Source organism: Phyllostomus hastatus, unplaced genomic scaffold (genome assembly GCF_019186645.2).
Source record: "Phyllostomus hastatus isolate PE091 unplaced genomic scaffold, TTU_PhHast_1.1 phas_contig_196, whole genome shotgun sequence".
In the NCBI taxonomy this organism is placed as follows: Eukaryota; Metazoa; Chordata; class Mammalia; order Chiroptera; family Phyllostomidae; genus Phyllostomus; species Phyllostomus hastatus.
The window spans coordinates 41787114-42075471 of record NW_025333709.1 but is presented as its reverse complement, the minus strand read 5'-3'; the positions used below and the strand labels follow the sequence as shown (position 1 = coordinate 42075471).

The window sequence follows — 288358 nt, the reverse complement described above, 5'->3', positions numbered from 1 at the left end:
GCTGGGGGTCATGGCCTGCAACCCAGGCATGTGCCCTGACTGGGAATCGAACCTGCGACACTTTGGTTCACAGCCCGTGTTCAATCCACTGAGCTATGCCAGCCAGGGCCAAACATGTATTTCTTATTATGAATTATAATATCACAAGGATGCCCAGACATGTAAAGATACTGTTATAATCCCGTGAAATATTTGGCACAGTGGTTAAGAGGACGATCTCTTAAGCATTCTTAAGTCAGATTGCCTGAATTCCAAACCAACAATTTAATTTACAGGATACATGACCTTTGAAGAGTTACATAACATTTGTGTGTTCCTGTCCAATGGGGATAATAACAGAATTTTCCAGATAGAGTTAGTTTGAAGTTTAAGTGGGTTAATATATCTAAAAACCTAGAATAATATCTAGCTCACAGTAATACATGGTATGCATTAACTATGATTATAATACAAGAGTCTATGGTATATAAGTGGGGACTCAAAAAAGCCTTGAAGTATCTTTTGGAAGGTGGGTCCCTTGTAGTATTGGCTTCGCCTGCTAAGTAAATGTTCTAGGAACACATCTGTATCAGTGTACCAGCTGGTGGTGTTGTGAGAAACTGTGTTCAGCTTCAGTGAATTTATTTTGAAGACTCTTTCCATGTGTTTGCCTATTTCATGATGATTGATTTACAAGTGTACCTGCCCACACTACACTGAGTGTTCAACAGTTTTTGACCAAAAATGGCTTGACTCTCATGCCCCACCCTCCCTATTCACCTGATCTTGTAACAGGGTGCAGCAAGGGTGGGGGGGGGATAGGGATTTAGAATGGGGTCCAGAACTCAAAGTGTCCAGGAAATATTAGAAAGATATATAGGATGTCCTCACCCCTCCCCCACCACTGGTGTGAGTTGGGGGAAGGGACTCATGGAGCAGGAACATAAAGAGCTATTTTGTACAGCAAAGGCTTTGCAGCTAACCTCTGGCATAATCATTTAACATATCTATAACCTTTAACTGGTTTCATAGATCTATTAAATAGCTGTGGCCATGCTTTGAGCCACGGGGGTGGAAGTGACTTCCACCCAAGATGTAACTAAGAGGCAACTCCCCCTGGTCACGGTGCCTGCGTGAGAGCTTAGAGAAGATTGGCTGCATGGCCCCATGGGGCCATGCCTACTCAGACTCACTATGGCAGCCCAGTAAAGCTGGAAGAATACAGAAATGCTGGCAGGTGTAACCAATTGTAGGAGGAGTTGGAAATGGGGGTGCAGAGGAAGGTTGGTGTGGGGATTTAAACCCAGATGCGGCAGCCAAGGGGGAGAGAACCACACGACTTTGGCAGAGTGTGGTCTACTCGGCTTTGGGGTGCTCCCTTTTGCATATGGCTTAGGAAGCAGGAGAGACTTTGCCTGGAAGAAAAGGACTGAAAGGACTCTTGCTGGTGGGCCGTGAGAAGGTGCCACATGGCTTTGGATTAGCTGGAGATTGTGGCAGCAACACAACTGATGGTGCCAGGAGCCTGAATCACGGACTTCCACTTCTTTTCCTGAGATAGGTACCCCAGATTAGGGCAGAGGGAGAAGGAAGGACTGTGTGCATCTGTGGGTGCTCTAAAGCACTTTGGTCTGTATAGCTTTTAAATAAATATTTCCTTTCCTTTTCACAAATCTCTGGCATTGAGAGATGTCTTTCCTCTGGTGGTGGGCATATCAAACCTAGTGGGGGGTCTTTTCGGTAATAGTATTTCATACCCCCTTGGTCACTTCTGTAACAATCTCACCCCAAGCGATGCTTTTTGTTTCCGTGGATGAAAAAGTGTTCCAAGGGAAACATTTTGCTAATGTGGAAAAGGTGAAATAAAAAACAGCAGAAGCACTAAAAAGCATCAAAGTCAATGAGTTCAAAAACTGTTGTGAGCAGTGGAAAAAACCTCTTGATAGGTTTGTTGTGTTACACGGAGAGTACTTTGAAGGTGACTGAAGTTTAAACACGTAAGAATAAATACACAATTTTTTATAAATAAATTCTGTTTTTTTGGGGTTCCCCCTTTCATTCTGGGGGCAAGGAGCAGGAATAGGTTAATTTAGTCTGCAAGTTGGAAAATAACCGTAGAGGGACTGAACTTTGCAGACCAAAGGGGAGAGGTGGGTATTAAGTCATACAACAATTAAAAAAAAAGACTTCAGCTAAGATTGAGGACCTGTAGGGGGAAGTCTCATGACCTACCACTCAACAGAGGTTGCCCCAAACAGGAAAAGCCCTTCTTTGCATCTGCAACAGGACCAGCCAACAAGAGACTGTCGAAACTCAGCCAATGAAAAGCCACTGCACTGTGAATTCCCAGTTTCCTCCAATGGATTCTTTGTTTATAACAGCTCCTCCCAACTTCCCCTTTCCTCTATAAAAGAATATTTTCTCTTTATTCTCTGAACTTGTTTATGCTTTTGCCATAGCTTGTATAAGCCAAATTGTAATTCTCTACTATTCCTGCATGAATCCATTTTTAAAAAGATTTTATTCATTTATTTTTAGAGAGGGAAGGGAGGGAGATAGAGAGAGAGAGAAACATCAATGTGCGGTTCCTGGGGGTCATGGCCTGCAACCCAGGCATGTACCCTGACTGGGAATCGAACCTGTGGCACTTTGGTTCGCAGCCCGCGCTCAATCCACTGAGCTATGCCAGCCAGGGCATGAATCCATTTTTACTGGTAAAATGACTATTTTTAAGTCATCAGTCATGCTCGAGGGATCTTACACACTGTGCCAGGTTTTAGAGAATGTGGTTTGGATGAATCCTTTAGTATGAACTTATCGTTCAGAAGATAATGCCACGCCAAATGAAAATTTATACCTATTGGTGGATTATAGAAAAAGATCTGGCTGGAAGCAACTTTATTACATTCAGCTTAATGCTTAACATCTTGGTCTATAAAGTTAGTTTCTCTCTCCCTTTTCCTTTTTAATATTGTACTTATAATAGTTATTTTTAAAAAGATTTTATTTATTTTCTTTTAAAGAGAGGGGTAAGGAGGGAGAAAGAGAGGGAGAGAAACATCAATGTGAGGTTGTCTCTCACACGCCCTCTACTGGGGACCTGGCCTGCAACCCAGGCATGTGCCCTAGACTGGGAATTGAACCAGTGACCCTTTGGTCCCCAAGCCAGCACTCAATGCAATTAGCCACACCGGCCAGGGCGCACTTATAATAGTTATTCAGTTTAAATACTTATTCAGAGTAAGGAAGAGGGTTGCTCACGCTTAAATTTTCTTTCTATGTTACTAGTTTTAAAACTTGCTCAATTTAGAAATAATTCAGGATTTTGTAGTGGTTTTTTGGATATGAGTCAATATTAGCCCTAATGGCAGGCAAAAAAGATGTCTAAATTACCCATTATACTTTTAATTGGCTATTTTAGCAAAAAGAATACAAGAGGTCAAACAATTTCAAGAGATCTTTTCTAGTTAAGAATGGAGGAATTCACCAACCCACTGAAAAGTGACTGCCTCTTCTCTGCATAAAAAAGATTCTTCACTTTCTGAAAATGAGAGAACTATTAATTTCTTAATTTCATCCTTAAGTACTTTCAAATTTTCATGTTTTATATGAATGAGTCTGCAGAGCACTTTGTAGGCTAAAAACAAAGGTTTTCAGTTTTTGCCCCAGGGCTTTGTAACCAGAGCACCACCCTGCTTCTTTTTGAGGTGACTACACCCTCTCTTCTCTAGACAATAGGATCTCTCCTGTACGTGTAGGAGCATTTGTCTCTCTGACAAAGTTTCATTGTCAGGGAATTCCTAGATAGGGATCTCTGAGCTGAAATTCCAAATTAAATGCATCCACCCACCCTTGTATCATAATTACTTTCTTGGAGCTTTTAAAGAAACAACTACACTCATCAACAGTTTCACAACTGCTCCTCTGAGTGGCAAGATTAGAAGGCAAAGTTCTAGAGAAATTATTTGACCACAGTCATTAATGTGCCCATTGTTAAAATATTTGAATGTTGTCATGATGGGCCAAGTGGCCAAGTTCAAAGATTCTAGCCACATGATGCTGTTGGCTCAGCACTTCAGAACTATATTGAAGGGATTTGTAAGGTCTCTTGCTTTAGCTCTATGCAGCCTGCTTCCCGCCTCTCCCATAAAGAACAGTATTTGGGGGGAACATTAAGAAATTTTCCCTTTAGGAACCACAGCTAAAGTTATAATCTGGTAGCTGCTTTATTATATCTTTATATGATAACTAGTCAAACTAGTCATTAACATTTTTCCCTATTAATTTCACTTAGACCAAATATTTCCCAGAATGAAATTAGAAGACAAGATTTTCCTGTATATATATATATATAAATTCATTTATCATGAAACAATTGCATGACATCATAGACTACTAGAATTGAGAAAGGCCATAGAAATGTTGGTTTTACTAATGTATAGACTGTGTATTTGATCCAGGAGGTGAAGTGACTGGCACATTCTGGTTGTGTAGAGCCTGTAAACTTCCTTTAGTCATTCTTGGGCCCTTTACCTCAATTTCTAACGCAAGTTAATGTTAAGTGGTCAGTCAGATCTTGTTCAAGTTTTCACTGAACAAGACTGGATACTGTGAAAAGCTGATCTTGCTCTCTCCATTTCAAACCCTCTTTCACTGTTTGTCTTTCTGGCCACGTAGAAGAGAGGACTTGTTGCAGCTCACTTTAGTAGGAGTGGTGAATTTGTCTAAAACAAAGCCTACCCAGTTTTTTAGCTTGATGTAGTCCCATTTGTTTATTTTCTCCTTTGTTTCCCTTGTCTGAGGAGATATATTAGCAAACTATTGCTGTGAGAGATGTCTGAGATTTTACTGCCTATGTTTTCTTCTAGGGTTTTTATGGTTTCATGATTTATATTTGTCTTTAATCCCTTTTGAGTTTATTCTTGTGTCTGGTGTAAGTACACGGTCTAGTTTCATTTTTTTTTTTACATGTATCTGCTCAGTTTTTCAATACCATTTATTGAAGAGACTGTCTTTACCTTATTGTATGTTGTTGACTTCTTTGTCAAATATTAATTGACCATAAAGGCATGGGTTTATTTCTGAGCCCTCTGTTCTGTTCCATTAATCTCTATGCCTTTTAAAATGCCATTACCAAGCTGTTTTGATTACTGTGGCCTTGAATAGTTTGATATCTGTAGGGACAATGGAGTCAGTTAGGCTCCCTCACCTGGATGTCCGGGATGAACATAACTTAGCAGTGCTTATAAAACCTTGAGTAGGGGTCTGGATGCATAGAATGAAGCTGTCATATAACGGAAGGTCAGTATTGCCACCTTGTCAGCTTTGTGTGCACTTAGTATACAAGGGAGTCAGGACTTCCTACGGTGCGACACATGGCTCGAGGTGGGCATGGGCCATCCCACTCCAGAATAAAGGCATGTCAGACATCTGATGGTTCCACAAATTTTCTTCTGTCTGCCCCAATCCTGTGTGAACCTTCCCAGCCTTGAACACCTGCAGGACAATATCAAATACTGTGATACCGCCAACTTTGTTTTGTCTTTTCCCCCCCTCAAGATTGCCCAGGGTATTCAGGGTCTTTTTTGGTTCCATATACATTTTTGGAATATTTGTTCTAGATCTTGAGATCTGCCATTTGTATTTTAATAACAATTGTGTTGAATCTATAGATTGCTTTGGGTAGTATGGACATTTTAATGATGTTAATTCTTCCAATCTAAACATGGCATATGTTTCCACTTTTTTGTATCTTCTTCAATAGCTTTCTTTAGTGCTCTATAATTTTCCAAGTATAGGTCTTTTACCTCCTTGTTTAAGTTTATTTTAACCAAAGAGAAACATCAATGTGTGGTTGCCTCTCATGCACCCTGCACTGGGGGCCTGGTCCCGAAACTCAGCCATGTGCCCTGACTGGGAATTGAATTAGCAACTTTTTGGTTTGCGGGCCCACACTCAATCCACTGAGCTACACAAGCCAGGGCTCTTTGTGTTTTTAAGATTCTCTCTTTGTTTTAAACCTCTGCCATTTTAATAATGATGTGTCCTCTTCCTGAATTTGTGTGATTGTTTCCTTCAACAGGTTACACAAGTTTTCAGCCACTATTTCTTCAACAGGTTCTTGACCCCTTGCTCACTTTTCTCTTCTTACAGCACCCCTCTGATGTGGATGTTGTTATACTTAATGTTGTCCTAGAGGTACCTTAGACTTTCCTCATTTTTTAAAATTCTTTTTTCTTTTTGTTGCTCTGCTTGGGTGCTTACTGCTATCTTGTCTTTTAAATCCTGATTCAATCCTCTGCTTCATCTAGCTTGCTGTTTATTTCTTCCAGTGTATTCTTCATTTCAGATATTGTATTCTTCATTTCTGACTGGTTATTTTTATGATTTTTGTGTCCCTTTTAATGCTTACTATCTCTTCCCCGAAGCTTTTTAGCATTCGTACAACCATTGTTTTAAACTCTGCATTTGTATCTTGGTTGCTTCCATTTTATTTCATTCTTTTTATGAGGAATTTCTTTGGTTCTTTCATTTGGGGCATATTTTTTGTCTCCACACTTTTTTTCTGCCTTTTTGTGTTTGACTCTGTATATTAGGTAGATCTACTATGACTCCCCAAGCTTGTTATGAGGGCTTTCTGACATAGGTGCCTTGTAGGTCTCAGTGGCACAACGTTCTAGATCACCTAGGTGCTCCAGAAATGTTTCTTGTGTTGGTAATATATCCCCTCCTCTTGTGGAGTTTGAATGCTGTTGGGTCTTTCATGGGTGGAATTAACCCTCGGGATGGCTGACTATAAGGATAGCTCTCATTCATTGTGTATGAATGCCCTTCAAGTCATATGTATGAGTGCCCTTCACAGTCTGGTTTCTGCTGGATTCCTCCTTCAGCTATGCCATTTGTGTGGCTAGTTGGGTTTAGTGCTGGTGAGGTTTGAAACCCACCTCTGGTAATGTTGCTTCTGGACCCAGTTGGATGGGGTTCCAGTGAAAGTTAGTGTCAGATGTTGTGTTTAACTGGCTTGGGGCTACCTGTCAGGAGCTACCACATTATTCACAGATGGTGTCTGTATCTATTGGGCCTGAGTGTGTATGAGAGGCACCAAGCTTTGTATAAGGGTTGGCTAATGCTGCTGTGACCTGGAGGGCAGATCAATAAAATGTTCAAGGCTCCCTAAGTTTGGGTTCCGTGTGTTTCCTTCTCCAACCTCCCCTGACCCTGAGGTTGTCTAGACTTCCCCAGAGCCTTTTAATGCAAGACTGTAGAGTGGGCCTAAGCTGGCTGCATGTCACAGTTCCACATGGCTCAAGCTCAGTAGGAAAGGGTGGGGCTAGTGGGGTTAGGAGGATGGGGCTAGTGGGTTAGGAGGATGGGGCTAGTGGGATGAGTTAGGAGGATGGGGCTAGTGGGTCTCTTACATAGGCATTTTGTGGTCAGGGACTCAATGGGAAGAATGTGGCCCCTAATTCAGAGTTGTACCACTCGGTCTCTGTTACAGTTTCCAATTCTAGCTCCCCTGGGAGGAGTATACCTCCAGTTTAGTTTGGTTGCATCCAGCTGCTGTCACTATAGGAGCAAGCTTGGCAGGGTAGGGCCACCAAGACTTGGGAAAACAGGTCCAGACAGTCTTCCATCAGGGGTGGTGCTGGCTGAGCTCACAGGAGGGGAGAAAGCTCTATGCCTTCTCTTAACTGCATAGCCACCCTAGGTCGAGCTTGTACCAAAGCTTCTGAGGAAGATATACTCCAAATTTCCCAGCTCTTAGTTGTGCTCCCTTCTTTCTGCAGACATGAGCTCAGCAGGGCAGGGCCACTGGGAGTTGGGAAAAGAATTCAAGAAAGCTTTTCACTGAGGGTGGCATTGAAGGTGCCAAGTCCATGGGAGGGGACCAAGCTCCTTGCCTGCCCCCACCAGCTCTGTAGCCACGCCCACTTAAGTCTCTGGACCAGAGCCTCTGAGGGAGATGTGCTCTGAAGGTCCCAGGTTTTAGTGGTTTTTCCTTCCCCTAGGAACTGAGCTTAGCAGGGTGGGGTCACCAGTACTTGGGGTGCTAGAACAAATCAATTTCCTGTTGGGGGTGGTGCTAGCTGAGCCTGCAGCTGAGGAGAAGACCGGCCCCTGTTCCAAAACATCACAGTTCAATGTCTGTCTGAGTGTCTATCTATATACTCTTCAGAAACAGTCCTTTCTGCTGGACTCAAACTTGGCAGGGTGGTGTTGCCACTATTGGAGGACCAGGTTAGTGTACTCCCTACATTGGTGCTGTAAGAAAAGAAGTGCCCAGCCCTAAGAACATGACACCTGGGACTTCCAGCCAAGATGGAGGCATAGGTGGACGCACCGTACCTCCACGTACAACCAAGATTGGAACAACAATTTAGTGGCAGAATAACACCCAGAACTGATAGAGAATTTATCTGAATGGAAGTCAGACAGCCAAGAAGTTGAAGTAGACCCGTTCATCCAGACCAGTAGGAGGGGCAGAGACAAGCAGCAAGGTGTGGGTTGCGTCTCGGAGAACAAGGAGAATTGGCCGCATAAGGCAACTGGGAGCATGTAAGGCATCTGAGGCGAGCAAGATCGCAGCGGGTGGACCCTGAGTATGCAAGAGGCAGCTGGCAGACCCAGTGAGGAGGCGATATGAAGGAGTGCAGAGCACGCAACCCAGGATCCCAGAGAAGGGACTGAGGTCCCAGGAGAATGGAGCTACCACCATTGTTCCCTCCCGACCCCGCCCTCACATACAACATCACAATCTAGAAACTGGGGTGCCCAGCCCTGGTGATCACCTAAGGCTTCACCCTTCACCGTAACAGGTACAACCAGACCAAAAAAAAAAAAAAAAAAGAGAGAGAGAGAGAGAGAGAGATGGCTCAAAGAGAAGAACAAATCAGTGCCCCAGAACTCATCCTTTTGAGCGTCCAAGAGATAGCTAACCTATCAGATGCACAGTTCAAAACACTGGTGATCAGGAAGCTCACGGAATTAGTTGATTTTGGTCACAAATTACATGAAAAAATGCAGGTTACCATAAAAGAAATGAAGGAAAATGCACAGGGAACCAATAGTGATGGGAGGGAAACTGGGACTCAGAACAACAGAGTGGACCAGAAGGAAGAAAGAATCAACCAAGCAGGAAAGAATGGAGAAATAAGAATTCAAAAAAAAAATGAGGAGAAGCTTAGGAACCTCCAGGACATCTTTAAACATTCCAACATCCGAATTATAGGGGTACCAGAAGGGGAAGAGGTAGAGCAACAGATTGAAAACGTATTTGAAAAAATAATAAAGGAGAACTTCCCCATTCTGGCAAAGGAAATAGACTTCCAAGAAATCCAAGAAGCTCAGAGAGTCCCAAAGAAGTTGGACCCAAGAAGAAACACACCAAGGCACATCATGATTACATTAGCCAAGGTAAAAATGAAGGAGAGAATCCTAGAAGCAGCAAGAGCTAAGGAGACAGTCACCTACAAAGGAGTTCCCATGAGACTGTCAGCTGATTTCTCAAAAGAGATCTTGCAGGCAAGAAGGGGCTGGAAAGAAGTATTCCAAGTCATGAAAGGCAAGGACCTACATCCCAGATTGCTCTATCCAGCAAAGCTTTCATTTAGAATGGAAGGGCAGATAAAGTGCTTCTCACATAAGGTCAAGTTAAGGAGTTCATCATCACCAAGCCCTTATTTTATGAAAAGTTAAAGGGACTTATCTAAGAAAAGAAGATAAAAAAAAATGCATAGTAAAAGGACAGCAAACTCACAATTATTAACAACCACACCTAAAGCAAAATCAAATGAAACTAAGCAAACAACTAGAACAGGAGCAGAACCACAGAAATGGAGGTCACATGGAGGGTTAGTAACAGGGGAGTGGGAGGAGGAGAGAGGGGGAAAAGGTCAGAGAATAAGTAGCATAGATGATAGGTTGAAAATAGATAGGGGGAGGGTAAGAATAGTATGAGAAATGTAGAAGCTAAAGAACTTATAAGTATGACACATAGACATGACTAAAGGGGGATATGCGTGGGAGAGGGTGTACAGGGTGGAGGGGAGTGAAGGGGGAAAATGGGACAACTGTAATAGAATAATCAATAAAATATATTTAAAAATCTGCTTTGAATATTTGGTGGAATTCACTAATGAAACCATTTGGTCCTGGACTTTTATTTTTTGAGAAGTTTTTGATTGTTGTTTTAATTTCCTCACTTTTGATTGGTCTATTTACATTTTCTAATTTTTCATAATTAAGTCTAGGAAGATTATATATTTCTAGGAACTTAAACATTTTTCCAAGTTATTGATTCTCATGGTATGTGGTCTTTCATATTATTCTGGTATGATCCTTTATATATCTGTGATGTCTGTGGTAACTTCTCTTTTATTTCTGATTTTGTTCATATGGCTCTATTCTCTCCTTTCCTTAGTGACGCTATTTAAGGGTTTGTCCACTTTATTAATCTTCTCAAAGAACAAGTTCTTCATTAATTTTTTGTATAGTCTTTTTGTTCTCTATTTATTCAATTCTGCTCTAATTTTTATTACTTCCCTGGGGTTTCTTTTATTCTCCTTTTTCTAGATCTTTAAGATATAATGTTAGGTTGTTTACTTGGGACTTCTCTTGTTTCTTGAGATAGGCCTGTAATGACATAAACTTCTCTCTTATTAGTGCTTTCACCACATGTCATTCTCAATTGTCCCTACATATATTTTGTTTGTTTTTTAAAAAATAGACTTTATTTATTTCTTTTTATTGAGAGGGGAAGGGAGTGAGAAAGAGAGGGAGAGAAACATCCGTGTGTGAGAGACACATCAATCGGTTTCCTCTAGCACATCCCCAGTTGAGGATCAAGACCGCAACCCAGGCATGTGCCCTAACTAGGATTTGAACTGGCAACCTTTCAGTTTGCAGGCCGGCACTCAGTCCACTGAGCCACATCAGTCAGGGCCATATATCTTTTGATCTCCCCTTTAATTTCTCATTTGACCAAATCATTTTTCAGTAGTATGTCGTTTAATCTATAGGTACTTTTCATAATTATAAAGTGAATTAAAAATTATTCACACAAATAGAATGAATTTGTTAAAAATAATCCAAGATAGAGTAGCTTTGATATTCTTCCTTCACTTCTGTCTCTCAGTCTTTATAGTCTCTATTGCACAGCTTGAGTTCACAAATGACTCCCCTAGAGACTCTCCAGCAAAACTACAATACCACAACTCTTTGGGTGATAATGCTCAGTTGGAGTTTCACCTCTTGTGTTTGTGTGGTTCCTTCCAAACAGAAGATACCCACTCCATGTCCACATTACATCCAATCCCAGTATAACAACTCCTGTCAAAATTCTCAGTTTTGAATTGCAGAGCAGTTGGTCCATCTGAATGCAAATAGTTATATAGACTTATATATCATCAATTCATTAAAGTACAGAATTTTGTATAATTCTATATATATCCTTGTGAAATATTCATAGGGATTAAACATTCATGGCAACAGAGGGAAATATAAGGTTTAGGATGTGCTCTCTTTGAGAAGATGTGATCCACATCTAAATCAGTGTTACTCTGTAGCCACTACAAAGTATGTCTTTATATATTTCCCCCTATTTACTGTTTCTAAAAGAAAACGGCTTGCTTCATGCTCTATTTAAAGCCAAAGCCTGGTAGGTAATATGCTTTCACATGCAAAATAAGACTAAGTGAAAAAAGCCCTGGCTGGTGTGGCTCAGTGGATTGAATGCCAGCCTGCAAATGAAAGGATGATTGGTTCGATTCCCAGTCAGGGCACATGTCAAAAAATGACAGAGGGCCAGATCCCCAGCAGGGGGCGTGCTAGAGGCAACCACACATTGATGTTTCTCTCCCTCTTTCTTCTTTCCTCTTCTGTCTCTAAAAATAAATAAATAAATAAATAAATAAAATCTTTAAAAGAAGACAAAGTGAAAAGAAATAGTGAGAAAGCGGCTGTAGGAAAAGGTCAAGAGGTGACTATGAGATGACTTCTCCAGAACTTGTGCAACATATGTCTCCACCTTTATCAGCCTGTCATTACAAACTGAGGGTATGTTTCATTTTTGTGTCCAGATAATTATGGACAAAGCCTCTGCTGATCTGCTTACCAGATATTGACACTTGTTTGTCTAGAACACTGTGGAAAGTTTCCAGGGTGCTACGTCAGACGTGACTTTGCAGCAATAAAATCCCATCCTGCAGCCTTCTCATCCTGCTGGCCAACAGGATTGTTACCTTTGCTGCTGTTTACCAGATGTACACTATGCCTCTACCACAGGCATTGCTGGCTCAAACATTGTTCTTGAAATTCTCTATGAGATGTTTGAGAGCCTGCTAGGGCCTTGGCAAAACTTGGAAGGCTTAGGAGTTGCAAACTCAAATGTCAACAGAAGTCTGGCTGCTAATGGAAATGTGGGAAGACTGTGTGGTATAACAAAAGTGGCCATGACAATTGATTTTAATGTCAGGAAATTACAGGCAATGTGAGAGTGCTGGTGAACTGGCACACACCTCATTTAAAAGAAGCAGCTGCTATTTAGAGCCAACTGATGGTTGACTTGTGGGAACAAGACTTAATTTGCCTTATCTGATTTTGCAAGAAAAGTCTGAAACATACTTTTTAGGTGAAACCTTAGTTTTAACACTCGTACCTGATTTTTTTTTAAACTGTATTACCATGGCCAAACCAAACATTTCTAATGGGACTGCAAGATGCTAATTTATACTCATTTACTACCAGTTGCCAGTACAAGTAGCTGCTCTTAGAACCCAAAGGCCAACTATACTCCTAAGTCCCTGGATAGCAATCCCCAGACTTCCATGTGGTATGTGTCAACACACACAATACATGTAAGTGAGAATTCTATTCTTATCAGGGGGAAGTCCACAGTCTTACCACGAATCTAACTCCACCAACTACTGAAAACAGCCACACTTTGCCCAATTCCATGTCAAATAACAGTTTATGTGAAAGGGTTACATTATAGTCTCACTATCTCTGCCCCAGATACAATACAATACCATTTGCTGTCAGTCTGGCCTGGATGAGGCAAATAAAAGTCCTGCATGTATAATATGATTTTATCTCATACATCTGGGAGAAAATTCTTGAACAAAAATTAAAAACACAGCTTTCAACAAAACAGTAATTTTCAGGTAGAGAACAGACTGAATTCAGATTTAGGAGAAATTGTCTTCAGCTCTGTGGAGGCAGTCTTGCTAGTAAACATAATTTATATTACTCAGCAGGGCACTTAAGTCCAAGGTCAGGACTCTGTTTGGGGGCTACTTCCCTATATTCAGGACTCTCCTCAAGAAATGAAAATCAATTTGTTTACCAGTGTAGAAGGGCCCACCCAGTTTCCATACCAGAATGCAGAAAATCTGCATTCCACCTTCGAATGGAAGTTTCTCTTGCTTCAAAATTTAAAGTTCACTCTCGACTAGATAGCCTAGGAAACTTGACTGAAGGCAAAACAAATTTAATAAAAGACACTTCAGCCACAGAAGGAGAAACAGAGTCCCAAAGTGTACTACCAGTAGTAAGAAACTACGTCATGCAGGGGAGAAGGTGAGAGGCCACATCTAGTTTTTGGATAATTCTGCAGATATATGCCCATTGTGGGGGTGATGCATCAAGTACAGTGGAATTATATAACTAATATCTATGGTTCTGATTTCCTGATCACTAGAAAATATTATGATAATTTGATTTGCCCAGTTGATTTGTCTACCAGTCGAGAATGTGCTGGTCAGACCAAACCAAGAAATATGGCCCACTTAACTAGACTGACAATATTTCTCATTATAAACTAACAAACAAGTTTTCTGATGATATACTTTAGTTATACAAATATATAAGTACATAGTATATATGCATAGGGAGTGCTTTATATATTTTATACACTCAAATATTTAATAATTTGATTTTAAATAGGCATTCATTCACCGACGGTAACACGAGTAAATTAAAATATCACTTGTGCATTCAGCTCATGTTTAACTTTATTTATGGACTGAAAAATTTCTACTTTTACTTCTCACATTCTTTTTCAAGGTTAAACAAATTGGAACTTCTGTACCTTCAATATCTGCACTGCTGTTAAGAAGGATAGGGTGAAGAAAATTCACATGTACTGACAGCTTACTTTTGTTTGGTCCCTCAAATATACCACATCATTTGTTTTGCACAATAACCCTAGGGTAAAATAAGTATTCTTTTTATTTTATAAAAATGGATTTAGGCATGTTTGGTAAAACTTGTCCTGGGTCATACAACTAGTAAATTGCAGGGCTGAGATTTAAAGTTATAGAAGCTAGATGACTCTTTTATTTCTTCTGATTTACTATTGACAGATTGCAGCCTAACACTCTAAAAAACATATAATTTTGTGGGTTACTAAAAGTTTTACTCTGCCATAAGCAAAGTTTAAGTGGTATTTGAGGGAGCCAGTTTGGGAGAGGCCCTGACTCAAGTCTGGCAGACACATGGGGTTGTAGAAGGATGGACCTTATAGATAAGGGAGTCAGGCCAGAGATGTGAGGCTTCAAATAAATTGGACATCTAGATCATCCTTTGTAAGGCAGTGGGAGGCACAATGGAATGGGTAGAAAATAAGTGTGGCTTCCAAATAATCAACTTAGTTGCAGAGAAGCTAGAGAAAGTTCATACATAGCAGGCTATTGACAGGAGGCCTATGGATCAGGTCAGCTACATAACATATCTAAAATATGACTAAAACTTATTTAAATACTTAACCAAAATGCACACAGAACTAGAAAATACAACTATCAAGTTCTCAGTTATTGTTTTCTTTGCAAATAGCTTTTTTACTTAATAATTTGACTAAATATAATATTTCAGGTTCAATTTTTTTCATGCAGTATTTGGCTCAGATGTTTCATTGCAAGCAGTATGCTGATGAAAAATCCATTTTTATTGTCCTCCAAGGTCTTTCCTTTCTAGCATCAAGATTTTCCTCCCTAACTTGGTATTCTAAGATTTCACCACCATGTTTTTGTGTTTTTAATTTTTCACAGCATTCACTGGCTCTTTGTGAGCTTTTATGTCTGTGGGTAGTTCTGGAAAATTCTAAGCAATTATCTACTGAAATAGTTCTACCACATTTTCTCTGATTCTACAGAAGGATGCTATGTTTGGTGGAGTAATTTGATGACTGGTCTTTTGGATTAATAGGGCTTTCCATTCTTCTTAGTGTCACCCTCCATCTAGGACACTGCCCTACTTATCTGAGGTGTCTGAAGTGGCCATGTTCATCTTTGTGACAGGAGGTAGATACTGCTAATTGTCTTATAGGAGGGGAAGGAGAGAGAAGTGCAAGGATTGACCTTCCTGGTCCCTCTTTGTGATACTCTAGCAAATCAACCTGCCAATTGCTTCTGAGTCTAGCTTCTCCAGATTTCATCATCTATAGACATGAAGCATTTGTGTGGCTGGTCTCACCTGCTAGGTTAGAACTTTCCCAAATGAATCCTGGACTCTGATCTCTCTCTGGTCTGTATTTTTCAAGATCAATTAATGCTTCTGTAGTTATTTAAGTTCATGTTTGATTTTTATTATGGTTTTTAAAATTTATTTAAAAAATATATATTGTCCTTAATTTCTGTGAATTTAGTGTGGGAGGGAAGATTACATCAAATGTTTACCATTTTGAAACTGGAAGTCTGTCCTCCACCCTTTTATTCATCAATATGTGTGCTTTGTAATTAATTTTATGGTCAAATAACTATCCATGGAATTATCTCAAAAATCAAACTTAACAAGTTGGAATATTCCCTTGTATTCCATATTTATTCCTTACAAATTTACCTCAGTCCATATTTCCCATTACTGTCCATTTCCTTCCAAAACATACACACATACATGCACGTACATACATATCATACACTTAGCATATATATTATATGTAGATTTACTGTAGTATGAAGACACATCCTTCGTTAAATGATGATGGAGATGCAATGCAGGGAAACCAGGAGCTGTGGTTGACAGTATTTGAAATATTTGCTTTTAACTGGATTAGTCATGATTGTGGAACAGAGATGGGTGAAGCATTCATTCAGATTTTGTTATTTATTTATAGCTTGATAATGTTTTTTCTTTTAATTTTTTTCTAATGCCAAAATATTAAGGTTTAGGGGAAAAAATCTTTATCTTTAGGTAAAGTGACCATCCTAAAGGCAAAAAATTTTTTTAAGTTCCAAAAACATTATTTTTAAAGTTATTAATTCAATGCACCCATTATTAAAAGCACTTCTTTTGAACTGTAGGTATTTGGCATGCAAAGTTTAGCTCTGTGTTCAACTCTGTTGATTTGCTCCTGCATTTGTGAGATTTTATTTTTAAGTTTCCTTCAGTTCTTAAATATCAAAAGCAAATCACAAATAGACTCTGTATGTGCATGTCTTATGAGTTTTTTTTAACTGAATCTATGTTTGACTGGATTTTTTTTCTGAAAGTTTGGGCCAGAAACATGGGTATGCATTATACACAGCAAAATATGGTTGGAATGGGTACATCTTGGAAAAGCCAGAAGAGTTGGGAACTTTTTTTTAAAGCCTTGCTAGACTAAAGGAATACTGTAGTGCATTGTAAAGCACCTTTCCCCAGAATTCAGCTACAAGAGCAATTTATAGAAGACAGCCACCCTCACTCCCACCCTCAACACTTAGCAACTGCTTCTCATTCATGTCAACACAAAGGCCATTAATCCAAGAGTTACAGGGAAAAACAGAGCTCCCAGGTATGATGCAGAGACAGCCCAACTCTATCTCTGCCTTTAACAACTCAAAGGCCTCAGTGGGCATGACCCCACAAGATTTACGACTTAGTAATTAGCAAATAGAGATTTCTGAATTCAAATCAAGTTGAACCCAGCAAGGTTTTGAACTACAGATGCTCCTCAACTTATGATGGTGTTATATTCTGATAAACCTGTCATAAGTTGAAAATATCATTGTTGAAAATGCATTCCAAACATCATACCTCATCCTAGCCCAACTTATATATGCTAAGAACACAATATCTAAACATAGTTGCTGGCAACATGGTACACAGTAGAGTATCCTATGTTTACCCTCATGATGGTGTGCCTGATGGGGAGCTGTGACTGACTGCATATGCCCAGCATCAAGAAAGTGTATTGTACTGTGTATTATTAGCTAAGAAAAAATTCAAAGTTTATCATTGTAAGCACAGTTTTTACTGAATGCATATTGCTTTTGCACCATCATAAAGTTGAAAATTGTAAGTCAAACTTGTATTACCTGTGACTGAAATTTTGGGAGGGGGGAAAAGCCCTAGCCCTGGAAAAAATATCACTCATTGGTAATGCAATCCTGAGGCATAAATATCTACACCTACAAGGAATGATTTAGACTTGCAATCTAGGGTGACTCTTCCCCAGTATGCCTCATAGGGACAGCCTTGAAAGTTACAGGTTAAAGGAAGTCTTTCCAGGGAGCAGAACTCAAGGTGCAGAATGGCTCACCAATGATATTTTTTTCTACTTTCAAGAAAGCAAGTCATAGTATTTCATAGTACATGTTTCAAACAAGGGATCCCTTTCCCTCTTTCTTCTCTCTAATAAGATACTTTATTATAGTTACTCTGCTTTCGTGTGCCTTTATTTGCCCTTATAAATCCACTGTCCAGCCCACACTCTTCCCTATCCTACTTTCTGTCCTGAGAGGTTGACCCGTATAAACAACATCAAAGAATTCTTATATCTTCAGACTTCCAGCTGGGTTTGCTAACGGAGAAGGAGAGAAGTAGATCAGATGGAGGGAACAGGAGGGAGCAGGATCCTTATCTTTTCATTCCTTTCCTGAAAAATTGCCTTCCGTGTTCCTCAACTAAAGGTCACTGCTCATCTTAAGCCAAATCTTTCTATTGACTCTCTCCCTCCCTCCTTTTGTAACTGGCCTAGGGGCAGTAGCTCAGTTGCTATAAAACCTGGGTTCCTGTGCCCATTTTTTAATTGGGTTGTTTGTCTTCCCGTAGTGGAGTCAGAGACATGGAAATAAAGAACAAACTGACAGTAACAGAGGATGTAGGGGAGAGGGATAATGGAGGAAAATAGGGGAAGGTTTGTCAAAGAACATGTACAAAGGACACACAGACAAAGCCAAAGGGGGTAGGATAGAGGGTGGGAGGAGAGGAGGGATGGGGTGGGGGGAATGATGGGGAGAAAATGGGGACAACTGTACTTGAACAACAATAAAAATAAAAATAAAATAAAATTAAAACCTGGGTTCCTGTATTATACCTTGTAATTCTCCTGAATCTACACCTTAGTAAATGGTCTCTTTGCAAACAATTCCTCCTTGAAAATATTCTATTTAGTTGTACCATTTATTTCTTCTTCAGCCTAATTGATAAGACAGTGAAACTCATTGTCTAACCCAAGACTGGTATTTTGAAACTTTATACTATTGTCTGACTCAACTGTACTAAAAGAAGTTGTATAGAAAGCTTGGACTAGCAGAACACTGAACTCAGGCTATTGTCTGTGAAGATCTAATAGACATAACTATGTAATTTCCTGTTGCAGAGGGAGAGGGTACTTTTGATGGTACATAAATCATGCTTGGTGGGGATATTTTTGGGACCACAGGTATGGCCAATTGAATAGTAAATTATAGTGACTATCCACTGTGGTTCCGTTTTATGCCAATATTTTTTAATTTTCTGTTTATAAAATAATCTGGATTAGTACCCTTGCCAATTTAACAGCATGATTTTATTAGAACAAGGAGATATAAAAATAGAGCATAAATTGACCTGTCATAAATTGATGAAATCCCTCAAAATATGAGTATTTGAAGTGCACTGCTGGTGGGACTGCAGACTGGTACAACCACTATGGAAAGCAGTATGGAACTTCCTCAGAAAACTAAAAATGGATCTGCCTTTTGACCCTGCAATTCCACTGCTTGGACTCTATCCTAAGAATACTAAAACACCAATTCAAAAGAACCTATGCATCCCAATGTTCATAGCAGCACAATTTGCAATAGCTAGATGCTGGAAGTAACCAAGATGCCCATCAGTAAATGAATGGATCAAAAAACTATGGTACATTTACACAATGGAATTCTATGCAGCAGAAAGAAAGAAGGAGCTCCTGCCCTTTGCAACAGCGTGGATGGAGCTGGAAAACATTATGCTAAGCGAAACAAGCCAGGCAGGGAAAGACAAATACCATATGATCTCACCTTTAACAGGAACCTAAATAACAAAACAAAGAAACAAACAAAATGTAACCAAAGACACTGAAATAGAGGCCAGGCTGACAGTGCCCACAGAAGAGAGTAGAGGGAATTTAAGGGGGACAGTGGGAAGGGTTCACAGGAACAAACTTAAAGGACACATGGTCATAAACTAAGGGGAGGGTGGTAATGGGAGGGAAGTGGGGAGGGGTGGGAGGGGGGACTGGATTGGGAGTAAAAAGGAGAAAACTGTATTTGAACAATGATTAAAATAAATAAATAAATAAAATATGAGTATTGAGATATTTAAAAAACATCCCCTTTAAATAAAGGCAAATGACCAGGGAAGTGGCACAGATATAATCAAATTTGGTAGAACACAGATATTTACAACATTTATGATGTAACATATTATTTTATCATGATATGGTATTTGCTATGATTATTTATTGAAGTGATTATTCATATATAAACTATTGCTCCTTTTCACGTTTTCTTCACCCATCAATTGGGGTTGTTTGGTAACAGAAAGGAATGCTATGGCTAAAAGAGAAATTGTCTATTCCTTTTAGATAACCCTCATCTTAATCCATTAATACAACATCCTTTTTTGAAAACATTACAGCCAAACAAAGGATAATTGGTTAGCATGACATATCATCTTTAAAACCCCCAATGACGCCTTCTCAAAACATGCCTTTTTTGACTGTAGCTAGAGTTTCTTAGGGATTCATTACTTTCCGACCTATCTGAATAATACATGAGTGTACCAGAAAAAGCATCACAAAAAAATCTCTTGCCACTGAGACCTACCTTTTCCTGGAGTTCAGTGAGGAGGAATTTGCATAGCATTGTACATGATGTGGCAAAATTGTTCTAGTATTGGTTTATAGTAACACTTGCCCCCATTTAAGGTGGAAAAGAAGACAATATTATGTGAAACTTTCAATATATTCACAGGAAGGGAGTCATATCTTGGTTGAATTTAGATAATATGGTTTTGATGACATCATTGTGTCTTACAAGTATGGTCATTTGATAGAGGGGTAGTTCTGTCTTCAGAATGGGTACTGACATTGAGGCCATGTCCTTAATGGATTCACTACTAAAGAACTTCATGCATTTGACATCACAAGAAGATTGTACAATAAACTTTGGGGATGTTGGAACAGTATAGGTACACAATGGAGGCATTAAAAAATGATGCTGTGGAATTGAGCTTATTGATATGGATAGATGTTCATGAGATGCCATTAAGTAGACATAAAAAAAAAACCTAAGCTGTATGGTGTCAGGATAGTTTTTGCAGCAAGTAACAGAGGATCTAACTCAAAATGAATTAACAAATAGTTATTTTTATAATTCTAATTATTAGATTTATTAATCCAATTGATCTAGTCCAGAGGTAGGGCAGGCTTCAGGAGTGGTTGATTCAGGGACCCAATGAAAACCCAGTCTGCCTTAAGGAATTAGTTTGTTTCTCTGATCTGTTACCCAAAATATCTTCTTCCTCCTACAGCTGGTTCCCAAAATAATTGTAAGGTAGATTCCAGGTACAACTTGGTATAACTACTTGCTTCCTCATTAATATTAAAATAGAGGAGAGAATGATTATCACTTGCTCTAAAGACTGAAAAGGAACTTCTCTGAACATCTCTAGCAGTCATCTCCTCATTTATCATGGGCTAGATTTGCATCATATGCCAATTAATAAAGTCAGTTAGAAAAAGGAATGCGATTTTTTAAAAATTAAATTTACTGGGGTGACATTGGTTAATAAGATGACTATATATAAGGTTTAAGTGTACATCTCTATGATACATGCTCTGTATATTGCATTTTGTGCCCACCATCCAAAGTCAAATCACCTTCTGTTACCATGTTTTTGGTCCCCTTTACCTTTTACTACCTCCCACTTCTTCCCTCTGGTAACCATCATACTGTTGTCTGTGTCTATGAGTTTCAATTTTATATCCTACATATGAGAGTGATCATATGGTTCTTAGCTTTTTCTGACCAATTTATTTCACTTAGTATGATATTCTCAAGGTCCATTCATGTTGTTGCAAGAGGCAGTATTTCATCTTTTCTGATGGCTGAGTAGTATTCTAATGTATATATGTATCACATCTTCTTCATACAATCGTCTATCAAAGGACACTTCAACTCTTTCTTTAGACCAGTCAGGAACACTCATTGAACTAAGGTCTATTTTCTAAATCAGAGTGCAGCTAATCAATGAGGAGTAGGGTGGAATGCATTTGGAGAATCAAACACAATTAAAAAAGTTATCTATCTATCTATCTATCATCTATCCTGTCATCTGTCTAATCTATATCTATAGAGAGAATAAAAAATTAATACTACACTATGATAGTATATGGGCACTGGAATTACATTTCTTATATACTTTTAAATTATCGATCTAGCTGTATTACAAATAGTCTAGAAAAGTAATACTACAAAATGATGGTATATGGATAATGAAATTACATTTCTTTTACATTTTTTTCTTTTTGCTTACTATATGTAATATTATTGAATAAATAAGCATATGTTTTTTTGTCTCTAACCTTTTAGTTGAAAAATTTCAAATAAATCTCCAAGTAAAGGGAATAGTACAATGAACCCTCAAGTACTCATCACTTAACTTCAACAATTTGACAAGTCTTGTTTTATGCATTGTTTCATAAAAATATTGATTTTAGTTAAAAAGAAGTTAAGAACTAGTCACCTACTTAATATTTTCTTTAATCTGTACAACTTACCTTTATTCAAATCAGTGAAATTAAGTTAAGGATATCCCAATATATTATTTTTGTCAGTTGTACAAGATACCTCTCAAATTGTGCCCAATTATTTTTAAAAGTTTTGTTTTACTTAACTTCTTATCCTACTTATGCTTCTCAAAAATTGCACTGTGGTATCCCCAATATTGGGGAGAAAACATATGACTAGGAATTTGGGGATACAAAATGAAGTGGCTCAATGAAAGTAGTTATTTTGAAATCCCACTTTTATTTTAAAAATCTGTGCAAATTTGTATTTACCCTTTCTATCTGTGTTTAATAGAAATAGACTCTTTAAGTTACTCACCACTGGATAAATTTGACACTGCAGGATGATGGTCCATGCTGGACTTCCGGCTTTCTGTCCTCCAAGGCAGCCTGATAAATACCCCTGTGAACACAAGGTCCCCAGTTTGAGAGGCACAGCCTAGGCTTTTCTCCCCACTTCTAAAATCCTGCTTTTGTCCCTAGACTTTGTTTGCTTGACTTTAAAACTCCAGTCTCCTTACAGACTTGGGCTTACATTCACTCCTTTGGCATTTTCCACCACAGACCTCCTCAGTTAGTGTGCCCTACCCGAGGAACTATTATTCCTCAGTTGCCATTCCTACTAACAAGTCCAGGCCTGGCCCAATATTATGCAGGAGGATCGTGCATCCATCCACGAAAGCACAAGTGTGAAGATTCTTGTTCATTTAATAGGTCTTTATTGAGAGCTATTTTTCAGGCACATAAATAGTACTTGTGAATACTATGGTTGAAAAGAAGGATAAAATCCTAGTGTTTAAGTAGTCTACATTGTCACGAGGGACACAAATGTACAGACAATTACTAAATGGGCTAACAAGTGCTACGTTAGGTGAAGTACTGTGTTATATGAAGCAAAAAGCAGGGTCCCTTAAGTGGCTCAAGGATGTCCTCCAAGAAAGTGATGCATTATAATGACAGGAGAAATAAAGATGGGCTGTCTTGGTAGTAATTTTCTATATAAATAATTTAGCCATGCAAAATTGTTTCTTAGAAGTTAAGTGGATTGTCAAAAATGGCATTCAATATGGGACCTTGTTTCCAAGGTTGCTTTTATATTGACTTATCAAGAAGGGGGCGAGCCTGAAGAGTTCGAATACTTAGAGTTGTGATTAAAAAAAAACTCTGAACAGGGGGTCCTAAGATGGCAGCTTTGTTGACGGGAGCGTAATCCCCTTCCTCTGTGCAGGGGAGAGAAACTCGTGGATCGTTGGAGGAACAGAGCAAGGGGCCTAGGTTATTGCAACATTTATGAAAACAAGACATCAAAAATTATAGCAGACATTGAAAAACCAGATGGTAAGGAGACTGCTTCAGAACAATAGGGACACAGGGATCAGCTCAGGAACCAGGGGGGGTTGCAGCCCCAGGCCCTGTGCTCTCAGGTCTGCTTCAGGGCATCCGGAGATCGGAGTCACCGCTCCCTCCCCAGACAACAGGGATTGAGCAACACCAGGGAAGGCCTTGTTGCTTGAAGGCACAGAGAGGGGAGTTGGACTGGTAGACAGTCGTGCATGGGCTGCAGGCACCCACACATAGCCCTGGGAGGGGTGAGTGCCCCCAGCCTGTGAGACCAGGGGTGGCCTGGACGTGCGCCTGCGCCCTCAGCCCGGTGGAAGTACGGTTCTGTGGAAGACCCAGACCTCTCAGCCCTGAACAAGGAAAGAGCGCGGGGGTTCCAGGGTTTCTGGAGCCTGCAGTAGTGAACTTGGGGCAGCACATGCCCCTTCAGGATTTCCGACTCTCGCGCTGTGAACCCAGAAGGGACTCAGCACTTTGGGGGTTCCTGGAGCCCACAACAGGGAAATGGGTGGAAGTCCACGCCCCTTTACGATCCCCGGAGCTTGCACCATGAATCCAGAAAAGATGCGGGTGCTTCCCGAGAACAAGGCTCCCTAGAGCCTGCTGCGGTGAAATCTGGGGGAAGGGTGTGTCTCCTTGGGATCCCCGGAGGATGCACCCTGAACCCGGAAAAGACGCAGGAACTCTGCGGGGCTCCAGAGCCTGGGAGACCATGGCATGAGCTCCGGAGAGCGTGCTTGGGAGCGCCCATACTCACATCCAGGGTCCTGCAGGGGGACGTTGGATTGGCTCTGGGGAGAGAGTGCTGCTGGCCCTGGGGACAGTACCAGAGAGACTGACTGAGTTCTGACTGGGAAGAGTAAAAAGCATTCCAAACACCCCTCAGCCTGCTGAAGCCAGCAAGACCAGAAAAACTGGTTTGGCCAGTTAGAAACCAACAAGAGGGTTTTTTTTAAGTTTGTTTGTTTTTATTTTGTCTTTTTTTAGCTGTTGTTTGATTATATCTTGTTTTTTAAGTGACTTTTTATTTTTTAATTCTTCTTATTTTTATATCTCTCAATTCCTTATGCTTCTCTTCCTTTCATCCTAGTATTATTCCTTCCACTCCAAATTTATCTCTCCTGCATTCCATCTTCTGCTTTTTTTTTCCTTTTTTTTTTGAGCCTGCAAGTTACTGCAAATTTGTATTATCTTTTTCTCACTTTTCTGACATTTTTTATTTTAATAGTATTTTGGTATTCTTTTTCTTTCTGAATAATCTTCTTTGCTTGGCTGGTTATACTGTCATTTGATAGGTTCCCCCTGTTATCTCAGTCACAGTGTGTTGATAATTTACTGTTCTTCATTTGTGTTCCATTAGTACACGTCTCAAGGGTCTATACTCCTTATTCTTGTTATCTAGATATCACAGATTCTGTCACATGATTGTTGCTTTAATATCACTGTAAATAAGACCTAGAGCATACAATTGTAAATACTACTCAACACCCCTCCCTGATCTCAGCCCACTTTGCAATTTCTTGAACTATATTATTGTGGGGGTTGTCTCTATTCTTTTACACACTACTCCTATTTACTAATCTTTATTCCCACCCTACCTCAGAATCTGACCTCCCACAGCCTCACAGCTTTCTACATCCAACTAACAATCCTTTCGTCCCCAATATGAGTCTTATCTTCTTTCCATCCTTTCTAAAAGGTGGCTAGTGGGGTGGAAGATCACATTAACACTATACATAGCCAAAGGATATCCCATCTCTTCTCTACTGGCTGCTACTGTAAATATCATAGAATACTGTCTTGCTGTTTTAAACCATTTTGCCTTACTCCTCCAACTGATCACAAAAAAGAGTAGAAGGAAGCTATGAACACCAGGATACACGAAGGAAACTGTACCACTGAATCTCACAGGTATTCTACCACAGAAGTTCACACCATAATCACAGGGAACCAGAACAGATCAATTTCAATTTAAGAAACAGAGGCTAACAAGAAGAATCCCACGAACAATGAGAAAACAAAGAAACAATCCCCAATTGAAGGGAAAGGAGGAAGCCTCAGAAAGAATGCTAAATGAAATAGAGGCAACTCAACTATCAGATATTGAGTTCAAAACAATGATTATCAGAAAGCTCAGTGAGCTCACAATGAGCTACTAGAAACTACAGGGAAGCTACAACGAGCTCACTGCTAACTATATCAACATGAAAAAGGAAATGGAAACTATCAACAAGGGCCAAGAGGAAATGAAGAATACAATTTCTGAACTGAAGAACACAGTAGAAGGAATGAAAAGCAGGATCAATGAAGCAGAAGACCGGATTAGTGAACTGGAGGACAAAGTAGAAAAAAACACCCAGAAAGAGCAAGAAAAAGAAAAGAAGCAACGAAGGAATGAAGAGGGATTAAGAGAAATGCAAGACAATATGAAACGTAATAATATCTGTATAATAGGGATACCAGAAGGAGAAGAAGAAGAGCAAAGGATAGAAAACCTATTTGACAAAGTAATGCTGGAAAATTTCCCTAATTTGATGAGAGAAAGATTCACACAAATCTAGGCAACACAGAGAGTCCCAATCAAGAGGAATCCAAAGAGGCCCACCTCAAGACACATCATCATTAAAATGGCAAAATTTCAAGACAAAGAGAGAATATTAATGACAGCAAGGGAAAAACAGGAAGTAACATACAAGGGAGCCCCAATAAGGCTAAGAGCTGACTTCTCAATGGAAACATTCCAAGCCAGAAGAGAATGGCAAGAAATATTCCAAATAATGAGAACCAGAGGTCAGCAACCAAGGCTACTTTATACAGCAAGGCTCTCAATCAAGATAAAAGGCCAAATAAGAAGCTTCCCAGACAAAAGAAGTCTAAAAAAGTACACCTCCACCAAACCAGCTCTGCAAGAGATGCTAAAGGGACTGCTTTAAGGAAAGGAAGGAAAAGAGAGAGAGAGGAACACACGTACATAAATGGCAATGAATAAGTACCTATCAATAATAACCTTAAACTTAAATGGATTAAATGCTCCAATCAAAAGACATAGAATAGCTGAATGGATAAGAAAACATGACCCACACATATGCTGCCTACAAGAGACCCACCTTAGGATAAAAGACCTGCACAGGCTGAAAGTGAAAGGCTGGAAACAAATTTGCCAAGCAAATGGACAGGGAAATAAAAGCCATACTCATATCAGACAAAATAGACTTCCAAAAAAAGGCCATAAATAGAGACCCAGAAGGTCACTTCATAATACTCAAGGGAAGAATCCACCAAGAAGACATAAATATTGTAAATATATATGCACCCAACATAGGAGCACCCAAATACATAAAGAAAATCTTAGAGGACTTCAACAAAGATGTTGACAGCAACACAATTATAGTGGGGGATTTTAACACCCCACTGTCAAAAATGGACAGATCTTCCAAACAAAATATCAACAAAGATATTGGGGCATTGAACAATACCCTTGATGAAATGGACTTTACTGATATATACAGGGCCCTCCATCCCAAAGAAGCTAAATACACATTTTTTTTCAAATGTACACGGAACATTTTCAAAGATAGACCACATGATAGGACACAAAAAAGCCTCAAGAATTTCAAGAAAATTGAAATCATACCAAGCATTTTCTTGGATCACAAGGGACTGAAGCTAGAAACCAACCCCAAGGGAAAAACCCAAAACACTCAAAATCATGGAGATTATATAGCATGCTATTAAACAATGAATGGGTGAAGAATGAAATTAGGGAACAAATCAAAAGGTTTTTGGAAACAAATGAAAATGAACTCACAACAACCCAAAACTTATGGGACACAGCCAAGGCGGTCCTGAGAGGGAAGTTCATAGTGATACAGGCATCCTAAAAAAGATAGAAATATTTCAAACAAACGACCTAACCCTATGTCTATAAGAACCCAAAGAGCAACAAAAAAGACAGCTCAGAGCAAGCAGCAGGAAGGAAATCGCCAAGATCAGAGCAGAATTAAATGACATAGAAACTAAAAGCACAATTCTAAAGATCAATGAATACAAGAGCTGGTTCTTTGAAAAGATAAACAAAATCCACAAGCCTTTAAGCAGGCTCATCAAGAAAAAAAGAGAGAAGACCCAAATAAACACAATCAGAAATGAAAGAGGAGAGATTACAACAGATACTACAGAAATACAAAGGATTGTAAGAAATTACTACAAAGAACTGTATGCCAAGAAATTTGAAAACCTAGGTGAAATGGACAACTTTCTATAAAAATATAATCTTCCAAAACTCAATGGAAAAGAAGCAGAAAGCCTGAATGGACCAATAACAGCAAAAGGAATTGAAGCAGTAATAAAAAATCTCCCAACACACAAAAGCCCTGGACCAGATGGTTTCACAGGAGAATTCTACAAAGCATTTAAGGAAGAGCTAACCCCTAGCCTCCACAGACTATTCCATAAAATCCAAAAAGATGGGAGTCTCCCAAACTCTTTTTATGAGGCCAACATCATCCTAATTCCAAAAACAGATAAAGACACAACAAAGAAAGAAAACTTCAGGCCAATATCACTGATGAACATTGATGCTAAAATCCTCAACAAAATACTGGCAAGCTGCATCCAACAATACATTAAAAAGATCATACATCATGACCAAGTGGGATTCATTCCAGTGATGCAAGCATGGTATAATATTCACGAATCAGTAAATGTAATACATTACATAAAGAAAAGCAAAGACAAAAATCACATGATCATATCAATAGATGCAGAAAAAGCATTTGATAAGGTACAGCACTCATTTATGATAAAAACACTGTGTAAAGTGGGAAGAGAGGGAGCATTCCTCAACATAATAAAGGCCATATATGAGAGAATATATGAGAGAATACCTACAGCCAACATCATACTCAATGGGCAAAAATTAAAATCTTTTCCACTAAGATCAGGAACAAGACAAGGATGTCCACTTTCACCACTTCTATTCAATACAGTACTGGAAGTTTTAGCCACAGTGATCAGTCAAGAAAAAGAAATAAAAGGCATCCAAATTGGAAAGGAGGAAACAAAACTGTCACTGTTTGCAGATGACATGATAGTGTACATAGAAAATCCTATAGACTCCACCGAAAAAGTGCTTGACCTAATAAATGAATTTGGTAAAACAGCGGGATACAAAGTCAATATCCAGAAATCAAAGGTATTTCTGTACACCAACAGTGAAACAGAAGAAGCAGAAATCAAGAAAAAAATCCCATTTGAAATAGCAAAAAGAAAAATAAAATATCTAGGAATAAACCTAACCAAAGAGGTAAAAGACCTGTATTCAGAAAACTACATAACACTGAGGAAAGAAATCAAGGAAAACACAAACAAATGGAAACATATACCGTGTTCATGGATAGGAAGATTAATATCATCAAAATGTCCATACTACCCAAGCGATTTACACATTCAATGCAATACCTATTAAAGTACCAATGGAATATTTCAAAGACATAGAACAAACACTTCAACAATTTATATGGAACCATAAATGACCCCGAATAGCTGCTGCAATTTTGAGAAAGAAGAGTAAAGTAGGAGGGATCACAATACCTGGCACTAAAGTATACTACAAGGCCACTGTAATCAAAACAGCCTGGTACTGGCATAAAAACAGGCACATGGCCCAATGGAGTGGAACAGAGAGCCCAGAAATAAACCCAAGTCTCTATGGTCAATTAATATTTGACAAAAGAGGCAGCAACATAAAATGGAGTGAAAACAGCCTCTTCAACAAATGGTGTTGGGAGAACTGGACAGCTATGTGCAAAAAAATGAAACTCAAGCACCAATTTACACCTTATACAAAAATAAATTCAAGGTGGATAAAAGACTTAAATATAAACCATCACACCATTAAAGTCTTAGAGGAGAACGTAGGTAGGAAAATCTCAGATATTTCATGCAGAAACTTTTTTACTTACATGTACCCTAGAGCAAGGGACATAAAGGAAAGAATAAACAAATGGGACCTCATCAAAATTAAAAGCTTCTGCACGGCTAAAGGAAACAGTATCAAAATAAAAAGAGAACCAACTGTATGGGAAAACATAGTTGCCAATGATACCTCAGACAAGGGTTTAATCTCCAAAATATATAAAGAACTTACACTACTCCACTCTAAGAAGACAAGCAACCTAATTAAAAAATGGGAAAGGACTTGAACAGACACTTCTCTAAGGAGGACATACAGAGGATCCAAAGACACATGAAATGATGTTCAATATCGCTAGTTATCAGAGAGATGCAGATTAAAACCACAATGAGATACCACCTCACACCAGACAGAATGGCCATCATAAACAAAGCAACAAACAAGTGTTGGAGAGGTTGTGGAGAAAAGGGGACCCTAGTGCACTGTTGGTGGGACTGCAGACTGGTACAACCACTATGGAAAATAGTATGGAACTTCCTCAGAAAACTAAAAATGGATCTGCCTTTTGACCCAGCAATTCCACTGCTGGGACTCTATCCTAAGAACACTAAAACACCAATACAAAAGAACTTTTACACCCCGATGTTCATAGCAGCACAATTTACAATAGCTAAGTGCTGGAAGCAACCTAGGTGCCCATCAGTAAATGAATGGATCAAAAAACTATGGTACAATTTATACAATGGAATTCTATGCAGCAGAAAGAAAGAAGGAGCTCCTACCCTTGCAACAGCATGGATGAAGCTGGAAAGCATTATGCTAAGCGAAATAAGCCAGGCAGTGAAAGACAAATACCATATGATCTTACCTTTAACAGGAACCTAAACAACAAAACAACAAAACAAGCAAAATATAACCAAAGGCACTGAAATAGAGGACATGCTGACATTGATCAGAGGGAACAGAAGAGGGAATTTCATGGGAGAATGGGAAGGATTTACAGGAACAAATTATAAGGACACATGGACAAAAACTAGAGGGAGGGTGGTAATGGGAAGGAAGTGGGGAGGCTTGGGTGGGTGGGCTGGAATGGGAGTAAAAGGGAGAAAACTGTACTTGAACAAAGATATATATAAAAGAAGTCATACAATAATGTCTTCATTGACCTAGGTGCCAATGAAAAGTTTACTTCTGGTAAATGTTCATTTTCATCCTTATGTACAATGAAAATTATGTAATGAATTTCTGCTATGGTTTGCTTTACCTATAATAATTAAATTCGAAATTGAAGCCCAACTTTAATGTTTCTGAATGACTGGTTTTCTGTATAACCACATATTAACTCTTTCCTGGTTTTAATCTTCCAACTCTATTTCCTCTGAGAATATGTATCTGTGTAATGTTTTCCAATTTATTGCATCGATTACTGCAATCCTCAAACTACACTGTAGAATAAGGCAAGGAAAAAAATACAGTATTTAAAAAAAAAACAACTCCGAACAAACTATGGTATTTCTTTCAGATTGAACTTCTTTTTGTGTGTGAGCATCTTACAATTGTATTATGTGTTTTGTTCAAGTATCATTACTTTTTCTCAGGCTGCTGTTGAGCAAAATTGACTTTCTTTGTTACGCTGGTGCAATCTTAATTATTTGTGCATTCTTGGTCTTCTGTGAAGTACTTGACAAGCAGAATCAATTGCTCCATTTTCTCTTGCAGTAGCCTTTTGTTACCTTACCACACATGGAGCATTCATATTTGCCTTCTTTGCTCTGCCTTTCTGCTCACAGGGAGCAATTAATTATTACGCTGTCTAACCATGAAACTCTATATATAGGGGTTGGCAAAAGTAGGTTTACAGTTGTCAGTATGTGAAACAGTTTATTCTTGTGTTATTATTTATTAATTATTGTGTTATTTTCTACATAAAACTGCAATCCTACCTTTATTCCATCCTGTATACTTAAATATGGTAGATATTAAAATACATAAAGTAAACTGATGCAAATATAATTTTGTTTTCATAGCCAACTGATTCTTTTGATTACATTATCATTAAAAGTCTATACTATCCCAGTATTCAAAAGCTTTACATTTATTTATTTTTTCTTTCTTTCTTTTTATTTTTAAAGTGAAAGCTCTGATCCAACAGCTTTTTAAAAAAATTTTATTTATTTATTTTTAGAGAGGGAAGGGAGGGAGATAGAGAGAGAGAGAAACATCAATGTTCAGTTGCTGGGGGTCATGGCCTGCAACCTAGGCATGTACCCTGACTGGGAATCGAATCTGTGACACTTTGGTTCACAGCCCGAGCTCAATCCACTGAGCTACTCCAGCCAGGGCTTATTTTTTATTTCTCAATAAAAGAATCGAACAGTGGTGGTGACAGCATTAGTTCTGAAGCCATTAGTTGCTTAGGTGAATATAATGTAAGACTCATTTCCCATTGAGTAATTCAGAAACAAACATAATTAACCATTGTGAAGTCCTCTGAGGTGGAGATAGAAGGATAGGCTTTGTCTACCTACAATTAATCAGGGCTGAGTAATGGAATTGAACGAGAAAACAGGTGAAGGGCCTGTCTACCCTTTTCTTGCCCTCCCATGAGAGTACAGTCCTACACTTCAAGTTATTTCAGTAAAAGAATGTTTTATATCTGGACTTTTTCTTTCTCAATTTTAGCCTCTTCTCTCTTCTCCTCTCTTCTCCTCTCTTCTCCTCTCCTCTCTTCTCCCCCTCCCTCCCCTCCCCTCCCCTCCCCTCCCTCCCCTCCCCTCCCCTCCCCCTCCCCCTCCCCCTCCTCTCTTCTCTTCTCTTCTCTCCCATGTGTACATCAGGCCTAATAATGCTATGTACAGTGACTTTTGATACTGAGTACTCTCCTTTAAATCTTTTTAGACCACAAAGAAATGGCTTGTTTATTCTGACAGCTTGTTTAGGGGTTCTATTTTAATAATTTGTATCTCATGCTTTCAGATATTCCACACTTAGGGCAAGTATCATAATTGCTTGTGTATCTGTTATAACTTTATCAGGCCTAAACAAAGTAAGATGAGTCACTAATACATAAGAAAACATATTACTCTAGTAAACTAGGATTTGAATGGTGACAGGAAGTTATAGCTTCCAGTGATTGAAATAGCCTTGTTTGTAATTTTAGAGAAAACCAAAGGAATTGTTCACTTAAGACCAGTTTAAAATAAGCTGATCAAGATATGAGTATTTTATAACAATATTTCTAATAATTCTGTAAATATTTTTGAGTGATTTTGCTGTACTATTTATTGTGCTAGATGCCATAAGAAATAAAAAATGAAAGAGGACAAAGTTATTTCCTTAAAAGAGACTGCAATATCAGTTATCCTTTCCCTTCACTGTAATTAAAATCATTTTATAATTTCCAAACAGAGACATACACATGTGCCAAGTACTACTCATTATGCCCATTGCTAGACTCTGCAGTTGAAGTTTGATTAATTTAGTACCATCTAACCTCATTTAATTTGTATAAATTTTGTATTAGAAAGTATCCTTTATACAATTGTATATCAAATCATTAATATCGCTAAATATCCTTTTCTATATTTCTCCCTGTTTAAAAAATTAGTGTTACATAAAACTATAAGTAAATAAATTTAAAATAGAAACTCACTAGACCTCATATCTATGACTGGATATTAAATAGTGTATGCCTACCCTCAGGCAATTTAGATAATTTATATGTACATATTCTCTTGGTTAGCCTTATAGGTTCAAAATAGTTGGTCTTTTGGGTCTGGGTTGCCCTACCCTGGTGAACACCCAAGACTCCACCTCTCATACATAACAGGCATGTGAAGACAAAAAAAAATGGCCTAAATGGAAGAAGATATCAAAGTATCAGAACAAATACAACTAAGCGACCAAGAGATAGCCAACCTATCAGATACACAGTTCAAAGCACTGGTGATCAGGATGCTCACAGAATTGGTTGAATTTGGTCACAAATTAGATGAAAAAAATCAAGGCTATGCTAAGTGAAATGAAAGAAAATGCACAGGGAACCAATAGTGATGGGCAGAAAAGTGGGACTCAAATCAATGGAGTGGACCAGAGGGAAGAAAGAAACAACCAAACAGGAAAGAATGAAGAAACAAGAATTCAAAAAATGAGGAGAGGCTTAGGAACCTCCAAGATATCTTTAAATGTTCCAACACCTGAATTATAGGGGTACCGGAAGGGGAAGAGGAAAAGCAACAAGTGAAAAAGTTATTTGAACAAATAATAAAGGAGAACTTCTCCAATCTGGCAAAGGAAAGAGACTTCCAGGAAGTCCAGGAAGCTCAGAGAGTCCCAAAGAAGTTGAACCCAAGGAGGACACACCACGGCACATCATAATTACATTACCCATGATTAAAATGAAGGAGAGAATCCTAGAAGCAGCAAGAGATAAGGAGACAGTTACCTACAAAGGAGTTCCCATCAGACTGTCAGCTGATTTCTCAAAAGAGATCTTGCAGGCAAGAAGGGGCTGGAAAGAAGTATTCCAAATCATGAAAGGCAAGGACCTACATCCCAGATTGCTCTATCCAGAAAAGCTTTTATTTAAAATGGAAGGGCAGATAAAGTGCTTCTCAGACAAGGCCAAGTTAAAGGAGTTCATCATCACTAAGCCCTTACTATATGAAATGTTAAAGGGACTTATCTAAGAAAATGAAGATAAAAAACATGTATACTAAAATGACAGCAAACTCACAATTATTAACAACCACACCTAAAACAAAAACAAACTAAGCAAACAACTAGAACAGGAACAGAACCACAGAAATGGAGATCACATGCAGGGTTAGCAACAGGGGAGTGGGAGGAGGAGAGAGGGGGAAAAGGTACAGAGAATAAGTAGCATAGATGGTAGGTAGAAAATAGACAGCAGGAGGGCAAGAATAGTATGGGAAATGTAGAAGCTAAAGAACTTATGACACATGGACATGAACTACAGGGGGTGAATGTGGGTGGGAGAGGGTGTGCAGGGTGGAAGGGAGTGAAGGGGGGAACATGGAGCAACTGTAATAGCCTAATCAATAAAGTATATATATAAAAAAAGAAAAAATGAAAAAAAACAACAACAAAAATAGGCCCAAAAATGTCATATTAATTCACTCACTAATTTAACAATATTAACCAGTCTGTATTGTATATTCCAATAAATTATACAATAAAAATATTGTTTTAACATTGTTATTATCTGTTAATTGTAAACACCTTACCTCTGGTTTTTACTATGTGTATCATTATGTATTGCAAAGATTAACAGAGCCTCCCATCAATGCCCAGAGAAATTAACTCCAGCATTCTGGATACAGTTATAGCAGATGAAGAATAAAGGAATACAGAAAACAAATCATATTTTGGCTAAGAAAATAAGACACAGAAAAGGAAAGTTAGTGAGAAAAAGTAACAACTTGCTCTTCAGCAGCACTTTTATATGATTTCTTTTTGCTGAGATAGAAAAAAGATTGATTAATTATATATATTTATTTTTAAAATTGATTGAGATGACATTGGTTCATAGGGTCATATAGGTTTCAGGTATACATTTCTATGATATATGATTTGTATATTGCATTGTGTGCCCACCACCAAAGTCAAATCATCTTCTGTCACCATATATTTTGCCCCCTTTACCTTTTACTAACCTCAACCCCTTCCTTCTGGTGACCACCATGCTGTTGCCTGTGTCTATGAGTTTCAGTTTTATATCCCAGTTATGAGTGGAATCATATGGTTCCTAGCTTTCTCTGACTAACTTATTTCCCTTAACATAATATTCTTAAGATCTGTCCCTGTTGTAATAAAAGGCAGTATTTCATCCTTTCTTATGGCTGAGTAGTATTCTGTTGTACATATTACCACATTTTCTTTTTCTTGTCCTCTATTGAAGGACACTTGGCTGTCTGCATGTCGTGGCCACTAATTACTTATATTGATACTGTTTGTTTTCTCAGCTTAAACAAAGTAAAGTTCTTGGGGCCCTTCAAAACAGGAGGAAATGGATCCACGAATGAAAATAACTGTGTTTATCTGCTTACTAGCTGATTCACTAGTTTAATGACATTGGCCAGTTCATAATGTATGACCCAGCAAATTGACCAATAAAAGTATTGCTCTAGCAATACAAAGATAACATAGGTACAACTTCAAGTGCTTCTGTAAATTAATCAGATTACCATGCATATGCATCCATGTATTATCAGGCATAAAAGAACTTGGTTTAAGCTAGGGGATATTTGGACAATGATATAAACCATCCATGACTAGCCACACTGGCATTATACTTCTTTAGCATATTCAAGCTTACAGCCATCACATGCCTTATTGTTATGACACGGGCAGGTATAGGAAGGACTACGGAATAGTTTGTTGACTGGTAAAAATGCCTGTGGTCATGTTGCTATTTTACTAGTTATGCAATGTAACATATCTGGTGTGGGTTTCAAGGCCACAAATATGTTCCTTCTGACTCTGCTTTCACATTGCACAGAAGCACATGGAGAAGAGACTGCCTTGATCTCAGGCACAAAATGAGGATAAATCTTTGAATACATTTTCTTGAAAAAATAGTTTAGGGCAAAAGGATTGTAGAATAAAATTTATGATTTCATGAAAACAGCAACACAGAAAATAAATATCTGAGTGAAAGACAAACTTTTTTCTAATAGCCTTTTTTCCCGTAGAGATTAATTAATTTAAAAATGGTTGACTTTGTTTTTGTATTCTAGAACTCTAAAAATAATTATCAAAGGGAAGCCTAAGTACATAAAATGCTGAGTACATAAAATCTAAGTACATTTGATGGATAATTTAGAGTCTAATGTTTCATTCCTCCTTCTTTCCCTGTCATTCTCCAAATATCTACTAAAGTATAAGTGATATCATGAACTTTGATGACACATACTGTTTATGTCTCCTGAGCAGCCTGAAGGAAGGACATGAACGTAGGAAGAATGTTCTTATGATAATCTTTTGATACCTTAGACTAATATGCAGTCAGCTTCTGTTTACATAGCCTTAATCTCTGGCTTTCTGGTTTTCTATAAATTCTAGCTTATATTCATTGGGTTTTTAAAAATTTATCTTTAGATGTACAAAATCCTAAGTATACAAGATCATAGGACCATATACAAGAATTTGTTTGAGTTTGAAATCTGGATTTGGGTTAAAAAAAAGTCATGCAATTCTGTTAAAATGAGTCTGACAAGTCTTGGCCCAGAGTCACACTGAGAAAGAATCTGTTTTTCTTTGAAGGCAAGAGTATTATCAACATTTTCATAAAATATGAGCATAAAGTAAAATATAGTATTATTAACCAGTATTAACACCTCCTTAGTGAGAATTTCACTTCTTTTTAAGGGCTGTATAAGAACAGTTTAATCTCATAGAATGGAAGTTTTTACTTCATTATTGTTGCCTTTTTATTTTTGGCTAAATTGTTCTTTCTAATGAGTATACAGAAAACTAATACTATGTATTAAACAACTTCAAGTAAATATAATGTTATTCCACTGCATTAAGTGATTTATTGTCCAGAAATACAGGGTAGATGTAATGCTCTCTCTAGTCTTGAGTACAGTGTGCCTCAACATGGAGTTTTTTGGGGGTTATTGCTAGAGAGTGATACAATTTTTGACAGCTGATGCCCACACTTCACTGTGGATCCCAATGTCTATATCTGTTAAGATGAGCCATTGGCTAAATGGATGTGTAGCAAACACTAAACAGTATCTATTTGCATTTTTAGTGGTGGTTTTTAGGATTGGTCACAAATACTCTCTAACACCTTCCTTCCCTCCCTCCTTTCCAGACATATTTTCAAGAGCCATATGTGTTAGAAATATGGTTATTGTCTTTTAAGAATTCACAGTCCAGTGGAGTTGAGATATAAGTAAATAAAAAACTGTAGTATAATATGGTTAGTGCTATGATACCATGAGATCATAAAGGAGAAACACCTAATCTAGTTTCTTAGGATTAAGAAAGTCAATTTAAAGTTTATACATAACACAAATACATAGTTTTGCATATAACTGTGTGAACAAATTTTTATAATACATAATTTATTTTTCAGAAATAAGACAGTAGTGATTCAGTGTTGGCTGATATGCTGGTCTCTGGTATAATGAAAGAGATATACCATCTCAATTGGGGGTTAATATTTGTAAACAATTTGACTTTTCTAGAAGAACAATGTTACATAATTTTAAGATATTCATGCTTTTCTAATCTCTACTATATTTTCAATAGTTGATTATAGTTAATACCAAAGGAAAACTTTCATTATATTCATGGTAGAGTGGAAGGCATGTCAGATTAGTTAAAAAAACATGAGCGTTTGTGGTTAATAAACTATGTGATTTTGACGAAGTCATTCAACTCAATTAAACCCCAGTTTCTTCACTGGAAACACGAAGATGTTGAACCAGAAGATTTTAGAGTTTCTTTCTAGATTTGAACATCTGACTTTTATAAACATTCTGGTCTATGTTAATACTTTTAAGTTAGAGTCTTAAGAAAAGGTTTTTAAGTTTCCACTCCTAGAAAGTACTTATAAACCATGTTCTCCAGGTCCCTATAAAATTTGACTTTGTCCTACAAGTTACACAAACAATTTTCATCACACTAGCCAAGACCCGTCAGACTGGTTCTGTTTAGATCATCAGTGACTTCTTTCTTCACCTCATCCAGCCCAGGAAGTTGCGGATAGAGCCTGGATGCACACACTTGGTTGCAGACCGAGGTCTCCACAGGACTCTTCCTGGCTGGTCAGCAATGCATTCGTGAGTTGCACCCCTCCTTTTCTTCATCTTAAATTAACTTGTAGTTTAAAATGACATAAACAACAGATATATAGATATGATTTATTTTTTGTTTAGCATAGAAAAATACTTTTGATATTTAACATAAAATTACATTAAGAAATAGATTTCTATACTATTTTAGTGTTTTCTGTTCTCTTAGGTCCCATCCCCCAAATTTTTAATATACTTTCAGAAGAGTTCAAAAAAAGATAAAGGTACATAGTATTTGGCAGCTCTCTTTTAGTTTTTGTTTGTTTATTTCAAGAAGAATAGAACACATTTTTTTTTGCTTGGGCTTTGTCTTATTGAGAAAATATTCTTATTTTTCAAAGACATGATAAAAAATCTGATATCATGCAGATCCAAAGTACATTTATTTATGTAAGTAGTTTACATTTTAAAAATTATTGATGTTTTGAAAGAGTGAAAAATAATTTTAAAAGACAATATGACTAAACTGTTATAGCTAGATTTAAAAATAAACCTAATGAGGTACCACAATCAATTTCTGTAGTAGATGTGTCATAATTATTTTGAGGTTGTTTTCTTTCAAAGTTAGAAACTAAACAGAATCCAGGTTTTAGTGTACAAGTTTGTACTCTGAAAATAATTTTATCTTCAGATTAATATTTTATTTTCTCTGATGTATTGGCGTATCTTTTTTTGAAATTAATTTCTACTTTCAGAAGAAAGCAGTTTGAAAAATGTAAAACTTGCAATGGAATCTTAATAGAGAACAACACACAGCTGCTGTCATTGATAGAAAGTTCTACATACTTGTCATGAGAAGTTTAATACTTGTCTATATATGTTAATGAAGAAACTAAGAGCTACAGGCATTACAAATTTAGTCAGATTTTTTAAGACTCCCTGCCTTTGCAAGTACTTCTCTATAATCTATGATAGTTTGTGTCCTACCCTTTTTGCCTGCAGTATTTTTAAGAATACTGCCATAGAAAAGAGTATTTTCATTTAAATTTATAATTTCTATCAAACTCAAGATATTAAATAGATTTCAGGGTTTATTTTCCATGCTAGATCTGAGTGAGTCTGGGATTTGCTGAGAGGAGCTATAAGGTGGGGGTATTGGAGTGAATTTTTCTACATACAGACTTTAATTTGAAACAAAAGATGTACCTAGTTTTAGTCCTCCTTTCAAGCAGATGGAAGGTACATCTCAAGGAAAAAATAAAAACAAACAAAAATACCTTCCTGACCTAAAAATTGTATAATGAGTAGAGCATATCATGTTTGAATTGACCTTTGGAAATGCTAAGAGAATGGACTCCAGGAGAAGGGAATATATTTAGTGCACACAATTGCTGGAGTAAGTGTACCAACAGCAACGCTCTTGGGAAAAAGATATGATTGAAATACTAGGACATATGTGGGCAATTTCTTTTTAAGGACATTGGTTCATAACTGGGAAGTTATATAAAAATAGGTGGATGGGTTTATTAAATGGCATGTTCCTCTTTAGCCAGATTTCTGATACTTCCCTACCCCCACTCCACCTGTTCTAAATGAGAACCACTATTTTAGAATTTAAGGGTGAGAAGAAATTTAGATCAAGATAAACATTCTTTTGCTGCTATTTCCTTCAAATTCTTATGCTATTCTTTGAGCATGCGGTGATCAACATGTGAGTTTTATAAACACACACCTACGGAAGAAAGTTAAAGAAAACTTTACCAAGAATAAATTTATAGGGAAAAGAGTTGAGTAGAAAAAAATCTATTATTAATAGAGGGGAGTAAAAAAGTAGGTTTGCAGTTGCAAGTATGTAAAACAGCTTATTTTTGTATTATTATTTATTAATTATTGCATTATTTTTCCAAAGAACAACTGTAAACTTTCATTTGCATATATTGATGGTGGATGTATGCTGTGTCCACCAGCAACCACTGATAAGAATTAAAGGTAAATAGACCAAATTTACAGACACTCATATCTACATACATGTAAATAGATGAAGGTGAAATGAGTAATATTCAAATTAAACATCATGGACAACTTTAATTTTTACTCAATAGGGTATGACTGTCTCTCAGTATGTGGCTTGCATTAGATTCACTGGATGCTTGTTAAAAACAGAGAAGTCCAGTTCTCATTCCAGAAATTCCAATAAATCTCTGGTTGAGGCATGGGAGTTACACACATTATTTCTTATTTGTACTAAAGTTTGAGAAGACCTGATACAGTATAAAGCCATAAAAAGGGAACGGTTAAGATATAAAGAAACAAAAGCAGACATGAAATATGTCATCTTTTAAAGAGGTAGCCCTTTGTTCTATTTAAATTGGTATAATTACAGCTTAATAGGAGGTGATCTCACCCTTTACCTTTCCCTGCAAGGGAAAAAAGTACTCATTTATGCAATGTAGTGATAATTATGGAGGAGAAGATAATTTATGAAGGTATGGAAAACTGAAGGTAGGATATAGACACTACTTGGGCAGTTTGTGTCAAACAGGGAGGGTGGTCATTTTTGGATAAAAAATGTTTGTTTACATGGAAAATCTTGATGTAAAATTAATCTGGTAATCCCCCCCCCCAGTAAAATTAGTCAAAAATAGTGATATTGAAGGGCCACTTTATTGAGAGTTAGGCTCAGGGCTGCTGTATGATTGTGCTGCAGGTGTTGAACACTGGGCCTCACCTCTCCTTCAGCTAAGATCAGCCCTGTTTGCCCTGGCCAGGTAGCTCAGTTGGTGAGAGAATTGACTTGCTATGTTAAGGTTGTGGGTTTGATTCTTGTAAGGACACATGCAAGGAGCAGCTGATGAATGTATACATAAAGGGAATAACAAATTGATGATTCTTTCTCTCAAAAGAAAAAAAGGTCAATTCTTGTTAATGCAACAACTTTTAGCAAGTTCTCATTGTGTACTCAGTTCTACATGGAAGACAACCATCTGTTGAGCACCTATTATGTAGTGTACATTCTGTAAATCTCATTTAATTTTGACAATATCCTGAGAAGCAGCTATTGTGATCACTGTTTTAAAAGATGAAATAACACCAGCTCGAAGTATCCAGGTTCAGTGAAGTGTTGAATCTAGAATTTAACTGTGGTCTATCTGGCTCCAAAGTCTATACTTTTCTACTGTAACACACTGTCTATCATGTGTGGGGACCAAAAAGGAGAGTCTTTGAAAAGTTTGCAGTCTAACAGAGAAATGGTAAACATGCACATGTGCATATCCACACATGGATAAAATGTATGTGTATGTACACCCATGCATGCCAATACAGTATGGGGACAAAGAAAGAGATCATAAATAGATTAATATGAAATAATACACATATATGCTTAAGAAGAAAAGGTGGTGATATAATTTTATTTTCATTAATATGCTTTTTAAAACATTTAAAAGAATGCATGAACTGCCCTTATTTAATTTTCTTAAAACCATCTTTATATTTAAATAAGAATATGACATAATTTTTCCATCCTATCTCAAAGGTGATCAGTGACTGAGAGTATAACACTTAATTACTATTTATCATCACTGTTTTATAAAAAGATTACAACATGTACTATTGCCTGAAAATCAAGTTCATCTTAGTGCAGCATTTCATGAAAGGAATTCATCAGTTTAGAGTAACTATGACTGTGTAGAAGACCTTCATTATTCTTTCATTGTTGTCTGCTTCCCTCCAAAAACATGTCACTGCTTCACTATAAAGAGGGAATAAATAGAAACATTCAAGAAGAAGAAGCAATATCATGTGCTTCAAAATCAGCACAAAGATTTATAAGTTTTATGATGTCTTTTGGCCTTATGCTTGATAATGGGGTCAGTTGGGCAGTTGGGGAGCAGGACTTCTAAGAGGATAGGTGTTGAAATGGGTACTCCGGCTACATTTATTGGGTTTGTCAGGGTTACAATTTAGAAGAGCTGTACTAAAAGCATTTAGAAATGGATTAGAGATTAGGAAAGTTTTAAGAGGTTGAGAAAAAAAATGAGCTGTCAAGACACAAGTCATGCCAGAACCTGCAAGACCAATCTTCTCCCAGACATGTACATTGCCTGCATGGTTGGGCAATTTCTGAGATTTTTAGAATAGTGATTGTGAGGTGATAGAACTAAGCTTTGGGTAATTCAAAGTACCATGCAGTCATTAAATTCTATCTTGCAAGCTTTCATCTGAAGTTGTCAGATGATATCTTTTTTTTTTTTGAAGCTGCAAAAGCAGGTTTGGATGAATTTCGCACTTTGTTTAAAGTCAAACTATGAGTTGTTGCAGAAGAAAATAATTGTTATTGTTTCACATGTACTATGTTCCAATTACTTTTCTAAAACAACATGCACATTTAATCTTTATAACAAACTATGGTTATATTATTACACCCATTTTACACACAAGGAAACTGAGGTTCACAAGGTAACATTATTTTCCTAGGGGCAATAAATGGCAAAACTGGGTAAGCAAGGTCTATCTGACTCCAAACGTAGGCTATAATTACAATGCTGTACTATCTTCACATTGTCTCCTTTATCTGCTTAGGTGGTTTTACTGCTACACTAATTAACTGTCTTGTGTGTTTAAAGACACAAAAGTTAAATTTGCAAAAAACAGTTATTACTCAATGAATAATCTTCTAAGTAGACCTCTGAGGCAGGTAGACAGGAAGAATTGCTGTCTGTCTGACATTTGCATATATTATATATTATTATATTACTATTGTATTATAGACAGAATGTCTGTCTGACATTGAAAGATTAGGTGATTTGCACATGGTTACAAGAATGGGTGAGTATATCAGTATTAGAGATAGAATCTGTCTTCCCAGTTCACCTGTACACTTAGTCCAATATTGTCAAGTAGAAAAGTTAACACAGGTGTCTACCTGAACCAGAAAATATTATTGTTATTGTTATTACTAATACCATTTAGGTTTGTTTAGAAATATATGGCCTTTTAAAAAAGTTTAGTTATTATAAATTAAAAGCTTGTCAGGTCACATTTAGTAAAATTCAGAGAGGGTATATGTAGTAGGAACACATATATTCAGATATATATTTATGTATAATATGTATATATTATTCATACATAATTCCTATATATAAATATATAAATAAAAATATATAATTTGGCACCTATCAATAACCTTGTGAGGCAGACAGTATTAATATTACCATGATCTTATAGACAGGGAAGTAAAAAATTAGCAAGACTGAGACTTTCACCTTTGTGCGTGATTGATGGAGCTGGAGTTTGAACGCACATGCTCTAACTCCAGTTCTGTACTTTCTAGTAATTCCTGCTGCCTCCACCACACCATCATCCCTGGAATCACAAGTGCTACCTTGATTAAGCAGAGCTAAATTTCCTTGTTCTTCAAACAATTAGCTTAATCTTAGTGCTTCAATTTCCCTAATCAAGAGACTATCAAAGATTTCAAATGATACCTCCAAAATACTACAAACCAATCTTTCGATCTGTACAATACATTCAAGCCATAATTAAGCACTTGGACATACATCAATGAATTCAACAGCAAAGCTAGATTTGGGCTTCATAAGTGGAGTTCTAAATCCTTGAACTAAATGCTATACTTCATGGGTGACTATTGGTCTGACTTACAGATTCTTAGAGACAGATCCAAAGATGAGTGTTTTGTTTTTTTTTTACATTTTCTTACCAAGTTGAATCCCTTTTGCACATAAGGCCTAATTCAAAGCCTTGTTTGAATAGAGCAGAGTTGCTAGGGGTGGAGTGGGACTAAAGCTTTGAGCCTCACCTGCTCCTTTTCATCCGCTCAGGAACACATAAAGTAATTTCAGGGATTTTTCAACTCATTGTAAAAAGAAATTAATTTCTCATTATGAAGCAGGAATGATGACAAAGCCAACATTTGTTGAGCATTTACTGTGTGCCTGGAAGCCAATTGTTCTGTGTTATTTCATTTAACCCTTAGAAGAACCCTGTAGTTAGCTTCTCATTATCCCCATTTGTAGACGGGGAAACATAGACTTGTAAAGGCTAACTTGCAGTAAAGGCTAACTTGCTCATAGCCACCTAGTTGGTGAGAAGCAGAGCCAGAACTGAACCCAAACTGTCTGATACTAAAGCCCAGACTTTTATCTATCCACTAAGTGAGAAAATGGAAGTCATTTCTTTAAAGTCATATTATAATGAGTTTAAAAGCCTATTATAATGAGATCCTTAATGGAAACTTGATATACTGATTCATTAGTATTAGATGTATTACTTGTATGTCAAATTTATATTGGTAGAGAATATTAAGTAACAATGTTTTTATCATCTTTCTCATGTACAGAAATTGCAAGAGAATTAGTAAATAATTTTATTGATGTTCTCTTTTCTCAAAGATAATTACATAAAAATAGCTATTTACCTTGATTGAAATTAACCTGTTTTCATATTGTAATTTCATTAAATTTGCTTATAATAGCAGGAAACACTGCTAGGGTTTAGTGGCTTTAGTATATAAAATGTAGTTTTGTTTCAGTTTAGTGTAAAGCAAGTCTGAAGGCAGGCAGGCGAGGTTCATAAAGAAATTAGGTATCTAGGCTCCTGCTGTCATGCTGTCCCACTGGCATAAACGTATATCATCCAAATCATGGTTAAGTATGGTTGCCTGAGCTCCAGCTACCGCATATGTATTTTAGCTATGACATGCATACCAAGGTTCTAGCCACTGGAACAGAGATTCCATTGGTCAGAACTCATTCAAATGGAGACTCCTAAGGACAAGGGACATTCTATTTTCCAGGTGGATATGTGCCCAATCCAAACTAAAAGATTCTATTACTAAGGAAAAAGAACAAGTATTTGGGACCACAGACATGTTAAGTTTGAATGATAAGAAGCACAGCATCGTTCAAATGTTGTGATGAACAGTAGGCAGGTGGCTGTATGGGTCTGAAGTTTAGACAAATTAATTATTTGGTAATCATCAGCATATACATATAAATTAATGTCATGGACATTGGTATTAGAAAATATTTGGTTCTTTTGGATAAAATAATACTTTTCTTATAATACTATGGTATTAATTTACACATCAAATTCTACCTTATTCTAACATGAATCTGAGCACATTTCATCATTATTAAAATATAATTGGCATTATTATCCAGGCAGTGCAAGACAAATACCATATGATCTTACCTTTAACAGGAACCTAAACAACAAAACAAAGAAACAAGCAAAATATAGTCAAAGACACTGAAATAGAGGACAGGCTCACAGTGACCAGAGGGAGAGGGGAGGGAATTTCAGGGAAGAATGGGAAGGGTTTACAGTAACAAGAATAAAGGACACATGGACAAAAACTAGCGGGGGGTGTGTGGAAATGGGGGGGAGGTGGAGAGGGATGGGTTGGTGGGCTGGAATGGGAGTAAAGGACAGAAAACTGTACTTGAACAATGACTGAAATAAAATAAAAAAGAAATAAAAATAAAAGAATAAAATAAAGAAAATATAAGTGGCATTATTAAAATGCCAATATAGTAGAGTATAATTAAGGTGAGTATGTAATCATCAATTTCACAAATTTCATGTACCATCCAAAAGTTAAGACTCAGTACTTCCATGTATTATAGGTTGGCAATTGGAGTAGGAAATCTATTAATCAAGAAATATCACTTTTGGAAAATAATATAAACACTGAAATAGTTCATATATTTTCCAATTGTGTTTTCTTAACTAGTGTTAATTCAGACAGGATTAAGTACAGAAATTTTTAGATTATCTGAAGGATTCCTAGTGTATGGTTTACAGTGCTTACCAGGGAAACAGCAACCTAGAGGACCTCACAGGGTTTTAGCATGTGTTACAACTGGCACATTCCATCCAATTTGAAGGCCCTTCAGTGGCTTAGATAAAGTGGAATTTTATGGGTCCATAGTTTTTAAAAATGACTTAGAATTCAAGTAATTAAGAAATTTTATGTTTTCCTTATATAGTATGATACTTAGATTATTTCAAATGACTTGCAGTTCCTTAATTTGACCATTCTAAGTTATCTGGCATATAGCTACCAGAAAAATAATGCATTTGAAAAATTATGTTAAAGCTTATTGTTTAACAGATGCTGAATTTTAACTATAATAAAATCAAGCTTTTCTAGTTTGAGGCATGGAACACTAGCTTTGGTGAAAACTGGAGAGTATCTATATCAATTAAAATCTCCATTATTGTTTTTTTAAGGTGAAGATAGTGAGAGCACATTCAACATCATACAAATTGAGGGTTAGAGGATCCCAGAATTTGTAATGTTGACTGTGATTTCAGATTTCTCATCTGAGAAACTTAGCAGTTAGACGAAAGAACTTAGCCCTTGAACGAACTCTCTTAGGAATAAGATGCAAGTAATTGGTCTCCCACTTCAGTTATTTCCACTATATCATGCCAACTCTCATAGGTGGTATCTAAACAAAGTCATGAGAAAGACTTGGTAGAAAGACATCAAACATTGCAAAAATTAATGGAAGTCTGTGCTGTATATTAGCAGTCTCAAGTGTCTATAGCTCAGGTTTCTCAATCGTTTTTCTTCTGATAGACCTGCCATGACAATCACATACTTCCTATTAATTCTTATTTTCATTCCACATTTTTAAGAATGCATAATTCCCTGTGATGAGCTGCAGTGGCATTCCTTGTCATCATTTCTGTGGGAAACTCCTGCTTTTAAAGTTGTTTATTCAGATCATACCAATTTATTATCTTGAACTAGAAAGAGTTTGAGGAAAAGAAAACAAATGTATTAGTGGAATTAACAGTTAAATAGTTCAATTTAGAAGTCTATAAACTCATACCTAAGTACTTGATAATATCTTTAATTTTTTTTGTGCTCCATCTATCTGTGATTGTACATTTCTAGAGGTCAAAGTGACAACTTAAATTTCCTAGGCTGCACCGTATCTGGTTGGGAACTTAATAAAGACCTCGAGGATAACGCAACAGAGATCAGAGACATTCCTTACTGTTGAGTTGCCACGAATACTTATACAGTACACGTATCTAACAAGGTCTCATGATATCAGATGCTATCTTTACAACTTCAGGTTAAAGTAGGAGGAAAGATTATCACTGCAGTTTTATGGTTGGTTAAATATAGGAATGGTTAAGCTATGGGTTTTGCCTAAGTTAAAAGTTAATGAGTGGTAGGGTTTTCTGTCATTCACAGTATTTATCAAAAACTTCCTGCTGTGCAAAATAATATTATGTTGATTAAAACATTACTGCAGTAATAAGTAATACTATTTTAAAAAATCCTTTCCTGAGGACTTTTTTTTTACTTCTTTTAGAGAGAGAGAGAGGAAGGGAAAGAGAGAGAAATGTTGATCTGAGAGAAAAATATTGATTGATTGCTTGCTTATTTGCATGCCCTGACTGGGATTGAACTGGCAGCCTGGGTGTATGCCCTGACTGGGAATTGAACCTGTGACCCTTTGGTCTATGGTATGATGCCCCAACCAACTGAGCCACACTGGCCAGGGCAATAATGCTGTGTTTTAATATCTGTGATTTCAATCACCTTTAGATACTTTATAATGTGAAAATTCCATATGAAGCCATTTCAATAATAGTTAGGGAAGTATTATCAGATAAAAGATTATCATAGAACTTTGTATCTAAATGATTTCATACTGTTCTGCCCCACATTGCATTACTTCTACTGAATAGTAATTGATGACATTTGTTAGTATTGAGGAACATTCTAAGAGCATTGAAAAACAAAGTTTTGTTTCTGTACTAAGAATATTTTAGAGAATATAATTCATTACATTATGTAGCATTTTTTAATGAGGAATTGAAAGAATTGTATTGCTTCTGAACAATTGCTCAGTTTTTATCTTATGAGTATTTTGAAAAATGTACCTGATCAAAGTTTGCTTCTTTGCTTTTTTTTGTGCAGTTTGGCTTCAGATGGCTCCTACAAAGCTGTAAATTTTGTGGACTGATTTAAGGAAATGTCTACATGAGAATTATGAAATACAGTTTTAATTATATTCCTATCTAATGTTTTCACTTTTGTTTTGCTTTTTTCTTGCATCTCAACTTAATTTAATACCATATATTATATATAATATACAATGTCTATGTAAAAATCTATGTATATTTAAAATCTCCTTATAAACTGCTTTAATCCAGTGCAGAGCAAGGGGAATATAAATAAAAACATTTCTAATGAAGACAATGAATTTCCTACCATTTGTCTTAGTGTTGTAAAAAGAAAATGGAAACAGTCGTGTAGTAATTATACTACCACCTTGTTATAATTATAGCTTCTCTATGAGAACTATTTATAGTTATTACTGTAGGGAATGCACACACAATTCAGTTCAATGACCTTGTTGAAGCTTTTAGACAATTTATAGATATCTTTGTGCAACAGTAGACAGGGAAGAATATGTTGTTTGTAAATTTTATTAAGGAGTAATTTGTGTTGTTTTTAAAAATCAGTGAAATCATATTCTCCATGTACACATATACAACAATTTCATTTTACCCTGGATATTTTTATAGTCTCATTGTAGAAAGTATGAAACAGATCAAAGATCTCACCAATAGGTCTGCTGATAGGAAAAACCATTTGAAAGACTTGTGTGGATAGGAAAAGAAGTCGCAACCCTATGAGCTAAAAAATAAAGCTAGAACCAAACACAAAATAAAAAATAAATAAAATTTATTAATTTATATTATAAATCTTAAGCACTGACCTAGGGAATTAGCAATGTCATAAGGTAATACATTGTTACTTAATTATGGTATCTTTCATTATGCTTTTGTTTAGAAATTGTTAACATACAGGCATTCAATGGCCCCAAATACTGTGTCTCCTGAAATTAATGTCCCTTTATTTGCATTTGTCACTTTCTGTACTATGATAGTGCTTTGCGGCTGGTAGATCAAATCACAGTTGGAAAATCATGTATTTAAACACAGATGAAATAGAAATATTAACCAAAACTTGATTATTATATAAAGTGTTTTATGGATATTAAGCTTCTTAAATAGAAATTTTTCTTTACAATGTCTGACCTGTCTTTCTTTGTGTGCCATATTCCAAGTTCTTTTCTAAGACTATGGCAGACCAGAAGTGCTTTAAGAGAGATCAAAACCCATATTGTGGTACTAACAAATGGTTTGTTCAATTTGGTTTAGTCAACATCAATTCAATTCCCTCTGAGAATATTTCTTGAGCATGTAGAAATATATTCTATATTTACCATATTCAAAGAGCCCAAAATGCATACTTAGATGTGGTATTTGTAGATTAATAAACTTAACTGAAGTGAAGGGGACTTTTGAAATTGGTTCCTAAATACACAAAAGCTTTTATGATGCAAGCATAGACTCTATGTGAAAATGTTATTCAGAAACCGAGGTAAATACAAAACAACTGCTAAATACTCAAGTGCTATAGTTACATGTCACTTTTAGAAAATATGCATGTATTACTTTGATGAAAGTAAAATTAACTTTTAAAAAGTCCTTTCAGCTAGACACACACATAATCAGAAAGCCCACAGCACTTTCCAGCATTAGTGCACCTACCAAGATAGGCCATTCTGGAGAAGAGTGAGCTAAAGGGAGGGACTTGGGTATGAATGGGCCTTGGTAACTTGTTTTATATAAAGTATACATATGCACGTCCAAAAAAAAAAGAATAGACCCTAAGGTACTCCACGTAGCAGACAGGATGAGAAAACGCAAAGAATTGGACAGTTGCAGGGCAGAAGGAAGATTCCAGCCCACCCGAGATCAACTTGGGTTTCAAGCAGTCTTGCCACTGGCTATATCACTTCTAGAAAGATAACCGAATTAATGGAGAATGATTCAGAGATGGGGTAGACAGGACAAAAACCTGTTGTCAAGCCATAAGACAAGTTTTAGTGAGAAATGCTAAAACAAGGTCAGTGGCAATGGGATTAGGATGGACGACATTAGATTTGCTCTGAAAGTGAGAGTAAGAAATGAAAAGACCATTACAACTTCCCAACATAATTAGCATTTCACCAACTCTTGCTTAAGTCAACCAAGCAGAAATTATGTCCCAGAGGCCAAATTCAGTTTACCATCTGTTTTTGTACAGTGCTTGAGCTAAGAATAATTTTTGTACTTTTCAATGGTTGAAAACAAATTGAAAGAAGAAAATACTTCATGGCAAATGAAAACTATGAAATTTAAATTTTGGTATACAGAAATAAAGTTTTATTAGAACACAGACATGCTCATTTGTTTAGGTATTTTAGTCTGTGGCTGCTTTTTTGTTACAAAGGCAGAGGTGAGCAGCTGCAGCAGAGATTGTGTGACCCAGAAAGACTTAGTTATAACTCTTTGAACTTTCTCAGAAAAGTTTGCTGACTTCTGGGTTCAGTAGTTGATAATAATGCTGTGGCACCAGCAGCTTTGTAGGTATTGTGCACATGTTCATTGCTCAACTGGACCGACCTGGTGAAACATGTGAACTAAGAACATCACTGCTGCTTATCTTTGCAGAGAGTGAGCGAAGGCTCACAATTCCCTATCAATGAGTGCACAGTGGTGGTGTTGTGTAAGGGGCTTTTCCGGTGAACTTTCCTCTGAAGCACTGTGACTTCTCATTCACTAGTGCTTGCCTTGTTATTTGTGTTATTACCTTTTTTCTCTTTGCCTTTTTGCTGCTGTTTGTGGCTTTTCTTTTTTAGTACTCTTTGAAGAATGACACATTAGAAAGTAACAATGGTAATGCAACTCTGGTCATGTTACTTGTCTTCTGGCCATTTTGGGCTTATCATAATGTACCCACATTTAATTGCTTTATTCACCTGATATGTTCACTGTCTAATCACACGTGTCCCCAAATAGAAAACAGAAGTAATAAAAAGAAAGTAATTTGATGCCACTGAAACTATTAGAATTCAACCAGTCTGTCTGAAGGTAATTTTATAGGAGGAGTTCAGATGAGTTTCAACAGCACGCAGTAATAATTGCACAATAACTTATGTGCAGAAGGGGGTTAATTACATGTTTCTGATGATATATAAAATGGTTTTATTTCTCCATTTACTGATTTTTTTGAGCACACTCATAACTCATTTAATTTGGAGCAATTCAGTATTGAATCACTAACAGAGAAAGCAACAAATAAAGTAAATTAAGAAACAGGGTGAATCAGTTGAAAAAGCTATTCTGTACAGAATGAAAGGGAAGAGAAGAGATAATGTTTCAAATGACAGGCATCTCAGTAATGTGGTCATTACTCTTATTATTAATAATTAAAATAATGAAAATAATAATAGTCCTTGCTATTTGTACAGTGATTTTCTACTTGGGAGCTCAAAGTAATACAAGATTTTATCACTTTTTAAAAATCTCTGCATAGCTCATCAGGTTAGGAGAAGTCTGGGGTTATTATCCCTGTTTTTCATATGGAGAAAATAGGAGATAATTAAATATGCTGGTACAAGATTGTACAAGAAATAGGTTGATGGTGGTACCCAGCAACATACTCTCTTAATTGTTTATTCAAAGTGTTTTTGATAGTTTCTCTTATTGCTCTGTCCCATGCTATCCCTCTTATCTCATTCAAAGTCACCAAAGACCATCACTGAAACAGCTGTAATAGGTGGGGGTCAGGAGAGAAGGACACACTGGTACTTTGGGCACAGTAGTGACAGAAATTCCATGAAAAGGCATATAATCATCGTAGTTATTTTTTGCTGTTTTGAAATTCAAACTTTTGTTCTCTCTTTTGTTTAATTCAAAAGCTATGATATTTTTGGTTAGAAAAAAATTCATGATAAAACAAAAAAGTATATTAAAATTAAAGTTTCTTATTTCTGCTATTTTGCCTCTATATATTTTGCTATGTAGACAAATATATAGTTTTATTTACAAAATTTAAACACAGAATGCATATTCTTCTGCAATTTTTTCATTAAAATATATCATTGACCTTTTGCATGTTAACACATGTAGCTCTATCTCATCAATGTCATGGTTGCATTATTTTACTTTTCTGTCTTGATTAAAACTTATAGAATAGAACTTCTGTCATATTTCACAATTCTACATAGTGCTCATATACTCCCAATAATTATATGTGTCTTATAATTATAAATTTATATTTTTTAATCTGGCATGTTTTGATATTTGTTGAGAGGCTAATGTCTGCCTTTCCTTTGGCAGACATTTGAGAAGCTAATTTCCTTTCCCATGTATGCCTCCCCTTCCCCAAGTTTTACTTACGTCTGCTATATGCATCTCCCTTCTTCTGCAACAGGCGAATAGCAAGCATTCAGAGATGAAGGAAGGGGAGTCAGTTTTTAGGCTCCTTAGGCACATTTGCACATAAAAAATAACCTCCTGTGGAGGTCTTTTTATATTGCAGTAATTGTCATTTTAGGAACAGGTGTTTGGAATCCCACTCAAGGGAGAACTAGTGTTGGAAGAGATTGGGGAGAGGAAGTGGAAGTTTCCTTGACTACAGCCTCATGGGAGAGTCACGGGAACAAGGGAAGAGACCAAGTAGAGTCCCGGGAGCCTTCCACTATATCCCAGTGCCTTCAGCAGAGGCACAGTCATGTAGTGATGATGGCATTACTCACTACTAAAACAATGTTCGCACAGAACAGAACATGTAGGATGTGATGATGGTGTGGCAGGGGCCAAAATGATAATAGCATTTCTGGGTCATAAATCACCAGGAAACAGAGATCCCTTCATTTTTGCAAGCAACACAATTTCACATTCACGATCTCATTCTGGGTCCCACAGTCAACCACATGCTTTAGGAAGAGTGGGTACCTTGTCCCTCATTGACAGATGGAGAAACTTAGCTCACAGTCTAAATGATTTGTACAAACTGGTAAGGAAAGAGCTGGACTTGTATTTTTTTTTCTATTCTGATTCGAACCCCTGGTGCTCCTCCAAAAATAACACCACACATTTCCCCTAGTCCTCATGTACCAGACACTTCTCTGGAAGTTAAAGTGCATGCCCTTGATTTTACCAGCATGGTAAATACCTGAAGAAACTAAAAATAGCATCACATTCAAACTCCTTAGCCAACTGACTTATTGTTTCATTTTTTCTAGTTGTTGAATTTGCTTAGCAACTATTACAACATAAGGAAACAACAACTTCACTAATCAAACATAAAGCAGGTTAATGAACATTTTTTCAGTAACATGCTTTTGATGGCAGAAAACATGGGAGTGGTTGAGAGAGTCTCAAGAAGAAAGGATTTCCTGCAGCATCACTGAAGTTTAGAGATAAATATTAGCTCAAACATTCAGCTTTTTTAGAACAGACCTCTGGTTATCTCTTATGTATATGCTCAAAGCTTGTTTTGGAAATAAATCAGAAAAATAGAAAGAGATTGAATTAGAAACTCTATCTGGAATCTGGTATTGTTCAAGCTATAACACATTTCATAGGTTAAGATTCCAGGATGGTAGAAACAGGCGTTAAACATTTCCATAGCTCCTACAGTGCCTAACTCAGTGTCTTGCACATAGCACAGTAAACTATGGCTAACACCAACATGACATTTTCTATGTGCTAAGCACTGTGTAGGCATTTTAGATGCAGTAATTCATTTAATCCTTGCAACAATGCTATGAATAGGCACTATCATTATCATCCTTATTTTATGGACAAGGACACTGAGGTACAGAGAAGTCAAACTACATGCCAAAAGTCAGGTAACCAGAATCAGGCTGGCTTCAGCAACTTGGGACCAAGGTGTGTTCTAAACAAAAAGAGTACTCTACCATCTAATTGAGTGTTCTGATTTCTGCAGAAATACCTGTTTTACCTAAGGAGTGGGCACAGTGTACACTGTGGTATAATTCATCTATTTCCTTTCTTTCTCAGGTGTTCTGTGACGAGGGCCACGAAGAGAGCTTATGTGAAACCATGGGTTATTGGTCTCATCACCTTTATTTCCCTGATTGTTCTGGCAGTGTGCATTGGACTCATTGTTCATTATGTGAGATACAGTAAGTATGGGCTTCCCTGGCATCCTGTGATTTACCCCAGGTATTTCTTCTTCTACATTCCTGTTTTGGTTAGCCTCAGGCTTATTCACTCATTACTATTATTTACATAGGTGGTACAAAGAACACTCTACCTGCCTTGTTTCATGTTTAATCCTCACAAACCCAAGGGATTCTTTCTCCACCTTTGATGAAGCAATGTTTCCTGCTGGGAATAATAGCATGCTAGTTTTCAAACTCATTAATAAGTAATAATCTAGTCTTAATTAGGGAAAGACCATGGGAGAGCTAGAGTCCAGTGTCTTGAGTTGTTTGAGGTCATAGGGTTGTCACCTTGATTTAAAATACTTCTAACTCATTGAAATCCTGACAGCCCAATAATCAGAGATCATAGAGAATGAGTAGGTTCTCCTCCATGCTAGTAAGTTGGAAAAATGCTCCTAGTGATATAGTTTTGAATAAGTGCCTATTTCTGTTATTTTAAATCTCATCTTGGGATGTATGACAGGTGATTAAAAAGGACAGGATATGATGAGAAGGTTAATTGTAAAGAGGTTCACTCTGCAGTAATTGGGCACTTTGCTGATAGATGAAACATGAACACATTCATGTTATTAGAAAGGTCCCCAGGGTACTCCAGAGCTGCTCTTTGAGGGTATGACAACCCTTCTGAAGTTACCTTCTACTCTGCCTCAGGTTTTAATTAGTTAACTCCACTATGACCTATTGGTTTAATATCTCCCTTACTCACTAGGTAATGTTTTCATATTCAAAACCCTGTAACTAAAGACTGCTCACTTGATTATTATGTAATTGGGAATTTGCAGAAATGGTTCTATGGTGATATGTAAATTGATGATCTTCTGCTAGCAGACTCAGTTCAGTCTTAATTTTCCAAGCAACATGGATCATTTACAAGCAGTTTAAAGAAAAAATATTTAATGTAATGATTTTTTTGGGTAAAATTTGTCCACAGGCAAGTCTTTGAATTTGAAGTACCTGCATTTTGATAATTTTTCTGGAGCATGTTTTTAATAAAACAGAATAGTTAAAATAACTTAACAATCCCATAATTCTGTTATGAATAGATTGAGTTCTATGATGTTGTAAGCATCATTATTCTTCTCCATGGATGCCTAGGACTAGGTTTTATTCACTTTTGTATTTTTGAATTTAAGAGGATCCTGGCACATATTAGAAATTTAATTAACATTTATTGAATTCTGAATGATAAACAATGAGCTAGTCATACTTACAATATTTTCTAGGGGCATACTTTGGCTTGTCTGAGTTCTTAAGGAATTCCTAGTAATGCTAGGGGTCTCAATACCTGAGTGAGAGATGTTTCTTTCTTCTCCTTTGTCTCTTCTGAAGCCAAGTGCTTATAAGCCTTAAAATCTTATTCATATGCATTCACTGAAAACCTGGCAAGATTTTTCTAGTAACCCGTTCCTGGATCCTATTGTTTGGATGATCAGCTGAGTACTATGGAACAGTTTTTACTGCCCACACAGCACACCTGAATAAACAATTGTTGTGATGTACAGTACTGTCATAATTGTGACCTGCCATCTGTTTAGGGGAATGTAAACTAAAAACAGAATGAATATAGCATGTGTGTATTTAGGAGATGGCATACCTAGATAACAAAACCAAACCAAACAAACCTATTACAGAAACAGACAGATAAAGATGGAATTGATCAGACTCGAAGAAACGTTGTTTTGGCATAAAACCCAGGACAGTGTAGAATTGTGTGCCATTTGTGTCCAGGGGCCTTTGAAGTTACATCTCTGTTCCCTCTGTGATTTGAATGACAGAAGGTGACTCTATTATGAGTAACATCATTGTAGGTTATAGAATTACAAATCTGTGAGAAAATTCAAAGTTCATCCCTATTTTTTCTTACTTTCTTGTTAATATTTCCAAAGATATTCTTCAGTAACTACACATGCCATATAATTCTAACTGGAAATATGTTTTGACACTTAGTGATCTGTTTAAGTCATTTGAGCAAAGTGAAATAGTAACTATAGATAAGTTGTTCGTTTGGTTGAAGTATATGCAGTTGCAGATATTTGACCATTTCTGACTTATATGAATTGCAATTTCAAATGATTCAATCTAATAATTAAAGAAAAAAAATCCTAACAGGTCTAAGGATCTAGAAGAGTGTGTTTTCTTCCTCTTTAGAACCTTACTATTCAACATGTGATTAGGTGCCAGTAGCATCAACCTGGTGCTGGGCAGTGAGCTTGTTAGAAATGAGGTCTTGGGCCCAACTTTAGACCTAAACTATTGGTCAATATTTCAATAAATTGAAAACCTTACTTGAAATTGTGTATATTGACAGGGACCTGCCTGCATTTCAGTTCACACTGGCCATTCAGGGAAGGAATGCGAGGAAGGAGAAACTTCATCAGTACCTCAGTTTGGTGGCTAATGCCCAGCAGACCCCAACCTTTCAGTGTCTCTGGCCTGTTGGCCATCTTCTTTATGCGTCATTCCAGACTTTTTTAGAGTATGACTGGTGGCTTCCCTCTTTGGTTAGCCAGGATGTTTTGTTTGTTCATTTGTTTTTTAATTTAGCAGCAGTTTTCTCTCATAACTTGTATATTTAAAAACTTTCTCTCATAGCTTTAATGAGTAGGTTTGGTTTTTTTCCCACCCCAAGACGCAGCATATAAAGAAAATCTGTGCTTTGGGAGTCAGGCCTCAGGTTAAAGCCCTGTTCTGTATTTTCTCACTATGCCATGTTGGGGGTAAGTGATTTATTGAATATTTATTTACCTTATCTGATAAATGTGGATGGATAATACTGCCTTCCCATGGGAGTTATTATAGATAAGTGAGATATGTGAGTATTTCTGGGATACAGGTGTCCAATGATAGTTTTCTTTTCCTCTGGGGTTTAGGTGAAAACGGAAAGAATGAGAAGCAACAGAGAAGAGGAGAGAGATTGAGATTGGGGAGGCACACTCCATTTTCCTGGAATAATCATCAACATCAGTCTTGATCACCACCGTATTCCTAATGTTCAGCACAGAGCCTCTCATACAAAAGATAGTCGGCATTAGTATTTGTTTCATGAATATTCTGAAGGCTCTGTGCTTACTTCATGTACAGAAGGGTAGATGAAAAGCTTTGCTGTATTCATTCTTTAGGAGGCCCAAAATATGGCCTGCTTAAACTAGATGCAGAAAGTGGATAAAATGGCTAAGGAAGCAGACAAGCCAATTTCTGTGGCTGTCAGGGAAAAACAAATACAGTGGCAAGGGAGTCAGGTGAAACTAAGTAGTGTCCCTAGAAGGTTATGCCAAGTGGCAGCTCTAGCTTCCTAAACTTTCTGTATGCTGAACTCCTAGCATTTTAAGCCCTACGCTCATCTCATTCTTTAGTCAAAATACATGTTATGCTAGAGTCCTTTTGGCCAGAACTGATGTGAATTGGAAGAAACCTACTCTTGGAATATGAAAATGCATCGCCCCTTGGGAAGCTTCTGAATCCATCCCTGTGTGTATGGGCAGATGGCGTGACCTGCTGCCTCCTGTAGCTTACTCAGGTGTTGATAACACATGACTAATTAGCCCACAGGAACCCCAAGCATTTCTTATGACTTTTACACTCTAAGTCTCATGATGATGAATATTATTGTTTTTTCTTCTGAGATAATCACGAAGCTCATGACAGGATGATGGAGATGAAGATTTGAGGAAGGACATTCTTTCTGGTCTCTGTCTTTCCAGCCACCATGAAATGGGAAAATGATGAGCTTTACAAGCATCTGATAAAAAGTATGATGGGTTTTTATTTCTGTCCATGTAGATCAAAAGAGGACCTACAATTACTACAGTACATTGTCATTTACAAGTGACAAACTGTATGATGACTTTGGAAGAGAGGCTTCTAAAAATTTCACAGAAATGAGCCAGAGAATTGAATCAATGGTAAGCATTTTGTCCTCCATTTGTAGGGCCATCAATTTTTACCATAATTTTTACTACCCTTGTTCCTAAGACATCTATTCAACTGTTCTTTCATATCTTTTCAAAATGAGAAGAGGCCCCCTACCTAAGATACGTAATATAAAAACAACAATACTTGACTTTGGAGAATATGATGTGCAGAGCTGAACCGAGTGACCTGAGTCATTCCTTTATGCTTTCCTACTCACCATTCCTTCTCTAGGGCTCTGTTCTTAACCAGCAGAATCCAGAAATTCTGGGAATGTGAAGGTTGAAGTATCCTAGACTTCCTGTAGAAGAGACCTTGAGCAAAAGACCGCAAGACTGAAACTATTCATAAATATACTTTAGTATTTTTAAATACTAAAATACTTAACCTTGGGCCACGTTTTGGTACATAAGTCTATAGAAAATCTGTGGGTACTCATTCTAGCTTTAAGGCATTAACACTATCCTGAGGGATGTATCAAATATTTTAAAAAATGGGAAAATAATCAGTATTGGCCAAAAGAACAAGGGCTTGGGTAATTACTTTTCATGGTCAGGTTACTTAGAGAATAATTTAGACTTTTCCCAATATTTTGTGAGGTAATTAGTGGTATGATGTGATGGAAATCACCCTAAACTAAGAGTTGGGACACCTATTTTCAATATCATACACTAGCTAGTGATGTGTTATTGGGTGCATCACTTATCATTCTGGACAAATTTCTATATATAAAGATTAGAACTTTAAGACTAGATGATTTCCAAATTGTCTTCCAGTTCCAACACTCTGAGTAAAAACAGAATGGCAGTGAGGCTCCTGGAAACTGCCTGGTAGACTAGGAGCTTGAAGATTTGAATATCTTGCTAAGAAGAGGGTCAAATCCTGGTTGTGTTTATTCTTATAAACACCAAATCAGGGATGTGCCTGAATAAGCTCTTCATTTATATATATATATATATATATATATATATATATATATATATATATATATATATATATATATATGTTTTCCCACCAGGTTTGGAAACCATGTGACACTCGTGAACTCATTTTTATAACCGAACTAATTACTTGGCAGAATTATTTCATTTCCCTTGTTTACATTTGCCTATATCTCAGGATGTGAATATTTACTCCTACTTTTCAAAAATCAGTCTGTTTATTCTCTTTTATTTCTTTCTGAGTGTAGCATAGAAGATGTCACTCCTGCTCACTCCTCCACTATGGCTCCCTAGTTCTTGTAATTCCCAAGGCAAAGTTCAGTGGAAATCACTGAGTAGAACACTAAAAAAATTCCTCAAGTTTAGTATATGGCGAAATGTTGGTCAATGTATTTTGTTTTATTTTTAATTAAAAAAATTTAAGCTTTGAATTAGCTTGCAGAATTTCAGAAAATTGTTCTTGCTGACATACTTTGAATATTTTTGGAACAGGTGAAAAGTGCATTTCATAAATCTGTACTGAGGGAAAAATTTGTCACATTGCACATTATCAGATTCAGGTATGTAGATCTAAAATTATTACTTCTGAATACAATTTAAAGCTAAAACTGTTAACATGATCAGTTATAAATATTGTTCTAAGTGTTCTAATATGATATAATTCAATTTAACAGATATTCATTTCATACCTGTTCTGTGTTAGGCTTGCTCATTCTCTAAACACAAAAGAAAGCATTTGCAGGATGATTGTGAAGGGCAGATGTATTATTGGTGCCTATGTTATAGAACTGTTTTTATGGAAACTCTAGCACAAATAGGGACCTAAGTCACATCCTTTGGTTTAATATTAAATAGTGTAATAGACAAGGTTTGTTTTTACCTCTTGGTTCTCCTTATCAGCTTTTTATCTTCTATTCTACCTTTTCTGCTCCAAATATTTAAGATTTCAGATCTGATCATCAACTGTGAGCATAAATAAAAGTTCAGAGCATAACATTTTAAGCAAAACACTCTATGAGAATCTTAAATAATATATTGTCTTAATGAAAATTATTTGCATTTTCCAAAAAATAGGATAAGAACTATTTCCAATATTATTTCAATGACAAAAACTCCAAGAGTTACTTCTTAGTCTATTTGCTGATATCTTTGAGGTGATCACTTTGGCCATGTTCTCCTGAAAATTTCACACTCTCTAGCATTTAAAATATTGTTCTTTTTTGGATCTCCCTAAATTTTTACTTTCTGAAGGGGATTTCACCAACCCACGTGGCTTCATATGCTATTGAAATCAAAGTTTATATTTCTAGTTTTTCTGACTTCTGTTTTTCTGACTTCTAGAACTATATGCCTGCCCATGTACATCTCCACATGGAAGTTCCACAGAAACATTTTGAACTCAAGGAAAATTCATTCATTCTAATAAGAAACCTGGAAGCCATTGTATATAGCCTTCTTTTCCTGGGCTCCTTGCATGTTATGAATAACTAAGTTCTACGAATTCTATCCACCAAACCACTTTCCAATTTACTTCTTCATCTTACTAATCTTGCTGCTCATTATTTTTTTCTCCTGTTACTGAAGTAGGAAGAAATGAAGTGTAATAGAAAGTTGAAGTCAGTTTTAGAGGTGTTGAGTTGAGAGACTAGGAGACCACATGAGCCTGAAATAGGAGCCTAACTTGGGGGAGGAAAAGGAAACTGAGGTGAAGATATGCATTTGTTCATCATCAACTCAAAGTATCAGAAAGTGTGGATATATATATAATTTCTCAGAAAAGGGGTAATGAAAGACAAAGTCTGATGAAAGCTTGAAGCAAAACAATATTTAAGAAGATGTAAGAAAAATAAGAACCTAGCAAATAGGGAAAGAGCAGGAAAAAAAGAAAATTCATGATAGATGCACAAAAGTTCAAGAAGAGAGTGGTCAGCATTGACAAATACTACTGACAGACCAAGTAATATGATTGGAAAGGATTGACTGGATGTGTCAGCGAGGAAGTCATTTTTGTACAGAAAAGAGTCAGTGGAATTGGAGGGGAAGAAGCAGAGAGCAAAGAAATAAATATGAGGAAGAATGTAATTTATCCTTCCAAGAAGGTTTATTGTAATAAGAATGTGGGACATAAATTAAATGGCTGAGGCAGAGAGAGTGTTTTATTAAGCCAGGCAGTATAGGAATAATTTGAGACAGAAAAAGAGATAATTGATGTACAGGGTTGCTGAAAGACAATGAAATACATAATAATCTTTTTAAAGCTCTATTTGTTTCTTCAGATTACAAAAGCAATACAAAAATATGTAAAATTCAATAATATGGTATTACACAAAACAGGATGTGAAAGCTCCCTTTCCAATACTTCCACTCCCAGGAAGAATTCACCTTCTTGACAATTTATTTTGCACACCTTTTCAAAGACTGAATGTACATCTGTTTCATTCTTTAGCTGGCTGTATAGTATTTCACTACAAGTGTGTTTCAGGGTTGACTTACCAATAACCTTTTGATGGACACTTGAGTTTTTCATATCTTTCTGATTTAAAAACAAGGTATTATGAACATATGCATACATATATCCTGTACACAAAAGAGTGTGTTTGAAGATTAAATTTCTAAAAGTAGAAACACTGTATCAGAGAGGATGGATAATAAAATTTATAATGAACAAAACTGACTTCTAAAATAATATTCTAATTTATATTCCTGTTTACAGTTTACATGAGTGAGGGTCAATGCCCTGCAGATGGAGGAGTAAGATTCTTTGGGACCTGATTGTATGGAAAAAAGGTGGCGGTGGAGCAGCTGAGAGAATGAGAAAGAGCAGTCAAGGTTGAACCCAAGGCAGTAACTCATTCAGATGACACTAAAGCTAATTAACACTCTACCTTGAAAATGCAATCACATAAAGTCGACACAGTTTGGTCAAGCTCTAAAATTCTTAGGTTTTAGGAGTTGTTTAGGACAGCCTGAAGATTGCTTAGGAAAAATTTTTGGATTAAGCCTGAAAGCTAAAGCCAGAGTTGATTTCATACTCAGTATGCATTACATTTGATAATTTTGAAAAGTTGGCAAGAGAAGTGTTTATTTTATATATTAATAACTACATAGTTAACTGGATCCTTTGGTGGTAAGTGACCATGAACATTCTAGCTTACTATCAAGGAGGCTGAGCTGAAAGGTCTGTATGTGGTAAACAATAGAAACATAGAAGACAAATTACATCTTTAAAATTACATCGATGGATTTGCTTTTGTGTGTATTTCAAATGAATGATAAAGAAAAATACATTATATTATCATAAGTTTTATTCTGAACTATATATTTTAAAACCAACTTTTTTATTCCTTTTTTGGTTCACAGTAAAGAGAAAAATGGAGTGTTGGCTCATATGCTGCTGATTTTTAGATTTCCCTCTACTGAGGATCCTGAAGCCATAAATAATATTGTTCAATATGTTCTACACAAAAAGCTGCAAGATGCTGTCGGGCCTCCTGAATTAGATGCTGAATCAGTTGAAATAAAAAGTAAGTTTATTTTTCTTATTTAGTTTAATTCTCTTACATTCAATAGCTCCATGTTAAGTTTGGTCTTGGGCAATGATTTTTAGAAACTACTTTAGATGTCTATAATTATGGGGTCTTGTCACTAGCAGGACATTTATTTGGCACCAAATTGGTCCTAATAAAGTATTTTAATTTTTAATACTACCCAAAACTTATGCCTTGCATGCAAGTCTGTCATTAACTCCCACTTGGGTTTTATTTCTATATTGGGCCTTATATTTTAGCTATAGAATCCAATGATAAAAGTGAAAGTGAGTTTGCATATCTATTCCCCTTCTTTTTCTTGTTCTTGCATTTTATATATTTTATGTCCTGAGAGCGTGATGAGTGTGTGAACAGTTTTATCCACCTATTGCCTTCAAATATCATTGATATACTTTGTTATAGTTTCTTCCTGTAGAATATTTCCCAATGAAAAATTTATAATTTATTTTTATGTGTTTTTGGTATATTTTACAATTAATATATAATTTCTGGAGGGTTTTTTGTTTATTTGTTTTTGTGGTGGGGTGAAAAAACAAGCAGTGATAGGCCCTCATTATCACAGAGTAAGAAATATAAGAGATCCTCAGTAGAAATAAAATTCTGGCTAAGACCTAAGTCTTATTCCAGGAACAATGCTGGTCTATACAAATGTGGAGGCCATATGTACAATCTTAAAATTTCTAGTAGCCACTAAAAAATAAAAGTAAACATACAAAATTCATTTAAATAGTTTATATATTTAATCCAATGTATCTAAAATATTATTTCAACAAGTAGTCAATGTAAAAATCATTTGAGCTATTTTTTCATATATTTTTTGTACTGAGGCTTTGAGATCTAGTGTATACTTTATATTTATAGTACACTTCAATTTAGATAAGCCACATTTAAAGAGCTCACTAGGCACATGTGGCTAGTGGTACAACATGAGAATTGGCAATACTAGAAATGAGATGATAGGGGACAGGTAGAAAGCTGATAGACTTAACTCAAAGCTTAACCTGATGGTCAACTACCTCACTTACTTAGAAAGGGAGGCTTCCCTAGTCAGGGCTAGCTACACAATTTCTGGGGCCCAGTGAAAGTAAAAATGTTGGACTCTTCAAAACCCAATAAAAAAGGGCTGTTAAAAGGAAGAAAATGTAAGACTTTTTTTTCACAGTGTTCTTCATTTGTAATAATATTTTTGTTAATGTCATTCAAAGTGAAAAAATTAAAATTGCTAGCATGAGTTTTACTGTTCACTTTCATATTGTGAAATGTCAATTTTAAATACAAATATAAAAGCATTTAACTTCTACATGGAATCACAAAAATTATACAACTGTACTTCATAGCTCATACATACATGTATTTTGGTATTTACCAGATTAATGAAAACTACACAAGGCTAGCACAACCTTTTTTAATTTCCCTTGATGATACGTGCACATTTTAAGTATGCTCTCTACCTTCACATTAAGTGAGGATGAACCAAAAGTTCCTTGTATATCATTATTTCCAGCAGAGGTTGTTGGCTAATACCAAGAAAAATGACAGCAAGAAACATTATAGGGCCTCTTGGCTGTTTGTGTCTATTAAAATGTCATTGCCTTCTTCCTATATTTTAAGCGAGTTCTGGTTCAAACAGAAAACATGGCCTCTTGGGACTATCACTGCCCTCTGCTTACTCAGTGGCAAACATCACATACTTATTTTGCAGTTTGCTGAACATGGTGCATTTACCACAATCCCGAGTTCATAGGGTATTATGACTGGTAGAGATTTAAATAAGGTAGCAGTAGCTTGTGGATATATATGGTATTTGTATGTCCTCTATTCATGACATGCTCCATTGTCCTATTGGACTTGACTTTCAAAACACAAGGTATGAGATAAAATTATTAATAATTTTAAGACAGTAAGCATTAAACTAAGTACAAGGCCACACCAAATGTGGGACCCAGTGCAGACATATGTTACACATCTGTGAGGCCAGCCCTGTTGGTGGCACCATGTGAAGCCAGAATTTTCCCTAGGAAGAGCTCAAGACAGAAAGGAACAGGGAGATCTGTGGTTGTGCTTTTTAATATTTACTGAGCAAAAATGTAATTTTTTCCTTATTTTTGCCATTTCCCCCAGAATAGCCAGAATAAAGTCAGAAAGAATCCTTTCTAGAATACAGATTTCTAGTAAATCAATACTATTAAATACTAAAAGAAAAATTAACATTAGGATTTTTGCATTTAGAACTCCCATCCTGCCATTTTCAGAGAGAATAATTTTGGTCATTGGAAATCTACCGAGTCAGGATATTTGAGTGCTTAGAGTTTAATGTACCTGTGGCTTAGTGTTTGCATAGGGTTAGGGCCCGATTGTTCCAGAGTCAACAAGCTAAGGGACCATTGGCTAGATGTGGAGGTAAATTGTGTTGCTAAAACTTTAGCAGAAGGAAGACTTATGAAGAAATAACATCGGTTTTAAATGGGAGCGGCAACTAATTTATGGAGATGCCTCTTGGATATTAAACAAATGGGACTATGCCTATGACTGCTGGTTTGATTCCTGGCCAGGGCACAGGCCTGTGTTGCAGGTTTGGAACTCAATGCTTCTTTCAATCAAAACATTGATGTTTTTCTCCCTCTTTCTCCCTCCCTTTCCTTCTCTCTAAAATCTTAAAAAAAGAAACACTCTTCATATGTCTCTTTTCCCCAAGGTGATGAACATACAATATCTATGATACAATAACTATATTACTTTCTTTACAACCTAGAGGTATGTTATCTTACAATGGAATTAAGCAGCCTTCAGTATTTGAAGTATTCAGAGGTATTATGCAATTCTGATGTACCGACCCTGTTCACCATTTCTGTGTATTTTAGAAATCAACAAGACAGAAACAGACAACTTTCTGAACAATTGTAAGTTTAATATATTTATTAAAATTGTATGGCTTGAACATAAAAAGTTAACACTAAGTTATTTAACCTTACTTTATGTAGTGTAAAGGGTGGGACTAAAGTTGGATTGTTCTGCACACAGCTCATGGTGCTTTATCTTATCTCTGAGATATACTTTATTACTAAAGAATAAAAAAATTGGGAAAATTTTGGAGTGGATGTATTGGTGCCTGTGGTAGATGTGTAGTGGAAGTGTAGCATGCAGTTGTTAAAGAAGAGGCAAAAAATACTTCTTAATGTTCTGACTGAAGCTGTCTATAATATACTAGCACAAAAGGTTTTTTAAAGTTTCTAGAAAAGTCATCTGTATGTTGGTATTTGTCAGCTAAAGGAAGATACTTGTTATTCTACACTAAATAACATCTTCTTGATGTTATCAATTCCATATTGTGATAATCACAGGCAATTATGGGGTTGGAGCATATATTGATGAAATTACCAAAGGTCCAGATGATATCTTTACCTGTATTTTTAAGACTGGCTCTAGATCTAGTATTTCCCTTCCCCTATAGCAGAACATTCTGCAGGATTTAGAGAATACATCCAACAGTTACAGAATTAGTATAGAATGTATTTATTTTAAAAGATGGTAGGAAATATGCTACTCACAAACTCAGAATGTTGGTTCACTTATAAATTTAATGAGGCATGAGACCAAAGATAATCTCATTACCTAAATGGCACAGATCTTGCCACCAGTATTTATTGGAAACTTACTATGTGCCAATGCTGTGTTAGATGATAGGAATCTAAAAGATGGAATATACTCCCTGCCTAAAGAAGCTCTTACTCTAAAGGGACTTTATATATAGGGAGTAGTGCATGAACTCATTGTTCTAAAACAATAGTTCTCAAACAAGGGCAATTTTGACCCCCAAGAAGATTATGCCCCATGGTGGCATTTTTGGTTATCATGATTGTGTGTGTGGTATCTCCTATGTATAGGCCAGAGATCCTTCTAAACATCCTATGATGCATAGGACAGCTACCCTCACAACTAAGAACAATTCATCTTAAAACATTAATACTTCCAAGGTTGAGAAAACCTGTAATAAACATTATATATATATATATATATATATATATATATATATATATATATATATATATATATGCAATTGCCCTATAACCCTATATTATAGGGTTAGAGTATATATTAATGAAATTACCAAAGGTCCAGATAATATCTTTACCTGTATTTTTTGAAAGACTGGCTCTAGACCTAGTGTATATATATATATATATATATATATATATATATATAGCATATATATATATATATGCAATTGCCCTATAACCCTATATTATAGGGTTAGAGTATATATTAATGAAATTACCAAAGGTCCAGATAATATCTTTACCTGTATTTTTGAAAGACTGGCTCTAGACCTAGTGTATATACACACACGTATGTATATGTGTGTGTGTATGTGTGTCATATATATATATGTATATATATATATATATATATATATATATATATATATACGACAGAGAGAGAGAACCATATTTTGCCATTTTGCCATGTATAACACTCACCCACATTTTTGGCCCAAACTTTCAAAAAAACATTTTTTTCATTTTATTTTTTTAATTCAATTATTTATTCATTTATTTATATTTAGGCACTTGTTTTTTGCATTATGAAAGAATTTTAGCATTTATTTTTTAACATATTATGATACAAGAAATTTTATGTAACAAATACTCACAAAACACAAGAACAGATTCAAGGTATTTCAAGTACTACATATATATAATGTGCACCTTTACTTTTCCCTCAGAAATTAGGGCAAAAAAAGTGTGCATTATACATGGAAAAATATGGTATATGCAAACACTATATATAGAGTATTATTGCTTTTTAAAATGGAAGCTTTAAAGGGAGTCATAACTAATCCAGTTTGACTATGGGAAATTTTTAGAGAAGGCATCCTAAAGGAGGTAATGACTGATTTAAATCTTACAAGATTAATAGAAGTTAAATAATGAAACATAATAGTTTAAGGAAATGTAAAAATGAAACAACATGAGAATTTTGGAACATAGTAACACAATTTGAAAGTTAAAAACAACTGCTAACTAAATACATCATCTCTCTCTGGCAGGTTGTGGGACTCGAAGGAATAAAACTACAAAACAGAGTGTCAGGATTGTTGGTGGGACACAGGTAGAAGAGGGTGAATGGCCGTGGCAAGCTAGCCTGCAATGGGATGGGATCCACCGCTGTGGAGCAACTTTAATTAACAGCACGTGGCTTGTGAGTGCCGCTCACTGCTTTAGAATGTAAGTCCTGAACATCCTGAGTGATTGGGATGAGCAGAGTACACTGGGGCTTAGCAAGAAGAAAATAACTTATGAAGTTTGAGAGAGATGAGTTTAATATATATCACAAAGAAAGTGGGAAACTTGTAAATCTAGTAAGAAGTTTAAGAGTCTGGAAATGGAAATGGCATCAAAGTATATGTAGGTAAATTATCCATTGGAAAAAATATACAATAATTTGTCAAAGGAAGCAGGAATTTTAAATCATCTTTGGACTTTGAGCTTGATATCGAAGAGAAGAGCCACAATGTTTCTGCTCTGTATCCATCAGAAATGGAGGCTAAGTGGGTTGTAGGTTTGACCTAATGGGGAAATTCCCTATGATAAGAATTAAATATGAAGAAATCTTGTATTAACAAATTATACAACAGAATAGGTTGGCTAGTTATATTCTAAGGAATAAAGACCTTTCAATCCAGTGTAAAATGCTTACAGTGTTCAGGATAGTAATGCTTTGTTAAATTATTGAGTAGCCTGTTTGGTTTTCAGAAAAATGTGTATGTTTGTGGGGTAGGTGACATGGTGCACATAGACTGCATTTGGTTCTCTCATTCTGTACAGGATATTCTTTTTATATATCCCTTGGAGTCACTGATGCCCAGAAATGTCAAAAGGCCTTAGGATATGGAGTGCATGCAAATCAGCATATACATCCCAAGAAACATGCCATTATGGCATTTCTACCTGATCTGACCCATGAGACAGATTCTCAGATTATAAAAGTTTGTTTCTAGACATAGAAACTGTAATTTTGAAAAGAAAACTCATATTGACCAATTAAATTGTATCATGGAAATCATTATATTGGTAGCATGGGAAAATGGAGTTTGTTCTTCATATCTTTCTCCCCAGGTATAAGGACCCAGCCAGGTGGACTGCCTCCTTTGGAGTGACACTATATCCTCCTAAAATGAAACATGGCATCCGGAGGATAATTGTCCATGAAAAATACAAATATCCATCACATGATTATGACATTTCAGTTGCAGAGCTTTCTAGTCCCGTTCCCTACACAAATGTGGTACACAGAGTTTGTCTCCCTGATGCATCCTATAATTTCCACCCAGGTGATGAGATGTTTGTGACTGGGTTTGGAGCACTACAAAATGATGGTGAGAATCTGAAAAGAAACTCAAATTATAGTAATCTAAGTTAGTATTCTAAGGCATTTAAATGACATAATGTGTCAGTGGGTGACCTAATGTCAAAACATGTCAGTGGCTGACAGTAACCAGAGGGGAAGTGGGAGGGGATAATGGGGAAACAGGGGGAAGGGATTTCAGGAACGTCTATATAGGACACATGGACAAAACCAAAGGGGGATAGGATCAACAGTGGGAAGTGGGGATGGCTGGGTTGGGGGGAGTAGTGGGGGGAAAGTGGAGACAACTGTACTTGGACAATGTTCAAAAAATATGTTAGTGGGTTGGTCATATGGACTTGGCTCTACTTGTGAACTAAGTCATTTAGAAGATACACAAATTCCTTCAGGCCCTAGGTTCCTATCAAGTGTATCATTACCAGCACATGATGGTGCTTGGTAATGTATAAAAAAGTAAACATATCTGAACTTTTTACTAGGGAATTAAAGACATCAAAGATAAGGCATCACTCATATGTTCAAGTGTGAAGATCAGAGAATCCTAAAATCACAATGCCCTCCTGAAATTACTTTCTGAGCTTAACTATGGAATGGGGATTACTTAACACAACTTGAGGTTCTTTCCTAGGCACCTAACTATTTCACTCATATGTGGAATGTAATGAACAAACTGAACTAACAAGGAAAATTGGGACAGACTTACAGATGGAGAGCAGGCTGATAGCGGGGGAGGGGGCAGTTAGAGGGTGGAGGGACTGAGCAAAAAGAAAAAGGGACTCACAGACATGGACAACAGTGTGGTGATTGCTGGGGGTGGGGGGTATAAGGTGACTAAATGGGAATGGGAAAAATTCAATAAATATTAAAAAAAGAAAACAAAAATAAAATAAAATAGAAAAGCATTCTTTCCCTAAATATTACTGTATCTGAAAAAATACACTTTCAAAGTTTGTGTATCAGTATCTTGTCCAATAATTATGAAAGGATTTCATAATTATGAAATAATTATTGAAATAAATAATTATGAAAGGATTTCATAATTATTTATGTCTATTTATATATATATATATATAAACAAATATAAAGACAATTTGTTCCCTTTAGGTAACAGTCAAAATCGTCTTCGGCAAGTGCAGGTGGAACTTATAGACACTAAAACCTGCAATGAACCTCAAGCTTATGATAATACCATAACTCCTAGAATGCTATGTGCTGGCTCCTTACAAGGAAAAAGAGACGCATGCCAGGTATGTGGTTTTCTCACTAATATGATGCATAACTTTTTGTTCATTGTATATTTTTAAATAATAATAATGGATTTATAGAAAGTTGCAAAAATAGTACAGAAGAGTCTCATGTACCCTTCACCCCATGTCCCCCAAAAGTTACCTCGCACGTAACTATAGTACAATATAAAAGCTAGGAAATTGACATTGGTACAATGTGTGTTTCTAGTTCTACAGCATTTTGTCACATGTGTAGGTTTGTGTAACTAACCTACAGATGAGAATTATTTCAACACCACAAAGATCTCCCTGTATAGTAACACCCACTTTCCTCTCCCATCACTAACACCTGGCAATCACTGATCTGTTCTCCATCTCAATAATTTTGTAATTTTGAGTGTTATATAAATAGAATTATACAGTAACTTTTTAAAAAGAACTGCATTTTGACTAGACCATCTCTTTGTAAAAAAACAACACTTTGTGGTTCCTCCAAGTTACATACACATAATTTATCACAGTGGTCGGATTCTGCTAATTTGAATGAAATGTAAAACAGAAAACTTAATGTCCTTCAAATCTCTTTACCCTTCCCCACTTATAACATTAAATATCATTAAACATTTCCTCTACATATATTAGGAACTACATTTGACAATATTCTGCTTCAAGTGTCAAAACATAACAGGAAACTCAAGAAAAGGGAAGTCTATTACCAATATTTTCATTCTTTCTTTCTTTCTAGTTTTTCAAGATTTTTTTTATCATTTCTTTTCTGTTTCAGAAACTTCCTTTAGCTATTCTATTAGTGGAGATCTGCTGGCAACAAATTCCCTTAGATTTTCTTTGTTTGGCAAAATACTTAACTTCCCATTAATTTCTGACACATAATTTTGCTAGATACAGATTTTGGGATTGACACCTCATTTCTTTCAGTACGTAAATCATGGCCTTCTCTATTTCTAATAAGAAACCTGCTGGTATCAGAATTATTTTTTGTTATACATGAGGTGTCATTTCTCACTTTCTGTGGTCAAGATTTTTTCTTTGTCTTTAGTTTTCAGGAGTTTCACTATGTGCCTTGGCATGAATTTTTCTGGGTTAGCCAGTGTGGGGTTTGATTAACTCTTTAACCTGCAGGTTTATGCCCCTTGACAAATTTGGGAAATTTTCCCCCATTATTTCTTTGAATACTTTTTAACCCCATCCCATCTTTTTTGTCTTCTTCAGGGACTCTAATGGCAAGAATGCTAATTTTTTTGTTATAGTCTCAGAGGTCCCTGAGTATCTGTTGTTTTTGTTTTTATTTTTATTTTTTCATTCTGTTTCTCTCTATTATTTGGGCTGAGTAGTTTTATCATTCTATCCTCACGTTCACTGATTTTTCATTCTGTCATCTCCATTCTTCTGTTAAGCCCACCCAGTGAGGTTTTTTTTAAAGATTTTATTTATTTTTAGAGAGAGGGAAAGGAAGGGAGATGGAGAGAGAAATAACAATGTGTAAGAGAGACATCTATCAGTTGCTTTTCCCACACCCCCAACCAGGGACCTGGCCTGAAACCCAGTCAAGTGCCCCGAATGGGAATCAAACCAGTGACCTTTTGCTTGGCAGGACAACGTCCAACACACTTAACTATGCTGGTCAGGGCCCCACTACGTTTTCTAAATTTTTATTTCGATCATTTTATTTTTTTGTTCAAAAATTTTCATTTGATCCTTTTTAATATTTGCTATTTCTTTGCTGAAGATTTAAAAAATTGTTTCAAGCATGTGGTAACTGGTCATGAAGACATTTTTGGGATGGCTGCTTTAAAACCTTTGTCAGATAATTCTGACATCTGTGCCATCATCTCAGGGTTGGCATTTGTGATTGCGTCCTCTTGTTCAAGATTTTCTTCGTTCTTGGTATGAGAGTGATGTTCAAATGTATCCCTGACATTTTGAGTATTGTTATGAGACTCTGGATCTTATTAAATCTTCTCTTTTAGCAAGCCTCCTCTGATATGACACTGGAGAGGGGAGAGAGGAGCTACCTCATTCCCCACTGATTTTATCTTGACACCATTACTGCTGGATGGTAGTGGGATTTTAGGTTCCCCAGGAGGCCTCCCCTGAACCCACACTGGCTGGAGGACCCTGTTCCTGCTCCCCTTCTGACCTCTACTGACATCATGGGATAGTAGCCTCATTATTCTTTGGTACTTGTAAGAGCCCTGACTCTCTACCTGGTCTCCTCTGACATTTTACTGGGAAATAGAGTTATGCCTCATTACCACTGGGCTGTCGTCCATGCTCCCCAGCTAGTCACCATGGGGGAGATAGAGGAGGCCTTTGTTGTCACCTGGCATGGATGATAGTCTGGCTCCCCACTGAGCCTCCTTTAACACCAGTCTGGTTAGGGATTAAACCTTAAGACAGCCTGGTAAGGGTGGAATCTAAGCTCCCCACTTGGTCAGTGCTGATGCATGTTGGAAAGGGGACACAGTGTTTTTCTGTGTTTGGCTGGAGTATTGTCTAAAAGATATTTTGTCTTCCTAGGTTGCTCCCTTTCTGTTTTTTTTTTTTCCTTAGAGAAAGAAAGCTTTTCTTTAGAATTGTTGTTGTTGTTGTTGTTTTCACTTGCACCTCTTGTCAGGTTGCCAGGTTGCTGGTTTCTTTAGCTCTATGCCTAGGATAAGTGAAATGGGGGAAGAAAGATCCAAGGTTCAGGGAGCTCACTGTCATGTCATTCCTTGAGTCCTGCGTTTCTTAGTTTATCTGCCTTCTTCACTCTATCTTTCAGAACCTTTTATATTTGTTTTATTTCTAATATCCAGGGTTTTATAGTTTTTAGATGGATTTAGTTTGGGTAAAAGGAATAAGTATATTCCATCTTGGTCTACGGCATAGACACCCTTCTGAATTCTGATTTTGCTTTTCGGCACATGGGCTATCACTGTTGACTTTGTACCTTTGCCAGATGTGACAATCAGGAACTCTATGTCTTCATGCACATTGCTGATCAAATCTTGAAGAGGATCAAGAACTAATTCCTTGGGTATGTCCTTAAATACCCTTATAATTTTTAATTTGTGATTATGCAGACCTTATGATCAATGTGCTCTCTAAGCCTCATACTGGTCTCTGAAGTTCCATGCTATTCAATGTGCTTTGCAGTCCGGATTCAAAGAGTGAATATAATTAATTTTTGATACTCTTATTTTTTCAACTTTCCATTTTTCTCCTCTCTCTCACATACGTATTGTACCTGTTTTTTCCCTTCATTGGCTTTACTTCCCTTAATGCACAGCTGACTTCACCATAGGCCTTTCCCAATGTTTACCTCTGGACCAGTCATGATAGTATTGTTCAGTTGGTTATATTAAAGTCTTTTGCCCAATTGATCTTTCTGCACACTACTGGCAAATGCTCAAGATTAAACTCATTACATTGTGATTCTTTTTACTGCTCCAAGGCTCTGTTTGTTCATAAAGGAAGACACAAAACAATGTAGATTGACTCCATTACAAAATTTTACAGAAAATTTGTTGATTCTATAAATAAACCTACTAAAATAAAACCAACTTAATAAAAGATCTACTGGAAAATATACTTGGTCTTCATTATTTGCAGATTCCCTACATGTAAATTCATGTACTTGCTATGATTTGTTTGAAAACCCAAAGTCAGTACTCAAAGCGCTTTCATGATCATTCGTGAACGTGAGCAGAGTGGCAAAAAATTTATTACCCAATGAACACACTCCCACCTCAGGTCACAAAAAGTGATGCTGCCCTCTTGTTTAACTTTAATACCGTTAACCTATCTCCTTTTGGTGGTCTATTTAATGCTACATTTTCCACAATTTGTGCTTTTTGTTGGTGATTTTGTTATTTAAAATAGTACCCATGTGTATAGTTCTGAAGCAAAGTGCAAGAAAGCTGCGATGTGCCTTGTGGAGAAAATACATATGTTAGATAAACCTCATTCAGGCATGAGTTACAGTGCTGTTGGCTGTGGATTTGATATTAATGAATCAATAATATATGTTAAAAAGGTGACTTGAAATAGAAACACACATAAGATATGGTTATGTATTGATCAATTGCTAAAAATCTGACCAAAGGCTCATGGAAACCTAACTCTGTAGAATCAGTGATGATTATTCACTAATTCAGTGTAAGCAGAAATGTCATAGAACATAACTACTGTGAATAATGAGACTCAACTATATTTTATTTGACTTTTTGATAAACATAAAAAAACAGATCTATAATCATTGTTTAGATATTATTTAGGTCTTGTCCAATCTTAATCCTCTTCATCCTACTTGCCTCCAACTTTACTAAAACTATTGAAAACATTTTGTGCTTTCACACTTGGCATTATCATTTGTGATCATCCTTCAAATACCTCAGACTCTATACATAGTAACTCCCTTCTTCAGAGTTTCAGGGGAGCAGCTGTATGCTTCTTTAGTCTTTTATTTTTTTAATTTCATACAGAAATTTCAAATGTAATGTATGCAAATGTAGACAGAACACTATAGCAAACCCCATGTACTCATCACCTAGCTTCAACAGTTTTCCACTCACAGCCAATCTTATTTCATCCCTGTCTTTCCTAATGCAATGTCCTCAAACCACGCCTCCATGATAAAATTCCAGATCTATTTTGAAATAAATCACAGGTATCATATAGTTTCATCTGAAAATACATCCCATATTCTACAATGCCATTTTGATGGTGGTATTAAAAGTGAATGTCCTTTATAGATTTGGGAAATTAAAGATGAGGAACCAAGTTTATACCTGTGATCCTAAGGCTCTACTTTTCTATCTTTGGAGGGATTTGGCAGCCATTTTTCTTCTTTTATGACCAGCATACACAATTTAGGTAATTGACCTACTCCCTATATTTTAATATCTCAAAAATCATCAATAACCTCAGATACAAAAATCTTTACTTGGGTCTCCTACTCTTTCCCATCTCAGTGATATTTGGCTGTTAGAATATGATCCTTCATTAGGTTCTATGATTCTGAAATATACTCACCCTTGCCCCACCCCCTGCCACAGCATCCAATTCTGATTTCTTCTTTCCCATCCTCTCTCTGAGTCTGGCTATCTCTTAAGACTCAGGGCTCAGGTGAAATTTTTCTCTGCTCTTTCTGTATTCACTCAAAGAAGCCATCTTTTTTAAAACACAGTGTCATTTTACTGGCTTCCAAATCTACGTGTCCAGAATTAACCTTTTGCCCAAATGTAGTCTCACATTTCCATCTACTCCCAAGCTATTTTCATTTATACGTTTTAAGTTGTTAATATCAGACTAACATTTGTGTCTGTGTGACCAAAAACTCAACAGACATCATGAAGTGTTAACCAGAGTTTCCATTTTCAAGCTTCTCATTCATATTATTGGGTTTCTTACTGTTGGGTCTTTTCTATCTCCTTCACATGGACTCGATCAAGTCCTAGAATATTTTCCCTCTTTATCATATCTTTCAGATTTATCTCTTTTGTCTGCATTCCATTTGTGAACACTTCAACTGATTCCTTCATTCCTTCATATCTTGATCTCTACAATTGCTTCCTGGTTTGGATTCTTCTAATGTCAAAAGTTTCTTGTTTTGTGCATTCCTGAATAAACATCCTATTCCATTTCTCATTAAGTAACTCAGTAAAAGTAATAGAATTCATGGAAAAAATAGTATTAGAAATGGATGAACAGACTCTACAAAAGCTATGCAACTTTGTAACCAGAGAATTGACAACAACAAATAATTGTACTTTGAAAAATGACTTGGATGGTGGAGGCAGGCAGAATGCCCAGGGTGTCTGGTGGCTGATTTGGGGGATGTTAAAAATGCACAGAAACAAAGAGTGGAAACACCAGCTTGCTGGGGCTGAGACAATGCACATGGGAATGCAATCTTGATCAGGGGAGGAAGTACAAACTGCCAAGATCTAAGAACTAAGCAAAACTGGTGTGTGCCTGTGTGTGTACGTATGTTTACATGGGTGGTGGGTAAGACTAGGTACTGACACTTTTTAAACATTTTGTTGAAATAGAGCCCCAAAGGCTTCTGCCTCTGGATAGCTCAGTTGATTGTCTTTTCTTTTCACCTGAAGATTATAATTCTCCTCCATTATTATGGCTTTCCTGTGTGAGATGAAACACGGAACACACATAAACCATCACATCCATCACTGATGTTAGCAGAACAGGCTATAGCTTTCCCTACTTGATACTTGCTGGACATCACCTTATTTTTCATCTTGTAATGCTCTTGTATACACTGCCACACTTTTTCTTTGATTACTTTATTCTCAGACTTCTTCGTTCTTGTCTCTTAAAGAGAGTTAAACTTTACTGTCTCTGACATCATGCTAATCTGCTCTACCTTCCTGTAGGCTTGGTTTCAATAATCAAAATGGTTTATTTTTGAATAGCATCACATGGTACAGGCTATTTCTATAAATAGATTGTAGGCCCCTTGAGGGCAGGGCCCCCATGTGTCCAGTCTTTCTGTGTCTCCTCCTTCCACAGATGAAGGCATCAGTCAATACTTATTGGTAATTGATTTAAAAATTACAAACATAGTGTTTAAAATTCAGCTATTATGAGTATTGTTAATATTTTTACATGGACAAAAGAAAATTTGCAAGGAATTTAGTAAAATGTTGAGGGGAAAAACAGGGGCTTCTAGATTCAAATTCAAGTTCTGTCACCAGCATGTGACATCAGGCAAATTACTTAATTTCTATGAGTGTCAGTTTCCTTACTGCTGAAATGGACAAAATGAAACCCAACCTCAGGTTTTGTTACCAGAATTATAGGTATTAGTGAAATAAAATATTAATTAATTAAGAGCTTCATAGAAACCTGAACACTGAATGGGCGGTCAATGACTCGAGGTCCCAGGAACCTAAAGAATGATCAGCCAGTACCTTGTTTGTATGACCTGAATAAGGAAATGGCCCACAAGATAGAGTCCATAAGATAGAGACAGTTAGATTTTACAGTTTCGTATATGAGTTTGTGAAGTTCTGCTTTGTTCCAAGATCTATGCTAGGTACTTTGTACACTCTTGTATATAATCTTCAAAATAGTCATCAGAGGTAGGTATTATTAGGAGCATTTCCAATAAGTAAAGATCTTAGCCAGTTGGGAAGGACCAGACTCAAGATATAAGCCCACACATTTGACTCTGATGTTCGTGCTCATTATCAGTAATAGACTTATCAACCTTCTTTTGAGAGCTACATGACCTTGATGAAGAGGCAACCAGTATGGTAATTACTTTGTCAGCTGTACTAGATAGGTTAAAAATACTTTTTCCCAAGAGATCGAGCCTTTAATCTCAGCGTATTGAACCATGAGGCTAAAACAATTCTCTAGGTGGTGAAGCTCCTCCTTTATGTGATTTATGACTTAGAGGGAATCACTTGTGCATTTGAACACAGTGAAAGCTTATGAAAACCCACTCTTTTATTAAACTCAAGTTAAAAGAAAAATAGCAAATATCTCTGTAATGAATAAATTATTAATTACGAATCTCTTCCTTCTCTTTTAGGGTGACTCTGGAGGACCACTGGTTAGTCCAGATGCTAGAGATATTTGGTACCTTGCTGGAATAGTGAGCTGGGGAGATGAATGTGGGCAGCCCAATAAGCCTGGTGTTTATACTAGAGTGACTGCCTTCCGGGACTGGATCACTTCCAAAACTGGTATCTAAGAGAAAAAACCTAGTAGAGAGGAATTTATTTTTGTTTATAGGCCATTTTTAGAGATGCAGAATTGCAGAAGCAGCCTTGTAGGTCACCTCAATCTGACAGAAAAATGAAATTGTCTGCTTGATGCATAATTTCCTTCCTAGCTCTGCTCCACATGTAAGCATCCTGTTTCTTCCAGACGGATTGTCTCAACTTGCATTCATTTATTTTCTAGAAGTTTTCTGTCACTTATGCCTTGTTGACATAAGTGTCTCATGCATAGATATAATTGAAGTGGTTTCTTTCTTCATTTCCTCAGCTTCTGTCTTATTAAAATTCCACCTTGAAGGTAGGACAAAGAATAAAAGAAAATACAAAAAAAACCCACTACTACATTTTTATTTACAGAAAAATATTATTCTTTTCTGAACAGAATAAGGAAAATGATCACATTCATTATGAAAGCTCAATCAGAGACAGCATACCAAACACTTCATGATGAACCAAGAATGGGAACTAAATTAAGGAAATACAGACAGAAACACATTGTAGCTTTTTTCCCCATTTCCAGTCGAATAACCACAAAAATAAATGTGGGGAAGACTCTGTTTTGTTGTTACCAAGAATAATTATACAAGCTCTATATAAAGCAACTAATATTTATTTAACATTGCACTGCCGAGGATGTTAAAATATAATAAAAATAATAAATCTCTCATTTGCTTGATGTTATGATAGTCCATGAAACAGGAAAAGATGGGGAAATGTCACGAATTAATTGCAAATTCTTTAAAAACCTGAGGCTAAAATGAAAATTTATTTAAGAACAACCAGCATAACGTATGTGGTAAGATTTTTGTGTGGTTGAATGGGAGGGAATGAAGAGAGAATCAGTTCAAAAACAGTCAATTAAATGGGATTATCACCAAATGCTTGTGCATTTGTATTTGAAGGCTTCCCATACTGCAAGGCCTTGAATGGGAATAAAGTCCAGATGTTAGTATGTAGGTATGGTCATGCAAATGAAGCTAGAGCTCTTCCCAACATTGATTTCTGTAGCTTCGTTTCCAACACTTTGAAATAATTGCAGACCTTTCCCCCCACTGCTGTGTTTTCATTCCATGCTTGCACTGTGGGCTTATCTGGGTTCAGATGGGAGGATTTCATGGGGAAGGTATTCTGGAAGCTGATTCTCTGCATCTAGAATGGCACTGAATTGCTAACCGCTTGGATATAAAGTGGAAGAATAAATACCTAATTATCATAACTTCAGCCTTGGTAAGTTACTATTGAACTGTTAGACACAATATTCAAGTGGTCTAGGCCCTTAGGAAGTTGGGGCTGGTGCCAAGGCATACATCACATCAATGGTGAGAGTTCCTGGGGTCTTTTGTTATGCCCCTCATTGTACACAGCTACTTACACAGCTCTGTGTTGTACCACAACCAGTATGAAATTAACCTGATCAAGTACATTTGACCTTAATTGACCCAAATGACATTGGCATGGTGAGCTGTTAACATTTAAGCACTTGACTAAAGTATGAAAACTGACATCAATTGATAGTGTTAAATATTTTACAGAAACTATTTTTGTTCCATTTAATAAAGTATGTTGAGAAATAACAAAACTGAGGGAAGTGATACATTTTAAACTAATTTAAGTATATTTTAGACTAAATTACACTCAGTGTTCCATGAAAAAATAGATTTTTCTTATTTCAGTATATTCTGAAGTCTGGCCTGTAGGTGGCACCCGCAGGCTGCCGGAAGATTTAGGGAAGAGGGTAGGGTGTCCCATTGGCTTCAAGTAATCATGAAAACTAGTAGAAATTCTGTATTACAGTCTCATAAAACCAAAAGAATATAATTCATGGAAAGGCATTTAAAAATAAATCCATGTATACTGGAATCATGGTTAGTATTTTACAGATTTCTAGAGGTGATTTTCCAAGCTAAAGTAAAATTGACAAATGACATGAAGAATTTCCTCTGCAAACTAACTTGAAGAAATTTAAATTGATCAGTTTTAGAAGTTTAATTTCACAATGGCATTATATTTCTTAGAGAAATATTTTTCATATTTTCAAAGGATATGAGAAATACAGGCTGAGTCACTGTGAAAATATAAGCAATATTTCAAACAATGTGTACAGAGTAATAGGTAGCAATATACTATATTTTTAAAATAACTTCTTTTAAAGATAACACAAAAAGGGTTTAAACATTATTGGAAATGTATGTGTAACCAATTAATTGAGGAAAGTTGTCATGATCAAAATAATATTTACTAATTGTACAAAAGGGCTGGTGATTTCTCTTTTCTTTTATTTCTCCTCCCACGTGGCCTAGTGAAGTGCTCTGTACTTTCAATAGTCTTTCAATAAATGTTGTTGAACTGCTCTTTTACTTTTGTGTTATTTAGAAAGCATAGCGTTATTATTTTTTACACATTGATTTTAAGGAGTATTGTCAGATTTTACACTGTGTGACTTCAACAACTTGATCAAATGCTCAGTATTTACATCAAATGGTTGTTTTTGGAACATAGTAGGTGCTCAAGAAATAGTGTTTTGTAATTGTTATTGTAATGAAACTACAGTCTTGTTTTGAATAATTGGTACTTGATCATAGCAGGATGAATAAATATTTTTGAAAGGAAGAAATAATTAGACTAAGAGAATGAGCCATTTTCTTGTTTAATTCTGATTCTACAAAAGAAATTACTGGGATAATTCCAAAACATGTTGTGAAGTTTTTCTCTGACTGTCATAATTTTTCATTTCAACTTTTAAAGACAACCTTACTAACCATAGAGTAATTACTACATCAAAATCTCTTGTCTTTTAAATATTGCCTCCTCCATGAAGTCTTCCTTGAGTCCCTCGAGTGAACATAACATCTTTTCTGAAATGCCTTACCATTAAAAAACTTTTTTAAAATTTTTAAATAATTATAGACTTAAGTACAGTTGTAAAATACAATACATAGAGATGATGTGTATCCTTTAACCAATTTCTCCCAGTGGTAACATCTTGCTTAGCAATAATAAAATATCACAACTAGGAAGTTGATATTGAGACAATGCATCAACCCTAGTCAGATTTCACCAGTTTAAAAAGACTGCAATTATGTCTGTGGCTGTGTATTTTGTTTCATGTAATTTTATCATGTATGTGGATTTGGGTGACCACCACCAGAGTCAAGGTACACAATAGTTGGATTGCAACAATTCTTTATGCTGCTCACAGCCACCTAGCTTCCTCCCTACCTCCATCCTCCATCTCTAATCCCTGGTTACCACTAGTCTTCTATATCTTTATCATTTTATCAATTCAAGAATGGTGCATAACAGGAATTAGGGAGTATACAACCTTTGCAGGTTGGCTTTTTTCACTCAGCACAATTTTTCTGAGATCAATCCCAGGTATGTGTGTTGATAGTTTATTATTTTTTATTGTTGCTGAGTATTGCATGGTATGGATGTACCACAGTTTATTTATGCATTCACCCATTAAAGGACATTCAAGTTGTTTACAGTTTTTGGCTATTGTGAAAAAAATCTACTATAACATTGATGTGTAGGTTTTTTTGGGGATATAGATGTTCATTTCTCTGGGATTGATGGCCTCAAGTACATTAATGGTTGTATGGTAAGTACATGGTTGGTTTTTAAAGAAACTGCCATATTGTTTTCAGATGGCCTCTTATCATTTTTAACCTCTCTGTACCCATACCCTCTACTCACTTTTTTTGGCTGTGTGTGAGTAGGTCTGATTTTAACACTGAACTATAAGCTCTGTAGGGGTAGGGACCATGACTGATTCATTTTTATAACTTTCACAGTTTATAGAAAAGCATATTATTTATGGGCCATGTTCAAGAAAGATTTATTAAATAAAGAGTAAAAATAGTAACAACAACAAGCAAATATAGCAATATATGTAAAATGAAAATGAAGAAATTCTTTGGGTAGAAAAGTATTGCCTTCATGAGTGTACTTTTCCATAATTTTTATAATTCTGGACTTTACGACAGTACTTGTAAGTATCTAAAATTGGTTGATACAAAATCTTGTTCTCCACTTTTCATGTGGTGCACAATCAAACACACACTTAAGACATGGTTTTTATCATGGTCCAATCCTCATCCTTGAATGTATTTCCTGATACATTTATATTTAAGGTACTGAATGGTTTTCTGATACATCTTTTTAAGATTCTATGCTGTACTACTGGCATCAATTCCAGAATAAGAATACACTTAATAAAATATTTGTCTTAATTTTTATGACCATGACTGTATAATTGGCTTGTCTTAATATAATTTTTATTGTATAATTTTCAAGGTATAGGTCTTAATATAATTTTTATTGTATAATTTTCAAGGTATAGGTCTTAATATAATTTTTATTGTATAATTTTCAAGATGGAGGCCTATGAAATGCAATTAGATCTTCCTTAGTTGACACTGATTCATTCATTAATCAGTACCTCTTGGCTTAGCTGCATTCAGCTTAAATAAATACAACAGTCTATCATTATAATAACTGCCTTGCATACTTCTGTCTTGCTTCTTTTTTTGTTTCACCATGCTGTGACACTTGCTTTTTACCATAATGCTGATAAAATGCAAATTCCCATCTTTTCTTTTTCTATACTATGTGGTTGAATTTGGAGAAAAATATACAACCACTCTGACTGATCTAAATTCAAATTCATGATCACAAATTTCCAGCATACTCTTAAGACTTCCTCACCCTCATACTATGGTTCACCGTTCACTCTCCCACTTTCCTAGGTCCTACTTCACATTTTTCCTCTTCTCAACTCTCCTAACATCTCTCCCTATGCATGTTATTCCCAACTCCCCTGAAGATCTTGAAGATAATGGAAGCATTTGGAAGAAACCCCTCACAACCTCTACTTACCAGCAGCTGCATCCTTACTCTTGACTTCTCTACCTGTTGCCCAGGCACTCTGATTGAAAGCCAATCCCTCCACTTGCACACTAGATCCCACCTTCTCTCACCTACTTAAGGAATTTGCTCCAGTAACTCTTCCCTCCCTCTCCTATATGGTCAAAATTTCCTTTTGTTATTTCCACCATCTTAAAACAAATAAACCAACACCCCCCAAATTATCTTGACCCCACTTTTTTCTACTAGTTGTTGCTACAAGACTTTGCAGGAAAGTTTCTTTAAAAAATCCATTATTCCTTAAGCACATTTCAAACTTTGGCTTTATAATGTACTGCTCTTTTCAAAGACATTTATAGTCTCCATATTACTAAATATAATGGTGAATTCTCACTTTATATGTCTTATCAACAGCATTTGGTGCAGTTGGTTTTCCTTCCCTCTTCATTAACCTTCTCTGTCTTACTGGGCACAACACACTCCTGGTACTTTCAAACTTTGTATTTACAGGCAAGTCTTATATTATGGTTGCTCTCCTAGTGCTTGACCTCTTAATGTTGTCATCCTCCAGGGCTAAGATCTTGTTACTCTCCCTTGGTGATATTCAACCTCATGGTTTTAAATACCATATACAGATTTTTATCTTCAGTCCAAACCTTTCTCCCCAAATCCAAACTTACATGTCTAATTGTCTATTGGTTATTTCCATTCAATGTCTAATAACCATCTCAAACACATGTCATTTCCCCAAATGTGATATACCCACAGCCTTCTACACCTCACTAAATGCTGCTTTTTCAGTTGTTCAGGCCCTGGCCTTGTACCCACTCGACTCCTCTTTTCTTCTTATATCCCACACCTAAAACTTTTCTAGTATATTAATATTCTCTGCAATTTTGCCTATACTCAAGCTTACTTATCAATCATTTATACATTAATCTTCTGATGCCTTTTGAAAAAAAGTCATTTGCCATATATTTTTTAAGATTTTATTTATTTTATTTTTAGAGAGGGAAGGGAAGGAGAAAGAGAGAGAGAGAGAGAGAGAGAGACAGAGAGAGAGAGAGACAGAGAGAGAGAGAGACAGAGAGAGAGAGAGAGAGAGAGAGAAACATCAATGTGCAGTTGCTGGGGGCCATGGCCTGCAACCTAGGCATGTGCCCTGACTGGGAATCGAACCTGAGATGCCTGGTTCGCAGCCCAGCCAGGGCCTCATTTGCCATATCTTTCATTTTCTGAATTGCTATAATTTCAGAGATGTTAGCTTCAGTAGTTAAGTCATCATTTTCAACTAGTTTTCTTACTATGGAATAGAATTCACAATTGCACTTATAATAGCAAAGTAACTTCCTAAATGTTTTTCTTTTCTCTTGAGCTTCTGCTAACTACAATTTAGCATTCTATTCATGAGTAGTCAAGGCACCTCAGTTAGTCTACAGCTTACTCTATTTAGACATCAATTGGAATAATCAACTTGGCCAGGCATTTTATCACAGGAATTACTTTCTAGTTTCCTCAACTTCCAAAATTTGTATTTCAAACTGCAACTTTTTTAATGAACTCCAGTTTCATATAATCAGTTACCTATTCAACAACCCTCCATACATTTCTAAAAGCCCTCTCTAATGGAGCATGTCTAAAATGAGGTTTTGATTTCCAATTTCCACTCCCTATTTTTCTGTGTGTTACTATCTCAGTTAATGGCATGACGGTGAACCCAACTACTCAGGCTCTAAACTTTCCACCACAATCAATTCATCAGCAGATTCTGCCACTTCAGCCTCTAAAGTATACCAGAATTCAGCAATTTCTTACTATCTCTGAAATCGAAATAGCCATTTTTGTCACCCAGGCAAACTGTGACAGCCTCTTAACTCCATTATTCCTGTTCCTACCCAGCCATGACATCCAGTTTCTTGTTTTACACAGTCACTGGAATATAAGTTTGACCGCTTGATTTTCTGTTTTAAAACCTTATAATAGCTTTCTACCCAATTTAGAATAAAATTCAAAGTTCTCATTGCATCCTCTAATATCCAGAAACACTGATTCTCTTTGGTGATTACCTAACTTCTTATCTTTCTACTCTTTTTCTAACTCTCCACTACTTCGGCCAATTTGTAGTCTTTCAAGCAACTCATAAATTCTCCTACTCCACCTTTTAGCATTTTCTACTTGAAAAGCTATTTTCCTAGATAGTCATGTGATTTTTCCCCCTCTCTTTATTTCATTTAAGTCTGTTCAGAGAGGTTACTTTGACTACCTTATCTCACCTAACAGCCTTTGTTACTCATTTTCTTTTACCTTACTATACATCTCTTTATAGCAATCATTTTTGACTAACAGTACTGACAGCCACCCTGTCTGTTTAAAATTTAAACAAATTTATTTATTTGTTTAAAAATATTTGTCTATCGTTTGTCTTCTATGCTGTGATTTAAAGTTCATGAGGCAGGAAACTGCTCTGTTGTTTGGTGTATTTCCAGTGTGTCTGGCACATAGCAATTATTTAATTATTATTTATCAGATGAATAAATGAATGAAACTCAGCATTTATACCTGAGATCATCTAAGAAGGAATCTAAAAAGAAGTTAATCAGGGCTCAGAATGCATGGTATTGTTTCCCGTTGTCTTAAATACATGATTTATTATTATTCAAGTACTATTCTAATTGGTTAGTTTTCTTCACATCCTTGGGACTAGAAAACATTACTTTGATTAGTAAACATAATACTAATGTCTTACTTTTGGTTCCGTTTTGCTGCTTTTACTTTTTTACATGTTTGAACACATAGTCACATGTGTTCCATCACTTACCCCAGGTATGAGAATGGCTTTGTTGTCAGATAGAGTTCTAGCATTAGTCTCTCTCCATAAGCTGGAGAGAGACACTGCTCTCTTCTTTAATATCAGGCCACCAGGAGGTCTGGTTTCTTGTGTAGGGCATTAAATTAGTTATCTACTGCTTGAGAAATAAATTACCCAAAAACTTAGCAACTTAAAATAGTAAATATTAATATCTGGTAGTGTCTGTGGGTCAGAAATCTAGGTGCAGCTTTGTTGGATGTCTGGCTCAGGATCTCTCATAAAGCGTCAGTCAAAGTATTGGCCAGGGCTGTAGTTAATTTAGGGCTGAACTGGAGAACCTGCTCCCTTATGAGGCTGTTGGGTCCTTGCCGGCTGTTGCCTAGAATCATCATTAGCTTTTACTTAGGGCAGCTAACAATATGGTAGGTGGTTCCTTCAGACAGAGCAGCAACAGAATGAAAGTGACTATTAGTTTCCTAGGGCTGCTATAATCACGTACTTCAAACTTGGTGTCTTTACACAACAGGAATTTCTTAACTCAGAGTAACGGAGGCTAGGAGTCTGAAATAAAAGTGTTTTCAAGGCTATGGTGTCTTAGAAGGCTTGGGGGAAGAATCCTTTCTTGCCTCTTCTTACTCTCTAGATGTTGCCGGCAATCCTTGGCATTCCTAGGCTTGTAGCCTTATCACTCCACTTTCAGCCTCTGTCTAGGAGAAGATGGTTATTTTGTGTTTTCTTAACTAAGCTCTTTCATTCTCCACATCGGTTATTGCAAATCATTTACTATCTCCTTAAACCTACAGTTTTGTCACCTTCCACTTGGCAAAAAACTTGCCTTCAATTTTACCAGGAAAAATGAGCACATAATGTATATTTGACGCTAAACTTACTAACATACATGCTCTGTTCCCATTCTTTCCTCCTTCCCTACTGTTGCAGAACTGAGATGTATTTTGGATGCCATCTCCCATCAATGTTCCTTGAGAGGCTCCAGGAGAAAATCATTTCCTGCTTCTTCCAGCTCCTTGTGGCTACCACATTACTTGGCTGTGATCACATCACTCCCATCTCTGTTCCCATGTTCACATGCCCCTTTCCTTCTCTGTGTGCCTAATTCCCCTCTACCTCTCTAATAAGGACACTTGTAGTTGGATTTAGAGCCCACTGTAATAATCAAGAATAATCTTTCCAGGACAAGATCCCTAGCTTAATCACATCTGCAAAGACCCTTTTACCTTATGAGGTAACATTTCAAAGTTCCATGGATTAGGGCCAGATATCTATAGGTGGCCATTATTCAGTCTACTATACCTTCCATATGAATCCACAATATACCCTACATTGAATCATAATAAAATACAACCTATTTTTTGAGAGCAGGAAGGGACAATGATTTGGAAGTGGTAAGAGGAGGAAGAAGAACTCCCACTCCACCCATAGGGAGAGTGGTAAAGGGAGAAGGGGAGAATGAATAACCACTACTTGAGGGGGAAACAAAAGAAACTGTGTACTGGAGGAAAGTCAGGCTCCAGTTCGAGCAAGAAAATGAAGAGGATGTTTGGAGGAGATTGAGGGCATGAAGAATTTGCAAAAATACTGTGACTTCCAGAGAGTTGGAGAAAGAAGTGAGAAGGACTCATATTAGAAAATGGAACAAATGAGCTTGGAGTCAAAGAGGTGGGTGATGTGAACAAGGTTACAGTGTAGGAGGGAATTAGTCCTATTAGCATCCAATGCAATTTATGATGAAAAGTCTGTGAGAACTGGTGTTGAGGAGGAAGGAGGGTGAGTGAGAAGCTCTCAAGAAATGTGGGAACCAAATGAGAAAAATGTCCAGACAAACTGAATCAAATCATTATCAGAACTATGCGGGAAAGAATAATTTCCGCAATTGTTATTAGTTCTCATACACCCTATGCATTTATTAGCTTTTATTTTGATTTAAAATCTTTTTTTATTGAATGGTTTGAGAGAGAGAAACATACATTGATTTGTTGTTCTACTTACTTATGCATTCATTAGTTGGTTGATTCTTGTATGTATTCTGACTGGGGATCAAACCTGTAGCCTTGGTTTGGAGATAATGCTCCAACCACTGAAATACTAGGCCAGGGTGTATTTTGTTTTTTAAAATTAGTGATATTGCCTAAAAAAATAACCCTATATTTAAAAATAAATATGAGGACAGTACTAAATAAACTGCATTCAGTGTGCCATTTAAAAATAGACTTTTTCCACAGAGAAATATGTAGGTAGGACTCTAGATGATACTATTAGTCAGGAAATCAGAGTTTAAACCAGGAAAGAAAATCTGCCTCTTCAAGTGGGAAATTCTAAAGTTAAAAAACAAAACAAGGGTCTTCTGGCCAAGATGGAGGCATAGGTAGACACACTGTGCCTTGTTGGACAACCAAAATAAGGTCAGCAACAATTTAGAAATGATATAATAACCAGACCTGACAGAAAATTGATCTGAATGGAAGTCGGACAACCAGGAAAATAGACACGTTCATCCAGACCGGTAGGAGGGGCGGAGTAAGAGTGGAGAGTGTTGGGACTGGGTGAGTAAGGCCTCTGCGAGCAAGACTGCAGAGGGTGGACCCTGAGCACGCAAGTGGCAGCTGGCAGACCCCGGCTGAGAGGTGGCAAACAGCAGACCCAGCGAGGTGGTGATTGTGAAGGCACTGGGCATAACCCAGGATCACAGAGCTGGGAAATAGAGCCTTGGGACACTGATTGAGGACACCTGTGGGGACTGAGGAGCAGGGAGGAACTCCCAGCTTCTCAGGAGAGGTCCTTGGAGGGTCCCACAGTGTGCACAAGCCCACCTTCATGGGAACTGACACCAGAGGGGCCCAGTTTGCTCAAGGGAAGCAGTGGAAGGGACTGAGGTCCCACGGAGAGCAGAGCAAGCGCCATTGTTCCCTCTTGGACCCTGCACCCACATACAATGTCACAACCCAGCGATTGGAGTACCCCGCCCTGGTGAACACCTAAGGCTCCGCTCCTCATACGTAACAGGAACAACCAGACCAAAGGAAAAAATGAAATAAAATAAAAAAGATGGCTTAAAAAGAATTAAAAGCCCCAGAGCCAGTTTTTTTTAAGTGACCGAGAGATAGGTAACCTATCAGATGCACAGTTCAAAACACTGGTGATCAGGATGCTCACAGAATTGGTTAATTTTGGTTGCAAATTAGATGAACAAATGAAGGCTACGATAAGAGAAATGAAGAAAAATGCATAGGGAACCAATAGGATGGGAGGGAAACTGGTACTCAAATCAATGCTATGGACCAGAAGGAAGAAAAAAACAAACAACCAGAAAAGAATGAAGAAATAAGAATTTAAAAAAATGAAGAGAGGCTTAGGAATCTCCAGGACATCTTTAAATGTTCCAACATCCTAATTATAGGAGTACCAGAAGGGGAAGAGGTAGAGCAACAAGTGGAAAACTTACTTGAACAAATAATAAAGGAGAACTTCCTCATTCTGGCAAAGGAAATAGACTTCCAGGAAGTCCAGGAAGCTCAGAGAGTCCTGAAGAAGTTGGACCCAAGGAGGAACACACCAAGGCACATCATAATTGCATTAGCCAAGATAAAAATGAAGGAGAGAATCCTAGAAGCAGCAAGAGATAAGGAGACAGTTACCTACAAAGGAGTTCTCATCAGACTGTCAGCTGATTTCTCAAAAGAGACCTTGCAGGCAAGAAGGGGCTGGAAAGAAGTATTCCAAGTCATGAAAAGCAAGGACCTACATCCCAGATTGCTCTATCCAGCAAAGCTTTCATTTAGAATGGAAGGGCAGATAAAGTGCTCCTCAGATCAGGCCAAGTTAAAGTTCATTATCACCAAGCCCTTACTATATGAAATGTTAAAGGAACTTATCTAAGAAAAAGAAGATAAAAAAAACATGTATAGTAAAATGACAGTAAGCCTACAATTATTAACAACCACACCTAAAACAAAAGCAAAAAGAAACTTAGCAAACAACTAGAACAGGAACAGAACCATAGAAATGGAGATCACATGGAATGTTAGCAATAGGGGAGTAGGAGGAGGAGAGAGGGGGAAAAGGTACAGAAAATAAGTAGCATAGATGGTAGGTAGAAAATAAGGGGAGGGCAAGGATAGTATGGGAAATGTAGAAGCTAAAAAACTTATTGACACATGGACATGAACTAAATGGGGGGAATGTGGGTGGGAGAGGGTGTGCGGGGTGGAGAGGAAAGAAGGGGGAAATGAGACAACTATAATAGCATATTAATAAAATATATTAAAAACAAAACAAAACAACAACAGCAAAAAACCTCATATGCAGTAATATGTTAGTATTTTCAGCAAGTTGAAACTATATTGCAAACCACGAGAAAATATGTAATGTATATAATTTGATTAGTTCTTTCTATAATAACTTGAAAGTATAAGGAGAAATTAAAATATGTATTTGTATAAAAAAATTACATTATCATAAAAAGTTTTAGCTATAAAGATTTGACAATAGATGTTAGAACATCAGTATTATTTTTAAAATTTTGCCTTTTTAGCTAAATAAATAAACAACATTCATTTTCTTTTTATGAAAATTCTATTTGAAGAGTACAGTGGTCTGCTTCTTGGAAGCCTGTGTGGCTCTGGTGACAGACCTGGATTCAAAGCTCATCCCATCTCACCTTACCAGCAGCCTAACCATCAGGAGTCCTTGCATCATGGTGTCCTACCAAAGAAGTGGGGACAGTCTCCTTCTTGCAGGAACATTCATCAAAGTCATTCCTTTTCCCCTGTTTTGACTCATCCTCGCCCTGGGAAACAGTGAATATCCACTCACTCGCAGCACTGTCCTAAGTTTAAATTATAGTTTGAGATTGTTTACATAATATCAAGCTGAAAAATCCCCTCAAGAGAAAAAAATATAATGATTAAAAAAAGTAAAATACATCAGAATGTGTATCTCTTGGACATGTCACTTTTCTTGAAAAAAGCCATTGTTATTATAATAACAATATCTACATGTGTTATATGAACATTTGATTTCTCTTATCAGATGTAACTTCTTTAGATATAGATGATTTTTTTTTCTGTATCTTTTTTATCTACCCTTACAGCACCTTGCGAAGTGTTCTGCCATGTAAGTTTTCAGTACATATTGTTCACAGGCTCTTCATTGTGCTTTCACACATAAAGAATTCCTGTACATGTTAGTTTTTTTCAGAAAATGTGCCATGAAGTATAACACATACAGAAAAAAACACAGAAAACAAAGGTACAGATTAGTGAATTGTCACAAAGCAAATAGCCATGTAATTACCACCTACTCAAGATACACAGCCAGCATCCCAGAAGCAACCTCCTTCAAAAATTTCTCCCAGTGAGCCTTTTTTTTTCTACAAAAGCAAACACTATCATGGACTTCTAACTCTATACTTTAGATGTAACAGTGTTTGATTAATACAGAAATAAAAGCGTATGGCAGACATTATTTTGTGTCTAATTCTTTCATTTGTGAGATTCATATTTGTTTCTGCATGTGTTTGAAGTTCTTTTATTTAAGGTGTTGTCGAGTGTTTTATAAATATACTACACTAATATCACAAACCAAGACATATAAAGTATGCAGCCATTCTAGTGCTGATGGTCTTTTGAATCATTTACTCTTTGAGGCTATCAGAAAGAGTGTGGCTAAGATTGCTCTTGCGCATGGATTTTGATGCACAAACATATTGCCATTTCTGGTGGGTTTAAAATAGTAGTGTAATTTCTGGGCCATAAGGCAGATGCATATTCTGCTTTACTGGGAACTGCCAAGTAGTTTCCCAACGTGGTGAAGCAATTTACACTCTCAACAGCAGTGATTTAGCAGCTCCTCTTCCTCATCAACCCTTGGTATTATTGTTTCACTTAAGCTGTTTAGTCAATATACAGTGGTTTTAATTCCCTGATGACTAGGGAGGCTGAGCATTGTTTCATATGATTATGGACATCTGTATGTCTTGTTTTTGAAGGGCCTATTAAAGCTTTTATTTTTCCTATTGGGATATCTGCCTTTTAAAAAATTTTTGATGTATAGCAGTGCTTTTTAAAATTCTGTATAAAAGTATTTTGTCAGATAAATGTATTACAGATATCTTTTGCACTCAGAAGCTTGCTTTTTGCTTTTTAATGAGTCTTTTGGTAAAGGGGAATTCTAAATACTTCCAATCTATCAATGTTTTCTTTTGTGGTAAATATTTTTTGTGCACTATTTGTGTGAAAACTTTATTTTCTCCCAGATCATGAAGATCTTTTCCTAACTTATTTTCCAAAATATTATTATATTACCTTTTTTACACTAAAACTTATGATCCTTCTAAAGTAGATGTGGTATAGGAGTCAAGTTTTTATATATATATATAAGATTATATATATATTAGATATATATAAGATTTTATATATATATATATATAAGATATATGAAATTGGAAGATATCCAATTTCAGACACTGAGTATATACTTACACTTAGGATGCCGCCTTTCAGGAGTCCAACTCAAAGCACAAGCAAGTTACCACCCACCCACACCCATAACAGGCCATGGGTTCCAGTTTCTGACCCTGTTGTCCTGATGCTATCACATATGCCTTCTTCTGCTTTGCAGATTCACAGAATTCTCTTTCAGAAAAGGCAGCTCCAAATGGCAGATTTTAATCCTTGGCTTAAACTATATATTTTATCCATGTCTCCCACTATAATTATCAGAAATGTTGGTCTGAATTGCTTAGTTCTTCATTACCAGAAATACCAGTCCCGTATATTTTTCAAAAATTAATCTTGATGTTACTACTCACTATCTATGTGACCTTTGATAAGCAACTGAAGTTCTTTGAAATGCAAGTCCTTCATTGTAAAGTGAATGACAATATTTATTTCATAAAATTGTTAAAAATTAATGTGAAACATTATATATAAAACATTGGAAAAGACCATATAAGGCTGCTGGTGTACTTTCAATAGGTGGCAGCTGTTTTTGTTGTATTTGCAGTGATAACAATTATGAAGATGAGGATGACAGCAACATTTCTGAGCAACTATTGCTGTCACACTGCCATGATTTTATAATCTAAAAGGGATATAAGGTTAATCTGACAACATTTATTTTAAGTGAACCAACATAGCCTTTAAGTAATGATTTCTTCCAACTTTTAGATTTGTTTAATTCATACTTTTAATAATTAGTTTGGGTTTTACTTTACCCCAAATTGATGTCAGAATCAGTGACAAATTTTTATCAATACTAACTTTCCTCAGTTAAAAAAATAAACTGTATTATCTCTACCTCTTGTATTTATCTCATTTTATGATTCCTTGAACATTAGCTACAACACTGAAATGGTTTCAGTTGTAAGTACTCTTAGTGCCTAGGGATGTGATTAATGAGTTTAAGAAGACTGAAACTCATAGAACAGCAATTTGGTCTCTTGACAATCTGTGTTAGGGAAGATTGACAAGGGCAAGACTTATCAATCCTCCCTAAATTTTCCTTAGTAAAAACAGATTATATAATGTGATTGTACTTTCAGCAATGAAAATTATCAATGCATAGATGTTTTAATCTTGATGACATGTAGGCAGTGGGCAACCAAGCATCAGAATATTTTATTTGATATGTATATAAATCTCCTATTGACCAGGCTACAGAGGTCCCTTGAAAATATCAAGTAGTTCCCTAGTTACAGACTGATGATGCATTCTATACACAGGGAATAGGGTTGCTCAAAGTCTAAGTTAACTGAATGACATATTGGTCAGAAAAATATGTTTCGTGAGTTTAATAACTATGAAACAATTTCTTAGAGCTGGATTATTGTGGACTCTATTGCTGAAACTGATATTCTTATATTGCTATTTTGTGAACTAGGTCCTGTTAGAAGTAAGCTTATCAAGAACAGTGTAATTATAAAAAGTCTTTGTCAGCTTACCGGCAAACCTAACCAAAATATTCTTTCCAATGTCAAAGAAAATAGCACTACTAAGAATCAAATATTATGTAGGAATAAACAAGCAGTGGAAAGACAGAGGTTCTTGCTTCCTATTCCATGTTGTAAGATTTGGACAATCAACCTGTAACTGCTTATTAAGAACCTGTAATGTATAAAAAATTAGTATAAGACATAAACTCTATACTTCAGGACCTTATAAGCTACTGGGGGAAATAAATATGGCATAGATTGAAAAATAAATAATAATTAGTTGTTATAAAGTATGTGACATTGTTTCACAGAAAATAATAAAATTAATGTGGGCCAGAGATATTGCAGATGATTCAGTAGAAAGTCTTAAGGTAGTTTGGACAGATTTTGAGGATTTAGAAAAGAAATGCATCTAGATGCAGATGCAAATACCATAATAAAACTTTTGGAAAAATATAAACTCAAAAAGAGGAAGTGCTCTCATGAAGTGAATAATTCCCATTGCTACACAGCACTTGATTCTTTTCAAGTTGATATTAAGACTTCATGGTTGAATTGAAACTGGAACATGCAGTCTGGGATTGTCCTTTGAACAATATACATCCTATAACTCAGTCATGATGATTCAATAAAATAATTAAAATAACATGATGTATGTGCTTTTGTGGTTATGGAGTCAAGGGGAGAAAGATGATATAAATACTGACATTTTAGCCTTTGTTCAAATGGAAGAAAGGCTCATCTTGGATAATGTGGAAATTGGAGAACCACACCAGCCCATAGTTGTTATTTCTGATATTAGAAACAAGTACAAAAACAATGAAAAGTTTGGAAACAGATCCACATTTGATATCTGCTTGATTTCTAACAGAGGTAGCATTGCGGTGGAGTGAATAAAGAATTGCATTTGTACATTTTCACTGGGTGTACAGGGTCAACAAATAGTTATATAAAGATGTATCTTTATTCCTACTTTATAATGCACACAAAAATTAACTCCATATAAACTACTGGTCTAAGTGCAAATAAGAACACACGTTTACAAAAGAAAACATGGGAGAATATATTTATGAAAGGTGAAGAAGGCTCACACACTGCATGCACACAGGTGTGAAAGAGTCCACCTTAACAGGGGAGTGGGATGTGGTGAAAGGATGGGGGCGTTTGGAAAACTGGAAATGATGAAAATGAATTTGATTTTACTTAAACTTTTTGCAAAAGTGAGATAATTAAGGCAGTTCTTCACAAACAAAAGAAGTTCTGAATTTGTACAGATTTTTGGAGAAAAAATTAAAAGCATTTACAAACAAAAAGCAGTTAGAAATTAAGACAAAAAATTGATAAAAACTAACAAACATGTACTTCATAAACTAGTATTTCTTATCTAACTGTATATGTTGGTATGTGGATTCTACTTCTTTAACTCTGAATTTATTTCAAAAGAGATAGGCTTTTGATATTAATATACACTTAGGAATTAAAGATTATAAATTAAGATTCCAGTATCGCAGGTTCGAGTCCCAGTCAGGGTACATTACCTGGGTTGCAGGCCATGACCCCCAGCAACCGCACATTGATGTTTCTCTCTCTTTTTCTCTGTCCTTTCCCTCTCTAAAAAATAAATAAATAAATTTTTTTTAAAAGAGACCTTTCTCTCATCCTTAAGTACTAAAAAAGTTTTAAAAAATTAAAAAAAATTAAGATTCCTAATGACAGCTTCAATTAAAATTTATTTTTTTTACATTTAAATCAGGGGTAAAACAATATATGAAAAGTGCTGCTTAGGACAGGAGAGAGTCATGTTAAATTTATTTCATTTTGATTATTTGATAGGCAGATTCTCTATTTACTTGTGTTAACAAATATTCCGTATCTTTATCTTGACACAAAGAAAAATTGTTTATAATCAGACCTGAATAATACCAGTAAAACGTAAATGTAAAAAAATAACAATTTTAGATTAAAAAAACAGGAAAATACTTTGAAGAAATCAAGGTGGGAAATATTTGTTAACACTTTATAATTGTTAGTATGGTAAATTAGAATATTAAATATTTTAAAAATGTTCTACACATGAAAGAACTCCATTAAATAACAAATTATCAAGTTGCACATTGGGAATAAATAATTTTAAATAGGTGAACTGAATTGCTTAATATTCAGTATGTGAAATGATTATTCTTATTGGTAATTATGGAAAAACAAATGCAAGCCACAATGAAATAGAATTTTATTTACATCAGAATGATGGCAATATTAATTATATTGAAATTCATTCTTTGTAGAAAGTCATTTGTCAGAAACTTCTATGCAGTTACAGTTGGTTTCAGTTGAGAAGGAAGAAACTACTAGACTGGAATTGGTCAAACAAATTTAGGATTATCCCAGTTTACCACAAAGCTGTTTCTTGGGTGTAACTTTTAGGTGACTAACCCAAGACTAGGATTTTTTCCCCTAAATAGCCAAGTCAAGGAAGTTTGTCTTGACAAATTGGATGACTCCTACCTTGAAACTATAGAAATATGACATTCTTTAACACTGGTCAGACAAGTTACATCTCACTTGCTCTTCACATGTCACCCAGCCTATAAAAACCAACCAACCAATGCTGAATGTAGCACATAAACCTGTGAAACATTGACCACCTTAATAGCTACACAAGAAAATCCTTATTTTTATTATCATTGTCATCATCACCATCATCACCACCATTATCTCTGATGCCACCACAACCATCAGAATATGTACAGGTAAATGGGATTTTGTTTGGGAAATTAAGTCTATAAAATTTAAGTTGCTGGGGTATCTTCTAACTCTGTGCTAAATGGTTGCTTTCTATAATTCAGATTTTTATTTCTGGACACTGTCAAGAAATATGCTATTGTTTCTGAGGTTTAAAGGCCTTGCAAAGTCTCTAGCAAAGTTTCAGAAAGTTGGAAAAAAGGAATCAGATTTCAGCAAAACCTTGCTTACTTTTTTTAAAAACCACCCATAAGAACATTACTATTTTTGTTCTCTAGTAATATGATTGAAGTATTATTTTATAATATAAAAATGTATTATAGAAGTAATTTAAAACTCTAAAGGTCTTTATAGATTTTTAGAATAATGTATTTTACTTTATACATCCTGAATTAGCACCCGGCAAACTTTTGTGAGTCCTTAAAACTTCATAAACATTTAAATGAGACCTTTTCTATTGTACTCTGTTTTTACCGGGTTTTTCCAGGAGAAAGTTGGAAGAGGAGGGCATTCAGAGCACTTGATCATTAATTTCTCTGTTTCTAATTCAAAACTTTCTCCTTAGAGAGTTAAAGTCATTTATGACAAAAAAGGTTTATCTTTTTAAAATTTGGGAATTTTTTGCACTGAAATCTTGCATTAACACTCTTCACTATATAACAATTTAGGTGCATCCAATTCCAATGGTCTATAGCGGAAGGTTTAATAAATGGAAATTAGTTTGTTATGTTTTGTGGCTTAAGCTAATGCATTACCGGAATATGGTTTAAAAAATCTCATCTAGGAAATGCTACCTGGTATGGACTGTGAGATACATTATGGTAAGACTGATGTTTTAAAATTGTGAATAATGTAGTTACTATTATTTGTATAAATATTGTTATTGTAATTTGATTAAGGTGAGTGGTTGATTATGCCAGAATAGCCAATAAACCTTTACTTGAAGTAAATTCAATCCAAAAGTGAGGGAATTATAGTTCAGTTAAGTATGTGGAGTTGGTTAAATTCACTGAAGATTAATTTTTAACCTGTTTTCTTTGTTCAATGAGGGATTCACCCTAGAATGCAAATTTCTACATAAAAAAAAACCTATGGAAAAAAAACTGTGGCCAAACATTAATTTGGTAAATGAAACAGCAAACTGTTTTTTTGGTATATAGAACATCATTTTAATCGTTACAGCTATTATTAAAAAAATAGTCAATTCCTAAAGTCTATGCATCATATTTATTAGAGGAAGGGTTGAATAAATCATAAACTACTGTGGTCTTTTAGATATAAAAGAATCTCCTTAATTGTTTATGACAGGAAGAAATCCATAATGAGATGGGGAAAGCCATTTCAGCGCTATAGTTGACAATGTTTTCTTTAGAACATCTAAAAGGGATTTCATAGAAAAACATTTTATAAGCTGTGATGTAGTGATTATTTGTATAGAAACTATCTCAGTTACTTTAGAATTACTGTTTAGGCTACATAATGTATGAGTGCCTCAAAAAGACTAAACTACCAGTCTAAGTTACTATCGGTTAATCCAAAACAAATTTGAGACCTCACTATCACAGTGAACTTCTAGTCATTAAAAGAATATATTCACAGATATTAGTAAGATTAAAATATTGTTTTTAATTACTCCAACTGCATATATATTTTGAGGTGTGATTCAATTTTGTAAGAGAAACGCTGTGCCAGAATAGCTTTTTTCTTAGTTTAAGAGTAAACAATAGAATTTCAGTATGAAAACACACATGAAATAGGGAGTTTCTTTGAAGAGATTTTGGCTCTGGAAAACACAAATTAACAAGTCATCAAATACAATATAAGGAAGAACATATAAGATATAAGAATAGAGAACACCACAGAGAGGAAATAAGACTGGTGGAGTTGCATGGTTGTGGCCTAAGCATTGTGGCCTAAGATAATGTTTAAAAAATTGTAAAAAACAAAAACAAAAACAAATCTTTACCTAAAAATTAACTGGTCCTGCAGGCATTAGAACAAAAAGAAAGATGCTCATATTCATAGAAAATTTTTAATCTGTCATCTATATCCACTGAAAACAAACTGTTCTGTTTTGTACATTTTGTTTAGGGTGATGGAGAATACAAAGAGATTGTGGAAATAGCTGAGGTTGTTTTGAACTTGAAATAAGAAATATTTTTAACGTTACAGCTCTTCAAATGAGTAATTTCATGACATCATGTCTTTCAAAATATAAAGAATAATGTCCTAAAAAAAAGAATAATGTCCTTGTTAGATTAAGAGTGACCATAAGACCTAACTGTAACCCTAGATTACTCTATGATGTCACTTTATTTTCTGATTGTTTTTCATCTAATTGATTAGTGTTGATGATGAAACTCTACTATCTGTTAGTGTATATTATACAAGTAATCCATGGTTATTGTAGAAACAGAAAATACAGTTAAAGAAAAAGTGAACAAAAAGAAAAAAATCTATCCATGATCTCATAAATAGGATAACTGCAGTGGACACCATGATGTTTCCTTCCACATTTAATTGAAACTTCTAAATGACTTGTTGTATGTTTGTTTATAAATCTATATATGTCCTCATACATGATGTAACTATAGTTTAGAAAAATACAATCAGACCACACTTAATGTTATTAATCTGCTTTAGATAAATAAAAAGAGAAAATCAATCTCCTGTAACATGAAGACAAAAACTATGTTTATTTTGCTCCCAGCCGTACCCCCAGCAGCTAACATAGTACTTAAATATGATCAGTTAAGAGAATGAGCATTAGGGTCTATCCATTTTGAGGTGATTGAGGCTTCTAAGTTTTCAGCTAATATAAAGGCCTAATGCATAATTTATACATCATGTTGTATAAGTTGGAAGAAAAACAAATAGATTTAGAATGTCTATCATCGGATTTCCTGCTTTCATAGATACGGCATATCAACCCAGAGAAGAGCTTGGTCACCATGTATGACAGTTCTTATTTTTCTTGGAGTGACGGCAATCTTGGGAGTAACTATTGGTCTCCTAATTCATTTTCTGGCAGTTGGTCAGTATTAATGATTTTCAATTTTTATTCTTACTATTAAATCTCCTTATACTTAGAAACTGGCAGGAAACAACATAAATATTAATTCATTTGTTAAAACTTCTCATTTATTTAGTATTTTATTTTAACATAATACTTTTGTTATTTTTTGGAATTAGAGGCCTCCTTGATGCACTCTATAAATTGTATCACCAACTATGGGAATATGACAAGATTGAAATAGTTAATACTTTAATGCTAATATTCATGGTCAGTAAAGGAGCTTATGTAGTAGGCTTATAGATGAGTTGCTATATCTCTTAGTAAATGTACCTCAAACTGTTGAGATCTGTACTCTTCCTGGCTCAATCTGGTATCGGCAGATTAATCTGTTAACATGAAAATACACAAGTTTGGCATACTGAATGTTAACAATGTTAAATACTCCAGTTATTTACTCTTCTGTTTGGTGATAAACTACAGACTAACATTATAAAACGGTAAGGAAAAGAGTGTCTTGGAGTTTATTTATTGCAATTTAGTCTTTTGTTATTAGTAAAAAAAATCCCAGAGGGCTCAAATTATATACCAAGGTGTCACAGTCAATTTTTGGCATGGCTTGAATTAGTTTCTCTAACTTCATGTACTTTACATTTTCAGAATGACTTTAGGTAACTTCTCAGACAGAATCTGGCATTCGCTTTTCACATGTACTGGTTGCCATAAAGAAAAATACAGGAAACTATAAGAATAGAGGAAATTAATTTTATTTTAGGTTAAATAATATTTCTGATTCCTAGGGGAATAAATTATTACAACTCAGGAGACCATATTTTTCAAAAAGTCTATTATTAAAACTTCTTAGAAATTATGTGGTGTTTTTAAGGTAGCTTAAAAGCACAATTGTTCTCAAAATATGTGAATGGCTAATATATCCTTAACCAAAATAGGATACCATTTCCCATTAGTTTTTTTCTATTTTTAAAAGTGCATATATGATAAGTAAGAACTATTTGTAGGTTTGTCATGTTTTAAATTATGGTGGCCTAGTATATCAGGTGAACCAATTCACATTTGGAGACAGGAAGGATTGGGGAATGTGAGACCTGTGGCATATGCCAAGCACCAGCCACCACATGCCATAAGGAAGTGCAAAGGCAGCATGAAGTCCTAAGGGAATGACTTCAAGGAAAGGAAAGCAGGAAAATAGGCAGTGGAGCATAAGAAAGGGTGCAAATGGGTATTGATTATCCAGAAAGGAAAGGGGGATATTTATAATGTTTTCTGTATCAGAAGTGCTTAGAAAGATTAATTGGGATCGCTAGTCTAAGAATTCAGTTTACACATGAAAAATAGATTTCATCTCAATGCATACTCAGGCAAATTGCTATTAGCTGCCTGTATTGATGCTTTGAGGAGGATGTTGAGGGACAGTGATGTCTATTATTTTATGAAGAAAGAAGGGGGATGCCCCTGTGAATGTTGGGTAGTCATTATTTCTAGACTAAGTAGATATTAATTCCCCTCCATTTTCTTCCTCTTCCTTTCTCCATCCCTCTGGCTATTTCTAATATTGAGTTGAATGTTAATTTTGAGATAAAGATATGGAGGGATTTGAGACCAATTTCTGTTTTAAAATTCTTTGAGTATTTCTTTATTTCACAGGGAAGATTTACCATTACCAAGGTTATTTTAATATATCTGGAGTCACATACAATTATAGTTGTAAAAATGCAGCTTCAGAAGTTAGCACAAATCTGAGCAAAGATATTGAGACTAAGGTAAGTCAGCAATTTATTTTATAATTTTATTATAAATTCGATTGAAATAGACATAGTGGCTGATCTATATTTTCTCCTGACAGATGTCTGATGAATTTCAAAATTCTAGCCTATACAGAGAATATATCAACTCTCAGGTAATCAGACTTCTGTAAGTACAAATTTATTTAGGGTATTACAGAAAGGGAGGTGGGTGATATGTCGCATTAGCCCTGGTTTTATGTAATATTAACATGAAGAGAGAAGGGAGAGAGAGAGGGAGAGAGAGAGAGAAATAAGAAGGAAGAAAAAGGGAAGAAAGCAAAGAAAGAAGGAAGGAACGAGGGAAGGAAGGAAGGAAGGAAGAAAGGAAGGAAGGAAGGAAGGAAGGAAGGAAGGAAGGAAGGAAGGAAGGAAGGAAGGAAGGAAGGAAGGAAGGAAGTTCATTCCCCATAAATTAAAGTAACACAATATTTAACAGATTTCTGTTCATGGCAGGAACTGTTCCATACAAACTGTAATCTTATACCTGAACAGGAATTGCAAGATTATTTGTTTCTGTCAAGTCTAACTTCTATGATGAAAAATAATTGTAACCCTATGGAAAACAAGGACTCTGGCCTGATATTTTGCTACCTATATACTAGTCATCTCTTCCATCCATATCCAACTGACATTCCTATCCCAAAATAATCTACTTTTGGTCTCTTTAATATTACCATTACTGTAATAATTGTGGAGCGAATTGCATCATTCAAGGTAGCAATTGTCTAAATATGTCTTTGCAGTGTGCTTGAGGGTGGAGGTGGGGTGTAGGGAAGAGGGTGTCATGGAGCACAGGGAATGTGTAATAAAGAGAGCACTTGTATTTTGGCATTGCCGATATCTTTTCCAAAAATTCTGAACTTCCAAAACAAAACCAACAAACAAAAAATCCAGGTGGCCAAATGCTAACCAATCAACTTATCTATAGAAAATAAGAATCTTCAAAGGCTCTTCCATTGCCCATAATTATTTGAAAATGCAGTTCTGGGTTTTTTTAAAAAAGTGTGATTAATATGACTTTTGGTTTGAAAGTCTTCCAAAATGAATTGATTTTTTTCTGATTAATACAAAGAATGTATTGAATGTATAAATAATGGAGATTCTCTTCATGCTTTAGAGTTATGTTTCTGAGATTTCTCAGAGCATAGATCTAGTGGGGTAGACATGTATAAGAAACTATAAAAAGGAGCTTAGTGCTAGATCTTGAATAGATTTTAGAAGTTATTTTTTGAATGCTTCCCAGTCCTACATTTAAGTCCTCACTTATCTCTTAATCTGAAATTAAGTTATTAAAAAATACCTGTATGAGAACATGGTTTTACTATGTTATAATAGAATATCATATTAATCATTTATTTGCCAGTACTCAGTTTCTCCCATGTGTTTAAAGTATAGGGTAGGGCAAAAAGGCAGTTTACAGTTGTGAGTATGCAAAACAATTTATTCTATTATTATTTATTAATTATTGTATTATTTTCCACACAAACAACTATAAATCTACTTTTGCCCCATCCTGTATTCTGATTTCTAGTTTGTGGTTCACATCTTTCTCCATGCACAATACCTCTGAACCAGTTAGAAAATTTTGGGGAACCCTTGCATTTTAAACATACTGGAACAATAACTATGCATTGTTCTTTAACGTATGTAAAGGAAGTATGATAATTAAAATGTGGGAAATTCAAAGTATTCATAAAACATGTAATAGATCAAAGAAGCAACACACTAGAATATTTTTGTTTTTTCTAGCCCTCATTCCAATGGTTCAAGTGTGCAGTTGCTGCTGATATTCAAGTTTCCTCCAGGAAAGAGGGAGATCATGAAGACTGAAATCAAAGCTCTCTTACTTCAGATGTTGAAAGACAACACAGTATCCTGGAATGCAGTTCCAGCTTCCATTAAACTTATGGGTATTTCATTTGTTTTCATTATTCTATTACTTGAATTTATAGACTATTTTTTAAAACAAGAGTACTAGGAATTTTTTTTAGGAAAAAATGTGCTTCTCAATATCTGTCACCTTTACAATGAACTGGTAGTGGAAGGGGAAGTGTCACAGAATTTTTTTCTGAAGAGTGATGGAAATGAGGGTTAAACTGTGAGCATGCAAGGGTCTGTTGTTAATGTATGGAAAAGACAGTGAAGGGTCCTAACTGAAGCATTGTTTCTTCCTACACTCTATTCTCATCAGGATCTCATTATAGGACACAGATTTAGGGTTTTCTTGGTCATTCAGTGTGAAGTCTGTAGTGGTAAAAATGAAGTTGAGAATAGGAAGTTTTCACTGCTTCCCGAGGAAGAATGGGAATAATAGTATTAAAGAAAGAAAATTATGTGGACAAGTACCCTAGAAAACAAAGGAAGAAAATGATAGGATTTGCCACAGTACAGAAAGTCAAGTTTTTATAGATCTTCAAGGTTCCTGCAAAGGTCTTGAAACTCTCCCTTGTGTTAAAGGGTGTGTTAGGTGATAAGCATGTGGTTACAGAACCCAGTTTTGTGGTTCTTCCAGATTGACAGTTGATCCCAGAGTCCTTGAAGGCCATGAAGGCTGAGAGCTGCCGGTTAAAGTTCCTTTGACTCAGAATGCAGATCCCGCCATGAAGGGTCCACTGATGAGAACTGAGTTTAAGGCAGAACTTCTCAAAGGGGCAGTGCAGTCCTCTGGGGGTAGCTTTTGGGAAAGACAGTTGCACTAGTTACTGCCCATGTCCCAGGGATTCAGAGTCAGCACTTTCCAGTGTGTCTTCCTGTAGTTTCACATTCTTCTCTTTCTCTCTCATGTCTCTTCCCATATAAACGTGACTTGAATTCAAGTTAAATTTTCCAAATTTCAGAATTCAGTCTTAATAGTAAGATGATCCCAAAGAACAGGACAGATCCAATAAAGTACATTTTTAGCTGGAATTTTTTCTTTACAATATAAAAAATTCTGGGTATTTCAAAGTAATAAAAATTATCATAGAGAAAGAATTTTAAAGATAATACCCAGTCCTTTTATTAATAAGACTATCAGCTTTTTATCTCACTGAATATTTTACCTATACTATTATAAAATTGAGAACTTTTTTTTAGTTCCTTTTCCCTTTTCATATACCTGCTAGAGAAGTAGAAAGATGCTCAAAATATAACAAGTAAAAGTGAGAAGGAATAATAATACATGAAATGGTCTGAATAGTTAAACGCTGACTGTAATTGGACTAGAAAACTTAGCCTTTATGTCCTTGGATTGAAGATAATAGCTTGGTGATATTTTATCAATTTTATGTCTTTTAAATTTCAGAAATCAGCAAGACTAATGCTGAAATGCTTACCAACAACTGTAAGTTTAGAAACTTTATTGTTTCTTTACTGTTACTTAACACATCCACAAGTATTTCTCTATTGTTTTCCTAAAAAGGATCAGGAAAATACATCTTATGGAAATGCAAGACTTCCATAATGGAAATCTTTCAAAATTACTGGATATACAAGATATATATATGGAATTTCTTTTTGAAAAACACTGGCATATCAATTTTAACATTTGTAATAAGCTGTCCCCCAAAATACAAAAAGAACTTATCCAAAGAATGAAATTATCAGTTAGGAATATCATTCTGAATAAGTTAAAATCAGAAAGACTGAAGGAAAACAAAAGGACAATTTAAGATAATAAGAAAAAAAACTAGGCTACGTCAAACGTATTTATTATTGATGAAAAACAGTTCTGTACCTTTTAAATAAATTCTCTTTAGAGCATCATGTTGCCCCCAAGAAATAACCCTGCATTCATGTGCTCAATGGATATTTCTAGAATATCTATTGTCCGCAGGGGGCCTTAGAGACAACATTGCACATGCTATGCAAGATGCAGACTTTAATGAAGCAAAGTCTCCACTTTCAAAGATTTTGCAATTCACTTGGGGAGATGAGAATTATAACAAATAAGTACAATAAAAGTCAGTGATTGACAGACGTTTGAGACTGGAAACGAGGATAAGTAAAAGTCGCCTAAACTGAGATGGAGTGGGGTGCTGTGATAACAGTCCATTGCAGGAAAGAAACCGCATCCCTTAAGAGATGCTGGACAATCACTATAGGGGTTCAAATGATGTTTTAAGATATATATTTTATAAAGCATAATCAAAGATACCTACTCTTGTATAAATAAATCTTTTCTTCAGGTTGTGGGAGACAACTGGTCAATAGTGTTGCATCAGGCAACCGAATTGTGAACGGGAAAAATGCCCATGTGGGGGCATGGCCTTGGCAGGCCAGTATGCAGTGGAAGGGCCAACACCATTGTGGAGCATCTCTGATCAGCAGCAGGTGGCTATTATCTGCAGCTCACTGCTTTGTTAAGTAAGTGTGAAAGTCTGTCTAAGTGCAGGGTTCTGGGTGCTAGCCTACTTTTGGTAGTCTGTGGGGGTTAACCTAATGTATGAACATTCATCAAGGCCATATATACTTATGATTACCTGAATAAACAAAGAGAAGCAGGGACATTTGAATTTGGCAAAGCAAAGCAAAGTGAATAGAAACAATTCTCAGTCTTTAAATAGCCATTTTGGTCTGAGAGTAAGTGCTTTAGTTATACCACTTTATTTCATCATAACAATAATGCTGCACAAAAGATATAATTAAACACATTTAAAGATGAGGAAACTAGGGTTCAGAAATAGTGATATAACTTGGCCAAGATCATAGAGCCCTGAAATAACAGAAATTGAATGTGAACTCAGGTATGTCTGACTCCAGTTACTAAGTGCTTACTTTTCTTGCCCTTCAGGGTTTATGATCTAGTTAAAGAATTTTAAAAGTCATATACGTAAGTATAAAACAGCATAGTATAGTAAATGTCTTATGTGAAACACAAGTAAGAGCTATGGGAATTTGATGAATAAGGAGAGCACATCCAACTGAGATGTGAAGATACACAATTTGATCTGGCCTCTACAAATATAAGCTTTGATTGACAGGGGTTGGTGGACGGGAAAAATTTGTTTTGGGTTCAGAAAACAGTCTTCAAATGTGTTGAGATGGAATAAAAAATGTTATATTCTGTGGATAGCAAATGAAAAGAGTAATTTGAAGTAGAGAAGATTTTGAAATGTTAGAAAATATGCTTAAAAATCTGTATTGATTGGGGCATCTCTAAATGACAAGATACTTACTGAACAAGTCTCCTATAAAGAGTGTTCATAGGATTTGTCCCCCTGATGAAACTTTCAAAAAGTAGACCATGGACTATGGAGCTTCTTTTCACTAAAATTGTATTCACTAAAAAGTGTATTCACAGGAGATTCACTAAAAGTGTAGATCCTTAAGAATCACACTAAACCTTTTAAATACAAATCTCTGGAGGTGGAGTCTGGGTTGAGACTAAGGCAATGGAGTTGAACAAACACAGCTGTTAAGCATGTGGAGTCACAGGAGGTTTTACGACAGTAGAAGGATTGAAGAATGTCACTGTTACATGAAATTCTTGAAACTTTAAAAAAACAAAACAAAACAACCCCCCCTATAGACTTCTGATCATTTGAGAGAAGGCTGGAATAGTTACACAAAATGTTAGGTTCTAAACTGAGGAAGAGTTTCAATGGAGAACTGGAGAAAGGGGTCATAAAATTACATTAGAAGCCAAAATGCATTAGATTGGTAAATATAATAGGGTGACTGGGTGAGAACAAGGGACAATTTTTTTTATGTCTACAGATGCCATTACAGAGCCTTCATAAGCTCATGAAATCTAGGCTGTTTGGCAACAAGAGTGATTCTGGATCCCAGCCTCTGAGGCTGCTCAGGTGATGCCCACCCAAGTCCAATGTTCAGAAACTGGGTGGGGCTGAAGTACCAGGAAAAGACATCAGTGACTCAAGTTAGGAGGATTTGCAGAAGGCTGACAGCTTTAACAGCCCTTAACACAATTTTGATGTGACTGCATCATTTATAACATCAATCAAAGACAATTTATTTTAAAAAATAAGACTTTAAAGTGTTTACAGTGTTGTTTGGGAACCTCACTGCTTACAGTTATGACAGGACCACTGTGAACACTGTTGTGGCACAGAAACTGAATGTGTTTTCATTGAACTCTGTCCTCCAGGAGAAATAATTCAGGAGATTGGACCATCAACTTTGGAACTCTAGTAAATGAACCATATATGACACGAAAAGTCCAAAATATTATTTCTCATGAAAATTTTAGCATGGCTGGGATTCGTGATGATATTGCCCTTGTTCAGCTTGCTGAAGAAATCTCTTTCTCAAAGTACGTTCGTAGTATTTGTCTTCCTGAAGCCACACTGAAGCTCTCAGAAAATGACAGTGTTGTTGTCACAGGATGGGGAACACTGAGTATGAATGGTAAGTTTTTCCATAAAAATGTAATAGCTTCATGGGAATAATTATTTAAATGATTAATCAATCACTCACTCTCTCATGCAATTAACTGATCAGTATGCTGAAAAGGAAACCAAGTGCTGGAACCAAAAGCATGGCAGTGTCTTCGTTTTCTCAAATGTTTTTGGGAATGAGAATTGGAAAAAGTGGAAGTGTGAGAGGCAGCCAGCTGTAATAAATATCAGAAAGAGACCAATCTAGCCTGGGTCTGGCCTGGCTCCGGGTGACCAAAAAGAATCTGCTTTATTTTATAGATACTCTTTGTCTCAACAAAGTTAAGATCCCCTTAATATGCAGAATTTGTTGCCTTTAGGTCCCCTTCCAAATACACTTCAAGAGGCCTTTGTGAATATTGTCGACAACAAAGTTTGCAATGCTCCATATGCATTATCTAACTTGGTGACAGATAGAATGCTATGTGCTGGATATATGTCAGGAAAAGCTGATGCCTGTCAGGTATGTCTAGATATATCATCAAATCTTTTTCTCCCAAAGTACTCATTAAATGGCAGTTTTTATCTACGCAAAATATGTTTTTCTGTGTTAATGATTTCCACAGAGTACCACCTTACTTCATTACATGTAGTAAATATTGATAACCCCCATGTATACCAGACACCACACTAGATACTGGGGATGCAATGGTGAACACAATCCTTGCCCTCATGGAATTTTCAGTCTAGGAATCTATGCAAATAATAATACCTACAAGGTAATAAAATAGATTTGATGTATTTTCTGGTGCAGATCTACAACACTGCTTCTTCCTTATCTAGAGATGCAGCATGTAAACACATCATGAATTACTTACAGGCTTCATCGTGGAACAGCTGAGTCACTTTCTCCAGAGGCAAGGCTGGACTCATTTTAAAGTCAATTTCTAGGCTGTCCAATCCAACATTTGGCAGCTGTAGACAATATATTCTGCTTTGGAGTTTCTCTGTTTTTTTTTTAAAGTATACTTTTTTTGATTATGCTACTACACTTATCCCAATTTTCCCCCTTTTGCTCCCCTTCCTCCTGGTACCTTCCTTCTCTCCAGCAATCCTCCCATCTTAGTTCACACCTATGGGTTGTGTATGCAAGTTCGTTGGCTTTCCAACCTATACTATTCTTAACCTCTCCCTGTCTATTTTGTACAATTATGCTTCTTAATCCCTGCACCTTTTCCCCATTCTTCCCCTTCCCCCATCCCTCCCTGCTGATAATCCTCCAAGTGATCTCCATATCTGATTCCATTCCTCTTGTAATTGTTTGCTTAGTTTGTTTTTGTTTTTGCTTTTTCCCCTGGATTTTGAATAAGCCCAATAGTTTCAGAGTTTCTAAGCCTAAAGATGGAGGATTGTTTTCAGTGCTCAGGGGCTAATGATAACTCCAGTGGAGAGGTAAAAGGATATTCTTAGGATGAGAAATGGTTTCCTCTTTTTTTTTTCCCTAGAAAGACTCTGGTGGACCACTAGCTTACCCTGACTCTATAAAGATCTGGTACCTTGTTGGAATAGTAAGCTGGGGTGATGGATGTGCCAAAAAGAATAAGCCAGGTGTCTACACTCGAGTGACTGCTTATCGTGATTGGATTACCTCCAAGACTGGACTCTGAAGGGGAAGTAACTTTGGGGTTGAACACAAGGACAACTGCAGGGTATTTTTTTTTAAATATTTATTTATTTATTTTTAGAGAGGGAAGGGAGGGAGAAAGAGAGAGAGAAACATGAATGTGCAGTGGCTGGGGCCGTGGCCTGCAACGCTGGCATGTGCCCTGGCTGGAAATTGAACCTGCGACACTTTGGTTCATAGCCTGTGCTCAATCCACTGAGCTACACCAGCCAGGGCTAGGGTATTCTTATTTATTGTTTCAAAATCTTTTTCTTTTGATGATTGGTATACCAATAATTTTCTTATATAGAAAAACATGAAGGTATTTATCAATATTTTATTATATCTAAAACACTACCCATATTTTTACCTATTTAATAATAGTGAAAGCAGTAAGAAAAAAATAATGGCCAGAATATTTTTATTAACTGCCTAGCTCTAATTTATCTTACCTACCATTATATTCAGGGTAGACCTTAATTTCTTTTTCAGAATTAAAAAAATACTACACATTTTTTATAGTGTGAGAACATACTTGCTCCATCTACCAAATAAATTATTTTATTCTATAAATTATAATTGCATTTTTAAAAACTGGAATATGTAAGACATAGTACACATTCAATTTTTATTTAAATATGAGATATTTTGTGTACCTCATAGAATTATACAATCTTTCAATGAAGAAGGGATTTCAGAGGCTCAGCTGGACCACATCTCTCAATTTACAGACTGAGAAACTAAGGACTAGAGAGGAAAATTATTTGCTTAAAGTCAGCCTCCATCCTCTCTGATAAGACGCAATGCTCGTATGAATTTTCCCTCATTGAGTTTAGATCCAAAATTAATCAGGAATTTAAAAATAATTTTTAAGTCACAATTATTTATATATTTCTTCATGTCCTTTTTTTATCATCTGTTTGCCTTCACTTGCAGCAAAAATAATGTGAGTTTCTCAAGATCAAGGGACTGTGTAGAACCAATTCAGTAGCTCTACTCTCTGAAAATAATTTCCTAATATTAAAAAAGTAGTCCAAAATTTTAAAAGTTGCTAAAATAAAGTAAAACTACTTCTCACCTCAATTATTTGTGATATTAGTTTTTATTATATGGAATGACCCAAATGAGATGCATAATAATGTTAAGCCAATCCACACCAGGTATGATAAGACAGTTTTTTTCTCTCTCTTGACTTTCTCAGGCAGGGCACACATATTTTTTAAGCACTTAGCCTGTTCCAGAAACTGTCAAGGACAGACACAGTATCTTCTTTCAAGGAGGTTGCATTTAGCGGATAAAGATAGTAGATATAAGATAATTTTTATTGTTATAACTATTATGAGGGAAATAAAACTATGATAGAAAATAGTGTGACAGGTGAAAAGTACTTGAGACTGGGCAGTCTGAATTACTTCTCTAAGAGAGGAGCATTTGAGCTGGACCTAAATGATGAAAAAACAAAACATATAAAACATCTGAGAGAAGAGAAATCCAAAGGGAACAAGTATAAAGTCCTTGCAACACAAATAAGTGGGGTGGCTGTGTGGGCAGAAACAATTTTTCTGTCATCAGCTCTTCCTTCTCAGTCCCTTTTGCGGGATCTTCTACATCTGCATTTGAAATATTCTTATTTTCATTATTAGGATTTGTTCAGGGATTACAACTGGATTGGAAAAGCTCTATCTCTTTCTCTGGAAATTCCCAGATGCTTTGACTCTTCAGCAACATTAGGATTTATGTGAGTTTTAAATTATGAAACTTCTATGGCAACCCCTGGGCCAGTTTGCTTACTTTTCCAAGATTTTGCTGAATATTTCTGCCTTGAGATCTTTTGGAGTTAACAGATTTTGGTAGTTCAATCTGGAGGCAAGATGTACATGTGTCTGAATGAGGACTGTGGGGAACTCACACCTGTATATGTCTGGGTCTCCCAGTGCTTACCTGGACTCTCTTGTGATGTGCTGTATTCTTTGCTTTTAAATAAAAGCTTTATGTAAGCATATCTTATGGGATCTTATCAGTCCTTTCAAATATCTAGACTTATGAAATCTTTTCAAATTTAATATTTAAAATACAAGAGTGGTGTGCTGAAGCTGGCTTGCACCTTTGTACGAGCTGAATGTTGAAACTTCAGAGATTGTGTTAACCAGTTGTGAAACACACCAGAGTTGAAAATTAAGGATACTAAATACCTGAAGCTCATCATGTTCAAATTATTTTACTATACATTACTAGTTTTTATGGTCTTGAGGTTATTTCCATCTATTGTATTTATACAGTAAAGATAAATATAATAGAGTGCTCCTGGTCACATCTTCCCAAATATATGCTTGGCAATATCATGCGGGTAGCTCAAAATTGGTCATGGTATATTTACACCGTGGAAATTGGCCCATGTTAAGAATTAATTCCTACCCTCTAGCCCTGAAACCAACTTATAAAATACGAGCACAGCACTGAATGTAAATATTCCTAACTTATGGTTTTAAAAGAAATCTTCACCAAATGATGCACTGGTTCACAATTTATATTTCATGACATTGCAAACTAGCTTTTTGGTCACTGTACTGGATGTTTTTGTTAAATTCCTGAAGTACTGTCTGGTAGTGGCTGAGGTTAAGAAGGTTTGTTACTGGTTTTTAGTTTTCATAATTTCAATGCAAGCAGAAGTTTCAGAAGTTATTTTTGAAACATTTCACAGTGATGAGTTAAGGACATACCAGATTTGCAGTTTACAGTGATTAAAGAATTCCAGAAAAGATAATTATATGTTATTTTAATATGCTATATTCTCTATTATGTTTAATTTTGAAAATAAAATAATTATATCATATTTTCTTTTGTTCTTTCTTTAAAAATTAAATTATCTATGTTTTAAATTTCCACAGTTCCAATGGTCCTTATTTTACTTCTGTAACTCACTTCTTCTGCAGCACACTTCTTCTCCCTCTGCAACATGCTAAATAAACTTTCTCTTATAAAAAAATAAAAAAATAAAAATAAAATTGGTCATAGGTGACACTCATGGTTGATTAAACAAAACTTTATTTTTATTAAATATAAAAGCACATATTATACAAGAAATCCATAAAAAAACTACCTCTAGCTTTATAAGTCTACTTTAATGCTTTCTAAGTCAGGTTTATCTCATTTACAAAAATAAAAATTAACAATGAAGAAACCACTAGCCAGGGTAGTGAGACATCGTCCCCACACTTTGTTTCCCAGTCATTCGATGAAAGGTAAAGGATTAGAGGAACTTAGCCATTATCCAAGCAGGAATAAGGTTGTAGTAATTAAGGAGAACTAGTCCTGGAGCACCTCTCTCTTTTGCTTAAAATTCTGTTCCAACCCTGGTCACAACACCATTTGAGAATAAAACCAAAACTCTTTATTATGACTTGTTATTACTTCAGGCTGGACATACACCTGTCATTGTACTTTCTACAAGATGTGAAAATGACCTGCTTATGCATCTGAATATCTTACTAGACACTGAGCTTCTCAAGGGTTTTATTCCATCTATTTGTTCCTGGACTTGTTGCTACTTCAATGGAGGTTATTATTGTGTTCAACTGAATAAAACTAAAATGTACTATCAAGATCTGGCTTCTACATGGATCTCTCTTTTATCTCCCAACATGTGCTTGCATTTAACCTGTGATCCAACCACAGTGATGCAAGTGAGATTTCTGAAACATGCTATATTGGGCCTTTTCAAATACTGTGCTCCTTGTCTGCAATGTTCTCTAATAACTTTTTTTTTCTGGTAAACTCTTAGCATCTTTTAAAATTTAGCTCACACCTTTGTGAGAATTTATTCACTGTGTTTTCATGGATATTATGCTTATTGCCACCAAGCCATCATCTCATACTTGGAAGTTATATAAAGCCAACAAGTGCAACTTATTTTTAGCCAACATTAATTTGGCCCTGACTCTGGAAAAACAGTATTTTATTGCCAATTCACACTTATTTTTTACTCAGATACATATCAAGGATAAGCTGATATTTCACAAGTATATCTAATTTTTTTAAAGATTTTATTTATTTATTTTTAGAGAGGGAAGGGAGGGAGAAAGAGAGAGAGAGAGAAACATCAATGTGCGGTTGCTGGGGGTCATGGCCTGCAACCCAGGCATGTACCCTGACTGGGAATCGAACCTGCAACACTTTGGTTTGCAGCCTGCACTCAATCCACTGAGCTACACCAGCCAGGGCTAAATTTTTAAAATTATGAAACCAATGTATCAACACATTATCCTTGTGAAAAAAATTAACCCATTATAGATAAAGCTAAAGGTTTTTATATTGTCTAGTTACAGTTGTCCCATCTTTTTTCCCATTGTCCTCCTTTGCTCAGTCTCTGACTCCCCTTCCTCTGCTCCCACAGTCAGCCCCCACCCCTTTGTTGGTGCCCATGAGTCCTTTGTTCATGTTCATAGACTTGTCCCTCTTCCCTATTTCCCCCATTATCCCATTCCTCCCTCCCCCCTGGTAACTGTCAATTCATTTTTTTTCCATGTCTCTAGTTCTGTTTCTCTCATTTGTTTGTTTTGTTGATTAGGTTCCACTTATAGGTGAGATCACATGGTATTTGTCTTTCACTGTCTGTCTTATTTCACTTAGCATAACACTCTCCAGATCCATCCATGCTGTAGTGAAGGGTAGGAGGTCCTTCTTTTTTCTGCTGCATAGTATTCGTTTGTATAAATGTACTATAGTTTTTTGATCCACTCATTTACTGATGGGTAAGCCTAAGAAGGCTGTTTCAAGCACTTGACTAATGTAAATAATGCTGCTATAAACATTGGGGTGCACAGGTTCTTTTGAATTGGTGATTCAGGATTCTTACGGTATAATCCCAGCAGTGGGATCACTGGATTAAAAAGGCAGTTCCATTTTAGTGTTCTCCATAATGTTTTCCACAGTGGCTGCACCAGTCTGCATTCCCTCTAACAGTGCACAAGGGTTCTCTACAACCTTGCTAGCACTTGTTTGTTGATTTGTTAATGATGGCCATTCTGAGTGGTGTAAAGTGGTATCTCATTGTGGTTTTAATTTGCATCTGTCTGATAGATAGTGATGTTGAGCATTTTTTCATGTGTCTATGGGCCCTCTGTATGTCCTCTTTGGAGAAGTGTCTTTTCAGGTCCTCTGCCCATTTTTTAATTGAATTGTTGGTCTGGTGAGTCATGTGAGTTCTTTATATATTTTGGAGATCAGACCCTTGTCCCAGATATCACTGGCAGTTATGTTTTGCTACATGGTTGGTTCTCTTTTCATTTTGTTGATGTTTTCTTAAGCTGTGTAGAGCTTTTTAATTTGATGTAGACCCATTTGTTTATTCTTTCCTTTAAACCTCTTGCCCTATGGGATCTACTGGTGAAAATATTGCTGGGTGGGATATCTGAAATTCTGCCTATGTTCTCCTCTAGGACTTTTATGTTGTGGTGACTTATATTTAAGTCTTTTATTCATCTTGAGGGTGGTGGTCTAATTTCATTTTTTATATGTACTTGTCCAGATTTCCCAATGCCATTTGTTGGACTCCATTTTATGCTTTTGCCCTCTCTGTCAAATATTAATTGACCTGGGTTTATTTTGACATGTTGACATGGGTTTATTTCTGGGCTCTTTATTCTGTTCCATTGGGATGCCAGCCAGCACTAGACTATTTTGATTATAGCAATGGTTTAGTAATATAGTTTGATATCAGATATTGTGATCCCTCCTACTTTGTTCTTCTTTCTTAAAATTGCTGAGGCTATTCAGGGTTATTTGTGGTTCCATATAAATTTTTGAAATATTTGTTTTATATCTGTAAAATACTTGTTCTATTTTTGTGAAATATATCATTGGTATTTTGATAGGGATTGTGTTGAATCTATAGATTTCTTTGGGTAGTATAGACATTTTAATGTTACTAATTCTTCCAATCCATGAACACGGTATATGCTTCCATTTATTTGTGTCTTCCTTATTTTTTTTCTTAAGTGTTTTGTAGTTTTCTGAGTACAGGTCTTTTACCTCTTTGTTTAAGTTTATTCCTAAGTATTTTATTTTTCTTGTTGCTATAATAAATGGGATGTTTTTCTTAGTTTCTGTTTCTGATATTTCATTGTTAGTGTACAAAAATGTCTTAGATTTCTGAATGTTAGCTTTGTATCCCACCATTTTGACAAATTGAATTATTAGGTCAAGTCAGTTGCATTTTTATATGTCAAAAATAAACTGTCAGAAATAGAAATTAAGAAAACAATCCCATTCACAATTGCTTCAAAAAGAATAAGATACCTAGGAATAAACATAACCAAGGTTGTAAAAGATCTGTACTCAGAAAATTATAAGACACTAAAGAAAGAAATTAAAGAAGATACAAATAAGTGGGAGTTCATACTGTGTTCATGGATAGGAAGAATTAGCTTTTAAAAAATATCCATGCTACCCTGGCTAAAGAAAACAACATTAAAATGAAAAGAGAACCAACCATATGGGAAAACATATTTGCCAATGATACCTCGGACAAGGGTTTGAGGTCCAAAATATATAAAAAGCTCTCAGGAATCCACTCCAGGAAGACAAACAATCCAATTAAAAAAATGGGGAAAGGACTTGAACAGACACTTCTCAAAGGACGACATACAAAGTGTCAGGAGATGTATGAAAAGATGCTCAGCTTCACTAGGCATCAGAGAGTTGAAAATTAAATCCACCATGACATACCACTTCACACCAGTCAAATGGCCATTATAAACAAATCAACAAACAAGTGTTGGAGAGGTTGTGGAGAGAAAGGAACCCTAGTGCACTGTTGGTGGGAATGAAGACTGGTGTAGCCACTGTGGAAAACAGTATGGAATTTCCTCAGAAAACTAAAAATGGAATTGCCTTTTGACCCAGCAATTCCATTGCTGGGATTATATCCTAAGAATCCTGAAACACCAAGTCAAAAGAACCTATTCACCCCAATGTTCATAGCAGCACACTTTACAATAGCCCCAAGTGCTGCAAGCAATGTAAGTGTTCATCAGTAAATGAGTGGATCAAAAACCTATGGTACATTTACACAATGGAATATTATGCAGCAGAGAGAAAGAAGGAGCTCCTACTCTTTGCAACAGCATGGATGGAACTGGAGAGCATTATGCTAAGTGAAATAAGCCAGGCAGTGAGGGAAAAATACCATATGATCTCACCTTTAACTGGAACCTAATCAACAAAAGAAAAAGCCAAGCAAAATATAACCAGAGATATTGAAATTAAAAACAATCTAACAGTAACCAGAGGGGAGGTTGAAGGAATAATGGGGTGAAGGAACAACTATAAAGGACACATGGACAAAACCAAGGATGGGGTGGAGGCAAGGGAGGGAGGTGGGTTTGGCTGAGGTTTGGGGGAGTACTGGGGGAAAAATGCAGACAACTGTAATTGAACAACAATAAAATAATTAATTAAAAATTAAAAAGCAAAAAACAAAATATTCATGCTATCCAAAGTAGTCTATAGATTAAATGCAATTCCTATCAAGATACTAATGATATATTTCACATGAATAGAGCAAATATAAAAATTCATATGGAACTTCAAAAGGCCCCATAAAGCAACAGTGATCCTAAGAAAGATCAAAGTTGAAGTCGTTCTACTAATATGAAACTGTACTATAAGGCCATAGTAATCAAAACAGCATGGTACTGACATAAAAACAGACACATAGATAAAAGGAACAGAATAGAGAGCCCAGAAATAAACCCACACCTTTATAGTCAATTAGTATTTGACAGAGGAAGCAAGCACATACAATAGGCTAAAGATAGTCTATTCAATAAATGGTGTTAGGAAAAGTGGGCAGATACATAGAGAAAAATGAAACTAGACCACCTGATTATGCCATACACTAGAATAAATTCAAAATGGATTAAAGACTTACATGTTACCTGAAACCATAAAAATTACAGAAGAATATAGGCAGTAAAATCTCAGACAGTGTTTGTAACAATATTTTATCTAATATATCTCCTCAGGCAAAGGAAACAAAGGAAAACAATGATCAAATTGAACTACATCAATCTACAAATTACACAGCAAAGGAAACCATAAACAAAATAAAAAGACAACCCATTTAATAGACAACATATTTACTGATTCATCTGACAGGGAGTTAATGTCCAAAATTTGTAAATAACCAAGAAAAACAATCCAATTAAAAAATAGGAAAAGGATCTGAATAGAAACTGCTCCAAAGAGGACATACAGATGACCAATAAGTATATTAATAGATGCTCAACATCACTAATCATCAGATAAATGCAAATTGAAAGGACAACAAGATGTCACCTTATACCAGTCAGAATGGCAATCATCAATAACTCATCAAACAAGTGCTGGTGAGAATGTGGAGAAAGGGGAATCCTTTTGCACAGTTGGTGAGAATGAAGATTGGTGCAGCCACTCTGGAAAGCAGCATGGAGGTATCTCAAAAAATTAAAAATGGGTTTGCCTTTTCATCCAGCAATCCCACTTCTGGGGATATATCTGAAGGAACCCAAAATGCTAATTCCAAAGAACATAAGCACCTCTGTGTTTATTGAGGCATCATTTACAATTGCCAAGTTAGGGCGGCATCTCAAGTGTCTACCAGTGGATGGGGAGATAAAACAACTATGGGGCATTTACAGAATGGAATACCATTTGGCCAGAAAAAGAAGAAAATTTTATCCCTCATAACAGCATGGATGGACCTGGAGAACATTATGCTAATTGAAATATGCAAGTCAGAGAAAGACATATACCACATAATATCACTCATATGTGGAATCTAATGGACAACTTGAACTAACAATCAATACAGAGACAGACCCATAGTTAGAGAGCAGGATGAGAGCTATGGAGGGTAGTTAGAGGGTGGTAGGATTGAGAAGGAAAAAGGACTCATGGACATGGACCACAGGGTGGTGATTGCTAGGTGGGAGGTAGGAAGGCAGAAAGGGGATAAATGGTAATGGAAAAAAAGTAAAATTACAAAAAAGTAAAGAGAAAAAATGGTGTTCTAAAGAACCTTAAATATTAACTGGAAAAGCTCATATATTATCCTAAAAGTAATTTAGAATTTTTAAGATAGAGAAATGTCATGCTAATTAAAATCATCATTCAGGTCTCTGTTTAAAAGTTTCCTCCTCAGAGAGGCTTTTCCAGACCAACCTAAAGATAGCTACCACCCCTGATCCCCAACACACCACTTTAGACCCAGTTACTCTGCTTTATTTCTTTGAAGCATGTATAAATATTTTATATTAAAGTATATATTTGCTATTTTCTTGAGTGTATATTTGTATTTCCCATTTGAATGTAAGCTCCACAAATGCAGGAACTATGTTATATCCATTGTTGTATTTCCACTGGGAGGTACCAGGGGGAGCCCCCCAAAATGATAGTTTACTTATAAAACACTGCATATTTATTCTTACATGTTTGAACATCAGTCACCTTCAAAGTACTCTTCACTTAATGCAATACATCTATTGAGACATTTTTGAACTGCTGAAAACAGCTTTTGAACTCATTGACTTTGATGCCTTTCAATGATTCTGCTATTTTTCAGTTCACCTCTTCCACATAAGCAAAACGTTTCCCTTTGTGGAATTTTTTCATCCAGGGAAACAAAAGAAAGTTGCTCAGGGCAAGATTAGGTGAATAGGGAGGGTGGGGCATGGGGGCCATGCCACATTTGGTTGAAATCTGCTGAACACTTAGTGCAGTGTGGGCCACTTTGCTCATAAATAACCCATCATGAAATGAGAAAACATGCTGAAAGTCTTCAAAAAAAAATCACTGAAACCAAATGCAGCCTCTCACAACAATGCCAGCTGGTACACAGACACTGATGGGTTCCTAGAACACTAACCTAGTGGGGGAAGCCTATACTACAAGAGGCTTACCCTCCAAAAGATAATTTTGTTTTTTGGGAGGGTTCCTCCTCACGCATGACAAATATTTGTTAAATAAATGATTAGCATGAGTAAGCAGTTAAATTTATGAAAGATGGTGTCAAGAATCTACATATTTGTATCCAAAATATATAAATTACCTCCAGATTTTTAAAAATAATTTTTATTTATTTTTAGGGAGAGGGGAAGGTAGGGAGAAAGAGGGAAAGAAACATCCATGTGTGACAGAAATATTGATCAGTTGCCTCTTGCACATGCCTGAACCAGGGACCCAGCCTACAACCCAGGCATGTGCACTGACTAAGAATGAACAAGCAACCTTTCACTTTGCCCTACAGCACCCAACCAAGCCACACTAGTCAAGGCACCTCCTGATTTTTTGTTTTCATAAAAATTTTGTTATCCCAAATCTTAATCCATATATAGTTATGACTCTTGACTAGATCAATTAATTCCATTTCTTATAAAGAATTACCAAAACAGAACTGTTATTTCTTACACCAAAATATACCTGCACCTGTAAATCTACTCCTATATAATTATCTACATAGTCCCAGTGAGAATTTTTATATTAAGCATGCTACCAATGAGTAATTCTGAGCAGAATTATTGTACATATAAAAAAACAATGTATATTTAAGTCATTTGTTAATGACTGCTGCGGTGAATAGATTTGGTTTCACTGAGGAGGAGCTCTGTATCGTAAAAGGGATGGATGGAACCTGAGTCAGAACACTGACTCACCAAACCGTAGTGGTATTTTCTGGGTGGACCTCTCGGGCAACCAATCCCAGTTATGTCTACTGTCTTTTTCTAAGTATCCAACTCAAAGAGTAATTTTTAGTTCTTCCTTTAAACCACAAATGCACAGCTGTCATCAACACTTGTTAAACAAGTTTCCTTTTAATTATCTTCTGTTAGTACACCCAGCCCTTAAAATCCCAGGTATTACTCTGGTTAGCGCATTTACCTGAGAACCACTGATCAGGACAAAGAAGTACAGAAGTTTCCTTTACCTCTATTGACACCAACAGCTCATATATCAGCACATTATGTATAGGTAAGTGGAGATTTGCTTGCCTAAAATTTTGACATAAATAAAACTAACACTATTTCCCTAATAGGATTCTGACCAAGAGTTGTAGTAAAACAGTTGAGTTTCAGATATTTTGAAAATTTTCCACAGAACTTTTAATTTCCTGCATGCAAAAAAACCCCTATCACATGCATTTATGTTTTAGAATCTGTAGTTTTGTGCCATAGTTTGAGGAGAGCTTCAGAAAGGTGCCATATAGCTTAATACCCTGTGGGTGAAAAAATAAGAAGAATGTGTGGCTGTGATAAAGTGGAAAGGAGAAAGCAGAGAGAATTTTTTTCTCTTATAAATCAAGTGTTAAATTGTTACTGGTGGTGATCATGGTCATGAGCCTCTTGCATTTTTAAACATTTTGTGCTTTCTAAAGTGCTTTCATGAATATTATCTTGAACTTTACAGTGCTATTGCTTCATAGGTGTTTTCTGTAGAATCATATACAAACAAAATCATGTATTGTTATCTGTAAAATATTCAGAACTTAGAATAACATAATTTTGTGTAGACATGTGTTGCTTATTTTTACAGTATCTAACTAGGTAATTATGATGTAAAGTGGACAGTGATAATGCCACTTTAAAAATTTACTTTTACCTTATAAGGTGTCTTCATGAAAACATATGCAAAATAGCAAAATTAAGTGAACATAATTATAAAATATAAATTCAATGTTCAGATAACTGGGAAATATAAATGTATACCTTATGCAAATATTTCTCTAAAAATATTTATCTCAAGTCAACAGTTGAGTCCTTTAATACACATACACACAATAACCATCAAAAAATGTGATTAGAAAGAGCATACTCACTGTGATAAGATATACTAAGAACATTTTTTTCTTGAACTAAAGTAAATAATTTATTGCTACATATTCTTTTTATTAAAAATGTTATATTATTCATACCAAGATGTACTCAGAGATGTATTAGCCACATCTCTGATCTAGCAGAAAAAAAAATATACTGATCATATCATATTTAAAAGTAGAGAGGAAACAGCATGATTTCTTTGTTTTGCTTTGTTTTGTTTTACCTATAAAGTAGTCATCACCTTTATGCTGGGTGGATGGTTTTCTCTTTATTTATAGGGCACCTCCCTCTTCTTCTTTGACATTTTGACACTTGTGTGAAGTCCTAATCTGAAAGATTTCAAAAGATTAAACCATTGTTTTAAAGCACTTGTAGTTACCTAGGAAAGCTCCAAACCCTAATCCAGTGGTTAGCTGCTCAGAGTGAGGTATTGATCTGATTGTCCAGAAGAACTTGAGTAGACTTCGCAACATGGTTGATTCTGCAGGTACATTTAAAGAGACCTTAATCAATCCTGTGGTTGCAGTTGTCTGACTGAATGTTGAACAGCCGAGAGGAAGAAAAGGAACACTAGAAGAAGTCAGGACTTCAAAATCACAGTTTATCAATTTTAGTTTTTTTTTTTTACAGTTAGCCCTATAGGATAGAATTGGAAAAATCTGAAAAGAAAGCTGTGTTTTAGATACTTGCCAAGGTAAGAGTTCATGGTCAGGAGTTTTTATGACAAGATATAATTAATACTCTGGATCCTCTTTCAGTAATTTCCCTTACATGATTTTTCAGAAGAATTTGTAGTATAGCCTACCAGAAACAGTGGAGAAATAGCTGAGGGATTTTTCTGCCTGAGAAGTCTGTCATTTTCAAAAAGCTACTTAGTCTGTGTCATGGTTTGTAAGATTTTAGGTTATGAGTTAAAGATTGTTACAACCCAGAGCTAGTCCCAAGCAGTAATCAAAATGGACAAAGAGGATAGGAAGAGAAATATAAAGTTCTAGAGCATTTTCAATGAAAGACCATTTTAAAATAAGAAAATCATTTTAGTTCTTTTTTAAAAAGATTTTATTTATTTATTTATTTATTAGAGAGGGGAAGGGAGGGAGAAAGAGAGAGTAACATCAATGTGTGGTTGCTTGTCATGTGGCCCCCACTGGGGACCTGACCTGTAACCCAGGAATGTGCCCTGACTGGGAATCGAACCTGTGATGCTTTGGTTCGCAGCCCACACTCAATCCACTGAGCTATGCCAGCCAGGGCTAATTTTAGTTCTTTTTCAAACTATTGTGTTTGAATGAATTTTAAGACATCTTATTTGATCACATTTTAATAGGTTTAGGTTTATTTATGTTCTTGTATGAATACAAGTTCTTAAACTGTAGAAGAGAAAAAAATTTCCCAAATCTATATGAAAACTTCTTCCAAGGTAAAGCTTTAAAAATAGAACTAATTAAAATAAGAAATGCACAGATATATGCCCAATTAAAATCCTATTAAGGAAAAAAAAGAGTAATAGTTCATGGGAGACAGAAAAGTAAAGCAAGGGTGTGGAGTAAGGGTGTAGAGAGCCAAGCAGTGAGTAAAGTGGTTTTGGTGAAGCTGAATGCTTATGAGATGAGGTAAGCTCTTACCCATCAATGAAAGGTAAACAATAGTCTGAATTTAACAGTTAAGAAACATGCAGATCATTTAGTCTTTTGAGAGACATCAAACAATAAGACTATGAATTCAGAAAGTATATGAAAGATTGAGATAAATTAATTGCAGTTAGAATGGAAACATGTTCTTCATGACATGAGAAATATCAGTTTTTCATAATACTTTATATAATGTACATTATAATATACTAATCTATCTTTACAGTTTTATTTCTTCCTTGTTTTTGGATGACTCCTCAATTGACATCTCTAGCTATGTTAACTATCAGTCTGATATCTCTAGTTGTATAACTGGAAATTTAAATGTCTCTCAAAATCAAGATATAAAATATTTATCATTTTCTCCCCAAGTAACCTCTTTGAGGCCTTATTTACTCTACTTTTTGAGGCAAAAACTTGTGTCCTGTTTAACATATTCCCATTTTTTACCTATGTAGCTAACTTGTGGATGATACCGTCCGGCAGTATCCATCTCGGCTGTGGATGCTCATCAAAACACGAGAAAAAATCATACACAGAGACAACCAGGTCCTGTGGGGAAATAGGAACAGAAGGGCCACTCTCTTTAGTGGGGGGAGCACCATGGCCACTCTCTCTAGTGGAGAACACGCCGTATCTATTCCCAAGCAGATTTTTATTGAGAATACAGACTTAGTTTGTGGATTCACAGTCTGGCAGAAAAGATCAAAAGAAGTAGATGACTTACAAAGGTGTGGACAGAACCCCCGCTGTGATTCTGGGCAGAGATTGGGGTTTTATCTAACAGGGCTGAAAGGGCAGTTTTGGTTTCTTGTCTGTGCCTTCAAATTCTAATCTAATAACATCCTCCAGCAAACAGATCTCACAGGATCTTGCATATTCTATGTCCCAGGCCTGATCACCCTGGGGGTCCACCGTTTCTGGTCTGAGCTGCACCAGCCCTGCTAATTTTCACAGGCCTGAGAAGGGCAGGAGACAGAGGCAGCCAGGAGACTTGGATTTCTCACATCTAAGAGCAAAGACTCAGGCTTTGACAAAGCCAAGGGAGCAGGGGTTGATGCCATCACCCCTTCTTATCCACAGCTCTGAGTCTCTTCCCTTAGGGCATTCTCACGTGATCAAGTCTGTCTTAGATTTATTCTCTTTCTTAGAGAATTGTTACCCATCATTGACTGCCAATCATGCAAAAAGGAAGCCAGGCATTAGAACAGGCAGTGTTCATGCCAGGGAAATAAGTTTTGTCTCCTTAGTGGCTTCTGGTCTGGAGGTCTTTCACTCAGCCTAAGTAACGGTCTTTCACTCAGCTTCCTGAGACCAGGCAGGGTGGTCCCCAACACTAACTAATTACCAAGTTCTTATAAATATTATACTATAAACTTTCCTAAATTCACCACTTTCTTATCTTGCTATCACCATCTGGACCCCATTGCTACATTCCCATGGATTACAGTAGCCTCCTTACTCATTTGTCCTCCCCTTTCATTTCTATCCCTCCTTTAAACTACCATCATGCAGACTATTTGTAGGTTTTTCTCCTTAAGTGCCACGTGTCCCTATGAGAGTCATTTCTATAGAGCTAATCAAAACTCTTTTGATTAGCACTGAAAGCTTTCCATAATCTGTATTCCTCTGATCAATCTATTCTTCATGATCTAGTTGTCCTTAATATCCCTTGGCTTTACAAATTCACTCCTTCAACAACTATTATCTATAATGTGTTAGGCACCACCCTATGCCCTGGATATAAAACAACAAACAATAATGACCTGACCCCAGACAATAACATGGTCACAACTAGAGATAAAATGACTGCCATATGAAAATAAAAACTGCTTTTGGTGTTGATCCATAGTAGGCTGGCCCATGTAAGACTTCAGGAAAGAGGAGATGACAGATTTGAGTACTTAGGTTTGAGTGGAAGCTCACCGGGTAGACTTCAGGTGGAAATTTCAGGTAGAAGACCAGAATGTGCAAGGGCATGGAGGTGTGAAAGAGTTGGGTTGTCCATGGAACTCTGAGTAGTTTGAAATGACTGGTAGCCAAGTTAGAATCAGATAGAAACATAAATTTAAAAGTGAAATAAGGTGGTGGAGATGTTGGCCTTAGACAGGACCAATTTATTTATAGAAATATGAGGAAATAGCTGAGTGTGGGCTACAGATAAAGAGAAGTTCATAGTAATGATAATGGAGTTGCAAATATTCTCCTCTGATGCCTTCTCTTTCCTCGGTGGACAAGGAAGTAAAGTTATCAGCTAAGACTTGATAGAGCAGGTGGTGGGTAGGTCTAAGGAAAAAGAAGTATAAAATCGTTTTCAAAGAAAGTGAAAAAATTCAATAAAAAATTTTTTAAAATCTTTTTCATCTGAAAGCATCAACCCAATTTATTTTTATCTGAAATCCAATACATCATAAATACTTCCCCTGATATTACTTCAAATATGAAAAATCTGACAATATGTCCTGGTTAGATTAAAATTTTTCAATATTTTGCCATGAGAGGGGCACATGGTGACGTGAGAATTTGAATTACCAGGAGTATGAAAGTGCAAATTACTAGGCCTTTTTAAGAATCTGAATTCGTTAGATCTGAGGTAGGATATGCTAATTTACATATTTAATAAATACTCCCAGGTGTGTCTGATTAAGGTCATTGTCCAATCATGCTAGGAGTAGACCCACTATATAGACAAAATCTCAACACCTTTGTGGGACAACAAAGGTTATTCTTGTTGTTGGCCTCTCTGTTCATTTCAGGATTCTCTAGAGAAACAGGACCAGTAGGGTATCTCTTTCTCTAGATGATAGATAGATAAATCATATTGGATATAATACATATATCTACCTCTAGCTATCATCTATCATATCTATCTAATCTATCATTTATCTATCTATCTATCTATCTATCTATCTATCTAGCTAGCTAGCTAGCTATCATCTATCATCTGTCTATCTATGTTTCTCTCTGGAGATTAAGATTTTATTTTAAGGACGTGCTTCACACAGTTGTGTTGTGGACAATTCTGAAATCCACAGGACAAGCTGGCAGGCTGCAAACTCAGGCAGGATTTCTATATTACACTCCCAAGGCAGAATTTCATCTTTTCCCAGAAATCTTTTAGCTTTTAAGGCCTTCAACTGCTTGGATGAGGCCCAATTATCTCCTTTATTTTTTAGAGTAATCTCCTTTATTTAAAATCAAATGTTTATCCCAGCTACAGAATACCTGCACATCAAAATGTAGGCTAGTGATTGACCAAACAACTTGGCACCATAGCCTAGTCAAGGTTGTCACATAAAATTAACCATCCAACTGTCCAACTTCATCTTTGGCCAACCCATGACTCACAGTTTGCTACAAGAAAATTGAATTGTTGGTCTTTCTTTAGCACTGCATGTTGTTCCTTCCTCCCAGACATGTGTCCATGCCTCTTTGTTTTCAAAGTTCCACACATCCCTATTTCAACTTCAGCTGACAGTTTCTACACATATTTGTTGTATAAATGAAACACAGTGAAAATACCTAACTTATGTACTGTAGGTTGAACATAGAATGCTTATCTATAAAATATCTTTTTGAATTGTATTTTTAAATAAGCTAGTAAGAGAGATGAACATTGCTCTGACCTAATATAGTGCTTGATATTTGTGTGTTCTTTGTATATGAGTGGGGACCCCCTCCCCAGAAAAGGAATTATCTTCTGGAGGGCAGGCCCCTTGAGGTATATGCTTCCCTCACACTATGTGGTTGTTCTAGGAACACATCTGTATCAGTTTAGCAGTTGGCATTGTTGTGAGAGGCTGTGTTCAGCTTCAGTGAAATTTTTTGAAGACTCATTCTCCCATTTTTAATGGGTGATTTACGAGCACTCCTGCCCACACTGTATTGAGTGTTCAGCAGTTTTTAACCAAAAATGGCATGACCCCTATGCCCCACCATCCCTATTCATCTGATCTTGCTCTGTGCATTGTTTTTTGTTTCCCCGGATGAAAAAAGTCCTCAAAGGGAAATGTTTTGCCAATGTGGAAGAGGTGAAACAAAAAACTAACAAAGCACTAAAAGGCATCAAAATCAACAAGTTCAAAAACTGTTTTGAGCAGTGGAAAAAAACTCTAGATAGGTGTATTGCATCAAATGGAGAGCACTTTAAAGGTGACTGAAGTTTAAACATGTAAGAATAAATACACAATGCTTCATAAATAAGTTCCATTTTGGGGGATTCCTTTTGTATAACAAGAACATAATAAATAAGATTATTATCATACTTTAAAAAGTTATGATAGGCTTTGGCATAAGGAACTTCTAAGACATTTTCATTCCCTGTTCCTGTTCCCCTGCAACCTGGCAAATTCTTTACTTACACATACTAACTCTGTTGCTGCCCATTGATCATGTGAAGGCACTAGATGCTAAGTATGGATAGATAACTTGGCACCAACCATCAGACCCCCAAGAGCTAATTTCATAGCACAGATCAAGAGAGGTTTGATCATAAATAATAAGAAAAACTTATGGACTTTTGTTCTTTCCTTCTTTCTTTATTCCCTCTCCCCCCTCCCTCTTTATTCCCTCTCCCCCCTCCCTCTTTCCTTTTCTCTTTTCTCATTCTTTCCTTTCCTCCCTCCATTTCCTCACTCTCTCTCAAAATGTCTTTTGCTACTATTGTGCCTAAATTGTGGAGCTTCTAGAACTGAGCAAAAGGAAAGAGATAAATACTTGTAATGACTGACTTTTTTGGTATATCCCTCACATTTACTTTATTTGCTTACAGACCAGTCACAGTTTCCCGCACGTCTCTGCCACTATGGATGATTGCCCTCATTGTGTTTGGAGTGCTGGCAATCCTGGGAATAACGGTTGGTCTCCTGGTTTATTTTCTGGCAGTAGGTTGGTAAAGAATATATTCTTACTTATTATAGTTTATTGTAAACTTTATTTCCATTTCTACAAAAGAAAAAGACAATTGCAAGAAATGAATTTTCTCTATTTAAAATGCTTATTTCTGGGATCCCAGGTAGAAGACTGTATACCAGATAAGTATATGAAGGCATAGATAGTTCATAGGTGGAAAAGTACTCTACCAAGATGGTATTACATAGGTTATTTTATAATTTTATAGTTAAAATAAGTATTTTTTGTGAAGAAAAAGAACCAAAGAATATTGCATTTTGACTAATTTTAATTCTTAATAAAATAATATAAAACTCATTTTAACATAGATTAAAAGACTTTGAAAACATAAGAATAGTTGTTTTTTTTTAAAACCACATTTTAACTTTAGATATTACTGTATTTATATATTACCATGAAAGACAAAAAAATCAGCATGCTTCTCATTTTTCTTCCACGGTTCCTTGCACTTTATTAGCAATATTATTCTTTTTACATTGTCAATGTTTATAACACTTTCTCCTGGTTAGTTATCATAATTACTATAGTTTTTTTTTAGTTTTAAATATGTATTTACATATATTAAAATTGAGCATATGCTCACCATTAACCTTTTTTTTATGGCTTTGCCATGATTGGATTTTTTTCCTACAGACCTATATATACTCACATTTTAGAGTTAAATTAGCAGAGGTTTTATATTAAAAAATAGCTTTGCCTCCCTTATTTTCCATTTCTCAGAGGCAACCACTTTCAATTATTTTAAGTTGATTAATAATCTTGTTATATCTTAATTTTTCAGTTATTGGCTTTATCTATTCATTTTATATTATGGAATATGAAGATCCTGTTCTCATTCACATCCTGACTACATAGCAGTCCACTTAGGATTTTCCTTCATTAAGAAGGGGATTACTTTGAGTTATTTGTTGGACTTAATTTCATAATGCCTGCATTTCATATTTCCTTTTTATTATTTTATTCACTCAGTTGTGGTGGAGTGTATACTCTAGGTGCTTTCTGAGAAGTATATATTTTTGACAATTTGCATGTCTGAAAATATCTTAATTCTACTCTTAACCTTAATTCATAGTATAGAATTTTAGGTTGAAAAAATTTGTCCCACTGAAGATAAAGCTCTGTTGTCTTTTTGCTTTCAAAGTTTCTCTGAAGAAGACTGATGACATTTTGATTCTAGAGATTTTGTAGAAAATCTCTTCTCTCTGATCCTCTGCAACCTTACTGGATCTTTTTCTGTGTCCACACTGTTTTGAAATTTCATAATAATGTGACATTGTCTAGAGCTTATTTCCATTCATTATTCTTTCAGTGTAGAAACTCATAGGCTCCAGTTCCTGAAAATTTTCTTAGATTATTTCTTTGATAATTTCCCGTCCTCTTTATTCTCTCTCTCTAGAGATCCTGTAATTTGGATATTAAGCCTCCTAAATATTGACTCTCATTTTCTTACATTTACCTTTTTATTTTCCCATCCTTAGGTTTTTTTTTTAAAATCACTTTCTTGGTCATTTTCTTAAGTTTTCCAATCCATCTATTAAATTCTTCATTTCTTCTATTATAGATTTAATTGGTAAGGTATCTTCTTTATCTAACTATTCATTTACATAGCATCTTAATCTTATTTCTTAGAAAAATCTTCTCTGAATATGATAATTTGTTTTAATTTTTAGTCTCTTTCATTCAAGATTTTCTCTACTTCTTTCAGCAGTACAGTATACCCTTGAACAACATGAGGGTTAGGGGTGCTGACACCCCATGCAGCCTAAAATCCACATATAACTTTTGATTTCCCCCAAATTTAAGATGTATATTGGTATCCATGGGGATTAGTTCAAAGGATATACAAATCCAAGGATCCTCAAGTCCTTTATATAAAACAGTGAGGATAAATGCATACAGTTGACCTCTACAAACAGTATAGGTATTTATAGAAAAGAAATCAAGTTTAAGTGGACCCACACAGTTCAAACTCATGTTGTTCAAGGGCCAACTCTACTTCACATTAGATACTTTTCTCAAGTATATGTTTATCTTGTAGTGTTTTTTCATATTTAAGATTGGGGATTAAAGAGCTGACTGGAAGCTCTTCATGATATGAGTGTCTGTTGACAATGGCATTTCATATAGACTGTTCTAGCTAGGTTTTGTTGAAAGAATCCAAATTATCAATATATTTAGGTATTTTCTTTTGCATTGGTCAGAATTCCCAGATGGGGAAACAAGCTTCCCTTGTGTTGGGGGGACATATTCTGGGCTGCTGGGTTTCTTTAGTCAAGATGGGATAAAAATCCACCATATAAATTTGAGTATGATGCACTTTGCCCTCAACTGTGTCTCAGTTACCCTCTGGGAAGAGCAGTTGGGGAAGACACTGGCATCTAGCTGTTTTGATCAATCTTCTTTGTTTTAATCACACTTTCACCTCTACCTCCAAAGCTGCCTGGTGCTATTTAGGGGTTTTTGGTTTAAAATGGAACAAATCTTTACTTCCCTCATGGTAGTGCTTTTTATCCTTCTGCTTCACCACATCCAGCTTGTCTTAGTGCTGTGTTCATCCTGTATCATTTGTTCTTAGAACACAGTGTGAGCTTTTGAGCTACAGATTCAAATTTATTTGTTTAGTTCTTTTTCAGGAATATCAGTTATGCATTCTTATGTCTCCATTGCCTCCAATGTTGTTCATTCTTTCAATAATAATTTTATATTGTCTTCCCTTTCCATTTCATCTTGTTTGTTTTGATCAAATTTGTCCTCCATGCCTCAACATTTTTAATCTATGTCAGTTGCTTCCATTATGGCTTTTATCTCTAATAATCTTTTTCCTTCTTCCATGTCTTTACCGAACTTTCCAGATTTTCTTTTACATTAAATTTTTGTATATTATAGCTCCTTTACTCTACAATATCTTGAAGACAATAGGAAATAGTAGTTAAAACTCTTCCTCTGGTCCCTTGATAATTATACAACTTTTCTACTGGATCCTTTGCAATTATTATTTACTCTTCTTGATTTGAGCAAGACTGTTCTCATTGGATTACTGTGGGAAGTAAGTCTAGCGGTGGCTCATAAGATAAAGGAGTTTGCAGCTTATATTTTGTTTTGTCTTCTCAAACATTCTCTTATCCAGTCTGTTATTTTCTTTAACGCTCGGGCACATTTACCTTCAGTTTTGAACACTTAAGATGCAGGGTGGCCCTTAGGATAGCTCCTTAATTTACACTCTCTGAATTATGGCTCCCTGACTTCTGCCCTTCTCCACCCCAGCTTAGCACCAGCAGGTTGCCTCAGCTGGGAGATTAGATTACACATAATAAAAATGGTACAGTAGTATGGTTACACGTTTTTATCTCACTGCTGTCATTCTGCAGTGTTGAAATAGGTCTCTATAGAAATATTCTGCATCTTTTTCCAGAACCTGAAGTCTTATTACTTTATTCATAGAATCATTGAGAATTTTAAGAAAAATCTTTAATCAACTCAATTTATGAGGAGATAAATCTGTGCTCTATATTATTTCTCACTTTAATATGTATTTCCCAGTTTTTGACATGTTTGCTTCATATTGTTTGGTTTGGAGTTGTGGCTGTTTTTTTCAGCCTTGGAATTGAACACTCCAGCCTTGTCTTTTTTCCCCCCCAGGGGTTAGAAGCAGGAGAATGTAGAAGTGCTTATATTCTGACAACTTTATATAAATGTTCTCATAATTCATGCCTAAATTCTTACATTGAATAGAGAACTCAGTATAAACTAACCAAAAGATTTTTAAAAATCATGTGTTTGTGTAAGTTTTCTTTACAGAAATAAGTTAAAAGTAATCAAATTATGGAAAAGTTATAAAACAAGTTCCTATTTTTTGCCCCTTGTCCATCTTTCTCAATTTATATTGGTATTTAAACCAACTATGTAGATGAGAATGTTAGTCATAAGGTGCAAGTGAGACTTATCCATATCTCATCTTTAAGAGGTTATTTTCATCTCACCAAATGCCAACAGGACACAATAGTGGTGTATGCACAGTGGCCTCAGCACAGTGAGCAATCTCAGGATTGCTGCATAGAATTAATAATATGATACTGAAGAGTTGATTTCCTTGTTCCAGAGTATGGTTTTTAGTATTAAATGTCTTAGACATTATATATTTAGTTTATCCACAGTATCTGTGGAAAAATGTTCCATGCAGTTGAAGTAAAAATTGTTTGAATCTTGCCAATTAATTTTTTATTGAGAAATATTAATAGTTTCCTTATTGCTGTAATAGATAGAATTGTTTAGGAATTTAGTTAAAGAACTGAAGTATTCATTGTGAAAAGTAAATTATGAAAAAATAAAGTTGAGTACTTTCAAGGTCTTTTTTAGCTACTTTATGATAAAACATAATAAACTACAACTACAAACTTGGTCTCCACAGTAGAAGATTGATGAGTTACAGACAAGCTAACTACAATTAATAATTTTAATTCACAAATCAGAGTTCCAGCCAAGATGGAGGCATATGTAGATACTCCTCATTTCCTCACACAACCAATAAAAGGGTACAACCAATTTAAAAACAAAAAAACCAGAACTGCCAGAAAAGTGAACTGAATGGAAGTCTGACAACCAAGGAGTGAAAGAAGAAACATTCTTCCAGATGGTAGGAGGGGCAGAGATGGGCAGTGGGCATGAAGAGTAATTGAGGCAGGGTGGCCGCTAGCAGACCAGGCAGCCAAGGCTGATGCTGCAGCAGCTAATGGACTGGTCCCACATTTGACTGTGGATAAACCAGGAGGAACAACTGGGGAGTGAGAAAGAACATGCAACCCAGGGTTCCAGCATGAGCAAGATAAGGCCTCAGAACTTCTATAAAAATCTGTGGGGGTTGTGGTGGTGGCAGAAACTGCCAGTCTCTTGAAAGTGGGGCAAGACCCAAACAATTGGCATTGTTCCTTCTCTGGCCCCTCCCCAACATAGAGCACTAAAATGTGAGTTGCTCCACACTGGTGAATACCTAAGGCTCTGCCCCTTACAACATAACAGTACTTTGAGACAAAAAAAAAATGGCCCAAATGAAATAACAGACAAAAATTCCAGAAAAAGAACTAAGCAACAAGTAGATAGCCAACCTATCAGATGCAGAGTTCAAAACACTGGTAAGCAGGATGCTCACAGAAATGATTGAGTAGAGCTACAATGTAAAAGAAGAAGTAAAGACTATACAAAGTGAAATAAAGAAACATATACATGAAACCAACAGTGAAGGAAAGGAAACTGGAACTCAAATCAATGATTTAGAGCAAAAGGAGGAAATAAACATTCATCTTAGACAGAATGCAGAAACAAGAATTCAAAACAATGAAGAGAGGTTTAGGAACCTTTGGAAAAACTTTAAACATTCCAACATCTGAATCACAGGGGTGCCAGGAGGAGAATAGGAAGAGCAAAAATTGAAAACTTATTTGAAAAAAATAATGAAAGAAAACTCCCCCAATCTGGTGAAGGAAATAGATGTATAAGTCCAGAAAGCTCAGAGAACCCCCAAAAAGTTGGACCCAAAAGGGAAATGCCAAGACACATTATAATTAAATTACCCAAGATTAAAGATAAGAAGAGTATCTTAAAAACAGTAAGAAAAAAGGAGACAGTTACCTACAAGGGAGTTCCCATAAAACTATCAACTGATTTCTCAAAACAAACAAACAAAAAACCCAAAAAACAAAAACAAAAAAACCCTTACAGGCAAGAAAGGGCTGGCAAAAAGCATTGCAAGTCATGAAAGGCAAGGACCTACATCCAAGATTGCTCTATCCAGCAAAGCTATCATTTAGAATGGAAGGGCAGATAAAGTGTTTCCCAGATATAGTCAAGTTAAAGGAGTTCACTATCACCAAGCCCTTATTATATGAAATGTTAAAGGGACTTATCTAAGAACAAGAAGATCAAAACTATGAACAGTAAAATAACAACAATATCACAACTACCAACAACTGAACCTACAAAAACAAAAACAAATAAGCAAATAAGTAGAACAGTGACAGAATCACAGAAATGGAGATCACATGGAGGGTTATCACTGAGGAGGGTAAGAGGGAAGAATGGGGGACCAGGTACAGGGAATATGAGGCATAAATGGTAAATACAAAATAGGGGGAGGTTAAGAATAGTATGGGAAATGGGGAAGCCAAAGAACTTATATGTATGACCCATGGACATGAACTAAGGGGGTGAGAAATGCTGGAGGGAAAGCAGGTACTGGGCAGAGGGAGATTAACGGGAGAAAAGAAAGAATGGGACAAGTATAATAGCATAATCAATAAAATATTATTAAAAATAAAAAAATAAAAAGGAAAAAGGTTTTATTTACAAATTATTTATAACCAATCCATTTTTGGCATTTTGTTTAGAACTCTCTGGCACTTTTTACCATCATCTTCCTCACTATGAAATATTTTCACTACATTTAAAATGACAAATCATATTTTAAGTAAGGTATCTTCCTTCTCTGAATTCATGTAGAACTAATAGTTGAAAAATTAACTTAATGCTTTATATCCTTATTAGTACCTCATTAGTAATGATTTAATCCATATTGAGACTCTCCCACAAGATGGTTTTGAAAGGCAATGATCATATTGCAAATTAATGTTAACATTTATTTAATGCTTATTATATGGTAGGCACTGTCATGCTATATCTAGCACATTCCTAGATGCTTAATATTTATCACATAAGAGGTATGATATATCATACACCAAAGAGCTTTGTATCTATACAATTTAGGAAGGAGATGTAATGGATTATATGTGGGCTTTGGACTCAGACAAATCAAGTTTTGATTCTTGACTCTTCTTAGTAGCCATATGATATTGGATAAGTTCCTGAATATCTCTAAGACTATATTTCTCTGAAAAGTGGGCATACTTCATATGGTTCTTATAAAGTACCTTAAAATAGTAAATAATAAATGGTAACTCTTTTTATTCAATATGACAATTGGTTATTCTAGACAGAAATCTTATTTATATTATAAGGTCCTAACTATCTCAATCAAGATGTGACAACTCTTTCTGACCTTCGTCTGGTATATATCTACTTCATTTGTGGTTTTATAAACAGTTTCCACAATGCCCAGTTTATCTAATCAGCCATGCCAGAAAGATTCACAGCATTTATCAATACCTAATATGAGCACAATACTTACTAGGTGGTATTACTGTATAATCTATATCTGTATTGGAAATTCATTTCCCTTAAATAATTCTTAGATCATTTCTTTACCTCACAGAAAACACGGTTTATTACTACCAAGGTAGATTTACAGTGTTGGATATCCCACATAATGAAAATTATGCAAGAGAGACATCACCAGAAAATAACTATCTTAGTAAAATTCTCGAGACTAAGGTAAATTAGTATTTTTCTATGTTTACTTGATTGTTGATTCTCTGAAATACATATATACTATTGGAATTTGATGCTTGACTCTGTGTTTTCTTTGACAGATGGCTGATGCATTTCAGAGTTCTAGCATTTACAGGCAATATATCAATTCTCAAGTCATTACACTGGAGTAAGTAATTAATAATAACAGAAAAGAGATCACCCCATTATACCTACTATTATGCTTAAAATTCTCCTATTAAAAAGAGTCTATTGATGTTACAGTAATTAGCCAGTGAGTTACTAATATTTAGCATTATCCTAAGCTAGATGTCAGATTTATTTTTCAGTAAAGATTGGGCAGTATAGCTGAGTTCATTAGATCTATTGAGAATGTATCAATCCTTAAATTACAGGTAAGGTATCCCTCTGATTTCTCAAATTTTTTATGTTCAGAAAACATTAGGTGGTCCCTTAGACCAGTGTTTGATGCTCTGACATTTTTGTTTAGCATTAACATAAATACAGACCTTATTTTCTCCCATCTTTCTCCTTGCAAGTTAGCTAAGCACCTTATAGAACAATCCTAGAGTTTGTATAGGGTAGAAAAGACCATATTAATAGCACGTTCTGATACAAAGGCAATACTTCTAGTCACCATAACAATATGTAAAATCCTTAGGCTGTGTTCTTTGCATATGGGTTTGAAGTAGTATCAGGTAACAGAGGGAATCTAGAGTAGTCATTAGTCAACCTGAGCCCAGGCTTTGCCACTTAGTAGCTCTAGAGCCTTGGAAAAGTTACTGTATCACTTTGAGTCATGTCTCCTATCTGTGAAATATTGATGATAACACCTACACTACTTCACTCATGAAACTGTACTTAGGATCAAAGAAGATAATATGCATGGAACAATTTGCAAATAACTGCACTCCAAATGAAGGGAATTGTTGCTTTTACCTTCATCAGTTCCACCAGACTATGTCCTCATTTCCCCTGCTCCTGGAAGTCACGGGACTGCTGAAATTGCAGAATAAGTCAAAATTTCAACTAGCATTAACATTGGGGGTTAAAATTTCATATTGGAAAGAAATGGGAGACTAAAATTAAAGGGCCCTTGTACCTCTCAGACAAAACTGCAACCACCAGAAACCTTCCTCTTTGTTTCTTATGCATGTAACTTCAGGTATCTATAGGAAGTGATGGAGAAGCAGTTTCTCATTTGGGCACACCCTGTTATAATCATCTAACTTGAATGAGCTGTGGGCTTCAAGCAGTCTCAGGGCTGCTTGACAATTCCTACATGCCCATTGATCAGCCTCTGGGGCTGCCCCCTCTTTGCCTAGTTTCATACAAATCGGACCTGAGCACCACAGTTAATCTTTCTCAAGCATAAGTTAACTCAGGCTCTCTTCATTGATACTCTTCGGCTAGCATTAAAAGCCCTCCTCCATCTAAGTCCAATCTTCTAGACACTGTTGTCACTGGCTGACTGGGCATAGGGAGACAGAGGAAAGAGTATAAAGAGCCTGGGCTATGGAGTCAATCTTACTGAATCTGTATCCTAGTTTAGTAGCTATGTAACCTTGAACACAAGCTTGAACCTCATTTCTTCCTTGTCTGTAAAGATAATGACACCTGTGCTGCAGGGTTGTTGTGGATACTAAGTGTGATAATGAATGTGATAACCAAGTGTTTAGAATGCAGCAGATGACCAATAAATGTGAATTAATGTTATTATAGTCTAGTTATTCTAGAATACTAGTCTTCCTCGTCTCTGTCTGATGAAATTTCTGCTTGAGGATGAAGCAGCAATAAAAATACTTAGGGACCAGTGTGTATGTCACCTGTTTTATGAAAATTTCTCTGATCCTTTAAGTAAAAAAATGACATCCTTTTTCTTAGTATCAGCAGATAAGATAAATATCTTACCACACTTGCCTCATTTATTATAGTAATTTGTATACATCCTTTATCACCCTTGGAAATCTGGACATTTTTAGAGGATAGGAAACATGTCTTAGTCACCCTCGCATCATCTAGCACCTAGCCCAGTTGTTCGTCTACAGCAATTGTTCGATAAATGATGAATGGATGTTTGAATAAATAATCCCAGTTCCCCTACCATGCCCCTCAGGCCTTTTCTATTTTTCAGATTTGTAGAACTACTTATCCTCTAAACTGAATAATACAGCTGCATGCATACTATCACCAACTAAATGTGATTAAAATGAAGGTATTGCACATATCCATAAAAAAGTAGAAGAAATCAGGATATGAAAGGTCAGGAAATAAGGAAGGAAATGCAATTTTTCAGCAACATATGACACCTTTATGTCATTTCCAGTCCTGATAATGACAGCGTGATAGCACATATATGGCTGATATTCAAGTCTCCCAGATCAATGAAGGAAAACACGAGAAGAAGAATTGAAACCATCTTACATCAGACGCTGAATAACCACTCAGGATCCTTGAGCATAGATCCTACTTCTCTTAGCCTGACGGGTAAGCTTATGTATTAGATGACAGCAGTGCCACTTTAATCTTTTTATCCCTAACACATATCACAAGCTCTGGAAACGAAACTGATCCTCAGTATTTAAAAAAAAATGAATGTCATTGTTTTACATCAGAGCAATAATTTGTATTCATTATTAAAACACATTCAAATAATAGTGCTACATCTTAAAACTGGTTCTGGTGGGAAAAAGCTGCTTCTCATTTCAAAATGCATAGTAAGACTTTGAACAGTTCCTATAAGTAATGATGTTTCTTGCTATTCTTTTCATGATCTCCTATAACTTTCAAAAACAGCACAGGATCTGCTATTATGACAGGTCAATTTTTAAGTTACTTTTCTATACTAACAGGAATTATTTTCACTTGTGGGAACTTCTTGTTCTTTCAAAGGAAGTTACTGGCAATTTTCCACTCTAGATGATGTAGAATACAATTCCATTTAAGTAACAATAAGCCTCTCACCTGGAACTATGAAGATGATATTTCCATATTACATTCACATACAGTAAAGGAGCAATTTGAATAAACCAATGTTCTCTCCTTTCTAGCGACATTTTATCCTGAGATTCCAAATTATTTCCAGACCTTCCTACTTTGCTGGACCTACCATCTTGCTCCATTGGTCCCAGGGCTAGTAGACTAATGCTAAGTATTAAATTTACCATGTCATTTTTGGTCTATTTCAGAAATCAGTAAGACCACTGCTGAAAAAATTATCAACAACCGTAAGTTCAGATAATTTTTAATTAATACATGAGACAATCCGAAACATAAGTCAAGATATGTTCCTCTTGGTTAGGCACAGTTCTAAGTGCTTTATACACAACTTACTTAATCCTCTCAACCATTCTAAAAATAGGTATTGTTATCGTCCCATTTTAGAGATGGTGAAACTGAAGCACAAAGGAGTGACATAATTTGCCTAAATTCAACCAGCTTGTAAAAGGTGGGAGCAGAATTCAAGCCAGAGAGTATGGTTGCACAAGCCATGGACTTCACCATGACTTTATATGCCTCCTATAGCTTTTACATTCTTCAAGGGCTGAGGTGACTTGGAGGTCCTAGGATGGGTATAGAGGTGACTCGGGGGCTGCTAATGATTCCTGTGCAGATTACCCTGTTCCTATAAGTGTGAGATATTGTCAGACAGAACCATACAAGAATACTCACTTCACTCTCTGCTTTGTGATCAAACAAACATTATCTTTCCATTTTCAATGAAACCAAACTCACTTCCTCTGACAGGCTGTGGGAGAAGAGCAAGGATGTCAGCTACACATGATAGAGTCAGGGGAGGTTCCAATGCTCAGGAAGGAGAATGGCCCTGGCAAGCAAGTCTCAAAATCAACGGCCGACACTACTGTGGGGCATCTTTGATCGGTAAAAGACACTTGGTGACTGCAGCTCACTGCTTTCAAAAGTAAGTTCATCATGTTGCCAAAGGCTAGGGAGACCAAAAGTTCCGGAACAGTTCCAGTTGATACCTGTTATCCCAGTTTAATGATCAGTAACACTCCCTTTCATTATCAAAAGTATCCTAGAAGGTTTGGAAGACAAATTATATGGTAAGCCAATCTCAGGCTTTCCTTAGGTTCCCAGTAAGTAAGAATGGGAAGTCATTCATTTGTAATACAACATATTTATCTCACATAATTCTTATCTCACATCACATTACACTCCAGACATCCCAAATTACTTGTAGTTGCTAAGACATGTCATTCTGTTTCATACCTCCCTCCCCCTCTGCACATGCGTGTCCCCCTCTCGTCTTATAGGCAAGTGGGACTCAGCTGTATAGTTTCTTCCAAAATGATACTCCCTAAGAAGTCTTCCATTTCCTAGAGCATGCAGATTTAAATCCTCCTGTTTGTGGTCCCTCTAATTATATACACAACCATTTAAGCAAATATAACTGGCCATGTTTTTGCCATCTTTCATTAGACTTAAATTTTTTGAAGGCATGGGTTATTTATTTTTTCTTTCTATATCCTCTTGTCTTACATAATGTATAGTGTAGAGACTCAAACAAGGTTTTAAAACTAATTTCCAAATCAGATTGTATCACTGCTATTGTATTATGAAGCAAGGAAAACTTAATGTCATGAAAAGAGTATAATAGGTGCAGGCTATATTTTTATTATTTTGAAATAATACAAAATACATGATTTTTGTTTCTTTAGGACACCTAATCCAAAAAACTATACTGTCAGCTTTGGCACCCTAGTAACTCCACCATATATGCAACATTATGTTCAACAAATCATTATTCATGAAAACTACATCCCGGGTGAACATCACGATGATATTGCAGTTGTACTGCTCACTGAAGAAGTTCCATTTCAGAACGATGTGCATCGAGTTTGTCTTCCTGAAGCCACACAGATTTTTCTACCAGGTGAAGGAGTTGTTGTTACAGGATGGGGAGCACTTTTTTATAATGGTAAGTCCAGTGAACGCTTAACACAGTGTATGAGGTACAAAAGCAACAAGAAAAATTAGTGATCTAGGTACAGAGTTAAAGGCATTATTTACTTCCGGATGCCAGTACTACCAGGTACTCTCTCAGGAAATGCTGCATATGGAGTTATGATTTTGTAAATTGCCTTGGCTTAGAACATCCCAAGAAAGTCAATTTGTTTGTGAAAACTCTCTAAACTGGAGAACCTAATTGAGACAGTTCTTGTCCGAAGATGTAAAAAGAGAGACAAGGTTATAGGAAGGCAGCATTAGGAAGATATTCCAAATTATTCTCTGAATATTGCTTTTTCATTTGTTTGGCTGTGGAAGCTAAGTGGGCTTTTTCAGCCTAAGAATAGGCTAGAGTCAAACATAGATCTTATATACAAAGAACAAAACAAATTTTCCACCCTGCTCTGTTTCAGAGCGGCTCTTTTGCTGAGAATATTTACTTCTTTTAGGTGACTACCCATTGTTACTTCAGAAAGCACCTGTGAAGATTATTGATACAAACACCTGTAACTCTAGGGAAGCATATAATGGTATGGTACAGGACACGATGCTATGTGCTGGGTACATGGAAGGAAATATTGATGCTTGCCAGGTAAGTCTGGACATTATTCACATTGACCACATAATAATTAGCAATTGCTATTATTTTATGAAAATAAATACCAACATGGGGATAATTCTATCCTTCAGTGAATTTGAACTTTGATAATCCATTCAAACCGCCTCAGCTTTGGCACTAATGTAATTCTTCCCTACATGCAACATGTGTTTATAAGTATTCAAGAATCACTTATGTTGGACATACTCTGAGTCAAGCACAGACTGAAGTCCTTTATAGATATTATTCCATTTAATCCTCATCATAACTTTGTGATGTAGCTACTATCATTATATCATTTTATAAATAAGGAGACCGAGGCAGTAGAAGGCAAAGTAATTTGCACAAGGTCACACAGCTATTAAGTGAGAAAGCTGGCATCCAAAGCAAGGTAATCTAGAATCATAGTCTGTAGTCTTAATCACATTTCAATAAAGAATCAGTGTCAGAAAGATTTAAATTATTTCAAGCCCATTTCTCTTGCATTTTTAGCCTCCTCATGGTTAGGGGTCTGGTTACTTTTCTCATATATGAAGACTTATACTTCAAGTATACATCTGCCAAGGCTTTCTCATAAAGCTAGAACTAATAACTTCAAGGTGAATTCCAAAGAGCCCCAGAGAATATATTTTGGCCAATCACAGTTATATTCTGGCCAATCACAGTTATAATTACTGATGAAACAAGAATTTATACCATATAACTTCATATGGTCTCTATCAAGCATGAATCACAAACATCAGCTAGGCTTTTCATTTAGGGCAAGTAAAGTCTCAGGGAGTAAATTCTCACAATGGTAAATATTTTTTGTTTTATTTAGGGTGACTCTGGAGGACCATTGGTTTACCCCAATTCTCGCAATATTTGGTACCTTGTTGGAATAGTGAGCTGGGGAGAAGAATGCGGCAAGATCAACAAGCCTGGTGTCTACATGCGGGTGACCGCCTACCGCAACTGGATTGCCTCCAAAACTGGTATCTAAGAGAAAAGCATCTTGTCAAAACTATCTTAGGTCGTTTTTACCCATTACTTCTAAGCCTTATGTAACATGCATTTTAAATTAGTGTATATAATGGTTGTTTAGAAAAAAGTGTTGTCCTAAGGAAATATTTATGAACTTTAATATTAAGCAGACTCTACACAACAAGAAATCTCATGTTTAGTCAAGAAAGACTAAGCGAAGAAAATTATTTTATCAAAAACTATTATTATTTGCTTTGTATTTTACGTACCCACATCGTGGTTGTTGCACCATAGTAGAATACTCTTCATTTTAGGCATTCGGACTTTGTGGAATTATAAAAGTATGATCTTGTCCATTGGCAGTTACCAGGCAGCTCTCCTGAGTGGTGGGATGGAACATGTTGTACCTGCCTTCATGTCATAGTTTTTGTGGAAGGGGTGTGGTTATAAGCTAAATCAGGTCAGAATTTAAGCACTGACTGAGAGTCTTTTATTTCAGGTGCTGATTAACTCTTTTAGTCAAAGAATTTCACTCTCAGCAAAACTGGGTGAAACAATACGTTTTAGATTTATAGATATCAGGTGCACTAATTCTTCAATGTTGATACAGGTTTCTGTAGGAATTCTTTATTTGAACCATAAATAAAAAGATGTAGCTGTGAGCCATGGAAATGTGTAATGTATTTTAATTAAAACAAACTAAAAAGCAGACTATCTTTGTTTAATATGACAATTTTACTCTCTTCGTTTGTTTTCTTGAGTCTTTTGCAGGTGAATTTCTGTCTCTCTCTTCTTTTCTGTTATTGCTTCCACTTGGTTAACGGATTAAGAAAGGGCCACAGGGTAGTTAAAAAGCTACCTAGAGGCAGAAAGGAAAGGCTCGGGAAGACCAAGTGGATGCAGTGAGCAGTCCCTCAAAGGCCATTGGGCACGGGAGCCTCCTAGTCATGTCATCTGAAATGAGGCTGGCTCACCCAGGACTGGGGCTCAACAGCTTGTGGAGTTTGGTCAGGTGGTCGCCTATCCTCCCATGAGTGTCAGCTCTGGGTCTAGGAAGTGGTTCACCTGGAAGGGACAGAGATGAGGGTCCATGCAGATAAAGCCCAGGACATGCCTCATCTTGCGGGCCAAGGAGGTTTTCATGGGGTGCAGACTGCTACCTACCTCACTTATCTCAGGATGGCTTTTGAACTCCCTGGAAAAAGGCTCAGTTGCTGTACTTTTTCTGCATCTTCAAGAGATGCAAGGCACCCTGCTTCTCCTCATCTAACCCTGGGAAGGGTGGTGTAAGTGGTCCAGGGCCATGTGATCTGTGGATATGGAGGCCTGGAGAGAGGTAGTTCAGGGAGGCCTGCAGATGCTGGCTGACCAGCCTCTGAAGGCAGCCTCCACTTTGGAGGAATAATTCTAGCTGATCAGAGGGCTCATGGTTCATTGGTGACTAGGAGCCAATGATACACAAAAATGGCATTTGTGGGTCTCAGGAGTCATGATGGAATGACCAAGAGGATGACTCTAGAAGTTGTGTCTGGGGGTTGAGGAGGAAGGAGAGTAATCGGAGGCTGGAGGGCAGAGAGGGGAGAGCATTTGCATCCTGATAAGAGACAGATCCGCATACTGTGCCTGTAGTTGGCTGTTTTGTAGGGAAGAAATGTTAATTACTGACTATATTCTTGGTCTTAGTTTGTTGAAGAGGGCATAGAGTTCTGTTTTATGAACATACAGTCTTCACCAGTTGAGTGATATTAGTTTGTAATATTCATCTTTCAAGAGCATAAATTTTTATCAGTATTGACTAAAAATTTGACTCAGAGTCTCCACAAGAGTCCTTATACAGTATTTAAATTTTATTTAAGCTTCAATTACCTATATTGGATATAAGAGGAAATGTTTTACCTACTGAATTTTCTCCTCCCAGAAAATATGGATTCTACTCTACTGATAACCATTTTTTGTATATGAAAGATCTGAAATAAATATATATTATATATAACCATATAATTTAGTTGTCTCAGAGATTCATAAATTTGTGTTTAAATGGCAGTTTTAAGTGTTGTTCTCTTATACATAAATACAGTTTTCAAATATGTTCAAAGACCAAAGATTCTTAAAAGAAGTCTTGGCATATTAAATTCAATTATTAATTACTTGATATTTAACCCATTTGGTTATAATTAACATCAAATATTATATTATTCATTATGATAAGAAATTAAATGATAAAGCTTAACATTTATTGAGATCTATGTGTCAGACACAATTCTGATAACTTTACATGCACAAGGGGGGACCCCAAAAAACCAGAATTATCTTCTGGAGGAAAGACACATTGTATTACAGGCTTTTCCCTGCTAGGGGAGTGTTCTAGGAACCCATCTGATCAGTGTGCTAGCTGGCATTGTTGTGAGAGGTTGTGCTTGTCTTTAGTGAATTCTTTTTGAATACTTTTTCAACCCATTCACCCATTTGATGATGGTTGATTTACGAGCTCACCTGCCCACAACACACTGAGTGTTCAGCAGTTTTTGACCCAAAACGGCATGACCCCCATGTCCCACCCTCCCTATTCACCCGATCTCACCCTGAGTGACTTTTTTTTTTGTTTCCCTGGGAAAAAAAAGTCCTCAAAGGGAAACATTTTGCTGATATGGAAGAGGTGAAACAAAAAACAGCGGAAACACTAAAAGGCATAAAAATCAATGAGTTCAAAACCTGTTTTGAGCAGTGGAAAAATATCTCAATAGGTGTATTGCATCAAATGGAGAGTACTTTGAGGGTCATTGAAGTTTAAATATGTAAGAATAAATATACATATTTTATAAATAATTCATTTTTCTTTGGGTTTCCCCTCATGTTATCCCAGTTAAAATCCTTATGCTCTATGAAGTATACCATGGTTATCCTAAGGTTACAGTTGAAGAAACCAAGACACAGAGATTTTAACAACCTTGGCCATGAGAAAGTTAGTGTTATGTGTATTGTCTTGGAAAATCTCTTTATTTTGTTATTATTAATTTCAAAAGGTTCTTTAGAACAAAACCAATTTTATATTTCCTTAAAAACAATACCTGAAATTAACATATAATATGATAATCCAACTTCCTTATTTTAGTAAAGAACACAGCTACATGTTAATTATTACTTAAAAGGATGGAAGAGAAACTTAGTTACCCAGATGATCTAATTTTGACTGGGACCTGAGGACCATGTGATGGAGTAAACAGAGAATAACACTGAAAATTTCAAAGGAGCCCAGTTTTCTTTTGCTTTCATTTATCATAAATAGAAATGTTAGGTAAAAGGATAAATTACTGTTATTAGAATGCAGACTCACTGGAGAAGAAAAATAAATCATACTGAGGAGTTACTTAAACACGTATGAATGAAAAGGAATAATTCATCTTCAGAGAGTGTCAAATCACCCAATTTTGTCATGGTGTTATGCGCATAACCTCTCTGACAAGTTAACTGCTCCTGTGAGCTGCCAAGAAAGGAGAAGAATAACAAAGGCAGTAACTCTACCTTCTTCTAGGAGGGTTTAGCAGGATTCAAGTAGAGCCTGGGTGTCTATTCATCCAGAGGCGTTATGGGATCAAGGATTTGGCTTTCAAAATGGGAGTAAGATTAGCAGTAGGAAAGAGTGGTACTAGTGACCCCGAAGATTTTTATCAATCCTACAGTTATGTTTCCTAGACTTCAGATGCAGCTTCCATAGTAGTTGAACTGTTTAACACGAATGCTTGCCAGAATTCCATCTTGGACAACATCTGACTGTGAGGACCCAAGTTTATTGATGTGTAATAATAAGCTTCACTTTTTATTAAAAAAATCATTTTATTACAAATAAATGTTTGTGTACCTTTCTTTTTAATTCAAATTAAAAGAGCCTTATGGTGCCTATTTGTAAATTATTTCAACTTCTAAGTATTATTTATACTGCCTTTTGTATCTTATTGAATATAAGTTTGTGAATGACAAACTCTGCAATGGAAGATAGCAATGCAGAGGCAGCTGCTTAATACATAAAATTGATTGACTACTGTTTATAATCAAGCACTGTTAATTAGCATCAGATCCACTCATGCACTATTCAAAACACATAAATAATTCTGTGAATATTGTTAAATGATAGAACATACCCTAAATAAAATATTACAACTTAAAGTGTACTTTGCTTAATTTTGTAAACTGGTAATTTTAGATAAAAAAACAATTGAATTGATGCTTTTATTCATAGTGTGAAAATTTTAAATATGCTTCCCAATAGTGTTGAAATTTTTATTATGTTATAGTAGTATAAAATTTGGCACAGTAAATTTTGATTAGAAACATTTATCTTAAATGCTTCACATAAATTAATTACATGTACATAGAAACACGTGCATCAATGCATTATAAAAAGGTTTCAAATATAAGAGTTTTGAATGTTTGCAGCAATGTACATTATGTATTACACACATTAAAGTTCTGTACTTTAAAATTCTGAGATTAAGAAAAGAAAATAATAATTAACTTGAAAGGGTTATTCTTTATTCTGTTTGTATCAGAAGAAATTTAACCTCAGAGAGTTCAGTGTCTGTCAAGTCTGGGAGCTTGGTGTCCTGTCAATAACCATAATATATTTTTTCTAAGTCCTGGGAAGAATGCCTCTACTACAGTGCTGTGGAGGAAATCGGGATTATTACTGGCTTGAATTTCTCTTTCGTAGCTCTCTTACCCACTTTTTATTTGCTCCTTGCTCCTCCTTTGATTAGGCCTGTGACAATGCCCTCAGCCAGTGGCAGGTTCTATAACTGACTGGAGTTATCTTTTCAGTTTTTAGCTGCCCATTTTTTCCCTTTAAAAATTCTTTCTCAGTCATAAGACTTTTCCTCATGCCTCTCTAGATCTGCTAATGTGTTTGCCAGATCTGCTCTTTTAGTTTGCTCTTTTATGATCTGATGGTATCCTTTGAGGCCTTGCTTTCCATAATACATGCATTTTTTTGGCTTACTCCTTTTCTCAAAAAATGTTTGGTTTTGTCAAAAGAAAAGCAACAAAAAAATAAAAATTCAATTTGTGTCATGTGTTTCTCTTTAAAAAGGCTGCTTTTCTGGGAGAGAAGGGGACATAAGCCCTCAGCATCCTCTGGAGAGAGTCTTTGCGGAGGCTGAAGATGCATCTTTCCATTGTTGCCCATGCTCTGCTGGGCTTTCACTTTTTTCCTCTTTGATTTTTTTCCCCCAACTCTCCTACACATGCACTACCTATTTCATGTGGCTATATACTTTCTTTTACAAGTGACAGACTCAAGTGACAAGCTCAGACAGACTCATAGTTCCAAAACAACAGTTGACTTTTTGCAGCACTAAGTAGCTTCTTAGTATTTTCTTTCAACTGAAAATCTTTAAGTTTCACTATTGGATTGATGAAATAGTTGAGAGGGCTCTTCCATTGCTCTCTCTAGTTTCTGGGGTGGGTAATAGCGTGGGAGCAAAGGGCGGCAATGCCCTGGCACAGGGAGTGTGGGTTCATGGAAGTTGAATCAGGCTGTTTTGAGAAACTCTCTCCTGCACCTGGGAACCTGGCATAGGGAGAGTTTGCCACTTTCTTTGGGGACAGATTTTATCCTGAAACAAGATTGAAGGGCTTGTTATAACTAAGTGGCATGAAGGCTGAGGACGTGAAGGTGCTCACTCTCTATACTGGGGCAGTCAGTCTACAGTGTTCATTTTACCAAGTCCATGGGCTCGATCCTAGATTTTTGATAGTAGTGGTTCTCAACCTTTGAGCTCCAAAAAGCTTTTGTTTACATAGGCTATATCTGTTGATAATTATTATACTAAAAATTAACACTGAAAATATTTACAATAATCTACTTAAAATAATAAGCTTTTTACATGTGAATATAACAACATTCTTAAGAAATAGATATGTTTTCCAAGAAAAAAAATGAGAAAAGTGGCATTGTTTTAAAGTTTTGCAAATGAGTTTTAAATATCTGGCTTAATAGAAGACTCTTGGATTCTCATATCTGATTCTTTATTCAATCTGCTGTTTTGGTTAAGTATATGACAAAAGTCTGCCATTTCACAGAAATGTACTTGAAAAGGGGAAGAGCATGTGAATAGCCTTTTTAGGTATTTTCTTTTGAAAATACTTCAATATCCAACAAATGGCAGTTTCTTCCCAACCCGGCCATTATCAGTGCACTTTTTGTGCTCTGTTACTTAAAAATCCATTAGTCTGTCTTGTTTTTTGAATTCATCCATGTATGATTTTGTAACAGTATTTATCAGTCATTTAGTTATGCAGATTTTCCAAATGTTGACACCTTTTAAAACAGTATCAAAAATAATACATTAATATCAGAACTGATCCTATTATAAAGCCTTTAAGTGTGAAGGTACTGTCACATTCACAGAATCACATATAAATTTACTGGAATTCTAATTTTCATGACAAGTCTCAAATTTTGTCATTAGCAATGCATATGGTCAGTTGTTTCATGTTTGGTGAGCTTCCATTATTCATTTCAAGATCTTACCTGCCAAATGTCAGTTCTAAGTAGCTATCATTTGCCAGTCATTTCTTTCAAATAAAATGTTTTGTGACAAAAGTGGTGAGGTTAGCATGTATGCCATACAATTGTTCAAGTGCTTTTGCTCAGGACAGCCACTTTAATTCAGTATGCAGCGCAGGTGCTTATGTGTATTTCTCATTTTGTCATTCCAAATATTACTGAAGACATGTGCTCAACATCAAAATTTTATACAGCTTACAAATTTTTAATGTTTAAACCATGGAATTCTTAAATTAAGTGAGATCTTTAGCCCTGTAAGTGTGTGGCAGCAAATACAATGATATAATGACTCCTGGTATAGTTTGATGCTACTGTCTTGATTTGCTAAAGTGCCAGCAGTTTTAGCTACCATCACATCTGCACCATTGGTTTGATTTAGCAGAGCCCCTGCAAGGGTCTTAGAGGCCCTCAGGGGTGTGCAGGCTGAACTTTTAAAACCCCTGATCTACACTAATTGTTCTAAAGGGAAGTGTACATTACCAATATCTACAAAATAATTGCATCAATCCATAAACATCCAATAATCATCAATCCCTATAGTTATGTATGACATAAGTATGTGGAAGAGCCAACTAATTCAGAAAGGGAGGTGGGGGCAATCAAAGCTGAGATAAGTCCTATAAGATGAACAAGAGGAAGCCAGGAAAAGACTTCCTGGTGAAGAGGTGGAGGTGCTTGCAAAGGGCATCCAAAAGACACTTGGTGAAACACCATGGTGTATTATTAGTCAGGATAGGCTAATACACATACCTGGGGTAACACACACCTACATCTCCATAGCTTAACATGTCAACATTTATTTCTCACTCATATACTATTTCCACTGGTAAAGTCTCCCCAAGGCAGCTGGATCTATAATACAGGCTGCTTTTGTCTTGTTGCATCCATGTGAACATGTGGCTTCCAGCATCTCCATGGCAGGGTAAGAGAGAGCTGCCAATAGAACTGTTAGCAGAAGTGAAAATATATACACTAATGCTCCTAGATCATTAGCCAGAACTCCTCAAATGGCCCCTTCTAACTCTAAGGGGGCCAAGAAATAAGAGAGTGTACTCATTTGCTCTAGCTTTGTCCTCAGGAGTGACACAGAATTAAAATCAATTCCTCATCTCTTGGTGGCTCATCAAGCAGCCCTTCAAATTTTTCTTTCAAACCTTGTTCCTTCATCAAGTGCTTATATAAGCTCCACACTCTGGACCATCCTAGGGATCACTTTCCATTTCTGAGTACTCTTCTTCAAATGTGGTTAACAGAAATGAGCACAATTTTCCATTTATAGAATCAACAGACAGTACAGTGGAATATTACTTTTTGATATGAAACAATCCACTTTTGAATGTATCCTAAGCATTTATAGCAGACATATTACATCAGGCAAAGAAGCTATTAGCTAGTTAAAAGGGGAAACTTTAGTTAACTTAATAGCTATTTTGTTTTCAAAATATCAGTGTTTTCCTTTTCCACATTCCCCCAAATTTGTTTACAAACACAGTTCATAGATTTAAAGACATGGAACCTTTCACAAAAGGATTGAAGAGTTGGCTAACATAGGGTTGTGCTTCACAAAACAACTGCTTTGTTATCTCTTTGCCCTGGTTTTACACTCTTTTCCAGAACTTAGAATGCTTACACTTTAGATACCTGGGATAAAATAATGTTTATTGCTTGATATATTCATTTATTCTACAAACATTTCCTAAGGATAACCCTCTGCCAAGTACTATGTGGTAAGTTCTCATAAAGATAAGAAACAATTCACATTTTCTTAGAGCTCACATGGAGACAAATAAACAAATGCATAATTCAAAATAAAGTGCTATGTTTTATAACAGTATAATATAGTGATTGTTGCAGAAGACAATTGTTGCACAGGGACCACCTCAAACTTCCAGTAGGTTAGACAGTTCTTCTGAGAGACAATGACATTAGCTGAATTTAAAAGCTGAAGTATTTCAGGCCATCAAAAAATATTTCCTGCACTAAGGCATACCATGCAAAGGGAAAAACAGACAAAAGGGATTGGAGGCATAACAGCTTTTAGCCTTTTTGTAGAGCTACAGTAGTTAGGCCTTTCTTAAGCAAACATTGAAAAAAATTGTGGAGGCGAGAAAGTAGATGAGAGGTCTTTGTTAAATTTATTGAGAAAAAAATACCAAACAGGGAGAAAGTTAAAAATTAGATGTGTGTTTAGTGATTAATCAACAAGTACTTTCTGAATCTACATGTGTTCAGAATAGTCAACACCATTATTGAATCTGGTCAAGAATCACAAAATATGGTCCTCGCCTATAAGCTGAGGAAGTATAAACAAAACCATGGGTGGGAAAAAGTAGGTTTACAGTTGTGAGTTTATGAAACATGGAGTTAATCTTGTATTATTACTTATTTATAAATTATTGTATCATTTATTATTATTATAAATCTGCTTTTGCTTAGCCCTGTCTATCAAATACTAGTAGACAAAGCAAGGCAGGGCCAAGTTGGGAAGTGTGCTTTCTGTAAGCATTTTATAAGGTAAGATAATATGAAGATAGAATAATTGCCCCAGAATAGTCTGGGAAGGCACACTGGAGAGTTTGAAGCACAGAGAACATTGGAGTCATCAGATCTGTGTTGGAATCCTGTCCCTGCCATTGTCCAGGTTGTGAACTTCGGCGTGTTTCTTAAACTCCCAAGTGCCCATGTCCTTGTCTACAAAGTAGCAATGAAAATAGTATTAAGGCTCATATGTAACATAATAAATATAATGCATTTAAAACAGTGCTTACCTCATAGTAACTCCATCTCTCTCCCTCACTACAAGATGATCTGTTATAAAAGCTAGACTTTGATGAGAAGGGAGAATTTGGAGAGGTAGAGAGTGTGGGAAAAGGCTGGCATTTCAGGTAAAGGGAACAATGAACTTGAATAAAGCAATGAGCATGGAAACTTGAGCTCACTGAGAAAGAAGTGCACATGAAGGAGTAGAGGGATAGGATTGGGCATATGGGGCTGATCTAGAGGAGCGACTCCCAGCTTTGGAGACCTGAGGGAAGGAGTGGGATGTGTAGTGATCCCAAGGAATCCTCATGTACATTGGTGCTCCCAACAACACTTTAAACTGAATGTACATTACCTATCACTTTAGATACATATAGTTGCTATTGAAATAAGTAAATGTAATTTTATTTTAAGAGACATTAAATTAATAGATATTTTATTTTTTTAATTTTTTTTAATATTTTATTTATTTATTTTTAGAGAGGGAAGGGAGGGCGATAGAGAGAGAGAGAGAGAAACATCGATGTGCAGTTGCTGGGGTTTATGGCCTGCAACCCAGGAATGTACCCTGGCTGGGAATCGAACCTGGGACACTTTCGTTCCCAGCCCGCGCTCAATCCACTGAGCTACACCAGCCAGGGCAAATTAATAGATATTTTAAATTTATCAAATAATTCTGTTCTTCAGGTCCTAACTCAAATCTCACATCCTCACAGAGATATTTCTTCACTTCACTACTTAAAATAGTCCCCATTCCTGCTTCACTCTCTAGTGCTTATTCTGCTTTAATTTTCTACATAGCACTGAACACAACCTGGAGTTACATTATCTCTCTGTTTACTTCAAACCTCCTCTCTTTGATTATAACCTACTATGACAGAAAGGTCTTTGTTGTATTCACCACCATCACTTCCTCATGTAGGCTAGTGTCTCTGCATGGTGGGCCTGTAGTAAACATTTGCTGAATAAATAAACACATTCACAATGAAGGCTAATGAATTAGTTACGTTATATGCAGACATTTTCATTTTCTCAATGAATAATTTAAATTGGAATAATATTAGAAGGGTCCTTCACTTACTCTTAATAGTCATCATTGGCTCTTCGATGAAATGAGAATTTCTTACTAATAAAAGAGGTACCACAGAAGAATTGCCCAATTATCAGAAACATAAGAGGGAAATGAGTCATTGCCCTAAAAGGCTGCAGCTTAAACACCTGGAAGAACAATGCTTTGGGGTGGCATAACCATTCATTTCAATGTGCAAATGATAAAGACATTAATCAGAGCTTCCCCTAAATCAAGACAGGTTAAACTTCTAACATATTATTTTAAAATGAGGTAATGTGTGTTGTCACTTAGATACCTAGTCATTCAAGTGACAATACATTTTGAACTCCTGCAACCTCAGCTACCATAAGACAAAGCACATGTCATAAGATTGCTTAAAGGTGGAATAGAAACAAGATCTGTGCTTATATATTGAGCAAGCAGATCATCCAAGGATATCTTGAACATTTGATGAGAAACTTGACGTGACCCAAAGTACTTAATATATAGAATTATATCAGGAGACATTGAGATTTTAAATATAAATGTAACATTATTTCATCCCCTGTCTTTATCTTTGATATTTATTCTGACATTTGCAGATACATGTCAATTAGGTGACCACTAATTACAGGACCAAAGTTGATAGCTCTGCTAAAGTATTTTATGGGTCTGAACTTCCCTCTCCCAAGAGTTTGATAGGGTTGTCTTCATTTAATTTTCTCCCTGTGAGAGAAATAGACATAGTGGTCATGATGTGCCTTTTTCTTCTCTCAAGTCAGGCTGCTATTCAAACATAGTACATCAGCAAATTTGCTCTGGACATTTGGCCATGAATAGTATGCATTAATATAAATCATGATAGTATGCACATAAACAACTGCACATGGGATAACCTGTTTATCCATATACTCACCTATTGCTACATCAAAATTATTTCTGATATGTCAGTACTTAAAAAAACCCCTAAGCTCCACCTCTTGCAAATCAGGTAAAATATTTTCAGTGCTAGTGACTCGAATAGTTGCATGTATAACTCCTTTCCACCCACCATACCATCTGTCACCTATGAAGCACAGAAGTTAGTCAGGAAATTTGTCATGGTTCTCTTAGTTCTCCTCTACTTTCTTGGAGCCTAGTAAATATGATTCTCTCTTCTGTTCTCTTTTGTCACAATCAAATAATTATAGGTAAGTTCACAAAGATTCAGTTTCCACAATTTAAAGCTGTTGCTAATCCTTTTAAGTGAGGCGAATAGCATTTGACCCTAGGAAAAGAGCCTAATCATAGGAGATGTCAGGTTTACCAACTACCTTAGTCTGGATTTCTGAGAGAACAGAGTCTAAGGCAAAAACTTTACTTTCGAGGGTATGCAATTCTGGAGAAGGAGTCAGAGAAGGGGGCCAAAGAAGCAGGAATGGATGGAGAGCACAGGCAAGAGGTGGATCACCAATCTAGCTGGAGCTTTATGTCAAACTTAGAGGAATATCTTTAGAGGTCTGTATGAGCAATTGTGTTCCTGAATAGTCTGACCAGGGAGAAAATGAAAGAATTTATCCTACCTTACCTACCTGCCTGTGAACCAAACTCAACCTATGGTGAATCAATAGTGACATGCTTTTAGGTTTTACCACCTGGCCTTTCCAATATCCATGGGGAAGCAGGATCCCCAGACAGCAGAGACAGTGTGCACAGCAGCAGTCACACTGCATGGGGTGAGCTAATGAGCAGAAGCAAGTCAGTGATACTTCCCACTTGTCCACATATAGACTTTAGTCTCACAGATCCAGTTGGGGAAGCCAGTGCACCTCTAGTGTGTTTCAGGGGCAAATGAAGAGCCCAGGTGGGAGCAAGAGGTGCAGAGTCAAGAGTGAGACAATAATCTCACTAATCTCAGTAATCTCAATAATCTCAATAATCTCAATAGATTATAAATCTCAATAATCTCAGGTCTTGCTTGAGATCCCATGAGGAACTGGAAGGAGCCACCTCAGTGGGATGGGCTGGTCAAGCAGGTGGAGTAACATCAAAACATGGCCCCCACCATGAAAATATCAGCTAGTTTTCCTCCAATGAAGCCAGAAATTTCTACTCTTTGTTCTACACTTATGAGATGGGTACAAGGAAGCCTTCAGGAGGATCACCAGGATTATCCTGCAGAAAATTATGTCTAGAATCCAAAGGATAAGCAAAAACTGGGTCCAGCAATGGACAAACAAAGCTGGGAGGGAATGAGATCCTGATAGAATATTGCAGCCATTGTAAACACACACGCACACACACACAACACAAAGAAACTGCTTATGGATATTCAACTTGTAAAAGAAGCAGGGAAATATTCTTAATTATCATCTGTTCAAAGTAGGTTCACTGAAGATATCCAACCATTTTTCAGTATTCACCAAAGTAAGGAAATGGTAACCAAAGCTAATAGTGCCTTTGTAATGAAAAATGTGAGACACAATGAGGCAATGAAAAGAAAACTATTTGGAAATAAGAAAAATTAGGTTCCAATCCAAATTCTGTTACTCAAACTGTGGCTTGAGAAGTTTGCTCAACCTCCCTGCTACCTCAGTTTACCTCCCAGCTTAACAAGAATAATAGCATACACTTTACAGAATTGTGAGTATTAAAGGAAACAGTACTGAACATCCTCAGTGCAGGAAAACAGAAAATTCTGGTTAAATCAGAATTATTTCTGAATTATATTTTTGTCACACTTTTTTTCTTTCTCAAATATTTAATTTTACATGCAAATATACACATCAGTCTCTTTCTACATAACTAGCAGTAACACCAGTTGCTTGGATCTTAAAGTAGTTTTGCTTTGAATTAGTTAAAAATTCAACTGAGATGTTATGAATATTCTCTCAAAAGAATAATTGTTCTTGGGGATCAATATCTTCATAACAATTTTTATTACTTGTTAAGCACCTCCTATGTAGCAAGTGGCAAACTAGGTGCTTAAAACAGATAATCCATTTAACTTTCTAATAACCCTATGATATAAGAACAGGCCAGCTATACAATTTGCAGAGTCTAGTGAAATGTGAAAATTCAAAGTTCCTTAAGCTTTTACTCTAAAAACATTTATTACTTGTAAAACATAATAGGATTACTGATGGTACATGAGTAAGCTTATAAACTAATAAATTACAAAAATACATTTTGATGTCATAATTTAGGTACTACAATAAGTGGCAATATTTTATAATATACTGTCTCAATTTATCATAAAGATTTTCAGCTTGCTTCTATGAAAACTCATTTGTTAGGTTATCAAAATTTATATTTTTGATACTTATGAACCTCATTTTCAATTGGTGTAATTAAAATTAACCTCTGCTCTTGGCAAGATCACAATCTTTTTTCTTTTTGATAGATAAATGTTTTAGCTAAAATGTTATTTTGGATAGCTTTGGATTTATAGAAAAGTTGCAAAGGTAGTGTAGAGTTTTCATATGCTCAGGAGAGGGGAAGGAGTCCCTGTAGATGCACAGCTGAGATGGTGGAGAAAGACAGCTTGTCCATCTGTCCCCACATCTGTCCCTGCAGAGAATATTAATTCTCCAGCCTGAGTAATGGCAGAACTGTGACAAGTGAGGCAGTGACTCTGCCAGTAAATTATTGCAAAATAAAGACATACACACAGACATGGCAATAGAGTATATTAGAAAGTTATTAGAATTCTTTAAAAAGTTTAGAATCTCTGGATTTAAAAAATGCTATAATTTTATATTTGTGGATATTAAGAATAAAGAGGAAGAAAAATTTGGTTGTAACCCAATATTCTGATAGTGATTATCTCCAAGTGATAGAATGTGGCTGTCATTTTCTATTCTTTATAATCTTATGTAATTTCTAAATTTTACATAATTAATATATACTAATATTATTATAAGAAGAAAAATTATATGTTAGAAGAATAAAGTAATATTCTTCTAAATAAAGAAATAGGTTCACAGAATAATCTTTCACTTTGGGGTAGGGTTGTTAGATTTAGTGAATAAAAACAAAGAACATCCAGTTAGATTTGAACTTCAGTAAACACAAAATAAGTTTTTAGTATAACTATGTCCCAAATATCACTTGTTCTGGCAAATAAGTGGTTCAGCTGGGTCTCAAACCTGGGTAATACAACTTTGGAATGTGGGAGTATATAAAACATCATATAGAATAACTTGCTCTAAAATTATTTATTGTTTATCTGAAATTCAAATGTAACTGGGTGTCCTACATTTTGTCTGGAGTCTCTAATGATAGGCCCTAATGATACATTCATGGTGATGTTCTCCCTACATCTAACCTGGTAATCAATGAGATGAGTTTTTTAAATCTTTTCATCAGAGTTGGAAGGTCAAAATTCTTCCACAAAATGTTCAAAGATTTAAACACATACTTTTGCTTTCCCTGCAACACTGAGCTCTTCTTGTGTCATATACACAACACACATAAAACCGCACACATGTAGGAATGGTTCCCTGCTTCTCCACTGCATACCCTCCTTCTCATCATCCTAACGTTCCACTATCTGTATTCTTCTCATCTATAACATTTGTCTCAAAGGGAGAGAAGAAAACAGAGCTAAAACACTACACTAAAGAAGTAAAGCAAAATAGTTTGAATTAGAGTTAACATATCCTTTTGTTCTTGTCCCCTTGTGTCTAGGACAAGTTTCTCCAATTACTATGTGAGTCATGGTGCTTCATTTGCTTTGTTTAATAACAGAGAGTCCTGGGGCAAATGCCCTGGTATCAGTTATTATACTGATAAAGAACATTTTTTGTTTGTTTTGCAAAGCTAAATTAACCTTAGCTGGGTTCTCCATTCCTTTGCTGCTTGGTTCTTTTCACAGGTTAAAAGCTGAGGGTTCAGCCTATCTGGGAATCAAGAACTACTTCTTGTAAATTAATCCTGCTGTTTACCTTTGTTGTATTTTTTAAATTGGTCAGTAGATCTTTGTCATTTGTGTTTCTACTCTGTCTCATTTTCAATCATATTGTTCTATGGCATTACATCCTTTGAGATAAGAGAGTCATTCAAATTTTTAAAAATTACCCTTCAGAAAATGGTGGACAGGTCAAGGATGAGTCAACTCCTTCTATCGGGAAGCCACTAGATTAAGCCTATGAGGCCCCATATTCATGTGGGTTGCCCCATCCTGGTGAACACCTAAGGCTCTGCCCCTTACTACATAACAGGCCACTGAGACAAAAAATAATATGGTCCAAATGAAAGGACAGATTAAAGCTCCAAAAATAAAACTAAGTGATGAAGAGATAGTCAAACTATCAGATGCAGAGTTCAAAACATTGGTAATCAGGATGCTCACAAAATTGGTTGAGTATGGTCGCAAAATAGAGGAAAAAGTGAAGGCTATGCAAAGTGAAATAAAGGAAAATGTACACGGAACCAACAGTGACAGGAAGGAAACTGGGACTCATCAACAGTTTGGACCAGAAGGTAAAAATAAACATTCAACCAGAACAGAATGAAGAAACAAGAATTCAAAAGAATAAGGAGAGGCTGAGGAACCTCCAGAACAAATTTAAATATAACATCTGAATCATAGGGGTGACAGAAGGGAAGAGGAAGAGCAAGAAATTGAAAACTTATTTGAACAAATAATGAAGGAGAAGTTCCCCAGTCTGGCAAAGGAAATGGACTTCCAGGAATTCAGGAAGCTCTAGATTTTGGGACTCTCTACAGAGTTCCAAAGAAGTTGAACCTACGGAAGCACACACCATAATTACACCAAAACCACATCATAATTACATTAGCCAAGGTTAAAGATAAGGGGAAAATCTTAAAAGCAGCAAGAGAAAAGGAGACAGTTACATGAAAAGGAGTTCCATAAGACTATCAGCTGTTTTCTCAAAAGAAGGCAAGGACCTACATCCAAGATTACTCTATCCAGCAAAGCTCTCATTTAGAATGGAATGGCAGATAAAGTGCTTCCCAGATAAGGTCAGGTTAAAGGAATTCATCATCACTGAGCCCTTATTATATGAAATGTTAAAGGGGCTTATCTAAGAAAAACAAAATCATACTTGAATAATGATTAAAATAAAAAAAGAAAAACAAGATCATAAATAGAAACAGTAAAATGACAACAAACTCACAACTACCAACAACTGAACCTAAAAGAAAATGAACTAAGCAAACAACTAGAACAGGAACAGAATCACAGAAATGGAGATCACATGGAGGGTTATCAGTGGGAAGGGTGAGGGGGGAGAATGGGGAAAAAGGTACAGGGAATAAGAAGCATAAACAGTAGCTACGAAATAGATAAGGGGAGGTTAAGAATAGTATGGGAAATGGGGAAGCCAAATAACTTATATGTATGACCTGTGGACATGAACTAAAGGCAAGGGGAATGCTGGTGGGGGGGTGCAGAGTGGAGGGGAATACTATGGAGGAAAAAAATGGGGCAACTGTAATGGCATAATCATTAAAATACATTCAAAAAAAGAACTAGAAAACACATAAAAAAGACCCAGTCAGAAATGGTGCATAAACTAACTGAAATGAAGAATATATTATAAGGAATCAAAAGTGGAGTAGATGAAGCTAAAGATCAAATAAGAGATTTGGAAGATAAGGAAGCAGAAACCCCCCAATCAGAACAGTAAAAAGAAAAAGAACCCTCCCCCCCAGAAAAAAAAAGGATACTGTAAGGAATCTCTGGGCTAATTCCAAGTGTAGCAATATTTGCATCATGGGGGTGCCAGAAGGAAAATAGAGAGAGCAAGAAATTGAAAATATATTTGAAAAACTTATGTCAGAAAACATCTTTAACCTGGTGAAGGAAATAAACATACAAGCCCAGAAAATGCAGAGTACCAAACCAGATGAAACCAAAGATGCCCATACCAATACACATCATAATTAAAATGACACAGGTTAAAGACAAAGAAAGAATCTTAAAAGCAGAAAGAGAAATGCAGTTAGTTACCTACAAGGGAGCTCCCTTAAGACTGTCAGCTGATTTCTCAAAAGACAAAGGAATTGGTAAGAAACATTTCAAGAGATAAAAAGCAAGGACCTACAGTCAAGATTACTCTACCCATCAAAGCTTTCATTAAAAACTGAGGGACAGATAGAAAGCTTCTCAGACAAGAAAAAGCTAAAACAGTTCATCACATAAAACAGGATTAAAGTAAATGTCCATTAGTCTCTTTTAAGAAAAAGAATAAAAAAGATAAAAGTATGAATAATAAAATGGCAATAAATGCATATCTATCAACAATTATTTTAAATGCATATGGATTAAACACTGCAATCAAAAGATATATGGAGGCTGAAAGGACAACAAAGCAAGACTTTTATATATGCTGTCCACAAGAGTCTCACTTCAGATTGAAAGACACACAGAGACTGAAAGTAAAGGGATGAAAGAAATATTTCATAAAGGAAATAAACAAAAAGCTGGGGAAGCAATATTTCTACCAGACAAAATAGACTTTAAAACAATAGCTATATTATAAGAGACAAAAAAGGGCCCAGCAATCTCACTTCTGGGTATTTTATTTGAAGAATCCCAAAACACTAAATTGAAAAGACATATATATCTTTATGTTCATTGCAGCATTATGCACAATAGCTGAGATATGGAAGCAACCTTAGGGTCCATCAGTAGATGAATGGATAAAGAAGTGGTGTGTGTACACCACGGTCTGTCCAGAAAGTATCCACCCATGTAATACAAAAAATAGAGACATTTAATGAAGATATAAGGTACATTACTCACAGGACAATGACACCTCAGTCCTCTTCAAAGTAGGCACCTTGAGACCTCACACCATTCTCCCACTTGCCATAAGCTGCCCCATTGAATTTTTCTGAATCTCATTGATGGTTTGAAATCTCTTCCTTTCAAAGATGATTTTAGTTTTGGGAAAAGCCAGAAATTTCAGGGTACCAAATTTGGGCTGTGGGGGTTGAATCACCCGGGTAATCTGATGTTTTGCCAAAAAATTCTGCATGAGACATGATGCATGAGTAGGTGAATTGTTGTGATGAAGCTGCCAATCACCAGTTGCCCATAACTGTGGCCTTCTGAATCATCCAAGTAGTTTCTGTGGAGCAATGCTCAAGTTTAATGCAAAATTTGATGCAGATTTGTTGCTTTCCTCAGTCAGTCATTTTGAATGCAACAGCCACACAGTACACACGCTCACTTAACGGTGTCTACCACCCCCACTGACTAGTACAGTGAAGCTGTCATTGTTCATGCATATGCATTCCAGTTCACTCTCCTTGGCTGCCAGGTTACATCAATGTGCAAACCACTCATGTTATATTAACAATGGCTGGACTTTTTCCAGACAGACCTCATATATTCAATGGGTCATGACTCAGTCATAAAAAGGAATAAAATATTGCCATCCACAACAATGTGGATAGACCCAGGGAATATAACGCTAAGTGAAATGAATCAGACAAAGGCAAATGCCATATGGTTTCACTTATATGTTGAATCTAAAAATCAAAATAAATGAACAAGCAGAAACAGACTCATTGATACAGAGAACATTTTTACAGTTGCTAAACAGGAGGGGATTGGGGTATGTGTGAAAAAGGTGATTTGATCAAAAAATACAAATTGGTTGTTACAGAATAGTTACAGGGATGTAGAGTGCACCATGGGAAGTAAAGTGAATAATAATGTAATAAATACATATGATGTCAGATGTGTGCTGGATTTATCAACAAGGTCACTGAGTAAGTTATATATCTAAGCACTGAATTGTACACATAAAACTAATATAACATTGTTTGTCAACCATAATTGAAAAACAAAAAGTTATTTAAGGTCAAAAACAAAAAAAATAAATTTATCCCAGTTAGAGAGTGAAAAGTTGAAAGCAAGTAAATGAAAAGACACAGGTGTTTAAGTTCTACTGCACATTATCCAGGCATCAGGAGAAAGATGGCATCTTTAACAGAATAAGGGAAGAAATCACATTTCTTTGCACATCTGAGTGTGGCGAGTAAACATGGATCTCACTACATCTTTTAAAGTGGGTAAATGAAGAATAGAGGAAAATATCTAGAGCTAAATCGCAAGCCACAGTCTCTCCCTGCACCTACCATATTTTTCAATCATATTTATGGGATATCTTCAAGATAATTGTGGAATCAAGTATCATATAAAAGAAGTCAAGGGCAATAATCAATAGATCCACATAGAACTTGATATTTTATAAGCATCATTTCCTAATGGGGAATTAGTCTAACTCATTTGATCATGAATGATGAAGAAACAAACAGTAAAAAAAAATGATCTAACAAAGCCAGAATCTAAAACACAAATTAATAAAGAAGAAATACTGAATATTTTAACACATTGCTGATTTTTAATTTAATTTTACATAAATATTAAAATAATGATGATCACTTGATCATCAATTGTTTTCTCAAGAAACTAAAAAGTCTTGAGGTAGCCACTTTTACAAAACAAATACTATATCTTAAATAGGATTTTATGTATTAAAAATAACAGTTAATATCTGTTTTAGGCAAAGAATCAAGCATTTTAGAATCTTTTCTGTAGGTTATAGAATCTTAATTATTAAGGAAATACAGAAGGTCTTGATTTAACAAGATGTAAGTAATACTGAAACAAGATTTTAAAACTTTCAGCTACAAGTTTTAGAAATCTAATATTGTTATATAACTTAATTATGAAATAGCTACTTATCTGTAGATATTAACATAACCAGAATTATCCAAGAATATTTATTGAGTGTTTTAATACACACAAAATTATGCCAGCTACTATTGAGAGTTAATTTGGAAAGATAAAATTTCTACAAATCCAGCCAAGTGCACCCCTTTCCCTGAACTTTAATTATTTTTCCTTCCTTCCTGTTACAAAAAACAATGTGAAGACTTTGGTTTTCTCTTTTGTGTTATCTTAATAAGGATTTTCTTTTAAAAATGATTTTAAAATTAGAGAAAATTTGCAAGTAATTATAAGAACTTTTTATTTGCACAATAGGTAACATGCAGTCATCATGTCCAATTACCCGCACATGTTACAGTGCGTATTTCAGAGAGTCAGTGTGGTAGAGAAGATATCTGAAGGCTCAGCCCTGAAAATGTGCAAGATTATTTAGTGGCTGGAGAGAAGTAGGGAATTCAGCAAAAAGTTCCTGAATTTTTGCCCCATAATAAGAACAGCACGGTGTACACTAATCTGAACATACCTCCTTTGTTAATTAGCAATAAATTAAAGCCAAAATGTAGCTACAAATTATTTTCTTGGGGTATTTGCTCAATAACCTTTGAAACCTTCTGATTAAATCTTTTAATCAAACACTAAAGGCACTGTGAATAATTTAATTTATATAACAAAAATGTCTGCTCAAATCTTCAAAAGTTTAGTGCCTAAAAGTATGCCTTGCAGTAGTTAACAACTGAATAAATATTAAATGTAATGTTTCTTTGGAAAGATACTTAATAATCACCAAGTCATTTTATGTACTAGCAAAGAACACCCTAAGAATTAGTATTGTAGGGGCTAGTTCCCATTCATTTCCTTCAGCAAAATAAAGAAATATGAATGAGAAAAAAGGTATTTCTTGAAATAAGGAACATGTATTCAAGTTCTTCCATCTATATTTTCACTTCTGACTTACTGTGAGGCTGTAATCAAACTGTATAAACCTTGTATAGAGTGAGTACAATGTTCTTTTCTTTTTCTTTTTTTTTTTTTTACATGTTGGAAGCTGTAAGACCTGATGGCATGTGGGCTGTCCTCAGAGCTCTCTGGAAAACAGCCAGGGTTAATGATAATGGAGATTATAGGCGTGTTAGAAAATGCCTCATTAACAAGCTGTTGTTTTTAGAATGGCCCTGTGATTGGCTAAAGAAAGATGGCATGTAACTACCTTCATGCTGGCAAGAACGCTTGTGAAACCATGGTCCGTGCCTGACGCATGGGAAGGGTTAAGTCCTGGGAGAAGGAGGTTAACTCAGCATTGTCTTTCATATGTGTTGGATCTCAGAAGACAGAGTCTGAAATTTCCTTCTAGGATTATTTTCAACAGCTGCCAGCCAAAGAAGTAGATGCTATGGAATGACAGAACCACTTGCAGACTACTAATTACAGGTATGGAAAAACAATGGTTAAAGGGATTCATGCATATTTTAAAGTCTTTTTGTTTTCTCCCTTATGCCCTATGATAGTTTCCTACAGTGTGATTTTATTTGGTTTACTTCTTTTTTCAATTTTAATTGTATTTTATTTTTTATGCTACTATAGTTGTCCTCACTTTTTCTCCCTTTGTCCACATCCACCCAGGCCCCTCCATTGTCAGGCAATCCCCAATATTAAGAAAGAAGTAAAGCATTACTAATGTTTAATACTTTGATTAACCCTGGAATCTTCCCTCAGCCTTGGACGTCAGGTCATATGTCCCATATGGCATCCCAGGCATGCTGAGGGAAGGTGAGGGGCTCACTGACAGAGGCACTGACATTTGTTGGTTGGCTGTCACTGTATTTTGTTGTATTGCCTTTATGTTTATTTGTTTAGGTGAATTATTTATGAATAAAATAATCTGGTTTTAGTTATACTCTCCTCATAAAAATAGAGATGGTTGAGTATAAATAATAAATAAACAGAATTTTGACCTACTGGGAAGTATTTACCTCTTTCAGAGGAGCGTGAGAGAAAGTGTAAACTTTTGTTTCTCCTACCTTTAGATAATACAATGCATCTAGCCTCCTCCTAAATTATAAACTTCAGTCACTCTGCTAGTCTCTTCTTTCTCCCCCTACCACTCAAACTCAACTACTGCCATCATTTTTGTGTATACCATCCCTAAATGAGAGAGCATTACCTATGAGTATGATCTACTTATGATCTACACTTTTTCCTGTACATTTTCAAAAATCATTAGGTGATTCTCATTTGGGATCAAGTAGACTTAGATATTCTCTTCTTTACCAAATGATGCTGTACCTACGAAGACTAATCTACTTTATATTCTTATGTATTAGCTGTATCTCATTGGCTTTGACTGAAAGAAAAAAAATGTGTTAAAACTGATGAACACATTACAAAAGCTCCCCAGGCAGGATCTAATCCAAAAAGGCTAATTTGTGACACAAACACTATAAATGAGCATTTATTTCATTTTTTTCATAATTTTAAATTGAAGGAAGTCCTTTCAGACCTCAAGTAGTTAGTTCCTATACTAAGTTCTCTGGATTTTTTTTTCATAATGAATTTATCTTTCATGTATTAATCCATTCTCGTGACTTTACAGAATCCTCTTCTAGTTAGAGAACTACTAAATCTGTGTCCTTACTTTACTTCCTCACTGAAGTTATAGACCTATAGATGCCTACTAAGTTTTTGTTTCATTATCCTACCATGACTACATTCAATCATGTATTAAAAAATATTTTCTTGACTACCTACTATTTGCCAGGCAGCATGTCTATCACTTCATTAAGTCTAAAATAGTAAATATGACACCATCCTGCTCTCAGAGAGTTTTGCAGTCTAACTGGGTGTCTGGGAACCAAAAATTCTTTTGCCTCTAGGTTTCACTATCTTTATCAGTTGTGCTACCCAATATCCCAAACACCTACACTCAAGAGTTTGAAAGGTATCCTGGATTTAGCCCTCAATTTTATTCTCTGATAATTATTCCTTCAAGTTGTCTCTTTGGTCCATATATTCCTTTCTCTTCCTAGTCTAGCTTATTACGGCTTTTCATTTGAACACCATGACTCTTGTTCTTTTCTTCTTCAAGTTCACTTTCATGCTCATTAAAAACTAACAGTCCAAAAACACGGCTTTCATCATGTGACTAGTTAAAACATCTTTTAATGTGTCCTTATTTTCTACTTCATTAACAATTTGTTCAATGGAATTTGAAACCCTTTAAGAATAAAATTTATTCCAATTTCATTTCCCATGATATATCACATCATGAACCTTAATCGTTTTCTCATCCCTAAAACATGTAATATTCATTCTGGCTTTGTAATTTCTCTTCTATAATCACAGCCTTCTTCCCCCTGGGTTGTTCTCCCTATTATTTTCTCTCACTTAAATATGATATTTGGTAAAAGCCCAACCCAATTACCACTTCCATCATGAAATTCCTGACAGTTTATATGATAGCAGTTTAAAGTGCAGTTCCTAGGGACCGACTACTTCATTTAAATTTTTGTTCTGCCACTAACTTTGCGACTTTAATGAAGTCACTCAATTTCTCTGTGCCTCAGTTTCTTCACCTGTTAAGAAAAAGGTGAAAATGGTATTTATCATTTAGAATAGTTGTGAGTAGCAAATGGAAAATGAATGTAGATGACCAGAAAAAGTATCTAACAAGAGTAAACACTCAGTAAACATTATATCATCCTCATCATTCTCGCCCCCATCAATTGTTCAGCAGCGGTGGTAAATTATTCCAGAACTCTACCTTCTCCTCTGTTAGACCTCTCTGACACTTGGAACCTATGACACATAATCTGTCCCTTATGATATGCATTGTTTTGTTCATTGCTATTGTCTTATGTATTCTAGCTTCACCTCTTCTACTATATTTAAACTATAAAGACCAAAAAGTGTAACTTTTTGATTCTGAAATGTCTTTTAGTGTTTGGTATAGGTGTGTAATTAAAATTCACTGACTGATTTGTTTCATTCCTTTTAAAACTATAACTCACTTTTACACTATACATAACTTTTGGAAGCTTGAACTATAATTTTCACTCTATTTATTTTCACCTTTGAAGTAAAAGAAACATTTTTAAGCATAAAAATTGTATTATTAGCTTTCCAGAACTCTTTAAGAACACTTTGTTTTCCTTAGCTGCTAAGAAAAAGGAATTTTCTAATAAATTACACTCAGAAAAAATCAGGATAGGCATTTCCTCAAATACTTTTCTTCCTTTAATTGTGACTGGTTTAAGTTTTGCAGTGGCTTACATTATATTCATAAGTGGTGTATTATCTTTACTGATAATGACAAAAGAGTCTGATCCATAATAACTTGGAACTTGCACTGCTGCTCTAAAGCAATGGCACATGGAGGCTGGAGTCAGGGGTTATACAAGCAGTCTATTCTGCATGCAAGAAATAAGGGGGGTACATTGGCTATAAACAATTTAAAAATGAAAGGAATCTGACTAAAGTTGGTGTGGTTATTGCTGTCACCATGCACCAGCAAACCAAACATCATTGATAAAATATTTCTCTGTGTTGCGGATGGACTACTCCTGCTAATGCCCTACTCCCACCCTTCCTCTCACATCATGTTCTAAAGTTATCCTTGTGGAAATTACATTTTTCCTGGTCAATATTGGGGATTACACACAGAGATAGACATACATATGTAATAAAACAGTCACCTTTAATACCAACAGGTAATGGCACGGATTTTGAAAAATATTGCTCTAAATTGGTCTTTAGCCATCCAAATTAGAACTACCACGATACTAGAATAAATTCAGTAGTTCTCCTGGGATCCTGTGAATTAGCTGCAATTTAAAAATTGGAACTAAACTGGACTTCCGACATTGAGTGGGAGGGAAACAGAAATTAAGGAGCTGATTTTGGTCACTAGACTAGTGGGTATAGCCAAGAGAGATAATAGTTCCCTCAAAGCCAATATCCAGGTTGAGGGCTGGGTGTCACCTAAAGACTCCCCACCTTTACTCTCTGAAGTTCCTCATCCCGAGTCTGGCCCTGAACCTGAGCCACACCTCTCTTCTCCCCAACCATATGTCCCACCTAAATATGTACTTATTATTATTCTCATTAAACACTGGCCAATTTCTTATTCCATTCCAAATTCATATGGCACTGAAGTTTACCAGTCTCCATCCTGTTTTCTACCACATGTTTTGTTTGATTTATCTCCAGTGAGTGAACTATTTTACTCCTAATTAGCTTAATGGCACATCTCAAACACTGCAAGTAATTCTCTCTTATCTACCTTTTGGTATAGGAAAGAGACTAGCTGTAAATAGAGATTTAATTATTATCATACAATTTTCAGAAATTTATTATAAACAACTGGAATTTTATCAATATCACTTAAGTAAAGATTTAAAAGAGGATGATTTATTGTTTTTTCTACCTGAATTATCATTTGATTATTTTATGTCAACAGAAAAATGATTTTAAACTTGTTTCAGTAGGGATTGTAGAGTTTGATTACAGATTAATATATATTCTTTTTAAGCTAGCTGGTTCTGACATAGGTTATTTACTCTGAGCCATGGTTTTTCTCATTGTTGAAATGAGGAATTTAAATATTACTTAACAGTTTTCTGTATGCTTATGATAATATGATGTGGCAAGAAATTATAAGATGACATTTAACTATTGAAAGGCTGGTAGGTAGCCCTGGCTGGTGTAGCTGAGTGGATTGAGTGTGGGCTGCAAACCAAAGGGTCACTGGTTTGATTCCTAGTCAGGGCACATGCCTGGGTTGCAGGCCAGGTCCCCAGTATGGGTATGTGAGAGGCAACCACACATTCATATTTCTCTGCCTCTCTTTCTCCTTTCCTTCCTCTCTCTCTGAAAATGAATAAATAAAATTAAAAAAAAAGAAAGGCTGGTAGGTAAAAATATTATTTTTACAAAGAAAATCCAAGCTAATTAAGGAGAAAACTGTCAAACTATTAAAAGATTTCAAATTGATTTGATTTAACAAGTAAATGTACCAAACTTAATAACTTTATTAGTATTATCTAACTGAAAATAATAAAATTATTTCTTTCAAAAAACCCAAAAAGTGTACAACATAACTAGTGATGGCCCTAAGACCAATGTAAAGAGAGCTATATACATTTTAAAAAGAAGAAAAAATACTGTGGAGATATGCAAAATAAAAAGAGACATATTATCTAAGCTTAAGATAATTTTTATATACAAAAATTGGCAACATATAATTATTAAATAAATTTGATATTATTTTAAAATGAGAAAATTTATTTTAGGTTCGAGGATGGGAAAGGGGACGAGTAGAGGAGACAAAGAAGAAAACAATAAAAAAATAAAAGGAAGAAAGTGAGAGAAGGAACATAGGAAATCCTGAAGATTATGAAGTTTTAATGTTGTTTTTGGTGTAAACTTCAGCATGTCCTCAGATCATGGCTCTTCCAATGCCATTTATCTATAATCTCTTGGAAGCTTCAGTTTAGCAACATTACCCAAATCATCACAATTTTTTTTTGTAAAACATATCAGCAACTAGGAAAATACTGCCTGTAAAATTAAGCTAAAGTTCCAAATTTAATTTACAGTATTTAGTCTTTCCATATCTAATTTAATACCTCAAAACACTGACAATAAAATTGGGCCCTTCTAGTCAATTGAAGGAGTGGGTGCACGTTTCAAAGCATGTGGACTAGGTCTATGGAATTGCTGTAACACTGTAACTCAATATTTTTCACTCAAAAACAAAGATTTTACATTGTCAGAAAGTGGAGATCAGTAGAGAATAAACAGTATACTGCAAAGAGTTTTTGATTAAGAACCCAGATTTTACTTCTTGAATGAGTCACATACTAATCTTGTATATGTTCCTCTTTGTTTTTATTAAAGTGATGGGCTCATTTAATTAATTTTTAATAAGCTGTCTGCCAGAGAACCAAGTCTAAATAACCACAATTAGTTTGTCAGTCAGTTGCTCTTTCAAGTAAAAATACTTATATGTATTAAAGAGTAGCTATGGCAGCTTTTCATTCAATGTCTGAGAACTTTCCTTAAAACAATTGTTGCAGCTCAGTATGCAGCAGTGTTTATGCAAGCTTTCAGTTTTGTTGCCTAGCATATTAAGAAGATCTGTACCTAACAATCAAGATTTAATAAAATTAATAATTTTTACTGTTTCATCAAGAATATTAAGTGAAACTGGAGTTTTTTTTCTGGAGTATTTGAAAGCTAAAAGGATTACTATAATGACTCCTGGTGCAGTTTTGCACCATGGTCTTGGTTTACATTAAGGTATCAGTAGCTCGGACCACATGGCATTTGCTCCATCAAGTGCAATGTCAAGAGTGAAACAGCAAATGAGACCTTTGTTGTGATGTTGGCAGGCCACAACATCTCAGGACTTCATACAAGACCATGATTCACACTTTGAGAAGAATTGAGTTAAGCTTTCAAACTAAACAAATGCCTTTACAAACCTTCCAAGACATTTTAATGGACTGGAAGTGCATTTCTAAGCAATAAATTAAAATGCCTAATCATTCACTTAAGGTTCAGTAGAGAGAAGAAAATTTGAACAGAACAGATTTAAAATGTACGCATAAGAAGTAAACTAAAAACTGGCAAAGGGATTAGCCTAAGAACATACATGCATGACCCATGGATATGAGTTAAAAGAATGTTGGGGAACAATGCATAATTTGAAGATATAAATACAATCTGACACTAGAAAACTAGATTTCTTTTTCTAGAACCTGCTAGGCATCCTTCAGCTTTCTTGTACTTAATATATAAAACAAAGCATTGGGTAAAAATTCCTTCCTACTTCTCTCCCATTCTTTCTTACTAATTATTAAAAGGGGGCTAGAAATGAGTTGATAAATTATGCAAGTGAATAAATTAGATATGTCTTGGAAATATTCTATAGAATCACATTCATACATCCCACAAAGCTTTTACAGAGAATACAGACTGTTTAATTTGGCATTATATGAAATGCAAGGTCAGTAACACTTAAACTAATTCAAATACAGAATGAAATAAAACTGTGTGTGAATATTTGCTGACAGAAAGTGTTCCTTGTTTGCCTTCTCTGAATCCTGGAATCTTCACTGTAGTGGCTCCTGTAGCAAATTGTACATCTGCTATCACAACAAACTTTACTGTGATTATCCACTTGATGTTGCCTTCTGTGATCAATTACAAGGTCATTGCAGATAGCAATTAATCTTGTTTGCTATAGTGTACTCAGCAATTAACACACTGTTTGGCACATAGTACATATCCAATAAGTATTATTTAATGACAATGCATGAATAAATAAAGAGAGTATAATTTCTAGAAGGATTCTTAGTTTGAAAATTTCTAAAAAAATGAGAAAGGGATTTGATTATTTTTGAAGAACCGCATACTTTGGAAAGAGAACCATATAGATATAACTACTCGATTATTTAAAAATAAAAAGTATAACCATATAAGATAAGTGACAAAATCTTTGTATACATTTGTATTTCCCCCTCATTAAGGATATTGTGAAAACTCTTAACTATATGGCCAAAAAAAAAATACATCTGTTGTAATCTAAATTGAATTGTTTCTTTTTTGCTTTTCCTTTCCTTCCTATTTTTCCTTCTTCTGCTTCTCTTTTTTTTCTGCTTCTCTTTCTCTGTCTTCTCCTCTTTACCTGGTCCCTCCTCTTCCTGCTTCTCCTTGATTTTTCTTCTAGAGTCTGGGTCATTAATTTTTAGTCACACAAGGCAGTGCAGTTGCATGTATGGAAAGAAAGAGAAAAGGAAAAAGAGAAAGGGAGGAAGAAAGAAAAGGAAAGAGTATAGGCATACAAACATTATCAAGACTGTCCTGAAAATTTGGAAACAACTGTTTTTCACATAAGCTGCCTTCCCTATGTACTGTCTCTTGAGGCTTCCAGATAAACTGTCAAGCAAATAAATATCAGAGCATCAGATTAGTGGTGGATTGGGTACTACACTTAGGACAATAGGATACAATCAATAAACAGGATCTCAATGATCATCTGTTTCAATAGTTTTTAATGTGTCTTGTATCATAGAGCCTATGGTGAATTTGAAGAAAATTTCCTTAAAAAATGCACACACATAATATACAAACAAATTTTACAGTAATATAAGTAAATCTAACTGAAACATATCCATAGATCTAGGACCTAGTCCAAACCCTGAAATTTATCTTATCTATCTATTCTTTTATCCATCCATGTAGAAAATTAGATGGAGAAATGTTATTCCCATTGTTCAGATACACAACTGTGAGGTGGCAGTCAGCTCTGGTCACTGCCACCCAGCTCACTGATCATGTTCCTACTGCTCCTCCAGGAAAAAAGAGGGAGAAAGAATATTTGTTTCTTTGTTTTTGCACATCTTGGGCATTCTCATAGATTTTCTTTGTAAACAGTTCCTTTTCTCTATTTTAAAAATTAATCTAGCTAAATGCCTATAAAAGATTCAGTTCACATGTCTGGTAAAGAAATACTAGGGTATGCCGGGTCAGTGCTATAGGATTCCTGTGGTCAATTCCTATCATTCTTCCTACACCTATGCTGACTTTCCTACATGAAATGGTTTTAGCTTTTCCATTTCCAACTAGTAACCTTATCATAGTCTTAACTAAAAATACACCCTGTATGACCAAGTCGGTAGAATTGTGCTACTAAAGTTAAACTAGTTTTACTACTAGTTTAGCTCCCAGAGTGAAACAGATTAATTGTACAAAAGCATTTTGGCAGTGCAGCATGAAACTTCTGTGATCCAGCAAGGTGCCAGCTGTCCCTCTGACAACTAATAGTGCAAAGTACAACATGACTTGGAAAATTATCATAGTCCAAAGACAGAGAGGAGAATGAGAAATGATGATTCACTGGGTTTAGGAAATGCAACAGTTCTTGGGGAAGTATATTCCTGGACAACTGGATGCATTTACTTGGGAGATGAATCAGAAACTCAGATGTGGAGTTCCCAGCTGTCAGTTTAATATAGGGAAATCAGTGTGGAAGAAATGCAGTCTCACCTAATCATGAGCCATCATCATTTTGCATGATGATGTTAAATATGCCATTCAGAAAGCTTTTTAATATGGTTTATTTTTCATGTTGTTGTTCATGAGTTTGGCCATTTCTTATTAACTGGGCATTCAATGATACAGGGCATTAATTATCTGATATTTTTGATGATGAAGCAGCGCATATGTTCTTTATAAAGTCCCAGGGAACCCTTCCTTGTGTCTCTCTTTGGTATGATATTGGCCACCTGTGATTTTGTTATTTGATTTTGATGCCATCACTATACTCAGAGAATTTTTAAAGACAGGTTCTTTTGGTGGAAGGATACTTGGCATTAAGAAGTTTGTGTTATAAGATGGAGGTATAGGTAGACACACTGTGCTTCCTTGCACAACCAAAATAAGGACAGCAACAATTTAGAAATAAAGTAACAACCAGAACTGACAGAAAATTGAACTGTATGGAAGTCCGACAACCAAGGAGTTAAAATAGACACATTCATCCAGACAGGTAGGAGGGGTGGAGTCCAGCAGCTGGGTGGGAAGGGGTCCCGACAAAAAAAGTGGTGGCTTGCAGACCCCGGGAGCACAAGACAGCAGCTAACGGAGTCCAGGTGCAGGCGGCGGCTGGCAGACCCTGGATGCGGGGTGGCAGCAGGCAGACCCAGTGAGGAGGCAATTGTGGAGCAGGGCGTGGTGCACAAGGTGGCTGGAGGACCAGGTGGTCCCACATTCACGCTCAGATAAACCAAGTGAAACTGGGAGTGAGACAGACCTTGCAACCCAGGGCCCCAGCTTGGGGACCTAAAGCCTCAAAACACTGATTGAAGACACCTGTGCAGGTTGAGGCAGTTGGAGATACTCCCAGCCTCACAGGAGAGTGTGTTGGAGAGACCCTCAGGGTCCTAGAACATACACAAGCCCATCCACACAGGACTCAGCACCAGAAGGGCCCAGTTTGCTTGGAGGAAGCAGGGGAAGGGACTGAAATCAGGCAGAGAGCAGAGCAAGTGCCATTGTTCCCTCTTTGACCCCTGCCCCACATACAGTGTCACAACCCAGTGACTGGGTTGCCTCGCCCTGGTGAACACCTAAGGATCCTCCCCTCACTGTGTAACAGGTGTGTCAAGACAAAAAAATATGGCCCAAACAGAAGAACAAATCAAACCACCAGAACAAACACAACTAAGTGACAAAGAGATCGTTGACCTATCAGATGTACAGTTCATAGCACTGGTGATCAGGATGTTCACACAATTGGTTGAATTTGGTTGTAAATTAGATGAAAAAAATGAAGACTGCACTAAGTGAAATGAAGGAAAATGCATAGGGAACCTATAGTGATGGAAAGAAAGCTGGGACTCAAATCAATGGAGTGTACCAGAAGAAAGAGAGAAACAAACAAAACAGAATGAAGAAACAAGAATTCAAAAAAATGAGGAGAGGCTTAGGAACCTTCAGTACATCTTGAAACATTCCAACATCTGAATTATAGGGGTATCAGAAGGGGAAGAGGAAGAACAACAAGTGGAAAAGTTATTTGAACAAATAATAAAGGAGAACTTCCCCAATCTGGCAAGGGAAATAGACTTCCAGGAAGTCCAGGAAGCTCAGAGAGTCCCAAAGAAGTTGGATCCAAGGAGGAACACACCATGGCACATCATAATTACATTCACCAAGATAAAAATGAAAGAGAGAATCCTAGAAGCAGGAAGAGATAAGGAGACAGTTACCTACAAAGGAGTTCCCATCAGACTGTCAGCTGATTTCTCAAAAGAGACCTTACAGGCAAGAAGGGGCTGGAAAGAAGTATTCCAAGTCATGAAGGGCAAGGATCTCCATTCAAGATTGCTCTATCCAGCAAAGCTTTCATGTAGAATGGAAGGGCAGATAAAATCCTTCTCAGGTGAGGTCAAGTTCAAGGAGTTCATTATCACCAAGCTCTTATTATATGAAATGTCATAGGAACTTTTCTAAGAAAAAGAAGATAAAACACATGTATAGAAAAATGACAACAAACTCACAATTGTTAACAACCACACCTAAAACAAAAGCAAAAACAAACTAAGCAAACAACTAGAACAGGAATAGAACCACAGAAATGGAGATCACATGAAGGGTTAGCAACAGGGGAGTGGGAGGAGGAAAGAGGGGAAAAGGTACAAAGAATAAGTAGCATAGATGGTAGATAGAAAATAGACAGGGGGAGGGCAAGAATAGTATGGGAAATGTAGAAGCTAAAGAACTTGACACATGGACATGAACTACAGGGGGGAATGTGGGTGGAAGAGGGTGTACAGGGTGGAGGGGAATGAAAGGAGGAAATAGGACAACTATAATAGCATAATAAATAAAATATATATTTAAAAATTTAAATTAACTAATTAATTTGAAAAAGAAGCTTGTGTTATTGTAATTTTTCCTTATAGCCTCTCCTACCATCTAATATTCACATGCCTATCAGGTTGGAGATCAGGCTCAAGTTTGTTTTGTTTTTTTTGAGATTATAGGTGTCAATCAGTTACTACCATACAACCCGAGAAACATATATCTGTAGACATTCTCAACCATGTAACACAGATATTATTAAGTCATTTATCTATAAGAACTGTTCTTTGTAGAGAAGCAAGGTTGAAATGGTCATTAATGAAGATAATTTATAAACTATAGGTATAATGAGAGTATAACAAAAGAATTTGCAAATTTTTTCAAGAATTAAACAATTTGTACTTAACATATTTTCAGTAACATCATCCAAAGAATAAAAATAGATGGTTGTTTGATTACTAGAAGCAGATTTTCAGTGCTATTGAAATAGTCCATTTCAGTATAACTACTTATGTATCTGCTGTATTCTCAACATTTAGCTAGATTATAGATGGATCACAAAGTATAAAAAAATGAACTCTACATATAAAAATGCAGAAATACATTTTATAATTACTTGTAAAATAACTTAGGTAACAAATTATCTTTAAATATAGAGAATGCTTAAATATAAAGAGTAAGAACTAAAATTCTGTAAAATTTTGTGGTTTTGAAAATTTCTGGGATGTAAAAGACTGATATTTTTTACATCTTTGATGTTTAGTTAATGCTACTATTACATGGTTCAAAACAGAAACCTCCAAAACCATGAGAGGACCATCCAAATAATGGCATGTTAGTTCATTCCTGAAGTCCCATTACACTGCTTAAAACAGAAAAATTGTAGTTACTATGATGGATATTTATCAGCATGGACATCATTTTAGTAGTTTATGTTTAAATGATAGTAGAATATGTCTACAACTTTGATGATAGTTATAATGAAGTAATTAAGCAATTTATGTTGAAATAAAATAATTTCTCTTGTATATGAAATATACATTTTGTTTAAAAATAAAGGTTTCTGAAAGAAACATTTAGAATCTAAAAAAAAGTTGTCTCAAACATTGGTTCAAACAACTCCAAGATCTGCTCTTTGAAATTAAAAATAAATGTACGTATATTATTTGTTGATCTCAGTTCCATATTTAATGAGCACATGAAATGATTCTTGAGAAGACTTAAAGTGTGTGTCCTCAGTTTTTGTTATTTCAGTTTTCTGGGCAAATAATTTTTATTAATTCTTATACTATATTAGAAAATGGTTATGTAAAATGGTCTTTTCCTTGGTCAGCAATGTATCCATTCTGATACATGGGACTCATTTTCTCCCTTAAGAGTCACCTCTTTTCTGCATTATCACCCTTTGGCAGTGCTCACATGAGTGAAGATGTGATCCTCATCAAATCCCCTTATGTCTTTCTTCAATGGAAAAATAGTATACTAATCGCCTTAATAAGTACAAAGCAAAATGTAAGGTCAGCTCTCAGAACTTAGCCTATTAGTAAATATGAGGTTAAATGTTTTCTTTGCTGATGACTTTAAGTTCATAAATTTTATTAATTACTATTCAGTCTGCAATTACAGGAAAATGTACACATTCCCTTTATAGACTCCAGTTATCTTTTTCTATATCAATAAATCTGGGATAACTTTTCCCTTGATGTCCTGATGTAATGTTACCTTACTGTTGACTTTTCCTCATTGACATTTGCATCATACACTCATTGTCTTTGACTCATAATAAATCAATCAACAATGCAGCATTAACAACTAGTATGGTGCCTGCCCACATGTGGCTGAGGGTGCTGAGAACCAGTGAAACAAAATTCTCATGTAGTAATTTCACAACTATAGTACAAATTACTAATGGCCACTAACTCTCAGAATTAGCAGCTAGTTTTTCAGCCTTATAAGAACATTAATTGAAAAATCTCCACACACTACATTAATTAGAACATAATACATCAATGTCTTTGTTTATTATAAGTAAAGCAAAAAACCAGAGACAATACGTTGCTGAAAATAGAACCACATAGAGAAAAGAATTTGGAGAATATCATGTCTGAAGTATATTGAAAACAATTAGCAATATAGTGCTAATTCTGGAGTGGGGGAGGGAATGAGAGTAGAGAGAGATTAAAATACCTGATTTTTTTAGGGCTTTATTATAGACTAGGAAATATTTTAAGTCCTTTAGACTTACTATCTCATTAAAACTAGGTACAAGTATTATCTTCACTTTACAGAGAGAAACTGAAATGTAGAAAGTTACCAATCTCAAATTCACAGAGTTAGTTAACAATAGAACTGGCAACTGAAACCAGGCATCCTGCTGGGAGCATAGAGAGCTCCACACCCCACTCCACCAGAGAGAATAAAAGTGAATTATTTCACATATTCACTGATAATAAAAGGAAGGGAGAAAGCCAAACATGAACAAGAAATAGAGCCTTTCCAACCAAACAGAAAATAATTTGAAAGAATGACATAGCAAAGAAAGCTTCCTGTGGGAGACAGTTCAGTCCTTATTTTTGAATTTTTAAAAATAAGATAGCTTGTACTGTAATCTTTTATTAGTTAAATAGTACTGTATCTCTAAATTTCCCCCCAGTTTTTCCTAGTTAATAAAATGCTGATTTTCTTCTATAAGAGAAGAAATATGTACATACTATATGCCTCATTCCAGAACCTCAAAGTTGGTTCTTGTACTTACTTTGGACATGCTTCTCTTATGGCATAATTTTCTTCGCAAGCCACAGAGTATATTTTCTATTGTATTATTATTTACTATTATAAAGAATTGAGAATATTTTTATGAATTTTAACAAATAATATGAGAATATTATTGTTGACAAATATTTTAATGTAACCATTAAAACTTTACAAACATTTGCACAATGCTAATTTAAAGTTAGCACAATACTACTGTGTAGAAAATCAAAATAATAATTGATCATAACCATAAACTAAAATAGACTTTTAGTGTTTTTTCTATTATATTTTTATAATTTTTTACTTTAGAAGAAAAATCAAAGCTCCAAAGAACAAAATTATTTTTGCTAAAGTGAATTATGATTTTCAATTTAGTTAAGTGATCTTCTAAGTTTTGTGAACTATTTATTCAGAATTTTTTTCTTCTGAAAATTATATTGTTCTGTTTGTCATATTGTTGATGATTATGCATATTGGCAGTCTGCCTCAGTTTATTCACTTGCAAAATGATTTAGGAAATATGTTACATATTAATGTCTTAGTGGAATATTATAATGACATTTTAATATTAGATTAATATTGTATTTGTAGTATTTTAAATAAAGGTATTCTGTATGAGCAACAAAGCGTGTACTTATAGCTTTTTTATTTATCATCTCCTGGTTCTGATACTTTAAAATAGCTCTTAAAATTATCCTTCCTACAACTTTACTGATCTTAATTGGAAATTCATGTGTTCAGACTAAGATTTCTGTGGATGAGTACAATTATCTGAAGTGATTATGTATAAATAATGGGGAATTTACATACACCAGAACTATGATACTTCCCATGGTGGGGAAAAAACCAGGTCTTTTTTTTTTAATTTCCTTCCTTCCTTCCTTCCTTCCTTCCTTCCTTCCTTCCTTCCTTCCTTCCTTCCTTCCTTCCTTCCTTCCTTCCTTCTTTCTTTCTTTCTTTCTTTTGCCTTTTTGGAGCTAAATAAAATCTTGAAATAAAATGTGTTCTCTTTAGAGCTAAAATGAATAGCATTAGAAAAAGCTAATACAGCCCTGCTGTTGTATTTTATGAGGAAAATAACTTCCAAGGAGCAAAGGAGCTGGCCTATGGTCACATGACCAAGGGGGTAAAAACAGGCACCCTAGCCCCGTAGCACAGGTTTTTCCGGCACCATTGTGAACCCTGGATTTCCTCAAAGTTAACAGACAATTTTAATGAAAAAGAAAAGCTATCAATGTAATTTAATGTTTTGTTGTTGTTTTGAACACAAACTGGGGCCACACCTCAGTGCTGATCATACCTCCCCGACCGGAAAAGTGCGGCCTTATGATTCATCACCTGCGGCACGTTTTGTGCCCTCCATGGCTTGGAGCTCTTCTGCGGAACCGGCTGTCACAACATTGATCATGCTCTTATCAGGCTATATCCTGGCTGCAGACCTCAATCACTAAAACCTGTCCGACTTGTTTCCTTTCTTGATGCCAATGACTGTCATTATTTTCCAGCTTCCGAGCCTTGACTTGGCTGATAAAGATCAGATGGTGACTGGATAGAAGTTGCCCCAGTCTTGGGTCCATGATGTATGCGTAAGTACTCAGAGGCTATTCTCATCGGGGTTATCAACTGGGACAGAGGTTTACAACTCCTGGGACAGGCAGGACTGATGTTGGCTGGTGGAGGGTGCTTTGAAAATAAGTTTTCCATTTGTTACTGTATTTTGTGTTGAAGTTTTATTTTGTTGTTTTTAAATGTTAAACAAAAAGAATCAATACAGTACTTGTTTTCTAAGTAATAGAAATAGAAATTATATGCAGTAATAAATTTATTATATTTAAACATTTAGAAAAAACCTATACTTCAAAAAGTGAAGTTTTTAAAATATAATTAATTTAATTTCTTTAGTATAATCATTAGCTTGATATAAATTTTCATCTTATGTTGCTTTTATATGAAGTATATTTTGGGAAAATAAAGTATAAATGTAAGTAGAGAGTCTATTAGAATTTTTATTTCTTTAACTCTAAATAATAGAAAGTATGGTAGCAATGGGAATATTATCTATAGCACATGAGAAAATGATTATATCTAAAACTATTGAATTAACAAGATATAGAGTCTATGTGACATTTGTCATAATTGAACTCCAGAATAATCAATCAATTAATGAATTTAAGGTCTTTACCTTAATTTGTATATATTTATATTTAGGTAATTTCAAGCTGTTGTTTTACAGACTCAGAAATGATCAGAATGTCTTCTTCCAAACTTTGGGTTAATTTAACTTTGCTACTTAAAGAGGCTCTTGACCTCCCTGCAGACACCAATTTCCCACGTGTTCTGCACTGACTTGTGCCAAATTTATTCATGAATTTATGATCATTATAGTTGTGCAGTTATTCGATTTTATCTTTTTTAAAGATTTTATTTATTTATTTTTAGAGAGGGAAGGGAGGGAGAAAGAGAGAGAAACATCAATGTGCGGTTGCTGGGGGTCATGGCCTGCAACCCAGGCATGTGCCCTGACTGATTTTATCTTTAATTAAATATAGTACCGTAGGCCTGTAGGCCCGGACATTCAGTGATGGGTGTTCTTGTCCTCGGACAACAGTGTGAGTCTGAGGGAGACTCCGGGTCAAATACAACAGAGTGTATTTCTTATTTACCGAGATAAGGGCAGAGTAAGACAAAATGTGTTGTGGGAAAGACTTACTGTTTTATTTAACAAATATTTATACAAATACGATATGCTAACAATTTTAGTTTTAAAAAATTAGTGAGCAAAGAGCCTGAAGTTCTGTTCTCTTTTTTTCAGAATTCTGTGGTAAGGCTTTTACATCAACCTGGTTCTCCTCTTCCCAATTTATGACACCTTTCTCTCACTTGCCCACTCTGAAAGTATCACTGCAGATGTAAAATTTCTATACTGAAGCCTCATCAACTTTAGAGTTTATAGTTCTGAGGATTTTAAGTAGCCTTTTTAATTGCATTGCAGATCAGTATTATATTTTAAAAATAGATATTGTCAAAAACCTTGGATTGTGCCACAGATAAAATAAGAAAGTTACTAATTGAATTCATTAGTAAAGGTATTTTGCCCAAGGGATGTAGTTTCAAAGACTGAATGGGTTAGATGTGCAAAGCTTCTTAGCAGCAGTGTGTCACTTTCATTGTGTAGTGGAGTGAGTAGTAGCATGAGATTTAAATGTGTCTAGATAGAGCTTTGCACTCATTTGCCTGGACGAGCCACCTCTCAAGACTTCACATATTTTATCTATAAAATGTGGGGAGAGTTTACACTAAAATAAATAGGGAGGAGGTTATCACCATTAATGAGACTTGAAATCATTTTTGTGGATCAGCACAAAGCAGTTTTTGGTTTATTTTGGTATTATTTGATTTTTTTCTTTTTTGTAGTAAATAACAGTAAAATTTTGTCTGATTAACTTTTGTATATTTTTACTATATCATAAGTAGTACAGTAGTAAGTATAAGTATTTTATTGTGAATACATATATTATTATATGTGTGCCCAATGCTGCGATATAGAATATTTCTTATTGTGGATCACGAAATATTATTTTTAAATATTTTTAAAAACTGCATTAAATAGCCTTAAATTCTTCAGAATACTTAAATTCTGTGATTTCGAAAGAGTTCATAACTACTTAATGTGGAAAAGATTAACTTTCTGAAGGGCTGGAGAACAACTTAAATTATTCCGGAGTATAATTTTTGTTTCTTAGTCCTTATATCTTGTGCCCTTCACAGTGAGGCAGAGATAAGAGATGCGGTTACCTGCAAGTAGAGACCTCAGAGGCAAGAAGCAAATCAATAAGCCACATCCTAATGGCACAATCTGATAAATGTAAAAAACAAAACAAATCAAAAAAGAAGTATAAACAGAGTGATATGGGAGTACCCACTCAATCATAAAAGTGTCTCTGAATATATAATGATACCAGAGTTCGGTCTTAAAAAAGCAAGTAGGAATTAGTGTTGCTGGTGGGAATCAGGCTTTTTCACGGGATCATGAGAAAAGCATTCCAAGGACCTATGCATAGGTGATTGTGATGTAGCAAGGATTATTCAGGTGGAAATCTACCACCGGGTTTACAATTTCCCATCTCCCTCCATCCTGCCATGGAAAATCAAGGCCAGACAGAGCTAATATCCAGAAATCCTGCTTCGTATTAAAGCTTAGTCCTTCTGAGCCTGCACAGTCGTTTTGGGCCCACACAAGACTGCTAGACCTGCACAGGCACATGTGTTCCAGGCAAGAGAGAATGCTTGGACACATGGGGTGAGTACAGGTCACCAAGTGAGGGCGGGGGAGAGAGAGAGTGAGATTCTTTGTTCCACTGGGATTATATTAGCTTGGGTTTAGGATGGACCAGGTGTTTTTTCAAAATAACCAGTCAACTACCCAAGTTTTTGCAGGCTTCTGATAGGTTCATTCCCTAGTTAAACTGACAGAGCTCTATGATCAACTACTTCCTCCTGTGCCCCCCAACAATCTGGTACCAAATGGGGGGAGAAAGAGTGTTAATACCCTTGGTGGCGCAATGCTGTGATACCCTAGGGAGTGAAGCTGTAGCTTCCTGGTGAAGCAAATGGGCTCATGCTCCCCAATTTATTAAACTAAATGCTAATTCCCTTTGCTTGCTTTCTTACTAGTAAATAGGTAACTACCTATGGTACCACTAGCAGAAGGAAACAGAAGGAGGTATTCTGGGGTGTGAGAACATAGCCCTTGCAAACATCAAGAGACTTGAGATATACTCACAAAAAAACACTGGAAATTATCAGATAACACTGAATAATCAATCAGCCAGACTACAAAAGACCTTTTGTACAGGTGAAACTCTCTGAACTACATTAGGAGAATTGAGAAACAAATTAAACAAGAGGAAGAAATGATGAAATTTGCAATTCAGAAACATTAGAGTGGACCAAAGCAGTTTGATGGTTCAACTGTCTTCTGGATACAGTAGCAGAACTAAATGAAGGGAGTGGCAGGGAGTCCACCTATGCACATGCCTCTTCTGCCTACCATGAATGTTCCTTCTCACATTCAGTGAGACACTATATATATAGTCTTCCTTAGAGATTCTAATCATAGTCACTGTGAAATTTTTCCCCTACCGCACACCTTGAATATTAATTATTCCTGAAGCACAGCCATCCTATTCAAACTTGCACAATACATTGTATATACTTTGTACTTCTGCTGGCACTTCTCTGTATGCTTATTTGTTTTAAATTATATCTCCTCAGTTAAGCAGAGAGCTCTCTGTATTCCCAGTGCCAGACACTCCCTGGTCCATCACAGACTTTCGACCTTTGTGTGTTGACTTACAATGAAATATACCTAAAGCCAAAGAACAGATGCTGAGAAAGAGGAAAGCCTGGGAACAAATAGAAATTTTAAGTTAACTTTTTCTTTACATTCCTATTCAAGAAGGCCTATGAGATACTTGAAATGGAGTAATTCGGAAGGTAAATAAAAACCTGAACAGTGGAGAGAATTCATTCTAAGTAAACATGTTGTGATACTGATAGGAATTTATTGTAGAAGAGATGATAGTGTCAGATAAAGTTTCATTTATTCATTAATTCAAAATGCTTATTATTGTAGCTTACAGTGTACTGATAGTATACTATACATATAATGTATGAACATATCTGCACATATTACACATACACATGGTATGGGGTGTAAATGTATATTACGTGTATACATAGACGTCGCATGCACATAAATACACATATAAATAAACATACTCTCTACTTTTATGGTGTTTACAATCTAAAGGAGGAAACATAATAAATGACTAAACCAACAAATAGATGTGAATTATAAATATGATAAGTATGAGGTGAAGATCTTGTACACACTCTTTTTCAAAAACTTTTTCTAATTTACTTTATTTTTTTATAATTCCTGGAATTGATGATAATGCTGGTATTGATAACTGATAGATTTTATTTCACAATGGATATTTAGTTTATATGATAACACTCTACATTTGTTTATCTGTAAGAAAAACTTGGGAAATGTATTTTTAAAATATCAAATATTGAAAAATTTCCTACTATACTTAATAAAGCCTCGAGAATATATTCATTGACTTTAGAGAGCAAGGAAGGGAGAGAAACATTGATGTGAGAGAGAAACATTGATTGGTTGGCTCTCATACGTTTCCCAACCAGGTATCAAACCCACAACCTAGGTATGTGCCCTGACCAAAATTATATTATACCTGCAATCTTTTGGTGTATGGAGACGACATTCCAACCAACTGAGCCACCCAGCCAGGGCTTAGGTATTTTATATAAAATAAAAATGAATTGATATAAAATATAACTATAGAAAATATACAGTAGCATTATCTATTAGTGGGGACCATATGAAATTGATACTTTTTAGGTTAAAAATGACTGAATACCAGAAATTTTATATGCTTCAAACATCAAGTCTCTTCCAGGTCTTGTTTTATTTATCTTAAAATATAATATATGCAATGACTAATGTGACTTTAAATTACATAATTTAAAAAACTATCAAGGTAGCATTTGAAAAAAAATTTGTCCTGTCTAAAATACACTGACTTATATACTAGAATGTCAACAATCTTGAATAAACACCCCAACAGGTGAAATATAATAGAGCCAGCTGGCAAGAATTATTTCCTGTAAATAGAAAAAAAATTCAGTGCAAAACAGAGTGTATGGTGTGTCTAGATACTATTATAAGAAAAAATGCAGAAAAATCCAGTTAATTCTTTGATCTCAAGGTGTCAAACAACTGCTTTAATTGTTTTTCTGCCCTCTTAGACTCACTGAGAGATTCTTGTATAATCTGCCAAGTAAACCTGAACAGGCATAAAGGACCCAAAATGAATGAGGCCTTTAACACAACACGGTAGTGTCAAATCTTAAGAGAAGTGATACTAAGGAAGAATCTACACTTTCATCTTGATTAAAGTTTCTAAAAATATATTAAAAATCAGGATAGTTATGCGACTCCCATCAGTCACATTGAACTCATTATTTTGGTCATATGTGTAGACCTGAACCAGTTGTAGAGACGTGTTAAAGACTGGATCTTACAATTAGCACAGACAGAACTACACGTCAGAACTACATCAATGGTATTATCTTAGCTCTCCTCTCTACTAAGACTGTGAGGCATGTCCTGCCCCATTATGACCCTACTGCTTACATTCCCCTCCCACTTGTCATTCATCCTTCCATAATCATCTTTCTCCTTGATGGTTACTTCTGTCTGATTATACCTTCATTTCCAATCTCAAATGCTGGCTGCTTTAGTGGTTCTGGCCACTAATTCACTATTGATAAGGTAGAAAAAAGGTTAATTCATTTTTTTCTTTGCTTATATATCATATCACTTTTAAGAATGTGTTGACTCATGGGATATTATGATTGGATACTTGGGATATTATCAGATAAAATGACTGAGACAAGTAGCTTCATCTTTTCACATTTTTTAGTGAAGCTAACTCATTTAATATGTCCTCCTTAGAGGTAAACACAGACTTAGATTCCTTGCCTTTCATGAATCATCTTTTTGGGGGCCACGACATTTTGCTGAGTACTGCTCTTATGTTCTTTACCCCTTGGCTCAACAGAAACAGCAAACATTTAGTCGGTGTTTACTACTTTAAAATTGGGACAACTATTCATTTTTCCTTCTTTCAATTAGTTTAGCTGGTCAGCTGCCATCCTTCATTTGCTGACAACAGCTTTTTAAAGAACATTAAACACTACTTATATAATTAAATTGTGTCAAGTTGGAAGATATAGCTTATGAACCAAGCACTTCATTCACAAATTTATAAATCTTTAATAATTTTTAGTAGTGTTGTATATATCTATTTGTATTCCAGGGATCTACTTGTCCTGACTCTCAGGACCCTACAGTAGTTACAAATTTGGGGTGGCTTATGTATAGTTACAGTTCATTTTCAAGGAATATAGTAAAGCTGAGCTCAGATTTAAGCATCAGGAAAAAATATTATTGTCTTTCTGGATGTGATTGAATAAATTTTAAATAAGACATACTTTTAAAAAATATTTTACTTGTTTTTAGAGAGATGGGAAGGAAAGGAGAAAGAGGGAGAGAAACATGTGCTAGAGAAACATCAATCAGTTGCCTCTCACACACTCCCAATCTGGGGATCTGGCTCTCAAGTCAGGAATGTGCCCTGACTGGGAATCAAACCTGGGACCTTCCAGTTCACAGGCCAGCACTCAATCCACTGAGCCGTACCAGCCAGGACTGAGATGTACTTTCATTCTGCAGGTTATGTAGTAGTTGCTTTAGGTTCCTGGAACTGGATTATCTGTTTCAATTATGTTATCTATGCATTAGAATAAATAAAATAAACATTATTTAGAATGTAATTTACTATTAGAATTGTATTTTCTTTGATTCATATGCTAATGTTGCATTTATAATGCTTAATACAAAGAAGAACACACATGAAAACTAAATTTCAAATCTCACAATATACCTAATGAAATATCACTATTATTACGGATATAGCTTTAAGCTTTATTTCTGTAATTCCTTTATATAGTTTTATCTGTACTCAGATGTAATGCTATAAATTGATTAATGGATTTCATGGAAATATAGAAATAAATTTCTGTTAACCTATTTTGGAAATAAAAGTAGAATCTAACTTAATATGAAATTCAATAATAGAACCTTAGGTATTCTTACAAATACAAAATGTAATACTTACATTGCTTGAACTATACACATGATTTGTAAGTTTTCTTGAAAAGCTCAGGAGTTAAAATTCAATTATTCTATGTGATTCCATAGCTGCACGGTATCTCTTTTTAAACTTCTGGAAGACATTTTATTATAGCAATCATTGAGCCACTTAATGTATACTCAGACCTTCAAAAAGTAAAAAAAAAATAGCTATTTGAAAAATTATAAAGCTAATGAAATAGCCTTTGGGTTGCATGATATTTTCATTCACTAGTCAATGCTAAGGCAACTCAGCCTTTGAGGCGAAAATTCCAAGAATGAGAAACCCTTGAATATCTTTGTATGCCGCACTCTAACCAGTCATTACTTCCTTCACACGTGGCTGTCCAGAAATGTGACGAAGATTCTGGGACATGTTAATTTTGCTGATTTAATATGCAGATTGTATCATTTGTAAATGAGAACATTGTTGATGTCTTTCATCTAGGGCATTTATATCTTAATCATAGCCACTCCCTTTAAACTGGATTGCAAAATACCACTGAAATATAATCCCTGTACCAGTCAATCATACAGGAAGGTATGAGAAAAACATTGGCTGCTTCTTGAAAGCAACTTTGTTATAAAATACGTATTTCTGCATATAATTATTTAGTTTGCCAGGAACTACACAGTAATAGCATTCTCTTTGGCATCTGTCTTACACAGAATGTGGAAAAAGTAGGTTTACAGTTATTCATACGGACCATAATACAAGAAGAAATTCTGTTTGTGTACTCACAACTGCTAACCTACTTTTGCCCCACCCTCTATATAAAATAGAGCTGGTATTTACTGAAAGTTCAATTTATTGTAATTAATAGCACTTTGTATAACTATTCAGTTTTTAAATAGTAGACAAAATGTTGATGATTTCTTTATGGATGACATACCAAAAGTGTTCAACAAATATATAAAATATTTGTCAGGAGAATATGTGCTTAACAGTTTATGAATTCTTTATCAGGCACTATTTTTTAAATTCTCATCCAAGTACATGCTAATTTATTTTTTTTTGAGATAGGGGAAGGGAAGGAAAGAGATAGGGAGAGAAATATTGTGTGAGAAAGAAACATCAATCAGTTGTCTCTCATTCAAATCCTGAACGGGGATGGAACCTGCAACCTAGGCATGTGCCCTGACCAGGAATTGAACCTGTGACATTTGGGAGTACAGGATGACACTCCAACCAACTGAACCACATTAGCCAGGGCCTAAGACTATGCTTTTTCTCCCCCAAATATTCTCTCAAACTCGGTAACAAGTAGCAAAATGAGATTTCTCAAGAAGTGTTTGTGCTGTGTTGGATGAAGATGGTTACAATTATTTTAGTTGAAAGAAATGGACTTGAGTTAAAAAGAGAATTCATTCAGAGGCCATTGGGATCTCTCATAAAAGTAAAAATGAAAAAAGAAAGAAAAATTGACATAAGAGGCATGGCTCCAGTATGGACTCAGTCAACTATGTGCGTTAAACAGAAGGGAAATTAATTTAGCTTGTTTTTTGTCAATTTCCCTTGTGTCAATACTTGAAAAGAGAATTACTGGCTCATTTTTTAGGAAAAAGGTAAATGCCCTGCCTATTACCTGATCTGAATACCAAATATCTAATGGAAAAATCTAGTTTTTCTCTTTACTGTTAGGTGGCATGTGTATCATTTGTCTACACTCTAGGGGACAAAATAGAACCTCAGACCAGATATTCTTGATTTGATTCTGAGAAGTTATTACGGTTTTCTTAATTATTGTTTGTCAAACATTGTTTTATGTCCTCCTTGGCTTTGAGAAATGCTGGCAAGTTGTGAATCTAGGGTACATTGTGATTCATGTTCATAGTGAAAATTTTGAAATTTTCCAAGTCAACAAGATTTTCTAAATAACTGCTGTATAAGGGCCTTCTTGAAATAGAAAAAAAAAAGCAGGAGACAAACCTCTGCCCTGAAGAAGCTTACAATCTTGGTGAAGTAAACTTTATATACATAAGCAAAAAATAAATAGGTATGCAATCAAGGGCTGAACAGGGTAACAGACTATAAATCACAGGTGAAAAAAATCCCCACAAGAATGTTAATGATATGTTTGGATGTTTATATATAATCATCACAGGTAGGATTTGTGTAATTTGTATACTCTGGGTCTATATAGTATCTCTGTTAATTCTGAATTATTCTAAGTTTCACAATTACTAAATTTTAAAAATATTTTGAGTAATGTGAATTAACTGTAATACAGGGTCTGGCACAAGTAACGCTATTGAGCGTGGTTGGTAGGGTACATGAACGTCTCACATGAGATGGACAGCAGTTTAAACATTTCACCTAAAATGTCATATGGTGTGCTTGAGTGTGATATTGTTATGTTACAGAATTACATAGTTTTGATTTTGTAATAAAAGATTTTTATGTAATTAAACAGGACGTTATTTGTGCCACACCCTGTAGTTACCTATTTTTAATGAACTTTACATGCTACAATATTGGCCAGATTTATAAAGCTAATTTTGTACATTTATGCACAAAAATTTTGTGGAATTGTTTTGCATATCTCTTTGCAGTGACTTCAGGTCTTTCTCTTTCACATTGTGTTTCATCCATACTAGCCTTGTTTCAGTATATGAACTTGACGAGCTTCTCGCTTCACTCACCCACAGGCAGCAGGAGTTGCTTCTTCTGCCATTGCTGCCCTAAGTTTTACTTAATTAGATAACCCTTCAGGCTTTGGTTTACATGTCCCCAGGGAAACCTTCCCTGATCCCTTACTCTAGATAAGTTTTCCCTGTTATGCTCATCTTGCATTTCTCTTAGCATTTCATGGTAATTATATACATAATCCTATAATATTTTTTAATGTCTGCATTTCTCCTCAGGCTGTATACTCTATAAGTAATGTGTTTAAACATACCACTCGAAAACAGTACAAGTTTTCAATAACTATTTTTGAATTAATATATAAATGTAAGAATTTTTTTACCAACTATTACACTGAAGATCTGACTTTAAAAAACTGCTAGAAATCTTTTATAGTTAGCATATCATGCATATGTAATGGATGCTTCCAAATTGCATAAAATATAGACAAAGTTTCTCTCTTCAATGGGTTATAGTATTTTCTTTTTAAATGTTTTACTATGCATGTAATACAAAAGCCATTGTCTGAATTATTGAAAATTGTTATAATAGATCCTGAATTAGATCTTCTTTGAAGTTTCAAAGGAAATTTTTTCATATTCTTGGAAGATACTTGAAGTGGTATAATTAACATTTAAATATGTGTATTACTTTTTTTGAGGTTCATGTCTTTTTTTGTCTCTTTTTTTTATTGATGTTTAAATATAGTTGTCTCCATTTTCCCACCACCACTTTCTCCTGCCCTACCCACGCCCACTTCCCACCCTTCATCCCACCCCGCCTTGGCTCTATCCATGGGTCCCTCACTCGTGTTCATTTATGTCCCTTTCCCTTCTTTTCCATGTTATTTCCCTCTCCACTGTCCTCTGGTTACTGTCAGTTTGTTGTCAATTTCAATGTCTCTGGTTATATTTTGCTTGCCAGTTTGTTTTGTTAATTAAGTTCCACTTACAGGTGAGATCATATGGTATTTTTCTTTCACCACTTGGCTTACTTCATTTAGCATAATACTTTCCAGTTCCATCCATGTTGTCATGGAGGGTAGGAGCTCCTCCTTTCTTTCTGCTGCGTAGTATTTCATTATGTAAATGTGCTATGTTTATTGATCCACTCACTTAGTGATAGGCACCTAGGCTATTGTGAAGTGTTGTGCTTCCAGCACTTGGCTATTGTAAAGTGTTGTGCTGCTATGAAAATTGGAGTGCATAGTTTCTTTTGAATTGGTGTTTCAGGATTCTTAGGGTATAAACCCAGCGGTGGAACTGCTGGGCCAAAAGGCAATTCCATTTTTAGTTTCTTGAGGAAACTTCATACTCTTTTCCACAGAGGTTGCACCAGTTTGCATTCCCACTAACAGCACACTAAGGTATTACTTTGATGGTTTTTACTGCAATGAATTAAAAACCCATCCTCCAACTTGCTTATATATGAAAAAAATTTTATTTACTATAACAGTAAACCCCAAAGCAGGGCTAGTCTCTGTGGTGTTTGATATAGCAGCTCAGATGCATTATATGAGGCCCAACCAAGTTCCTTCTTTTTCGGCACTTTGCTGTTCTTGGTAGGTTGCCTTTTATTTTGGCTGGTTTCTCTCAGAGTTGAAAGACAGCTGGAGCAGTCCCAGGGGGGACATTGACACACAATGTCTAGAGGAAAAGAAAAGGAGCCATCTCTTAGTTTAACTTATTTTAGAAGAAAGGAATGTTCACCGGTCACACCCCCCACTCTCTGCCCCAGCTAACTTCTCTGCACATTATCATAGGTGGCGAGAACTGAATGCATGCCTGTTTTTGAACAACCACTGGCAAGAGAGATAGAACGATCAGGCTTAACTGACACTAATTACCTGGGGGCTAACTAGATGTACTGATGTGATTTAATGGAATTTTTGCCCATGTATCAATGGCAATTGAAAGTTCTTTTTATAATTTGGTGCATTGGTGATTGAGAACTCTAAGAGTCAACACTAGCCAGAAATGTTTTTCAATTGAGGTGTCCAACTTCCTAGTCAAGATAACATTAAATAATTGTTGGTTATTACTTTCATGAGGTGCTCAGGTTTTGGGAGCAATATCTTTCTCTTTTTATTATTGCAAATACCTGTGCAAAATTTTAAGAACTTACCTTTACCCACTACCATGTTAGGGGGTGAATATGAAAAGGCATTTGACTTTGTTTTGTTTATGAATATGATCTGAATACTATTTCTTTTCCCTTAAGAGAGTAACTTCTTCCTATTTGTTACACAAGATAATAGAAATTTCTAATTACAAACTTCTATTCTCCATTTGGGAAGTGATAGGTTTCTGGTAGTCTCTAAAGCAGACATTTCAATGTATCAATAATAAGCACTGAAAAATTCTCATGCCATAGTATAAGATTTAAGTGAAGTATATTTTATGATTTTTTTCTTTCCTTGTTATAGCTGAGTCTGTGGAAATGAAATGGTCTAAGCCTTGTTGAACCACTCAGCTAGTGACAGTCTTAAGAAATAAGGTACTACTAGCAGAAGAGATTGTTAACATGAAGAAGTATACAAAAGAGTTTCCAAAGACATTTGCCATATATGCATGGACCCCATGTAGATATTTGTTACAGGAGAATTTTAGTCCTTCCTTTCTTTTAGTTATATAACTTATTTTTCATGAAGGTCATAGAAATAAAAGTTTTCCTTATATAAATCTTTTATGAATTTTGTTAGAGACATATTTCATGTCTTTTAATGCTGTTGTATAAGGTATTATTCTTATAAATTCTATGTCTACTTGTTTAATGCTAATATATGGAAATATAGTTTTTGGTTCTTATATATAACATTTGGATTCAATTATTCCTGGGAAAACATGAGTTTTTATAAAGATAAGTTAGTGGTATTTTAATAACAGCAAAATCTTTTATAGCACTTTGCATATATAGCCTCATTTTACTTTCACAAGAAACATATGAAGTAGATACTATTATACCCATATTTCTGATTTAAAAAAGTCTGACTCACAGAGAAGATAAGTATCTTGCCTAAAGCCACAAGGGGGATTTCAAAGGAAATAGCTAGGCTCCAGAAGGTATTTGTAATCACTCTACCATGCTATATTTCAACCCAAATCATTCAAAACAGACTTGATGCCCTCTAACTGACTACACAGCAGGCCATAATGAAAGAGTCCATTGCTGGTGATTTAATTCCATTGTGCACTATATCTATGGCTAAACACTGGAGAGGAATGTTATGAGTTTCTGGATATTGCTGAGGTTTGAGAGTTCTTTTGGGCATTCAAAATTGCATTTAAAATGAATGCTGTATTTGTTTTCTGTTGCTACTTGTCTCCATTATCATGTGTATATTACTACCCATGTGTTTATTGTAAGGGAGGTATTTAACCTCAGTTAACCCATTTCATTAAGAAGGTATTACTAATCACCATCGTTCCCAGAAATGAAGGCTTTTTGGCAAGAAGTAGAGATAACTGTGCCCAAACAGAATATCTAATGTGTATCTCTGTGCTCCAGGTTGAATACAGATGTGTTAAGACGTGTGTAAGAGATAAAAAGAATTTCCCCTCAGGGCTGCTGCCTGGATAACACCTGACTAGCACATAATTATTTACACTGCACGTGGAGGAGTGAACCTCATTTACCTTCAGCTTGTTATTTACATTTCTTTACTACCAAGGATAGTCAGGCATTTAAATTCTCATCGTGGTGGCATCATTAATCTGATGAATTCACTTCACCCATTTCAGATTAATTGTCCTGGGTTTTATTATAACATTTTAATAACATTAAACACAAACACAGAAATATTCCCAATGAGGAAGTCATGTGAGAGTGATCAAAAAGATTTGAGTAATATTCATCACAATCATTAAAGGATTGTTTATAGAGTCCTCACAAAGTAACTTCTATTTTGTACTTTAAACCTTGGCCACTCATCCTCATTTTCTTTGTGTTACTGAATCAAACTAATATACAACTTTATAACCATAAACTCTTGGTGTTTTGTTTCTAAGTTTGAATGACACCACTTAGTTGACTGAGTTTAAAGCAAAGCCATAGCCTTAAATTCTTTTTTTTCATAGCCTTAAATTCTGAGTGAAAAAAGGCAGACTTACACAGTTCTCAGGGAAATGTGCTATCGTCATTTATAGTGATATCGTTGTACAACTCCTGTTATTACAGGAAATGCTTTCTTAACATGTCCCTGACTGTTTTCCCGAGACAGTCAGGGGATTTGGCTAACTGGTGGAAGGAGCTGGAAATATTCACCTGTTTTTAATTTATGTGACAATGTGCTGAGTGAATTACATGTGACAGAAGGGTTAGGTTAATTTTGTATGATCCTATGGAAATATAACTAGTGTAAATAGATGTAAACTTTAGGAATGCATTTCTAAAAGCCATCATCAGGTTATTCAAAGGTGAAAAGTTTCCTTGGGAAGTTAGGAAGAAAAGGTTTTAAGAATAGCCAACCAACATTATAGTTGTTATGTAAAGAAGGGGATTGATCTTACCATTGGTGATTGAAGGGGATTCATAATAAGTTATTTTTAATTATGAATTCTGAGATTCTGTATGGGCTCCTGGATAAAATCAAGAAAGGAATCTTTAAATTCCTACCCCATGTTTATAAATATATTTGTATCTGCAACCAATCTCAGAGGAAGCAGGTCCCTTTGTAAAAGACTACCTTTCTTTAGATTTCAGCCTTTCCTATCTATTCTGAGGCTCTAGGTCTGAGACTGATAAAAAGCTCATCATGCCTATACCCACTGTCTGACTGCTGGATCCTTACTTACAGGTCAAAGCTTTCCCAGGAGTTCCCTGTGTAGAGAAGACCTCACAGAGGTGGCACTTGGGAGATGGAAAGGTGCTCCTTGGGTACCTGGCAGGTGAAGGATGGGAAATGGAAAGCAATAGAAATCAGTAAAGGCTGTGGGGCAGGTCAGTTTGCTGACGGCTATACCATGAGGGACCTGAGGGAGTGTGTATGTGAATGTGAAATTCAGTGTTGACTCTTGCAAGTGTGTCTCGGTGGGGTGGTTACATACAGGCCAAGTTCTAGATGCTCTCTCCATCCCAGAACAGTACTGTTTTAAATTGGTGTTATGCATTAGGTTTATGCATCCCATACATTCATTAATTTGAGAAAGGGATCTCACTACCTCAAAATGTTTCCTTCTCTAGCTCTGGCTAAATGCCTTGAAACCCCTTATCTCTTCTTTTTCTCCCATTCTGCAACCAATTTATCAGTGAAGTTTATTAGCTCTGCCTTTGAAATAATATCCTAAATCCAGTGATAAATTCTAATGTCCTTACTGTTACCATCCTAGTCCAAATCACCATTCTTTCACATAAACTACTATTGCTATGGTCCCCTAACCAGTTTTCCTGTCTCTACTGTCCTTCATGCTACCCTCACCCCTCACCACAGTGTATTCTCCACAGAGTGAGCTTTTTAACAGAACCACTCCATTCCATTGATCAAGACTCTACAATAGCTTTCCTTTAAACACAGAATGACATGAAGAAAAGTTCTTATTGTGACCTGCTAGGTTATGACCCAGCTCATAATTCTGCTCTCACCTTCCCCCCAATTGTGGCTTGCACACTGCACACTGGCCATACTGTGCAATGAGCACACCTTTTCATTCTTTCAAACTCAGCAGGACAGCTTCAGATTCAGGACACTTGGATTAATGTTCCCTTTGTTTGTAATACTTTGCTCTCAAATATTTGCATGATTCCAGTCTTCACTTTGCTCATGTCTCTGGTTAGATGTCACCTTTGCAGAGATGTGTCCCCTGATTATCAAACACAACCACACCCGCACTCATTCTCTATGCCCTCACCTGACACTTTACTTTTATGTCTACATTTATTAATTGCTCACTGTCTTCCCAAAAGACAGCCAGGAGATGTAAAACCAGGGACTTTAACATCCTTAAAGTCAAAGAATATAGCCTCAGTCTTGCTATATTTCTACAACCTAAAATAGTGCCTGAAACAAGTAGGTGCTCAATGAACATATATTAAATGAATGAAATTAAAAGTATCTTATTAACAGTTTACTTGGCAGTTATGGTAACCATACAGTCTCCTTAAGGCAGAAGAGTTTGAAGAGCTCAGTATATATCATGTGTCTCTGTGTGCTTTAGTAATTTACGTGTTATAGTTTATTTTTTGTTTAAAATTTTTTTAAAATTACAGTTTACTTTTAATGTTATTTTGTATTGGTTTCAGGTATACAGTATAGTAGTTAGATACTACTTTACAAAGTGTTCCCTCTTATATTTCCAGTACCCACCTGGCACCATACATGATATGGTGGGTGGACCAAACACAGTCATGATATTATTGACTATGTTTTCTATGCTGTACTTACATCCGTAACTATTTTGTACCTACTAATTTGTGCTTCTCAGTCCCCTGGATTTTCTCACCCAGTTCCCCAAACCCATCCCCTCTGGCAACCATCAGTCTTGCTCTCTCTATATAAGTATCTGTCTCCATTTTATTTGTTCTTTTACATTGTTCTTTACATTCCACATGTAAGTAAAATCATATAGTATTTATGTTTCTCTGACTTAATTTCACTTAACATTATACCCTCTAGGTCCATTAATGCTGTCACAAATAGTAAGATTTTGTTCTTTTTTATGGCTGAGAATATTCCACTGTTTACGTATACCACTCTTCTTTATACAGTTGTCTATTAATGGGTAGTTGAGTTGTTTCCATAGCTTGTCTATTGTAAATAATGCCACAGTAAACAAAGGGGTGCACATATTCTTTCAAATTTGTGTTTTGGGTTTCTTCAGCTATATATGCAGAACTGGAATTGCTGGGTGAAAAGGCAGTTCCATTTTTAATTTTGGAGGGAAAGCCCATACTGATTTCCCTAGTGGATCCACCAATCTGCATTTTCACAAATGGTGCATGAAGTTTCCCTTTTCTTCACATCCTGACCAGCTCTTGCTGTTTGCTGATTATTGATGACAGCCATTCTTACAGGTGTGAGGTAATATTTTTTTGTGGTTTCAATTTGCCTCTCTCTGATGATTAATGATGTTGAGTATCTTATCATATGTCTATTGACCTTCTGCATGTTCTCTTTGGAGAAGTATCTGTTCAGGTCCTTTGCCCATTTTTTTAATTGGATTGTTCAGTGGACTTTCTGTTTGTTTGGTGTTAAGTTTTATAAGTTCTTTATCAATTTTGGATATTAACCATTTATCAGATGTATCATTGGAAAATATGTTCTTCCATTCTGTGGGTTGTCTTTTTATTTTGTTGATGGTTTCCTTTACTGTGCAAAAACTTTTTAGTTTGATGTAGTTCCATTTGTTTGTTTTTGTTTTTTCATTGTTGTTGTTTCCCTTACCTAAGGTGATTCATCAAAAATACTGCTAAGGGAAATGTCTGAGAATTTACTACCTCTGTTTTCTTTTAGCATTTTTATAATTTTGAGTCTTACATTTAAGCCTCTAATCCATTTTGAGTTTATTCTTGTGTATGGTGTTAGAAGGTGCTCTGGTCTCATTTTTTGCAGGTGTCTGTCCAATTTTCCCAACACCATTTATTGAATAAACTGTCTTTACCACAGTGTGTGCTCTTGTCTCCTTTGTCAAATATTAATTGACCATATAAGCATGAGTTTATTTTGGGCCTTTCTATTCTGTTTGATTTGTATGACTGTTTTTATGCCAGTACCATGCTGTTTTAATTACTATAACCTTGTAGTATAGTCTGATATCAGGCAGCATGATTCCCCCAACCTTGCTCTTTCTTCTCAAGATTGATGTTTGCTATTCAGGGCTTTTGTGGTTTTATATTAATTTTTGGAAATATTTGTTCTAGTTCTGTGGAATGTACCATTGGTATCTTGATAGGAATTGTATTGAAACTATAGATTGCTTTGGGTAGTAGGGACATTTTAATGATGCTAATTCTTCCTATCCATGAACATGGTAGATGTTCCCATTTATTTGTATCTTCCTCAATTTTTTTTTCAATGTCTTAGAATTTTCTGAGTACAGGTCTTTTACATCCTTGGTTAAATTTATTCCTAGGTATCTTTTTTATGCAATTGTAAAAGACTGGTACATTTTTGAATGACATGGAAAAACTGTAGAAATGTTACTAATATTTGTAAGAATTAAATTAAATTACCAAATATTGTTGATTGTATAGCTGCTTTCAAAGGTGAAGCTGATCTTGCTGATATTATAGCCTGGGAAGAGGCTGGTTCTGTATGCTTAAAGATGGCAATCATGATTTTGAAGGTCAGCTATAAAGGGAGATAGATCACGTGCTAGATGTAAACTCATTGGTCTAAACATATTTTTTAAGGCATTTTTGGAAAACATGAAATTCTTGCCACTAGTATCCTGAAAATCCTAAATATGCTTTTTACTATTATATTGTACTATGTAAATAGGATTTGATAGGCTTAATATTTCCTCCCTTCTCCCTATGTAAAGAGCTATTACACATTTTATTAAAGGAACAGGATGCTATGTAATTCTGCCCACACTATGCAACTTTGCTCTTCTCCATTGCCTGCCAAACCAGTCATGTGTAGCTGATAAGGAAGCTAATTTTAATGACTAACTGATATTTAAAATTCCTCCAGTTTCCCACCATTTGGTGAGTTCTTTTTTCTTCTGTAGTCACCTACCATCATTTTTGCAATATGCCCTCATATGTCTTTTGGACAAAACCAAGGACATTTCTTGCCAGAGGCCTTTATGATCCTAGTCTTTGAAACTCCTATCACGTCATAAGCAAATTTTGCCTCAGCATGGAAATACCAGTGCCATTCCTACTTAGATAGCTGTGTCATTTTAAATGTTGCAACAACACACTCAGTTCTTCTCTCTTATGACCTGTTCTTTGTCAATGTTTCTGATTCATGTGTTCAAGAATTGTCAAAGTCTTCCCACAGAAAGAGATCTCCTCAAAAAAGAAATGCATTGCACTCCCATCAGCTGAACTAAACTAGACTGTGTAAACTATTAATGTGGTTTCCCACATTCTCTTAAATTCTTACTACTTCTCATGTTCTATTTAAAATGTGTGAATTGCTTTATTTAGTAAATTTTATAGCATTTTTTATTGTGTGGTGCTGAAAAATGCTATTAATCAGTAAATTTTCTTTGACTTCCAGATAAATTCATGGTCACAGTTTTGAAATGGTAGGGAGACGTTGTTGTGATTGTGAGTAACAAGTGTTAGGCACAGAATACACTTAATGAGTGTCGCATGCTGGGAAACACCCTTTGTCCTTCAAGTGCTGCCTCAGCTGTCACATTGTCTGTACCTATTTGTTGTTGATGTCTTTCCTGTACCCATTTCTGTCCCTTTCCCAAACAACTTTATTACTCAGTCCTCCATGTTTTCAGATGACAGGACTTGGTAAATCTATTATTTTCACTATGACACTATATTAATTTTATTATTTTATGTCCACAAAGTTTGTCATTTTGTTTTTTAAAAAGTTTTGTATTCTTAGTGTAAGAATATACTTGGAACACAATGAAAGGTTGTTAAATAGAATTGAATTAAGTATAACAAAAGGACACGGAACAATCCTGCTGACCAGATCACACATCATGCGGCTCTGGGTATGTTCCAAGTTCAGTACTAGTTCAGGTTTGTCTAGAAATGACACATTTACATAAACCAACCAATTATCATATTATTAAAATATAGTTTTGGGACACTTTACCATGAACTCAATAGTCATATAATAAAATTGTAAAAGAGAAAAATTACTGGAAAAACTTCTCATCTGTTTGGAGTTCAGAAAAAGTAGATGATACCCAAGTTTATGAGGCTTAGACCAAGCTTTGCCTCTGCCACAACAAAGAAAATACTTTAGTTTTAATGATATTTATTATTAAATGGCTCTATTATATATATACACAAAAATATATGTGCATAAATAATACATATATATATGAATGGGTTTATTTTATGGATTCTCACATGAGGGAATAACAATATATATATAAATAATAATATAAAGATATACCTACATTGAGGCCTGAGGGGCTGGGATATATTTATTTGGTATTTATAATATTTATATTTGTGTACTATATAAATAAATTTTAATTTAACTCTTTAAAAGGGTACAAGCAGATCAAATTTGAGAATTCTGTAATAAGACTCATTTGGGCATGAATAGACTATCTTCATTTTCATGACTTATTTGTAATTTATTATTCTTTAATAGTTAAAAACACTGATTTTTCAATGTATTTTTATACTTCATTGGATTTTTAAATAGCTTTGTCCCATGGATTCCCACATTAACATGAATAATCTAAAACACATACCCAGGTTGAAGTTTGACAGACTGGGACATGACTTACTCAGATAACAGTCTCTGTTGTGCCTAACAGAAAAGACACTTGTGCCATTTAATGCACAGATATGTGGTGAAGGTAGCTTACTTCCACACACTTCTATTTAAACTACACTAGTTAGAGCCCTAATGAATGTTTCATAAAAACTTCTATTCTAAAAACTTTATGGAAAAAGTCCATAAAAACAAGGTGAAACAACAACTCTATGCCAATTGCTCAAATAAACTTTTTAAAAGTTCAAGATTGAACTAGCTGTAGCTTCTGTCTAAGCAACTGTCATATGCTCAATGTTCAGCCATCTCTGATGTACTAATATACTAATCACAGCTCATTACAAAAGATGATATAGTTCCTGGGAGGAGCCAGGCTTTCTCACTTATTTATTTAGGCATGACCACAGTGCTCATTATCACAGATACTGCCTCTAAAAGAGGACATAACTCTCAGGCATAATTGATAGTCCACACAGGTGGCACTTTCAGAAGGCAACATTACAGGTTCTGTTTGCTCTCTTGAACAGAATTTGTGGCTGTCTAGGGATAAAGGTACAAGACCGAGCCTTTCATACGTACCTCTTTTCTGTCCGGGATAATGTAGTTAGTCTGCTACATGTAGCTGAGTTAAGTTGTAAGAATGAAATAGCAGTTTAGACCCAGGAAAAATGTACCATAAACAGGAGCTACCTCTTTAAGAATATAGAAAATATTCTTTTTCTACTAAAGAAACAAATGCTTCTCTTAATGACAAAATCTTAAGCCATGAAATGTTCAGTGGTTTATAGCTGCCTCTCCATAACATTTTTCCAGTGGCCAGCTCATCCAACAGGCCTAGTTATTTTTCAATGCAAGCACTTCACACACTTTCCATATACCAGACACAAGTGTGCAGCCATTCTACACATGGCATATCTCTTTTTATTCTTCATGTCTTGGCAAAAATGTGACTTTCACAGAGAGGCCTTTCTTACTCACTCTTTCCAAGTATTTTCCTCACCTAACCCAATCCATACCTTTTTAGTTTTGATCATAGACATTTTATTCATCTTCACCCTCACTCTCATCACTCATAAGGGTGTTTGTGTTTACTAGTTTTACCTGCCTCCCATTTCATATAGTGAGCACTCCAGCAAGAAGGACCATGCATTTGCATTTGGTTCATTGTGTGTCCAGTAAGTATTAGCACCTAAAACATGGTGCGTGTTTATGGAATAATTTCTTCTTGAGTATTTAATAGTAGCACTTATGTTTTAGAATTCAGCTTTTGTATACAAATTTTTTTTCTAGATCTAGGATCTAGACTGCATTTCTTTATTATTCATTCATTTATTCAAAGAACAACAAAATTCATGTAAGGAATTATGTTAGATATTAGGGTTCAAAAGTAATACAATAATTTGTTATTTTTCTCCATAGTATGTTTTCTGACAATTCCTATTCCTATAGTTCTTCAGAAATTATGAGTTATCTCTACATGATATTTTAAAAAATCCTCACAACCACCTTGAGAAGTGAGGGATAGTATAGTACTAATTTAACACACAAAGTGTTCTTAGAATTAGAGACATTAAGATAACAGAGTCAGTATGTGACTAAACAAGGTTTGAACCCTTGGATTTCTGATGCTGAATTTTATGCTTTTATTTTAATTGTACTGAGTGGTTAGTATGTAGAATCAGTCTAACTGGTCTGAGCATTTTTGCACTGAAAACTAATATATTTATATTCTCAGTGTTTCTGCATTTAGAGATCAGTTTATTAATTGATTTTGCAAATCAGAAACTATGATTTTCATAAAGAAAAGTAAGTATATGAGTGACCTTGAAAGTAATTGTGTTGAACTATAGATAACTGCAGAAAATATGAAATATACTTTATTACCAATTGCCAGGTCATCTGAAAAATTGTATATATATATTTAAATTAAATTTGACATTCACTGTTATTTTCCATTAGTTTCAGTGTACAGCATAGTCATTAGACATTTATATAATTTACAAAGTGATACCTCTGATAATGTTAGTACTCACCTGGCACCATACATAGTTATTACAATATTATCGACTATATTCCCTATGCTGTACTTTACATCCCTGAAACTATTTTGTAACTACCAATTTGCTCTGAAGAATTATATTTAAAGACCTAAAACAGAATAAAATGAAGCAAAACAAAGCAGTTAGCTCTGTGAAGGAAATAAACAGAATTACCCCCTGATTCTTTACTTGTATTATGTACTTGTACTGTTTTGGATCTTAAAGTCACAAAAGGTTTCTATTCTTCATTTTACACATTAGAAGACTAAGTCTAGAATTTAACTAACTTACTGATAGTAGGAAAACCAGAATTAAACCCCATTGATCTGTGTTCACTTCCATCCTAAAAATGCAGTCAATAAGTTTGAACATATACCAATATTTTGCATTTAACTTTAAAAAGTTTGCTTTAATGGTGGAGTAAGTTTGAGTTGCCCTTTCCTTCTCCATTTATCTTTTCCATTTTTATTTTTATTTTACTTTATCAAGAAGAGAATAAAGCAAGACAAAGCAAACAACCTTTCTTTCAAAAACTAAACACAAAGGAATAAATTTATGTTTAATATTCTCCTTTAAACAGATGCAATACAAGGTACTATTAAAAAGTTTCATATTCAGAATAAATGAATAAATAATTGTCATGTGCAAATATAAGCACATGTAGAACTATATAAAGGGGATTTAAATATCATCAAAATAAAAAGTATTTTTCAAAATTTGAACCAGTTACACATTTAAAACATATATTTCTAACTTACTGTAGCAAAGTCCTGAAAGTTTATTGCAAACTTAAGAGTGCTTTGAATTTTTGTTTATTGAGGGTCAACACCAGTTCCTTTGCAATTAGCTGATATCAGCATACTGGTCCTGCCAGTTTCTACTTCCAAACACTGAAATAAATATTTGGTAAAACACATTTCAACTTCCACATGAAACAAAAGTCAGCATTCCAAGATATCAAACTGAAAATAGCCCATAGGCAAACAAAAGTCACTTTAAAATTCTCTATGACCATGATAAAATCTCTTTTACTATGATGTGGTGTTATCATGATGTAACACATAGTCATCACCCCTGTAAATATGACAGAATTTTATTTTTGCTTCTTGAAGAGCTCAGTGTATAGCAATCAAATTAACAAAACTTGGGCAAAGTGTGGGGGGGGAGATTTTGAAATGGTAACATCACTTAGGTGAGAAGGTAGACATTGTACTTGGGGACATTAGAAACTTGTTTGGGGTTGTGTGGCACTAGCTTTAACAGTTACTTTTATTAGAGTCACGCAAACAGGTGTCAGTGACACAACTAAAATAAAATGAGCCCAGGACAAAGGGCATAAATGAATACTTTCCACGTGGCTCAGACTCAAGCGTAAGAACAATACATCACTCATTACTAACAACATTGATGCCACGTTGGAAACGCTTTCTATTCATTTCATCTTCCGCATTTTGCTTAGAGGCACAATCATTTACCTGAACATTGAAACAAGGGAAACATTATTCTTCTTCTTGTCTCACAGCTAAGCAACCAGTCAACAACACTCAAGGACTAAGTCCATCTCCTCCTCTGCCCTCCACTGCCTCCGCCACAGTTCAAACCTTCACGGTCATTCTCTGGGACCTTCAAAACGACCGCTAAACCATCTTCCTGTCTGCACTTTGGCTCTAATTTCCATTCTCCTTCATTCCTCTGTGATTATTCTATTTTCTCAGTCTGATTAAAACCTTTATTTGCCCTCATCTCCTGCAGAATCCATTCCTACCTCTTGGGGTTATGAGATTGCTGGTGATCTGTCCAGCCCACCAGCTTTACCATATCCTCCTTCTAGTACTGCAGTGCTGTGAATAACTTTCAGCTGTGGACATACTTTGGGAGATCATAAATTCTTTGAGGGCAAAAGCATATTTTATGTATGTATTTTTATTTCCAGTGCTAGTTATTAGTAATGAATGCTGTTTTACATCACTAGTTTTTAATGTTGGTTTTATTTAGTTTTTATTTGCCCCCCCCCCATACTATTTTTCCTTTTCATTTTCTATACTTGGAGAACTTTTATCACTCAAAGTTTTAATCATGTTGCCTTCTTGATAAAATCTTCCAACACTTGCAGCCCTCCAAAAAATTAACTGTTTTCTCATACAGTTTTATTTTGGCACAGTTCACACTACACATTAAATACTTGTTTTCACATCTGTATCTCTATTTATAGTGTGGGTATCCTAGGGGCAAAGAATAAATCTGAAAATTGTTATACCTCTAGGACAATAGAACAGTTTCTGAAATATTACTATAATGTGGTAGGTACTATTCCAAGGACTTTTTATTATCTCATTTAATGAATAAATTTAAATAGATATTTGTTAAATAAAATTAAAAACAAAAATGCTGCCAAATATCTTACTTGTAAGATGTTATATACTGAATCCCATGAGGGGGTTCAGAAAATAAAGTAAATAATGCCAACTTTCAAGTTGGAGAAAGATAATTTATAAATGGCTTAAGAAATTTGCGGGTGGGCAGGTAGTGCCTAAGTTGGACAGGTAAGAGTCAAGTGGAAATAAAATGTCTTCCTGAGGACTGGAGTCTTCTTCTCAAGGGCAGTTGAAGTTTTGTGACTTATGGGGAGGTGCTAATAAAATGTGAAGAACCAGGATCAGGTCTTCAAAAGTAACATTGTGACTTTTAAAACGAGCCACTAAGAAATTGTAAAAAGTATTAAATTCAAGAAATGTTCATATTAAGATCTTTTATCTTTAATCAAATAAAACTGATGAAATTATTATATAACTTTATTGCTAAACTCCCACATTAAAATATGAAGATATTGTTTATTAATTAGCTTTACTTTAATTGCGTCTTTGTATTTCATCCCCTGCATTTCAAATTGCCAATACATCAGACAGAATAAAGTGGGAAGATATTCCCATTTGAATGTCAATATCAGTACATATTTAACTAAAACTTATACTGCAATTAGCATGTTGGGAGAGAGTAAGTAAATTAAAATTTTGTGTTCTTTTCAATATCAAAGTAAACTTTTGTGATTTAGCAGTATAAACTATTTTCATAGAGTGATAAAGCAAGTGAAGATAGAGTCATAATGAATATTATTTTGCCTTAGTGTTTACTGTTTGTTTCCTTCTATTATCACAGACCAGTTGAATTTTCAGAAGCTAATTACCCTCAAGTTGAGTACCAGAGAAGACAACAACAATATTGGGACCCTATCCGGCTAGCTATTTTCACATTGGTAATAGTAGCAATCATAGGAATTACAATTGGCATTGTTGCTCATTTTGTTGTTGAGGGTAAGTATCCAGGTCACATTTCTATTGCCTAAGAGCTCCATTACTTAATATCTTGAAACTGTTGTATAAAAAGTGCCATTTGCATGATATTAACATTTTAATTACTAACCTTTTACTGATGTTAAATTATAGTTTGCTCCGGTATCAAACTCTTTGTTACATATTTCTATCCAGTGAAGCTTGCAATGTGGATAGACACAGCTAAAGGAAATACATATTTAAAAAGAGAAAGAATGAACGATTATCTTCACATTAAAGATAAACCACATCATGTTCTGAGTTTAACATACTTTTCTCAAAATCATACTTTGAGTTGCCCCAAGAAATGCTGATGATATGAGAAAAGTTACCTAAAAATATTTTAAAGGGTTAAAGACCAAACATTATTTTTGAAGGAAAAAGATTGTTTCATGACAGGGGGAAAGAAGAAAAACTTTAGGAATAATTTTACATTATGTGTAAAAATAGATTGTTAATACCACAGTTAAACAAAATGGCAATCGACCAAGATTTATTTGCTATTTATAATCACATGTAACTGAGATTTTGTTTAAAATTTTACAGAATCATATGACTTACAATTTAACCTTTGGATTGTTGTTTACCTTTGGAATTTCCATTTTGATTCACCTTTTGAATTTAATCAAAAGAAAAGAAAATATTTTAAAATACAATCCCATTTGAACATAAAAAAAGTATAACAATGTTATAAATATTTTCTGAGCTTTGTTTCTACTCAATACTGTTGCAGGAGACAGCCAATTTTTTGTAGGCAGCTTTAGACAATCTTCTTTCAATACTACCTACTAATATTCCATTGTCTTAAACATGCCATAATTGACTTATCTATTCAAATATTCATGGGCGTGGGTGGTTCCAGGTTTTAGATATTAAACAATACTGCTATGAACCTTCTTATATATATATATCATATGCCTGTGTTACAGTTTGTCTGGGGACCATATGCAGGTGTAGAATTGCTGGGTTGCTGGGCATGTGATTTTTTAACTTTATGAATACTACCAAACTTTTTCTACCAGAGCTGTATAGGCGCTCCTGTTGCTTCTTATATACACATGACATTTGCTGTTGGCATACCTTTATATATTTGCTAACTTGGTGTACATTGTAGTGTTATCATTGTAATTTTAATTTGTATTTTTCTGACTACCAGTGGACACCTATCCATATATTAATTGACCATTTAGATCTACCTTTTTTGTGAATCTTTTCTCCATTTTTTCTCCATTTTTTTATTGTTATCTGTCTTTCCCTATTGATTTGGGTAGTTCTTTTTTCTTCTGGATGTATATTTATTGTCATTGTATGTGTTACAAATATGTTATGCCAATGAGAAATATAATGGGAGGTATCGCTCTCTTTCTCTCTCTATATATATCTATATATATATAATGACTATACCTTCATAATTATATAAGGATCTTTAATATTAATGAATGAAATCACTACCACCATTCACATGAAATATGAAAATAACTAGAAAATTTCAGAAACTGAGTTTCCCGGTTATCTGGTATTTATTTTTTAGTTACTTAGAATTATATAGTAAGTTACATTTTTCAACAAATATTTTTATGATCCAGATTAATTTTTTCAGGATTATTTAGGATTTTTTAGTACATCTTTTGATATGGTATAAATACAAATCTGTTTTATTTTGAAGAACATAGTCTTTAGTATTGTATTTTCACAAAATCCAGCAACTCAACTTTCTAAGGCTTTTTTAAAGCTTACTGTTTGAAAATGCAAGTGAAGCCTGAACTAGGACAGCATCATGTGTCCTCTCATTCTTCAGGACCTGCTCCACTCCCAGGACTGCATCCTGTGTGTTCCGCCATGAGATTCAGGGTCAAGTCTAAATGTTTTGATTTCAAAACCAATATATACCAGTTGTGAGATCTTAAAATGTTACCTTTTTACTTCACCAAACTTCAGTCAATTAAAACAATATTTTTTTAAAGAAAGGCAAAAATAACAATATAAGTTACTTCTAGATGTTAAGGCTACAGATTATTTTTATTCTCATATATACTCATCTATTAATTCCAAAGTTTCTGATATAGCATTTATCATTTGAAAAATGTTTTAAAATGAATAATTAATAATCTAATTAAAAATTAGAATGCTGAGCATAGTCTGATATAAAATGTACTTAATAAATGTTGAATATTGAAACATTTATTTATTTAATTTTTTGCTTATGAGAAGCTAAGGTATTGGTCCCTTTACTTGTATCACCTGAAATAGTACCTCATTTTGAAATGCAAAAAAATCAGCATGTTAAATGCAGATAAATGCATGCTGTTTGCTGTAGTTTTAATATAAATCCTAAAGGTAATATGGTAAAGAATATGCTCAAGATGCCAGCAGGATCTAGGTCAAGAAAAACCTCTGTAGATCATTGCAAAGGATTGGGACTCCTTATCATAGGAAATGGAGAAAAACCAAAGTTCTTTAGTTGGAGAAGCAATTTGTTCAATATTTTTAAATGGAGAAAGATCATTCTTCCACTATGTGGGAAATAGATTTAAGGAAAACAGAACCTGAAGCCAGGTAATAATTAGAAAGCTATTACCTTTTCTAGACAATAAAAGATGAGGAAATGACCTAGAACACTGCTGGCAGTAGCATTTGTGAATAGAGAATGGATTTTAACAATTTGGGCGACAACTTGTCAGACCTTGGTGTTTTATTAGGAAGAGATCAAAGATCACCCCCAAATTTCTTGTCTGGGTGATGAAGTGGATTGTAATGGTAGCATTTAAGATAGATTATCTAAATAGGGGGACTTCTTTTTTTATAGAAAAGTTATTTGGTGTGGATAGACGGTATCCAGGTGACTGATCCTGAATTAAGATTGTAGTTTTTCTGGATGGGATAAATGATTTGAGGATTATCAATAGGTTGCATTCATAGAACTTAGAAACTGCAAGACTGATTTAATATTGAAAATGAAGATGAAGCCAAGCTTTGGGTGACTGTGTGGATGATGGCAGTGTTCATGAAGACAGAAAATATGAAAAGTAGAGTAGGTGTGAGTAGAGGAAGAGGTAAATAATTATTTCCCTTTGGAAATACATACGATGCCTATCAGATGTCCAATGAATAATCTTCGAAGTCATTTGTTACAGAATTGAAACTCATGGTGGAAATCTGGTCTAGAGATAAAAATATTGGAGTCATCAATTGTTAAATAGGAAGGTCATTGAACTGAGGTGGTTCTAATACCTTGGTAGCCTATGTAAGCAGACCAAAACCTAAACCAGAGTCCATCCACTCTTATCTGAGAAAATGAAACTTAAAAACAACCAATCACAAACAGGCTTTCTCACATAAGTCAACCACTTAATTAAGGTGTAGCCAAACAAATAATATCCTTGCTTTTCTTCTGTATCTTCTCTATAAAAATTTCCCTTAGTTACTGTCAATGGAGTGCTCCTAACTACTTTTGATTTGTCACTGTCCCATTGGAATTTGCATAAGAAAGTTGAAAATTTAAATATGACTTGGTTTATCTTTTAATATCAACAGATAGTTGATAATTGAGGCTCTCACAGTTAGGATCACTCAGAAGGACGTATTTAATGTGACCAGTCAAGGATAGAATATTGGGTGGCTCAAGATAAAAGTAGGAATAAAGAGTTCCTCAAGGTAAATGAAAAGGAATGGATAAGGAGGAGGGAAAAATACTAGAAGATGGCTTCATAATGCTAAAGATGGAGTTTCAGGGAACATGGCTAAGGCTGCAAAGAAACTAAGAAAGAAAAAAAGAAAGAAAAAAAATCTGGCCATTTGATATTACAAATGTAGCCCTTGACAATGGCAGTTTCAATGGTGCATCGGTAGAAAATTCAGAGAACTGAAAAGTGGACAGGCAAAAAGAAAGTGAAAACAATAAATATAGGCTTCTATTTAAGTAAACTTATCAGTAATATAGAAAAAAATGATAGCCTGTTTGATGTATCTTCAAAATACAGCTTAGCTGTGATACACCTATATTATAATTCTTTGAGGACATTGATAATTTTTTGAACATATAATTCTTTGAGAACATGATAATTTTATGTGACTTTCCACAATTGCTTTTAATATTTACTTTTCATTGTACATTGCATATCCAATTATATGGAAAAAATGGTATGCAAAAACACTATAAATGAGGTATTATGAAAGTATACTCTAAGGCCTGAATTTTCTATTTTAGCTGAGTACACTGATGAAATTACAAAGTATTTGAAAAAATGTTCACAATCAATTTTGTACTAAGAAGAAATAAGCTGCATTATAATAAGCCTATTTCCTGGGTTTAGGGGACAAGGAACTGATTGTACTTAAGCATGGATTTTTTTGTTTATTTTTACCTTCCAGATGATAAGTCATTTTATTACCTTGCCTCTTTTCAAGTTACAAACATAAAATACAGAGAAAATTATGGAATAAAAAACTCAAAAGAGTTTACACAAAGGAGTCATCAGATTGAGAGAATGGTAAGCCCAATAGAAATTTTTAAAAGTTTATACATGTGTTTTTCTGCCTCACTTTGAATGTGGTTGTCATAGGTACTTAATTTCCCATGCCTCAATCTCTTTTTCTGTGAACTGAAGATAAGGTGGTACACCTAGGTTGTACCTAGGTTGTACAATTATGAGGATGAAATAACTTGAGCAGAAGCATAGCAGAGTATTCTCTAGCTCCAAATTCTCTATCCTTATATAGTTTAAATCCCAAAAAGTGCAGTCTGTGATGAAGACTCTTGGTTAAGCTATTTATTAAGCAAAGGCTTTCAGAAACTTCTTTTAAGAAAGTGAGGGCAACAGCAAAGGACAGAGTAAGAAGTTAGACCAAGATGTACTTTCAGAAGTGCAGGCTCAGACTCATTTCTGAGGGAGTCTGAAACCTAAATTATTGATACATCAGATGGTTGGTTCTACACAAAGGTAAGAGGGTTGGGCTATTTGTGTTATAACAACAAAGGCTGCCCAGAGAAGGTGGAGAAAAAGCTACGAGACATCACAGAAACAGATGCTCAGGTCAGACAAGGTCAGGCCTCAGGAGAAATATAAGTGTGAGCTATTTTCAATCAAGACTTATAGAAGCTGGGGGATGGCTGGGAAACAAATATCTGCTAGTATTCCTCTTTCATCACAATTCATCATCACTTAAGTAAATTTGGTTTCTTAAGAAATTTCTTAAAAAGAAAAGCTTTATTTGCTTATATGTGATTATAAAGAGTACAAGTCCCATTTACCTAGGCCTCCTGATTGCCAAAGGCATGATCCTTTCTTTGCTTCTCTTTCTTTTGTTGCTCCATGAATGACCTCATCCTTCCCCATGTTGAATGGGACACATTTGGAAGAAAATAACAGAAACCCAATTAATGAATCAAAAAAGAAAGAATGGAAGAGAGTGGGAGGTGAGGAGGGAGATGGAAAGAGGAAAGAAGAAAGGAAAGGAAAGGGAGGGAGGGAGGGAGGGAAGGAGGAAGAAAGGAAACAGGAAGGAAGGAAGGATGAATAAGACTGTTGGAAAAATCTAGAGATTCATCTGGCTTCAGGTATGGAGGAATTCAGAGACTCGAACAATGTCCACAGGCTTTTAATTAAAAGAAATTGTTATGCACGTGGCAGGGAAGATAGTTAGTAGCTACATGTTCTCAAGTTATTTACTGAGGCAGAAAAAGGCAATTTTCTGTGATAGTCCTTTGGAGGAAAGTATGGAAAACCAATCTACTAGGTCAAATTTGGAATACTTGCCCATCCTTATAATCACTTTAACTAAGAGAATAAAACTGTTCTACCCATGTGAGAAATGAGAGGAGGGAGTAAATTTAGCTATATATGGAAGTACAGGATGACTTCTCTATAGGAAGGGAGGGGTCCTCTCAGCAGAAAAAAGTGGGGAAGTACTGACATATACAGTAGCTCTATTTCAAAAATTTTAATCACTAACCCAGATTTCTCTGAACTCCAGACTTGTGAGGTTCATTGTCTATGTGAAATTTCCACTTGAATCTCCCACGGGCACCTCAAAGTTATCATATCTAAATCCAATTCTTGAAAGTGTTTCCCCATCCCACTCTTATTCACCTTTTTTCCCACTCAACAAGTGACATCACTATTTGTCTAGTTGCTAGAATACCTACATTTCCCTTATGCTCATGTCTGACCCATTCACAAGTCATGTTTCTACTTCTAATTCACTGTCTCCATCCTATATCTAACTAATATTTTTCTTTCTATAGACAACTCACAGTAATAACTGCTTCCATTTCAGGCACCCTCTAATATCTTGTCTACATAGCAACTGGAATTAGCTTGTAAAAACACATTACAGTATTATTTTGTTTAAAATTTCGTAAGTGGTTTCTGAATGTACTTAGAATAAAATTCAAGCTCTTCTATGAGTCTTTCTGTTTTGTTTGTTCATTTATTTTGTTCTTTAGATTCCACATGTAAGTGAAATCATGTGGTACATGTCTTTCTCTGTCTGACTTGTTTCACTGAACATAACACTCTCTAGGTACATCCATGTTGTCACAGATGGCAAGATATCATTCTTTCTTATGGCCAGCTAGATACTAGACTTATGGGGGGGGTCACTTTGTAAATTATGTAAATGTCTAGCCATTATCCTAGACATCTGAAACTAATATGAAATAATATTGAATGTCAACTATAATTGACAAATTAAAAAAAAAAGATTTCCTGGAGGACCAAAAAAAAACCAAAAAACCCAAAACAAAAAAGTCTCCAAGCTCCTCATGAAGGTCTCCAATGATCTAGATGTTTGGTCTCTAACAATTCCTAACTTTCATACTCTTCTCCTGCTCTACCTGTATTGACATTCTTTTGGATCCTCTGCACATTCTGTTTCTTCTACCTGGAAGATTGTCCCACAGCACTGCTCTCCTGGTAGCTTACTCCTTTTTATCCTTCAGATATCACTTAAATGTCTCTTCCACCGAGAACCCTTCCCTGTTATAGACTCCCCCGCCATTACTCTGTATCACTTCACTGTACTAGTTGCCTATTTACTTATTACTGTCTATCTGTTTACCTCTGTAGTCGGTGAGTCCAGGGACCACAACTTTTTGTTCCCTGCTCTTTATCCAGTGTTTTCACAGTACCTGTAATATAGGAGGCTCCCAATCAATTGTTGAATAACAAATAGAAAAGTGAAAAAGGGAAGGAGATTGGAATTAGTGAAAGAGTCACGAAAGGATGCAAAAGCCAGAATTTTTTTCTTCATACTGTTGTTTCCTTACACTGTTGTTTAAGATTAACCATAGTCAAAGAATTCATCATTAAATTAAAATGTTATTGTACACCTACTTTGTGCAAGGCTGTGGAGAATGCCAGTCTGTATAATATACAGTTCCTTCCTTACTGGAGTCTACAATGTGGTTTACATATGGAAGTTTGTGCATGGAAAATAATATAAACTAAAAGTGTAGATAATATGAGAACTAAAAACATGATATAACAGTATGAGAGCTACTACAGTGCAGAAAATAATTGTCAAATATGTGATCCAAATGATCAGTATTTTAAGAGATCAGAGGAAAGAAAAATCCCTTTGAGCTAGCAGGAAGCTTTCTTGGAGAGAAAAGGGAGACAGGATCTGTTTTCTTAGTATATTTGCCCTCTGCTGGTACATATTTCCCTGGCAGTACCAGGAAACCTGCAGAATTTGCCTGACTTGTTTTCATAGATGGATCTGGAAAGGGATCCCTTAGTTGGCATCCAGTAACTACTGATCTTCCATGAGGACAGTCCGCATGTAGTTCCCAGCCAGAGGGGAAAGTGCGAGTCCAGTCTTGCCAGAGACAGTAACTGGGTGTCCTCTTAGAGCCACACTTTGTTCCAAACATGTTGTATCATTTTTTAACGCTGGAGTTCAAGTCAAGGACTACAATTGGCATCTGATCTTAAGGAGAGCTCTTCTGTTTTACCACAAACTTACACACTCTTGTTTTAAATAGAATAATCTCCAATAAAATACTCTGTTCTTTATGGTTTGAATCAAAAACAGGGAAGGATACAATTAATTTTTGTAATTTGGACTAAATGTAATACTAGTGAGTTTTTATTAGAAAAATATAAACATGAGTTAAACATCTCCAGAAACTGCTTACGATAACTAGGCATCTAGAGAGCAACAGTTCCCTTTGCCTGGCTAAACTGAGAAGCAGCAAAGAGTGACCTCCCAAGAGGCTATCTTTTATGAGACTCAGAGTCAGGAAGTAAAAGATGTATTGAGTCCTTCTTTCAGAGTTTCCCACCCTGGGACTGCTCTACCCCACCTACCCAAACATCTGTTGTCACATAAGTAACACAGGATTGTCAGTGTCACTTACTGGACTTAAGAACACAAAATCTAGGGCCAGATTCCCTGGGTTCTTGTGCCAGAACCACTACTTTCTTTTGTTCTTGTTCTTCACGCTTTATAACTTTACAACAACTTTACAAGGTAATTATCGTATAACTCCCCTTTTACAAGTGAAGACGCGTAGGCAGAGACACTAAATGATGTTTCTACGGTCGCCTCCTAAGTAAGAGACAACCTCACAAATTGACAATGTACTTAACCAGTATGCTTTCACAACCTCAGACTTGGTTATGCTTTCCTAGTGCCCTGCATACATGTGCATTTTTGTTTGAATATTTTTCATTATTTTTTTAACTTTTCAGTTACAGTTGACATTCAATATTATATTAGTTTAAGGTATACCACATAGTGCAGAGCCACCCCTTTCCATGCTACTCTGGAAAAGTTGACTTAAGTATCTTGAGCCTCAGTTTAGTCATCTATACAATAGGGCTGCTGAAGATAAATAAAATACTTTCCTCATTTGGTCGTGTGAGGCTTAAACAAAGGAATCAGTCCCATACCTACCTTGTAGTGTGGGGTCAACACATGTAAGCTGTTCTTTATGGTCATACCAGTACTGTACTCTATCAGAATCCACCCATTTTTAAATAGAGGTTGACACCTCTGGGGACCATCATCTTGTTAATATCACATTTTAGTTTGAAGAGATTCTTGGTAATTTTTTATAGTCTTATGTAACAAAATCTTGATCTTTTCACAAAGTGCTATTATGTACACAGTTAAAATTTTCAGAGGGCCTTTATATAAAATGTGGGAGACCTTAAAATCATATTTTCTCCCTGTTCCTTGAGAAATGGAAATACAGTGAGCTCAGAGACGCTTAGTGAAACCATAAGTGATCTAACTCAGAACCGACTCAAACCCCTGGAATGGCCATCCATGCACAGGTCACCTTGGGGTCTCTTGGCTCCCACCTTACTTTAGATTCCCATGGATTTCTACTTAACCTTTGGTGACATGATTTGCTGATGAAACAGAAACAATGTGTTATTATCTTCTTCCTTTGAGAGTTGATTCTTCATTCATTTGCTCATGTATTTATTCATGGGTTTATTCATTAAACATGCATTCAGTGTTTACTGTGGGCCAAGCAATGTGCCAAATGCTGGAGATAGAAAAATGAAGTAGACACATTCCCAGTGGTAACATAGCTCACCATCAAGAGTGGGAAAAATACAATTGCAAACTGGCCTGAGAGTCACTATAAGAGAATCATGTGCAAGATGCTGTGGTAGCCCAAATAAAGGAGTGTTTAACTTTGTTTGAGGAGGGCAAGTCAATGATAATTTAGCTGTCACTGGAGTTTCTAAAGAATAGCAGAATTGTCACTGAAGAAACTAGCCTGAGATAAAAAGTGTATTGTGGGAAGAAGGAAATGTATGTATAAAGTCATAGATGTGTGAACCAGTTTAGTAGGTTTAGAAAAGAACAGGTCATTCAGTAGATAAGATAATAGGCCTGGAATGTAGGGGTGGGGCAAGGGCCAATGAAAGGATAGGACTGTGGGGCTCAGACAGAGGGAGACACTGGGCTTCACACAGGAGTATAACACTCAGATTTGCACTTTAGAAATATCCTGGTTGCCAGCATTGCAGGGCAACCACTGACAAGAGGAAAGATAGAGTAGAACCACACAAACGTGCCAGCAAAGGGACAGATGCAAAGGCACAAGGTTCAAGGGAGATGATTTTAGAGCATAGCAGTGGGGTTGCAGGAAAGGATGCAGAATCAATATTTTATGAGGTAAAACCTACCAAGCATTGTTACTAGTTTAGAAGGAGGAATCTTATGGGGAAGAAGGCAATATTTCCTCTTCCCAGAGCATACAGTAATTGAGGGGCAAGATTAACCAGGGATGTGGGCCTATGTAAACTCACATGGACTTGTAATATCTGACTCTCAGTTCAGTGGGGTTTTTTTTTGTTGTTGTTTTGTGTTGCTGTTGTTTTTGTCTCGAAAACAGCAACTTAACAGCTTTTTGGAAATCAGAACCCTATGGGAAATCAATTCACTGAACATTCAAAATCTCTGACTGGCCCAGATCAGAAAAGCTGAGTAATAAAATGCTAACAGTATGGAGTGTGGTGAAACTTACTTCTAAATCTAGCACCAGTTGTGAAAGCAAGCCTGCCACAGAGAGATGAGCAACAAGTGAGGGTGTCAGAGTCACACAATAGATGTTGTTACATATTATGTCAAATGCTGTAGTAATGGGATAATCACTTAAGAAATCAACACATTAATATCAATAATGAACTACATGCCATATTTGAGAATAAGGAAAACTTACAGTGGATTTTCTTAAAAGTGAGGATGCTGCCTTGAAAATTAGCACAGATATTTTAATTCATTTCATGATAATCAAAATGAACATTATCGCTAGTTGACAATATGCCAGGCAAGGTGTGAAATGTGTGATATACATTACTTCATTTAATGCACAAAATAACTCTATGAGGTAGCTATTGTCATTATCCCATGTACAGGAGCTCAGCAAAATTGAACAGTTTTGTTACAGTTGTTCAATTCTCTAAGGATTAGAGCCTGAGTTAGTCTTACTGCTGTGAATAGCCTGTGCACATATCTGAGAATAAACTGAAATCCTTGTTGTGCCTCAAGTCTCTTGATAAGATGAGGCATAACATTTTTCTTAAGACTAATACTTTTTAAAATTTTTCTAATCAGATGTCTAGGATATTTCAACGTTCTTCGGGAGCAGGTCGGTTTGTCAAATCTCATGTTATCAAAATAAGGTAGGTAACCTTGGTTTGCAACTTCAAACCAGTACATTAAGAAGCATTGGATCAACACAATTGCTCAGCTTCCTGAGCTAATGTTTGCTGGAACACAAAGATGTCATGAATCTTGAGCAGCCCATTTGATACTACCTAGTCATTTGCCAGTCTCAATAGAAAGATGTAAGGTGCTCTCTATGACAAGAGACAATGTCATTTATTGGATTAAAAATAAAGGTGCTCTCCAAGAGGAAATTAATGCACAGAGGAGGAACAAAGCTGCCAACATATCCTGCTCCTTAAGCAAGGGACCCAGCAGAACTTAGCCCAGTTCTGTTTGTCCTCATTTTAAACCTTCCCAGCAATCAGCCTATGACTTGATCTGCAATAAGGATTTTCCTTAATGCCATTATATTTCTATTGCTATTTTTTAATTAAAAAAATCTTATTGTTGTTCAAGTACAGTTGTCTGCATTTACCCCCTACCACTCCCCCTGTACCTCAGCCATCCCCACCTTCCTCCCCTGATTCCAACCCTCCTTGGTTTTGTCCATGTGTCCTTTATAGTTGTTCCCGAAAACCCAGCCCCCCTTCTCCCCCATAATTTTTACATTTTAATGCTTTCATTTTTATGCTCCTATAAAAGGCAATACCCATAAATTTTTTTCAACATTTTATTTATTTATTTTTAGAGAGGGAAGGGAGGGAGAAAGAGAGAGAGAGAGAAACATCAATGTGTGGTTGCTGGGGGTCATGGCCTGCAACCCAGGCATGTATCCTGACTGGGAATCGAACTTGCAACACTTTGGTTCACAGCCCACGCTCAATCCACTGAGCTACACCAGCCAGGGTGATACCCATAAATTCTTAAAGTGGTCATACACTGTTGTCAGAGACTAAGATAAATTACTGTAATCCATCCAAGGCTTGGCATTTATTAGAATATATTTTCTACCCATTTTTAATGAAAGTTATTAAATTTTTTCTATGGATATCAATATATAAAAATATGTATTTTCAATACTTATTTGTCTGCTTTATTCCTTGATGGTCAAGTAAATATGCATATGGTTAAGGAGCTCCTGCCTTTTCTTACCTCTCTGCTCTCTACACTTGTTCCTTCCTTACTTTCTTCATCCTCTCCTTCATCCTTCACGTATTTGTGATATGTTTCCAATTAAATTCATTCTCAAAAGGTGACAGAGGCTTTTTCAAGACCTATACATTATAGTATTAATTGATATATTTGGTATAAATATATTTGGTATATATTTGATATATATAGTATAAATTGATATCTTATCAATAGACTCCCTTGTATAACTGCTTTCTCTAATCATCTACTTATCATGTATTAACTGATCATCAACCCCCAAAACACCAATGGCTTAACACAATAAAGGTTTATTTCATTTCGGAGGCTCAGTTCAAAGAGTCAGAAGTGGCAGAGGGGATGTGGATGCTGGCAGGGATGGCAGAATCGCTCCCTGGATTTTCCACACCTGGTTGGCAGATATGGAAGAAAGAAGGCACAGGAGATGGAATGAGAGGTTTTTAGGGTCTGGGCCTAGAAGTGGGGTACGTCACTTCTGCTCACATTCTATTGTTTAGAATTCACTAGGGAGTTTCAATAAACTGCAGGAGAGGCTAGGACATTAAGTCTAGATCTATTCTCAGAAGGCAAAGAAACCTGGGTTTCATGAACACAAAGCATTATCTTTTCCACATCACTTCTGACGAATAATGATGGTTACACCTTTGGCTCAAAGTACCTTAGACAGCAAATCCTTTAAGTGCATGTAAAGCATGAGCTCATAAACATCTCCTTCTCCCATAACTCCTCCAGACTATGAGCTAAGTAAGGGCAGAGAACAATTTTTTTTTCAGTTTTGTATCTTAACCAGCATTTCAGAGATAACTTAGAAATATGATATACACATATGCCATCCATTGTATTACTTTAAATTTAGTGTGAATCGTATCTAAAGTAATTAATGATTAGAGAACTGGCTTTATTATTATCTCTATTTATCTGCTTTTTTGTTCTTTAGTCCAGATCAAAATGGTGTGAACATTCTTATGGTGCTCATGTTTCGATACCCATCTACTGGGATTGCTGAGCAAATTAGGAAAAGAATTGAGAATATTTTATATCAAAATCTGAAGACAAAGCAGTTGCCTTTGACTATAAACAAACCATCGTTTACACTCACACGTAAGTTCTTACACCACCTTGTGATTCCCTTCCTTGCAATCCTCTCATAAGAATTTATGTCAGTGTGACCTTTCATTTTAAGAATTCAGTGATATATTCATATATCAGTGTGGAATAAAACTAAAATAAAAATTCACTTTGAGGCAAAGTTTAGTTTTGTGAATATTTGTTTCATGTTTGTTTAGTCCTCTTCTGTACTTTCTACATTTTCCCTATGTATTATAATGTTAGGTATTTTCAAAAACATAAAAGAGTGGGTATTGTTTTCATCATTTTAAGAAAGCTGAGACTTAAGGAAGATGTAAGGCACGGGACTAGCAAGCCTTGGGGCCAGACCTGGTCTTTACAGGTTAGCTCAGGATTAGCTTCTGAAGTATCAAAGCAATAGACATCTTTATGAAGGTTTTCCCCTGTAGGAAGAACAATGACATGAACTGTGAAGTGGTTCTCCAGTTTATTTCCAATTTAAAGCTTTTTAATTTATGTCTTCATTTATTCCTTATAAAACAAAAATTGGGAAAATTGTTATGTTCTCCCTCAAAAGTAGAGGAAAATTAAGTTCAAAAAGGTTATGAAACTCACACTAAGATTACCTCAAAGTTAGTTGCAATCCTAGTTGAGAGGCATATCTATTTTTTATATCAATACTTAATTAGAGAAAGTAAAAAAAATGTATTTCAAATAAGATCATAAGTGTCAATGTCAGGATTTTATCTTTTTATTTTCTTATCCCTCTCCCTAAATTCTAGCATATTCTAACATACCAAAGGTGTTCCAGCTCTGCTTATTGCTTCTGCTTAAGTATTTCAAAGTTCAGTTACTTCTGATTTAATACAAGAAAATAAGACTTGTTCTTTGGATGTGAAAGTATTTCCCCTCTCAGCAGCCAAGAATTTAAGAAACAGGTGGTCTAAAGTTAATTTCTATGTTGTTAGAAATGGGGAAACTCCTATAAATACATTGTGAGACGGAATCCCCATAGACATTAATGACAAGTTTTTAAAGAAGTAATTAGTAATAATGAAGAGTATGGTTTCCACCTTTATTATCAATCAATAATATTCTAAAACAAAACCTGGTATTTTCCAGGATATTACAAATGGTAATCTCAAACTAAATCTCAATTTCTGAAAATATAATTGCCCCTAATGCATGATCATGTATGCTAAAGTAAAAAATCTATCATCAAATGAGGTGTTAAAGTGTAGGCTTTCTCATTTTACCATTAAAATTTTTTCAGTCTTCTTGGTCATGTACACCGAATTTTTATTATATGCATTGCTTTAATATGAAAATAACTATATTCTATTTAACAGATGTGATCATAGAATTTTGTGGTCAAAATCCTACTGTATATATTGTTTTCTGCCACATGCATATTGGGTTTGCCGAAAGTCTATATGGTTTTTCCTATAAAATAAAAGATACATTTTCGTTTTACCAATAACTTTATTGATTTGGATATTTTGAGTATGTCAGCTATCTCCCTAATAGTAATGTTGATTGTTCTCAATTTATGTCTCGATTTGATCGCTATCAACTTCAATGGGTCTACTTGACCATTGAGCGTTGCCCAGCGACAAATCCCCAGCACAAACCTTCTCAAACCACCTTTTGCACATTCGATCAGTAACAGCACCTTCTCTACACATTGCAAAAATCTTTTTTTGTGTTTCAGTTGTGTTTTACCTTTCTTGAAACAATAAAGCATAATATGCAAAAAGATGTGTATTTTTTCCATCTTCAACATTAAAATAGCTACACAAAAATTCATCAATTTTGATGTTTTTTTAATGCACAGTGATATGACAACTATCAAAATACTGTCTAACAAAATTGTTTTGAATGAGGTTGAAGACAACTAAGTGCAACTAGAGCAATCTTATGGAAAAAAATAGACAGACTTTTAGGCCAACCCAATCTCTTGTTAAACAAAGAGAATTGGAATATCCAGAAAACCGCTATTATGATTTGGGACTCACATCCTTCTTTTGGGAAAGTCAGCATTCCTGAGCAACTTACATATATTTCTCTTTTTTTTCTCTAACAAATAACCAAAATTAAACAAACACCTAACCACCAAAAATTAAATGACACAGAGCTTAAATGAACACTGAGATATATTTGAAGGAAAAAGATGTCACAGAGGGAGGCATAAAGTGGAGGACAGATTGTGGTGGGGTGGTGTCCCTGGACTGGGTGTATATGAGAGAGCTTCCTGCCTCTAGTGCCTGGTGCCTGAGCCCAATCATGTGAGAGAGAATCCTCAGTGAGAGAAAGCCATCAACCTGCATTAAATGCATTCCTACCCCTTGTAGACCGAAGCCTGAAAATTGAGCTGTGAGGGGTCTGCAATGCCTTCAGTTCTCCAGAGCTGCCTTTTCAACATAACTAACTACACATAGGCTAGTGCACCTAATATAGTGAGCACCAATTGTAATAGGAATCAGAGATTGCTTTCATGAGTTTTACTGAAGCTCCCAAAGAAAGCAATCAGGGACATTTATCTTTACCGTTCTTTTCTAATTTTCTAATTTCTCAGCAAAAATTAAAACCAAAATGCTCCCTTTTTATTTTAAATTAAACTTATACATTTGAGATTAAATCAGAGTAGAGGGTTATTTAGAACTTGGCTATGAAAAATCTCATGCTCTTTTGAAATACGCATGCTTTGGAGAGTAAGCATTTCCTAAAGAGACCATTTGAGAAAAATTACATAAAAATAAGAACATATCCTTCTACCAACTAATTCATGTTTTGTTTATTTCAGCTATTGACAGCAAAAAGATGAGGAATCTTCTAAACAGCCGTAAGTTCCAAAACCCACAATTAACCGTGTCTTTTATAGTAAAGATACTGGATAAAAGCCATAAAAAGTTAGTAAAATATAGCAAGGGTTTTTTAAATTGAGGTATAATTAATATAACATGATATTAATTTCAGCTGTACAATGTAATGACTTCATATTCATGTATACAATAACATAAAATAATCATCACAAAAGAAACAAGAATTTTTGTTCATTTTATATTTTTGTCACTTAGTTTTTTATTATTGTTTATTACTTTTAAGCTGTCTAAATTTATAAATTTATACTAAATACAATTTAAAAATTTCCAGCTTACAGATTATGATAAAAGTACATAGCATTTTTGATATAACATATGTACCTATATGTCTGACATTTTATTTTACTATTTTATTAAATAATTATATTTTAATATACTATCACAATTCAGAGTGCTTTAAATTTGTAACTAGTTAGGCTTCTTCCTGTTAAAATTTTGGGGTTTCTTTGGGGTTGCATTTTTGTTAAAATATTTGTTACAGTCATTTTTTGTATCGCCACTCCCAAAACTGATACATATTTATGTTTTTTTATGGAAAAATATGTGTCCATTAAAGTGTTATAAGAACACTAAAAAACAATGAATGTTCTCTATATGTGACATGCAAAATTTACCATATTTTCAAATATTGTCAATACTCATATATATTTGTTCTCATTCATGTTTCAGGCTTTTGGTAAATATTTTTTCTTCCATTTAGTTCTGTCTTTTTTATTAACACATTTTTTAATATACATATCTTCTTGCTTGCCTTTATGTTTGTTAAATCCATATATGAACCTTTATCTTTTTAGTTATCAAACTCAAGGATAAAGCAAGAAATACGCATAATGAAAAACACAGTCTAAATTCCTCTCCTCAACTTCAATTGACTTTCCAGTCTTATATAAATAACTTCACAATTTTACTTGTCACTTAATCTGTAAATAGTTGATTAATATTGTTTTTTAAACATTATGTTCCATTTTATCCCCATAGTTAGAATTATTTACTTGTCACTAAAATCTCCTGTTATATTAATATTTACTATTTTCCATTCTTGAGTCTTAATTTAGCATTACCTTTTGGTCTGCTAAGCCATATCTTTAAGTCATTTTAAACAAAATTATACAAATGGTATATTGTCTGAGTGTTTGCAGATGTAAGAATATCTTTCCATTTCCTTTATTTCAATGTCTTCTAGGATCATTGGTTCATAAACTTTTCCCAATAATTCTATACAGGATACTCTGTTTTCTTCTAGTATTTTTGCTATAGAATAGAAATCTAAGGCGGGTGTGAGTTTTATTCTTATGTAGGGTATCTTTTTAGTTCCTGATGAATATAGGAAATCTCTATAACTTGTTTACCAAGAGATGTAGAAGTGGTTGTATTTTTACTGAATTTTGACTAGGGCACCAAGGGTGTTTTCACTGTGGACACTATATTTTTTCTTATTCTGGAAAAATGTTCTTCCATTATAAATTTGATGATTGATTCTGTTTCATTTGTTCATTTCTTTCTTACTCAGAAACACAAATGAGGCATTTGAATGTCCATTTTCTGCCCTTCATATCAATTATTATTTATAGTTCCAGCTCAAGTTACTCTCCACTGCATTCTGAAAGAATTATTATTATTTTTTACCAATTCTATAATTATGTAAACAACTTGTATCAGTTGTCTGGTCTCATTTTTTTCTCATTACTTCGTCCATATGGATTTTATATCTGTTAATTTTTTTTAGTGATTTCTTGAACTTTATTTCATTATATAAAGCACTTTTGTTATATGTGATCTTATCACAGCATATTTTCTCTTAGAGTTGCCTGCTTTTGTTATATTAAGGTCATATTTTCTTGCGTGTCTTTGCTGATACCAAGCAAATGTGTCCTAAAAGTTTTTGTAGAAAATAACTTTCAGTAATATATTTGTATTCTGAGATTATATATTATCTGATGTAAGGGGCCCTGATACTGTTGTATCGTAGGACACACAACTGAAAGGCAGTTACTAGAGAGAGTGGGGGGTGGGAGGAGAATGAAAAAGATAAAGGGGGCCAAATATTTTGGTAACAGAGGGAGATTAGATTTGTGGTGGTGAACACACAACGCAATCTTCAGATGTATTATAGAATGTACATTTCAAACTTATGTAATGTCATTAACCAATGTCAACCCCAATAAACTTTAGAAGAAACTATTCTTTCAAGGAGATATATCTATCTTACTATATATAGAGATATATATGTTTATTTTATTATTTTTCTACCACCATACACTCTTCCACCTCCACCTACCCTCTCCCCTCCACAATTACTACACTGTTGTTTGTGTCCATGAGTTCTTTCTCTTGTTTTTCTTTTTTCACTTGATCCCTCTATGCCTCTCCCACCTACCCAACCCTCCCAGGGCTCTCAGCCTGCTCTCTGTCTACAAGTCTATCTCTATTTTGTTTGTTAGTTTAGTTGTTCACTAGACTCTCCATATGAATAAGATCATATGGTACTTTAAAAGGTCATTGTTGAAATTTAGGGTTTTGCAAAGACAACATATAGATTTATGTCAAGGGAGAATCATGACCTACATTACTGAGCTCTCTCTTAGCAGTAAAACTATACACTTTGATGTACATCTTTGTCATTTTATGTCCAACTGTCACTTACCAACTGTCACCCAGCTGGGTGACCTCCAGCAATTTATGTTCTCTTTCCAAGGCTGAATTTTCTCTTTTGAAAAGTGTTTTTTAGCCCTGGCTGGCATAGCTCAGTGGATTGAGCGCGGGCTGGGAACCAAAGTGTCCCAGGTTCGATTCCCAGCCAGGGTACATTCCTGGGTTGCAGGCCATAACCCCCAGCAACCACACATTGATGTTTCTCTCTGTCTCTCTTTCTCCCTGCCTTCCCTCTCTAAAAATAAATAAATAAAATCTTTTTTAAAAAAGAAACATACATCTTAAAAAAAAAGAAAAGTGTTTTTTGTAAATGTATCTAAAACGTTTAGCATGTTAAGTCTTTTTATTGAATTTATTAGGGTGACATTGGTTAATAAATGTATAGGTGTACAATTCTATAATACATCATCTATATATTGTGTGTTCACCACCCCAAGCCAAGTCTCCTTTCATCACCATTTAACTTGTCTATACCCTCTTCTACCTCCCCCAATCCCCTTCTTACAGGTACTCATCATATGGGTTCTATACATTTTTGGTGATCAATAAATTATCTACCAATCTACTTATTCATCTATATATGCTTTATGTAGAGAAACAGAAGTTGATTCCTGGATTGGATGCCTTGAAATAATACTAAATATTTCTTCTGAACCTTGATAAGATCAGTAGGAACCCTACATATAACCTCAGAGACTGAGTGTTAGAAATGGGTTAAAGAATAGCAGGTGCAATGGATTATCTAAGCATCAGTACTCAATGCAAGTTAGTATATGCACTTTTCTGTCCTCCTTTTCATGAAAACAAGCTAATGTATATTTCTATGACAGGCTGTGGACTAAGGATGACATCTTCAAACTTGCCATTACCAGCACACACTTCTATAGAAAGGATTGTCCAAGGAAGCGAAACAGCCATGGAAGGAGAGTGGCCATGGCAGGCCAGCCTCCAGCTGAAAGGGGCAGGCCATCAGTGCGGAGCCACCCTCATCAGTAACACGTGGCTCCTCACAGCAGCTCACTGCTTCCGCAAGTAAGTTCACAGGGGCTGTTGTGAGTCTTCTTTATTCAGTAATTAGTTGCCATCAGTTGATTCAAAGCTTGAGAAGAGTCTAATGTCTCCAGCTTATCTTCTGTTCCATTATGGAGCTCCATTATGAATGGATCCTCCTCTGTCCCTTAAAATGCATTTTGCTTGCTGTATGCCTTGATCATGTTCATCTCCTCTCCCAGCTCTAAATGACTATGAGTGTGGTTTATATCACTCTCATGGCTCTCACCCTACATTTTCCTGTATTATCAGGACATTACTGTTACCTTTCCTACTATATCATAAATTATTTTAAAGACTGGTTATTATACATGTAACAAGTTTAAACTTTTCTGTATATGCAAGGAGAAAATTTAGCTACTTCTTTTTTTAAAATTAGTCCTATTTTCCCACAACCAACATCCACTATATCTTTATAAATAAGATTAAATCTAAGATACTGCTCTTGAAGTTATGCCTTCCAACTGCATCCCCCAATAACCCCTATTGCTTGTGTGGACCAGAAAGGTATGTGGATGATAGGAGAGACCTGCCATCCTGTCTCTGCCCTCACAGTAAGGAAGCCTTGTCATATGGGACCCAGCAGGAGCAATCTGCTTGAGCTTTCATAGTTGTAGCTCTTAAAGCTTAGCTCTGTCAGTACTTGTGTGCAGATATACAAAGCACCCTATTACCCCAGATGATCAGGGGACACACCTTTTTTCCTCCCAGAGGTTTCAGCATTAGGGTACAGAAAGTTTTTCCTTTTAAACTCTCAAAAGGTAAAGGCTCTGAATGCAGCCCTGGCCAGTGGCACTGTTCACACCATCCTTTCAAGAAAATTATCTTTGGTGAGTCTAAGAGGCTCTTGACTGTCCTTATAAGGTACCTATACTTTTATTTGTGGGGGTAGATGTGTCAGGGGAATGACCTAATGAATTTAAGGTGACTGTCACTCTCAAGAGAAGAGAGAAGAGACTCCTTTATATTGACAAAATAACTAGCATTATGCCTTACATGAACTTGTTTTACTAATTGTTTAAGGCTTTCTGAATTTTTGTTCACATAGTGCTCCAATTTTAACACTTGTTTTGGGGAGTGCCATCCATTTTTGTTTATAACTAATCTCTATTTATGTAAATTAAAAATAAATCTAGATGTCAATTTATTAATATTTAGTGATGGATATAAGCTATAGTAATTAAGATATCTGTTTCAGCAGGTCCAGTGTAGTCTTTGTGTGCTAAAAGACCCAAATGGGAATTGACCACGGAGTATGGTAAAATAGGGATAACTGGTGGCCTTAATAAGAGAAATTGTGGTGATAAGGTGGGATGGGAATGAATGGAATGGAGGATAGAATAAGGGTTGGATGCAGTGAGTTTAGATACCACTTTCAAGTAATTTTTAAATAAATGGGAACAGAGAAATTTGACAGGTGATGGTGGTTGTGAACTCACAGGAAAGATTTCTTAAAATACGAATGATGGCATATTTTATGCTGATAATTATAACTTAAAAGTATTGGGAAATAGAATGACCTTGGATAGGGTTCAATTTGGGGGATGGTAACAATTTCAATGCACAATGATATACAGTGTTGTGAAGGAAAAATACAGTGTTTTTTTGAAGATACTGTCACAATTATCCAAAGAACTTTTAAATTTTTATTCTATAGAAAGAGCATTTTTTAAAAATCATGTTTAAGACAAATGTTATTTTATTTACAACCATTAAAAAAGATCCCTGTCTTTGTGAAATAGTGTTAGCAGGGAAAAAAGGTTTTGACAGGAGAGCGTGAGGCCTGGGCCCTCTCTTCCTGACACTAAGCAGCTGGATATGTTCCTCACAGGGACAAGCCTTTTAGCTTCTGAATCTCAGTATCCCTAGCCACAAGCATGTTGAATGGGGCCTACTGTTACAGAGCAACAAGGGGGGGGGGTGGCTGGGACAATATACTATTACCCAAAAGAAACCCCCTAGGTTCATTATGTCCGCCGCCAGAGGAAAGACATCTCTCAATGTGAGAGATTCATGAAAAGGAAAGGAAATGTTTTATTTAATGCTATACAGACTTAAAGTAGTCACCTAATGTCTTCATCAAAATCCCAAAGTCCCTTAAAACACCCACAAACACACACAGTCCTTCCTTCCCCACTTTGCCCAGTCTGGGGTACTGTATCTCAGGGAAAGAAATAGAAGTCCGTGTCTCAGGCAGTCCTCTGGTTCTTCCCAGTAATCCATCTCAGCTGGTAGGCCTCCCTCGGTTCCCAGCACCATCAGCTGTGTTGCCAGGATCTCTACTAAAGCCGGGTGGTGCTTCCCCATTCTAAAGTTGTGGGGGTCCCCACTCTGGCAAAACCTCGTGGCTCTCCTTTCTATTGCCACATGGTGATTCTCTCTCGCAGGGCTGTGGGAGTCCCCACTCTACTAAAGACTGAGTGGTTCTCTCTCCACTGCCCCAGCCGCGTGGTTCTCTCTGCACAATGGCCGCAGGAGTCTCCACTCTGCCAAAGCTGCATGGTTCTCCTGGCAATGGCTGTCGCATCTGGGTTTAAATCCCTACGTCAATCCTCCTCTGCAGCCCCATGTCCGACTCCTCCCACACTCAGTTACACCTGTCAGTACTCTCAAAGCCTTCCAGCTTTACTGGGCTGCCATTGTGAGTCTGGGTAGGTGTGGCCCCATGTCATGGAGCCAATCTTCTCCAAGCTCCCTTGCAGGCACTGTAACTGGGGGACCTGCCTCCCAGTTACATCTTGGTGGGGAAGTTACTTCCATCCCCCTGGCTCAGAGCAAGGCCACAGCTATTTAACATATCTATGCAACCAGTTAAAGGTTATAGATATGTTAAATCACCACACCAGAGGTTAGCTGCAAAGCTGTTGCTATGAAAAACAGCTCTCAATGGCCCTGTTCCATTTGTCCCTTTCCCCAACTCACACCTATGGGGGGTGGTGAGGATATCCTAATATTTCCTGAACACCTTGAGTTCTGGACCCCATTCCAAATCCCTATTTGGGGTCCCCCTCTTGGCTGCACCCTGTTACACTACTACATGAAGCTTCCTTTCTGGTTGACAGTGAATGAAGAGATGGGGTACTTTATTTTATCCATTCAATTAGCTCCTTGAGGACTGAAGTCACATGTATCTTGTATCTCCCAGAATTCTACTTTTCAAATGAGTTCTTCAGCCCTAAGATTTCAGCTTTAAATAAAAATGTCCTTTAAGTATAAAGAAATAAAACAGCTGAGAGAGGAGCCCTTGGCATTTCTCAGTCCTCTCCCCACTCCCCCACACCCTGTTCTGCTTGTTCACCCTGGGGCATTGCCTAGTACTTTGAAAACCACTGATCTTTCAGCTTCTCATTACACTGAAGCTTTTGTGATTCATCAACACAGTAACCCTGTATAAACAAGGAAATCCCCTTTATGAACTCTCCTCTGTGTGATTTCCTTCTACATAATTTTCCTCTACACAGAGAATTCCAATTTTCTGTGTATTTCTAATCGTTGATGGGGATAAGAAGAAAAAGAAGGACTGAACTTTGGGGAAAAATATAAAGATGAAGAGATTGTAGTATGACATAGCAGTTGCTTGTGCTGTAATTTTGTGGGAGACTAAAGCATGTGTGAAGGGAGAGCCTCAAAAATAGTAGAAGGGACGGATCAAAGGGTGGTGAGAACTCTCACAGCGTGATGTTGAGTCAGGGCTGCTTAGGCCTTAATATCCAGACAGGGTCTGGGCGTAGGTGAGGAAGCAATCTTGTATACACACGAGAGTTTGTATACACAAGAGACAAATTAGGTACACTTTATCTCAAGGATAACAGTAAGACCCAGGAAACAAGAGCCAACACATGAGTCATCAAATAAGAATGGGTAGAGTGTCTGATACAGAGGGAAATGTCTCTTAGCATGTGTAATAGCCAAAACAACTTAAAATTACTATTGCTACATTTAATTTAAATTATAGAAGACAGAATCTAATGAGTTTCTAATAAACAAGAAATTCAAAGATTGGAAATTAATTGTATAATACCCATTATTATTATTAACCCAAATGAAGCATTGAAATTTTATTTAGTTGCTGTGCTTTTTTTGGAGTATGAAATTTTAGAGGATGAAAATATGTGAAGGGTTTTCATAGTCTCACATTATCAGTGTGTTTAACCTCTTTTTGCAATAAGGTCACCAATTTCAAATTCTCTCACTATAAGGATTTTTCAGGCACATAATGCCAATAGCTGGGAAGAAATATACTCTCAATCTTTTTAAAAATATAGTTAAGCATCATAAATTTTACCCTTTAATGTTTTACAGAAATAAAGACCCAAGTCAATGGATTGCTACTTTTGGTATCACTATAACACCACCTTCAGTACAACGAAATGTGAGAAAAATTATTATTCATGAAAATTACCGGAGAGAAACAAATGAAAATGACATTGCTTTGGCTCAGCTCACTCCCCGAGTTGACTATTCAAATGTAGTCCAGAGAGTTTGCCTCCCAGATGCAGCTACAAAGCTGCCACCTAAAGCAAGTGTATTTGTCACAGGGTTTGGATCCATTGTAGATGATGGTGAGTAGTGCAACGTAATTTGCCAATATAAGTATCTCTTAAACTCTGACAAGCTGGCTTAGGAAATCCCTCTTCAGATTTTTCATAAAAATAGTGTTGATGCTTCCAATGTGTATGGCCCCAAGAAGATCAGGGTGGGAGGTTGGCTGTGGGTTAAAAAGTAAAAGAAACCAGGTTCCTGTCTTTGAGGAGTTCACAGTTAATTGAAACAAGGGTGAGAAAGGAGAGAGGCTAATATAGAAGAAATAAACAGACTGCTTTGCATGCTGTAAGAAGGGACAAAATGCCACGGGAGTACAAGGGAGCAAATGATTCCGAATTGTATATTTCCCATATGCAAACACCCCTGGTTAGTTTATATTTCAAACCACAATCTTATGACATCATTTTTCAAAAAAAAAATTCCTCCTCATGTTAATGAGGATTTACATTGGTTATAACCACAACAGTGCTCTGTGAATTTTTATTTTGGTTAGTTAATAGAATCTGTATTTCTTTTCCTATGTCCCACTTCCTAAGAGATTTAAAAGACATCAGTACTAAAATTTTACAAATGAAGACCGGAACTTAAATTTCTATGTACTAGTTCATTGTTTTAAAGAGAGAGAATAATGAAATATTTTAAAAGGGGAAATGAGAAACATTTAAGGTTTTATCAGGGATATCCTGAAGAAACTAGGAGACAAATGATAATATATCTTAATCTGATTTTTATTATTTTTTGACAGAACTTGATCATATGTAAAATTTTCCAAATGCCCCATGCACCTCCAACTTGACTTTGTGAGATGAAGTTATAAGTCTCCTCCAGTCTTCCCTTCCCTTCCAAGTAACTCAGCGATACTCACTGACAGTTTCAATCAGGAGCTCTGAGCTACTTCCTTCTCTTCCTGTACTCAGTTGTGCAGTATTCTCTCCTCCCAGCTCCTGGCCTTGCTGGTGTCCAATTGCTAGCTTGTCCTGGACATCAGTTCTGTTCCCCATGCTTCAGGGTGCCCCCAAATAACACACTACATCCTAGTGTAGGGCAAACAAACAGCTCTATGCAGCACATAGCCTGGTCTCTGTTTGAATAGCTTTTGGAAAATCAGTCAAATTCCCTGAGCCTTAATTTCTTTATATGGAAAATGTGCCAATTAGACAAGATCAGTGTGATGGACCTTCTCCTCATGGGAAAAAATGTGTAATACACACACACACATATGTAATATTGCATTTAGTTGCAAGGGTTCCAATAGCTTTTGAAGAACCACTGATATAATTCTAGGTTGTGTATATTTATGATTCCTCAAATGTAGACATTTATGAAACAGAAATAAAATTAGACAACAGTTGACACATGCTCACCGGCCTGCAGTGATCTCAGAACACTGTGGATGGCTCGTTGAAACATGAGAAAAACATACACAGAAACAAGCAGGTCCTATGGGGAAGTAGGGATGAAACGGCCACTCTCTCTAGTGGAGAGTGTCCCATTTTCATTCCCAAGCAGATTTTTATTGAGAATACAGACTTAGTTTGTGGATTCACACTCTGGCAGAAAACATTAAAAGAAGTAGGTGACTTTCAAAGGTGCAGACAGAACCCCCACTATGATTCTGGGCAGAGATTGGAATTTTAATATTTGAAAGGACTAACAGGACTCAAAGGGCTAGTTTTGGTTTCCTGTTTGTGCCTTCAAATTCTAATCCAATAACATCCTCCAGCAAACAGATATCACAGGATCTTGCATATTCTATGTCCCAGGCATGATTACCCCAGGGGTCTGCCGTCTCTGGTCTGGGCTGCACTGCCCCTGTCATTTCCACAGGCCTGAGTCAACAGAGGAGACAAAGGCAGCCAGGAAACTTGGATTTCTCACAACTAAGAACAAGGACTCAGGCTTTGACAAAGCCAAGGGGGCAGGGGTTGATGTCCATTACCCCTTCATTCCACAGCCCCTGAGTCTCTTCCCAGAGGCCTCCTAGTGATCATGCCTGTCTTAGGCAATTCCCTCTGTGGGAAATCCTACCCGTCATTGGCTAACTGATCAAGCATAGGAAGTTAGGCACAGAACAGGCAGTGTTCACGCCAGGGAAATAAGTTTTGGCTCCTGGTCCAGAGGTCTCTCACTCAGCCTAAGTCACGGGGGGTTACAGCTTCCTGAGACCAGGCAGGGTGGTCCCCAATAAACAATTAATGTTAATAGAATATTAGTGTGCTTTTGCTCCTAGGTATATACACTATATATGTCTTCCATGTCTTAGATACAATTTTATTTGAAGAGCGTGTTTTTGTTCATTTGTTTGTCTGTGTAACAGGACCTACACAAAATAAACTTCGGCAAGCCAGGGTGGAAACCATAAGCAGTGATGTATGTAACAGAAAGGATGTGTATGATGGTATGATAACTTCAGGAATGTTATGTGCTGGATTCATGGAAGGGAAAGTAGATGCATGTAAGGTAAGTCCAAAGTCAAGGTCAAAACATGAAAAGGAAAGTTTCCATTAGGCATTTCTAAGTTTGGCATATATTTTACTTGGGAGGAAAAAAGTGGGATCTATTTCACCAAGGACTCAGTTTACTTAATAATCACAATAACAAAAATTATTATGTCAAATGTTTACTGTGTGCCAGGCAAAATACTGAGTACTTTTTATATTTTATTTTATTTAATATGAGATCAAACAAGTATGTTAATTATATTACAAGTTAGAAAATTGAAGTCTGTTGCTTCTGTTTCTTGTTCACACAATTACTCTTATGGTCTATTGTTATTTTATTAAAATTGAAAACAAAAAAGCACAGAAATCTCTCCTTTGATGACAGCTTTATTCAGGTCTGTTATCATTTCTCATGTGTCTTGTTTTACCCCCACCTCTGAGTCTCTCTCCTTTCTCTCATTTTCTAATGGCTTTGAAACCTGAAACAGGTCTCTTCTTCATCCCAAGCCCTATAATATTAACACTGATATATTTAAATACTGGATTCTGAGTTTCTAGATCTGATTTCCAGTGATCTCACCACTTTGCAGCCACCTATTCCTAGAGCTACATCCTGAACTTTTGTCACCAAAAACTGTTCCAACTATACAAACACTAATTCCAAAAATCTTCCTATTTAACACCTCCCTCCAATCTTTCCTGCCTCCTTTTCACCTATTCCTGCCCTCTTGGCCATGCTATGTGCTAGGCCACAACCTACCAACCATTACCCACCCCCCATACACACCTTACACATATGTTCTCTGTGTCCCTTCTTGGTTTTATTTTTATCTTTAGCTCTTATCACCATACAATACACAATATATTATACTTAGTTGGTTTAGCATCATAAACTCCATGAAGGTACAGATTTGGGGGGCTTATTTTGCCTACCGTTGTATCACCAACACCCAAAACAGTGCCAGGCACAAATATTTGTTAGCTGAACAAAATGTTGTCTTTCTTCAACTTTGTAGAGACCTGTGGACCATTGCTTCTCTGCCTTCTCACATTCCATTAACCCCAGACATTAAATTTTGGTCTGTCCTGTGCCTATTCCTCTTTAAAATTTCTCCCTAGAGGATCTCTCTCTCTTCCATTGCATCAATTATCATCTTTTTGCATATGATCCATAAATTTATACTTTTAGACCCCCAACCTTCTCTTTGATCTCCAGATTTATATATTCCCTCAACCTCTTCTTTTACCTCCAGACTTATACGTATATTCTACTGCACTTTGATATTTCAAAGACATCTCACTCAAAATGTTGCATCTGATTCTCCTCTTATTCCCTTTATCACCTGACCTTGGTCCTATGTTTTGTATCTCTGTGAATGGTATCCCCTTTCATTCTGTTAACAAGCCAGAAGACTTGAAGCCATTCTAACTTTCCTTATCCCTTATCTATGCATTAACCTCATATTGAATATTTTATATACATGCTCACTAAATCATGCATACATCCAAGGATGCTGAGCGAGAAATAATGTAACCATTCCATATGAATGTTAGTCTTTCTAGAAAAAATGAAGTTTAAAGTTTAGCATACAATTTTAACTCAATCAAGAGAAACATTATATAATCATATGATCTGTCTCTAGTATGGCTGTATGTTCTTTGCATCAATTTCCCTTTTTGTTTCCCCTGTGGAAGAAAGATGATTGCAATGACCTTCCTACTGAATTAAATCAGAGTTAACAATTTTAAATATGTCTGTGTTTTTTTTCTGCAGGGTGATTCTGGTGGACCTCTGGTTTATGATAACCATGATATCTGGTACATTGTTGGTATAGTAAGTTGGGGACAATCGTGTGCTCTCCCCAAAAAACCTGGTGTCTATACAAGAGTGACTCAGTATCGAAACTGGATTGCTTCAAAGACTGGTATCTAGTGTGAATTGTCCATGAATTATATCCATGACACAAAAGTTAAAACTCCTGCATATTGTATATTGTTCATAGTTACGTGGTTTGGATTGGTGTTTTTGCTGGAAGTCAAGAAGTCCTTCAGACTCAGACCAATCCAATATTACGAGGTGGCCTCTGTGACCAAACTCTCTTTCTACCCTGAGGGAAGAAGACATGGGGAATGATAGGTAGCACTAACTCCTCACTCAGAAGGGAAACTGCATTACTTATTAATATGCTGAATATTTATAAGTGGTTTTCCTCAATGGAAGATGAAGACCATCATATTCCACAGGATATGAAGAGCTTCTGGGGCTTCCAAATTCTTACCTCCTATAATACTTGGAGCACTTGGAATTCTTCTCGCAAAAAAAAAAAAAAATCAAACAACAACCTTTCCTAAGGATTCATGGCTTCAATATACCAGCACTGATGATTGGACATTCAATGGCTAGAATGGAGAAGCATAGGATTTGCAATATAACTTGAACTCTAACCTGGGCTTCTAAATAATAATAGAGCATTATCATTAACCACAAGAGTTTCCATTTAAAAAAGCTTTAAATGTATTTGAACTTGCATTGTTTTATACACAAAAGCACTAACTGAAGGATGTATGTTGTATTGTTAGCAAGCATTTCTGATTTATTTTTTAATAGCATCATCAGTTAGTGTCAAACCAGAATGGAGAATAGAAAAGACTCTTGGGAACATTTTTTTCATGGGTGCAAGGAGGATGAAAAGAACTGATAAGACTTAGGCTAGCAGAGTTGGTGTCAAATTATTTAGTAACAAGACAAACACTCTAGATTTTTGAGGGAATGATCTATCCAATTATTTATTTAGAAACATCTACATTAATATATGGTAACTGGTGCTCCTGTAAGTCTTCAGCTATCTGATAGGTCACATGTCAATCAGAATGTCAGGTTGGGAGAGCTGATTTGTATAAAGCACTTAGGACAGTGCCTGGTATACATCACATCCTATAAAATGTTTCCTATAATGGAAAGAAATGCTTCTGTGAGTTTTAAGATACGTTAATGTAATTTGTCAGATGAATGAATGACTTTGGGGCTTAACACAGACCAAAATCTAGTGATGGAAAGTGTAGGCTTTGCAATTAGGCTGCCTGAGCTTGAAGACTGGCTGTGCCTCATCTGAGCTGTTTATCCTTGTACAGGTTTCTTAATCACTGTGCATTAGCTCTTTCATCTTTATGGAGGCAGTAAAAATGGTGCCCACTCATGTGATTGTTATTAGGATTAAATGCACTAATATGAGTAAATAAAGCACTTAGAACAGTGTCTGCACACAGTAGACCAATAGTATGAACTACTATTAATTATTCATGTCCTTTGGACTCAATAAAAAATACACTTTTCAAAAACTGCTCCTTGCTTTTTAAAAGTCATTTAATCAATTTCAAAATACTTTAAATCACATTGTAAAAAAATTAGGTGCCACTAGATTTTCAAAATCACATTTTATGTCTCACTAATATATTTTGAACCATGTCTGCCTATAGACTTGGTTCAAAATATATGCTGCATGGCCATCTGGCCTCAGGGTTATAACTACAGAGTAGCTGGATTCATTTCCAGGCCTCCAATGTGAGACCTCAAGTGCTGGATTTGTTGCTCTGATTTACCAGGGGAAAAATGTAGCCTGCCTGTTTCTTTAATGACTGAAAGTTTTGTTAATTTATGTGTATGTGTTTATATGTAATATATGTAAACAAGATAAATATAAAAAAACTCCTACTTAATTACATCTCAATATTAAGATACCATAAACAGAAGAGGATCATCTATCTATACTTTCCTTTTAAAAAGAAAATGACACCAAATTTTGGAGTTAATGAAGACTAGTAACTAAATATCAACAGAAAAAACAAAGTAAAAACTTAAATCTTTATACTGTATTCAGAGCTTCCTGGAGAATATTTAGCATATTCAAGATGTGCTTGATGGATGATAGACCCTTTTTATATTAAAGCTAAACACAGTATCTGGTAGAAAAAAATTTGTCTACAAAAAATTTATTTTCTACTCTATAAGTTCTATTACAATGGATATGTGCTTTTGTGTAAATATGTTTATATTTCAGAAGACTGTGATAACTTTTTGCACATGTGTCTGTGAAACTGTATACATTGATTTAAATAGTTCTATAACTAATTCAATTCAATTACATTTTAATTTAAAAAATGAGAGGAATAAACCTAAAAGGCCACTAAGTAAATTTAAGATATGGAAAAGTGGATTTTTAAAACAGAGTTTATATGTACTATTTCTAGTTCAATTATGTCTCACCTATTGAATGGTGTTATAGGAATCATGCAATAATAGCTTCTTCTCAAGTTTTCCATCTACCAAATGGAACGTTAAGCTATCTACCTCATGGCGTGGTTGTGAGGATTTCCTGTTGAATAATAAAATTGAAAAGTCAAAGAATGTTTAAAACGTGCTCAAAAAAGTGGAAAATATGCTATTGTAAACATATCAATACAGATGATGCTGAAAATGCATTAAGATTATAAAGAAGTTTTTTTTTACAGTATTAGCATTTTATTTATCACTACTCTGGCTTTGTGCATTTTGCAAAATATATTTGTGGTTAAAAACAAAATATACAGGCCTTTGCTTCTTATGCTGTAAGTGCTCAAATAATATTCACATCTTTTTATAGAAAAGAACCACGTCTGACTCATTGTTTTAAAAGACAGGTCAAATCCATTAAGCTGACAGTAAATACCATAGCACATAATCCCAGTGGGATCTTGAAATTGGAGGTGCCATGAAAAAGAACTGAAGTGTTAGTTTTTAATGCTAGAACAAGATTGAACCCAAATTTTTACAAATGCTTAATCATATTCTCTCGGTGAAATCTTCATGATTCAACAACAATAAGAACAAAAATATATTAACAGAAATCTACACCTTCCAACTGAATAAAGTTGTTGCTTTGTTAGTTTATTTGACAGAGAGGGAATGTGTGGGAGGCATTCCTTCATGCAATGGTGGAAATGGAAAGTAAACTTGTTACAGATTATTGAAACTAATGCTAGAATCATAGCTGTCATAACCTGAAAGAACCTAAGAGATTATCTTCAATACTCTCCCCTTTTTAATTGATGTGAAAGCAAAGCAAAGAGAATTTTTCCAATTACATAATAAGCCATAGCCAGCGTAGAAACAAAACCCAGGAGACCCTTGCAACCAGGCCAGCTACCTCTTCATCACTCTAATCCGAGTTATTCAGATTTCACTAGCCAGTAACATTGCAGTCCTAAAAGTCATTGGAATTAAATGATTGTTACTAAATCACGTTTTTGTCCTTGCAAAAATATGACATAAATTAAATTTATAGTGTTCAGCAAAGCATATCAATGGATGAAACAGTTTTACAATTAAGTCAGTCAAACAACACCACAACACTATATATAACTATCCCTAAGGACATGAAGTATGATTTTACTGCGGGCAAAGCTATAGAGCCACTCAGATGCACAGGTCAGGATGCTCCATGGAAAGTTTACCCACCAAATCATGCCTTATTCATTCTTCTTCTCACCCTCCACAATAAGCTTTATAATTAAGTAATTTAAAGCCTTGATATGGTATAAATTAAAAATCTGCAACATATTTCAAAATGGGAAGCAGCAAAAGATTTTGAAACCTACTAAAACAACAACAGTTTTTTTTCTTTGCTATTATAATGCCTCATTAGATAATCTGTTTTATAAACAAATAAAACTACAGGAAGCCCATTTAAATGCAGCAGTCTGTAATTTTCTATTAAGCTGCTTTTGTAAATGTTTACAATGAAACCTCCTTTATGGGTTTCAATATTTTTCTTGCCTGACAATTTTAACTATGCCTAATAAGAAATAACAGAAATGCAATCATGTTGCACAATTTAAAAGAGAAATATTCCTTTGCCCTAAACTGCACTGGATGTGTCAAATAGAAAATTAATCTACTTCATGATGTTGTGAGACTGTCCTGTTGAATAATACAGTTGAAATGTCATAAAATGTTTCAGATCTGTTTAGAAAGTGCAATGTATGGTATTGCAAACCGGTTTCAGCTCAGCTGATGTTGCTCAGGCACTAAGGCTGTCATTAAGTTTCATATATTGGCATTTTCACTTATCAATAGTGTTGCTCTGTGCACTTTGCAAATACTACTGTTTTGTTGAAATTATACGCAGCATTTTATTTTTTAAATATATTTTATTGATTATGCTATTACAATTGTCCCATTTCCCCCCTTGATTCCCCCAACCCTCTACATTCTCTCCCACCCACATTCCCCCCCTTTAATTCATGTCCATGTGTCATAAGTTCTTTAGCTTCTACATTTCCCATACTATTCTTACCCTCCACCTGTCTATTTTCTCCCTACCGTCTATGCTACTTATTCTCCATACCTTTTCCCCCTCTCTCCCCCTCCCACTCCCCTGTTGCTAACCCTCCATGTGATCTCCATTTCTGTGCTTCTGATCCTGTTCTAGTTGTTTGCTTAGTTCTTGTTTTTGTTTTAGGTGTGGTTGTTAATAATTGTGAGTTTGCTGTCATTTTACTATACATGTGTTTTATCTTTTTCTGAGATAAGTCCCTTTAACATTTCATATAGTAAGGGCTTGGTGATGATGAACTCCTTAAACTTGACCTTATCTGAGACACACTTTATCTGCCCTTCCACTCTAAATGCAAGCTTTGCTGGATAGAGCAATCTGGGATGTAGGTCCTTGTCTTTCATGACTTGGAATACTTCTTTCCAGCCCCTTCTTGCCTGCAAGGTCTCTTTTGAGAAATCAGCTGACAGTCCCATGGGAACTCCTTTGTAGGTCACTGTCTCCTTATCTCTTCCTGCTTCTAGGATTCTCCCTTTCATTTTAATCTTGGGTAATGTAATTATGATGTGCCTTGGTGTGTTCCTCCTTGGGTCCACCTTCTGTGGGACTCTCTGAGCTTCCTGGACTTCCTGGAAGTCTCTTTCCTTTGCCAGATTGGGAAAGTTCTCCTTTATTATTTGTTCAAATAACTTTTCCACTTGTTCTTCCTCTTCCCCTTCTGGTACCCCTATAATTAGGATGTTGGAACATTTAAAGATGTCCTGGAGGTTCATAAGCCTCTCCTCATTTTTTTGAATCCTTGTTTCTTCATTCTGTTCTGTTTGATTGTTTCTTTCTTCCTTCTGGCCCACTCCATTGATTTGAGTCCCAGCTTTCTTCCCATCACTATAGGTTCCCTGTGCATTTTCCTTCATTTCGCTTAGTGTAGCCTTCATTTTTTTCATCTAATTTATGACCAAAATCAACCTATTCTTTGAGCATCCTGATCACCAGTGCTTTGAACTGTGCATCTGATAGGTTCTGGGGCTTTCATTTCTTCTTCTGTTTGAGCCATCTCTCTCTTTCCCTCTCTCTCTCTCCTTTTTGTCTTGTTGCACCTGTTACATTGAGGGGTGGAACCTTAGGTGTTCACCAGCGCAGGGCAACCCAGTCGCTGCTTTGTGACGCAGTGTGTGTGGGCTGAGAGGGAACAGTGGTGCTTGCTCCACTCTCTGTTGGATTTCAGTCCCTTCCCCCACTTCCTCCAAGCAAACTGGGCCCTTCTGGTGCTGATTCCCATGTGGGTGGGCTTGTGTATGTTCTAGGACCCTGTGGGTCTTTCCAACAAACTCTCCTGTGAAGCTGGCAGTCTCTCCCTGCAATTCAACCCCCAAAGGTATTTTCAATTGGTGTTTTGAGCCTTTATTTCCTGACGCTGGGTCCTTGGGTTGCGAGGTCTGTCTCACTCCCCAGTTTCACCTGGTTTAAATGTGCACAAATGTGGGACCACCAGATTAGCCAGCCGCCCAGCACGCCATGCCTCGCTTCACAATTGCTGTCTCACTGGGTCTGCCCATTGCCACTCCTCGCCAGGGGTCTGCCAGCCACCGCCCGAGTGCCCAGAGTCCGCCTGCTGCTGTTTTGTGCACCCAGGGTTTGTCGGCTGCTGCCTCGCACACCTAGTACCACTGCATTTTTTGCTGAGACCCCTCTCCACCCAGCTGCCTGACTGTGCCCCTCCTGTGGGTCTGGATAAATGTGTCTATTTTAACTCCATGGTTGTCGGACTTCCATACAGTTCAATTTTCTGTCAGTTCTAGTTGTTATTTTATTTCTAAATTGTTGTTGTCCTTGTTTTGGTTGTGCGAGGAGGCACAGTGTCTACCTACACCTCCCTCTTGCTTGGAAGTCCTATATGCAGCATTTTCTTGAAAAATAATATTTAATATAGCTCATATGGTTAATATTTATTCCAAAAAAGGAAATATACCAGGTAAATGAAATTAGTTGTTCATTTGATAGCTTTAAGAATGAATATAATTCAAATTCATTTTATTTAAACTATGCTTTACTATAGCATTTGGGAGAACACTGTAATCAATCTACTAGAAACATTTTTAGAGCTATTCTGTAGCCAACAGTGGAAAATATCAAAGTCAGCATTTCAAGTACATTTTAAAGATGTGGCTTAGTAATATTTTAATCTATATTCTGAATTATTAAAGGTTTTTCCGCTTATGTCACAAAGCTATGCAACACTGAGTTTTCTAATCAGATATTATAGATTTCCTGTGAAGTTCTGTTTTTTTAAAGTTTGTTGCTTGGTCAGACTCTATACCCCAACTTTTACAATAAAATGTAGTTTTGTAAATAAGGGGGTTATCCTGTTAGGTCTTCCTTCTCTCCACTTCTAAACCTAGGTATTCTCCCTAAAAGATGTTTGGATGCCCACCTTTTAAATATTTCCAAGAAGAGAAATTTTATAATTGCCTAGGATTGCCTTCCTCATGGTTTCAATAACTACCTTTCACCTGTTTTCAAACAAATACATTTTGTTGAACCTCAAACTTGCATCTTCAGTTTGGATTCAGGTGGAAATTATGGAACTTGGGGTATATTTTTAAAAATCTACTAGTGTGACAATTCTTAGAAAATGTGATTAAGGTTAGTCATTAGTTGGCTTTGAGTTTACCAAAAAAGGGATTTTCCAGGTGGGTTTAATCTGCTTCTTTAGATGTAGGGTCTTTTAGAAGTAAAGAATTTTCCTTTCAGAGTAGCAGAGAAGTCAGATATTCTAAGTGTGAGAAGATGCACTATTTTTGGCTGGAAGACGGAAGGAACCAGGTATCAAGGAATTTGTAGCCTTCAGAAGCCAAGGTCAGCCCAGGCTGACGGCAACAAAGAAACAGGAACCTTAGTATTTCTGCAGACAACTTAATTCTGCCAATAGCCCAAATGAGCTGGGAAGTGATTCTTCACCACAGCCTCCAGAGAGGAACCCACATGAATCTACACCTTGTTTACAGCCTTAAGACTAAACAGAAAACAAGATTGAGCTCACACAGATTTCTGACCTACAAAATAATAGATAATAAATGGCTGTTGTTTTAAGTAGCTAAGTTTGTCATTTGTTATACATGAATAGAAGTTTGACAAAGCTATAGAATTTTTATTAACCAATTTGAACATTTTTATATGTGCATTTATTAATTTTATGTTCCTGTTTTGCCAAAAAACATTTTTTTTTCAAAACAAAAGAGGGACTGAATCTTAATATGAATGTAGATTGTCAAATCAACTGAAAGACTCAGTTAAGTACTGAATATCAAGTGTTTGCAGAGGTGCTGGCACATGCATTTAAAAAGACATCACTTAGCATAATACTCTCTGGTTCCATCCATGCTGTCATGAGGGTAGGAGGTAAGTGAAATAAGCCAGGTGGTGAAAGACAAATACCATGTGATCTCACTTATAAGTGGAACCTAATCAACAAAACAAACAAGCGAACAAAATAGAAACAGACTCATGTAGGGAGGAGGATAACGGGATAAAGGGAAGGGTCAAGTCAAGGAACTTATATAAAGGACTCATGGATGAAGATAAGGTGGGGAGGAGAAGCTGGGGAGAAGACTGAATGTGGGAGGTGGGGGGTGGGTAGGGCAAGGGAAAGTAATATGGGAAAAATGAGGACACCTGTGATTGAACAAGAATTTAAAAAATAAACAAAATGAAAAAAAAAAGGACCACAGTTTCTGGCCTCAAATATTTCACTATCTAACAGGATAAATGGATCTATACACCTGAAAGTCAGCAAAACTAAAACCAGATTCATGCTTGAAGGGAAGGCATGGATGGGTTGGGCATTGTTTAAATAGTGTGAACGTTGGGGAATTAAAGGAAAACATCCTGGAGGAGTTATCTTCAGAGTCTACATACCCTGTGTAGACAGTCTGAATAAATGACTTAAGTCTTACAGTGAGGTGGACTTGGAATCGAGAACTGTGCCATAAATAAGGGAAATGATATTATAGGCATGTGGGCAAAGACACAATGGGAAGGAAAGTATTGGATGAACAGAAAACTCAAAGTCAAAGCAGGTAGAACAATATGACTACAAAGGAGAGCACATGAAGAGGAGATAATCAGCGGGTGAAGCCTTTTAAAACAGCAGTTGGCACAAATTCATTCTCATTTTCCATCCTTAAAGCCAGATTCCACTTCGGAGTAGAGGCAAATGAATTCCTGAGCCAGATATAATGAACACATGTAGCACTGCACTAAAAAAAGCAAGTCAAGGGTATCAAATGCTTGATGAAAACCTCTGATCTTGCCTCTGAAAGAGATGAAATGCAGGGCCTAAACACCACCAGACTTGTTCTGACTCAGAAAGAAGAGTGCCACCTCTTAGAAGTGAAACACAAACCATGCAGAGTATTCAAGGGTGTTGCTTGGGTTAGAACACAGTGTTGTTTCTCACTTAATTAGCCAGAACCAGGAAATTTTTCCTGCAATAAAGGCTTATCAAGTGATTCTTTACCTCAAACCATAGTATTGGTTAGAGTTCACCCATCCCAACTTGTCAAACTAGTTTATTTGAAATCCTTAAGCAGTCTCTCTTTAGTCAGCTTACAAGTCTGAAAAGAATGCCACGATGCTGCTCATTTGACGGGAAATCACAAAGCAGCACGGAGGTGGAGGAGTTTGCATTTTCAACAGTGTATGATGTATCAGTAAGTTTAACTTTACTTCATGTTTAAAAAGATTCGTTTCAGACTGTGGTTTCCAATGAAGGCAATTCTTCTGAATTGGGAATTCAACAGTTTTTTATCCTACTGTTGGAGAAAATAATAACATAATAATGATAATACTCTTTATTTCAGGAAACCATGCCAACAAATTTATATTTAGGATTTGAAAAGTTTAACAGGTTGGATTTTAATTGAAAAATTTAATGTAAGAGTAAGATAATGATGGAGAAGAGGGAAATTAGAGAGCCTAAGGTAATAAAATATTGTAAATTTGTAACAGTGGAAGGATGGGGCAAGGAAGACAGTGTTTTCTCACTCTCAATCCAGAGTTTAAAATACATAATGCTATTTGTAGTTTTCCTAAACTATGAGTTTTTATGGCTTGATTTTACAGAGAGAGAGATTGATTTATTCTATTTATTTATGTATTCATTAGTTGAGTCTTGCATGTGCTCTAACCACGGATTGATCCCACAACATCAGTGTATTGGACCAGTGCTCTAACCAACTGAGCTACCTGACAAGGGCCTAGATTATGCACTTAATTGATATATTGAAAATGGAGGAAATACACAAATTGTGTAAGAAGTATTGTGTTTTAACTCCTGTTTTGAAACTGATGAATATAATTAAAACTGCAAAAGATATATCCAAAATTTAATGTCCTTTGAGAAATTCTTTGCCTTTTAAGATAAAGTTTAGAAAAAAAATATAAGAACAATTTGTACATAAGAATATAAAAGTGAAAAGCAAATAAATAATCGTAAGATTTTTTATTTCAGTAGAAATATTTCTATAGAAATAAAAATGACATAGAGGTAGAGAATTAGGAAAAATAGACTGAAATAAAAATCTGAGGAAAGCAAAAGACCTACATCTGGTAATAAACCAAAAAACCATTTTGGTCTCTTCATTCCTATTATTTTCCTTCTTTTTTTCTTAAGATTTATTTATTTATTTTTAGAGAAAGGGGAAGGGAGGGAGAAAGGGAGAGGGAAAAACATCAATGTGTGGTTGCCTCTCGCAAGACCTCTAGTGGGGACCTGGCTGGCAACCCAGACATGTGCCCTGACTGGGAATCAAACTGGCGACCGTTTGCTTTGCAGGCTGGTGCTCAATTCACTAAGCCACACTAGCCAGGACCCTATTACTTTCTATTTTAAAGATTTTCAAAACTGTCCGCTGAAGGTCCAAAATCCTTGAAAATTCTACTGTTCCATTCCATATCAAGATAAATTAGTATGACTATTTTATACTTTTCTGCTTTGGTATTACTTGGCTTTGTTGCTCAGAGGATGGAGGGATGGGATGAGTAGGGAGGTGCTATTGAAAAGCAACCCCTACTCTTCCAGTTGATAATCCATGCCTCAGTCTAATAAAGTTCAGAGAGTTTTCCCCAATTTGAAATATATAAAAATTTATTAATTTTTGTCACTTGTAACGTGAAGGAAGTATACCTTACTCTTTGTTCTGCATGCCAGTATCTAATAGAATGTGTGGCATGTGTAGATTAGTTGAACCATTTACTTGTATTTCAAATTTATTTGGGACCAATTGATTTCTGTGTAACACCTCATCACCTACTGGTTGTTTCAATCTTCTCCATTTGACTTAACTACATTTCATAACACATTGAAAGGTTTCTTTTTACACTGAAATAGTCTGTTTACTTTTCCAGTAAACCACTCTGTATGTGGATATCATCATACAAATATGGGGGCACCCTCCAAAATGGATTTATTTATTAAAAAATTGTGTATTTATTCATACATGTGTAAACTTAAGTCAGCTTCAAAGTACTCTGCATTTGATTCAGTATACCTATTGAGACATTTTTTCCACGACTCCAAACTCTTTCTGAACTCATCAATTTTGATGCCTTGTAATGCTTTTCCTGTTTTTTTTTTGTTTGTTTGCTTGTTTGTTGTTTCACCTCTTCCACATTAGCAAAACGTTTCCCCTTGAGGACTTTTTTCATCTGGGGAAACAAACAAAATTCGATGAGAGTGAGATCAGGTGAATAGTAAGAGTGGGGGATAGGGGTCATCTGATTTTTTGGCCAAAAACTTCTGAACACTCAACACGGTGTGGGCACGTGCACTCAAAAATCACCCACCATGAAATGGGCAAATGTGTTGAAAGTCTTCAGAAAAAATTCACTGAAGCTAAACTCAGCCTCTCAGGGCAATGCCAGCTGGTACACTTATACAGATGGGTTCCGAGAACACTCACATAGTGCAGGGGAAGACTACTACAAGGGGCCCGCCCTCCAGAAGATAATTCTGTTTTGGGGGGGGATCTCCTCATAAATATAGATACATTTATAATATTTAGTCTTTGTTTTTTTCCAAAATATGAATAACTATGAAATAGATTCCATGGATTATTGTGTTCCTACAATGAGATTCTGAATAATTTTACATTTCTCTTTGCCTGACACAGAAATATGAGTCTTTTTAATTGAGATATAATTGGTATATATCATTATATTTCAGGTGCACAACATAGTGATTCAATATTCGTATATATTGTGAAATGATCACCACAGAAAAACTAGTTAACATCTGTCACCAAACATAGTAACATTTTTTTCTTGTAATAAGAACTTTCAAGATCTACTCTCTTAGCAAGTTTCAAATGTAAAATACAGTATTAAAAACTAGTCACCATGCTATGTATTACACCTCCACGGTTTGTTTATGTTATAATTGGAAGTTTGTACCCTTCAGCCACCGTCGTCCATTTGTCTAATCCGCCAACTCCAGCTCTGGCAACCACCTTGAGTTGTTCATGCAGTAACACCCATTATTGGATTTGAACTTATTTCCCACATTTATTGTTAAAATCAAGTTTGAGTTTTACAACAATAAGCATAAAAAGACTCTGTCAAGTGAAAACATATAAAGAAAAAATAAAATATATAATTACTTAAATAAAATAAAATAAATCATTAGGGCCTAATGATTTTAATCTGTAAATGAAGTTGTAATTTAAATGAAATCCTGCCCTCATTTTCTATAATAGTGTCTTGGGCTCTAGAAGTTCTGTACTGACAATGTAGGACTAGAACTAGATACAAAAAAATAAAAAGACAGATGTCCTCTAAAATGAATAAGTATATCTCTGAAGTAGCATAATTCCAAATTTAAAAGTGCAATTTAAGCTTTATCAGAACACACACACACATATTATGCTACATATATACATGTATACATTTATATTTTATCATATATTGTTAAAAAGTAAGATTAGCAAGGTAAAAACATATCTGTTTTATATATAGTTAAGTATTTTTACAGGAAAATGTTATGATAGATTAATTTAAGCCTGTTCTACTTTTTTATTCTTCCTCAACCTTGGTAAAATTGTAAACAACACATTTATAATGAACATCTCTCTTCTGCACACCAAGCAATTTTTGTATGATAAATTATCTTCTGCACTTTCACAATTTCTGGAAAGCCACCCATTGATTAACAAACTACTGTACATCTTAAACTTCTCTTTTATTTGTTGAATAGTTCCTATATACCTAAAAAATTGAAATATAGTTTTTCCCCCCTCAGGACATAGCATATTTACAGCCCTTTCAAGTAAGGGTTTATTATTGAAAACTATCTTTTTGTCCTGGCTAGCGTAGTTCAGTGGATTGAGTGCGGGCTGCAAACCAAAGCATCGCAGGTTCAATTCCCAGTCAGGGCACATTCCTGGGTTGCAGGCCATGACCCCCAGCAACTGCACATTGATGTTTGTCTCTCTCTCTCTTTCTCCCTCCCTTCTCTCTCTAAAAATAAATAAATAAAATCTTTAAAAAAAAACTGTCTTTTTCCTCTTACTCCCTAATGCCACCTCAAACCATTACTCTCCACACCGTCCAACTGCTTTGTTCCTCTGAGGCTCTCACAGTCCTGTTCTCCACCCTCTTTCCTTCTTCATCACTGTCAGATGGACGCATGGTTATGTCCTAATTCACTGAAAGCTGACTCTTGCTTTCCTATCTCCTTCTGCAGTCCAAGTCCTATGTTTAGTCGAAGTTGCATCAGTGCCGATATGGTTGATCTTCAACATCCTAGACATTTATTTCCTTGATCTCATCTCTATAATTCTTTTCAAACATTACTTTCATGTCCACACCCTAGACTTTGTCATGACTTGGAATTACTCCCTCTGAATCATAACTTTGGACAACTATCACTATTCTAACCTTCCTTGTTACAGACTTAGTTACTTCTAATGCCTCATTTAAAAAAATTCAACAGTTCTTCCATTCTATGTATTCTTCATCACCATCAGTTTTCATCTCCACACACATACACACACATGCACACACATCCATGCTCATCTTTGTTTCTTTTGTGATCTTTAGCTTCACCATTTCAACCACTTTTTAATGATGTTGTAAACTCCACTAAATTCTCTTGTCCCATATTTCTTTCTTCATTTATATCTGGGTAAATTCTAGAGAAAATACAACTATCTGAGCAATGACTCACTCTGCCCATACCACTGAGGCATGGTACAGAAAATCTCACAACTGTACAGGAAGTGCCAGCTTGTTTCACCCTTCAACTCTGACATACTATTCCTACTATACCACCTAGGTAATACTTCGATTTTCCACAAGATTATTTTCAACTTTTCTAGCTTCCTCAAAGTTCCTAGTCTCACCATGAGCCCTCTCATGTTTCAACTACTTCAAAGAGATAATGTGATCCAATCATGGTTAGATCAGAATTCCTTCAACTTCTTGGCATGGAACCAACAAACCTAAGGATATCTACAGTTTGTCCAAGTTCTCTTACATTAGGTTGAACCATATGAAAATGCCGTTGTTACCACTTTTTCAAAAGACTTTATTTATTTTTAGAAAGAGGGGAAGAAAGGGAGAAAAAGAGGGAGAGAAACATCAATGTATGGTTGCCTCTCATGTCAACTGGGTACCTAGCCCACAACCCAGGCCTGCTCCCTGACTGGAAATTGAATCGGTGACCCTTTGGTCTGCAGGCCAGCACTCGATTCACTGAGCCACATCAGCCAGGGCATTGCAACCACTTTTGATCTACACAAGTATATTTCATGTGAGTGAACCTAATAGTTTAGAATCCATGATTTTTCAAATATTCTCCCAACTCAACCTTCCTCTCAACCTCAGGATCTCTACTGATTAGTTTACACTATTGTAACTATACTCAAAACTGTCCCTTTCACAAGAAAAAAAATCCTCTCTTAACCCCATATGCCTTGATAACTTGTCTCTTTCTATTCATGGTCAAACTCATGAAAAAAAATAGTTGATATCTACTGTCCCATCTCCTCACTTGTAATTTTTCCCCAGACCCACTGACATTCAGTTTATAATTCCACTATTCTGTTTCTTTTGCTATCGTGGTCACCAGTGATTCACTAGTGTTTAATCCAATGGGTAGTCTAAACTTTTTATCACATTTGAGTTCTCAACAGCTTTTAACACTCTGGTCAATCCCTCCTTGAATATTCTTTATCCTTTGTTATCATATCACACGTATTTTCCTTCTTATTTCTTTCTATGGTTTTCAGGATTCCTCAGTCTTTGACCATATCTTAAATCTTTGATTTCTTTACAATTCTTCTCCAAGTCTTCTCCTCTCCCTATTATTTCAATAAAAATATTCTTAAGCATCTACTATATTCCATGTGCTAAAAATGCAATGATACACTTTATACAGACCTGGCATTTCTAAGTGAAAATGAAATTGCTAGATTAACAGCAATGCATATGTAATGGCTTTGTGTTCATGTTGATAAATTAAATTTTCCTTTCCATATTTGTAAATATACAACTTAAAATGTGCCACTTGACTTTTCTTTTGAAAATGTGATAAACAGATATTTTTCCCTTCCTTTTTTAAAAAAGTAGTCCAATTATTTAGTGTTTCCCTTGATGATTTCTGCCTCCGTGTGTCATTTTTAGGAAGTAGATATCTCATTCATAAATGTAATAACAAAGAGTAAAACTAAGCCACAATCACATGTAAATAATTTTCTAACTCTTAGTTCCAAGAACTTTATAAGGAAATATAATAAAACAGTGAAAAGTATACAATTTATAGAAATAAGGCAGTTTTGTAAGGAGAGTTCTCCCCCTCACATGGAATTTAAGTAGTACACTTAATGTTTTTTAAATGAACATTGACCTAGTACAATACTTAAATGTCCCTATAGTAGTAATGTGCAATAATTATTTTATTTTAGAGACAGATAAGAGATTAGTTTGTAACCTGAAATTACAATTGTCTAACCCATCCACAATTAATCTTGTTTCACAAATTCATGGCTCAGGAAATAATTTATTTCCCAGTTTATTAGTAATCTGAAAGTAAATTCCTTCTGAATTCCCTCAGTATTGATACATAACTGAGTTAGAATATTATCATTACCCTCAGGTTTGGCAAATGAACTGGACAGAGAATCTCAGGCTCATACACAGGGAACGTAGTGAGTGAATACTAAAAATGTTTCTCATGCCAACCAAGTATCTAAATATAATAAGATGGGCTCAATGTTACTTCATTTCAACAACATTAAAAAAGGTACTCAATTCCTACCAAGGACAAGACTTGTAGTAGTAACTAGGCACATGGTAGAAGGATAAAGGAAACATGATTTCTGGTAAGGGGAAGAAAAAGAACAGTGAGTGATAACAAATATAATGCAATTTAGAATTGAATGAAGTCTAAGTACAGGTATAATCAACACACTTCAATAGTATTACCTAAAAGACCAGTATTCGTACTGCTGGTGATATATGAAGTGATTTTATATAGGATTTATTTCAATGTATATTCAAGAAAATAAAGCTACTACATCAAACTCTGTATTTGGTGAATGTTATTGCTTAGAGATTGGCCATATTAAAAATCAGTCTATTTTTAAAATTTAAGGAAATTGATCTAGAATTATTAGTGCTTATGGCAAAATTGTTATGTCTGCAATGGAAATTTGGAATATACTATAAAAACAAAAAAAGAAAGAACAATTAACTTTAAGCAGGACAGAAAATGAACACTTTCAGTAGAGCACTTGGATGAGGTCTTAAAGCTGAGTACGTGTTTTGCAAGTAGGAAAGTAGGAAAGGGCCATTCTAGATTGAGAATGTCAGATTAACAATGCAGAATGCCTTCTTAGTTAATGCAAGAGGTGTGTTGTGTTGTTTTGTTTTGTTTTGTTTTGCTTTGTTTCTGACCAGGTTGGTATCTCCAAGAAAAATACAAATTACACACCCTTATTTAGAAAACAAATGCTCATTTATTGCAGAGGGCAATTTATATGCTTCAGCAGTCATAAAAATATATCACAAGGCAGGAGAAATTCTATGAATAATTTTATTTTTAAATTTTATTATTTTTATAATTATTACAATTAAATATTGTCTTGATAGTTTCTACATGTATTTGCCAATCCTTTCAAGCTTATACAACTGGAATCCTCTATAATTCTTGCAATTGACTAAAAAACTGACTCTCTGGCAAAATATTCATGTCCTCTCTGACAATTTTCTTTCTTATGAAAAACTAATAGATTAAAATTCAGACCACTTAAATACTTTCATTACAAAATTAAGAGCAGTTTAGAGAAAAAAGCTCTGAGTTTGAGGTCAGAACAAACTTTGAGTCAAGATTCTTCCAGTTAAGAGTTATGAATCATTAGACCAGACTCAAGTCCTGTTTTTACCTCTGTACTGGTATTTGAGATAAACACCACGAAAACTACAAAAGATAAATGTAAAAGGTTATTATTGCTAATGGACCAAATGGAGGTACCACTGGGAAGAGAGTTTCATATATTATAGTAGGGTTTGATCATGACCCTTGTGCCAGAGGCACCTGTGTAACAAATGACCAAGTGATTTTCTAAGGGTTTATTTTACTACTTTGACTTGGATTTCTAGCCAGGTTCTTGAAAACAGTCCCAATAGAATGGTTTATGTGTTCCCACTAATAAGTAAATTAACTCTCCTCACCAAAGGGTTTTGGGTCTCTCCAAAAGGAATAATCATTTCCTGGCCACCACCTCTTTCGGGGGGGTTCCCTGAAGGGCACAGTCCAGACAACTGGTGACTTCATAGTCTTGAGACTCATACACCAAGTGACTCAGGCATGCCTCTCCCACATCGTCTCCTGGGCAGCTCCACTGTAAGGCTTTGGACCCTGAGGTTATTCCACAAAGTGCTAGAAGCTCTTAAGTGCTACCTTGTACTTGTCTTCCAGGCCCCTGGATCTTGGCTGAGAGTAAAATTATTTTTAGTAAAATTCTGCTTGGCAAAATTTACCTCCCTGTTTCCAAGCTTCTATTCTTCTACCATGCCTTATTGGTTACTGCTGTGGTTTAATTAGAACCAGTGTCCTACAGAGGAAAATGTTCACAAATAGAAAATAGGGGACTTAGGTGGGTTCAAGTAATTAGTACTTTTAATTTCTTGAGCAAATCACTTTAGCCTTAATTTAAAATTGGGCATAATATTTATCATGTGAATCTTACAGAAATGTTGAGTGATATAAAGTATGCTAAAGCTCTTTAAAAGCTACAAAGTGCTATGTAAATGAAAACTATCATCATCATTATTACTATTGTTAGGATAACCTATGTTTCACCCTTATTCCTTTATACCTCACCCTTTGCTTTCAAACCTGTTTGGAATAAGGTGAGGCCACCTTGAGTAAAGGACCACTCCCTACCTTTTCAGGGGCCCTTAGACTCCCAAGAACCACCCTCATGAGGCTCTGATTACACTGTGCAGGTTTATCAAACAGAAAAAACTCCTGACAATTGAGATAGCTCATCAGTTACTTATAAATGCTGTCTATACTTAACCGAAGTAATATAGTTATCCTCTGGCAGGTATTTGGATGCTGAAATGTGAGGATGAGTAATAAAAACTGGAGACAAGAGCACTACCTGGACAGAGATCACTTGGTTACCCTGTAGACAGGAATCGCCCAAATGAGTGTAACTTCTACATAGTGACTGGACTGCTTTGGTCAGAGCAGTTACTGCTTACATTTTCAAACCACATAATTTTGTTGAGTCAGTCACAGTCGCTTCTTCAGTCAAGCCTGATAACAATAGCTAGCATTGAATGAGAACTTACTGTCCCTTTTGGTTCTCCTTATATCTCTGGGGGAACCATCTGCATTTCACAAATTAATAAACTCAGCTCTAACAAATGAGGCAAGGTTACATGACTAATGAGTACCGAGGCATCCCATCTAAAAAGAATCCATCCTCTTTCCGCCACATATGCAGACTCTCTTCGGAGAGTTGGTGAGGCTTCTGTGACCAGAGTACTTTAGGAAAAATCTAATGTGAGAGAAATATTGCTTATTTTCTGCTCAAGACTTTGAGAGTTTGCTAAGAGACATGGAATATTGTGCAAAAATGCATGAAATAGTGTAACACTGCATCATCATCAAATACTTTCTTAAGAGCCTTACTCATAATAGTCCACAATATATGCAGTAATATGCAACCCAATAATAATAAGTTGGCAACTTTCAGGCTCTTTCTTGCTCATGAGACAACAGCAACACAGAGAACTTTATTACTATGTGATAGATCACATACAGACCAGATTGTACAAATGAATGGTATATTGAAGAAGCTATCTGGGCAATTAAAAGAAAGTGGAAGGATAAAACAAGAACCAATCTTTTCACTCCGCATCTCATAACCCCTTCCCTTAAAATTCATTGTCTCTCCAGAAAACAGATGTCAGTTTAATAAATTAACCAGAATTTTGGCTAAGCACTGTTTTAAAAGTTACTATTTAATAAGAAGAAAAGCAGAGCAACATGGGCACAGAAATAAGCCATAAAAAAGGCAAAACGGGGTAGCAGATGGGTAAGTGGGAGCTTGTGAATGCTCTCATGATCATTTCTATTTCTCAGTAAAATGGAACAAGGCCATTGGCTAGGGGTGAAGATGAAGGAGAAGGTATTAGAGACTTGAGAAGTTAGGAAAAATAATTGTCTATTTCTTATACTAGGAGAGAGTAACTTTATGAGGGCCAAATTAAGGTTAGTGGTCCTGCATTTAAAATGAGACTCATCAGCATAGGCATAGTGAGCATTTTTCCCCCAGCTACATTTTTAAAAAGTAGTCCAATTATTTAGTGTTTCCCTTGATGATTTCTTTGTGTATGAACACAAAGTAGCTATAAAGTTGTATTTAACCAGAATTGGAGTTTTACTGCATGACTATGTCTAAGAAAAAGAGGATTATAGGATTGGGGGTATATGCCAGGGGATGAGTGTAATGAGGGACCCTGGGATTTACTCTGGGGAAGAGAGCAGTGCAAACAAGAGGGCGGTGGGAGACAGTAAAACAATGACAGGATCATTCATCCCAGTAGGACTGAAGTCAGGTGCAAAGGCAGTGGACTGGAAAAATGAGTGCTGGTAGTTGAAGAGCTGGATAATTAAAATTCACATTACAAAGAAATTGAAGCTGTTGGTAGAGATAGAGAGCAGGAGTATGAGAGTGGGCCACTGGGGTAGAGAGAAGAACAAAGTCATGGGCAGGAATAATCAGAAGAAAAAATAGAATGTGACCAATACAACAAAATAAACAGCAAAAAGCACCATAGGAAACCTGAGGGCAGCTGCTAACTGGGGTGGGAGAGCTGCGAGAGGAACTGCCTGCCCTGAAAGGAGGGAGAAGGCATTAGGCAGCACCGTGAAAGGCTTCCACAGGAATGGAAATGCCAGCAGCTGGGGAAAAGGAGATTAGAGATATGGAGGGTGGGAGAACATTTTAGGCAGAGGGTATGTTGTAAGCAAAGCTGGGGTGAATGTAAAAAGCAGAAGAACACATGTAAGGGCAAGTACTATACATTAAGAGACCAAAAGTAAGTTAAACATAGCAAGGAAAGGCCCTCCTTTTTAAAATGTAAAATATATCATGTCTTTCTCAGACTTAAAATTGGATTCCTATAACCCTTAGAATAACACCTTGCCATGGTCTTCAGGAGTGATAAAATGTTTGAAAATTTATTTTGATGATGGTTGTACAACTTTGTAATATACTGAGTCATTGAATTATATACTTTAAATGAGTGAAATAGATGTATGTTAATTATATAGCAATATAGCTGTTAAAGGAAAAAAGGAAGGAAAGAGAGAATAGGAAGGCAGGTAGAAAGGCAGTAAGGAAATATTCAAAAGTCTCTGGAAGCTCAAATGTGTGTTTGAATCAAAAGTAAAATCTCCTGACAGTACTGTTCACTGAAGCTATGAAAGTCACCCACCTGTCATTATCCTCCCCTCTTGGCACTCGTGTGACATCTCCAGCAGAATCAAATAGTTCTTTCAATATTTCTTTCTTGCTCATGAAAGGCCTTATTTACCTTTCTTTTCACATTCCAAATTTTATTTTTTAAATAAAAACTGTTTCCCAGCTGTCAGATACAGTGGCATTAGGATTTGTTTAGTAGAAAAGATTTGTAGCTCATACATTTTTGCACGTATTAACATTCAAAACAAGTCCTACTTTCTTGTAGAGGTAAACATTTGTTGTTAAATACCAATAAGAGGGAGAAATATAATTAAGGATAAGTGATGGTTAGTGGAAAACATTAGTAAGGAAAAAAATAGGAAACCGACAAAACTGAAGCAATTTTGGCCAAAGTGGATGGGAAGTGCTGCTCTGGACACTCACCTTTCTTTCATAGCCCAGGTCAATGGCATCCACATTCTTTTTGATCCTCAAGGGATTTAAGTACCTCGGGACTCTTAAAATGTCCTTCAAGGTACGGCTTCTCATGGAACTTCACTGTGCAAATTCACGTGAATGAACAGACATTTGAAGAATAGTACTCATTGAACTTGAGTATTTCCTTTGAACTTTTCAACAATTAAAATGTCAGTTATTTTCATTGTATTTTAATTATGATGTCACTAATGAAACATGTTTTCCTTATCTGCATAATGTGGGATTTTAGGCAAAAAACACACAGCTTGTCAGAACATGAAATGTAAAAGGAAGCACAAATGTTTTTCTAATCTTTTGTACAGTTTTTAGTTTTCCTACTCACAACACAGATTTTATAAGTCTCCTCATATGTGGTGGCACAATTAAAGTGATCATCATCATCATTGCTAAGCCTCTGTTATTGTGAAAAATAACATCACCACCTCCTGAAATTTTCATAATAACATATTGCTTCCAGAGTTCTATTTTCCATAGGCAGCGAATTAAAACCCTACTACTTGATTGACCCATCTTATCTTGTCTTATATTTCTCCATATCAATTACTGTTGTCCCATAACTTTTTCCCAGTAGATGCTTCAGAATATGCTCACTATATGATGCCTACTTCTGGACCCTGTCATTACTCTTGAAAGCTCTGGTGGACCCCCTTCCCCTAAGCTTAGAATGCTCCTTGGATATTAGCAGAGCTTTGCTAGGCTACCCCACTGCTTCCCAACTTGTGCATAGTTTGTACTCAGTGTTGCCTCTCAAATTTCAAGGTCCTGGGCACCAGTTCCCACCCTTTCTTTCAAGAGCAGCATGTCTACCATCCGGCACACACTTTCCATCAGCTCCCTCCACTCCATCACACACTCCTTAGTATCCTTTCTCTGCTGCTTTTGATAATAAAATAAACAAAATTCATAAGTCCTCACCATGTTTTATTTACTATTCTAAGTGCTCTTACATATATGAATTCATTTGTCTTTGCAAGAATGTGTAATACCCACAAGGTGTGTATTATTGGTCCTATTTTATAGATCAGGCAGCTGAGACACAAAGAGGTTGAATGACTGCCAATGTCCCATGGTGGGGCAGCTGAGCAGGAACTCAGGTCAGCTGGCTGCAGAAACCACACTCTTAACCACTATGCAGAACAACCTTTTTCAGAGACCATGAGCTCTTCAAATCCTGTGGCCATGTATATGGCAGAAGGAAATCCTTCTAGTTCTCATCCCTGAATCATTGAGTGACAATAGTTGGTAATATAAAGCACTTGAAAAAGCATGAGGAAAAAATAACAGGTGTCGGGAGAGCTATCTAAGGGACAAGGACCTGAAGATGTACCTTGGTAAAGATTGTTTATTGAAAGAAAATGGCTGACATTGAAAAGAGCAAGAAGAGTTCATTCCATTCTGTTGAGGTAAAAAAAGTACCTCCCCATGAGACAGTGTGGGTAATGAGCCACTCAAAATATAGACAAAGATAGGGGAGGGATTAAAAGGAAGACATTTTTCAAGACACTTTAACTCTTTGTAATGGATTTTCTAGACTGACCTGCTGAGTGGGTAGCTGTTATCACTACTCATCTTTGTTTTGGCAGGAACACCTCAAAGATGAGGTCACTTATATTTTTTCTTTTGCTTGAATGTCAAGTTTCTGTAAGTCTGTATCTTCCTGCACTACAATGAACATGATCTTCTATTAATAAAAGGATTAATAAAGCTGATGAATATGTTCATCAGCTCTTCTGTGCCGCAGTGGGATCCCAGGTTTTCTAAAGATACTGCAGATATTTGTGGATTGTTTCGAGTACTCTTGTCTTGCCACCAACCAAAGAGTAGCTGGCCAGAGTAATTTTATATCTTTCCAGAAACACAGCAGCACTCAGAATTAATACAACATGAGGTATTTATTAGAGCTCAGGTTATAGGTTCTGGGGTGGGGAAACTGCTTCTAGCTTCTTTGCCCAGATACAAGGATACAGGAGCATTGTTACTTCTTCCAGATTGTTGATGCCAAAAGGCACACCTCAGTCATATCTTTAATTATTTAGCGGGGGGGGGGGGAGCTATATTTTCCACTTGAACACTACCAGCAGCCAATCCAGGGAGGTAATTCCTTCTTCTTTACTCCTGTGTGTACCTGTAACAGAAAAAGAGGCAGTTCCTTTAACTATCAGAACCATATTCCCATCCAGTTCTCTTGTGGGTTAGATATTCCTGGACAACCCCTGTTGGTCTGTTCCTAGCCTGTCTCAATTCCATAATTGTTCACACTTGGTCTTTAGGTTGTAGGCCCTGAAACTGGGGGAGAAGGGCTGTGTCACATTTTCCTGCTTCCACAAATGTGTGCTAAATGTCAAGCATCTGGATGCCACTTTCATATTTTTTTGCCATATTTGCATGCCACTGGTACGATTATTGCATTATAATTTTTCTTTGAATTGCTCATTATTTGTGCAACTAAATATGGCCTTATTCTATGAAACATTGTCTATCAAAATCACAGGTTTGAATCTTGTAACCCTATGAAATAGATAGTCATCATACACCACCACTGGTTCTCACGCCACAGAGTTCCTGGCTTCGATGTCCTGAGCTATGTTTGTTTGTTCATTATATAAATGATCTTTTTTGTTTTTGTTTATTATTTCTTCCTCATTGTTCTCTATTGTTTTCTTCTATGTGTCCTGTTTTAGATGCTCTTTGTATGTTTTATAGATTACTTGTTTTATAAACAGGGATTATGAGTTTAAGTACAGAAGTGTGAAGAAAGCCCTAAGAACCCAAATCCTCATTCCAGATTCTCCAGTATCCAACTTTGAGCCTCTGTTTGTTCAGGCTAGAATGAGAGGAGTGGCCTACGTGCCCTCACTCCATTAGGCTCATGGTGATTTGAACACATGAACCAAATGTCTGGTATTCATTTATTTACAAAGAAAAACTATTTCAGTACATTTAGTTAATGGACTGGGATATATATGAAACAGTAGCCACTGCAGTATAATTCTGACTTTTTAAAATCAAGATAAAAATCAAACATCAATGAGTTTTTATTGACAGTATTTTTTCTAGTTTTTATAGAAAGTATATTCAAATGTTACCAAATGCAGTATGAACTAACCATGAATTCAAAAAATTCTATGCCAAAAACTATGTGAAAGTGAGATTCTAGCGTTTAAATTCATAAAATACAACTTTCTCTCAAAAGGCCACCAATACGAGGGAGAAGAAAAAATTCCTTGAAACCATGGATGATTGCCCTTATTATTGCAGCTGTTGTGTTGGCTCTAGCAATTACCATCAGTCTCCTGGTGTATTTTTTGGCATTTGGTAAGAATCTATCTCATTGTATTTTTTTGCATTTAAAGGTTTAAGTATTCAATTATTTCAAAATTTTAATATTTTCTAATGTTTTAGAATACAATTTTCACTGCAGCAAGAATTTTCATGAGTATATACAAACTGCATAATGTAATGTTGATTTGCATAAATTTATCAACAGTTCAGAAATTAGAATTCTTTACGTATAAAAAATTGCTTCTAGCATTTAAAATTTGACTTGGTTCACATAAGGTTATCTTTTGACCAATGCCATAGATTTACATCCTATGTTATTGTATTGTTTAATATTACTCAGTGCACTGAGAATAAAATATTTATTTTACCAGCAATTCTAACTTTGAGGTCCACTTGTGTCAGGACACAACTGAAAACTACAGGACTGAGAATGTGTGGTCTTCAAAAAGGAAGAGGGAGCTATTGGCTGAAGCTATTGAATGTTTGATTCTCAGGAGTTTACAATTATAGGACACTTTTGAACACCATCCCCTCCATTTGTCTTACTTATATAACTCACATGAACTAAAGAGAAGCCATGCATTTTTCCCTTCCAGAACAGACGGTGCACTATTACCAAACCTCCTTCCAGGTCCCCAGTATTAAATATAATCCTGATTTTTCAGTGGAACACTCAAAAATTAGGACTGACCTGAAACAAAAAATCAGTGAAGAGGTAAGTCTAAGTTTTCCTTGTATCATTGCTACTCTGACAATACTGTTGGGAAGAAAGGGGTTAAAAGAAAGTAAGAGGCAAGTTGAGAACACACCAAACTACACTTATGCTGAGTTTTCTGGATAAAATACAGGATACCCAGTTATATTTTAATTTCACATCTTCCCCAAAATACATGTCACTCAATATTTAAAACATGCTTTTACTAATAAAGTAATTTATTATTTATCTGAAATTAAAGTTTAACTGTATTTTTATTTGGTGATCCTGGCAGCTCTAACCAACATTATCTCAGGTACACTGGAAAAAGGATAATTGCACCAAAGACTGAACAACATAAGCTTATTAGGATGATAAATGGCTTAAATACAAAAAAAAGTATCTTAATCATTCATCGAATAACTCAATCATTGAGGCACAGACAATGTTACTGTATTTCAGTTATTGCACACCTACTATGTGTGTGTGACCCTAATATATTTCCTGAAAACTGGAGCACAGAAACACACAGACTTCGACTGAAGACTTCAGTTATATACACTGCTTCTACTGTGTGTTGACCAAAGGCGAATATTCTTGCCATGTTCAGAAACATTTCTTCAGCCATTTCCCAACCAAAAGCAGAAGGTGATGAAATGAGTTGAAAGATGCTGTAAAGTGGAATTGGCAGGGCATAGACTATTTTGTTACAAGAAGAAATCTATTGAATTAAAGACAGTCTAAGCTTTGAAGACAGAACATCTAGATTCCTATCCCAGCTTTACCCTTTGCCAGCTTTTCAACATTGGGAAAGCTACTTGACCCCTGGAAGGTTTCCACTACGAAGTAAGGATAATCACACTGACCTCTGAATTAGTCTGAGAATCAGTTTATGTTGGAAATAAAAAGTATGAAAAGTAATGTCTGAATAAACATTAGCATCTGTTTCTTGTGCCCTCATGGAGCTTTTCACACACCTCTGCTAGAGCCCTTACCACTTTGTGACATCATTCTTATTTCATATGTCTAGGCCCCTCTGGATTTGTGAGAGGCGAAGTCCTTGTATTCTTACAGTTCTAGTGCCTGTCACAGCATCTGCCCCATGGTAGGATAATAAAAGCACTCATCAGAGAGATGATGAGGAAATAAATGAGCAGTTCACTAGGATAGGACTTTTCCTCTAGAGTATAAATGGTAACAATGTCAAGAAGAGAAGTATCATATTTAGAAACACAGTAATTTAGACCAGGAATTGGCAATGTTTTCTGTAAAATGCCAGATAGTAAATATTTTCAGCTTTTCAGGCTGTTTGGCTTCTCTGCAGTTCCAATCTGTCATTGTAGTGCCTCCGCAGCCACAGATGACACCGCCACAAATGACCGTGGCTGTGGTTCAATAAAACTTTATTGAGGACACTGAAAGTTAAATTTTGTAAAATCTTTAGGTGTCAAAAAACATTATTCCTTTTTTTTCTCGACTACCTTTTGGTAATGTGAAGACTACTCTTAGGTGATGGGCACACAAAAACAAACGCTGGCTACATTAGTCCTATAGGCTATAATTTGCTGATTCCTGAGTTGGACTGTGAGTTTCAGTTCTAGCAAACATTTTCCTAGAAGAGATGACCCAAACCAGTACCTCAAATGAAATTTAGAGACATCTTGTGGAATTCAATACTCCAGACTGTTTATACGCTTAATTGCCATGGGCAATAATGGTTCATAAAGTTGTGATTTAAAGGGAAACAATAAAATGAAATAAAATTGAAAAGAGAATGGAAGTAGATAGGCACATAATTTGTAATAAAATATATAAAATCTGGAAGTACATATACCAAAATATAAATAGCATGTTTTCTACAGTGATTTTAAAATTATTTTAATACTTTTCATTAAATGTTGCTGTATTGCTAGCTTTTTATAACTTTTTTAACAATGAATATGTATTAGTTTTGTCACATAAATGTACATGTGCAGTATATAAAACAATTTCATTAAAAAACACATTTTTCTTCATAGAAGAAAAACACATGGTCATTGATTTTTGAATAATTATTAATTTCTCAGTAAACTTATGTTCACCAACCTATGTAATATGATATAACATGACACCCTATCAGAATAAATTTTACAACCAAATCAGATGAGTGAAAAGTATGTGTTCACCACACACCTAGTTTCACAGTTTGGAAGTTCTTCACTTCTGATTTGAGAAAACCATTACTGAGACTTGGGCTCACTTAATTTTGGCACATGATCCATCTATTTTCCCTGAAAAGCCAGACTGATGCTAATGAAAAGGTTTGTAAAACCACAAATTCTGTAACAACCTATGGCTTTAGTAAGAAATAATTTTCTGTAGGAATTTATACTACAGAGAAATTATCCCAGAGAAGTTTAAAATGACACATAAATAGCATAGTCTTATTTAAGTAATTATTTTATGATTTTTATTGATGAGTGTATTTATTTTAAAGACATAATCCATAAATATGTATTCCTCTTCCCATTTACCACAGGATAAAAATATGCCCTAAACAGTTTTAGTAAAGCCAAAAAAATTGATTTCTTAATCACCTCCATGAGAATAACTGAGCTTCAGTAATAGTGGGTTTTACAAAAGTCCATATATACCAAGTTTTCAAAGAAACAGTCTTATACTTCAAACTCTATATTTTGTACTGATTATTGAAATATCTCAATTTAACTCTCTATCACCCATCTTTACCATGGTACAAGTTGTTCAACTATCACCATCTAATTTCAAAGATGACCTTTATGATAAGAGGATTATGCCCAAATAGTTAAGTATAAACAAACTTACAATTAAATGCTTTTTGAATCACTGCACGTTTTATTCAAACTCTTTTGTGATGCATTCAAATGTGTGAAAATCATATTTAGCAAAGTTCTATACTGTTTTTTTCTTTTCTCAGATAGATAATGTATTCCAAAGTTCCAGTTTAAATCATCATTACATCAAGTCTCATGCTGTCAACTTCAGGTAATCATAACTAAATCAATTTGTATAATAAAAAGGCAATTTTGTATTATTTAGTTATTCCTCAATTATTTGCTTTGTGGTCAGGATCCAAAAATTTTAGATATGTCAAGAGCAAAAATAAATTAATATTAATACATTTAATTGTTACCCCTCCTGTACAAAATACCTATAGGAAGAGTCTTCCTTAACTAGATAGAGATGAAATGTATTCTACTGGTTGTCCTTTTAAAGACCTGCATTTCAGTTAAAGATTCTCATAATCATTAAATAAATTTACCTAATTTTTAAATTTTACTTAAATTTTAAACATAAAAAGATATTATAATTTTTAAAAAATGCAGAAAAAATATGTGTAGACAGAGTTGATGAATTTAACAGGTGCTTTTGATGTATTTTTCCAGAAAGAAAATGCTAGAACTCTCTGTTACAACTCTCAGTTCTTCCCTTCCTGAACATGATCGAGTTATACAAGCAGGAAATAATTTATATATTGACACCTATATGATACAGGAAAGGGAATAAATCCATGATAGTAAAGTATATAAAATATTTATGTTGTATTTTTTGATGATATAACTAATGTTTAAATAATACAGTATAAAATAATAATACGGCTTCAACCTCTTTCATTTATTCTGGTGTTTTTGTTTTCCAGGTCAAGTAATGGTGGTTTGGAAACAGATGTATTGCTTAAATTTCAATTTGTTTCTAACAACGCAGACACAATAAAGAGACAAGCTGCTAACATTTTATATCAGAAGTTAAAATTAAATGAAAGCTTCTTGAGGATAGATACATTACCTTATCTTACAGGCAAGAAATACCATTTTTCTTTCATTGTTTTAGTCAATTATTTTAACTATCTTCTCAGCTATGAAAAAAGATTTTTTATTTCACCACAGAACAAAACCACTTTTGATTTTTAAGTCTCTCATTTACTTGGTAATAAACAAAACCACACACAAGCAAAACCAAGACATCTTCCTTTGGTGGTTAATATGAAAATAACTATGAAAGAATAATTATATAATAACACAAATATACTAGTATTTCCTACTTTTCCAAAGGAGAGACCTTAGTGTAATCATTGGAATTAACTAAGCACAGATATGATAAAAACCTGTGCTCTACTACCGTGCCATGACAAGGCTCCCTTGTGTCACCTCATTGTAGCCATGCCCATGCCCTCTGCCTGTCTGTAGCCCAAGGCAGCCACTCATCCATTCTCCAGCTATGGAATTATATTATTTCATGAATGTTACATAAATGGAATCATACCCTTTATATCCTTTGAGCTTGACCTTTTGGCTTAGCATAATTTTCTTGAAGTTTATGCGTGTTTTTGTGTGCATCCATAGTTTTTTTTGTTTTTGCAAAGTAGTATCAATCACATAGTACTGTAGTTTGTTTAACCCCTTATCTATTAAAGACCATTTGGGTAATTTCGAGATTTTGGCTACTACAATGAAGCTGCTATTCGTGTACAAGTTTCTACATGAAAATAAGTCTCCATTCCTCTAGGTCAAATGCCCAAGAATACAGTTGCTGTGTTGCTTGGTAAATCTATTCTTTTTAATTTTGAAAGAAACTAACAAACTACTTTCTAGAGTACCATGTTGCTTCCTTCCCCTATAGGTATCAGCAATGTATGAGTGACCCAGTTTATTTGCATCCTTGCTAGAATTTAGCATAATCACTACTTTTCATCCTAGGCTTTTTGATAGATATTTCATTGTAGCTTTAATTTGCATTTCTTCAATAGCTAATAATAAGGAACATCTTTTTATGTTCTTATTTTTTATCTGTATATCCTCTTTGATGAAGTGTCTGTGCAATTTTTTTCTATTGAGTTGTTTTCTATTTTTTTCATTTTTATTGTTATTCAAGGTCAGTTGTCTCCATTTTCCCCCCACAACTTCCCCCATCCCAGCCATCCCCACCTCCCACCCTTGTTTGAGAGTTTCATATATGCTCTAGATATATGGCCTTTGTCGGATATGTGATTTGCAAATATTTTCTACTGGTATATTATTTGCCTTCTCATACTGTAAAGAATCTCTCACAAAGCAAAAGTTTTGAATTTTGATGGCACCAATTATTCCAACTTTCCTCTTATAGATAGGGCTTTGGGTAGTAAATCTAACTTTTCCCCTAGTTTCATGTCTCTGACAATTTCCTCCTATGTTCTTTTATATGTTTATAATTTTATATTATTTTACTTATATCTTTTGTATATTTATATTTATTTTTATACATGTTATAGTTTTGTATAACATATGATCTCTAACCCATTTTGAGCTAAATTTTGTATAAGCTGTGAAGTGTAGGTAGAGGCTCACTTTTTTGCAAATGCATGCCCAAATGCTTCAGCACTGTTCTTTGCAAAGGCTGTCCATCCTTGATTGAATTCCATTTCCCCTGTTGTCAAAAATTACTTGGGCATTTTTGCATAGATTTATCTTGAGTTTTTTCTTCTGTTTCATTGATTTGCCTATCCTTTCATCAGGATCACGCCTTCTTGATTACTGCAGCTATATAGCAAGTCTTAGCATTGAGAAAAATGCTTCCTCCCACTTTATTATTCTTTATCAAAACTACCCTGGCCAGTGTGGCTCACTTGGTTGGAAAGTCCTCCTGTAGAATGAAATCTCATGAGTTCAATTCCTGGTGAGGGCAATATATCTTGGTTGTAGGTTCTGTCTTTGATTAAGGCACATACAAGACACAATTGATCAAGGTTTCGCTCTCATATTGATGTTTTTCTCCCTCTCTTTCCCCTCTCTGTCTCTAAAAAAAAAATAAGCATGTCCTTGGGTGAAGATTTTAAAAAACTGTATTGAATACTCTGACTCCTTTCTATATAAATTTTACAATAATTTTGTCTGGGTCTACTAAGAAACCAGCTGTGATTTTGATAGAAATTTTTTCTAAACTTATAGAACAATTTGAGAATAATTAGCATTTTTACTATATTGAGTAACTTCTTTTGTACAAAAGTTACAATATTTTGTAACTTTTAGTATACAAATTCTGTATATTTTCATTGTAGTTAAAAGTGAATATTTTGTTTTCTATGGGGAAATTATTGATGTACTTTTTAATTTTTTCCTTTTTTGGCAATATTCAAGACTTTTATTTTTAATTTTTAATTTTTTAATCTTTATTGTATTTTTTCACTACCGTTTAGTTCCCTTATGTCCCTCTACCCCACCAATCACCACACTGTTGTCCATGCACATGAGTCCTTTTTCCTTTTTGCTCAGTCTCTCTACCCCCTACCTTCCCTCCACCCATTAGCTGTCATCCTGCTCCCTACCTATGAGTTTGTCTCCATTTGCCTTGTTAGTTCAGTTTGTTATTAGATTCCATAGATGAGTGAAATCATATGGTATTTGTCTTTCTCTGACTGGCTTATTTCATTTAGACTAATGTTCTCCAGGTCCATCCACACTACCACAAAGGGTAAAATTTTATTTCTTTTTATGACTGAGTAGTCCTCCATTGGGTAAGTGCCCCACAGTTGTTTTATAAACTCTTCTACTGATGGACCTACTTTACTTGGGCTACTTCTTGGGTGATTGTAAATAACACTATAATGAACATAGGGGTGCTTATATTCTTTCAAATTAGTATTTTGGGTTCCTTCAGACATATTACCAGAAGGACAGCTGGGTAAAAAAGCAGATTCATTTTTAAATTTTTGAGGTATCTCCATACTGCTTTCCATAATGATTGCACCAGTCTGCATTCCCACCAACAGTGCAAAAGCGTTCCCTTTTGTCCACATCTTTACCAGCACTTATTTGTTGTTTTATTGATGGTAGCCATTCTGACAGGTATGAGATGATATCTCATTGTGGTTTTAATTTGAATTTCTTTGGTGATTAGTGACTTTGAGCATCTTTTCATATGTCTACTGGCCATCTGTATGTCCTTGGAGCAGTGTCTATTCAGGTCCTTTGCCCATTTTAATAGGGTTGTTTTTGGAGTTGAGCTTTGTAAGTTCTTTATAAATTTTGGATATTAACCCCTTATTAGATGTACTGGTGAATATGTTCTCCCACTCTGTGGGAGAAACAGTCAACCTGTTTAGATTTAAAGTTTTGATTCTCACTTACTTTTGTCATTTTGATAAAAATTTAGTTTTCAGAGTCCTTACAGTGCTATTCTTGTCTTCTGAGGTTTCCTCTTAATCCTGCTGCTGGTACCATGTGTGGAAATAGAACATGACTCTCTGAGCTGCCTTCTATCCCTGGACCACACACTGTGGAGGCATACAATGAGCCGGAACCTACTTATGTTGGTTGGTGGATGCAGGTTGATATTGTTCCTGTGGGTATATCAGTCTGCCAGTTGGGGGCCTGGTTGAGAAGTGAATGTTGGGATGATCCGGGCTTCCTGCTGTCATTGCTGTTACTACTGCTGGCAGAATGGATGGCCAGTCCTGGGTTGTAAAGCATAAGTTTTGGGCTCCCCGCTAAGTCTCTGTTGTGTTTCTTCTTTCCTTGGATTTGGATGGAGAGTAAAACATTCCTCTTGGGACTTTTTGTCTATGCCTCTCAGTGATTCCAGATTGCAGGCCTCTTTCAGTCTCCAGTCCAAAGTATATATGAGAACAGGAGAAAACCAAGGAAACCCACCAAATTGTCTTTCCTGAAATTGTAAAGTGTCTAGTCATTCTGCCTTTTTCCTTCCAGCTTCCAGAGTACTTTTCTTGTTATCTGATGAGTAATTTTTAGAGTAGTTAGTTATTTGTATGCTGCAGGTAGAATCATCTATTGGATAATGTTCACATGTGAGATACAGCATCATCATAGAGGTGCATCAATAGTTTCTTCATATATATGAGCCTGGGTTAAAATTAGCTGTGAACTAACCATAATTTCAGCTCTCTCTCACTGATCCATAACATGAAGAAGGTGACATTGAGCTATAACTGACCTTACAGTGAAATGGTTATAGGACAAGCTTTTGGCCACAAGAACTATTTAAGTCATGTCTTTAATTTGGCTAGTAATATTATTATAAAGATATAATAACTAAGTAATGTGAAATGTTTGTCACAATCCCTGGTATATAATAATAAGTTACTAGTTGTCATGACTGCCCATTATTCATTCAGCAACTATTTATTGAGAATCTATCTTTGCCAAGAACTAAATTCACCTTTCTCATGTAGCTCACATTCTAACTGGGGTAATAAAGATAGTGATCCTGTAAGCAAGACAATATCTAATAATATGAAACTTTATGCAGAGAATAGAAGGCAAATTTAGATTTGGTTGGCATGGAAGGTCTCTTTGAGGAGGAGATTTAAAGCTGTGCTCTAAATGACAATGAGGAACCACACACACACGCACACACATGCACACACACACACACAAGGCCAAGGGAAGAACATTCCTGGCAGAAGGGGCAGCTAGAACAAAGAAAAGGCAGAAACACCTGAACATAATAAAAAACAGGAAGGTCAAGTTGGCAAATGGGTTGGCTAAAAGCAAGAGTAGTTCAACATACGAACAAAGACATAAATAGGGACTGTGGCATGCAGATCCAGGTAGGAAGTTTGGGTTTACTCTAAAGGCCACAGGGGCCATTAAAGAAGTGTTATTGTTGGTAAAACCTAATTCTAAGGGACTTATTCTAATAAACTCCCTACTCATCATTATCTGCAGAAAAATTTGATAATCCTCTGCAGTGTCTGCCCTACATTAAAGGCTCATTAATTCGCAGGCTTACTGAAATGCTACAGTAGCTTTCGCTGTAACGAAGTGTGGTTCTAGGTCACTCAGGGTACTATCTGGCATAAGAAAGAGTCCATCTTTCTTGTGGGGAACAGCGACTAATCACGTTTTTTTTTCTATTTTACTTCATGAAAACATACCTAACTTATTTTGAGGATTCGTTAGCACATTGGTGGATTTTGATTCTACAGGGAGCACCTGTGGACCAACCCTAGATTCCAGGTGTCTGAGATTCTTGAGCGCTTTACAGTGAGACTGCCATGCACATGAGGGCAGGGAAGAATAGTAACTGACATATGGTAGAGCACGTAAAAATATTCTTAGGCCCTCTTCTGTTTCATTTATATTTTAGTAAATTAGTATGGCATCAATTAATTACATGCTGTCCTCTCGGCCAATGTCTTTATAATCATGAACCAGTGTTTTCCTGGAGTCTGTGTGTAGTAGTCAATGAAGACTGTAGTAAATTTCTAAGCCTCTTCTTTTTGTAGGATTTTACTCTATTGCCTTTAAACTAAACCAGAAATATTCATGTAATGTAAGTACAGTGCTTTAAGTTATAATTGTTCCACTGTGGAGTGATCATCTTGTGTTGTCTTCCAGCTGTAAATGAAGCACAAGCAGAGCACCTTCTCAACAGTGGTAAGTTCAAGAACACCCCTGAGATGGTTATAAATCAAATAATAGAAATTAAAAACACTTCGGAGAGTTTCTTTACTCCCATGTTTACTATTGACATTTCCAAACATATGTAGTATCTCTGAGTGGATACATGATTTAAGTCTCCTCAAGAGAAAATAATACTACTAATAGTGAGGAATGTCATATGGACTCCTTGGAAATAACTTGCTCTTCCTTACAGAAGATTTCACTGATGACTTCTTTAAAAATGCCTTCATTTTATCTCATTTCTTTTTATTTGGCTCACTTTAAGTAAAAAACCTTGCTTAGAAATGAATGATCCTTACTAACTTTAATATGTAAACTGTCACATTTATACTATAGTAATGTAATGGTTGTAATTTTAGACAAGTACTTTAATATAGTAAAAATAGCATTTTTCTGCAATAATTAGTGTACATTTAAAATCAAAGTTGTCAAATGTCACTGGGGTAAATGCTGCACATAAATAAGAACATGATCCAAAAAATATATGTCTAAAAAATTGAGGGAAATTGCTTTAAATACATCAGGGATGGTGTTAAATATGTCATTTTTAAAGTTAATCTTTTTTTCAATGTGAATAATCATCATTCTATCATATAATTTTGATTAATTTTTAAGGCAAGGCAAACCTATGAATGTTTCCATCTTTATTATGTGCCAACATACTCACACACATTTATAACTCTGGAAATAACCATCTCGTTGTCTTGTGACAGGTTGTGGTTTAGGGAGAGAGTCCCCATCCATGGAAAAAATTGCTGCTGGTTATGTTGCCAAGAAAGCCGACTGGCCATGGCAAGCCAGCCTGCAAATGGATGGTGTGCATTTCTGTGGGGCATCTTTGATCAGTGAGGAGTGGCTCCTGACAGCTGCTCATTGCTTTGACACGTAAGTCCTCTGTCTGTACCAACAGATTTCATTTCTTTTTCTCACCTTTACTTTCTATAGTACTTATCCATTTTTTCATTAGTCATCTTAGCCCCCCCCCCCCCACAATGGTACTGATGATTTTCCTGCAGGCTCAGGAGAAGTAACAATTACTGAATAGTAGAAAAAACTAAACAGAATAAAATAGCTTCAGTTCTAACTGAATATATATACCCAGCAGCCTCAACTTTAACTAGGAATAAGCCAACATTGTCAAAATGTAAACACACTCACCAGTTTCCCGGAGCTATATTGTAGATTTTTTTAACATTCTGCTAATAATGTCCCAGTTCACAAATTTACATCTGATTATCCTACATGAATATCTTTGGTCTCTACTTTGATTATTTATATGCTCATTGAAGATTTAACATATGAGACCTTGGAAACAATGAAGAGATACAGTGCCTCTAGGGAAATTCATATAAAATGGGAAAATATTCTGGATAAAATGTTAACCTAAAAGAAATGATGAGAAAAGAATTGAAGAATTTATCTATTTTGCTTCAGATTTTACCATCTCCTTCTCTCCTTCTCCCCTCACTTGCTCTCTCTTGTCTTTTTCTCTCTATAACTATATATGTATATACATACAAAAATGTATATGTATAACTGTGCATGGATATGAGTGTATATGTGTGTATATCTTTAATTTTTATTTACTTATATTTTCTTCAACATAGCAATAACATACACACATTGTTTCCTTTAAAAAGCATACAAACTGTGCCTGTGGGAGAGTAATTAGAGCTACATTAGAATGGGGGGATTTGTCATCAGCTAAATGAACACAAAGCAGAGCTAGGGGAGAAGCCTCAGATGAGAAGGTGCGGATCCCAATCAACTATCGTCTTAAACAATTTGCCCTTCTCCCACCCATGCTCATCCAGAGTCCCTCTCTGGCTACTTTAGATCAGAATTGAACCAACCATAATCCTTTCAATCTGTGATCAGTTACAAAAACCCCAAACTCTGGATGGCTAGTTTTGGAACAACTCTAAGCCCTCCACTAATGAGAAGAAAGGTGCAGTCAATTATCATTCATGAAAACTATGCTGCCCATAAGCATGACGACGACATCGCTGTGGTGAAGCTTTCCACCCCTGTCCTATTTTCCGAAGATGTGCACACAGTCTGTCTCCCAGATGCTACTTTTGAAGTCTTGCCTGAGAGTAAAGTGTTTGTCACTGGATGGGGAGCATTTAAAGCAAATGGTGAGTATCTCAGTAAAAACACCCAAGCAAAAAGATAAAAACCTCCATCTGAATAGAGATATAAAATAAGTTACCAAATCAAAATATAGAAAATAAAAGATGAACTCAATGGGTCCCATGAAACATATGGTGAAAACAACAAACAAAAGCCCAGATATAGTGAATCATGAAAACTTTGGCTATTACTATTTCACAGTATCTTTGTCTATTGTCTTCTTTATGGGCTTCTCAAAAACATAGTTATAATTTTCCATAGTTTCTTGATCCATTCATTTACTCATGGGCACCTAGGTTGCTTCCAACATTTGGCTATTATAAATTGTGCTGCTATGATCATTGGGGTGCATAGGTTCTTATGGTACATTTACACAATGGAATTCTATGCAGCAGAAAGAAAGAAGGAGCTCCTACCCTTTACAGCAGCATGGATGCAACTGGAAAGCATTATGCTAAGCGAAATAAGCCAGGCAGTGAAAGACAAATACCATATGATCTCACCTTTAACAGGAACCTAAACAACAAAACAAAGAAACAAGCAAAATATAACCAAAGACACTGAAATAGAGAACAGGCTGACAGTATTCAGAGGGGAGAGGGGAGGGAATTTCAGGGGAAAAGAGGAAGGGTTTACAGGGACAAGTATAAAGGACACATGGATAAAAAACTAGGGGTGGGTGAAAATGGGAGGGAGGAGGGGAGAGCTGGATCAGTGGGCTGGGATGGGAGTAAAAGATAGAAAATTGCACTGCGACAACAATTAAAATAAAATTAAAAAACAAAAACGTAGTTATAATTTTCTTTTCAAACAAAATTTTTCATAGGATGTTTCTTTTGTTGCTGTCTTTCATATATAGAGATTCTACATATGAGTTTTGCATGAGTTTTCAAGTACGTTATTTGTGAACAGTAGTAACAATAAGCTTCTGTAATGTATCATATAAATAAACAGCAACAGTCTTTGGTAAGCAATTTGAATGGCATTTCTAATGCTAAATATTACATGGGGTCATGTGATCCATGCATCTATGAAACAGTTTTTTAATTTGAGAGTTTATAAAGCTAACAAGTAGATATTTCACTATAATTAGTAATAAATAGACAATAAGCCGCAGATAGGCACTTAGATACTAATATGGGTCTCTCTTGGTTGCACTTTTTACATATGATTTAATCTGCCCTTGATTTTCTGATTCTCATTCCAGGCTCTTATTATGAAGTTGTATTCTTATTTATTTTTTGGCTCAAAGTATAGCTTTTATCTACTGAGTGTTCATCAGTTGAATTTTATAGGAGTTTGTTTTCCTTCAATATGCTTTTCAAAATTTTGACATGGGGTCCAGGTTGATACACTGTTGTTATAACCTGAGAGTTCTTTTCCTCATCTCTGGGAGATCTGCCTTGTTCTATAGACAATAGAGATAAATATGAAGGGGAAGTAAATCGTTTGGGATTAGACAAACCACTTACTGATTAGAGTAGGAACATATAGCATCTACCAATAGGGCAGAACTATTGTACTTCCTCTAAAATCTAATTAAATTTAAGACCACCTCTCTCAAGAGTAGTAGTTTAGGAGTGACTTGTGACTTCATCATGAATTATTCAATGCCCAAGAATGTACAGATTACTGTGCACTGATTTCTCGGTTCCAACAAGTTGCATACTTTTCAGGAATAACCTTATGAAATTGTTAGATATCAGACTAAGGTTTAATATTAGATATTTGCTTATGTGATTTTTTCCCTGCAGTTTTAAACTGAAAAAAAAAAAAGGACTACCCAGATTTTCTTTTTTTACCTTTCAATATTTATCCCATTGTATCTCATTGAAAAATCTCACTACCAGTTTGCATAACAAAAACTTTCTATTCTGGATAGTTTCTTCCTTGAATAGTGTATTAATGTAAAATAGCTTATTATATTGTTAAGTGCTTAAGTTTACTTTTTAAAGGTTGAGTTTAAAGAAGTAAAAGCACTTACAATTTAAAACTAAGCACCCTATAACAATGAGCTAAAATGAAAATAGGCACATGGAAATTAAAAGTAGTTGGGGCACAGTTGATTAAAGCCTGTTAATACCTATAAATTTCAAATGCTGATTAGAGACAGAAAAAGAGATAGTATTGAATATTGCTGACACACATACACAAATAAATAGTTTGTATTGTTTAAAAAGCTGTGTAGTACAGGGAAGAAGAAGCATAATTAGTAGGCATAATATAGATGGGGAGAGAGGAAAAATGGTATAGGAAATAGAGAACTCAAAGAACTTATATGTACAACCCATGGACATGAACTAAGCAGAGGGGAATGCTGGAGGGTTGGGGAGTACAGGGCAGAGTGGGGATAAAGGTGGGGAAATAGGAAAACTGTAATAGCATAATCAATAAACAATACTTTTATAAAAAAGCTGCGGAGAGAACAGGTGGTAAGCAGATTCACTGGAAGCATTTCAAGCAAACTCGGAGATGAAGTGAAGAGAAAATGGTCATTTAATGACCCTCCCATGCTTAAAAATGATGACTGAGATGAAAGATTCACTAGACCCCAGAGAATCTTTAATGACTATAGAGGAGTAAGACTTAGTTTATCAGCGAGATGGTCAATCCTAGGTAAGTGAATGTACTAGTTTTAGAAATAGAGAATTAGGTTTATTTATGATGAATGACACAATTCCTAGTAAACTAGATTTTCTTTTCTAAAAGCTCTTGCTCTTACCATCCTTCATTAACATTAAAGTGCAGCTTTTAGACCATTAGGGTTTCAAATACATAACCTTATTTCTCCAACAGCTTCCACTGATTGAAATCTAAATATGGGGCAAGGCATTATTATAACTGATTTTATTTATTATTTTTAGCCCTCATAGTAAATATGTGAGATAGGTATTATTTTCTCCTTTTTTACAGTGAGTAAAATGGCGTTTAGTAAGATTAAGTAGTCAAACAGCATGTAAATTGTCCAAAGTGTACAAACTCATATCTTCTCTCTTCAAAACCAGATTCCTTAGCACAGAATTACCCTGACCTGCTCCTCAGATTAATAGCCCTATCCTCTCTCATCCTCTCAATTGTCTTTGAACCTGTTATAAACAGATTATCATCTTTATATGAAGAACTAATACGGTCTTTAAAATAGAAGCTACTAAAAGGAAATGAGAAGAACATACTGGCTAAAACTATAGTATGCACAATTAAATAATACTTTTCATATTATAACAAATCATAAATGTGTGGGTCATTAATGAAATGAAATATAGCTCTTATGTTGGTATTTGTTATCTACCTTGGTATTATTTTTGGATAGCAATTTGAGCTATTACCAAAGTAAATATGGTCTTTTTAATGAAGCAATAGTATTCCATCTGTTTAGTATTGAAGTTACTTCCTGAGAGTGAAGACTCATTCTATATTGCTTTTCCTAAAAAATTCTCAACTCACAATGAAGGCAGATTGCCAAGTAAATTAGGTAAACTGGCACAGATTACATCACATGGTGATTAAGGCTCTGGGTTTAAATCTAATGTTGTCCCCATTTAGCTATGTGATCATAGCAAGGCACATAACTCTCTGAGCTTTGGCTTATTCATTGAAAAAGAGAATATTCATATCTATCTTTAGTAGTTGTTACAAGGATTAAATAAGATAGTGGAAGTAAATGTGACAAGAATGAACTTAACATGTAGAAAGTAAGAAGGCATCCAAGAAATACAATTTTATTCTGGGCACTGTCATCAAGCCCGGAGTCCCACAACTTCCAGACTATGTTTTATCATTGGTCTGTGATTTGCAAGACACAATTAACTATCATAAACAAGAATTTGGAAATTCTTCACCTATTTATGTATTTTTCTTCTTTAGGTCCCTTTCCCAATACTCTGAGGCAAGTTGAAATAGAGATTATAAGTAATGATATATGTAATCAAATTAATGTATATGGTGGTGCTGTGTCATCAGGAATGATATGTGCTGGATTCTTGTCAGGAAAACTTGATGCCTGTGAGGTAAGAATAGACTCAAATCCATGAAAGTTAATCTGATGAATAGAGATAACTTCACTGACCATACATCAATGTCACTTAATGGAACTCCATACAATTAAGCCTTGGAGGAGAGACCAGAGTATAAAAACAAGATATGGGAGAACCATAAGAAATACTCCTATTATTGCCTAGATCCTCATTAGGGCTTTGATTAGAGAAAAGGTGTGGCAGCAGATAAGAGAAACTAAATCACATAATCATTGCTTCAAGCCATAGTTATAATTGATGGTTAGATATCTAATCTCTACAAGTTGTAAACCACTGTGAGAAGGGATCCACAGATATCTCCATGGCCAACAGAATGTCATCCTATGAGTGCTTGAACCATTGACCTTAAATAGTCTACATGCAGATAGAACTACATGATTGAGAAAAAAAATTGTCTAAACATTTAAAGCACTTAAAGAGAATATCACATTTAAAGTCTGGCTATTTAAAGAGAAAAATAAATATCAAAATTAATAAAGATTTTACCTATAGCATTTGAAACTAGGTCCAAAATTTTCACAATTCTTCAAAGATTAAGAATAGCTTTAAGAGTTTCACACATATGAGCAATTTTCTTACATGCAAAGGTGCTAGCATTGATTTACCATTGGTCATCTGTCATGTGATGGTAATAAACATTCACTCACTTATTCATGTAAATTTTTGTGAATTACAGGGGCTATGGCAATTACTGAGGGAAGAAGCACCAACATTCAGAACAGCACAAGTCCACAAAGAATTTATAGTCTAATAATATAACACATAAGTAACTAAAAGCAATGAACAAGAGACAAGGATTTGGCTACGTATTATGGAATACAAAGTCTCCTCCTATTGGCTTTACTTCTTAAGAAGTAAAACAGCATGAGTGGTCCAAGATAATGGATAACATGACTTTCAAAGAGGAACACAGATACGTCTATAATTACAATAGTTTCAAATCCACAACAATGAATCTGTTGAGTAGAGAGTTGTATTTGAGTATGTAAGAGGGCAGATGCCCTCCCTGCATTAGTCCATCCTCTTTTGCTTCCTTCACCACTAGCATACTGAGAACCTGTATTAGGCTATGGGCCTACAGGAAAGGATTTGAGAAGGATAGGTTTTGGTAGGCCAGGGTTTTCACACTCTGTCCATGGTGCACTGAGGTGTACTGAGAAGCATGGTAAAGGAGGAGAACTAAAGGCACAAGACTGAGTGAAATACCATGTCTACTTCAAATGGGATTATTTCTTTTATTTAAAAAAAGTCTGTAAGGTGCTTGCTTCCACATAATACTTTTTTTTAGAATGCATAGGTTCATTGCTAAAAGATGAAATTACAAGTCAGTTCTCCAAACCTATGGTTGGAGATATTAGGGAAGTCCTCAAGTTTCACAACCTTCAAACCAGCTCACTAGGGCTAAGGATTCCACCTTAGTTTGGAAGCAAAATGATGTGTGCAATAAATGGTGTATACTGGCTCGGAGTGCCCTTTGCATACCTTCATCCTCTCAAACCTACTGCCAAACAATGATGCAGTGTCTGGGACACCTTCCTATCAACTGGTGTGAGCAGAACAAAGAGAGAATTCAACTCAAAGCAAGAGATTTTTGCTATGTAATAGACTTAGGAGAGGCTTTATTTAGTTGAAGCTTGAGGTTATCATTTATGTAAGAACTGAATGCCTAAACTCGGGTAAAGTTTGCACTCTCTCTTTAGATGAAGCAAAACTAAAAATCTATACAAGGATAAAACTGAAATATTAGTAGAGATAAGCAAGAAGCCAATTTGAATAAGATAACAATTGGATTGTGCAATATGTTAGTGACATTTTGGTTGCCAGAGGGGAAGGTGGGTGGTGAGGTGATAAGCAAAAAACATGAAGGAGAATAAGAGGCACAAACTTCCAGTTATAAAATAAATCACAGTGATGTAACATACAGCATAAGGAATACAAACAACTAATATCACAATAATATCTAAATATATAAATGTTGAATATGTTATACCCCTAAACTTGAATTAAAAAAAAATAACACCCCTTCAAGGCACTAAGAAACTTAGACCAAATATGTTACTATGCAATGCCGCTATGTTCTGGTCCATTTCAAGCTGTAATTTATATGAAATGCATTCCAATGTAGGGTAATACAAAGACATTAATAGAGATAAGCAGAGATAATATGATAAGTGCAATTATCATACTAATACTAAAAGTAAGTAAAAATAGAATTAATTTTACACACTTCAACATATTAATGTATTAGACATTTAGATGCTGATTAACACTTTCTTACACTCCTTTATCTATTATATTAACAATATTTTTTCTTCTTCTTTAGGGCGATTCTGGGGGACCTCTAGTTATAGCACGTGATACAGATATCTGGTATCTTATTGGGATAGTAAGCTGGGGAATAGACTGTGGAAAAGAAAACAAGCCTGGAATTTATACAAAAGTGACTCGTTATCGGGACTGGATTAAATCTAAAACTAACATCTAATGCAACAATCATCTACCTCCAAAATGTAAATGTCATGTGTGGTCTAGCAAATTGTGTCTAGTGTGTGTTGCCATATATTCTGTCTTCAAGGTCAAGATGCAACTAAGCATGATCTGACAACTTTCTCCTTAAACAAGAGGAAAAAGTAGGCTTTCTTCCACATAATCTGAAGTGTTGTGGCCATGAACATAAAAGATACTATCAACTCCTCAAAAATCCAAGGTTGCTGCCAAGTGTCTCTGATGACCACCTTGTTCCTCTTTGTCCCTATGATACATTTCTCATTTTAGAGTAATCCAGTAATTTAAACATTAAGTACCAAACAGCTAAGCATTCTCTGTGTTTTTCCCCTGACAGAGCACACTGCCCTCATCTGACTCCACTGTTTTTACCTTCCTCATCATATGATTCTCATTAAAATCTGTAGGTCCATATACTAGACAAATCAAGGTAATTAGTTTTGGCCAATGCTATCACAAAGGATGGAGGGGCACTAGATATGAAACTGGGACTTAAGAGGTGACACTACTGTGAGTCCTTCCCCCGTGCCCTCAGATGCATATTTAACCTGTCTTTGAAACTTGGAAAGAGTTGTAATTTCTATTTACACCCAACAAAGCAGATTTTAATGTCTTAAAACAACTACACTGATTTTTACTTTGGAATGATAACTAAATCCTTGAATCACACAGCAGGAGAACTGAAAATATTGCCTAGCATCAGGTTTTGTTTTAAACTTGTAAAAATGTCATTTGAGGTTCAGAAAATAGAGTTTCCTGGCCTTTTCACTGGGTAGGAGTGAGAAGAAGAGGCAATGACTGGATGAAAAGGAGCAACTTTCCCTCAGAAAATGGGAGAAGTTCTAGTCTTGGTGTAAATTTACTTTTCAATTCTGTTTAATTATCTCCCAATGCAGTTTATTTTTTAAACAGTTTTTTAAATCAACTTCAGAACAATTAAGTAACCCATAGAATGAGAAGTTAATACAAAGATATTCACAAATAACTTACACCAGAAGCCAATATAAAATTAGACATTTGTGGACAATTCAATACAAGATTTTGGGAAAGACCTTGTTGTATAATATTTCAATTTTCTGTTAAAAAGTTAGCCATTCTTTGATGAGTGGTATTTGTGGATAGTAGTCAAATAATCAAGAAAGCATCTGTAATATGGTTTAATTATTGTGATAAAATAGTCATGTTTAATATATTTAAATATATGTTTGTGGCACTGTACATGAAGGTTACCACAAAACTGCCACACTGAAAAGCTGAACTGCCACAAAACGGAAAGTTTTTCTGTGCAACTAAACCTTTATTTTCTTCCCCTCCTCTTTTTACAATGAATTTAGTTAATGAAATAAGTGCCAATGTTAAGATTTTTTTTAGTTTTATATCGAGAGAATCTCTCTTTCTGCACGTAGTATTGTTATATATATTAAAATATATTTATGATGATAAAGTCAAACTTGTTCTCTTTGACTCATCATTATACAGCAAAGCTTCTCATCCTCAGTACAACTGGCATTTTGTCAGAGTGTCAGAGATTAATCTTTGGGGGGCACAATACATGGAGGGTGGCAGCTACCCCACACTTTGTGGAAGGGTTAGCAGCGTTCTTTCTTTCTACACTCTGGAGGCCAGCAGTAACCCCACCAAGCTGTAACAGACAAATATAAATCCAGACATTGCAAGATGGCCTCTGAGGAGCAAAGTCACCCTCACTTAAGAACTATTGCCATGAGGTCAATACTCAAAGGAAAAATTCACTGTTAAAATCTTGCACCCAAGCCCTGGCTGGCGTAGCTCAATGGATTGAGCATGGGCTGTGAACCAAAGTGTCACAGGTTCGATTCCCAGTCAGGGTACATGCCTGGGTTGCAGGCCATGACCCCCAGCAACCACACATTGATGTTTCTCTCTCTCTCTCTTTCTTCCTCCCTTCCCTCTCTAAAAAATAAATAAATAAATAAAATCTTTTTAAAAAAATCTTGCACCCATAATTTCCTTATTGAGTTTGGGAATATCTTCTCCCCCTTTTTGTAATACTGATGCATTGAGGATACTATGAGACCATCATGATCACACTTGTGTCTAGACCATTCTAGCCATGTTACCATTATTTGTAACCTAAACCTGTCTAGAGGGAGGAGGCTTTTTGAAGGCTGAGTTGCAGTGGGCAATAATTCCTCTCTGTCTGTCCATCTATATCTTTACACATAGTTAGATAGATAGATAGGTAGGTAGATAGATAGACAGATGATAGATAGATATAGAGAAATATACAGAGACCTATATAGAGAGAGGTGTGTATGTGTGTACATGTGCATGTGTGTGTGTGTGTGTGTGTATATATATATATATATATATATATATATATATATATGTAGAGAGAGAGAGAGAGAGATCTTGAGAGAGATTTCTCAAACACCTAAATCCTGCAAAATTTCACCATATATACTCATCAGTGTCTCTTCAAAACGCATAAATAGATACTACTTGAAACAGCATTTTGTATTTGGCTAAGGCAGAATGGTCCAGCCCATCATTCACCAACAGTGTAGAGTGCAGAAAAGTACGTAGGCACACTATGCACTAAAAGCTGAACTGTCCAATACAGTAGCCACTAATCAGATGGGCTATTTAGATTTAAATTAATTTAAATTAAATACTAACAAAAATTCATTTTCTCAGTGATACTAATCTCATTTTAAACACAAAATAGCCACCTCTGGCACATTGGGCAGCACAGACATACATCATTTCTGTCATCGCAGAAAGTTTCACTGGGCACTACTGACCTAGAACATTCAATGTAACTACTTACATCGGGATTTTCAACCTTTTTCATTTCATGGCACACACAAACTAATTACAAAAATTCTGTGGCACATCAAAAATGCATTACTTTTTTTTTTGCCAATTTGACAAAAAATAGGTACAATTTTGATTCATTCACACCAAATGGCTATTGGGTTGCTGTTGTTATTTTTTTATTCAACAATTTAAGGAAAAATAGGTCAGTGACCCTAATTAAATAGTCAAGTATTGCATGTTTTAAAAATTTGGTAGCACACTTGTTCAAAATTATTGACATATAATCACTTATTCATCTAATAATTCTTGAGCCTCTAGTGTGTCAGACATTGGGTATTCTGGACACTGGGTACATAATTGTGTTATAAAGTCAAGTCCTCTTTTCAAAACCACATAAAAAGGTAAAAAGTGTTTTTGATAACCGGTGTTGAAAGTAGCAAATCTTTGGTCCACTAGTGGAGAGGTCAAACCCTGTATGAACTAGAGCAGGCCCACCAGACTCCCATAGGAAGATGGAAGCCATCAGAAACCAGCCTTCCACCTTCCAAAGATCCCAGCAATTCGACAATTAATGGTATATCAAAGAATCAGAGTTATTTTGTTGCTTTTTTAACAAGCAGGGAATTTCTTATAACCCGAAAAGATATATTAATGAGAACCAAAACAACCAAAGCAAAGAGTATCAGGTAATGGAGAAATAATCACAGTGACTTTGTCACAAAGTTGAAAATATCGAATGATGTTTTAAGCAAGAAGCCAACACAAATAAAGTAAGGATTGGATTGTGAAATCTGTAATGTAGTTTTGGTTGCCAGAAGAGAAAGACTAACAAGCAAAAAACATGAAGGGAAAAAAGAGGCACAAACTCCCAGTTAAAAAATAGGTTACAGTAATTTAACATACAGCATAGGGAATATAGTCACTAATATCCTGAAAATACATAAATACATGAATGTAGAATAACTATATTGTACACCTGAAACTAATATAATATGCATGCCAACTAAAGTTGAATTTAAAAAAATAAATAAATAAATCCCTGCAAGGTACTAAGAAACTTAAACCAAATATGTTACTATGCTGCCATCTCCTGGTCATTGTTATTTTTAAATTATATGTTATTGTCATCATTTCAAGCTATAATTTATATGAACTGTGTTCCAATGTCGACTAATACAAAGAAAAATCTGGTAATCTCTCCCAATTTTCTCCTAAGTTCATCAAAGTTTAAAGTTTTATATATCCTTTCATGTTGTTCTGTTTATAAAAACATAAACAATCCATACACTTAGAAAGAGTTTACCCACTTTTTTAAAAAAAATGGCATCATTTTATATGCACACACACATATATATATACATATATGTGCATAGGATATTGCTCCCTTCAAATAAAACCAATCAGATAAACTATAGAAGAAACATGAATTCCAGGCCAGGAAATTATAATAGAAGTGAGAGACTAGGAGACTGTGCTCTCCTGAACTGGAATATGCAGGCAGGGTGGGCAGCTGAAGCCTGGAGTAGAATAGGAACACTTAAAAGAAATACTAAGTTTTACTCTCTTGTCCCCCCAGCACTCTGCCTTTCCTGATATTGCCTTGAGATAATGTTCTCTTGCTTTTCATATCAGAAACCAGTCACAGCAATCCAGACCAGAAATTTTGGAAGTATCAAGGCAGATGCCTACTAAGGAGAAGAATTTCTAGAAAAGGTGACAACTAATCAGCTACTTTCATGTATTCTCTTCCTACCCTTGCTCCTCCAGACCTCCAGGGCCAGTGCTGTTTCCTCCCCGTGCAACTTCACTTGAAGAACCTACCTCTGTAGCTGCTCTTCCTATGGTCAGCCTTCACCCACAGGGAAGAGCCAACATTGAACTTCTTAGTTATGCTCTGGGCCACCCCATAGAACATACCCCTGATGGGTCAGTCTTCCAGTTTCACACAACTTATCAGTTCCATGTGCCTCAGCCTCTATATTTCTTTCTCCACTCTGTACCAGGACAGATAGGGCATTTCTGCTTCACTCAGCCTTGGCTATTGCTTCCTCAGGCTAAGAGTCACCCTAGAAGCAAGTTTGCTTCATCTCCTTGGGTCCTAGCCAGTGTGTGAAACACCATATATCGAGAAAGTTGATGAATTTTTATTTATTCAAATATCTTCGATTCAGCCCTCCTTCATCAAGCACCCTCAAAAGCCAATGCCAGAAACAGGAGTATTCTTCTGTAGACACATACTCACTAATTTGTATAGCATTTTCTGTGCATAGTCTTCTTGCCCCCTTGCTGCTAGCATGTACTGTCCATTCCTAGCTGACTTATTGGTCTTGTTGTCAATTGAAGAGGTCGGAATATCTCTTGTGGAGGCACCTGTTCTCTTGCAGGAGAAAGGGCTTTGCAGCATCTTTCAGCATGGGAGAAAGGGCTGGCTCTCACTAAAGAATAAGGGACTAATTCTGCAAGTTCTGAGGGTTCAGAACCAATATCCTCATGACATCCATCCATTTGTCTCCAACTTACACCTCAAAGTCTTAGGTTTTCCCAACCACAGCTCTGATCTAAGCATAGCAGATCTGCTTTGACTAAGCATTCTATCAAATTTTCAACCAGATGCTTAGCTGTGTCTACTCTTCCTCTGTAGGAGATTAGGGCCTCTTTTTAATCTTCAACTGATTGCAAATAAGCCTCAGTTTCTCCTTATCCCTATGCAGGGCAACAGGGCATGTTGGCAGGAACTAGCCAACTCTACTGTATTTATAGGCACTTTTCCTTCTCCTTTTTCAGTGACTCGGATCATTGTACTTGCAGTGGTGTCCGCTCTAACAGAAAGTTTTTGCAGGTCACTGCTGGTGAAATCTTTAGTCAGTCAACTACTACCTTATGACAGGGATTATCTGTGCTCTGCATGCCTCTTAAGCTGGTGTCCTCTTTACCCAACAGACAGTGAAGTAAGTTAGTTGGCCCTCAATTTTCTCAGACTGCTCAGTAAGACCACAAGATGGGATTTGAGGTGAAAGAGAGATACTGGAAGAAATTTCAGTGAAGAAAATGGAACATATGCCAGAAGAGTCAAAAATATCCTTCAGAAGGCAGTTCATGTCTGACCCCTGTGCAGTAAGCAGGAGAGGAAGGAGAATCAGATAGGAAAACTCTCACATGGCAGTGTCATTTCAAGAAAATTTGGTCAGGCCTCTGGGGAGTCCTCAAGTCAAGGTCACCCACCAGAGGAGTCCCAGCTCTCCCAGGCATAAGACTGCTTTAACAACCCTGCTGTGCTTGACCATGGCCTGGGAGAAGCCAGTAGGAAGCAGAGCTACAGTGTGAGTATAGTGGTGAGCTCAGAGCACCACAGCTGGGGCCGTATGTCAATGACATTCTCCAGAACTGGAGAGCTGAGAGGTGCATTTCCATCATTCTCACAGCTGTGGATCCCTGCCTAAAACTATGCATAAAAGTAGACTCCAGAAATAAATTAGAGACACAAGAAGGAAAAAAAGAATATTTTTATATTTTATATAGATCATATATACATACGATTGTCTTTGTGACTCAGGATAAGAAACAGATTGTTAAGCCAACCATAAAGAGCATCAACTGTAAGGCAAAAAAATAAAACATGCATCTGACTAGTCACTGCTTCTGTTAGGTAAATAATATCCATAGAATGGGAAAATATATTTAATGTCCCATGACCCCCAAATTCTATAATTTTCTATATCATGCACAAGTGACTTTCAAATTATATTACAGTACATTTTCTTCAGATTACATTAGCTGGAAAAGTTTTAATTTTCCCATAAAATTTCAAGTGCAAACAAAAAATCATAAACATGGGTATTTTTCACTTGACATGGGTTTAGCTCTGAGAATAGCAGAAGGAAAACACATTAAGTAATGCTGCCAGTCTTCACAGTCTTCAGAATCAATGACCCACCTGTATTTAATTGTTAAAGGATAGAGAAGGTTTTGCACAGTTTAAATAAATTTATCAAGGTTATTAGAGTAAGCAGTAAAGAATTAATCTCACATTCTATGCAAGATAACCAACATAGATTCATCTTTCAGGATTGCAGGCAGTAGAAAGATTTAGTACCTTAATCATTTGATTTAAATAGATTCTTATATTGTAAAACTTACACTTGTAACTAACTGCATGATCATTTTTTATTAAAATAAGTGCATTAACACACTCTCCTCTTCTCTTCCTCCTCCTCCCCCTCCTCCTCTTCCTCCTTCTTCTTTTCTTTAATTAAAAGTGTGAACACTATGAGGGTTATGCCCATGATATTCCTAGATCAGTATCCAAGCCATGCTCTTTCTTTTTCAGGGAGCTGAATAAACAGTCTCCTCCTAAACCTCCAGGACAATAGCTTTCATAAAAAACAACTCTCAGGAGATACAGAGATGCTAGCAAGTGGGATTCTAGGTATGCTCTGCTCACTTCAACCAGAACTACTTCAGTGTGATTTCTTTCATGTATTTAGCTTCAGCATACAATTCAGTTAGAACAAATGGTTCCATGGCTCCATCCATTCCCACCTCAAACAACTTCTCTAATTCATTGTTTTAGGAAGACATTCGTTATATTTTGTGACCCAGTTTAACAGAAACAAGAAAAGAGCTGGGGTATAGATTCTTGTGTAAAATGGAGGGAAAATGTAAAAATAATCAATGTAGGTCATGATAAGTCAATGGACAGGGGACACCGAAATGGATAGAAGGGAATTAAAGAACAGTATTTGATATTAGTATATTGAATTTGAGGTGTCAGAAACAGATTCACATAGAACTACTCCAGGAGCCAGACATTTAACACAGAAGAAAAATGACAAATGTATTCAAAGATTTGTGGGTAAAATGCATACCAGTGATATTTGGATCTGTGGCAGTAGATTAGAAAATATAGGGGACAACATTCATGATATTGAATTTGGCAATTATTTCTTGGCTATGACAAAATGAGAGACAACAAAAGAAAAAGAGATGAATTGGATTTCATCAAAATTGAAAACATTTCTGCAGTAGAGGACATTATCAAAAGAGTGAAAGGCAACCCATGGAACAAAAGAGAATATTTTCAAATCATATATCTGATAAGGAATTGATAGCCAGAATATCTAAAGAACTTTTGCAACTCAACAACTAAAAAACAAACACCCAAATTTATAAATGACCAAAGTATTTGAATAGATATTTCTCCAAAGAAGATATACAAATGAGAGTAAGCATATGATATGATGCTCAACATCACTAATCATTACACAAATGCACACCAAAACTACAATGAGATACCATTTCATAGCCATTAGGATAGGAAAAAAAATACCCTGAATATAAGTATTGGCAAAGATGTGCAGAAAATGTAACCATGTATATTTATTGCTGTCGGAAATGTAAGATGGTATAACTGCTTTGGAAGTGGTATGTCAGTGCCTTAGCCCATTCTGGCTGCCATAACAAAAACACCATGGACTGGGTGGCTTAAACAACAAAAAATATATTACTCACATTATGTAGTCTGGGATGATCAAGATCCCGGTGCCTGCAGATTTGGTGTCTGGTGAGAACCTGCTTCTTGGTTTACAGATGGCCATCTTCTTGCTGTGATCACACCTGCAAGAAGCAACACGAGAGCTCTCTGGGGTCTCTTTCAATAGGGCCACTCTGATGACCTGATCATCTTCCAATACCACATTGAAGGTACTCTAATGCCATCATATTGAAGGTTAGGGTTTCAACATATAAACTTTGAGGAGAAACATTTAGTCCATAGAGGTGGCTCCTCCAAACATTAAGCATAGCGATACCATATGAAACAATAATTCCACTTTTGGGTATCTAAACAAAAGAAATGAAAGCAGGGACAAACATTCACAGAAACATTATTTTTTTTTATTTTAATCATTGTTCAAATACAGTTTTCTCCTTTTTACTCCCAATCCAGTCCCCCCTTCCACCCCCACCTTCCCTCCCATTACCACCCTCCCCTTAGTTTATGACTATGTGTCCTTTAAGTTTGTTCCTGTGAACCCTTCCCACTGTCCCCTTAAATTCCCTCTTCTCTCCCCTCCGGTCACCATCAGCCTGTCCTCTATTTCAGTGTCTTTGGTTATATTTTGCTTGTTTCTTTGTTCTGTTATTTAGGTTCCTGTTAAAGGTGAGATCATATGGTATTTGTCTTTCACTGCCTGGCTTGTTTCACTAAGCATAATGTTTTCCAGCTCCATCCACGCTGTTGCAAAGGGTAGGAGCTCCTTCTTTCTTTCTGCTGCATAGAATTCCATTGTGTAAATGTACCATAGTTTTTGGATCCATTCATTTACTGATGGGCATCTTGGTTGCTTCCAGCATCTAGCTATTGTAAATTGTGCTGCTATGAACATTGGGATGCATAGGTTCTTTTGATTTGGTGCTTTAGTATTCTTAGGATAGAGTCCCAGCAGTGGAATTGCAGGGTCAAAAGGCAGATCCATTTTTAGTTTTCTGAGGAAGTTCCATACTGCTTTCCATAGTGGTTGTACCAGTCTGCAGTCCCACCAGCAGTGCACTAGGGTCCCCTTTTCTCCACAACCTCTCCAACACTTGTTGTTTGTTGCTTTGTTTATGATGGCCATTCTGTCTGGTGTGAAGTGGTATCTCATTGTGGTTTTAATTTGCATCTCTCTGATAGCTAGCGATATTGAACATCGTTTCATGTGTCTTTGGATTTTCTGTATGTCCTCCTTGGAGAAGTGTCTGTTAAAGTCCTTTGCCCACTTTTTAATTGGATTCCTTGTCTTCTTGGAGTGCAGTCTTGTAAGTTCTTTATATATTTTGGAGATTAAACCCTTGTCTGAGGTATCATTGGCAAATATGTTTTCCCATACAGTTGGTTTTCTTTTAATTTTGATACTGTTTTCTTTAGCTGTGCAGAAGCTTTTAATTTTGGTGAGATCCCATTTGTTTATTCTTTCCTTTATGTCCCTTGCTCTAGGGGACACATCAGTAAAAAAGTTTCTTTGTGAAATATCTGAGATTTTCCTACCTATGTTCTTCTCTAGGACTTTAATGGTGTCACGTTTTATATTTAAGTCTTTTATCCACCTTGAATTTATTTTTCTATATGGTGTAAGTTGGTGCTCAAGTTTCATTTTTTTGCATGTGGCTGTCCAGTTCTCCCAACACCATTTGTTGAAGAGGCTATTTTTATTCCATTTTATGTTGCTGCCTCCTTTGTCAAATATTAATTGACCATAGAGACTTGGGTTTATTTCTGGGCTCTCTGTTATGTTCCATTGGTCTATGTGCCTGTTTTTATGCCAGTACCAGGCTGTTTTGATTACAGTGGCCTTGTAGTATAGTTTAGTGTTGGGTATTGTGATCCCTCCTACTTTACTCTTCTTTCTCAAAATTGCAGCAGCTATTTGGTGTCGTTTATAATTCCATATAAATTTTTGAAGTGTTTGTTCTATGTCTGTGAAATATGCCATTGGTACTTTAATAGGAATTGCATTGAATGTGTAAATTGCTTTGGGTAGTATGGACATTTTGATGATATTAATTCTTCCAATCCATGAACACGGTGTATGTTTCCATTTGTTTGGGTCTTCCTTGATTTTTTTCTTCAGTGTTGTGTAGTTTTTCTGAATACAGGTCTTTTACCTCTTTGGTTAGGTTTATTCCTAGATATTTTATTTTTTCTTTTTGCTATTTCAAATGGGATTTTTTTCCTTGATCTCTGTTTCTGCTGTTTCATTGTTGGTGTACAGAAATGCCTTTGAGTTCTGGATATTGACATTGTGTCCCGCTGTTTTGCCAAATTCATTTATTAGGTCAAGCAGTTTTTTTGGTAGAGTCTATAGGATTTTCTATGTATACTATCATGTCATCTGCAAACAGTGACAGTTTTGTTTCCTCCTTTCCGATTTGAATGCCTTTTATTTCTTTTTCTTGTCTGATTGCTGTGGCTAAAACTTCCAGTACTATATTGAACAGAAGTGGTGAAAGTGGACAGCCTTGTTCCTGATCTTAGTGGAAAAGATTTTAATTTTTGGCCATTGAGTATGATGTTGGCTGAAGGTCTCTCATATATGGCCTTTATTATGTTGAGGAATGCTCCCTCTATTCCCACTTTGCCGAGTGTTTTTATCATGAATGGGTGCTGTACTTTATCAAATGCTTTTTCTGCATCAATTGATATGATCATGTGGTTTTTGTCTTTGCTTTTGTTTATGTGATGTATTATATTTACTGACTTGTGAATATTGAACCATCCTTGCATCCCTGGAATGAATCCCACTTGGTCATGGTGTATAATCTTTTTAATGTATTGTTGGATGCGGTTTGCCAGTATTTTCTTGAGGATTTTAGCGTCAATGTTCATCAGTGATATTGGCCTGAAGTTTTCTTTCTTTGTTGTGTCTTTATTTGGTTTTGGAATTAGGATGATGTTGGCCTCATAAAAAGAGTTTGGGAGACTCCCATCTTTATGGATTTTTTTGGAATAGTCTGTGAAGGATAGGGGTTAGCTCTTCCTTAAATGCTTTGTAGAATTCTCCTGTGAAACCATCTGGTCCCGGGCTTTTGTGTGTTGGGAGTTTTTTGATTACTGCTTCAATTTCTTTTGTTGTTATTGGTCTGTTCAGACTTTCTGCTTCTTTTTCATTGAGTTTTGGAAGATTATATTTTTCTAGAAAGTTGTCCATTTCACCTAGGTTTTCAAATTTCTTGGCATACAGTTCTTTGCAGTAATTTCTTACAGTCCTTTGTATTTCCATGGTGTCTGTTGTAATCTCTCCTCTTTCATTTCTGATTGCATTTATTTGGGTCTTCTCTCTTTTTTTCTTGATGAGTCTGCTTAAAGGCTTGACATTTTATCTTTTCAAAGAACCAGCTCTTGGATGCATTGATCCTTAGAATTGTGCTTTTAGTCTCTATGTCATTTAATTCTGCTCTGATCTTGGTGATTTCCTTCCTTCTGCTTGCTCTGGGCTGCCTTTGTTGTTGTTCCTCGAGTTCTTGTAGATGTAGGGTTAGGTTGTTTGTTTGGAATATTTCTAACCTTTTTAGGTGGGCCTGTATTGCTATGCACTTCCCTCTCTGGACTGCCTTGGCTGTGTCCCATAAGTTTTGGGTTGTTGTGACTTCGTTTTCATTTGTTTCCAGAAACCTTTTGATTTCTTCCCTAATATCATTCTTGACCCATTCATTGTTTAATAGCATGCTATTTAACCTCCATGATTTTGAGTGTTTTGGGTTTTTTCCCTTGGGGTTGGTTTCTAGCTTCAGTCCCTTGTGGTCTGAGAAAATGCTTGGTATGATTTCAATTTTCTTGAAATTCTTGAGGCTTTTTTGTGGCCTATCATGTGGTCTGTCTTTGAGAATGTTCTGTGTACAATTGAAAAGAATGTATATTTAGCTTCTTTTGGATGGAGGGCTCTGTATATATCAGTAAAGTCCATTTCATCAAGGGTATTGTTCAATGCCACAATATCTTTGTTGATATTTTGTTTAGAAGATCTGTCTATTTTTGATAGTGGGGTGTTAAAATCTCCCACTATAATTGTGTTGCTTTCCATATCTTTCTTGAAGTCCTCTAAGATTTTCTTTATGTATTTGGGTGCTCCTATGTTGGGTGCATATATATTTACAATATTTATGTCTTCTTGATGGATTCTTCCCTTGAGTATTATGAAGTGACCTTCTGGGTCTCTCTTTATGGACCTTTTTTGGAAGTCTATTTTGTCTGATATGAGTATTGCTACCCCGGCTTTTTTTTCCCTGTCCATTTGCTTGGAAGATTTGTTTCCAGCCCTTCACTTTCAGCCTGTGCAGGTCTTTTATCCTGAGGTGAGTCTCTTGTAGACAGCAGATATGTGGGTCATTTTTTCTTATCCAATCAGCTATTCTATGTCTTTTGTTTGGAGCATTTAATCCATTTACATTTAAGGTTATTATTGATAGGTACTTATTCATTGTCTTTTATGTACGTGTGTTCCTCTCCCTTTCTCTCTTTTTTCTCCCTTCCTTAAAGCAGTCCTTTTAGAATCTCTTGCAGAGCTGGTTTGGTCGAGGTGTATTCTTTTAGACTTCTTTTGTCTGGGAAGCTTCTTATTTGGCCTTCTATCTTGATCAAGAGCCTTGCTGGATATAGTAGCCTTGGTTGTAGACCTCTGGTTCTCATTACCTGGAGTATTTCTTGCCATTCTCTTCTGGCTTGAAGTGTTTCCATTGAGAAGTCA

At 35.8% G+C, this 288358-nt stretch overlaps 5 protein-coding genes across 11 annotated transcripts; all 5 read left to right on the top strand.

Moving 5' to 3' along the window:
* The first annotated feature begins 37994 nt into the window (after positions 1-37994).
* Positions 37995-80192, top strand: LOC123815698 (transmembrane protease serine 11E-like). Its single transcript, XM_045834177.1, has 10 exons — positions 37995-38059; positions 53924-54048; positions 57871-57992; positions 59433-59500; positions 62301-62464; positions 65350-65388; positions 67536-67713; positions 68605-68864; positions 69959-70101; positions 77639-80192. The coding sequence occupies exons 1-10, from the start codon at positions 38052-38054 to the stop codon at positions 77798-77800; spliced, it is 1269 nt and encodes a 422-aa protein (XP_045690133.1). The 5' UTR covers positions 37995-38051; the 3' UTR covers positions 77801-80192.
* A 15888-nt stretch (positions 80193-96080) lies between these two features.
* Positions 96081-117174, top strand: LOC123815700 (transmembrane protease serine 11B-like). Of its 4 annotated transcripts, none has more exons than XM_045834180.1 (11): positions 96081-96201; positions 99109-99227; positions 100872-100987; positions 101071-101138; positions 102761-102921; positions 104295-104333; positions 105178-105355; positions 107100-107359; positions 107709-107851; positions 108834-109037; positions 117016-117174. In XM_045834180.1, exons 1-10 carry the CDS (start codon positions 96194-96196, stop codon positions 108993-108995), a joined length of 1254 nt encoding a protein of 417 aa, XP_045690136.1. In that variant the 5' UTR covers positions 96081-96193; the 3' UTR covers positions 108996-109037; positions 117016-117174. The 4 variants fall into 4 exon arrangements, with proteins under 4 accessions (XP_045690136.1, XP_045690134.1, XP_045690135.1 ...); XM_045834178.1 differs by lacking the exon at positions 117016-117174 and adding an exon at positions 110635-111753; XM_045834179.1 differs by lacking the exon at positions 117016-117174 and having other exon boundaries at positions 108834-110074.
* Positions 117175-119881: 2707 nt separating this feature from the next.
* Positions 119882-143286, top strand: LOC123815701 (transmembrane protease serine 11B-like protein). Of its 4 annotated transcripts, none has more exons than XM_045834185.1 (11): positions 119886-119998; positions 121474-121537; positions 127246-127330; positions 134647-134765; positions 134864-134931; positions 137089-137249; positions 137951-137989; positions 138510-138684; positions 139445-139704; positions 140183-140325; positions 141152-143286. In XM_045834185.1, exons 3-11 carry the CDS (start codon positions 127279-127281, stop codon positions 141311-141313), a joined length of 1179 nt encoding a protein of 392 aa, XP_045690141.1. In that variant the 5' UTR covers positions 119886-119998; positions 121474-121537; positions 127246-127278; the 3' UTR covers positions 141314-143286. The 4 variants fall into 4 exon arrangements, with proteins under 4 accessions (XP_045690140.1, XP_045690138.1, XP_045690141.1 ...); XM_045834183.1 differs by having other exon boundaries at positions 119888-119998; positions 127246-127361; positions 141152-143285; XM_045834184.1 differs by lacking the exon at positions 121474-121537 and having other exon boundaries at positions 119882-119998; positions 141152-143285.
* A 19448-nt stretch (positions 143287-162734) lies between these two features.
* On the top strand, positions 162735-233758 carry LOC123815697 (transmembrane protease serine 11F). The gene is made up of 11 exons (XM_045834176.1): positions 162735-162786; positions 177981-178061; positions 203439-203593; positions 207983-208101; positions 214691-214758; positions 216792-216955; positions 219726-219764; positions 223287-223488; positions 227809-228068; positions 230369-230511; positions 232267-233758. Exons 2-11 carry the CDS (start codon positions 178051-178053, stop codon positions 232423-232425), a joined length of 1320 nt encoding a protein of 439 aa, XP_045690132.1. The 5' UTR covers positions 162735-162786; positions 177981-178050; the 3' UTR covers positions 232426-233758.
* Positions 233759-241425: 7667 nt separating this feature from the next.
* LOC123815967 (transmembrane protease serine 11G-like) lies at positions 241426-276765 on the top strand. Its single transcript, XM_045834704.1, has 10 exons — positions 241426-241512; positions 256469-256590; positions 257154-257272; positions 260187-260254; positions 260910-261067; positions 266602-266640; positions 267381-267552; positions 268546-268805; positions 272665-272807; positions 275158-276765. Exons 1-10 carry the CDS (start codon positions 241502-241504, stop codon positions 275317-275319), a joined length of 1254 nt encoding a protein of 417 aa, XP_045690660.1. The 5' UTR covers positions 241426-241501; the 3' UTR covers positions 275320-276765.
* The last annotated feature ends 11593 nt before the right edge of the window (positions 276766-288358 follow it).

Excerpts from the sequence above, each read along its gene's own strand:
- LOC123815698 (XM_045834177.1), top strand. Across the intron at positions 54,049-57,870 it reads TGTTCATTATGTGAGATACA|ATCAAAAGAGGACCTACAAT; the intron begins GTAAGTATGGGC and ends CTGTCCATGTAG. Across the intron at positions 67,714-68,604 it reads GCCGCTCACTGCTTTAGAAT|GTATAAGGACCCAGCCAGGT; the intron begins GTAAGTCCTGAA and ends CTTTCTCCCCAG.
- LOC123815697 (XM_045834176.1), top strand. Across the intron at positions 216,956-219,725 it reads ACCATCGTTTACACTCACAC|CTATTGACAGCAAAAAGATG; the intron begins GTAAGTTCTTAC and ends TGTTTATTTCAG. Across the intron at positions 219,765-223,286 it reads GAGGAATCTTCTAAACAGCC|GCTGTGGACTAAGGATGACA; the intron begins GTAAGTTCCAAA and ends TTTCTATGACAG.
- LOC123815967 (XM_045834704.1), top strand. Across the intron at positions 257,273-260,186 it reads AACAAAAAATCAGTGAAGAG|ATAGATAATGTATTCCAAAG; the intron begins GTAAGTCTAAGT and ends TTCTTTTCTCAG. Across the intron at positions 261,068-266,601 it reads TACATTACCTTATCTTACAG|CTGTAAATGAAGCACAAGCA; the intron begins GCAAGAAATACC and ends GTTGTCTTCCAG.
- LOC123815701 (XM_045834182.1), top strand. Across the intron at positions 137,250-137,950 it reads TACTTCTCTTAGCCTGACGG|AAATCAGTAAGACCACTGCT; the intron begins GTAAGCTTATGT and ends GGTCTATTTCAG. Across the intron at positions 137,990-138,509 it reads TGAAAAAATTATCAACAACC|GCTGTGGGAGAAGAGCAAGG; the intron begins GTAAGTTCAGAT and ends TTCCTCTGACAG.
- LOC123815700 (XM_045834180.1), top strand. Across the intron at positions 99,228-100,871 it reads AATTCATTTTCTGGCAGTTG|GGAAGATTTACCATTACCAA; the intron begins GTCAGTATTAAT and ends TTTATTTCACAG. Across the intron at positions 107,360-107,708 it reads GGGAACACTGAGTATGAATG|GTCCCCTTCCAAATACACTT; the intron begins GTAAGTTTTTCC and ends TGTTGCCTTTAG.